This window comes from Aquarana catesbeiana, linkage group LG01, assembly GCF_042186555.1.
Source record: "Aquarana catesbeiana isolate 2022-GZ linkage group LG01, ASM4218655v1, whole genome shotgun sequence".
Classification (NCBI taxonomy): Eukaryota; Metazoa; Chordata; class Amphibia; order Anura; family Ranidae; genus Aquarana; species Aquarana catesbeiana.
Window position 1 is genome coordinate 831,561,140 of NC_133324.1, and position 218,597 is coordinate 831,779,736.

At 42.7% G+C, this 218,597-nt stretch overlaps 1 protein-coding gene across 2 annotated transcripts; it reads left to right on the top strand.

The window, feature by feature from the left end:
* The first annotated feature begins 313 nt into the window (after positions 1-313).
* YIPF7 (Yip1 domain family member 7) lies at positions 314-106,793 on the top strand. 2 transcript variants are annotated; one of them, XM_073612260.1, is made up of 6 exons: positions 314-415; positions 17,705-17,842; positions 42,466-42,638; positions 44,560-44,705; positions 84,939-85,120; positions 106,553-106,793. In XM_073612260.1, exons 2-6 carry the CDS (start codon positions 17,739-17,741, stop codon positions 106,713-106,715), a joined length of 768 nt encoding a protein of 255 aa, XP_073468361.1. In that variant the 5' UTR covers positions 314-415; positions 17,705-17,738; the 3' UTR covers positions 106,716-106,793. The 2 variants fall into 2 exon arrangements, with proteins under 2 accessions (XP_073468361.1, XP_073468362.1); XM_073612261.1 differs by having other exon boundaries at positions 42,472-42,638.
* The last annotated feature ends 111,804 nt before the right edge of the window (positions 106,794-218,597 follow it).

Sequence of the window (218,597 nt, forward strand, 5' to 3'; positions counted from 1 at the left end):
TTGAAGACCCGTTATGGGAAGTGGGTTAATTACCTAAGCTAGTCTAATGCCACGTACACACGGTCGGACTTTCCGACCACAAGCTCATATACAACATTTCCCGTCGGAAAATCCGACCGTGTGTACGCGGCATAAGACTTAGCAGAGCAAAGAACACTGATAATATTAGATTATATAATATTTAGATTGTAAGATATTGTGACTAAAACATAATAAAAATGATGTATTTATTATGTTTTTTTTCCTCTTGGTCATGTTTCTCATTGGTCATATTTCTAACCTGGTAAGTCTAGAGTTTAATTAGTTCAGCTGAAGCACATGTTCTTCAACCAAATATAGATCAGTATAAATAGAACGTGGATCATCATCATGAGACTTGCAAAACAACTGCTACGCTTCTGAACTGTAAACTAAGGTATGTGTTTGTAAACTGCAATTCTAAGAGTTATCAACTGAGCAAAGAAAAAAACATGTTATACTTGTTATGGTTTTGTAATATTGTATGTATTCACCGTTATCTGATTAGAAAAAAATTGTGAATCTTGGGTGAAAATAAATAGACTCCTTTTTGCTATTGCAATACATCAAGCTTGTACTTTTAGATTTTACTTTTTAGATTTTTAGATCTACTACACCTTTTTATTTTGAATGTATTAATATTGTTGTTATTAATATTACATACTGTATTAACAGCATTAAGCTCCATTCCTTATGGGGCAGACTCAGTGGGGGATGTGTCCACTGAACCCCGCTGATGGCTGGTCCGAGTCCACTCCACTTATGCAGAGTGGACACAGACACAACCATCCTATGCTTTAGAGCAAAGGAAGCCGCAATCGTAGCTTCTGCTTTATTCCCATTTGCTATGTTGCTGCACATGTGATCAGTTATGACACCAGCTACAGTATTTGATGACAGTTCAGTTAAGATCACAAGCAACTGTGGCAGTTCTCATTCACAGCATGAATGGAACTGTTTTGGGAAACAAACCAATGGGTTTATTTTCGCAAAGTGTATATGAGTTAGGTGCAACAATGAACACAAAATGTCCAAATTTGGCAGTGATAATAAATTGTAGAATTGTTCATTAAGTACAACAGGCCCAGCGGGGAAGCACACCCAAGCCACTTACAACTGACACAGCGGTCGACCCTTGAGTTGCAGAATGGAAGATACCGTCAGCATTTGCCATGAGGAGTGGAATGCCGCCTGGCCGGTCCACCCCAGAAGGAAAGGCTTCCTAGAAGGTAGATGTAGTCCCTGTACTGTCCCTACTCCTCCGGAACCTTTCCCCATCTCTAAGTACTGTCCCAGACAGACCTTTCCCTATGCTAGCCACTCGCATAGAGTGCACCAAGCCCGGGAGATGCCCCAAGATGGCTGCCAAAGTCACATGGGTTGCCAGCATCCAATCGGATAGCTGCCTTCGTGTGACAGAGAAAATCACAGAGGAACCACATTTCTCTCAACTTCCTCCCCATCTGCATTGCCGCTGCAGTCGAGCAACACCTGTAGTGGATAGTAGAAAGTTCACCTGTCTACATTCCCTCCCTCTTTGACATATGTTGCCCTCAGCATCGCAACACAGTAAAGAACAAGTAACCATGCAAAACATAATTTAGGCAATAACAGTAGCATTTCAAACAACATAAACAGAATACTTTGCAGGGAGTTGCCCGGGGTTAGACCGCATGGAGCGGCGAGCTGTCCTTTGTGGGGACACCTTCAGAGTAGTCATCCTCTGCTTGTGATTCTGGAGCCATGGGTGGTTGGGAGTCCTCAAGGCTATCTACATCTTTTTCACCTGAGCAGGAGTCTGATTCCTCGAGAAAGTCCAGGGAGTCATCAGGACTGGCAGTCTCCAGGACCAGTGTCTTGAGGCTGTCTGTAGGTGTGCTACTAGGGTTTCCCTCTTCAGGATTAGCAGAGGCCGGAGGTCTGGGTTCAATGGAGGCAGGTACCATTCAAAGGAGACTTCCTGTATGGGTAGAATATCCACAGAGTAATTATATCTTCTGTCGGCAGCAGGTTTGGTGGAATAATCCCCACTCTATGCAAGGCCTCAACAAGTTGCAGTGGAGCCATCTTTTGTAAGGGTCAGGGCCCCCTGAGACCATCTTGTACACTGGGGTTGGCAGGAAAGGTTTCTTCTCCACCCAATAAGGGGCCCACTCCCACCTGGGCTCCAATTTCCTGCCTCTTTCATATTTTGGGTTCTTTACCAACACCCGGTCTCCCAGTCGCAGCAGCAGTTTGTCAATGACTGCATTCTCTGCCTGGTCTAAGGGTCGGTCCAGAACTACTTGCTTGGCTTTTTGTAGCCAGTCCCACTGCTCTTGCACCCACATACTGGACGTATGGGAAGTGGGGTGTTCTGGAGCATCCAGCAGGAGGTCTACAAGCAACCGGCCGTAATGTCCAACATTAGTAAGAATGGAGTATAGCCCATGGTCCTATGTACCATGTTGCTGTAGGCTCAAACTGCAGCCCCCACATGCTGATGCCAGCGATTTTCTGTGGCCTGTGGATATCTGTATATTCACCCAAGTGACTTCCTCCACCATGATGAGCAATTTTTTAGCCGCCTTCAGAGACGGCCAGGAGGGGTCCAACTGGTCTCTAGTCCTTAATAGTTGGTTATAGAACTCATACTCCATGACAGTGACTTCTGACCCAGTGTCAATCAAGTAAGAGATCACCTGGCCATTTACTAGAGCATTGATGATTGGACTTGGTGCGACCATGGCCTCTAGTACAATTGGACCTTGTGTTGCCGTTCCTGAGGACTGTCCCTCAGTCCCAGGAGCCCCTACTTTAACAGTGACCTCTGTGCACTCTTGTTTTCAGACCAACCACAGTTCCTGACTACATGTCCAAAGTGGCCCCAAAACCAACACTTCTGGTCTTCATCCCAGGTTCCCCGCAACAGATTCTCGCCTTTGGAGAGATGGGCCAGCTCTTTCTTAAATGTGGACACAGCCTTGCATATGCTTTTTCTGTAGTCATTTCTACAGGTTCTGGAGTGCTACCGAAAGGTGGATGAGGCTTTCGTCCTCCTGCTGTCTGTGGATGAAAAAGCTCTGTCTTAGCCATGGGACTTCCAGGTGCGCCACAATTTGTTCCAGGCTAGCGGGGACCTAGTACAGGCAAGCAGCACTCTCCAGCCTCTTCTCCTATTTCAACAGAGAGATGTTTGACCAAATAAACGTAGGCACTAGGGCCAAGGCTGCTCCTAACAGCTCCATAGTGACCCCTGCTCCTCCATCCGTACCAGTTGCAAAGAGGGGCATATCCTTTGGACTGTCGCCATGTGTGGGTTAGGTGCAGCGTTGTGCAGCAGGCAGTGAACACACAGAGTCTGTGTTTGGAAGAAACAATATATTGTAGAAAAGTTCTGCAAGTACAACAGGCCCAGCGGGGAAGCACACCCGACCGGAGCCACTTACAACTGAGACAGCGGTGGACCTGCATGTTGCAGAGTCGACAGCATCTGCCACGAGGAGCAGAATGATATCTGTCTGCGCTAAGGGTAAAGAAATCCCATATGCAGCCAGTGCAGCCAGACCTCCTTCCTTAGAGGTTAGAGGATCTGATAAGCAGTTTATCATTGCGGGTGCACACAGTAGTGGAAAGCCTGTTTACTTTGGAGGATTTCATTAGTTACATCACTGCCTTTGGTGCATGGAGTGTTTTGCACATAGCACTTTATTTTAATCTGGGACTTCTGCATCTTTTATGAACACATCATATATTTATTGGGGATTTTGTCTTGAAGATACACTGCCCCTTTGGGATATTGACTTTTTGACACAAAGCACTATATTGTTATATGTATGCACTCATTTTGTATAAACACTTATATGAATTTACTGTGAATGTTTATGAATTTTTAGTACTTTTTTCACATTTATCATTGCTGATTATGTATTACATTGATTTTCAATTTCTGGCTAAGCACTCTAGTTTATTGTGCACTTATTGACAGCACAGCACAATTCGATTTTAGGTTGGTTATATCGAGGTGTGGATATTTTGTGAGTTCAGCTTTTTTTGTTGGTTTCCTTTATTGTCTGATTTTGTTTTTTACAGATTGATGCTTTTTAGTGCAAATTCTTTTTGTTTTTTATATTAGTTTATTCTGGCCATTAGAATGAGTGAGCGCTGAATACGTCTAGCGTTTAAGCATGTTTAGGTACATTTAGGCACATTTTGTGTGTCAAATTTTTTTTCTTCTCAAAAGCTCCTAAAAGAACTGGTGATGCTTTTTTTCAGCCTGTAAATGCCCCTTTTCTTTTTTGTGTCTTTTTTTTTTTTTCCAAAGTATTTTTATTGATGAGTATGAAGTCATAACAGTAATCGTTCATTATACATTAAACATTGTAAATGATAAAGTCATAAGATAAACTAAAAAACAGTAACAGAATATCCCAGCTAGAATTGATAATCACTTCCATACTGGGCTACTTGTGAAAGGGATATATACCCAACTTGTTTCGTTAATCGGGCTTTAATTGACCGATAACTGATTCTCTATAGGAGTTGTAAGTCTGTTTGCAATGAGATAGTCAATAAACGAGTCTTGATGAGTGAGAATCACGTATAACATCTGTCAGTGGTGAGTTATAGTTCTCCTTGGGTCTCACAGTGGTTCTGGTTAGTGAACGTTTCGAGTGTCTTCGTGTTTGTTTAGAGTTCGTCTTACCTGTTGGGTATTTAATAAGTATGTGAAGTGGGAAGACTAGTTGCCTACGTGGGTGTCTGTATGAAGGCCGTAGGGAATGGAGGGGGGGGGGTAATGGGAGGAGGAGGAGCATAGAGGAAAAGGAAGGGAGAAAGGAGGAGGGGGGAAGAAAAAATTAATAAAAAAAAAAAGAAAGGGGGGTGGGGGGGGGGAGATGGGGAGTCTCTGACTTCCCTTAGTATATGTTATCTAATTGTAATATTTCAGAGGGATGTCGGATTAATCATGGGAAAAACCCAAAATGTAGTAGGGAGGAATTGATGGTGGAGAATTTGGGTATGATGACCTATGAGTCATCAGATTCAGATCTACTTTAGGTGGATGGGTTTAGCGTGTCCTTGTAATCAGGTAAAGATTGGTAATGTATCCAGCAGACCCACTTGTGACTAAATTTTGTCGGCGTGTATCGTGAAATATGTATGAGCTGTTCCATTTCTGCTACTCTGTTTATTCTGGCGAACCATTCTTGGAGGGTGGGTATTTGTTTTGAATTCCAGTGCATGGGGATACATTGTTTTGCTGCGTTAATCATATGCATCATTAGCGATTTGTGATACGTAGTGTGTGACAAAGATGAGAGGTGTAGAAGAAATTGGGCAGGTGTGAAATCTAGTTTGTAAGTGGTAACTTGCATGATTATGCGGTGGACCTCTGACCAAAAGGTTTGCAATGGTGTGCAAGACCACCAGATGTGGAGAAGGGTACCTTTTTCTTGATGACATCTCCAGCACGTTTCGGGGATGACAGCTTTAAATTTGTGTAACAGCTCTGGGGTATGATACCATCTAGCCTGAATTTTGAAACCATTTTCCTGGGTGGTGACATTAATTGAACCCTTATGTATGTTCAGAAAAATTTGTTCCCATCTGTCTTCTGTGATTTGGATGGATAAGTCTGCTTCCCATTTTCTGCATGACCGACTTTCATTTGCTTTGAGATCAGCGAAGAGAAGGTTGTGTATGTAGGAGATAAGATGTGATTGTGGTGTTGTCTTGGTACACAGTGATTCAAAAGGGTTGAGCGGTCTGGAGCATTGACCGCCTTTGTCTAGGATTTTGAGGTAATGGGCTATCAGCATGTATGTCCATGGAGGGATAGGTGGCTTTTCTAAACGGGCTGCGATTTGAGCAGCCGTGAGTAAGTTGCCTCGGTGATAAAATTGGTGTACTTTGATTTGTTCCTGCGACCACTTGTCCGACAAAAATCGGTGGTGCATTCCTGGAGGGAAGTTGGGGTTCAGCTTTATTGGAGTCAATGGACTGGGGGTGGAGGATATGGATGTTTTCTTACATGCTTGGTGAAAGCATTGTATGGTGGGTCCTATCGTTGGGTGTGAGCGAATTTCTGGGGAGAGATGTTTTGGGGAAATCCAAGGGAGTGAGTTCAAGTTTAATTTCGTGAAGGATGCCTCTAACGAGACCCAGTCTTTCTGTTGGGTATGGACATTCCAGTCCACTATCCTAGCCAGATGAGTGGCTGTGTGGTAGTGAAGAATGTTTGGGAGGCCTATGCCTCCTAGATTTTTCGGGCGGGTAAGTTTGTTGTGACCGATCCTATGTCTGTGTTTCCCCCATAGGAAGCTGGAACATATCTGTCTGTATGTTTTGAAGAAGGAAGGGGGGATCTGTATCGGGAGTGTCTGTAAGAGATATAGAATCCTTTGTAGAGCGTTCATCTTCAGTATGGCTGCCCTACCAAATCATGAGAAGATCAGTTTGTTCCAGGTTTTGAGATCCGAGGTTAGTTTATTTAGAAGGGGGAGGAAATTTTTGGCATATAAATGTGAGATTTTGGAGGGGATTTGAGTTCCTAGGTATGTGATCGAATCATGTTTCCAGTGAAAAGGGAAGTTTTCCTTGCATTGGTCTACTTGACTTTGGGGTAGTGATATGTTTAGGGCGAAAGATTTAGTGAAGTTGATCTTTAAGTTGGATAGGGTCTGGAATTGCTTGAATTCGGATAATAGTATTGGTAAAGTGGTTAGTGGTTGTGTGAGGAACAACAATATGTCATCTGCATAGGCAGCGTATTTGTATTCTTTCTTCGGAGACCTGATTCCTTTTATATCTGGGTTAAGTGTGAGTTTGTGGAGGAGGGGTTCGAGGGTAAGTACAAAGAGAATAGGTGACAGGGGGCATCCCTGTCTTGTTCCATTGCGGATAGGGAAGGCGTCTGACAGAGTGCCGTTGACCCTTACCTTAGCTGTGGGACTACTGTATAACGACAGGATCAGACCATTCAAATTCAGTCCAAGTCCTATGGCTTGTAAGACTGCCGACATGTATTCCCATGACACTCTGTCAAACGCCTTCTCCGCATCTAGTGACAGGTAGAAGCCCCTTTGTTTTGTTTGGGATATCAGATGGTGTAGATTAATTGCTTTGATGGTGTTGTCCCTGGCTTCTCATCCAGGGACAAAACCAACTTGATCTTGGGACACCATGGAAGGCAGTAGGGGTAACAATCTGTTGGCTAGTATCTTGGAGAATATTTTTACGTCCACATTTAATAGTGAAATTGGTCTGTAATTTCCTGTTTGTGAAGGGTCTTTGCCTTCTTTGGGGATGACCACAATGTGAGCCTCCAACATTCCCTTTGTAAGTGGGTTTGCTGGGGAGAGTGAATTAAAGGTCTTAAGAAAGGGGGTTTGAAGAGTGCTTGAAAATGTCTTGTAGTATACCGCCGGAAGACCGTCAGGTCCTGGACTCTTTCCGGGTTTAAGCTGTTTAACTGCCTGTTCCCATTCCATGGGAGAGATCTGTAAGTCAAGGGATGCTACTGTTTCTTGGGGTATTTTCCCTGGAGCATAATGTTCTAGGAACGAGTCAATGTTCAGAGTTCTTGGGGATGCTGGGGTCGAGTCTTGCGCAGAAGTACGTAGGTCGTAGAGGGAGGCATAATATGTTTCAAATTCCTTTGCAATATCCTCATTATGTGTAAGGGGTTTTCCCTTAGCGGAATTTAACTGATGGATTGTGTTATTGGTTTTTTTCTTACGGAGGGCCCGTGCGAGTAGGTGGCCGCTCTTGTTTCCAAACTCGTAAAAGAGCTTGTGGGACAATATGAATCTTTTTTTTGAGGTTGTGGTGCAGCTCTTCTTTAATAAGTGTACGTATCTCCGTTAGTTCAGAGTGAGTTTGTTGAGCTAAAGTTGGTTTGTGTAGGATCTCAAGTTTTTTCAGTTTAGCAAATAAATTGGATAGTGTAGCTTTCTTCGCCCTCTTGATTGATGCAGCTAGGGATATCAATTTGCCTCGTACGATGCATTTGTGAGCCTCCCATTGTGTCTGGGGGGATGTGTCCGGGGTGTCATTTTCGAAGAAATAATCCTTTAAGCAGGAACGGATCTCTTGTACGTTTAATGCGTCTGTTAAAAGGGTAGGGTCTAATTTCCTTATGTACGTTCGGTGATGCGTAGCAGGAAAAGTAAGAGTCATGGAGATGGGATGGTGGTCCGACATTATCATGGGGTCTATAGTTGCCGCAGTCAGAGTCGAGAGGTCTTGTTGTGAGAGAAGTAGATAGTCAATGCGAGAATATTTGTTGTGGGGGGCTGAAAAAAAGGTAAAGTCTTTGTCTTTTGGGTGGAGGGTACGCCATGCGTCATGGAGAGAAAGTTCTTGAAGGCAACCCTTGATTTGTTTCAGGGCCCTGCATGGTAAGTGAGATTTGCCTGTGGAGGTGTCTACTAGGGGATCTAAGGGGACATTGAAATGGCCCCCCAAGACTAGGAGGCCTTCCTGGAAGGCTGCCAGTTTCCCTATCACTGTTCTGAAAAAGGGGACTTGGGCAGTGTTGGGGCTGTATAAGTTTGCAAGAGTGATTGGTCTCTTTTTAAATGTGCCTTTAAGGAAGATGAATCTGCCTTGATCGTCTAGTAGAGTATCCGTAACTCGCAAGGGCATGTTTGAGATAGTGGTGGGGGAAAGAATGGTTCGTCAGTTTAGGTATGTTTTTACCGTCAAAGTGGGTCTCTTGGAGGAAAACCACATCTGCCTTTGCGCTTCGCATGTGTGCTAGTAACTGCGAACGCTTTTCAGGTATATTTAATCCTTTCACATTGAAAGAAATTATTTTCAAGGAGAGCTTAGGGGGCGCTGTTTGGCGGTGTGCCATTGTCAGCTAGCCAAGGTATAAGTTACCTGGCTTATTGTTTATCAGTAGGGAAGTCAGAGATGGGGGGAAGGAGATGAAAGGCAAAGAATGTAGTGTGGGGGGGGGGGAGTAGTGTTATATGGAGGGAAGAGGGTAGCAGGGGTAGTATAGGGAGGGGAGCGTGGATGTTGGGTATGAAGGGGGGGCAATCAGGGGGATATACCGGTTGTGGGGATTGACCTGCAGTCCCACTTGCAGAGTCTGCGGGGAACCGGTTTGGGTCAGCGGTAACTACCTGAGTCCGCTGATGGTGGAGGTGGCAAGTGTCTTTCAACCAAGGGAGTGAGTCCCGTGTCCCAATGAGGTCATCGGGGTTAAGTGTAAAGTTTCCTGCTTAACATGTCAGGATTCCTAAAGAGCTATGGAATTACCTCTTAAGTATTCCCGACTAAAAGTGTATGGTGTCTTACTATAGTGAGGGAGTGTGTTATAGGCTTGGGGAGAAAGGTGGAGGATGATAGGTGTGGAAAGTCCGTGAGATGTCAGAGATCTTATAGTTATTGGGAGTCTATTTGTTAGTGTTTCAGGGGGAGAGTTCTTACTGACGTTTGGTCCATGTATTAGTGTCATGTGGGTGAGAATTATTGTGTGGGTCAAGTTACATCCTGTGTTAGAGATTACTACTTTACATCTAAGTGGTGGAGACATAGGGTGCCTTATTCATTCTTGGTATTGAACATATTGAAACTATTAACTGGGGGTATACTGGGGGTATACATTCTGCTTGACACAGGTTGGAATAGAAGGCATCGGCTGTAAACTAACTTGCAGGTCCGACCATTACAGAAAGGAAAGGAAATAACTGCATTAAATGTATTAAGTGCATACCTGTGAGAGAAGCAGAGAAACTTATACAGAGCATCTCCGGTACCGAGGGGGACGTGCTCAACTGTGGTCCAATGAGACTCATCCTGTGTTTTGATCCCCTTAAATCGGGAATAAGGATGTGCTTTACATTCGGGTTAGGAGGATAAATTTAGTCCTCCGGGCATTATGTGCTTAATGGTTGGTTGTAATGGTGTAAGCTTCTTACCTGAGCACGTCTCTCTCGGCTCCCGGTGAACTCCCCTCAGATCTTGATTCTACCAATTTGAAATGATAGAAATATCTATAGAAGGATAAAGAGGAAGGGTGAATGCATGTAAAATAATCATATTATGATGACATTTGAATGCGTTATTTGAGAGAGAGACAAAGGTAAGAAGAGGAAGTGTGAAAAGAAGAGGGTTTAATTAAGTATGATTGATGTGATATAGTATGAGTCAGGAAAAGGTGGCCTAGGAGGAGAAGGAAAGATGAAGAAGAGGTAAGAAGAAGAATGAAGAAGGAGAGAGAGGAGGGAACTGTAGATGGGTATTGAGATACTACAAATGTCTTTAGAGGGGGATCCGAAGAAGGTCTCTTGATCTCGTCGTTGTTGCAGTCTGGGATCCGGGGTCAGCAATACATCTGTGGGATATTAACATGGTTCGCTTCCTGTTAATGTGGTGAGAGGATAAGTTCCCATCTTTAACTCCTTGAATCGTGCAGAGTGATTAATGGAGGATTAACATCGTTTTCTCGAGTACAGGGAGAGAGGAAAGGTGGGTAGAACCACAGACGGGGATTGTGTCCTCTCTCAGCGTGGGGTAAATCACCACATAGTGCATTGTCAATGTTCCCTTCTGGCTGATTTGTGGGGATTAAGATAAGGCACTGTGTGGTTATGTCTCCTAAAACTTAAGTATAGATGTCATCAGGAATTCCAAGGTGGCGTTGAAGTGTCAGCTAACAGGTCTGCTAGTCTCTCACAGGCACTTTTGGTGTAGAGATGAGGCGAGTATAGAAATTGGTGTCAGCTTTCCTGTGTCAGGTAACTTTGAAAAAACAGAAAGTGAGAACAAAAGAAAAAAAAGGGAAAAGAAAAGTCCATTAAAGCAGGCATGGATGACCTGTTTAGGTGATACGGGCTCTGCGGTGTGCAGGGGAAGCCGTGGGGCTGCCATTCCGTGGCATTCCTGGGTCTCTCAGTGGAGAGTGAGGGGGTGCCGGGTGAGGGCGGCGGCGACCAAGGTTAAAGTTGCCGGCTTCAGCGATGTCATCCATTGATGTGGCTCTTTGCATTTGTGGTGTAAATGCCCCTTTTCTAATGCGCCTGTAAACACCTATGTGTGCATAGACACATAGGCTAACATGGAGGTGCTTTTATAGGCTGAACCCCCCCACCAAAAGAGACATTTTTTTAAGCCCTGTGTATATGAAGCCTAAACCTGTTGCAGAGACTTTGTTACTTATGAGGCAGACTGTTTTGTGTCTAACCATGTCACTAATTTACTTCATAAATGTATAGCTGTTCTCCCAAGTCTTTCGTATTTGGTTTCCTTCCTTGTCAGATTGTCATCGGTAAAAGCTGCACAGATTTAGAGGGTTTACACTGGCATTCCAAACTGATAAGGATCTTTTTACTATTATTCTGGATTCCTGCCATCTGCAGGGAATATTGGCTGCCCATAAAGCAGAGATTTATTATGATCGTTCTGCCTGCTTAGGAAAGGCACACTTATGAAGCCTGCTCTGAGTTCCTCCATATTAGAGTTTAATTTCATATGGCTTCTGAGAATTCTTTATCATTGTCTCCTTTTTTGGACAGCCAGTTTAAGGCTAAGCAGCATTCAACACTGACAGTGTAACAAGTGTGAATCTGAATAGGGAACACAAAGCCGGTATGTTTGACTGTAGTTCCTAGAAATTACTGTAACTGACTACAGTTTGTGGTTAAGTGGTACAGTACTGCAGCTGAGAAAGCATAAGAAATGGTATGCTATTACCACAAATTTACGGAAATTTACCTTAACAAAATAGGCATAAATAGATTGTTAAGCAAACTAAGAAAACATGAAGGTGTTATTAAACCCAGACTATGAAAAACTATTTTTACATGCTACATAGCATAGTGTTCATATTCACAAAGCCACTAAAGCATTTGCTTTGTGTAGAGTGAAATATATTGAAATATACCTGGTTGATCCTGCCTTCAGCTGCTGTCCCTCCCATCTTCTTTGTATCCCCACTGCAGGCTGAGATTGTGCAGACTAGCTGGTGTCATCTACTGAGCATGCTCAATTTCAGTTTCCTTTTAAGCTCATCATTTCTTTCTTTTTCTTAAGTGTACAGCCCACATGACTATAGAGTCCCACATGTGGGCATATACACAGTGGTGAATGACACTCCCCTTTCTCCCTCCCTCGTCCTCCGTGTCCTCCTATTGCTAAACGCTATGGGGGCACAATATAGTATGCTGATTGATTACATTCACTAAGAAATTTACAAAAAAAGCCTAGTTTTAAATTACATCAGTATTAAGTGTATGAAATGTAAAAAGAGCCTTGAATGCAGATGCCGTCTGAACAAAAGAAAGCTGTGAGTCGTCTTTGACTCCACCTACACCGTATTAATGCACAAAAAATACACATTTTATATTCATTAAAGATTTACAGGAAGTTGTAAAACTTCCATCTTTAACTTCTTGAGTTGATATTTATAATCTAATTTGAATTTCTCTCTTGAAATTGTTTTTTTTTTGTCATGTGACTGCTGGCATAGCACCAATCAGGGCAAGCCAGATACAGACTCACACTGTAGAGAGCATACATCAGCAGAGTAATAGAAGCTGTCTCCCTGCAGATGCCAAAGAACAGGGAAATATCATGTGACCACACAACAGCACTGTAGGAATATGGTACTTTATTAAAACAAAATACAGTGGCATGATAAATATTTATCATGATTTATGTGATTGCATTATGGCAATTAACACGTCTCTGTTTAGTATCAGTTGAATTCTTTTTTCATCAGAATTCTAATGTTGTCCTTTACTACATAAATACAAGCATTCAACAATAAGATTTTAAAAAGCAAAAAAAAAACAATTCCACATACATGATCCAAAAAGGATCAAAGGTTACATCACATGAAGGACAAAAGAATAATATGAAAAAAAATTCAATAAAGAAAGTAGATATGGGGGTAACAAATCAACCTGTTTTGGGAATCCTTGTCAAAGATATACTTTTTTGGTAGGAAAAGCATAATTGTTCTCAATTATTACATTATATTTATTTATAGTTTTGCATGCCGAGTTTTAAATACTCATACAACTTCAATAATTGTTGCACTCTGGTTACTGTATTGGGCAATGAACCTAGCCTGGAATTTTCATCACCAACCCCAAAAATAAAATATGTCCTCCAAACCCATTGCCCTCCTAAACAGGTTTAATGATCACTAAGATACACAATTTAAAAAACGAATGCATATCACTTTTGAGAATTTAAACTATAGAGTTGTTATAAAGATTTGACTACAACATACATAGACTATCACAAATTTTGGTAAAATTACAATCAACTATCTTATTTGGGCAACAGATTGGTCTCTAGTTGTCGTAGGAATCAGAGGGGGGGGGGGGGGGGCATCTACAAAGAATCAAATTTTGTTCTGGCGACAACTGACTAGGAGACTGACAATGCTGGTTTTTGTTTTTTATTGCAAGCTTGAATGAGTTGTAAATTTGCTATTTTCATTGACCAGTGAATTTTAGCACATGAATCTCTTCTTTAGTGACCTCTCAGTTTCGGAACAAATATTACCCCAATAGAAATATACTTCCTCACATTTAAATAAGAATTCCTGGTATGACTATTTGTCTGATGGAGCCTACACACAGTCGGAATTTCCAACAACAAGCTCCTATCGAACATTTCCCGTCAGAAAATCTGACCGTGTGTATGCAGCATTAGTGTTTTGCTTTTGGGCCAAAAAGTTCAATTTTGGTCTCATCTGACCAGAGCACCTTCTTCCTTGTGTTTGCTGTGTCCCCCACATGGCTTCTCACTAACTGCAAACGGTACTTCTTATGGCTTTCTTTCAACAAAGGCTTTCTTCTTGCAACTCGTCCATAAAGGCCAGATTTGTGGAATGCATGATTAATAGTTGTCCTGTGGACAGATTCTCCCACCTGAGCTGTGGATCTCTGCAGCTCCTCCAGAGTTACCATGGGCCTCTTGGCTGCTTCTCTGATTAATGCTCTCCTTGCCCAGCCTGTCAGTTTAAGTAGACTGCCATGTCTTGGTAGGTTTGCAGTTGTGCCTTACTCTTATAATCTAACCCTGCTTTGAACTTCTCCACAACTTTATTCCTGACCTCTCTATTGTGTTTCTTGGCCTTCATTATGCTGTTTGTTCACTGAGGTTCTCTGAGGGCTTCACAGAACAGTTGTATCTATAATAAGATTAGTGGACTCTATTTACTAATTAGGTGACTTCTGAAGGCAATTGGTTCCACTAGATTTTAGTTAGGGGTATCAGTGTAAAGGGGGCTGAATACAAAAGCACACCATACTTTTCAGATATTTATTTGCAAAAAATTTTGAATAGCATTTATTATTTTCCTTCCACTTTACAATGATGTACCACGTTGTGTTGGTCTATCACATAAAATCCTAATAAAATATATTTATGTTTTTGATTGTAACATGACCAAATGTGGAAAACTTCAAGAAGTATGAATACTTTTTCAAGGCACTGTATATATATATATATATATATATATATATATATATATATATATATACCTGGCCAATGCTCCTTGAAAGCTGGAACTGACTGAAGTAGACACCACTACTCCAGTGATCTCCACTTGCTTCTGAGTCCTGTGCCAAGCGACTGTGCTGCTGCATTCTGAACACAGGAGGTTGACTGCTTGGCACATGTGCATTTTCTGAATGAATGCAAAGCATTCTCTGATTGGACAAAGTGAAGAGGCAGGGTGGTGACATCATGCTCTCCACCTCGTTTACTCAAAGAATGTTTTGCATTCATTCAGTCTATGCAAAGCATTCTCTGATTAGTGCCCGTGCCAATTGGTTGACCTCCTGTGTTCAGAATGCAGCAGGGCATTCTCTTGGCACAATACGCAGAAGCAAGTGGAAATCACTGGATGAGCGGTGTTTACTTCAGTTTCTGGGGAACTGACCTTGTATAGTATATGCATAGTTATTTTGGTCTAAACTGGACCAATGTAACTACTGGTAAGTATAAAATAGCCATACCTGGAATTCTTTTTTTAAATATTACGTAGTTTACCTAATTTGCATACAGCTGTTTCAAACCTGGATGAACAAAGCAGAGATTTGTTTTAGGTATGCAATGCTGTACCTAGTTTTCTTTTCTAGTAAATCATCACCCACGTACCTAAATAACGTTCAGTCTTCCATAACGCTGAATTAGACTATCTTACTGTACTTTTTTAAGTCACAGGCTTTTGACAATCCAGCTATTCTGGTTAACTGAGTGATCAAAGTTGAAAATATTCTGCCTGACAGCTCTTTTGCAAGTCTTCATTGTGTTGCATGATGCATGACAGAGCTAGCTACTTGCATATGCTATGGTACCTGTGCTATAAATATTGAATCAGTGTACTATGGTTGACGACTGCTGCATTTTTTTATTCAATATGATAGGTACTTTTGTGTTTTACTGTACTGCTATAAGCAAAAGAAAGACACATTTAGTTAGCAAGTTTCCTTCTATGGTTTTATAAACTGTACATATTTTAATTTAAACTTTTAATTCAGATATAGGTCAATTGGTCAGCACAAGCAGGTAACTTACATAGAAAGCAGTTCTGTTACACAGGGTACAGCATGTAGGGGCGCATTTGAACGCACACGAAAGTGGAATCCGAAACACCGATATCGCAAAGCATTATGGGTTTTATTTTTAAATAAAGAGAACAGTAGTACAGTAACTATTTGCTTTCAGATTGTCTGCTCAAATTAAAAGTCTGTATAGCATTGTGGGATTACGGTAGTTACTACTCTGATTCATTCAGCTGTGTGTGTATTTTGACCTTTAACTATGCTGTTCTGGAAACATCAAGCCTTCTTTAGCAATACAGGTTAAGTTAGCCTGGTAAACCAGTGAAATATGTACCTAGACTACATTTTCATTTAAAGCATAATATTCTTTCTGTTGACAGAGTCTCTTTAAGCAAGTCTGAAAGTCTCACACAGCAACTGCAGCTGCTCATTCTCAGTAAACTGATATCCTCCATTCTTTATATTTGGCCAATGATTTGTAATCTTCCATTTTTATATTTAAATAAAACTGCCATTACATGAAGAGCTGCAAATGCAAATATTGTATGAAGAAAGCATTGAAAGTTTAAGCAGTGTGAAATCAAAAACAAAAATGCAATATATTGCAGCTTACAAATTCTTAGATGTGTGGTTGCGTTAGTTTTCTTATTTTTTTTCACAGAGCAACTAAATAAAACAATATTAAAAACAATGATCAAAAAAACACTTGTCACTCACATACGAACGCCACCGCAGCATGAACAGCACCGCCCAACGCATTTACATCCAATGCTCGTCTTCAGAGGCCCCTAAAGAGGAGCATTGGCTGGAAACACGTTGGGCAGTGCCATTCATGTGACGTCATACCACCACGATTGCCAACCGTGGTGGCATTCACATGTGATTGACAATTATTTTTTTTTATTATTGTTTTTAATATAGTTTTAATTAGCTGCTCTGTTATCATGGATCAAAAAACTCTACTATACTATAGCCCTGTTTTTTCCTATTCAGTTGGTATCATGTTGCGGTGTGAGGGGCTGAGCGTCCCCTAACATGAATAAGTTCTGGGGGCGGAGCAAAATGTGTTGGGAGCGTGGCCTGGTCAGAGTCCAGGCTGAGGTTGCCACTCCACTCATCCCAGTAGGATACCTTAGATGTGCGGCTTCCGGGGGTCATCCTTCTTTCCTTGATCTTTACTGAGAGTCTTGGATTCAGTGAACACTGGAGGCATTGGTGCAATTCATCCGATTATCCTTGTTCAGCTGATTGGGCCACGTATTGCGTATTTTCATAGTCCCTGTGGTGAGTTTGCATTGCATGTCGGGAAGATGGAGTGATGCACTGCTTCAATATTTTCTGTTACCATCACGGGTGTACCTTCCTTTTCTGTTCCCGATTTATGATTTACTACTATGAGTTATTTTCTTTTGATGACTATGGTGTGATGTGGAGGAGGCGTTAACATCCAACTCCCTTTGAAAAATTTCATTGGCACTTGTAGTGCACAAAGCGAGTGAGCTGTTCTCTTAGTTGAGACAGCACTTCTCTCTGGTGAGTGGTCATTTCTTCCATATCCATATATGGGAAGGAATATTGCGCATTGTTTATGGATGATTATTTATGGACTTTTTCCATTTATTGTGGGATCTCACTTATGTAATGATTGTCCAAAGAAGGATTATTATTTAGAAGTTGTTTGTCTGTTCCTCACATCATTATTAGAGCTGCAATTTATTTTTGTTTTTTTAGTGTCACTTTAACACTGACCAGGATGCTTACAATTGTCTTTCTTTTCCAAGGATGCTTACAATTGTCAATGTAAAACCTTTATCCCAAATAGAAAAAAAACTGTTGCTGTAATTACTTATACAGTGTTAGCAGGTGTTTGGCCTTGAATTGTTAGCCAAGTCCATATAAACTGGCTAGTACATCGGTTAATATTACCCCCCCCCCAAATTGAAAATGCTACTGTCCAAAGGTGTCTCTGTTGCTTCAGTGGAGTGGAGACACCCTAAGTCAGGAAGCATGTTACTGGCTGGATCACCAGGGAACATATAGGGAAAAAAATAACCAAGTGCACCCATCACATTTAAGGATTTGTGGCTTAAATATATTACATTTTTGTTTTGAGGCCTACCATTTTAAATTAATTTATAATGTTTCCATAATAGATGTTTTTTTATTTACAGGTTCAGAGAGAACCAAACAAGAGACATAAAAACAATGGAACAGTTTGAGTGTAATTTCTACCAAACAGACTACAATTTTGAAGATGCTGCTCAAGGTCTTTCTACAACTGGGGCAAGTAGCCACTACGAACAGAATAAGTGAGTATTGCCTGCCAGTGATATGTCTGGTAATGGATCAAACACTAACAAGATATCTGTAATTCTCCATACTGACCATCATTTTGTTTTTCAATACATACTCTTAGGCCTTTTTATTCTAATATGTCAAACAATATACAGTATCTCACAAAAGTAAGTACACCCCTCACATTTTTGTAAATATTTTATTATATCTTTTCATGTGACACTGAAGATATGACACTTTGCTACAATGTAAAGTAGTGAGTGTACAGCTTGTATAATAGTGCAAATTTGCTGTCCCCTCAAATCAACTCAACACACAGCCCTTAATGTCTAAACCACTGGCAACAAAAGTGAGCACACCCCTAAGTGAAAATGTTCATACTGGGCCCAATTAGCCATTTTCCCTCCCCGGTGTCAAGTGACTTGTTAGTGTTACAAGGTCTTAGGTGTTAATGGGGAGCAGGTGTGTTAAATTTGGTGTTATCGCTCTCACTCTCTCATACTCGACGATCCTGACCTCCCCGGAACCCTAAGCAAAATTCTGCTAAGGGGCCCTCTACCTGACCCGTGATGCCGTGAGCTGTGTAAACCATTTGCCATTGCCACACAGTCACACCTGACACTTACATCAGGGTCCCCGGAGAGTCTCTCCCTACATCAGGGTCCCCAGAGGGCCCCCTCTTACATCAGTGTCCCCAGAGGGCCCCATCCTTACATTAGTGTCCCAAGAGAGCCCCCTCTCTTACATTAGTGTCCCCAGAGGCCCACCTCTTACATCAGTGTCCCCTGAGGGCCCCTTCCTTACATTAGTGTCCCCAGAAAGCCCCCCCCTCTTACATCAGGGTCCCTAAACAGCTGACTCCCCCCCTTGCAGAGGTTCCCCTGTACCTGGCTGGTGGAGGTGGGAGGCGGTGATTGGCAGCTCTATGGTGTCCACAGGCAGGGGGATCTCCCTGGGGCTAGTAGTTCTATCTCCGAATGTATACAGTGGAGAGGGGAGGGGCCTCTGACCCGGGCATCAGCAACAGTGTTCAAGCAGAGTGAAAGTGAAACTGATACCTGCCCAGTGTGCCGCCCACACCTCCCCAACTTCACACATTAGAGAGCGCCCTGGGGGTTGCTAGACATGTGACACTCGCTAGCTGATATCATGATAGAAGAGCAGAGAGGGGGGATTACTGTCTGGACTGAAGGCAGGGCCAGCTTGCGTAGTGTGCGTACAGGGCGGATCGGCTCTGCTCATACTGGTTACTGGAAGTTCAACATGGTACCTCATGGCAAAGAACTCTCTGAGGATCTGAAAAAAAGAATTGTTGCTCTACATAAAGATGGCCTAGGCTACAGGAAGATTGCCAAGACCCTAAAACTGAGCTGCAGCATGGTGGCCAAGACCATACAGCAGTTTAACAGGACAGGTTTTACTCAGAACAGGCCTCGCCATGGTCAACCAAAGAAGTTGAGTGCACATGCCCAGCATCATATCCAGAGGTTGTCTTTGGGAAATTGATGTATGAGTGCTGCCAGCATTGCTGCAGAGGTTGAAGGGGTGGGGGGTCAGCCTGTCAGTGCTCAAACCATACCCTGCACACTGCATCAAATTGGTCTACATGCTTGTCGTCCCAGAAGGAAGACTCTTCTAAAGATGATGCACAAGAAAGCCCGCAAACAGTTTGTTGAAGACAAGCAGACTAAGGACTTGGATTACTGGAACCATGCCCTGTGGTCTGATGAGACCGAGATAAACTTATATGGTTCAAATGGTGTAAAGCATGTGTGGCGGCAACCAGGTGAGGAGTACAAAGAGAAGTGTGTCTTGTCCACAGTCAAGCATGATGGTGGGAGTGTCATGGTCTGGGGCTGCATGAGTGTTGCCAACACTGGGGAGCTACAGTTCATTGAGGGAACCATGAATGCCAACATGTACTGTGACATACTGAAGCAGAGCATGATCCCCTTCCTTTGGAGACTAAGCCGCAGGGCAGTATTCCAACATGATAGCGACCCCAAACATACCTCCAAGACGACTACTGCCTTGCTAAAGAAGCTGAGGGTAAAGGTGATGGACTGGCCAAGCATGTCCCCAGACCAGAACCCTATTGAGCATCTGTGGGGCATCATCAGATGGAAGGTGGATGAGAGCAAGGTCTCTAACATCCACCAGCTCCATGATGTCGTCATGGAGGAGTGGAAGAGGACTCCAGTGGCAGCCTGTGAAGCTCTGGTGAACTCCATGCTCAAGAGGGTTAAGGCAGTGCTGGAAAATAATGGTGGCCACACAAAATATTGACAAAATATTGACACTTTGGGCCCAATTTGGACATTTTAAGCAAGCTGCACAATCACTACTTTACAATGTGAGGGGTGTACATACTTTTGTGAGATACTGTATAAAGGTACCCAAAACATAAGCTAATACGGCTAGTTTTATCTGGATTGCTGAATCTGGTCATTACTAAGTCTGTTGGTAAAGTGAAGGTGTTTTATTATATATGCATATACATGGTTTATGTTCAGATCAACTGTGTCTGGTACTTGATTACAGTACAGGGTACCTTCACCTAACAGGTAATCCTAACACAGGTACTTGTGCCTGCAATTCAGCATTGTTGAAACCTTACAAATATTTTAGGCTTGATTACGTTCACGCTAAAACTTTAACCAGGACTAAAAACTGTGACTGGCAGCCTTACAGGCCAACGTGGGTTGTGGCTGCTTCGCTCTCAGGAATTCACCATCTGGCACTTTATGAAGGTTTTTAGAGTCTTTAAACCCTAACCTTAATTAACTTTAGATGTGTGTATATATTTAAAAAATACAATGAACACTACTTGAAAGCTTGATTTATTAAAGTTTTAAATTGTGCAGAATTTTATTCCTAAAACCTTTTACATAACCTCAGTTATGTGTGATATGTTGTTCTGTTATCTGTTCAGTTATTGAACTGTGTGAAAACATTGGAGTGAATTGGATACAACGGATTGTATTTATAATCCTAGCCCTAAGGTTATAAGAATATGTTTTTTATACATATGCAACAGTTTCAACAAGACTCCATGAAAAAAAGACTGTTGGTGAAAAATTAGGTGGTGAAGGTTGTTAAAAAAGTCCTCCTCTACCAATCCACTGGTCTTAGAAAGTGTCATCTACAAATTGTCGAAATAAACTCCGACGGTTTCTCCGACGGAACTCCGATGGAATTCCATTCAAGCGGTCTTGCCTACACACGGTCAACCCAAAGTCCGACCAAAGTCCGACCGTCCAGAACGTGGTGACGTACAACAGTTACGACGAGACTAGAAAAAGGAAGTTCAATAGCCAGTAGCCAATAGCTTCCGTCTCGTACTTGCTTCAGAGCATGTGTCTTTTTTGGTCCGTCGGACCAGCATACAGACAATCGATTTTCCTGATAGGAATTGGGTCCGTTGGAAAGATTTAGAACATGTTCCATTTCTAGGTCTGTCAGATTTTTCGAAAAAGAAAGTCCAATGAGGCCTATACACGATCGGTATATATGAAAAGCTTCCGTCTGACTTTTTCTGTCGGACATTCCGCTCGTGTGTACGCGGCATTACAAGGCATAATGATAGTGTACTGTCTTTTTGAAATATTGTATTACAGGACATGACTATGGGGTTGATTTACTAAAACCTGAAGAGTGCAAAATCTGGGGCAGCAGTGCATGGTAGCCAATCAGCTTCTAACTTCAGTTTGTTCAATTAAGCGTTGACTAAAAATCTGGAAGTTTTTGCACTCTCCAGTTTATCAACCCCCATGTGTCTAGGAATGGAATAATCAATATATTTCCTAGTCGTATGACTGATTATAATGCAAGACTTCCTAAGGACAAACCAATAATTCATTTTTTGGGGAGTCTCTTTCATGTTGCCAAACTTCCTTAGCTTTTCTTTGCCCAAATGTGGAAATTCTGATGGCTAACATTGATACTTATGGTTGACATATTAGGTCATCTTGTCAAGAATATAATTATTAGATTTGTCAGTTATTGATTTGACAGTCATACCTTGACAGTCAGTTGGGTAAGAAAAAAAAAATATAAAACATTTTCCTAATGCACAAAAATTTCAAACTATTCCCCTGTGTCTCTGGCTCCCCCTTGTTAAAGTGTTTGTTACCTCAAAGTACCCTGTACTTGTATGGAAAAGCATCCTGTTCTCTTTGTATTGCTTCCTTTATGTGACATCCCTGGTGTTCCCGCCAGTCCCTCTGCTTTCCTATTAAAAACTGACTACACTAAGCAGGAGAACACACTGTGGTCAGTTCCCTAGCTCTGCTGGGAAGTCAGCATGCTCTCCTCCAATTATTAGACTTGTCCCAACATTTCAAAAATCTGGCCTTTTATGGAGGAGTGGCAGGAAGAAAGCCATTGCTGAAAGAAAGCCATAAGAAGTGCTGTTTGCAGTTTGTGAGAAGCCATGTGGGGGACAAAGCAAAATGTGTGGCGAAAAACTAACACTGCACATCACCCTGAACACACCATCACCCCGTGAAACATGGAGGTGGCAGCATCATGTTATGGGGATGATTTTCTTCAACAGGGACAGGGAAGCTGGTCAGAGTTGATGGGAAGATGGATGCAGCCAAAAATCTTAGAAGAAAACCTGTTAGAGTATGCAAAAAACTTGAGACTGGGGCGGAGGTTTACTTTCCAGCAGGACAACAAACCTAAACATACAGCCAGAGCTACAATGGAGTGGTTTAGATCAAAGCATATTCATGTGTTAGAATGGCCCAGTCAAAGTCCAGACCTAAATCCAGTTGACAATCTGTGGCGAGACTTGAAAATTGCTGTTCACAGATGCTCTCCATCCAATCTGACAGAGCTTGAGCTATTTTGCAAGGAAGAATGGGCAAAAATGTCACTCTCTAGATGTGCAAACCTGGTAGAGACATTCCCAAAAAGACATGCAGCTGTAATTGCTGCAGCAAAAGGTGGTTCTACAAAGTATTGACTCAGGGGGGCTGAATACAAATGCATGCCACACTTTTCACATATTTATTTGTAAAAAAATTTTTAAAACCAATTATCATTTTCCTTCCACTTCACAATTATGTGCCACTTTGTGTTGGTCTATTACATAAAATCCCAATAAAATATCATTTACATTTTTGGTTTTAACATGACAAAATGTGGAAAATTTTAAGGGGTGTGAATACTTTTTCAAGGCACTGTACATGTCATTATACAAACCTTCAACTTTGCTAGCACTCATTATCCCAATTACAATATTAATATTACAGGAAGTTTAAAATGTTACTTGCAGGTTAAAAGACTCCTTTTTTCTTAACTTCTGTTATTTTCAGCTTTGGTTTTTCTAACATTTCACCTGATTAAATCCTACCTGTTCACAATTCCAAATGTGAGCAAGGTCACTGTTAGTGTGGGCCGAACAACCCTCGATTTGGTTTACGCCAGAACTCTCGAACATCGCAAAAGTTCAGACCAGAACAAGTTTATGGGACCCAAACCTGAAAAGTAAAAAGTCCCCATTTTGAAGGCTGATATGCAAGTTATTGGCCATAAAAAGGATATGGGGGGGGGGTTCTGTCCTGGGGGCCATGTATCAATGCAAAAAAAACTTTTAAAAAAGATTTTTTTTAAAGAAGCAGTTATTTTAATGATGCTTAAAGTGAAACAATAAAAATGAAAAATTTTGTTATATATAGTCTGCTTGCAAAGTGGTACATCTGTACCGTGTATTGAACCTGCTCCAGCAAAACTAACATTTCTAAAGAAAAAAAAATGACATTTAAATTAATTTTCCATGCAAGCTTTCTTTATTTAATAAACAACGGCTTGGGGAGCCAGTCTGTAAGATGAGACCACATTTTAGTGCACTCGGCACAAGATTAGACATTTTTTGGATAAATTCTGGTGTCTCTTTGGCAGGCTTTGGATGGAAATAACAAAGTTTTCCACTACAGTGAGCAAGCCTTATGTGAGGAAGCCAAATGATAGTGCACTCAGGCCAAGACTAACAATCTTTTTTAGATAAAGTCTGGTGTCTCTTTCGCAGACTTTGGATAGAAGTAACAGTTGCAGAAAAATTGGGCTTTGGGTGTTGGTGGTGCCTTCACCCCGTAACCTTCTAGAGGTACTCTTGATGAAAGCAAGAAATGGCTTTGCTGTAAAAAAAAATGAAATGTGATGCACTGTCAAACAGGCCAGTGGTCTACTGTGTTTTCCCGAAAATAAGCCTGGGTCTTAGAATAATTTTGGCAACCAAAAACACAGTAGTGCTTATTTTCGGAGTAGGGCTTGCCATGCATGGTGCTATCTGCTCTCCCCTTCTCCCTCCCTGCTTGTCAGGAATCCTCAGTGTGAACAGAGTAAAAGTGCTTGTAAAATGCTGGAATCCTCTCTATTACAGGATTGTGTGTTTAAGTGGTATGGTTGTGCAAGTACCTTCTTATAGCGCTGCTGGGCGCTTTGAGAACCCGCCTGAGCTGTCTTCCCCACTCTGAGCACTGCAGGGAGGGAGACCGAGATCCCCCACTGACACCCAGGAGAAGAGGAGAGCAGCAGAGATCAGCTGAGCGCAGCTCGATGCTTCAATGGCCCGCCGGAGCTCTCTTCCCCACTCCTGAGCACTGCAGGGGGGGACCAAGATCCCCCGTTGACAGCTGGAAGAAGAGGAGATCAGCTGAGCGCCTCTGTACTGAGGGTATATGATACGATTGTATTGCAGAGGCACACACCTTTTGCATTGTGTACTACTGTAGGAGAGTGGATTCTACCATTTTCCAAACACTTTAAACTAGGGCCTATTTTCAGGGTAGGGCTTATATTGCAGCCCTCCCCAAAAATCACAGTAGGTCTCATTATTAGGGTAGGTCTTATTTTCGGGATCATCTACTGGAAAGCTCTCCATGTCTGTTTTTGCCACTAGATAATTTTCCACCATTTAATGCAGACACTGCTGATAGGATGTTGAAGATGACAGCCCTGGGTGCCGAGGACTAAAAAAAAATTGAAATGCATCACTGAGGCGGCTCCCTTCTCCATCACTCCTCCTTTGACCAACAGAAGCCTCAAAACTAGCTTTTTCCTCAGACTGTAAATTACCAGAGTCTGGAAAGGCAATAACTCCTCTTTAGGGTGTCCTCAAGATATTTCACCCAGTGCTCTCTCTGCGAGGGCCGGATTAGTTCTGAGACTTTCCCCTTAACTGTGGTCAAGGAGGGTTGCCAACCAATAACGATCCTAATCACGAATTCTGGGGAATTTGCAGGCTTTGAAGAATAAGGGAGCCCATGCACTGCATGTGTGTGAAGGCATGAGAAGCAGAGTCTTCAGGGTCACTGAGGATTACAGTACAGTGGAACCTCGGTTTGCGAGTAACGCGGTTAATGAGTGTTTTGCAAACCGAGCACTGTATTTCTAAAATTCCTAATTCGGTTTGCGAGTGTTGTCTCGCAAAACGAGCAGGATTCAGGCCAAAAGCGGTGTGCAGTACCGCTTTTGGCCTGAGGTGGGGGGCGCCTGAGCCGAGAAGAGACGAAAGTCGCCGATCAGCACCGTTCGGAAATTCACGGAAAGGCCAGAGGACAGTCCGGCTGACCTCGGCAAACCTCCAATAGGCTCGTGAACCGAGTCTTTCAGAGGTTTGCCGAGGTCCCCCGAAGCGTCCCTCGGGCCTTTTCGGCCGTTTCCAAGGCTCTCCGGCGCCCCCCACCTCTGCCCGTATACGGTATTGCATCCCATTGAAGTCAATGCGGAAAGAATTATTTTCGTTTCTGTAATGGAAATTTGTAAGTTCTGTATATAATTGTATTCTATTTTGTATGTATTGCACACTGCCCTCACTGTGCACACAGCACTAATAATGTTTTCAGTACATATTTACATTCTTTCGAGTCCTAATTAGAATTAGCCTGCCTATGTAACGCCCCTTGTTACCATAAATGTACAATTGTAATATTAATTGCAATAAGTTTTTATTTAAATTTTTCAAAGTAGTAACAAAGGAGTAATAAGAAGTCATATACATTACCATCAATAGTACTTTAATGTTAAATACCTATGAGGCAGAGATAACTACATTCTTATACTTGTAATTTACATCAACATCTGTAGTCTCATGCTAATATTGCTATTCAGAAGGTGCCTCTCCTCCACTCCTACACCCCACATGGGAACTAACTGTGCCTGGAGGAAGGAGAAGCCCCCTCCAACCACATCCTACATAGTTTATTTATTTATTTTGGCTACAGATAATCGTTATATGCCAATGGCAATCGAATAATGTATAACATAAATGAGAGATTCTAAAATTATATTAACTAACGTTAACAAACAATAACTTAGTATGTCCTTAAGCAGCCTGTATAGTAAGATTCATCATAGCTATTACTCTGTGGTTTTTCCATTTAATGTTTTCCAAAGAATCTGAGACCCATGTTTTGTGGGTACCTTAATGACCAAGGATCCCACAGTTTAGATATTTTACTCTGGTTTCCGAGACTCCATGAGAATTGTATTTCATACATCCTATGCGTATTTATTAATTGAAGGGTTTCTGTTACGGGAGGAGGACTGGTGTCTTTCCAATGGCGTACTATGGTGAGTCTAGCTGCGATGAGTAGGTGGGATACCAGTGGCCTAAGAGATGCTGGAATAGAGTCAATTTCCAATGAAAGAAGTGCCATACCTGGGGAAAACGCAACTTTTATACCTGTGAGTTGTTCTATTATTAGAAATATAATCGCCCAAAACCTCTGAATACGTGGGCATGACCACAGCACATGAAGCAGTGATCCTATTTTCCTACACTTCCTCCAACATTCTGGTGAGGCTCCTGGAATAAATTTAGAAATGCGGTAAGGGGTGAGGTACCACCGCAATAGAAATTTGTGATGCAGTTCCCATAGGTTGGCACTTCTAGTAGATGCGTATGTGATCTTAAGTGCTTTCTTCCATTGGTCATCAGTAGGGATGAGCTTCGAGTTCGAGTCGAACTCATGTTCGACTCGAACATTGGCTGTTCGCAAGTTCACCGAACAGCGAACAATTTGGGGTGTTCGCGGCAAATTCGAATGCCGCGGAACACCCTTTAAAAGTCTATGGGAGAAATCAAAAGTGCTAATTTTAAAGGCTAATATGCAAGTTATTGTCATAAAAAGTGTTTGGGGACCTGGGTCCTGCCCCAGGGGACATGGATCAATGCAAAAAAAAGTTTTAAAAACGGCCGTTTTTTCAGGAGCAGTGATTTTAATAATACTTAAAGTCAATCAATAAAAGTGTAATATCCCTTTAAATTTCGTACCTGGGGGGTGTCTATAGTGTGCCTGTAAAGGGGCGCATGTTTCCTGTGTTTAGAACAGTCTGACAGCAAAATGACATTTTGAAGGAAAAAACTCATTTAAAACTACCCGCGGCTATTGCATTGCCGACAATACACATAGAAGTTCATTGATAAAAACGGCATGGGAATTCCCCAAAGGGGAACCCCGAACCAAAATTAAAAAAAAAAAATGACGTGGGGGTCCCCCTAAATTCCATACCAGGCCCTTCAGGTCTGGTATGGATATTAAGGGGAACCCCGGCCAAAATTTAAAAAAAAAAATGACGTGGGGTTCCCCCTAAATTCCATACCAGACCCTTCAGGTCTGGTATGGATTTTAAGGGGAACCCCGCGCCAAAAAAAAAAAAAAAAACGGCGTGGGGTCCCCCCAAAAATCCATACCAGACCCTTATCCGAGCACGCAACCTGGCAGGCCGCAGGAAAAGAGGGGGGGACAAGAGTGCGGCCCCCCCTCCCTCCTGAACCGTACCAGGCCACATGCCCTCAACATTGGGAGGGTGCTTTGGGGTAGCCCCCCAAAACACCTTGTCCCCATGTTGATGAGGACAAGGGCCTCATCCCCACAACCCTGGCCGGTGGTTGTGGGGGTCTGCGGGCGGGGGGCTTATCGGAATCTGGAAGCCCCCTTTAACAAGGTGACCCCCAGATCCCGGCCCCCCCCCTGTGTGAAATGGTAAGGGGGTACATAAGTACCCCTACCATTTCACGAAAAAAGTGTCAAAAATGTTAAAAATGACAAGAGACAGTTTTTGACAATTCCTTTATTTAAATGCTTCTTCTTTCTTCTATCTTGCTTCATCTTCTGGTTCTTCTGGCTCTTCTGGTTCTTCTGGTTCTTCCTCCGGCGTTCTCGTCCAGCATCTCCTCCGCGGCGTCTTCTGTCTTCTTCTCCTCGGGCCGCTCCGCACCCATGGCATGGGGGGGAGGCTCCCGCTCTTCTCTTCTTCTCTTCTTCTTTTCTTCTTTTCTTCTTTTCTTCTCTTCTTCTCTTCTTCCTATTCATTTTCTTCTCCGGGCCGCTCCGCAATCCATGCTGGCATGGAGGGAGGCTCCCGCTGTGTGACGGCGCTCCTCGTCTGACAGTTCTTAAATAACGGAGGGGGGCGGGGCCACCCGGTGACCCCGCCCCCCTCTGACGCACGGTGACTTGACGGGACTTCCCTGTGGCATTCCCCGTGACGTCACAGGGAAGTCCCGTCAAGTCACCGTGCGTCAGAGGGGGGCGGGGTCACCGGGTGGCCCCGCCCCCCTCTGTTATTTAAGAACTGTCAGACGAGGAGCGCCGTCACACAGCGGGAGCCTCCCTCCATGCCAGCATGGATTGCGGAGCGGCCCGGAGAAGAAAATGAAGAAGAAGAGAAGAAAAGAAGAAAAGAAGAAAAGAAGAAGAGAAGAAGAGAAGAGCGGGAGCCTCCCCCCCATGCCATGGGTGCGGAGCGGCCCGAGGAGAAGAAGACAGAAGACGCCGCGGAGGAGATGCTGGACGAGAACGCCGGAGGAAGAACCAGAAGAACCAGAAGAGCCAGAAGAACCAGAAGAACCAGAAGATGAAGCAAGATAGAAGAAAGAAGAAGCATTTAAATAAAGGAATTGTCAAAAACTGTCTCTTGTCATTTTTAACATTTTTGACACTTTTTTCGTGAAATGGTAGGGGTACTTATGTACCCCCTTACCATTTCACACAGGGGGGGGGCCGGGATCTGGGGGTCACCTTGTTAAAGGGGGCTTCCAGATTCCGATAAGCCCCCCGCCCGCAGACCCCCACAACCACCGGCCAGGGTTGTGGGGATGAGGCCCTTGTCCTCATCAACATGGGGACAAGGTGTTTTGGGGGGCTACCCCAAAGCACCCTCCCAATGTTGAGGGCATGTGGCCTGGTACGGTTCAGGAGGGAGGGGGGGGCGCACTCTCGTCCCCCCCTCTTTTCCTGCGGCCTGCCAGGTTGCGTGCTCGGATAAGGGTCTGGTATGGATTTTTGGGGGGACCCCACGCCGTTTTTTTTTTTTTTTTTGGCGCGGGGTTCCCCTTAAAATCCATACCAGACCTGAAGGGTCTGGTATGGAATTTAGGGGGAACCCCACGTCATTTTTTTTTTTAATTTTGGCCGGGGTTCCCCTTAATATCCATACCAGACCTGAAGGGCCTGGTATGGAATTTAGGGGGACCCCCACGTCATTTTTTTTTTTTAATTTTGGTTCGGGGTTCCCCTTTGGGGAATTCCCATGCCGTTTTTATCAATGAACTTCTATGTGTATTGTCGGCAATGCAATAGCCGCGGGTAGTTTTAAATGAGTTTTTTCCTTCAAAATGTCATTTTGCTGTCAGACTGTTCTAAACACAGGAAACATGCGCCCCTTTACAGGCACACTATAGACACCCCCCAGGTACGAAATTTAAAGGGATATTACACTTTTATTGTTTGACTTTAAGCATTATTAAAATCACTGCTCCTGAAAAAACGGCCGTTTTTAAAACTTTTTTTTGCATTGATCCATGTCCCCTGGGGCAGGACCCAGGTCCCCAAACACTTTTTATGACAATAACTTGCATATAAGCCTTGAAAATTAGCACTTTTGATTATTCATGTTCGTGTCCCATAGACTTTAACGGTGTTCGCATGTTCGAACGAACTTTTTTCCTGTTCGCATGTTCTGGTGCGAACCGAACAGGGGGGTGTTCGGCTCATCCCTAGTCATCAGTATAGTTCTTTTTAAAGTCCCTTTTCCATGCTTCTATGTTAGTGGTTTTACTGAAAGAGTTTTTATTCTGTAGAAATTTATAGAATAATGCCGTTCCCTTGAGTTTTGTGCTTTTATGTGTAAGAAAGATGACAATTTGCCAGGGAAGATGAATGATAAGTTCATTACTCTTTTTATCTATTAAGTGGTATATTTGAATATATTTATAATAGTCAGAAGATGGGATATCATATTCAATCTGTAATGTTCTGAAGGTTTTAACTGTGGGACCTACAAGGAGGTCTTCTAGGAACAGTTCGCCTCTAGAGCTCCAGTTGGCTAATGATAAGTCTGGTATTATGAGTTCTAAAGCTGTGATTGGGAATTTTAGAGGAGTTTGGAGTCCTTCAGGTGTTATATGTTTGAGGAGATATTGCCAGGCTTCGATAGAAGCCTGGATAGTTGGGGAACTTGCAAGTGAGGTAGATGTGTGATGCGTATTAGTTATCAGGTAATTATACAGATTCCCTCCTTTAATTTGAAATTTTTCTAATTCTGTCTACAGGGAAATATCGTGGTTAGGAAACCAACCTTTCACCTGTGCCAAAATGGTGGCCGCTTGGTAACCTTTAATTATTGTGTGGCCAATCCCCCCCCGCATGTTTGGATTTAGTAATTTTGTTAAATGCACATCTTGCTTTTTTCCCAAACCATAGATATCTGTCTATTTCAGATTGTGCTTGCTGAAAGAAAGATTTAGGTACTGGTATGGGTAGGGTTCTGAATAGATATAAGAACTGTAGTAAAACCTGCATTTTGAAAGCAGCCAGACGCCCAGTCCAAGAAAGTTCAAATCGCTTTAGTTTATCTAGTTTGGGTCTCAGAGACTTTAAAAATGGAATATAATTTTCTTTAAATAGTTCGGATACTGTGGGTGTAAGTGTAATACCTAGGTAAGATATGCCATTTTCTTTCCACATGTACGGAAATTTGTGTCTAATATTTTGTTTCATCTTGTCAGATAAGCCTAATCCCAAAAGATATGACTTGGTTTCATTGACTTTGTAATACGATATTGCATTAAATAATTGTAAAGTTTGGTGGACCGAAGCCAGGGAAGACATTACGTCAGTAAATATCAGGATGACATCATCCGCGAATAGGCTGATGGTGTGCATTCTATCACCTATTGTGATCCCTTTAATTTGGGGGTGTTGGCGTATATAAGTTGCCAATGGTTTCATCAACAAGTTAAAAATTAAGGGGGATAAAGGGCACCCTTGGCGAGTGCCGTTAGTTATACTAAGCGGGGTAGATAATGTTCCGGATATGTATACTTGTGCTGATGGCTTTGTGTACAGAGCCATAATAGCCTGATACATCTGGCCATGGAAACCAAATTTGTTTAGAACTTGTTCTAAATACGTCCAATGAATCCTGTCGAACGCCTTCTCTGCATCCAAAGAGAGGAGCAGAGAAGGCATTCCCTTTTTGTTAGCTAGATGGATGAGGTTGATCAGGCGTCTGGTCGCATCCGCTGTTTGACGACCTGTGGTAAAGCCAGATTGATCTGGGTGGATCAGTGAAGGGAGGAGATTTACTAATCTACCAGCTATTACTTTAGCGTAGATTTTCAGGTCGTTATTGAGTAACAATATCGGGTGGAAATTTTGAGGAGTATCAGGGTCTTTCCCCGGCTTCGGTAATGCCACAATCATTGCCTTCAACATCTCAGGTGGAAAAGAGGAGGAGGAAGCAGATTGGTTAAATATTTCAGTGAGTCTTGGGGTTAGAATGTCTCTGAACGTTTGAAAATATTCACTCGTGAAGCCATCTGGTCCAGGAGATTTATTACTGGGGAGTGAGTCAATCGCTGTTGATATCTCTTGTGTCGTGAATGGAGAATTCAGTGCTATGTTTTGAGTATCAGTGAGTTGGGGAAGTTGAATTTTGTTAAGAAATTCAGAAATTGTATGGGTTTGTGGTTGAATCGTGTTAGGATCTGTTTTCAGGTTATAGAGAGAACCATAGTCAGTGCTGAATGCATCTGCAATGGCTTGAGGGTGTTGTAATTTGGTGTGGGTTTCAGGATGTATAATATAGGGAAGTTTAGTTTTGTGTCTATGTCCTCGTAGTCTGTCTGCTAATAATTTCCCTGCTTTATTGCCATTTGCGTAATACGTCATTTTCAACCTCCTAGAGGATTTTTCAAAATCCTCCAGTAGTATCATTCGAAGTTCCAGTCTTAATTTGGTCAGTTTGTCTGATAAGTCAGGGGAGAAATTGGTTTTGTTCTGAGATTCTAATGTGTGGATTTGTCCAGAGACATCCAATATACGCTGCTCCCTCATCCTCCTAGTCCTAGCTCCAAGTTTAATGAGGAGACCTCTCATAAACGCTTTGTGTGCGTTCCATGTCATAAAGGGATCAGTGACTGAATTTACATTAAGCTAAAAAAATTCGGCTAGATCTTTCTGCAATATTGTTTTGGAAGGATCATCTCGGAACAGCCGCGGGTTGAATCTTCAAATATAAGTGGAGTTGATTATAGATGTGCCATCCACCAGCAGCTATACCGAAGCATGATCCGACCAAGTGATATTATTAATTGTAAAAGATTTGATTTTGGTTAATAACGCTTTGTCTATCAAAAAAAGATCAAGTCGGGTATAAATTTTGTGACTAGCTGAAAAAAAAGAAAAGTCTTTCTCTGTGGCGTGAAGACATCTCCATGCATCGTATATGTCGTAGTTCCCCAGTAGCGGTTGTAGTGTTTGAGTTTTCCTGTTGGTTAGTGAGCTAGAGTCCATTATGGGGTCAAATTAAAATCCCCGCACAAGAGTAGACGACCTTTTTGCAAACGTGAGACCTATTTCATGAGCCTATGAAGAAAGCGGGTCTCACGTGTGTTTGGCGCATATACATTCACCACCGTATAGGTGGTATTGTTGATATCGCAGATTAATATGTGATATCTACCTTGCACATCCTTTACTTCCGAGTGAAGGCTAAATGCTACTGTATCCTTAATTGCCGTAAGCACTCCCTTCTTTTTTGCGTCTGCACTTGCAAAAAAAACATGTGGGAATTTGGGGTGAGAACAGATAGGTTGGGCCTGTTTTTTGAAGTGCGTCTCTTGTACACAAATGATGTCAGCCTTATTTTGGATGGCTTCCAGCCACATGGATCTGCGTTTCGCTGGATGGTTAAGGTCTCTTGCATTTATTGTTAAAAATGTAATGGTCATAGTGTAAAGTCGGGTTTAAGCGCGTTAGATAACATGTGTTGGTAACACTTACATAGGTTGCTGGATTCATCAACATTGATCCATATACGATGAGGAGACGATTCCTTGTGACCGTGGAGTTCCTGAAGTTTTCCTTTATCAAGTAGTTGAATTTTTGGTAATTGTTGCGGCTGCGGACATAAACAATGGTTAACACAGAAAAGAACAGTGTAGAAAAAGATAAAAAAAAGAAAACATAAGGGGGTTTTAAACCAAACCCTGAGTAGGTCGGTGTGACCTGAGTGTGACGTATAGTCACTTAAATTGCAAGTGGGGGGTAAACAACGAAACAGTTCAGCTTAGCGTTTTTTTTCTCTGCTTGGGAAACAGTTGAGTGTAGTCTTCACTGACCTCAGTCAGCTGGTGTATGCTTGCGGGAGTTTTTGGAGGTGACCAAATTCCAGTCATCTGTAAACTACTCAGGACTACGTGAAACATGAGCCTTTGGTGAATCCTCCGCTATAATATGCCATGTTTGGAGTAGCTGCATTCCCTTGGTAAGAGTGTCAACAACATGCTCCTTTCCATCTTTAGTGATAATCAATTTAGTAGGGAACCCCCATTTGTATGTAATCTTGTGATTTCTTAACGCTTTGGAGATTGTATTTAGGTTCCTACGCTTATGCAGGGTGAATTGCGATAGGTCAGCGAAAAATTGTAGATCTTTATATTGTAGTGGGAAAAGATCTTTGCTGCGGGAGGCCGCCATCAGGCGTTCTTTTGTTTGGTAAAAGTGTAGCCGGAGTATAACATCTCTTGGTATGTTATCCGGTAGGTGAGATGGTTTAGGTAAGCGGTGGATCCTGTCCACGGTAATGTCCAGTTCCGTTAAGTCTGGTAATAGAGCCTGAAAAAGTTGGGCTGTGTAGGTGCGCAGGTCAGATTGCAGGACCGACTCGGGGATCCCCCTTATTTTAAAGTTATTTCTCCTAGAGCGGTCCTCAATGTCTGCTAATTTTGCTTTAAGGGCATCCAATTCATCATTGTTATCGCTTGCGTCCACTAGATCATTGATGGTGGTAGCGAACTCCCCCATTTTGTGTTCAATATGATCTACTCTGGATACTGTTTCTTTAAGTTCCACACCAAATTTATGAACACAGGATAGCATGTCAGCATGTAGTGAACTCCGGAGAGAGACTAACATATCCTTTAGTGTGGTGTCCAGTACAGGCTGGTTAGTGGTGGGAAAGAGATCAATTGAGTCAGGGAGATCTCTGGTATCTTCTCCTGAGTCTAGGCCTGGTGTTATGTCCCGGCTAGAATCCGAGGCATCCAGCCTCAATCTTACTTTCTCCGGACTACCCGAATTAGGGGTGTGTATAGGAGAGTGTGTGCTCCTTTGTGGTGCATTCCTTTTTTGTGGATTGCCCTTGCCTGCCTCGTATAGCGGGGTACTAGACATACCTCGCGCCGCTGTCCCGCCGCCGCCATCTTGCTTAGGCCCGAGCGGGTAGTATTCAGTCAGTTTTTGCGGCCTCCGGTTCTCCTTGTTACGTCGCGGCATGATCGGTCGGTTCCCGGAGATGTGCTGCCGGTCTGCAGGTGGTTGTGTGTGGTTTTGGGCCAGTGGAGCAGGCGATGTGGGCCGGTGTGTTCCCGAGCACTGTGGAGCTCCTCTATTGAGCGTCCATCTTCTTCCGCGGCAAGCTCTACAACCTCTACAATTGTAATATTAATGTGATAACTACGTAATCATGTGCATAAAAACCTTCAATTGCGTCATAATAAAGCAGAACAGTTATTTGGAAAGATGCTGAGTGTATCTTTTGTGTCTGTTCCCTACTGCAGTAATTATTATTAATTTGGAACCACTAATTAATATGAGGATAGGAGTTGCCTATGATCAATTTAACCGAGTCAGTTTCCATTGACTTCAATGGGAAAACTTGCTTTGATATGCGAGTACATTGGATTACGAGCATACTCCTGGAATAGATTATGCTCGTAATCAGAGGTTCCACTGTATCTGGAACTGGCTCCTCCCAGCCATGTACCACTCCCAAGCTTTCTGGGTACTGAAAACCTTCTCTTAAGGTTTGACGTATGTCTTCCTCTGATTCAATGCCTCCAAAACTGCCAGAATCCTCCTCCTTCTCTTCCTCCCCCCTCTCCTCTTGTGTGTTCTGTGGCTTCACAAGAATGGTATCTACAAGTGGGCTTTGGGAGAAAATGAAGTTCTCCTCTTCCTTCCGCTGCTCTGCCTAAGTGCTCTTTCTATAATGCCACGCAGAGTATGCTCCAGCAGGAACACAAGAGAGATTGTGTCACTGATGCATGCATTGTCACGGCTCACCGTTCTCGTCACCTCCTAAAATTGTGACAGTATAGTGCATGCATCCTTTATCAGCAGCCATTGGCGTGAGGAAAAAAAAGGAAGAAGCAAGGTGCCCTGAGCCTGTTCTTGTGCCATACTCACACAAGTAATAGTTGATGGCCCTCTGCTGCACGTGCAGCCACTGCAGCATTGCTAAAGTTGAGTTCCAGCTGGTGGGCATGTCATAAATCAGGCGGTTTGGGGGCAGGTGGAATTCCCGCTGAATTTCTGCCAACCAAACACTGGCTGTGTATGACTGCCTGAAATGGCTACAGACTCTTCTGGCCTGCTTTAGAAGGTCTTGCAAACCTGGGTACCTGTTTAATAAATGCTGCACCACCAAATTGAAGACATGTGCCAGGCATGTGTCAACTTTTCCTGTGGAAGGACAGACAGAAGGTTAGTGCCATTATCACACACTACCATTCCTGGCTCAAGCTTCTGTGGCATGAGCCACCTCTGGGTCTGCTCCTGCAGAGCTAAAAGAATGTCTGTTCTGGTATGGCTCTTGTCCCCTAGACAGACCAGCTGAAGCACTGCATGGCATCTTTTAGCTTGACTTGTTAAATGGCCCCTTAAACGCTTAGTGGTAGTGGTGGTTCATAAGACAATCCAGCAGAGGAGGGCATAGAGGAGGGGGTGGAGCTGACAGATCCCGCATCATCACCACCAGCTGTATGGAGATGTTGAGGCAAAATGAGCTCCAACACCGAGCCCTGTCCTGTATCCTTCCTAGTTGCAAGCAGAGTTACCCAGAGTGCTGTGAACAAACTATATCGCCCCTGACCATGCTTGCTGGACCACGAGTCAGCAGTAAGGTGGACCTTGCGGTATACTACCTTGCCCAATGATGCCAAAACATTGCCTTCCATGTGATGGTACAGAGCTGTAATGGCGTTACATGAAAAGAAATAGCGACTAGTAACCTGCCATTGTGGTACAGCACATTCTGCAAATACAGAAGGGGGCAGAATCCACCAGACAGAAAGGCAGAAGTTGTAAAACCAGCAATTAGGACAAGCTGTAATTTAGACGTTGGGCATGTGGGAGGCAGGGAGTGTGTTTTTTTTTTTTCGCTGCGGTCTGGTGCAAGGCTTCATCCAATTAGGGCCCTGGAATGCACTGAGAAGCGTGCAGTGCATTGTGGGGTGCTCAGCGGGCAAACGTCCCACCAAGCTACCCGCAAATTCGGGTGTTCGTTGAAGCGACGAACAGGCGAACTTTGCCCAACACTAACTGTGAGTTGAACATCTAATTACACGTGTGCACAGGTAAACAAACACTCCCCTCATTTTCAGACTGAAAAAAGGAAGTTTTAAAAGCTTACAGTAAAGTTACAAAAAGAAGAAAAACACTTGTACTCTCCTTAATTATCAATACTGCTCTTGTGAATTTTGAAGCTGGATTTCTCCACAATGCCTATATTTACAGAGGTGAATGCGCATAGGCTTTTAATGCTTGTTCAGAATGTAAATATTGTATTGTGCATAGTCTGAGCACAGGTTTACAGTATCATAAGCCCCAACATGGTACCAAAGAGAATCAAATACATATATTTTAGCTCACAAATCACCAATGCTATTGCTGCACATTTTAAAATAAAATTAGTTAAAGCTAAACAGGGAAAATTCCTACTGCATGGGAGTTAAATGCTGTTTTTTGCCTATGGTACCATTAAAAAGCATTTTACTTTTATTTTATTCCTCACTCCTGCAGGGTTCCTCCATTCTGTGTGACCGCTCCCCTGAAGTATCTTCCCTTTGGTGCTATAGTGCTCACAGGCACTCTGATGTCATCACATACAATGCAGGACCAGAAGTCCTGCATTTTAAGTGAGGATGCTGAGTAAAAAAAGGAATAGCCTGAAAACTGCCTCTTTTTATGATACACCTCCATCCCCATAGTACATACAATAAAAGCAAACAATAGCCCATGGGACTTTAAATGAGGTGATCATAATGGTCAAGACAAGTAAACGAAGTATAAAGAATATATAACATTTCACAACTTATTTGAAAATGTATAATTGTCATCATAAAAATTGGACATGAACATTGCATAAACTCATAAAAGCAGTATGGTACAAATGACTTCCAGACATAACCATAGTAATATGCAATAGTGATAGTGCAAGGTATATATACTAGTAGAGCTTGCGAAACGCATCACGTTATAGATGTATACCTTGCACTATCACTATTGCATATTACTATGGTTATGTCTGGAAGTCATTTGTTACTTACTGCTTTTATGAGTTTATGCGATGCTCATGTCTAATTTTTACTATGACAATTATACATTTTCAAATAAATTGTGAGATGTTCTATACTCTATATACTTTGTTTACTTGTCATGACCATTATGATCACCTCATTTAAAGTCCCATGGGCTATTGTTTGCTTTTATTGTGAGGATGCTGAGGACCCACCCACAACTTGGAGCATCAGAGGGAAAGAGGATATCCCTGGTTGCCTTTTCCAAGGGCTAAGGTATTTAAAACTGCATTTTAATAGAACCCTAGACAAAAACAAGTATTTAACCCTTGCAGTGTGGGGAAACCCACGGTAAGTATAGTTATGAAAATTCCCCAGAATTTAACTTTAAAGGGGTTTTAATGGTTCGTTTTTTTTTTAAATAATAAACTTGTTATACTTACCTTCACTATGCAAGGGTTTTGCAAAGAGTGGCCCCGATCCTCTTTCTTTTGGGGTCCCCCAGCGGCACTCCTGGCTCCTCCCCACATAGAGTGCCCCCTCGGAGACCCGCATTCCAAGGGGACACCCGTGCGGGCGCGCTCCCGAGTCCTGCTGCCACGTCCATTGACACAGACAGCAGGATTCCGGCCTCCGTGTCACTGGATTTGATTGACAGCAGGGGGAGCCAATGCCAAGCTGCTATCAATCCATCCAATAAGGACCCAAGACAGCGGCTGGAGCTGCTGTGCTTGTCCCCGTCGATGGAACGATCGGGTTCAGGTAAATAAAAGGGGGGCTCTGGGGGGCTGCTGCACTACAGAAGGTTTTTCACCTTAATGCATGGAACGATGGAACGATCGGGTTCAGGTAAATAAAAGGGGGGCTCTGGGGGGCTGCTGCACTACAGAAGGTTTTTCACCTTAATGCATGGAACGATGGAACGATCGGGTTCAGGTAAATAAAAGGGGGGCTCTGGGGGCTGCTGCACTACAGAAGATTTTTCACCTTAATGCATGCATTAAGGTGAAAAACCTTGAGGGTTTACAACCCCTTTAAATCTTCCTTCCTTACAAGCATTACTCAATGTTTATTTTTGTACTGTAGCTAATCATGTTCTCAAATATACAGATGACCACTAGAGGGTACTTTTGCAATCTGAATACTAAATTCTATTAACAAAACGTGCAATACAAAGCAAGTATAAATATGCAAGTCACATCAAAAAATGACCTTTAGCTAATTACTTTTATTCATTTTAACCACTCAGGTCTCACATCTGATGACCCATATGGACCACAACAATTTTCACAGACCTTGATTTGGCAATAACTGTAATTACAGTAGTGAAACAATGCATTTACACATAATTATACAGTATATATAGGGGAAATAATTTCTTTTAGTGTTTTTCTAATTTTTTAAAATTCATTTTAAAGGTTTAAAAAGTTTAAAAATAAAACAGAAAAAATACAATGTATCCACTTTGAGCAGTAATAATATAATTTGGATACATCCAGTGTTAATAGAGAGAGCTAAAAATACACATGGTATTGTGCACTTTGTTCAGTTATGACATTATGACACTACAATTATGCTTCTGGTACCAATCTAGACTTTATGTTTAAAGTTATTAACCAACAATATCTTTTTTTAATGTTGATGCTACAAGAAATTAATAAACAAAGCAAAAAAAAGAAAATTTCTATAAAAATGGAAAAAAAAATAATTAAAGGGTTTAACACACTACATCTCTACCTTTGTACGTATTGATGGAATCATATGCAAAAATGAACTTAGTTAAACTAGTTATATCAAGTTTCTCTCTTCTCCTCCCTTCCCGCATTCTTCTGTGACACGCAACAGGTCCCATAAGACTGCAAGACCATTTACAAAGCGCAGCGCGGCTTGCGCATGCACAATGGGCAGCCGTCTGTGTGTGAAGCTGAGAGCAGTATAATCATCTGCCGACAGTTAGGATGCCGGCACCGAGGACCAGAAGGATAGTGAAGAGCTAGCCCTGGTTAGGTTGGTGCTAGATCCCTGGAGAGGTAAGTGTCCTTTTATGAAAAGTCAGCAGCTACAGGATTTGTAGCTGCTGACTTTTAATTTTTATTTTTAGAGAGTGAACAATCTCTTTAACACTTTACAGTGCTAAAGAATGACTGGGCCTGTACACAGACTGGGTCCTGTCAGCTGTTATACTAACAATGGGTCCAGTCAAGTACACCGGAAGATGCACGGCCAGCTTAAAGAACCCAATATGTGGGATTTTTTTTTTCTTACTTTCACTTTTAATGATAATGGTAAACATGACAAATAAAGAGTGTGAATGTGTCTAATAAAAACCTCACATGGGGCTCTAATACAACCTTTCTTAACTGGGGTATGCTGGTAGAGAAAGCCGATCAGATGAGACCGTCCTCAGCCAAACTATAAAAAAGCACTGCAGGAGCTGTGACATGCAGTCATTGAAGTGAAAGAAGTGGAGGGGGAGGTGCCTTCCTGAGTGTGTGCTGTGCTCTCTGCCTCTCCCTACAGTTCATTACCTGGCTGTGTAAGTGAGGTAATGTACTGCAATTTTTTAAAAGGTTGTGTGTGTGTGTTTATATACGTGTGTGTGTGTTTAATGCATATATATATATATATATATATATATATATATATATATATATATATATATATATATATATAACGGCAGTAGCATAATGTGCTAGTATGCATCGCATACTAGCACATTATGAAATACTTACTTTAGAACGAAGCCCTAAAGCGGCGCGCTGTTGCAGTCTTCCTTCCGAGTTCAAGTGCTCCAGCCGTGATGTAGCTCCCGTGCATGCAGGAGAGCTCTGAAGGGACGGCACAGGTATGCCATCCCTTCAGAACGCATATGCAGTGACGTCACCAGCTGCATGCAGTGTGAATATCTCCTAAATGTTGCAAGTTTAGTAAATATTCACTGTACTTACAGGTAAGCCTTATTATAGACGTACCTGTAAGTACAAGTCAAAAAGGAGACTTTACTACCACTTTAATCCTTTTCCCTATTCCTGTAGGATCAGAACTGTTTTTTTTTTGTTTTTTTTTAAGGTTTGTTGGTAAAAGCAACAAGGATTGCTGCCCCTCTAAAGAGCAATCCATGCTCAGATTTTGAGAGCCATTTGACAGGCAGCGAATATGTTGCCTCCTCAATACCTGTTTTAACCTCCCTCTCATCTAGGTTGGAATGTTGTACACCGCATGGTAGGCCGCAACCTCTCTCTCCATGTATGGAGAGGTCCGCCACGTGTCAGGCCCAGGAGGAAGAGAGCAGGGTTGGGCTTCTGCTTCTTTTTAGCACCTCTGTCAGGGCTGGGCTCAGCCCTTCCTTCTCAGAGCTGGCTGCTGACCTGTCGGCTAATTGCCAACTCCTATCTCTCCACAGTTACTCAGCTGTTGATGATCCTGCTCGTCAGTCCTGCCTTCAGCCCAAAGGATCTCTGCCTTCGCCTTGGTCAAACATCACAGAGATGATCTCCTGCTTTCCTGTTAAAGATTTGCTTGGCTGACATCCCTTCTAGCTCCAGATCCTGCTTGATGTTTTACTACGCTCATCTTCGGCTCACTGACATTTGGCTTGTCTGATTATCCGTTCCGGTTCCTGAACTCTGGCTATGTTTTGACTATGTTTGTTCTATTTATTTTTATTATTAAACAAGTGTGATTTAACTGTACTTCTGTCTCGGTCTGATTTCATGGTTTCTGACATCCTCCCAGCAATCTCTCTGATGGTAGCAAAGATTTCTGGGATATGTAGTTCAAGTGTATAGTCATGCGAGGCAATTATCAGTCTGAGGAACTACTCATCCCAGAATCCCTTGATGTCAGTTGATAGCACTGGGCACTAGAGGGACCTGCCATGCATAGAAACATCATCAGGATCATAGTGCTTTGCAATTGTAGTCCACATACAGTCCGCAGCCGTATACGCAGGCGCAACCACCCACACAGAATATGCAGGAGATGTGTGCGGGTGCCGCTATTGCTAATGGTATCCACAGGCATTGAAGATTGTTGCAGCCGCTTCCAGCATTGGGAACCACATTAGACTTGCGATTTCTGTACAGTCTATGATTCCAAAAAAAAGAGCAGGGGCCTTTTCCCTGCATTTCAGGAGGCACGGCAGCCTATTCAAAAAAATGGGTTGACGTTCCTGTGCAAAACGCGGCTCGCAGAGCCGCAGAATTGTGGACCAGGACTACCTTGTGTCCTAACTGAAGCCCTGTACAGTCTACCAAAGAATGACCAAGGTCTTTAAGAGGTTGAACATTTCAGAATAATTATCTTTCTAAGAGTTGACACCACAAAAGCCCTGTTAACCGAAAAACTCCCATTATAGACCTCTCTTTAACTCTATAACTTCTGTTTCATTTTGTTACTGGCACAATGCCCCCATAACTTTAGTACACTGCCAAGTGACATTTACCTGTCCGATGAGAGCGCCTTTTGCTGGTCACACAGCAGATTCTCATTGGACAAGTAAATAGCAATCAGTGGGATTAAAGTTAAAGAAGTCATGACCCATTATGGAAGCAAAATTTGTTTTAAAGATGTGAACTTTCCTAAATCAAAATTAGCAGCACGTATATTGTGTCCTGTGTCTGCTCTTCAGCAGAGTTTAAAATGGATGACACGTTCTCTTTAAATAGTTTTCTCCTTAAATCTCTGTATATCGCTTAAACAAATTAAACTTTTTTGTAAATTAAATCTGAACTCCGGAACAAACAATATTCTTTGTGGATACTGAGGGGTATATTTAAAATAGTTTTTTTTTTTCCATATACCCTGATCATTTTATTGCAGTTACAGAACAAGAAAGCAAGACTATCTTCACTCAGGGATGATGTCTTCTTCTTTGGATCAGCCAGGTTATATTTGTGAAGAACCATCATATGCTGCATCAGAACCACCATATGGTCCATCATATATTTTTCAGCCCAGTGACAACTTTGAAGATGAACCTCCTTTGTTAGAAGGTAATGAGTTTATATCAACAGAAGGCAAAATTATGTTCTTCAGGGATTTTCTTGCTAAGAAAATACCCCTCTGTGGGTGTGAAATAATTTAGCCTGCAACTTCAAATAAGCAACCTACCTTTGTAAATGTGGTGAAAATTCACTTTGCTAAAAAGCTCAGTCATGTGCAATGAAAACTACAAAAATAGGATTTTTACTTGTACATGATTGGATGATTTAAGTGGACACAACTTGTCTTCATAGACTAAGCTAAATGCAAATTCCCTCACATAGTGAACGTTTACTTTCCAAAGTGAATGCAGACTTTTACTCCAAAATGTATATATTGGGAGCATTTTGAGAAACAGTGAGATAAGGAGACCCATCTTTCCCTACGCCTGGGACAGGAGTTCTTTGAGTCTGAGTCTAATAATTGTAGTTGGAATGTATAAGATTTTCTACAAAATTTTTCATATTTTAAGGAAAAATTACACTAAAATTATTTTTTTTTGCAATCAAACTCAATATCATACCCAATTTTTTTTTTTTTTTTTTTTGTAAAGTATAAAAAATGGGGTAAATAGATACCAAATATGTAAATCCCAAAACTGTGTGTGCCTGTGAAATCGCAGAAAGCTATCAGACCCAAAATTCTTGTTAGGTGATGGTTTAAAAATCTTTACAGATCTTTAGTTTTTAGTGTTAATCATGAATTTCAGATCTAGAATTATTGCTCTCACTGCTAAATAGGTGGTTATAACTAACATATGTGGCGCAATTTATGCTTACATATGCACTTTACTTTGTGTGCTTGCATTAGGGTGCATATAGGGGTGAGGGCCGGGGGTGCTTTATATTTTTTAATTTTTTTTTATATATGCATTATTATAATTTATTTTATTTACACTTTGCTCATTTAACCACATAAGCTCCGAAAGCTTTTACCCCCTTCATGATTAGAGCGTTTTTGGATATTCAGCACTGCGCTCTTTTAACTGGCAATTGCACGCTCACGCAACACTGTATTCAAATGAAATGTTTTTCATTGTTTTTCACACAAATAGAGCTTTCTTTTGCTGGTATTTGATCACCACTGGGTTTTTTTTTATTATGTAAACGAAAAATAGACCAAAAACTTTTGTTATGTTTTATAGCAGATAGTAAAAAAATTATGTAATAAAAAAATTGAAAAATCACATTTCTTTATGAATTTAGGCCAAAATGTTTTCTTTTACATGTTTTTGGCAAAAAAAAACCCCAATAAGTGTATATTGATTGGTTTGCGTGAAAGTTATAGTGCTTACAAATTATGGTATATATACTGGAATTATTATTTTTTTTTTTTAATACTAGTAATGGCGGTGATCAGCAACTTATAGTGGGCCTGTGATAGTGCAACGGGCAATATGACACTGGGTGGGAACTGAGTAACTGACACGGACATCACCAATGACACAAATACAGTGATCTGTGATAATTCTATACACTGTCACTGGCTGGGAAGGGGTTAACAACTTGGTGCAATTAAGGGGTTAACTGTCTGCCCTCCAATGTGTACTGTCTGTAAAGTGTGCTGCTTTTACTAACTGATGTGCTTGTTTTTTCTCTCTGCTTTGTAGGGAAAAAAAAAAGGGGCTCTATATTGTGAATCACTGAGTTAATCTGCAGGTCCCGGCCATCACTTGTGCTGTACCTATGATAACTTTTAAAACAACCTGTAATACTTGACGGAAAAATAAAAAAAGTATCACGGACAGTACTCAAAAAATCTGTAATAAATTCAAATGTCCTATTATTTATCTGCAAAAAAATATATAAAAATAACGAAAAGATAATTAAGGTATATTTATTTTTTGGATATATCTATTAGCAGGATGAAGAGAATTTAGACATTTGTTTGCATAAATAGTGATTAATGTTTTAAAATCTCTTTTTACTGCAGAGCTGGGAATCAACTTTAATCACATTTGGCAGAAAACTTTAACAGTTCTCAACCCATGGAAGCCAGCAGATGGCAGCATAATGAATGAAACAGACCTGACAGGACCCTTGATGTTTTGTTTTGCACTTGGCTCCACGCTTCTGTTGGTATAATTTTGAATTTATTATGGATAATTACTCGATACATTCTCTAAAGCTGTTTATCACTGATAATGATTTCATGTTTGTCTAAGCATATTGTGATGCATTGTTTAAAATAATGTTATAGTTGCTGCATACATCTTGAGATTCTACTCCTGTAAAACCATCATGCAGCATGAAAATACTAAGAGAGGGTCTTACGTTCTTTTGGAAAACACTTCTGGTGGCATATAATTCCTAAAACAATCTCAACTAAGAGGGGAAAAAAAATTATTAACCAATTTATTTTGCAAGGATTTTACAAAGGCACATCTCTCGGGCTCTTGAGCAAATAAATATTTTCTAATTAGGAACGGCAAAGTGTAATTATAGATGATAAATGGCATTAGTCACAGTGAGCCTTAGACCTTGTTTGACATGACAAAGTGTAAAACAACTAATTCACAGGCCCTAATCTTGCAGACTTTTGCTTTTACAAACTGGCAGCTCATCGTGATAACAGTAATAATGCCATTGCTCAAGGTGGGCTTGTTTGTAAAAGTGATACTAATTATATGAAGATGCAGTTCAGAATAAATATAACTTGCATGGTGCGGAACACTTTATAGCGAAATAAAGCCTGAACAAATAATTGATAATTCAGACATTAAATACCAAATACAACTACACCCTTCATTGCATGTTGAATGTTTGAATGTCAATGTGATGTCAAGAGTAACTTTTCCACTTTCTGTGCACAAAGTGGAAGCTGGAGGAAGGTAATATGTTTAATTCAGCTTTTAGTAACATAGAGGAAACTTGCCTCCATCAACATCTTTTAACCTTTTCTCTTCTAGAGCCATCTTTGTTTTTTTGTGCACATGTTAAAAAAATAATTTTAGGACTAAAGATTTGTTTAAAAACCTTTAAACAGTATATATTTTCTATAAAGCATAGACCCTGGAGAATAAATGTTGGTGGCCACAATTTTTTTTATGTTACACGATATTAGCACAAAGTTTTATCAATTGCAAATTTTCAGTAAAAAATATACCAAAGTTAGTTTTATTGGATACAAACACAACATATTACGCAATTTTGTGGTAGAATAAAAAAGATACCCAACATGTCAAGCCTTAAAATTGTACCTGCGAGTGAAATGCAGGCAAACTTTGGTTCCCAACTTTTTCAATGGGCCGCGCTTTAAATCCCTTACACGTCATCAGTTTAGAGTTAAAGGATAAGTTCACCTTTCAAGAAAAAATAATAAATGCACATTGTTTTGTAGAAAAAAAATGTGCATTTATTATTTTTTCCTGCAGGAGCCTGGAAAGCAATGGTCAGGCTTTTGCAGACCTGCAGCTTTCTGCCCGTACCTTCATATGGACTGTCTGTTGAAAGCTGCAGGGCTTGTAAATAAACTCCAAGAGTGCTCATCAGCGGGGATGGAGCCCCGCATGGCCGCACTATTTTTACATTGTGACAGCGGGTGCAGGGAGAAGATCCCCTGCCCACAGTCAAACCGAGGAGGAGGTGGGGGTAAGGGGGAACTGGTGGCAGAAGCAACCTAAATATAGGTGGAACATGTAGCATGTTCCAAAAGGTGATATTAGCCTTTCACCATGAACCATAGCCCTAGAATTATTGCTCTCTGGTGTGTGCGGCGATGTGTAAAATGTGTAGTTTAAGCAACGTTTTTGTATGTAGTCGCCTCCAAACTGTTTTTTTTTTTCATGTATTGCTATCTAATAAGCTTTCTCTTTAATGAGATATTAGGGGTCTGTAAGACCTCTGATGTCTCTCCTACACCCCATTGAAGGGTACAAACTATAAGTGACAAAACATTTGCTGCTTCTGAGTTCTATCTAGCTAGGGTAGAGAGTCACCTTGTCAGATTTATATTCACTTCCGGCTGATGTAGCAGCCAAAAATGTGTGTAAAACTCTCTGCTGCTGTTTGCATATGCCATACCTTATCAGCAGTAAAAGCAGTAAAACTCCTATGGTTTCTTGCAGTACCAGATGGACTTTAAATAACCCTGACTTAGCCTAAACTGTTGATAGGGTAATGGAAGAAGTAAAGACACCTTGTGCTGTATGCATGTCTTATGCTTCCCATAAAGCTTCATGGACAGGGTAGGGACAAGACAGGGGTAGAAGAAGGGGCATGTAAGAAGAGGAGCGCACTGGGAAATTCATCCACTTGTCCTGTGAAGTCCATAGTGTCCATATCCTGGAAACCCTGACCAGGTTCCCGCCAAGGGGAGAATGATTAGGCCCAAATCAATCACAAAGCAACATAGTCTCCACTCCACTCCAGTTCCCATACATTGTGTGGCTGGCTACATGAAGCAGCTCTTCCCTTGTATTTATCTGCCGCCGATAAAGGGCAGCACCATGAAGACTGGGAAAGGGGCTGCACATCTTAAACCTCCTTCCCTGGAGGCACCAGTTAAAGACACAGAATAACAGTCAGTTCAGAATAAAGCATTGGAACAGTCAAGTACACAAAATGCAGTAAAACAATTTTAGACATCTTCAATTGACAGCCTCAGCAGTTTCCCTGTGAGACTATGTAGAGGTGTGTGTCCTTTTCCTAAACTCAGGTCTCAGATTACACTCAGCTCCATGCTCTATGCTGTGAAAAAACCTGTGAGCTGTGTGTTTTAGTAAGCTGTAGAGGGCAGAGGTCTGTGGATAAATGTGTACAACTTTTGTGGGAGAATTTGTTTCCTCTAAGGCTTGTCACTTCAGTGGGTATACAGTATGTAAGAGTTTTCTCCTGACACCTCCAGTCAGAGTGCGCAATCAGACTGGCACACAGGCTTTCACTGTTCAGTGTGAAAATGTAATGCAAACCCAATAAATATTTATACAAACAAAATAGTGTGCAAATAGCCTATTTCAATTTCAGCTTCAATCTTATTCCGTCTTCACCATAACATGTGCATCAAATAAAGGTCCATAACATTTCTATCACCCCTGAAAGGTTTAATCACACAGGAGGTTCCTCCAAACAGGAACAGGAAATTATGATCTCTACAGCAATGGAAGAACAGGAAGTTCCACCAAACAGGAAATGATGACATCTAAGATGGAGGAGGAACAGGAAGTTATAGCAGTAGGCTACATAAATATGAATGCTCACTTTCTCCCTGGAGACCCCAGAGGACGCACAAGAGAAAAAAGGTCCTATGCGCCGCACATCACTGCAAGACCCTGGGGATATGTGAAATGATAGCTTCAACCCAGGCTTCAGCCAAGCCATGCCCTCAATGCATTTCACTCCACCCCAGAGCTTAATCATGAGGATGCATGCTTGTCTGAAACCCACGGAGCTTTGTGCGCGAGGTCACGCCACCATATTGGAATTCGAGTGGTGGCTACTGATGTAAGTGCTGAGCGGTTTACTTTTGTTTGCACCAGCTGGTTAATTGTACAATGCTGCAGTTTTATTTAGTTTGGGGGAGCATTTGAGGAATAAAGAGCAATTGTTTTTAACTATTGGTTCCCTTATATTGCTGCCTTGTGTGAGCTTTATTTTGTACAGCTATCTGACACCATTTGGCCCTGGTGGGGGAGGTGAGGAAGCTGGATTTGCCTAAAGGGGACATTATATATTTTCAACTGGCGTAATATGCTGCTTATTACTGGGTATCAATATCTCTGGTGAGTTTGTATTCTGTCTGGTGATTTGATCATGGTGGAAGATCTCACAGATATATGTTTGTTGTGGTCGTACCCACATTTATATTTGGTGAGTAATGTGTGTAACTAGTATATTCACTATTGATTTGAATACTACACTATGGCCCCCCTTTTGTTGCTCTAGTATAGGGGTCTTCAAACAACGGCCCTCCAGTTGTTCAGGAACTACAATTCCCATCATGCCTAGTCATGTCTGTGAATGTCAGAGCTTTACAATGCCTCATGGGACGTGTAGTTCTGCAACAGCTGGAGGGCCGTAGTTTGAGGATCCCTGCTCTACTATGTGAGCTTTATCTAAACAACAATCTGATACAATTGTGGTGGAGCCAAAGTTTTGGTGGAGCTGGACAAAGGCTGGAGCAAAATTAAAGGGGAACCCCATTTATTAGTGACATGAGTTTTTGGCGCCTGTAGTTTAAGCAGTTATTGATTCTGTTGTTTTTTTCACTTTGATGGGTGATTGAAGTTTTATAGACCTTCATTTGATACACATGTTAAGATGAAGAAAGAAATACATTGACGTTGAATTTGAAAGAGTCTATTTGCACGCTATTTTGTTTGTATAAATATTTATTGTTTTCTAGGTGCTACATTTTCATCTTGAACATTCTTTTGGGTTTTACATGTCAAACCTTGATATTAGCTGCCTAGTTATTGAAATCCCCAGCACTGACTTTTATTATTATATTTTGGACACAGGCTTTCACTGACCACATGATCCAAACCTCCTCACTCTTGGCTGGATCATGACTCTCTAGCATTTACAGTAGTCTTCACTGAAAACCTGAACACCTCACTGGGAGGGGTGCTCACATACTTTTAGCCACATATTGTATATTTAGTCAAAAAAAAAGAAAAAAAGACGAACTTTTGAATCAGTATATATGCTTTTTTAGAAAATATATTGGGATAGAAAATGAAAAGATTCAGTGAACCAGTTCTGTTTTCTTGTCAAATACCTCTTTTCACACTCCCAGGAAATGAATGTTGAAGAGCTGTGCTGGAGACGAGGAAATAATATGAGATAACAGTACTGTGAAGCTGTTATATGTCCCCAAGAAATCAATTATTCAATGGTCAGAATGGTGATAGAAATTCAGTATTCAGGTTAAGTAGTTGTTTCTTCAGTTAAGTTAAACTGATTTTGCTTTGTATGTAAATAAAAAATGTAGCTGACAAGTAAATAGACTGCAGATGTTTTTCCTACAGTGTCTGAAAATGAAGGTTATTTGGAAATGCATGATGCTGAATAACAGACCGCCGCACAGTGCATTAGAAATGTGTTAGAAAATGTGCCCTTCTTTTATGTGTGTTCCAGATCCTGTATAAACTCAGCAGCAAAAGACATTTTCTTCTTACGGTTAAACTTTAGTAAAGGGAACCTGAACATTGAAACTATAAGGGCAGCCATTTGTCACCTCTTACTAAATACTAGTTCCTTGGCTGTCATGTTGACCCTGTGGTTACAGAACTGTGTGAGTCACTTGCCTGGAACAAGAATGTCATTTAGAATCTCAGACTTCACTCTGACTTTCTAACCTGTGTGCTTGTTACAAACCAGTGACTTAAAAGTGGTTGTAAAGGCACAAGGTTTTTTACCTTCATGCATGCATGAGGGTAAAAAAACATCTGTGTGCAGCAGCCCCCCCAGCCCCATCTAATACTTACCTGAGCCCTCCCTTGATCCATCGATGTCCACAAGAACCTTGGCTCTCCGGGGACTCACAATCCTGATTGGCTCACTGGCTCCCACTGCTGTCAATCACAGCCAGTCAGCCAATTGGGAGATAGAAGGGATGGGACTGAACCATACCTCCATGTGTCAATGAACATACAGAGCTGCGGCTCAGGAGCATGCCTGCTTGGGTGCGGCACCTGGCAGGAGGGAGGGACCAGGGGACTCGGGACTGGAGAAGAGAAGGATCCATGCTGCTCTGTGCAAAACCACTGCACAAAGCAGGTAAGTATAACATGTTTGTTATTTTAATGTAAAAAAAACAAGAGCTTTGTAACACTTTAACATACTAGGAACTAGTAATGGTTGAAGAAAATCAGCAACGGAGTACTCATGTTTCCTTCAGTATGGTTATGGTCAAAATGTAAAATCATATATTCATTTCCACATTGTATTTCTATTTTTCCTAGCCTACTTCTATTATTCTGAATGATCTTGATGTTTGTAAACTTACTTTGTGAAGATCCCCACAAATTAATTTCAATTAATTCTGTGACACATATTCACTATGCCCTGTGTGTAGGCGCTGCTGTGTCACAGAATTTACAGGGCCTGTCTTCTGAACTTCTGAACTCTGCTAAGAGGAAGTTTCACAAGGCAGAGTGAATACAGTATTACTGATTGCAAACAGCAAGATACCATGGGATATATAGTCCTTAGAAATTATAAGTATACTGTACAACAGAGGAGAAGCTGAAAAGCACGCAACAAATCCAGGAAGGTGTAAAAAGAGATGGCCAGCACACAGGCAGCACTCACAACATGAAAGGCGATTTTTCAAGTAAACATATTCAATTGTCAAATATAACTTGTACTGCTGTTACAATGCTGATGTTATAAAATGAAAGTATATGCTGTGATCATAGATTTCCTTTAAGCTGAACCTCAGGCAGATATTAAAACGCCAATTATACAGCTATGTATTCATTGATTTAAAAAAAAATGTGCCTTTTAAATACACCCAAATTTGCCCTGGCATGAGCCTCTTGTAGTCTTCTGTACAGGAGCATTTTGACTGGGTGTAAGAGTAGAGGCACTAGTAGCCAGTCACGCTCTGCTGCATGCGCATGTGTTAACAAGGAACATAGTAACAGGAGGAGAGAAATGATCCCATTAGTCTGTGTATGTGCTTAACTGCAGAAGAAAAGCTTGAGGTGAGTAACCTGGATGTGCTATCTGACAGAGCTGTAAAACATATCAGGACTAGGGATGAGCCGAACACCCTCCGGTTCGCTTCGCACCAGAACCTGCAAACGGACCGAAAGTTTGCGCGAACTTTAGAACCCCATTAAAGTCTGTGGGACTCGAATGTTCGAAATCAAAAGTGCTAATTTTAAAGGCTAATATGCAAGTTATTGTCCTAAAAGGGGTTTGGGAACCCGGGTCCTACCTCAGGGGACATGTATCAATGCAAAAAAAAAGTTTTAAAAACAGCCGTTTTTTCGGGAGCAGTGATTTTAATGATGCTTAAAGTGAAAAAAAAGTGAAATACTCCTTTAAATATCGTACCTGGGGGGTGTCTATAGTATGCCTGTAAAGTAGTGCGTGTTTCCCATGCTTAGAACAGTCCCTGCACAAAATGACATTTGTAAAGGAATAAAAGTCACTTAAAACTGCTTGCAGCTTTAATGTAATGTCGGGTCCCGGCAATAAAAAATCAGTGAGACAGGCCCCCAGGCCCTATAGTACTCTGAACAGCAGTATACAGGCGGTGCAAACAAGAGAGGCACTGTAGGATTGTTGTTAAGTAGAATCTGTAATTTTGAACTGGTACATTTTTAAAGTGTAGCGCCAGCCAAAAAATCTATTTTTAAGCTTTTTGGAAAACATAGGGAAGGGTTATCACCCCTGTAACATTTGTTTTGCTGTCTGTGCACCTCTTCAGAAGATTTCACCTCACTTTCTGTCCCAATGATAAATGTTTTTTGAAAATGTGGGGTTTTTAGTGAAACAAGGATTGGTGATAAAGCATCAGTGAAGAAGAGGCATGTTTTTCCCATATTAACTCTTACAGGAGATAATTTCCCTTCCTAGGGGTAGATTTCATCTCACTTCCTGTTGTCTCCTTCAGTTTGCAAGTAGGAGTCGTTTGGAAGTTGGATGTTTTAAAGTAGGGGCCTGCCCTCATATACTCTGCAGAAATTGGGGCCTTAGGTGTTGGTGTTGCCACAACACTGTAAGCTCTCACAGTTACTCTTGGTGGGCGCAGGAACGGGCCCTGCTGTGAAATATTAGATCAAGAATTGTAATTACATGCCATTGTTGAACAGTGGTAGAAAAATTGGGCCTTTGGTGGTGGTGGTGGTGGTGCTGGTGCCACAACACTGTAAGGCCTCACAGTTACTCTTGGTGGGCGCAGGAATGGCCCCTGCTGTGAAATATTAGATCAAAAATTGTAATCACATGTCCCTGTTGAACAGGGGCAGAAAAATTGGGCCTTAGGCACTGGTGCCACAACACTGCAACCCCTCACAGATGCTATAGTTGGAGCGCAGGAATGAGCCCTGCTGCAAAGTATTACATCAAAAATTGTGATTATACACCCCTGTTAAACAGGGGCTGAAAAATTGGGCCTTGGGCACTGGTGCTGGTGCCATAACACTGCAACCCCTCACAGATACTCTAGTTGGAGCGTAGGAATGAGCCCTGCTGCAAAGTATTGCATCAAAAATTGTAATTACACACCCCTGTTAAACAGGGGCAGAAAAATTGGGCCTTGGCCATTGGTGGCGGTGCCCAGAACCAAAATTGTTCTTACAAGCTATCAGCATGAAAATTGAGGAGGAAGAGGATTGTCACTCAGCATAACAGGATAGTCACTCAGCATCAGCATAGGCAGTCTTGAAGGGATCTCACATTAAAAAAAAAAATCAATTGGTTACATCAGCGTCAGGTGCTTGGTAGCTGGTGATCCAAGACTGATTCATTTTTATGAAGGTCAGCCGATTGACCGATTCGGTGGACAGGCGCACCCTGTGATCGGTTAGAAAGCCTCCAGCAGCACTGAATGTGCGTTCTGAAAGAATGCTGGATGCAGGACAGGCCAGTAGCTCAATTGCATACTGTGCAAGCTCTGGCCAGTGATCCATCCTCAAGACCCAGTAACCCAGAGGATTTTCGGTGGGAAAGGTGTCCAAATCTGATCTTGCCCCTAGGTAATCCTGCACCATGTGAATCAGACGCTGGCGATGGTTGCTGGAACCGATCAGACCTTGGGGCTGCGGACTAAAAAATTGTCTGAACACATCGGTCAGACGGCCACCTTCTCCACCGCTCCTTCTGTGACTGACCGAAGCCTCAACAACACGTTGTCCAGGAGGACCAGGAAATTGTAACCTCCCAGGCTCTGGAAACACGTTGCACAAACAAACTTTCTGCAAGGCCTCCCGAAGATGTTTCAATCTCTGCTCCCTCTGCAACGGCAAGATAAGGTCTGCAACCTTACCCTTGTAACGTGGATCAAGGAGGGTTGCCAGCCAGTAATCATCCCTCCCCTTGATACCACGAATACGAAGATCCTTCCGCAGGCTTTGCAGGATCAGGGAGGTCATGCAGCATAGGTTTGCTGAGGCATTCGGTCCAGAGTCCTCTGGGTCAGTAAGGACAACATGATCCGAAGCCACCTTCTCCCAGCCACAAACAAATTCATGGGTTTCTTCGGACTGTAAATGATCCCTTGAAGACTGCTGCTGACGCTGAGTGCCAGGCTCCACCTCCATGCTGACACAATCCTCCTCCTCTTCCTGTGTGATTGGTGGGCACGCAGGAACACTGTCTGGATAAAGGGGGCCTTGAGAGGTGAGGAAGTCCTCCTCTTCCTCCCTCTGTTCTGCCTCAAGTGCCCTGTCCAGCGTGTGCTCCAACAGGTGGACAAGAGGAACAGTGTCACTGATGCATGCACTGTCACTGCTCACCATCCTTGTGGCCTCCTCAAATGGTGACAGGACAGTGCATGCATCCCTGATCATAGCCCACTGGCGTGGGGAAAAAAACAAGCTTCCCTGACCCTGTCCTGGTGCCATAGTCACATAGGTAATCACTGATGACCCTCTGCTGTGTGTGCAGCCGCTGCAGAATGGCCAATGTTGAGTTCCACCTGGTAGGCATGTCACAGATTAGGCGGTTCTTGGGCAGGTTAAATTCCTTTTGGAGGTCAGCCAGCCGAGCACTGGCATTATATGACCTGCAGAAATGCATACAAACTTTCCTGGCCTGCCTCAGGACATCCTATAAGCCCGGGTACCTGCCAAAGAACCACTGCACCACCAAGTTAAGGACGTGAGCCAAACAGGGCACATCGGTCAGTTGTCCCTTTTGGAGGGCGGAGAGGAAGTTGGTGCCATTGTCGCAAACCACCATACCTGCCTTAAGCTGGCATGATGTCAATCACCTCTGAACCTGCCCCTGCAGAGCTGACAGAATCTCTGCCCCAGTGTAGCTCCTGTCCCCCAAGCACACCAGCTCAAGCACCACATGGCATCTTTTTGCCTGCTTGCTTGCGTAGCCCCTTGAACACCTATGGAGCACCGCTGGTTCCGAGGACAAATCAGCACAGGAAGAGGCCATGGAGGAAGAAGAAGAGGAGGGGGTGGAGGAGAGAGGTGTGGCAGAATCACCACTAGTAGAATTTTGGAGGCGTGGTGGCGGAACAACCTCCAACACTATTGCACCCTGTCCTGCATTCTTCCCAGCTGCCAGAAGAGTCACCCAGTGCGTGGTGAAAGATAGGGAACGTCCCTGTCCATGCCTGCTGGACCATGAGTCAGTGGTAATATGCACCTTACCGCTGACTGCCTGTCCAGCGAGGCCAAGACATTGCCTTCCACATACCGATAGAGAGCCGAAATCGCCTTCCGTGAGAAAAAGTAGCATTTGGGAACCTGCTGCTGAGGAACCGCACATTCCACAAACTCATGGAAGGGGGCAGAGTCTACCACCTGATAGGGCAGCAGTTGAAGTGCTAGCAATTTAGCCAAGCTAGCATTCAACCGCTGGGCATGTGGATGGCTGGGAGCGAACTTATTTTGGCGGTGCAGCAGCTGGGGCAGGGAAATTTGCCTGGTACAATCTGACGTCGGTGTACCGATAGCAGATTGCCCGCAAGTACTTGGCTGTGACACACCTAATCTTACACCTTCATTCCTCTCAGTGCAGTTTTCAGAGAGGACTGAAGGTATAGTGGAGTGGGAGATCCCAGCTGATGAGGAGCAAGGAGAGGTCCGCTTTGTTCTTTGGTGTGGGTCTTTTAGGTACGCTTGCCAACGAATTGCATGGCAGGTCAACATATGTCTGGTCAAGCATGTGGTGTGGTGATCTTTTGGCCACGCAAGATACACTTGAGACATATGTTACAAATAGCTGCGGTGGGATCTGATGCACTCGTCTCAAAAAAGGCCCACACCAAAGTACTTTTGGAATAACACGCAGAGACAGCAGTGCCATGCACATGCAGAGCTCTGCAGTGTGATGCAGTCGGTGTGTTGCCCTTGGCCCCTGGAGGGCATCCTGCCTCATGGTTGATGTGCCTCCTCCTCCTCCTCTCTCCTATCAGGCACCCACGTGGAGTCAATGACCTCATCATCCCCTCCCTCCTCATCACTGGAGCAAACCTGGCATTATGCTGCAGCTGGGGAACATGACTGCCAGATTACTGTCCTTTTTGGGCACCCCCTCTCTCTGGGCTCACATTACTGCCTTCCTCCAGCTGGGTAGCATCATCGGAGCCTTCAAAACGCTGGGCATCCTCTTGGAGCATGTACTCAACACTGTGGTGAAACAGTTCGGGGGACTCCTCAGGAGAACATGGTGAGGCTAGGGAAGGAGTGACTGATGCCATTGAGCCGATGGAAATGGCCATGTTGGCAGCTGCTCTGCCAGACAAAGTACCCTGAGCCTGGGTGAGAGAGGATGAGGAGGATGAGGACGGCTTGGTCATCCACTCTACCAAGTCTTCCACATGTTGCGGCTCAACACGGCCAGCTGCCGAAAAAAAGGACAAGCGTGTCCCATGGCCACGTGCTGATGAGGATGCACCGTCTCCACGACCAGCACTGTTGCCTCTAGACACAAAGCTTGCCCCCTTTTATTGGCTTGTGACTGTCTGCCTCTCCTTGTCGGCCTTCCAGACATACTAATGGCCTGCAGTGAGATGTAGCTGCACAAAGCTGGGATGTATATATATACTGATACTGCAGCTAGCAGAATCAACTGCCTGCCTGTAGTATTATTAGTATGAGAACACCAGCAATTGTCTTCAGGTAGCTTTAGGGGCACACTGTGCAGAGGACACAGTACACTAACTGTAAATACTGTAGCTGCCTGCCTGTGGTACTAATAGGATCAGAAGAACACCACCAATTTTCTTCAGGTAGCTTTAGGTGCACACTGTGCAGAGGACACAGTACACTAACTGTAAATACTGCAGCTGCCTGCCTGTGTTATTAATAGGATCAGAACAACAGCAATTGTCTTCAGGTAGCTTTAGGTGCACACTGTGCAGAGGACACAGTACACTAACTTTAAATACTGCAGCTGCCTGCCTGTGGTACTAATAGGATCAGAAGAACACCGCCAATTTTCTTCAGGTAGCTTTAGGTGCACACTGTGCAGAGGACACAGCACACTAACTGTAAATACTGCAGCTGCCTGCCTGTGGTATTAATAGGATCAGAACAACAGCAATTGTCTTCAGGTAGCTTCAGGTGCACACTGTGCAGAGGACACAGTACACTAACTTTAAATACTGCAGCTGCCTGCCTGTGGTACTATTAGGATCAGAAGAAGACCACCAATTTTCTTCAGGTAGCTTTAGGTGCACACTGTGCAGAGGACACAGCACACTAACCGTAAATACTGCAGCTACCTGCCTGTGGTACTAATAGGATCAGAAGAACACCACCAATTTTCTCCAGGTAGCTTTAGGTGCACACTGTGCAGAGGACTCAGTACACTAACTATAAATACTGTAGCTGCCTGCCTGTGGTACTAATAGAATCAGAAGAACACCACCAATTTTCTTCAGGTAGCTTTAGGTGCACACTGTGCAGAGGACACAGTACACTAACTGTAAATACTGCAGCTGCCTGCCTGTGGTATTAATAGGATCAGAACAACAGCAATTGTCTTCAGGTAGCTTTAGGTGCACACTGTGCAGAGGACACAGTACACTAACTGTAAATACTGTAGCTGCCTGCCTGTGGTACTAATAGGATCAGAAGAACACCACCAATTTTCTTCAGGTAGCTTTAGGTGCACACTGTGCATAGGACACAGTACACGTATGCCCTGTACACACGGTCGGACATTGTTCCGACATTTCGATTACAAAATCCATCGGATTTTTTCCAACGGATGTTGGCTCAAACCTGTCTTGCATATACACGGTCACACAAAGTTCTCGTAAGTTCCGACCGTCAAGAACGCGGTGACGTACACCATGTACGACGAGACTATAATAGGGCAGTTCAATACAAAGCGTGCCACATTTTGGTTTCCTTTTGCTAATCTCATGTTAGTAAAAGTTTGGTGAGAGACGATTCGCGCTTTTCAGCCTTGTGGTTTTCAGATCGTTTTTCTGGTGTTCAGTTTGTGCTTGTGGGTTTGTATCTGTTCTTCAGTGCGTGCAGTGAGTTCCCATTGATTTATCATTGTGTTCTTGTCCGTTCGTTACTGATTTTCAGGTCGCTCTTCACAGGCCTTGCTTTTCTTCAGTGCGTTCTGTTACTTCGTTCTGACCAACCGACCGTTTTCTAGCCATGTTGTGTGTACGTACTCATCGTAGAGTTCGTGCTGTGAGGGGGCTTGGTGTTGGAGTTCTTACTTTGACACAAGCCCAGTCCATGAACAGGGCGAGGAGGAGTTCATGGACCAAGAATTTGTTGCTCCAGCGTGACCAATTCTGTCACATGCCTTTGCTCCATGAGATCCGTGAGAATAATCCTGACGATTTCAGGAACTTTCTCAGGATGACGGACCCCGTTTTTCACCGTTTGTTGGCTTTGCTGACCCCTTATATCAGCAGGCAGGATACCTGCTTGCGGCAAGCCATCACTCCGGAGCAGATGCTAGTTGCCACGTTGCGGTACTTGGTGGCGGGGGAAGCCTGCAGAATCTCAAGTTCTCGATAGGCATCTCCCCCCAGGCTCTGGGGATCATTATCCCAGAGACCTGTTCTGCCATCATCCAGGTCCTGCAGAAGGACTATATTAAGGTAAGATTTTTATCCTTTAACATCACATTTTATTGTATTTAATGTTTACTAATGTATTGTATTTCTTTCCTTATTCCCTAATTACCATGATTGTAATATGCTGTGAATGTCCCCTTTGTCCTCATGCATGCTGGAATTTTTTAATTTTTTTTTTGTCCTTCATGCATATTTGCCTTCACTTACCTCCCCAGCATTCTCTCCTGGGCCTATATCCACCTCATTTAGTCACTTAACAATGTATTTTGTCAGCTCCATAGTAGTGCTTTACCCTAAACACCCCCTAAAATGTGTATAAATGTTATTTGTGCTTTCAATTCAGGCAGAGTGCCAGAGGCTTTTTTTTGGAGTCCCAAAATCATTTGGAACCCTCCCTCCCCCCAACTGCTAAGTCAGCTGATACCAATCCTCTATCTGCTGACTGCCAAACCCATACACACTTTACCTACCTCTTTTGTGGTCAGATTTATGGATTAATTCCCCAAAGTATGTAGTGCAAGGGCCTGCCTGAATACTTTCAAATGGTAATGTTTAAAGTTTTTGTATCCTATTATTATCTTGATAGGTAATTGCAGAATGTAAAAATGTGCTAAAATTTGTACAGTGTGTATTTATATCTTTGTATTATGACACTTCTTACCTGTCCAGTGGGCTGCCAATAGTGTAAAGTAAGGAGGGGCTGGCCAAAGTAACACACATTATTTATGCATTCAGCTCTCAATGAAGTGGAGAGGGTTACCTGTCCAAAACACCCCCCCCCTAAAAATTTTTCAATGGGGGGTTGAGGGGGTGAGGAATCTGATAGGTGGACCTTATACTTTTGTCTTTAAATACTCCCTAAAATAAATGTTATACTGATGTTGGCCAAGAATGTTTGTGTCTAATCTGCTTTCAATGTTTTTGTGCAAAATTACTAATTTTTTTTTCCTTGTTTGACTCCACAGTTTCCTTCCAACCCACAGGAATGGCAGACTGTGGCCTCCCACTTTGCACAGCGGTGGGACTTTCCCAACTGCATAGGGGCAATTGATGGAAACACGTCCACATAGTCCCACCCCCCAACTCGGGGTCATACTATTACAACTACAAGGGGTTCAATGGTATTGTGATGTTGGCGGTGGTGTCGGCTACTTACGAGTTCCTGTATGTGGACATGGGGAAGAATGGCCGGATGTCGGATGGTGGAGTCATCACCCAGACCAAGTTCTACAGGCGTCTCCAGAATGGCAGCTTGGGCTTGCCATCTCCAGAAGACAATGCGGAAGGACTCCCATTCGTCTTCTTTGTGGATGAACCGTTTGCACTGGGGGACCATCTTATGCGGCCATTCCCTATGAGGACCCTCACCCCGGACCAGAGGGTTTTTAATTACCGGCTGGCTAGAGCCAGAAGAGTGGTGGAGAACACGTTTGGAATAATGGCCAGCCGGTTCCGCCTATTTCTTACACCCATACACATGTCGGAATATAAACTCAATCACATCATCCTGGCTTGCTGTATTCTCCACAATTTTTTAAGGAGAAATTCTCTAAACTATGCTGCCTCAGTTGGGCCTGAGGCCGGAATTCCTAATGAACAAATGCTGAAGGCTCTTGAAACTGGCTGTCCTCGCTTGCCCCCCCAGAGTGCCCGTGAGGTCCGTATAAGATACATGGAATACTTTGCGGGTAGGGGGGCCATCAATATGCCAGACAATGTCTGAGACATTTTTGTCCCCTCTCCCTCTCCTCCTCGTGCACGCTGCTGTACTAGTAAGCGGTGCACTATGTTTCTTCCCCCGCCTTCATATCGGCCAGAGAAGAAAAAAAAAGGATCAAAGAAGAGGATTGTGGGACATGTAGTCCCGAGGACTGGCAGCCCCTCTGTAACACGGAAACTGCAGCCCACACAGCATGCTCAGCTGAATGGGAGAGAGAGAGAGCCAGGAGCCCGGGAAAACTTTCAGGGAAGTGCACCCAGGACTCCAGAGGGAGAGGACAGTGCTGAGGGAACACCATCAGAGAGAGAACCCCACTGCCCTGCACCACCAGAGGGAAAGCCACACAGCATGGTGCCATCCCTGGTGGAGAAAGGAATGGAGTAATTGCCAGAATACAGATCTGGGCTCAGAGTGAGCTGACTCCTGATCAGAGGAACCATTGTTGCTGTATCGCTGGATCAGGTGAGAGGGCCGATCGGCCATTATTTACTAACGTCCATAGGAACTGCAGTCTCTGACCATCTCTTGTAACATGTCTGCAGTCTCTGACCATCTCTTGTAACATGTCTGCAGTCTCTGACCATCTCTTGTATCATGTCTGCAGTCTCTGACCATCTCTTGTTTCATGTCTGCAGTCTCTGACCATCTCCTGTAGTATGTCTGCAGTCTCTGACCATCTCTTGTAACATGTCTGCAGTCTGACCATCTCTTGTATCATGTCTGCAGTCTCTGACCATCTCTTGTAACATGTCCGCATTCTCAGGCCATCTCCTGTAATATGTCCGCAGTCTCTGACAATCTCTTGTAACATGTCTGCAGTCTCTGACCATCTCTTGTATCATGTCTGCAGTCTCTGACCATCTCTTGTAGTATGTCTGCAGTCTCTGACCATCTCCTGTACTATGTCTGCAGTCTCCGACCATCTCCTGTAGTATGTCTGCAGGCTCTGACCATCTCCTGTATTATGTCTGCCATCTCTGACCATCTCCTGTAGTATGTCTGCAGTCTCTGACCATCTCTTGTAACATGTCTGCAGTCTCTGACCATCTCTTGTATCATGTCTGCAGTCTCTGACCATCTCCTGTAGTATGTCTGCAGTCTCTGACCATCTCTTGTAACATGTCTGCAGTCTGACCATCTCTTGTATCATGTCTGCAGTCTCTGACCAGCTCTTGTAACATGTCCGCATTCTCAGGCCATCTCCTGTAATATGTCCGCAGTCTCTGACAATCTCTTGTAACATGTCTGCAGTCTCTGACCATCTCTTGTATCATGTCTGCAGTCTCTGACCATCTCTTGTAGTATGTCTGCAGTCTCTGACCATCTCCTGTACTATGTCTGCAGTCTCCGACCATCTCCTGTAGTATGTCTGCAGGCTCTGACCATCTCCTGTATTATGTCTGCCATCTCTGACCATCTCCTGTAGTATGTCTGCAGTCTCTGACCATCTCTTGTAACATGTCTGCAGTCTGACCATCTCTTGTATCATGTCTACAGTCTCTGACCATCTCCTGTTCTATGTCTGCAGTCTCTGACAATCTCTTGTAACATGTCTGCAGTCTCTGACCATCTCTTGTATCATGTCTGCAGTCTCTGACCATCTCTTGTATCATGTCTGCAGTCTCTGACCATCTCTTGTAGTATGTCTGCAGTCTCTGACCATCTCCTGTACTATGTCTGCAGTCTCTGACCATCTCCTGTAGTATGTTTGCAGTCTCTGACCATCTCCTGTACCATGCCTGCAGTCTCTGACCATCTTCTGTACCATGTCTGCAGTCTCTGACCATCTCTTGTAACATGTCTGCAGTCTCTGACCATCTTCTGTACCATGTCTGCAGTCTCTGACCATCTCCTGTACCATGTCTGCAGTCTCTGACCATCTTCTGTATTATGTCTGCAGTCTGACCATCTCCTGTACTATGATTGCAGTCTCTGACCATCTCCTGTAGTATGTAGTATGTCTGGGGGCTCTTTCTAACAGACTCTCTAACAGAAGCCCTCTCTGTGTGCATCAGAGAGACTCCCTTCCAGTTCTCATTAGTGTAAGCTCTTCCTGTATTTTCTTTATTGTTAAAAGATCATGGGAGTATCCCAGGGTAACAAAGAGCTCTTAGGTTAACAGCTCTGTTTGAGTCGTTGCCATAGAAACATTTGTAAATTTGTATGAGTTAGTGAGATGACCACGCCCACGTGGGGGCGCCAGAAATATTTCTGCACCTAGACGTCTGTGACCCTAGGATCGGCCCTGCATCCATCTCTTACCTGAAGCTGCGGTCACAGACACTCACCTGTTGTGGTGACAATTTATATAACGTCTCCCTCCTCCTACTCTGGTTGGGTTTGGGGGATTTCCCCTTCTTCCTGAGGTGGGGAGTCCCTGATCTCCTCTGATGAGTGGTGTCCTCCAAGTTTTTTCTCTCCTATGTGAAAAAAAATAGGTATACTTAGCACACAGATATTTGAGGCCAGAAATAGGAATCTGAAACATTGCTTGGAAGTGGGGTACAATTGTCTCTTTTGGCAGAGTTCCAAGATGAAGAAATATTTTTGTCCTTCGTCAAGCTTTAATACTTACCTGTTTTGTACAAGCTTCACAGATGGAGACACCCCTATAGTATACACTGGAGCACCTGTGTGGGCCCCCTAATAAAAAGGGTGTTCTGGTGTCCCACACTAGTGCTCCTGCATCCAGATGTGTAAACAGCTGCTGAGTGTCCTCTCCTTACACAGAATCTAGTTTGCATTTCATTATAGTTACAAACCCATATAGACAACCAACTTATTTTAAGAGAAGTAGGCCAGAAAAAATGTATTGAACTGCATCTGGACAAAACATGGTGTTTTAGTGGCCGAACGAACAATGTTTCATACGAACGAATAATGTGTCCATGAACATGAAAGTTGCCATTGTAAACTGTACAACAGTAAAGAAAAGCACATAAAGCAGCACAAACGTAATAAAAATAAAGAATAGGAACACAGGACAACTACTTACTTTTTGCAGCACTCTCCTGATCCTTCTATACTGATCGTGCTCCCTTAATTTGAGTCCGACCACCGCTTCCTGATTTGATCCTTGGATCATTGTACCCCAAAATTCCGGTGCAGACTCTTCACAACTTTCGCCATGATCTTGGCCTTTCTGACATTTGGGTTGGGGTAAGGTCCATGCTTCCCGTCATAGTTGGCCCTTTTTTGTCGACCATCTCCACCATCTCTACAAAGGCCATATTTGAGGCCTTAAATCTTCTTCTGCGGGATTGTGCATTTCTGGCTCTGGGCTTTCCTCCTCCTCCTCGTTGCTGCTATTATCTTGCACCTGTTGTGTCTCCGCCATGTGCTCTTCCCCACTGCGCTGAAAGAGAAGGGGCGGGGAATAGACTAGAAAAAACGTCAGGGGCGGGCAGAGTTTCACGCATGCGCAGTGTATATAAAGCATAACACGCATGCGTCGTACGTACGGTCTGGGAGTGGAGGAAGTAGTATCGGAAGTGCCGATCGTGATAACAAAGGTACAATTTTAACTTGGGCCTATACTGATTATAAATTGAGGCCTATATTGGGACAAGATTAGGAGACTTTAGCCTGACAATAGGGTTTGTCTTGTGTATTGCAGATAAAATTGATGGCTTCAATGACCACAACTTCCTCCCCCTGTTCATAGATAAATACAGGGAGCTGCCCTGTCTGTGGCAGGTGAAACACCCGCATTATAACCCTTTCATGACTAAGCCTATTTTTGAAATTTGGTGTTTACAAGTTAAAATCCGTATTTTTTGCTAGAAAATTACTTAGAACCCCCAAACATTATATATATATTTTTAGCAGAGAATCTAGAGAATAAAATGACGATTGTTGCAATATTTTTTATCACACGGTATTTGTGCAGCGGTGTTTTAAACGCAAATTTTTGGAAAAGTGACACTTTCATGAATTTTAAAAAATCCAAACAGTAAAGTTACCCCAATTTTTTTGTATAATGTGAAAGATGATGTTACGCCGAGTAAATAGATACCAAACATGTCACCCTTTATAATTGCACGCACTCGTGGAATGGCGACGAACTACGGTACCTTTGAATTTCCATAGGCGACGCTTTAAAAATTTTTTACGGTTACCAGGTTTGAGCTACAGAGGAGGTCTAGGGCTAGAATTATTGCTCTCGCTCTGACGATCGCGGCGATACCTCACATGTGTGGTTTGAACACCGTTTACATATGCGGGCGCGACTTCCGTATGCGTTTTCTTCGCTGCGCGAGCTCGCGGGGACAGGGGCACTTTAAAAAAATTTTTTTTTATTTTTTTTATTTATTTTATTTATTTTTGTACTTTATAAATTGTGTTTAAAATTTTTATTTTTTTTTTTTACTTTTATTGCTGTCACAAGCAATGTAAACATCCCTTGTGACAGTAATATGTGGTGACAGGTACTCTTTATGGAGGGATGGGGGGTCTAAAAGACCCCCCATCCCTCCTTTACACTTTAAAGTATTCAGATCGCCGAAAACGGCGATTCTGAATACTGTGTACTTTTTTAAATTCGGCGCCATTGGCAGCCGAGTAAACGGGAAGTGACGTCATGACGTCGCTTCCGCATTTACAAGAAGAAGGCTGGAACGAAGCCACTCGCAGCTTCGTTCCAGTCCGCCCCCAGCCGCCGAAGACAGCGGAACGGACACCGGGCCTCCCGATCGCACGGGAGGCCCGGTAACAGCGGCGGGAGGCGGCGGGAGGGGGGGGATGTCCCCTCCCGCTCCTCCGGTATAACAGCCGAGCGGCTTTTAGCCGCATCCGTTGTTATACTCGGGTAGCCGATCACCCGCTGAAAACAACGGTACCGGGATGATGCCTGCAGCTGCGGGCATCATCCCGGTATAACCCCGGAAAGCCGAGGCCGCATATATGCGTTCGGTCAGCGGGAAGGGGATAATCATAAACAAAAGAGGCAGGCAGTGCTGGAGAAACTGCTGGAGTTGGTGAAGCCAGTGGTCCCCACAGCAACCATCCCCTATTTAAAAGCCAAAATTGGTGGCCTGAGGAGCACATATCTTAGGGAGCGCAAGAAGGTCCAGGATTCCCAGAGATCAGGAGCTTCAGCAGATGACGTTTATGTTCCCAGGCTGTGGTACTATAAGAGACTTTGTTTTCTGTCAGACCAGACTGAAGTCAGGAAATCTTTCCCAACCCTTCCTTCCACTCTTCCTTCCACCCAATCTTCCACCCCAGCTGAGGCTTCCGATGTCCAACCTGGGACTTCCAGCCAGGAAGAAGTGGAGGAGCCCAGGTTGAGCCAGGTATAGCATTGTTCTACAGATTTCTAGTCAATAAAAAAATGATGTTTACTAGATTTTATTATTGATCACTAATTGCTGATTTAATAAAGTGTTTTACATATCAATTGACAGTAGTGGGCAAAAATAATTGGGACAAGAATGAAAAATGCTGGGCTCAGAATGATAATCTTTTATATTTGTTAACATTCAATTTGCAATAGTCATGAGATGAAAATTGTGTGTGATTGATGAACAAAATACTAAAACTATGTCCCTTTTTCATACACAGGAAGACCTCAGCAAGGAGGAGGCTGTGGAATGTGGCAGCCAGGAGGAGGCGGGGTTAGTGACAGCCAGGAGGAGGCCGGGCCCAGTAGGAGCCTCACAGAATGCCAGGTCCCTCCCCTCCGCCTTCCAACCAAAATACCCAGGAAGCGGAGTAACGTGGAGGAGTCAGCGCTCAGGCTGATTGGGGAGGCTTCTGCGACTCTTGTATGACCACAGCCTGGGGACATGTATGTCATCTGCTGCTGTTCATGATCTCTTGGACTTCTGGACCAGATTGTACTTCCTTATATATGGACTCCTCAGGTCACCAATTTGGCATTAAAATAGTTGATGTGCGCCCTGGGGGCCAAAGGCTTCAAAAATTTCAGCAGTTTCTCCAGCGTTGCCTTCCCTCTTTCTTTGGTTATGACCCCTTAATATAGGAGAAGAGGCCGGAGAGAGCAGAGAAGAACTGGACGCCGGGAGAAGAGGCTGGAGAGACCCCCGAAGTCGGAAGAAGACCCCCGAAGTCGGGAAGAAGACCCCCGGAGCCGGAAGAAGACCTCCGGAGCTGTCTAATAAATTACTTTAAAAAACTGTGTAGTGTGTTTTTTTATTGACACTTTTTCCCTAGGTGAATGGGTACGATGTACACCATACTCATTCACATAGGGTGGGGGTCTGGGATCTGGGGGCCCCCTTATTAAAGGGGGCTCCTGGATTCTGATAAGCCCCCCCGCCCGCAAACCCCGACAACCAATGGCCAGGGTTGTCGGGAAGAGGCCCTTGTCCTCATCAACATGGGGACAAGGCGCCCCCTCCCCCAAAGCACCCACCCCCCATGTTGGGGGCATGCGGCCTGGTACGGTTCAGGAGGGGGGCGCTCGCTTGTCCCCACCCCCTTTGCTAACCGGCCGCATGCTCAGATCGGGGTCTGGTATGGATTTTGGGAGGACCCCACGACATTTTTTCATCGTAGGGGGTTCCCCTTGAAATCCATACCAGACCTAAGGGCCTGGTATGCCCCGCGACGGGGCTCGCAAGGTGCCAATCTCGCCGTTAAAAGCGGCGAGATTGACTTCCTTTTCTAGTCCCGTCGTACCTGAGTCACGTTCAAAATTAACGGACTTGTCCGTGTGTGGGCAAGTCCGTTCATTCGGAAAGTCCGCCATAACTCTATCAAAAGTCCATCGAAAGTCTAATACAGCGTGTGTACACTGTATTAGAGTCAATTTAGTCTGTTGCAGGCTGGCTGGTAAGTGAGCAGGGAGAATTTTGGTTTATTTTTTGACATGCCTCGCCCTTCCATAAGCTCCTTGCTGCAAGGGCTAGTTAATGGTTAGGGTGGTTGCCATTTGTTTGTACAGTTTGGGAATTGGGATACACCTTCAGCTGCCATTGTGTTTTTGCTGGGTGTCCAGTTCATTGTGAACATTTAACCACTTGACAACTGGGCACTTAAACCCCCTTCCTAACCAGACCAATTTTCAGCTTTTGGTGCTCTCTTTTCATTTTCATTTTGAATGACAATTACTCAGTCATGCAACACTGTGTCTATATGAAATTTTTGTCCTTTTTTTCACACAAATGGAGCTTTCTTTTGGTGGTATTTAATCACCGCTGGGTTCTTTATTTTTTGCGCCGTAAAAGAAAAAAGACCGAAAAATCTGTAAAAAAATAAATTTTTCTTCATTTCTGTTATAATATTTTGCAAATTAGTAATTTTTCTTCATATATTTTGGCCAAAATTTATACCGCTACATATCTTTGGTAAAATTAACCCAAATCGGTGGATATTATTTGGTCTTTGTGAAAGTTATAGAGTCCAAAAGCTATGGTGCGAATATCTGAAAATTGATCACACCTGAAGTACTGACGGCCTATCTAATTTCTTGAGACCCTAACATTCCAGAAAAGTACAAATACCCCCCAAATGACCCCTTTTTGGAAAGAAGACATTCCAAGGTATTTAGAAAGATGCATGGTGAGTTTTTTGAAGTTGTCATTTTTTCCCACAATTCTTTGCAAAATCAAGGTTTTTTTTTTTACTTTTTTTTTTCCCACAAAATTGTCATATTAGCAGGTTATTTCTCACACACAGCATATGCATACCACAAATTACACCCCAAAACACATTCTGCTATTAATCCCGAGTATGGCGATACCACATGTGTGAGACTTTTACACAGCGTGGCCACATACAGAGGCCCAACATGCAGGGGAGCACCTTCAGGCGTTCTGGAGCACCCAGGCCAATTCTGACATTTCTCTCCTACTTGTAAAAATCATCATTTATAAGCTAGAAAATTACATAGAACCCCAAAACATTATATATGTTTTTTTAGCAAAGACCCTAGAGAATACAATGGCGGTCGTTGCAACTTTTTATCTCGCACGGTATTTGCGCAGCAATTTTTTAACGCGTTTTTTTTGGAAAAAAAACTGTTTTGTGCTTTACAAAAACCAAAACAGTAAAGTTAGCCTAATGTTTTTGCATAATGTGAAAGATGAAGTTATGCCGAGTAAACAGATACCCAACATGTCACCTTTCAAAATTGCACGCGCTTGTGGAATGGCGCCAAACTTTGCTACTCAAAAATCCCCATAGGCGACGCTTTAAAATTTTTTACTGGTTACATGTTTTGAGTTACAGAGGAGGTCTAGGGCCAAAATTATTGCTCTCGCTCTACCGATCGCAGCGATACCTCACATGTGTGGTTTGAACACCGTTTTCATATGTGGGCGGGACTTACGTATGCGTTCGCTTCTGCATGCGAGCACACAGGGACAAGGGCGCTTTAAAAATTTTTTTTTTTTTTTATTGTTCATTTTACTTTATTTATTTTAGTTTGATGCTTTTTTCCAAAAAAAAAAATTTTGGACCACTTTTATTCCTATTACAAGGAATATAAACATCCTTGTAATAGGAATATGGCATGACAGGTCCTCTTTACAGTGAGATATGGGGTCAGTAAGACCAGTAAGACCCCACATCTTCCCTCTAGGCTGGGAAGCCTGAAATAAATAAAAAAAAAAAACAATCCTGGCTTCGATCGTAGCGGTGAGTCGGTAGAAGCGCGGGAGGGGGGGACATCCCCTCTCGCCTCCCGTAAGAACGATCAAGCAGTGGAACAGCTGCTATGATCATTCTCATGGTGTAGGGAATCGCCGGCTGAAAAAGGTGGTTAAAACGCTTTTTTTTTTTTTAACACAAAGTTGTCCATTTATACAATATTTCTACCACATAACATGTACATACCAAAAATGACACCCCAAAATAGATTCTCCTGCTCCTCCTGAGTACGGCGATACCACATGTGTGAGACTTCCACAGCTTGGCCACATACAGAGGGCGAGTACAGCCGAGCATGGCTCAGCATGGCAGGGTATGGCGGGGTATTGCGGAGTATGGCGGGGTATTGCAGAGTATGGCGGGGTATGGCGGAGTATGGCGGAGTATGGCGGAGTATGGCGGGGTATGGCGGGGTATGGCGGAGTATGGCGGGGCATGGCAGAGTATGGCGGGGGCATGGCAGAGTATGGCGGGGGCATTGCAGAGTATGGCGGGGGCATTGCAGAGTATTGTGGGGGCATTGCAGAGTATTGTGGGGGCATTGCAGAGTGTTGCACAGCATTGCAGAGTATTGTGGGGGCATTGCAGAGTATTGTGGGGGCATTGCAGAGTATTGCACAGCATTGCAGAGTATTGTGGGGGCATTGCAGAGTATTGTGGGGGCATTGCAGAGTATTGTGGGGAAATTGCAGAGTATTGCACAGCATTGCAGAGTATTGTGGGGGCATTGCAGAGTATTGCACAGCATTGCAGAGTATTGTGGGGGTATTGCAGAGTATTGCACAGCATTGCAGAGTATTGCACAGCATTGCAGAGTATTGTAGGGGCATTGCAGAGTATTGCACAGCATTGCAGAGTATTGTGGGGGCATTGCAGAGTATTGCACAGCATTGCAGAGTATTGCACAGCATTGCAGAGTATTGTGGGGGTATTGCAGAGTATTGCACAGCATTGCATAGTAGTAGGGATGGCTGAGCATGGATGGCTGGATGTCTCTGTGCAGCGCTGTGAGCACTACACATACAGCCCACAGCGCTGCAGACATCCATCCATCTCCCTCCCCGCTTCACTGTGTACCGATCGGTACACAGGAGGGGAGGAGAGGAACCGGCGTCATCAGATGACGCCAGTCTGTTTACATGTGATCGCGCCATCATTTGACGGCGCGATCACATGGTAAACGGCCGCGATCAGCGGCCATTTACCGGGATCCGTGATGCGCCGGGTCCAGAGGATGTGTTCGGGTGCGCACCCCAGGGGGCGCGCGAGAGGGGAATTCTGGGAGGACGTCATAGTACGTCCTCCCAGAGTTATCCAACCGCCCTGCAGCCGTCATTCGGCTATGGGTCGGTTGGTAAGTGGTTAAGGAGGAGTGGGCTCCCTCCAGGCACCCCTGCCCTTAATCTATCTATTATTATATATGTGCTACAACTTGGGAAACTCTCAAAATTATACAATTATTGCAGTACACTGGGGTGCCATAATGTAACCGCTGCAACTTAAGGCATATATTTGCAAATGTGTGCAAACTAAACCCTTTGTTTTTAGCGTGAACTGTTATAGGGCGTACACACGGTCGGACTTTGTTCGGACATTCCGACAACAAAATCCTAGGATTTTTTCCGACGGATGTTGGCTCAAACTTTTTTTGTCGCACAAAGTTGTCGGAATTTCCGATCGCCAACCACGCGGTCACGTACACCACGTACGACGAGACTAGAAAAGGCCGGTTCAGAACCAAGCGCGGCACCCTTTGGGCTCCTTTTGCTAATCTCGTGTTAGTAAAAGTTTGGTGAGAGACGATTCGTGCTTTTTCAGACTCGTGGCTTTCAGATCGTTTTCTGCCGTTCAGTTTGCGCTTGTGGGTTTGTATCTGCTCTTCAGTGCGTGCAAGCAAGTTCCGCGTGACTTTAAGTAGTCATTGTATTCTTGTTCGTTCGTTACTGTTTTTCAGGTCGCTCTTCACAGGCCTTGCTGTTCTTCAGTGCGTTCTGTTACTTCGTTCTGAGCAGCCGACCGTTTTCTAGCCATGTTTCGTATGCGTACTCCTCGTAGAGTTCGTGCTGTGCGGGGGCTTGGTGTTGGGGTCCTGACCTTGACACAAGTCCAGTCCATGAACAGGGTGGGGAGGAGTTCATGGACCAAGAATTGGTTGCTTCAGCGTGACCAGTTCTCTCATATGCCTTTGCTCCGTGAGATCCGTGAGAATAATCCTGATGATTTCAGGAACTTTCTCAGGATGACAGACCCCGTATTTCACCGTTTGTTGGCTTCGCTGACCCCCTATATCAGCAGGCAGGATACCTGCATGAGGCAAGCCATCACTCCGGAGCAGAGGTTAGTCGCTACCCTGCGGTACTTGGCGACAGGGAGAAGCCTGCAGGACTTGAAGTTCTTGACAGGCATCTCCCCCCAGGCTCTTGGGATCATTATCCCAGAGACCTGTTCTGCCATCATTCAGGTCCTGCAGAAGGAGTATATGAAGGTAAGATTTTTATCCTTTAATATCACATTTTATTGTATTGAATGTTTGCTAATATCTTGTATTTCTTTCCTCATTCCCTAATTACCATGATTGGAATATGCTGTGAATGTCCCCTTTGTTCTCATGCATGCTGGATTTTTATGTAATTATTATTTTAGGTCCTTCATACATATTTGCCCTTCACTAACCTCCCCAGCATGGTGTCTCCTGGCCCTATATTCACCTCATGTAGTCCCCTAACAATGTATTTTATCAGATCCATAGTAGTGCTTTACCCCAAGCACCCCCTAAAATGTTTGGAAATGTTATTTTTGATTTAAATTCTGGCAGAGTGCCAGAGGCTTTTTTTTGTTGGTGTCCCCAAATAATTTTTAGTAACCCTCCCTCCCCCAACTGCTAACTCAGCTGATCCCAATTCTCTATATATCCTCAATCATCTATCTGCTGACTTTGCCAAACCCATACACACTATACCCACCTCTTTACTGGTCAGATTTATGGATGAATTGCCCAAAGCATGTAGTGCAAGGGTCTGCCTGTATACTTTCAAATGGTACTGTTTCAAGTTTTTGTATTCTATTATTATCTTGATAGGTAATAGCAGAATGTCCAAATGTCCTCAAATGTGTACAATGTGTATTTATATCTTTGTATTATGACACTTCTTACCTGTCCAGTGGTCTGCCAATAGTGTAACTAAGGAGGGGCTGTTCCAAGTAATACCCATTATTTAGGCATTCATCTCTCAATGAAGTGAAGAGGGTTACCTGTCCAAGAGTTCTACCCCTATAATGTTAGAAATGGCCCATGAGAGGGGGGAGGGGGAATATGATAGGTGTACCTTATACTTTGACCTTGTTAAATTCCCCTTACTAAATGCTATCTGGAGGTTGCCCCATAATGTTTGTGTCTAATCTGCTTGCCATGTTTCTGTGAAAAAATAGTAATGTTTATTGTTTTTTCCTCAACAGTTTCCTTCCACGCCACAGGAATGGCAGACTGTGGCCTCCCACTTTGCCCAGCGGTGGGACTTTCCTAACTGCGGAGGGGCAATTGATGGGAAACATGTCCACATCCTTGTTAAATTCCCCTTACTAAATGCTATCTGGAGGTTGCCCCATAATGTTTGTGTCTAATCTGCTTGCCATGTTTCTGTGAAAAAATAGTAATGTTTATTGTTTTTTCCTCAACAGTTTCCTTCCACGCCACAGGAATGGCAGACTGTGGCCTCCCACTTTGCCCAGCGGTGGGACTTTCCTAACTGCGGAGGGGCAATTGATGGGAAACACGTCCACATCGTCCCACCACCCAACTCGGGGTTGTACTATTATAATTAAAAGGGGTTCAATAGTATAGTGATGTTGGCGGTGGTGTCAGCTAATTACGACTTCCTGTATGTGGACGTGGGGAAGAATGGCCGGATGTCCGATGGTGGAGTCATCGCCCAGACAGAGTTTTTCAGGCGTCTCCAGAATGGCAGCTTGGACTTGCCAGCTCCAGAGGACAATGTTGAAGGACTCCCATTTGTGTTCGTTGCTGATGAAGCGTTTGCGCTGGGGGACTACCTGATGCGGCCATTCCCAATGAGGACCCTCACCCCGGAACAGAGGGTTTTTAATTACCGGCTGGCCAGAGCCCGAAGAGTGGTGGAGAACACATTTGGAATCCTGGCCATCCAGTTCCGCCTATTTATGACACCCATCCATATGGCGGAGTATAAACTGAACCATATTATACTTGCGTGCTGTGTTCTCCATAACTTTTTAAGGAAACATTCGGCCAACTATGCTGGCTCAGTTGGGCCTGAGGCCAGAATGATACATCAAACCACACTGACGGCGCTTGAAAGTGGCCGTCCTGGCTTGCCCTCCCTGAGTGCCCGTTTTTTCCGGTTACGCTACCTGGAGTTCTTTGCGGGTAGGGGGGCTATCAATATGCCAGCAAATCTGTGAAGCCTTTTTATAATAAAAAAAAAAAAGAAATTCTTTGTGGACATTTACTGCTTGTGTTTGTTTTAGCTGACCCTGACAGAAATGTTTTGAGTGCAGAAAATGGCGTGATTGTGTAACCTTATACAAAGCACTGTTGGCTGTTATTTACTAAATGCAAAAACACATTTCACTACAAGTGCACTTGCAACTGCACTGAACCTGCACTTGTAGTGCAAAGTGGATTTGCCCTTAGGAAATAACCCCCATTTTCTCAGAAAACAACAATTACATCACCCCAAAAGCGTTGAGACAATAATCCACACATTCTTGATTAACAATCTTTTTAATACCTGCACAATCACATGTGCATTTACCAAAGGTTTTTCAAACAAACCAACATGTTTGTTGTATACCAATTTTTGTGGTGGCATTATCAAACTCAAAATGTCCATTTTAGATAAAACAGGCATGTGTAAAACCAACAAGAAAAGACACAAATTTTGAACTTACAAACGTCACATTTGGTCGAATTTGAAGGCAATATCAGACATGAGTATTTAGGAACTGTGTTTGATATTGCGTTCAGATGGGGTGAAGTCACCCCAGGAAAAGCCAAATTTGGAAGATGCACAGCAATTTACCAATGTCAACGTGTGCTAGCTGCCATCATGGGGGATCAAGGGATGTGTTTTGGGGGAGCAAGCCCTTCCTCTCAGCTACTTTATAATTGAGGAAGGGGTTGCACCCCCAAAACGCGTCCATTGATCTCCCGTGATGGCAGATAGCACATGTTGGCACACTGTGTGCATCCTCCAAATTTGGCTTTGGGAAAAATCACAAAAACATTTAGCACATTGTAGCACACAAAAGAAGAAAGTGATTTGGAGGGGCTTTAAACTCACCCCAAAACATCAATGATGTTTTTATTTTTTGGAATAACATCATTGATGTTTTGCTTGATGATTTCCAATTGTAAATTACACCCCATGATCTCCCCGATCAGGATCTGGGCACTTTCGGATGTGAAAGGATCTGGATCCACACCCTCACGATCACCTAAAAAGAGAGGAACCCCAAAATAAATTAGGTTTCAAAAAAATGCCGCCATCCATCTCTTATCTGAGCCTGTGGTCGCAGACACTCACCTGTTGTGGTGACTAGTTCCACCACGTCTTCTTCCTCCTGCTCAGATTGTGTTGGGGGGATTTCACCTTCTTCCAGATGCTGGGGGGCTCTGGTCTCCTCAGATGAGGGGTGTCCTCCGAGTCTTTTATCCCCTATGTAAAACAAAAATGGTATACTTAGCACACAGATATTTGATGGCAGAACTATAAAGATGAAACATTGCTTGGAAGTGGGTTTTGGGGTACAATTGTCAATTTTAGCAGAGTTCCAAGATGTAGCTTTTTTAGTGTCCTTTGTCAACATGCAATACTTTACCTGTTTTGTACAAGCTTCACAGATGTAGCCCCCCCCCCCTATAGTATACACTGGAGCACATGTGTGGCCCCCCTAATAAAAATGGTGTTCTTTTGTCCCACACTAGTGCTCCAGTGTCCAGATGTGTAAACAGCTGCTGTTTACACATTTCATTCTAGTAACAAAGCCATCTACACAACCCAATTCTTTGAAGACAAGTATAGGGCGTCAAAATGGTGGCCAAATGCATATGGGCTAAACAATGGTATTTTATAGTTGGAACGAAAAATGTTTGATCCGAACGAATAATGTGCCCATGAACATGAAAGTTGCCATTTTAAACTGTACAACAGTTCCTAAAAGCACATGGAGCAGCACGAACGTAATAAACATAAAGAATAGGAACACAGCACAACTACTTTTTTGCAGCACTCTCCGGATCTTTCTGCACTGCTCATGTTCTCGTAATTTCAGGTCCGACCACCGCTTCCTGAGCTGATCTTTCGATCGTCGTACCCCGAAATTCCGGTGCAGACTCCTGACCACTTTCACCATGATCTTGGCCTTTCGGACATTGGAGTTGGGGTAAGGCCCATACTTTCCATCATAGTCGGCCCTCTTCAGGATGTCCACCATCTCCAACATCTCCCCAAAGGACATATTTGAGTCCTTAAATCTCCTTCTGGATCGGGACGTGTCCGGATCCAGGCTTTCCTCCTCCTCCTCCTCGTTGCTACAATTAGCACGCACCTGCTGTCTATCCACCATGTGCTCTTCCCCCACTGCGCCGAACGAAAAGGGGCGGGGAATAGACTAGAAAGAACGTCAGGGGCGGGCGGAGTTATACGCATGCGCAGTGTGTATAAAGCGTAACACACGTGCGTATTACGTACGATCTGTGAGCGGAGGAAGGAGCATCGGAGACGCCGATCGTGATAACGAAGGTAAGATCTAAACTTGCGCCTATACTGCTTCCAAATGGAAGCCTATATTGTAACAAGATTAGGGGAGTTTGGCCTGACATTAGGGTTTGTCTTGTGTTGTGTCTTGCAGAGAAAATGGATGGGTTCAACGACCACAATTTCCTGCCCCTGTTCATTGACAAATACAGGGAGCTGCCCTGTCTGTGGCAGGTGAGACACCCCCACTATAACCATAAACAGAAAAGGCAGGCAGCGCTGGAGAAACTGCTGGAGTTGGTGAAGCCGGTGGTCCCCACAGCAACCATCCCTTATTTAAAAGCCAAAATTGGTGGCCTGAGGAGCACTTATCTCAGGGAGCGCAAGAAGGTCACGGATTCCCAGAGATCCGGAGCTGCAGCAGATGGCGTTTATGTCCCCAGGCTGTGGTACTATGAGAGACTGCGATTTCTGTCAGACCACACTGAAGTCAGGGAATCCCTCTCCACTCTTCCTTCCACGCTTCCTTCCACCCCAGCTGAGGCTTCTGATGTCCAACCTGGGCCTTGCAGCCAGGAAGAAGTGGAGGAGCCCAGCTGGAGTCAGGTATAGCATTGTTCAACATTTTTCTGGTCAATAAAGAAATGATGTTTACTAGATGTTATTATTGATCACTAATTGCTGCTTGAAAGTGTTTTACATATCAATAGACAGTAGTGGGCACCCAAAATTGGGACAAGAATGAAAACTGCTGGGCTCAGAAGGATAGTCTGTTATATTTGTTAACATTCAATTTGCAGCAGTCAGGAGGTGAAAATTGTGTGTGATTGATGAATAAAAAAATAAAACTATGTCCTTTTTCATACACAGGAAGACCTCAGCCAGGAGGAGGCTGTGGAATGTGGCAGTCAGGAGGAGGCGGGGATTAGTTGCAGATAGGAGGAGGCGGGGCTAAGTGTCAGCCAGGAGAAGCCAGGGACCAGTCGCAGCCTGACTGAGTCTCAGGTCCCTCCCCTCCGCCTGCCATATAAACAAGCCAGGAAGGCCACTCCGAGTCCCGTGCAGGATTCAGCGTTCAGGCTGATCCAGGAGGCTTCGGCGTCCCTACGAGCCTTACCAACTCCTGAAGAGGCCTTTGCCTGCATGGCTAACACCAAATTGCAGGGCATGCAGGAGGGTCAAAGCAAGCTCTGTGAGGACCTTATGTACAAAGTCCTACGTAAGGGGGTGAGTGGTGAACTAACACCCAAGACCGACGTGGTTGAGTTGGACCATCCTCCTCCTCCTCCTCCTGCTGCCACAACTCCACCACCACAGCCACCGCGTGTAAGGAAGCGTGGAAGGAAGACCTGAGAGTGATGACCCTGGGTTCAGTCTGGTCTGACAAAAGCTGCAGTCTCTCGTATGACCACAGCCTGGGGACACAGATGTCATCTGCTGCTGTTCATGATCTCTGGGACTTCTGGACCAGACTGCCCTCCCTTAGATAAGGACTCCTCAGGCCACCAATTTTGCGTAAAAATAGTTGATGTCTGCCCTGGGGGTCCAAGGCTTCACCCACTTCTGCAGTTTCTCCAGCGTTGCCTCCCTCTTTGTTTAGTTGTGAGCCCTTAATAAAAATTTTTATGGGAAATTATACCCTCCTGTGTGTGTTTTCAGCCAAAAAAGACAGTTTGTTGGTGACGATTCAGGTACATTTCTAACATAAAATGTAAAATTAACAAGGGACAACAACACCAAACAATCTCCTACAGATTAAATAGAACAACATATCAATGGTGTCGTGGGAACTTGTCACAAAAAACACACACAAACATTTTCGGGAGTACAAATCAAAATCCCCCCCAAAAAAATAAATAAATAAAAAAAATACAAACGCAAAAAAAGAATCTACATTAAAGCCAAAAAATATATAAAAAATATACAAAAATATATTGTCAGATGTGAGAAATCAAAATATATTGAGGGAATCACGATAAATAGTAACGAAATAAGTTTGTGAGAAGTGTGTGTGAATATGAGCAGCAAAACTACTTTATTCTTGTCACATTATAAAGAAGAAGAGATTGCGCTGTATTAAACCATTTTTAACATTGCAGCGTGACGAAAGTGCTGTATCCATTGCGAACGCTAAGTTTTCCTAGAACGAGCTGTTCCGTCTTGGAATTTCTTCTGAGCATGCGTGGCACTTTGTGCGTCGGAACAGGCCACACACGGTCGGAATTGACGCGATCGGATTTTGTTGTCGGAAAATTTTATCTCCTGCTCTCCAACTTTGTGTGTCGGAAAATCCGAGGGAAAATATCCGATGGAGCCCACACACGGTCGGAATTTCCGACAACACGATCCGATCGGACATTTTCCATCGGAAAATCCGACCATGTGTACGGGGCATTAGACAGGGTGAATTTGGTTTTGTTGCAGGCTTGCAAATGAGCTGGGAATTTTTGTTTGGTTTTTGACATGCGTTGCCCTTCCATGTGCTCCTTGCTGCAAAGGCTAGTTATAGATTGGGGTGGATGCCATTTGTCATCATCTAAAACACCAAGAATTATACCTGTAGCCAAAAAAATTAGATTTTTACGTAGGTGTAAAGTCACAATAAAAATAATAGCATGAAGCAGTAATTTTTTTCTTAAGTCACAGAAGTATAAAGGTTATTTCTTACCTGATGTTGAATTTCAATAATACACACAGAGATTTAATACCATAGCTCCCAACTGTCCTTGATTTCAAGGGACTATCCCTTTGTCCCTTTTTCCTCATTTGTCCCTCATTTTGGTCTGATCTATATAGTTGTATATAAAATGCACTGTTTATCTATCAAAAAGTTTTTCCCAGTGCTAAACTTTTCATTCAGTTTTGAAATTCCTGCATAAGTACAGTACAGTGCCTTTAAAAAGTATTCATACTCCTTGAAGTTTTCCACATTTTGTCATATTGCAATCAAAAATGTAAATGTATTTTAGTGGATATTTATGTGATAGACTAACACAAAGTGGCACATAATTGTGAAGTGGAAGGAAAATGATAAATGGTTTTCAAATTTTTTTACAAATAAATATCTAAAAAAGTGTGGCATGCATTTGTATTCAGCCCCCTTTACTCTGATACCCCTAACTAAAATCTAGTGGAACCAATTGCCTTCAGGAGTTACCTAATTAGTTAATAGAGTTCACCTGTGTGTAATTTAATCTCAGTATAAATACAGCTGTACTGTGAAGCCCTTAGAGGTTTTTAGAGAACATTAGTGAACAAACAGCATCATGAAGGCCAAGGAACACACCAGACAGGTCATGAGTAAAGTTGTTGAGACGTTTAAAGCAGGTTTAGGTTATAAAAAATATCCCAAGCTTTGAACATCTCACGGAGCACTGTTTAATCAATCATCCGAAAATGGAAAGGAGTATGGCACAGCTGCAAACCTATCAAGACACGGCCGTCCACTTAAACTGACAGGCCGTGCAAGGAGAGCATTAATCAGAGAAGCAGCCAAGAGGCCCATGGTAACTCTGGAGCATCTGCAGAGATCCGCAGCTTAGGTGGAAAAGTCTGTCCACAGGACAACTATTAGTCGTGCACTACACAAATCTGGCCTTTATGGAAGAGTGGCAAGAAGAAAGCCATTGTTGAAAGAAAGCCATAAGAAGTCCCATTTACAGTTTGCGAGAAGCCGTGTGGGGGACACAGCAAATATGTGGAAGAAGGTGCTCTGGTCAGATGAGACCAAAATTGAACTTTTTGGCCTAAAAGCAAAACACTATGTGTGGGGGAAAACTAACACTGCACATCCCCCTGAAAACACCACCCCCACCGTGAAACATTGTGGTGGCAGCATCATGCCATGGGGATGATTTTCTTCAGCAGGGACAGGGAAGCTGGTCAGAGTTGATGGGAAGATGGATGGAGCCAAATACAGGACAATCTTAGAAGAAAACCTGCTAGAGTCTGCAAAAGACTTGCAACTGGGGCAGAGGTTCACCTTTCAGCAGAACAATAACCCTAAACATACAGCCAGATCTTCAATAAAATGGTTTAGATCAAAGCATATTCATGTGTTAGAATTGCCAAGTCAAAGTCCAGACCTAAATCCAATTGAGAATCTGTGGCGAGACTTGAAAATTACTGTACACAGATGCTCTCCATCCAATTTGACAGAGCTTGAGCTATTTTGCAAAGAAGAATGGTCAAAAATGTCACTCTCTATATGTGCAAAGTTGGTAGAGACATCCTCAAAAAGACTTGCAGCTGTAATTGCAGGAAAAGATGGTTCTACAAAGTATTGACTCGGGGGGGCTGAATGCAAATACATGCAACGCTTTTCAGATATTTAGTTGTAAAAAATACATTAAAAACCATTTATCATTTTCCTTACACTTCACAATTATGTGCCACTTTGTGTTGGTCTATCACATAAACTCCCAATAAAATAGCTTTACGTTTTTGGTTGTAACATAAAAAAATGTGGAAAATTTCAAGGGATATGAGTACTTTTTCAAGACACTGTACATTTCAAAAGCCAATATAAAGGAATAGAAGTGGTAAAAAAAAAACATTTGTGGGTTTGACCATTTTTTTGTATAATTCTTCTTTAAGGGGGTGTGGCAGGGGTTGTGTCCTATGCCTACTTACTTTTGCTAATATATCCTAGGTGTCCCTTGTTCCCATCTCAAAAAGTTGGGAGGTATGTAATATATTGTGCCTATTGTTACATAAAACAAGAAGGAACCTACATGGCAAACATTGTAGACTCCATCTTTATTTATAGATTAAAAAAAAAAAAAGTTTAGGTCACAAAAAAGTACTTTTTTTTAAAAGCAGAACAAAATAAATTATATGTAGGTTCACTTTTAATAATTAAGGAGGTTAGGTAGGAGAATTAGAATATGCAAAAATGTATCAGTTAACAGAAAGATCTGGTGGTCTTTCAATTCTGGATCACAAGGTGCAGTGCTTCTACAGTCTTTACTTTGACTGATGACTCCATTAAAATGGGTACTTATTATACAGAGCTTCTACATGCCAAGTGGCTTAATGCTGTTTTATGTTACATTACCCAGAACCTAAGCACAACAAGGTCTCTATTTTCCAGCAATCAGGGAAGTTCCTTTTAATTCCCCCTTATGACTTTTGTTTAAAGCAGCTCTAAATACATTTCCTAAAGACACTTTGCAGCATTACACAATATTTAACTTAACAGTTAATCATAAACCCATTACCGGTTAAATATGTACAGCAGTTTTCACCTGTGATATCACCATTCTCTGAGCATACCTGCAGATGCACTAATTGCACGTCTCATATTTTCTTTTCATATGTGACCTGTTCATCAAATATGCCACGCTTGGATAGCATTCATTTTGAAGTGATATTTGAAAATGGCAATACGCTACACTTTATAAGAAAAGCAATTCAATTAAATGTATACTGCTTTTGTATAGGTTCAGAACTAAAAAATGTATTAAAAAGTTTTCATTATTTTACTATGGTAAATATACAGTAAGATGTAAATAATTCAATACTTACATTTACAGCCTGCACATGGAGCTCATTTTCGCGTGTTTGTTTGTTTGTCTGTGCTTATATGTTCTGTTGAAAAAACTGTTGTTTACAGAGCCCAATAACTCAAGTGTATAATTACATACACATTTAAAGCCCATCTCCAGGATGTTAGCAATCCCTCGAATGCCCAGGTGTCAGGGTCTTCTTTTAGAGACAGGAGAACTTGCGCGGGCGGTGAGGGGAAGCTTTGACTTTAATCCATTACACTACAGGATAACTTAGGAAGAGGTATTTGGAATCAATACTGAGATGTAATTGATGCACAACATAATGTTGATTTGTGCCTGGAGTTTTAAACAGTCAATAAATTTGACTCAAATCCATTCTGATTTCCCTTTAAAGTCATATTAAAGGTTTTTAAAAATAAAATGTTGTAATTACTTGCTCTGTGCAGCGGTCTTATACCTCCTCTTTGGCGTTCTGCCACCTACGCAGGCCATTTCTCCCTCCTCCAAGTGCCCCTCGGGAAGCTGCTTGCTAAGGGGGTACCGGTGTGCATGTACTCTCAAGCTGGGCTGTGTGGGTCCATAGACACACACACAGCACCAGCAAGCCACGCACTAGTGTTTCACTGACAGGCTCCTGCTGCCCTAAATGTCTCCTGTGAGACCAGAAGTGAGAGGAGAGGTGCTGCAGCCAGGACAGTGCTGGGGTGGTGAGAGGAGTCAGGTAAGTGTTTAGGGACAGGGAGTAAAACCGGTAGTGAGGCATCATTTTACCTTAATCCAGGAAATGCATTAAGGTAAAAACTGTTCTGAGTTTAGAATCACTTTAACCCTTTTGCTGACACCGGTGTACATTTGTCAGCAGCAGTACAGCCACCTGATCGTTTCCATGCACTGTCAGTATGTTCACGTGCACCTGCGGACCAAGGGCCAGCATGGTGGGTACCGCCCGGTAGAGGGGAGGGAGACCAGCAAACTCCTCTACCTAGTAATAACCTGGAAGCATGTATCACTTCTGCCTGGGGAAGAAGCTAACAGTAGCATTAGGTTTAATGCAGGAACCCATGATGTCACAACAAAATAGTATCACATAGGGGACTTTTGGCACTTTATGTGATGTAAAACAAAGTTATTTGAAAAAAAAAGTGTAAAAAAATAAATTTGCACCAAGCCTCCCAAAACAAGTTTTCTTGCCCCGTAAATCACATACATACATACACATATGAGCATAAACGGGTCACATCGGGAACACCTACATATGAAAACTTTGATTGCGCCGCGTGTGCTACATATTACCATGCACATCGGAATGAGAGCAATAATTCTAGGGTAATTAATCAAAGTTAACTATCAACTAATGACCTGCAGGAGCTTTTAAATTGTTGTCTATAGTGAATTTAGGGTACCAAAGTTTGTTACCATTTTATGGGTGCACACAATTTAAAGATATGACCTGTTGGGTATCTGTTTATCTTAGGAAACCTCGTTTTTTTTTTTATATTTTATCAAAAATTGGTTAATACTGTATATTGCATCTGTGTGCCCTACAATTAACTTTAGTGTATTGTATACTGATATTTTGCGCTTGATAAACCTATGCACCTTTTTATTCTCCAGGGTCTCTGCTTCTATAAAATATATAATGTTTTGGGGGTTTTTGGTAAACCTCAGGCCCAAAAAGGTTTTTAAAGGGGTGAAAAACACACTCGCCATCTCAGTTTTTAGGAAACAAGGTGATTTTATTTTAGTAGCTATGCAGAACTATTTGCTAGCAGATGTATTGGTAAAAACTACCACAAATAGATTTAAACATACCTGGGATAAAAACAAATATTTTTAGTGCCATTAACACTATCACTACTAGGAGGACATACCCTTACAGTTCAACTTCATCCAAGATTAATCAGATCTGGGTAGAGTGGGACAGGATTTGAATGTAAATGGCCCTTTGTGTTGTAGTGGGATCTTTCTACAAACTTCATATCACCTGTAACAGAAGGGGGTTGTCCTTGCAGCCCAGCTACTGTTCCAACTGGCTTGAGGCCTCTATGTTTTCCTATGGCGATTTCACCGATGGAGCAGGACACACAAAACTTGTCTCATGTTCACTCTATAGGATGAAGCTATACGAAAAAAAGCTGAAAGAAAGAGCTCAACCTGTTAATTGTGGGAATAGAAGAGTAGAATGGAAAATAATGAATGTGTAGGTCCTGCCATTTTTTTCTTTTGGATAAAGTGGGGGGATTATGGTTGGTTTTTACTTCTATCTAGGGCTCTTTTAGGGATTTTCATTCACTTACTGTTAACCCTTTTACCACTCAATAAGTTAAAGTGAACAGTCAGTTTAAAACAGCTGAATACATTTCAGATACATCAAAACAAAATGTGTTTAGTATCTTACAGTTATTTTCTTTCTAAAGCAGCCACAGTCTGATCAGAAATGAACTGTTCACTGCTAGCAAGTTTCAGAGCAAGCCCCCCTGATCTCTGTCTGGAAGCAGTGATCTCTCTGCAGAGGTCCAACACACACCTCTACTGAGTCAGACTTATAGCTCTGCAATCCTCAAAGCTTGTGTCCATCTTGATTAGAAAGCTCTGGCTCTGACTTAGCAGGGGGCGTGTTGACCCTCTGCAATGAGACCACTGCTTACCCACAGAGAGTCCCATTCTTCAGCATGTGACAAGACACAGGCTGTTCTACTTTTTATTTTTAGAACATAAACTAGAAGACTTGTACACATTTTGTTCTGATGTACCCATATTTGGCTGAGCTAAAATTTTAGTTTGGGTTGAAAAAATACACTATATTACCAAAAGTATCGGGACGCCTGCCTTTACACACACATGAACTTTAATGGGATCCCAGTCTTAGTCTGTAGGGTTCAATATTGAGTTGGCCCACCCTTTGCATCTATATCAGCTTCAACTCTTCTGGGAAGGCTGTCCACAAGGTTTAGGAGTGTGTCTATGGGAATGCTTGTGCACTGGTGCGCAGTCATGTTGGAACAGGAAGGGGCCATCCCCAAACTGTCCCCCCAATGTTGGGAGCATGAAATTGTCCAAAATGTCTTGGTATGCTGATGTCTTAAGTGTTCCCTTCACTGGAACTAAGGGGCTGAACCAACCCCTGAAAAACAACCCCACACCATTATCCCCCCGCCACCAAATGATTCGGATCAGTGCACAAAGCAAGGTCCATAAAGACATGAATGAGCGAGTTTGGGGTGGAGGAGCTTGACTGGCCTACACAGAGTCCTGACCTCAACCTGATAGAAAACCTTTGGGATGAATTAGTGCGGAGACTGCGAGCCAGGCCTTATCGTCTAAAATCAGCGCCTGACCTCACAAATGTGTTTCTGGAAGAATGGTCAAACATTCCCATAGAGACACTCCTAAACCTTGTGGACAGCCTTCCCAGAAGAGTTGAAACTGTTATAGCTGTAAAGGGTGAGTCAACTCAATATTGAACCCTACAGACTAAGACTGGGATGTCATTAAAGTTCATGTGTGTGTAAAGGCAGGCGTCCCAATACTTTTGGTAATATAGTGTAGATTGCTATATAAAGCTAACAGACATTATAGCTTTCCTTACTTTACTAAATAAAAGCATTTTTACTTAAGTCAATCCTGCTGTTATAGACTTTTCCCTCACTTTCTATCTGGTGAAACGGTTGTCACTGTGGCAGTAATTGAGGGGAAATCTCTGAAAGAGACCTGGATAGCAGTAAAAACCTAACAAGGGTTCCAATCCCCCCCATACACACACACACACACACACACTCTCCTATCCAAAAATAAAATGAAAAGATTTGCTGAACATACATTTAAACCTTACCCCAGCGGACCCAACACAAAGAAATCTGTTTTGTGGAAATGTATCATGCAATCATCTTGGGTTCCTTATTTAGTAAGCACTAGAAGAAAAAACTCTCACTAATCACACTACCATTATAACTATAGAATGTCTGTGAAAAAATCATGTAAACATCAAGCAAATTATTAGTACGATTTCTTTCATCTTGTTTCAAGAAATTCACTGTGATCTTTCTTTGTTTGCAGGCAGGAAAGATTCATTTTGGCTACATGTACACAATGAGTATATTTGGTTGCCTGGGAATTCATGCTTTATTAAACCTGATGAGTTTCACAGGTGTCTCACACGGATGTGTTGCCAGTGTCCTGGGTTACTGCCTTCTGCCTATGGTAATACTGTCTTGCTTTGCCATCATACTTTCTCTCCAGTAAGTACCTGGAACCTTAAAAATGTTTGTTTTCTTGTGGATATATTTTATAAGGTGAATGACTGATATAATTAAAGAGCATAATGTATTTTAATGGAAAGTACAAAAAAATAAAGAGGAACTGCAGTCTGCTCACATAATTTGCAATAAAAACATCTTTGCCATTCTGAAGCTTCCCTCCAACCACTTTGCATATTATTTTATATACACTGCGATTCTGAACTTGCCAAATATGCTGCAGAAGTCTCCCTCTACTGAGTCTGGCTGCAACCATTTTTACTGTGGGCAGCTGATGCTGCTGCCTGTTCACTTCCTGGATTTACACAGCCAAACAGAGGCGCACCTCCAGCTCTGCAAATCTCATTGGCCCTCTTATGATTCATCCCCTCTCCCTTCCTGGCAAACTCTTACGAGAGTGAGAGCTGTGCATGATGTCATAAGCTTAGGCTTTGTACCAGACAAGAAACGGGAAGTGGGCTGTATAAGGTATTTACTGTCAGAAAAAAAAAAATATTTTACTATCCAAAGTTAAAACAAGGGCAGAAGATTTAATAGATGGAAAGCTGAAAAAATGACTGAAGGTCCGCTTTAAGTAGATAAAACTGTAGACTGTGCTGACACAGATAACATCAAGGCTTAGGGGAGTTATCATCAAACTATATTACTGGTGTCTCCTTTTGTCCTGTTTGGTCAGAACTCACATACACCAGAGATCCTACAACACTTGCAGGGCCTGCTGCTAAAAGCCAACCAGAGTCTAATGCCCCGTACACACGGTCAGATTTTCCAACGGAAAATGTTCGATGGGAGCTTGTCGGAAATTGCCGACCGTGTGTAGGCTCCATTGGACATTTTCTATCGGAATTTCTGGATGTCAAATTTTCCGACAACAAAATCTGTTGCCGTAAATTCTGATCGTGTTTACACAATTCCAACGCTTAAAGTTCAAACGCATGCTCGGAATCAAGCAGAAGAGCCGCACTGACTATTGAACTTCCTTTTTCTCAGCTCGTCGTACGTGTCGTACGTCACCGCGTTCTTGACGTTCGGAATTTCCAACAAGATTTGTGTGACTGTGTGTATGCAAGACAAGTTTGAGCCAACATCCGTGGGAAAAAAATCATGGATTTTGTTGTCAGAATGTCCAATCGTGTGTATACAGGGCATTAGAGTAAAACAAAAGCATACGAAAGAGCCACCGGTTACAAGTTCTTCCTGAATTGCAGCTGTCTTTAGAAAGCAAAATATTAGCGTCATGCTTCCCTGGTGGGTGATGTGGAACAAAAAATAATTTGTGAATATAGCTGCCCTGGAGTGACACTTATATTCTAGAATTGCAGGAGGAGGCAGGGACACAACTCTTGTGGACCTGAGCCTGAGACTGCACTCTCTGAGAGATATATAACGTCAGTAAGTGATTATAATGGTTATTGAAATATCAATTTTGAAAGGTGTTGCCCTTTAACCTTTTCCCTCCTCAAATGTGTATAATAATGTTTCTCAGAACAATTTCCCATGCTGGGCATAAGTTATTAAATATCCTCCTTTGAAAGCTACCAGCCAACAATTTGCAAGGTGATGTCTCTTAACAACAGTTGCAACTGACAGCTTTAATGCCCACAGATGATCAGGAACCAATCCGAATGATTACCAGTTGTGTGATTACTATGTCAGTGTAGCAAAGTCCTGGGGCCCCTGAAGCCCAATGACATCCGGAGTTAAAGCGGGGGTCCACCTATCTATCATTTTTTTTTTTTGGAGTTCATTCACAAACTTTTCTTTTCATGATTATCTACTCACATGTTCTCTGTAATAAGTCCGCCTGTGTCCGATTTCGTTGTAAAGAATAACTTATAAAATTCACTGAAGGCGGTTTCCATCTTCATTGTGGGCATTTGAAGCCCACAAGCATGTATTTCCTGGATGCGGTGAATGCTGTGCTCCCAGCATTCAGCGAGATGTTGTGATGACACTGTTGCACAATGCATGCTGGGAAGCCCGAGACTAGTTCCCAAGGGACTGTGGGAGGTCTGGGAGAGGCTAGAAACACGCCTACTCCCATGGGAGGAAAACCAGGAAGTGCTAAGAAGATTAGAAAAAAAAGGTAATTACGGCGATTTAAATTTTTTTACACAGCATGTCAGCATCTAGGCAAGGAAGAGAATGCATAGAGATAATGTTCAAAATTTGGGTGGAACCCCGCTTTAAGGACAGCTGAAAACCTTCAGTGTAGAGTGGTTTACAACACATGGTGGGTGTAATGCAAGATGAACAGGTGGGCGCCAGACACTTTTTGAATGCAAAGAGATTTATTGTCTTTTAAACAGAGCTATGGGAGAAAGGATTAGGGCCAGGACACCCTTATGTAGTTGCAATGTTGGCAGACTCCGAGACTTCTATAGGTGGACAGCTATACAGGTGAAGGCCTCCAGCCGGACACCACTTCTGTATAGGTAGGACCACTGTCTCCTATGGCAGCAATCTTGTAGCAATTACTATCTGCAACATGAATAGTTCTCTTTACCCCACACACACTCACTGTGGGTCTTCACTTAACGAGCTCCCAGGCTCTCTCACTAGACTTCAGATCCACTAGACACTGAATCCCTTGAGCTCTTACACTGTAGCACTCAGTATCTTCCTCAAGCATCACCCCCGCTTCACTGCTGGGTCCCTGGTTTGGCACTCACAGATACTCCTTAAGCTTCACCCCTGCTGACACGTTAGGTCCCTGGCTTGGCACTCCACAAGCGTCACCTCTGCTGTCCCGCTGGGTCCCTGACTTGGCACTTGCTGATGCTTTCCCACTTCTTCACCTTCCCCGGTTGGTGAGAAGTCTGCTCTGGTACTGGCCTCAGCTTACTCACAATGGTCTCCAGTCTCCAGGTGGATGGTCCCCTTGTGGCGAGTGGACAACTTCCCCTCTACCTCCGACCACGGCTACAAGCCCGCAGTCCCAACCCTCCACTACTTCTGGATAGGCCCTACGGCAGCCTAGCAACCAGATGTCCCCGGGATAGGCCTTAGGTTTATGGCCTAGCAGCCCAGGGCAATACGACACACATCCACCCAGACAGCCATCCAGGTAGCACAGAACCCCGGTCACCTGACTCCACCCAAATAAACAGGTTCTCCCAGCAGGCCAAGGGACCCAAGAAAATCCCTGCTCATTGCCTGAGACACCCCATTTATTCCTAATCTGTCTTTGCAATGCCCTTGTCTTATCTAATGTCACCAGACACCCGACCATCTAGTGACAGAAGAGAGAAGTGCAGCAACTCCAGAATTAGGGCAAAATCAATTGACATCCTAATAATTGGCCAGGGCAACTATCACTTGGCAGATAAACTTATTAGCAACCCTGCCTAAACATCAGGGTGCTACATCAGCTATCACATAATGATCACATGCAAACTTGAGCCTGCAGATGAACACTGCATCCTTGGTGCTGCAGTGGCATTGACTCAATATTTTAACTGTCAGATTCAATGATATAATTGAAGAAAAATGAGTTTAAAAAATGATTTATTTATTTTTTTTACATTTTTGTCAGTCTATAACAAAAAGCAATGTTTTTATTACATAATGTACCAAGTAAAAACTATTAAATTATTTAGGTATGCAGATTTATCATAGAGTTATTGATGCTGTTAAGTTTGGCAAGAGAATATAGGCATCGATAACCTCTGGTCACAAAACCACAATTGATTATTGAAAAGTCTGTGAACTCTCTAAAGTTACACAGATTTCTGGAAGAAAGGTTTCTAAAATGAGATATGACCTTTTAGGTTTCCAATGCTTTTGGGATCTGTCTGATATACTGTATATTTTTTCTGAGGGAGTATTAAGAGGAAACTAGCAGGGCAGGCCTTATCTTTATCATCACACTGCACACTGGTGCTCTGCTGATTAAGGAGGCAGGTATTTGCTGTACTTGCGATATGCATCTTTTAATGTTAGTTTGTCCTTAATAGTATACATTTTGGATTATTATTATATTATTATCATTATTATTAGGCCTCATGCACACTGGACGTTTTTTAACGTTTTTACAACAGCTGTTTTTGGCTGTAGATGTTTTTTTCTACAGTCATTAAACTCTCCTAGTGGGTTCTGAGAGACATTTTCAGCTGTCAAAACGCTCTAACGCTGATAAACGTCGATAAACGCTCATAAACGTCGCTCACCAGCGTTTTTTAACGTTTTCGATCCATCAAAAAAATGTAAAAAAAAACATTTTTTCTTACAAAAAAAAAACGCTAACGTGGAATAATGCTAAAAAACGCTAAAAAACGCTATTGCAAAAACGTTGAACAAAAGTTGGAAAAAGATGAAAAACTCACTGCAAAGCTACTGACGTTTTCATAACGTTATTTTAACATCCAGTGTGCATGAGGCCTAATGATTATTATACAGGATTTATATAGTGCCAACAGTTTGCGGAACGCTTTACAATATAGAGGAGGGACAGTACAATTACAATACAGTTCCATACAGAAGGGACAGGAGGGCCCTGCTTGTTTAGCTTACAATCTAAAGGGAATAAAAATTTAAAAAAAATTGTTATAAAATTCAATTACACTTTGGAGTCTTTTACTTTTATTTTGAATGGTAACATTGCTGAGTTGGAAGTATCACAACAACACATTATAAGATCTGGGGATGCTTTTCCTGAATTGGTGCCAGGAAGGTGTTTATTTAAAGTGGATCCCTCCAATCCACCCCTCTTCACCTCTGCTACATGAATAGCACTGTATTTTTTGTTTGCGAATCTCCGCCCCCCATATGCTCATTGTGCCCCCTGGGATATGCATGTCACATATCCCAGAAGGCATAGCCCTTTATTCATAAAGGAGTGGGGGGTGTGCCTAGCGCTGTGGCAACGGAAGGCACGCTGGCTGAACCCAGAAGAGCCTGCGGGCCTCTAGATGACATTACAAGCAACATGGTGAAGTGGGATAGAGCAGTGGCAGAGGACAAGAGGAGCTCAGTGGCATAATGCTGGATCCTCTGAGGGGGTTAGTATCTGAACTGTGCACAATGCTGGTAAGCAGGGGTAAAAAAAAAGGGGGGGGAGGCAAAGATCCACTTTAGGAAATATATTGTGATTATTAACAAAGGAGTAGTTTATTTATGAGGTGGATCTGGAAAATCTGCTGGGTTACAGATGGTTACAGCGGGTAAAATAAGTATTGAACAACCCATGCAAAGAAACCAAAACAAATAGGTTCAGAAGTTAAAGTGGAGTTCCATCCAAAAGTGGAACTTCCACTTTAAGTACTCCTCGTCCCCTGGCATGCCACATTTGGCATGTCATTTTTTTGGGGGGTGAGTGTGTACCTAGTTTAGGGTGGGACTTCCTGTCCCACTTCCTCCTTCCTGCTCTTGGCTGCCTAGGCGACTCCTCCCCTCCCCCTAGGCGGCCTCTCCCTCTCTGCAATCTTCTGGGACACGTCACAGGTCCAAGAAGATTGCCTGGCCACTAGCAGATCGCAGCGCGACTTGCGCATGTGCAGTGTGCGCCCAGGCGTGAAGCCGAAAGCTGTCACGGCTGGGTGCCCACAGTTGCTATGATGGTGCCGGTGGAGAGGAGGGGGAGAGGAGTGAGGCTCCGAGCGCCTGCATCGCTGGACCGTGGGACAGGTAAGTGTCTGTTTATTAATAGTCAGCAGCTACACTTTTTGTAGCTGCTGACTTTTAAAAAACGAAAATATGCGTGGAACTCCGCTTTAAGTTATGCGTAATAAAATGGAATGACACAGGGAAAAAGTAATGAACACATGAAGAAAGTGAGGTGCAAAAAGACATGGAAAGCCAAGACACCAGCTGCAATCTATCAGTAATTAAAAAGCAATCCTGCCCCTTGTCAGTGCAAATTAAAATCAGCTGGTTTAGTCTCAACTGATGGCCTATAAAAAGGTGCCTCATTACCAAGGTGTCACACAAGAAACATCTAATGATGGGTAAAAGCAAAGAGCTCTCTCAAGACCTTCACAACCTTATTGTTGCAAAACATACTAATGGCATTGGTTACAGAAGGATTTCTAAACTTCTGAATGTCCCAGTGAGCACTGTTGGGGCCATAATCCGGAAGTGGAGAACATCATTTCACCATAAACCGGCCATGACCAGTTGCTCCTCACAAGGTTTCTGACAGAGGAGTGAAAAGAATTATCAGAAGAGTTGTCCAAGAGCCAAGGAACACTTGTGGAGAGCTTCAGAAAGACCTGGAACTAGCAGGTAGAATTGTTTCAAAGAAAATAATAAGTAATGCACTCAACCGCCATGGCCTGTATGCACGCCCATCATGTAAGACTCCATTGCTGAAGAAAAAGCATGTTGAATGGATGAATGGAAAAATGTACCAAGACATGCTTGATAACAATCTGCTGCCATCTACCAAAATGATGAAGGGGAAAAGAGGGTGGACAGTTCTGCAAGACAATGATCCCAAACACAAAGCCAAGGAAAGTCTCATTTGTTTTTTTTAAAGAAAGAAAATAAAGATGCTAGAATGGCCCAGCCAATCACCTGACTTGAATCCAACAGAAAATCTATGGAAAGAACTAAAGATCAGAGTTCATTGAAGAGGCCCATGGAACTTTCAAGATTTGAAGACTGTGTGGAAGAATTGGCCAAAATCACACCTGAGCACTGCATGAGACTAGCTTCTCCATACAGGTGGTGTCTTGAAGCTGTCATTACCAACAAAGGATTTTGTAAAAATTATTAATAAATTTCAGTTAGTGTGTGTTTAATACTTTTCCCCTGTGTCATTCCATTTTATTTCACATAACTTAATTTCTGAACTTTTTTGTTCTGGTTTCTTTGTATGTATGGATTGCATGTGTTGCTACCGAAATGTGGTTAAAATGTCATGCCAATAGCACCTTTAGAAACATATTTACCTAGAAAAATGATGATGTGTTCAATACTTATTTTACACGCTGTAAATCTAAGCAGGTGTATGCCACCTCCAGCTTGGACGCCTGGTAATCACAATTTCGCTATATAGCTTTCGCTATACTTGCAACATGCTAACAGAAGGCTCTTTCACAGCAGCTGACCTGTCACTTGTCTTCCCTTTCTCTATTCACAAAATACCAAGTGTTCTGTAAATGGACAGGATGGCTGCTAGACAGGGGAGCTTTAAGTCTACAGTTGGAGGGCTGGAAGTTTAGCAACAGCTATACTATCAGTGCTCAATGAAAGCATACCTTTTTAATTAGGGACAGTGATGCAGGAGGTGGCATTCACCTCCTAGGATTTAACTATTTTTTAACCCTGCAGATTTTTAAAAGGTTTTTCCCTGGAGCTCTTCTTAAAGTCGCGATAGCCTACGTTAGTGATGGGGAAACTTGGCACTTCAGATGTTTTGGAACTACATTTCCCATGATTCTAATGCACTATGCAGTGTAGTTGAGCATCATGGGAAATGTAGTTCCAAAACATCTGAGGTGCCAAGGTTCGCCATCACTGGCCTACGTAATACTTACTTTTGCAAGATTGCAAGCTTGCTATGTGTAGCTGATGCCAGCCCATATGGGATTTGAAATGGGTGGGTGCATTATAGAGAAAATAATAGCCTAATACTTAGAATACTATCTTTCTCTTAGAAGGTATGGGGCTCTTTCTCACTTTAGCTCCCCACAAGGAAAAATAACCATGGGGATTGGTTTTGTATCACCCCATTGTCCAGTGCACTAACAAAGGATTCCTTATGAATGTGTGTATTAGACTCAAGTAAAAACAAAGCCACCCCAGTCTTTGCCACATCCATAAAGATTATTTTTTTCAAAATCATCTTGATACATTTAATTCATGATGGGTCTGTGCTTGCCTAAAAAAAAAGTAAATTCTGAAATATCCCAAGTGTGCAGCTTCCAAGTGGCCAGTTTTTATTACTTAAATAATTTAATAAAGAATATAGAAATGGAGCTACATTGCACAAGTGATACTATGAAGTATTGCCATCCATGAATTAGCGGATTCGTTTATCCACCTGTGCACCATAGAATTATACCATATTGTAAAAGTACACTTTTAATCATCTGCAAAATGCATACCTTCTTGTACAAAGCAATTTTTTTTAATTGTATAATTTGAACTGTTTTATAGAATAAGTTGCAGTCACAAACTTTTGTTTATTATGTACAAAAGGTCATGGCAGTGCAAAAAAGTGATGAGTGACCATTATGTTGAAGAATAATCAAAGACAACAGCTGCAATCAGAAGTAGATTATCCATTAAAGTGCAGGAAAGATCAAAACCAGCAGCCTTAGCAGGGAGCACCATCTGTCCTGCTCAACTATGTTTGTGGATAAAATATTTCCTAAGTCCAAAGCAACAAAAAGCTGTGCAATTCCAAACCAACTTAGGAGATGCCAGCATTATATCTTATCTATCACTACACAGTAAATAAAACCACTGTGCCAGCTGATCAAAATGTCATAGACTAAGAGGGTAAAGGATGCCAAGATATGTAGTTTTTAATGTCAAGACTGACTTGCTTCACATAAACAAATAAAAGACGTTACATTACCAAATAATTTTGTAAAAAGTTGCTGCACTAATTAAAATATATACACGCATGAAATTAATTTCGCGTCCAAGAAATAACATGAAGATTACCTGACCAAGGCTGTCAGCTCTTTACCTAGCACAATTACACAGTATCTTTGATTATTTTTCTTAGCAAGAAATATCAATTTTTCTTGCTTGAAAATATTAAATTGGAATACCAGTATTTTTTTTTTTTAATTTCTGGGGCCCCACTCCTCACCCCTACTTCTAACTTTGGCCCCCTCGTCTTCCTGTAACAAAAAATATGTCCAAGGTCTGCTTACTCTCGCCATGCTTCTGTCTTGTAGCCAGCCATTTCCTCCATTTAGTGCCACCGGTCCTCTTCTGGGATGAACAACAGTCAGCATCATTAAACCCGTTTGCTGACACCCCAGTGCCGAGGGGTACATTATCAGGCAGCCTGGGCTTACAATGCTCCAGGAATGAGTTGTCCTCCACAGCATGGCATGAACACTGCTTAGTGCAGGGGGAAAGCCCCAACTGCAGCCGGGAAGGAATAGTATAGACCCATGAAATCACTTGATTTCTTGAGTCTATCCTATTCTATATGAGTCAGGAAATGGCTGGGTGGTGTTTGAAGACATGGGTGAATTGGCCTGCTATTTCCTGCTCTCCTCAACTCCCTACTAGCTGCACAATAGGCCAATAGGGAGGCAGAAGTGCAGGAAGGGAAAGTGACCATAGGAGATCTGCATTTATTACTATAGATTCATTATATTAGGTGATATACTGTACATATCATGATATTACAATCAGTGGTATCTGCAGGTACTCCACAGAGACCCACAGAGACTCCTCTCAACCTGTTCCCTTCTAGGATCCTAACTTTTTCCCCGACAAGGGTGTGAGGAGACATCCAGTTGTATCAGTGTTCTTTAAACTTCACCAAGCTGTAATAATTAAGTAAAAAAAAATGAAAGATTATATTCAAGACTTTGCTTATAAAAAATAAAATATTTTTATTTCTTCTGCTAAAATAAAGTTTATTTCAAAAACCCATTCATACAAATGTATCCTTGCTGCATCCGAACCCAGTGGGGAAGAAAAGTTTATATGTATATAAAATATCCAATATACCTCTGGGTATGGAGCGGTGGATGTGCCTCTCTCCTCCCACTAGGGTTGCTGTTAGAAATCACAGGGCCTTGTACAGCCTTCCTGATGGCCCCCCCAACCTCACCTACACCACACCCCCAACCCCACCGTTACCCCCCTAGGGTGCAGAAAAACAGCTTCACTGATTTATCCACCTACACCCTGAAAATTAAAAAAAAAAAAAGTCCCTCCTGTGCTCCCACCTTCTGGGTCCCTCTGTTGGCTTGATGGGGCCCAGGGAAATGTAATGTAAACCCTGGTAAGCAAGTAGGAGCCCAGGTGTGGTCTAGTAAAATCCATTTATTCATATAGGCTGAAATGAACAATAAAACTGCCCTGGGCCCCCCTGTTTAGCTGATGAGGCCCAGGCCCAGTACAACAGGACCAGTTGTACTGCCTTATCAGTGGCCCTGCCTCCCACAATGCAGTGCTGAGTGCTTGAGCAGCCAATTGCCAGGCTCCAGCATTCTCTGTAAGCTCCCCAGCAGAACAACTCAAAGCTTACAAGAGGCTTCTTCTCCTCAGCTGAACAGTGGAAGAGAGAAAAAAAAGGGAAGTATACACAGCTACATGGGCAAAGCTCAAGTTCACTTTAAAAACATATTTATAAAAGCATGAAATACAACCACATCCACATTCCTTTCTCAACCATCATCATTTACATACCCTACATGCATTCCCATGTGATAGAAAACATGAGGCGGCAGATTGAAATACTTTTTTTTTTTTTTTAACTTCTTTTATACTGCTCCCCTGCTGCATTCATGTGTAACCATTTCAATTAGAGGATAAAGATCTACTTTCACTTCACAGATTGAGTTCACATGATGCTTGATAGATTTTAAATAAAGCAAATGGACCAAAAGAGATTATTTAATGAGATTTCATGTCAGAGGGCTGCATTTATAGATCCGGGTTTTCAGAAGGATTAAGCTGCATCTTAAAGGGAAGAAATGTCATTTATACTAGGGCAAAACAGATTATGTAGGTATTAAGCTGTATGCCACTAGTATAACCACGGAATTTATTATCACATATGCTTTCAGCTTTGCAATGACACCAAGTTAACGTTTTCATTTGAAAAAAAAGCTCACAATGGCTACCAAAATCAAAACAAATATTATACATAATGATTTAACATATGATAGCATTTAAATATAAATGTATGTGGAACTCAGGAAATTCTGCAATGAAAGTCTAGCCCACAAGCAAGGGTTCCAGATGTCCTAAACTATGAGGAGATTTTGCTCTGCCCTATGCACAACATTGAGTACTCCCTTAGTGAGTCCTAGCCTTATCATTTTCCAATGTCAGATATTTTTTTGATGTATGGTATTTTCACCCTTCAGATCTCATACATTATTCTGAGTTATGCCAGAAGAACTGTGTAGAAAGAAAGAAAAGGAATGGTTGCTAAAATACACACTTACTAAATAAAAATGATGTTAATCTGTTCCTTAACCCATCCATCTTGCTCAGTAATTTTTTATGGTATGTGGTGGATAGAGATGTACCAAACACCCCTTGGTTCGGTTTGCACCAGAACTCTTCAACATAGCAAAAGTTTGGACCAGAACATCAAACCCAATTGAAGTTTATGGGATCCGAAGCTGAAAAATCAAAAGTGCCCATTTTGAAGGCCTATATGCAAGTTATTGGCCCTAAAAAAGGATATGGGGAGCTGGGTACTGCCCTGGAGATATTTATCAATGCAAAAAGATTATGGTTATTGGTTATCCTTGGTTACAGAGGCATAACCCCTCTTTTGATTGGCTCCGTGCTGAGGTTTTCTCCTGGTCACCACAATGCAGTGAAACATGCTTCTGGAAGGTAGCCAAGGTCCTGTGTACCTCTTCACTCTCCTCCCTGCTAGAGGAATACCGTGATTTTAGCGATGTCTTTGACAAAGGTCAAGCTGGTAGTTTGCCTCCACACCGGCCGTATGATTGCGCAATTGACCTTCAATCTTGTGCCACTCCCCCTTGTGGCTGGGTTTACCCTTTGTCAGTCTTGGAGGATGAAGCCATGGAGGAGTATGTTGCAGACGCACTTTCTCGAGGTTTCATCGGCAAATCCTTGTCTCCTGCTGGTGCTGATTTCTTCTTAGTGAAGAAGAGGAGTGGTGAACTGAGACCGTGTATTGATTATAGGGGTCTCAATCGTCTCACGATTAAGAATGCCTACCCAATCCCGTTGATTACAGAGTTATTTGACAGCCTCAAGGGAGCAACGGTTTTCACTAAGCTTGATCTGAGAGGGGCTTACAATCTAGTGAAGATTAGGGAGGGTGACGAGTGGAAAACTGCGTTTAATACCAGAACTGGCCATTATGAGTATCTCGTAATGCCTTTTGGCCTTTGTAATGCCCCGGCAGTTTTCCAGGAATTTATTAATGATGTCCTCCAAGATTTGTTGCATATCCTCATATTTTCCAAGTCCCTGGAGAGCCACCACACAGATGTCTGTCATGTGCTTCAGAAATGAAGAGAGAACAATCTCTATTGTAAACTGGAGAAGTGTGAGTTCCATTGGGAAATTAATAAATAAATTCCTGGGCTATGTCATTTCCACTGCTGGTTTTTCGATGGACTCAGAGAAACTTTCGGCAGTCTTACAGTGGCCTCGACCCGTGGGGGCACGTCCTCTGCAGCATTTCCTGGGTTTTGCCAACTATTATCGGAAGTTTATTCATAACTTCTCGTCTCTGGTCAAGCCCCTGACCGATATGACCAGAAAGAACGGTAACCCACAGAGTTGGTCTCCGGAGTCCATTAAGGCCTTTGAAAGTGTCAAGGCTGCCTTTGGTTCTGCTTCTGTGTTGGCACATCCTGATCCTACGTTACCTTTTATCCTTGAGGTTGATGCTTCTGAGACTGGTGTTGGCGCCCTTCTGTCTCAACGTCCTACCTCTGAGAGTGCTATGCATCCTTGTGGCTACTTTTCCAAGAAATTGTCACCTGCCGAGTGCAATTACGAGATTGGTGACAGAAAACTGTTGGCAATCATTTTAGCCCTGAAGGAATGGATACATCTCCTCAAAGGTAACACTGTGCCAGTTCTCATTCTTACTGACCATAAGAATCTCACATTCTTGTCTGAGGCTAAACACCTCTCTCCCAGAAGGGCGCGATTGGCTCTTTTCTTGACAAGTTTCAATTACATTGTCTCATTCTTACCCGATACTAAGAATGTAAGGGCTGACACCTTGTCTCGACAATTTTCCTCCACTTCCTAGTTGGAGTTGGTTCCGGTTCCTATGATTGCTCCTGATCATATTCTGGCTACGGTTCGCACCAGTCTCACTTCTCCTTTGGGTGACAAAATTCTTGCTGCTCAGGTTGATGCTCCTCCTGAGAAACCTTGTAAACGCTGCTTTGTCCCAGAGTGTCTCTGTACGGCCGTGCTCCAGACTTACCATTCTCCCAAGGCAGCTGGCCACCCTGGGAAGAATCAACTCGTTTGGGCCGTTTCCCAACAATTCTGGTGGCCTAGTCTACGTGCTGATGTAACTGCCTTCGTAGCTGCCTGTTCCATGTGTGCTCAGAGTAAGACTCCACGACACCTTCTAGTGGGCCTCCTACAACCCATACCTAATGGAGAGAGGCCCTGGACCCACCTGTCTATGGATTTCATTGTGGATTTGCCCAACTCCCAAGGCAACACAGTTATCCTTATGGTGGTTGACCGGTTCTCAAAGATGTGTCATTGTATTCCACTTAAGAAGTTGCTCACTTCTAAGGAACTGACTTCCATTTTTGCTCGGGAGATCTTTTGTTTACATGGGCTACCCAAGGTGATTGTCTCGGACAGGGGTAGTTAGTTTGTGTCCCGGTTCTGGCGAGCCTTTTGTGCATAGCTGGGAATTCAGCTTGCTTTCTCCTCTGCGTATCACCCACAGTCTAATGGGGCCGCAGAACGAGCCAATCAGTCCTTGGAGCAATTCCTATGTTGCTATATTTCTGACCATCACAACAACTGGTCAGACCTATTACCATGGGCAGAGTTTGCTCACAACAGTGCCTTGAATTCTGCTTCCCGATTGTCTCCATTTATGGGGAATTATGGTTTCCAACCTTCCATGTTGCCTGACTCGTTTGTTCCGCAGAGTATTCCTGCGCTAGAGGAGCATCTCCGTGGTCTTCATTCCACTTGGGCACAAGTCCAGGAGGCTTTGCGTCATGCTAATGATAGGTACAGACTCCATGCTGACCGCAGACGCCTGCCTGCGCCTTCCTACCAGGTTGGGGACAGGGTCTGGCTGTCATCTCACAACCTCCGACTTTGCGTTCCCTCACTGAAGTTCGCACCTCGGTTTCGCAGGATTAACCCAGTGGCCTATGCGTTGGACCTTCCTCCTAGTTTGTGCACCTCAAATGTGTTTCATGTCTCATTGAAACCGTTGGTCTGCAACTGCTTTACCACCTCGGTGCCATGTCCTCACCCTATATAGGTTGAGAACTATGAGGAGCATGAGGTACAATCCATTGTTGACTTCCGTAGGTTCCGTGGGCGCATACAGTACCTGGTGCATTGGAAGGGGTACGGTCCGGAGGAACGCTCCTTTGTCTCATCCTCGGACGTACATGCTCCTGCCCTCCTCTGTGATTTCCATAGACATTTTCCCCTCAAGCTCGGTGGTCCTCCGAGGGGGAGGGGTCGTTGAGGAGGGGGGTACTGTCAGGGCTGGCTAAGCCCTTCCTTCTCAGAGCTGGCAGCTCAGCTGTCGGCTAATTGCCAGCTCTCGTCTCTCTCCACAGTTAACCAGCTGTTGTGGATCTGCTCGTCAGTCCCGCCTACTTAAAGATCTCCAGCTCACTTCATTCTTGCCTTTGCCTTGGTCACATCACAAGAAACCATTTCCTGCGTTCCTGTTTAAAGACTGGCTTTGCTGACATCCCTTCTGGCTCCTTATCCTACTTGCTGTTCCTCTACTTGGATCCCTGACTTCTGGCCTGGCTGATTACCCGATCTGGTTACTGAACTCTGGCTTGGCTGATTACCCGATCTGTTTGCTGAACTCTGGTTTGTCTGACTACCCAATCCGGTTACTGGACTCTGGCTATGCTTTGACTACGCTTACTCTATTTACCTTTTTATTTTTATTGATAAACCTGTGTGATTTTACTGTACTTCTGTCTCGGTCTGGTTCATGGTTTCTGACAGTGACCCAGCAGGATGAGACTCATTTGTTCCACTGCTGGCCGCCATTGTCTGCACTTGTTGCTAGGATCGTCTGCCGCCTGGTGTCTAGCAACCAGTGATGTCACGAGGAGGAGAGCAAGGCCGAGGCTTCAGCATTCAGAGTGGAGGAGGATTTAACTTCCTCCTCCTCCACGCCTATCTTCTACTGTGTGGCCGCATGTACATCAGAGCCTGCCTGAGGGAAAGAAACTGTCAGGATCAAATAGAGCACCTCTCAAGAGTGAATTAATTACAACATATGTGTCATGTGGAGTATGAGCTGGCAGCAGAGGAGGAGGTCACATCCTTAGTCCTAAACCAGGGTTCATGCTGGGACTTGTAGTCCTTTACTTTTGGGGATGTGACCCCCAAAAGTAAAGGACTGCAAGTCCCAGTATGAACTCCTTAGAGCTCAGGATGTGTCACACACACACCCGCCCCCCCAACTAGTGAGAGACTACAGATCCCACTGTCCCAGCTTAAATAATTCGGATAAATTGTGCTCCACTGTAATGCCCCGTACACACAATCAGACATTCCGACAACAAAATCCATGGATTTTTTCCCACGGATGTTGGCTCAAACTTGTCTTGCATACACACGGTTACACAAATCTTGTTGTAAATTCCGAACGTCAAGAACGCGGTGATGTATAACACGTACGACGAGCTGAGAAAAATTAAGTTCAATAGCCAGTGCGGCTCTTCTGCTTGATTACGAACATGCGTGGAACTTTGTATGTCGGAATTGTGTACACACGATCAGAATTTACGACAACGGACTTTGCTGTCGGAAAATTTGAGATCCAGACGGAAATTCCGATGGAAAATGTCCGATGGAGCCTACACACAGTCAGAATTTCCGACAACAAGCTCCCATCAAATATTTTCCATTGGAAAATCTGACCGTGTGTATGGGGCATTAGTGTCATTGGGAGGAATTGTGCCCTCATTGTTGGTGTCATTGAGAGGAACTGTGCCCCATTGTTGGTATCAGTGGATGAAATAGTAGCTCAAAGGCTGGATAAAACCAAGCAAAGGGGTGCATCTACAGTTTGGAGACCACTGGTCTATACACATAAAAGCATTTTTGACCCATTTCAGCATAGGGTCAAAATTTTCTGGTTAATTTTGTTTGTTTTTATAGGGAAAACATAGCATCACGCTAAACATATAGTGAATGTGCTCTCATACACCAACCTAATATCAGAAAAATCATAAAACCAAATATGTGGGCGGAGCGACGCGCTGACGTCACCTCGTGTTGCTGTTGATGGTTCCAGAAGGACGGGTTAGTCTGTGTGCTATCGGCCGACGCACCAGACACTAAGGCGTTTTTTCTGCTTCTCTATGTAAGTGCATTATTGTATTTTATTACTCAATAAACTTTGAAGGTTTTACACTATGGAGCACTTAAATCTTTCCATGCCATGTACATCCACTCATGAGTGTGAAACGAAATGAGGAAATTTGGAGTATTATGAGTCTCGTTGGGTGTCTCTGGAGATCGTAATACCATCCCCATTATATCGAAGATAGTTGGTGCACCTGATATGCTGTGGAGGGCTTTTCTATATAAAGGCTTCCCTTGATCCTCTGTAGCGGGGGATCACGGGCTTCCGGTAAGCAGTAACCCCTTACTTAATGGTGGTGGATTTCTGCACTAGTTGCTTTTTTGATTTTGAAGATTGCACTATTTATGGATGGACAGGCTTTTTGGACACAACCTCATTTGGTCTATTAATTTGTCATGATCAATATTTTTGGACAATTTTACATTTATATAATTTTTCAGGTGTTTTGCTAATTTTTATTTTTGTTTATTATCTATATGGTTGCACATATTTGGTTTTATGATTTTTCTGATATTAGGTTGGTGTATGAGAGCACATTCACTATATGTTTAGCATGATTCTATGTTTTCCAATTTTGATTACTGTATATATGTTGTGCAGGAGAATTTCTGCTGTAATTGTTCACATGTCACTCCACTGTAACTTTTGGGATTGGGTACATGTGTTTATTTTTTATTGACCTTAGCGCAGTTTGTTTTTCTTTTTTTCGTGTTTTTATCAGGGGAATGTGGTACTACACACAGATATGTGTATGTTGCACAAGGGAACATAACCAACAGTTTTGTTTCTATATTTTTTTTATTCAATATTGTTCATTTCCATTTATATTTTTCATAGCACTGTTCACAATTACCGGTATATAATGCTGGCAGAATGCAAATCTGTGAAATATTTTGTGCTCATTTGTTAAAGGAAGGTGAATAAGAATTTATTATGAAGATGGCATTGTATTTTATTCATTATTTTATTTAGGTAAAACTACCAGAAACTGCCCCTACCATGAAGTGGCCAGCTGGTTATTACTACCACCAGGGCTAAAAGTTCCCAGTCTTTACTCACAAAAGCCGACACCTTTGGGTTGTTTTATTTTATTGCACATGAAAGGATGACTTGCAACAATAACATTTATAAAAGCTGAGAAAGATCTTCTTGTATCATAAACTAATAGGTTATCCTTAGAGCCCAGGTGAACATCAGTGGGCAGCAATTTAAAGCCGCGTACACACGAGCGGAATGTCCGACAGAAGAAGTCAGACGGAAGCTTTTCATTATCTATTCCGATAGTGTGTAGGCCTCATCGGACTTATTTTTTCGAAAATTCTGACGGACCTAGAAATGAAACATGTTCTAAATATTTCAGACGGAACCTATTCCTATCAGGGAAAAACGATCATCTGTATGCTGTTCCGATGGACCAAAATCAACGCATGCTCTGAAGCAAGTACGAGACGGAAGCTATTGGCTACTGGCTATTGAACTTCCTTTTTCTAATCCCGTCGTAAGCGTTGTACGTCACCGCACAGTCCGTCAGACTTTGGTCGGACTTTGGGTTGACCGCGTGTAGGCAAGACCGCTGCAATGTAATTCCGTCGGAGTTCCGTCAGAGAAACCTTCGGAGTTTATTCCGACGGCAAAACCGGTCCTGTGTAGGCAGCATAAGTCTATACCCAGCTTTACAGCTTGTTCTTTTCAGAGACAAGAAGCTTATTTAATAGAGAAGAGAGCAATGTGCAACCAACCAAAATAAATCAATCACCCAAAAGCCTTCTGTAAACTGTAATCTGGTTGGTTGCTAACAGTTAATGCACCTGTGACATCATGAGATCATTCTCAGGGTTTTTAGCCCTTGCATTAATTTTATTTTAGCAGACATTTAATAAGTGAACCTATCACCTAGAAATCTCTGTAGTGCAGTTTTGTAGATTCAGCACTTTTTGTATATTATGGCCACATGTATAAGGTAATGCTTTGTGATAAATTATTCATTAGATCAACAACATCCAAAGGACGGACAGTTTTACTTTGAAAATACATTTTCATAAGTGACCAAGGTCCTTTAATAATTCCAAAATAAAAATAGGAATTTATTTTAAGATTAAAATTAGTAATGGGGTAAAAAGGGTAATGGTGAAATGCAAAGTATAGTAAAAGGAAATGTAAGTAAAGTAAGCCATACAAAGCCATGTTTTCTGTTTATTGTATAGACTTCAGTTTACTTTCAGGTTTGGGAAAGAGAAATTTTGAATGCCTGCAAAGGACTATTGCGCTTTAAATGGGGTATACACAGGGAGTATTTTTTTTTGCATTTAGCCAGGGGGTTGAATGAAAAAAAACCCTCACAGATCCCTACATCCACACAACCAACATGGATGCAGGGATCTCCCCAACTGCGCTATCATATACTGACAGCAGGGGCTCTCCTGCCTCTGTCAGAATACACAGGTCACAGCTGCAGCCATTGGCTGCATGTGCAGGTCAAATGCTGGTACACACAGAGCAAAATTTGGTCTGTGTGTACCAGTCTTTACACAGTGACTTTACCTTATTAAAGTAAACCAGCACTGAGGACAATACAGAGGCTGCCATTGCTTCTTTCTGTATACTGGTGCTTGAAAATTGGAGCCCATTTATATGGTAATTTGAACTTAAAGTGTTACTAAACCCAGGACCCTGCATTCACTATATCTGGTCTCCCACAGTGCACAGAACACAGAAATGCAATAGTTTTAGTAAATATAAACAGCTAAATACCTTTTCTCATCAGCAGTAAACAGCAGTCTTATGACTTCTATCAGTGTCTTTTTAAAGCTTGTAGGAGGAGTTTTAATTCTCCCCTGATTGCCCTTTGAGGCTGCAGGTCCCCTGACCCTCTGTCTGGACAGTGCTGATTGGCCCTGTGCTGATCACATGCACTCTCCCAAGAAAAAAAAAACTTTTGCAATACACACCAAACTGAACATGTGCAGAGTGCCCCCCAAGGCTCTGTACTATCAGGAGATGATTTGGTGACTGTGGAAGAAGGGGAGCATCAGAGGAGACAGAATTAAACAGTCTTTTTACACAATGTGCAGGATTAACCCCTTAGGTTCCACAGTGAGTACAACAAGCATGCTCTACTGCTAATACAGAATTATTTTACTGTTGTAGGTTTAGTAACACTTTAAGATGGGTGTAAGCCCAGTTGCTAAAATCTCATATACTATTTAATATATTAATATATTTTCACAAGTCATGTTCAATATTTTAAAATCTGCAGTTTTCATTTAAATAGTTCCTGGTCAGCCTGCCATGAAGGACCTTATTCAGGCACTTCATGTTATAGGATGACAATGTCCTAGTCTCATAAGTATACTTCTGCGTTATCACCCTGTCACGCACTCTCCAGATAGAGTCTACAAGTCATCACTTCAATGCACATTATGCAAACATGGTTGACTGTAGTCGTCATCAGGAAACCTAGCTGAAGGAATGGCATGCTGCCATTGCTGGTGTCCAGAAAAACTGAAAACCTGAATTTTATTTTTAAAAAAGGTAATTATTTATGATGCATGGGGGGATATTTACTATAACTTGAACACTCAGAATCTGATGCATCTTTGCATAGTAGCCAATCAACTTCTAATTTTAGCTTGTTCAGTTAAGCTTTGACAATAATTTCTGCCGCGGGGCGGGGTTTATGATCATGTGACCGCCGTGATTGGATGTCACGGTGGTCACATGTTCGGAAAGCTCCTGATAGCAAGCAGTGATCGGGAGCTTTCCGTTTGCCACCAGTAACTTTGCCGGTAGCGCACAGGGCGCACACTCTCTGCACAGCTGGTTTCACAATGTTGCATGCAAATATGTGGCTGCTTGGCGCCAAGGCCCACCCGCTGAGAGGCCACATATTTGTGTGCCATCGGCACCAAAAGGTTAACAGGTTAACTATAGAGACTGATGACAATTTTTACCAACATAAACTTAAGATTGTACCATAGACATTTTTTTTCACAATTCTGCAGTACTGAAACATAAAATCATTGGGTGATAATAATAATAATACTTTATAAAGGTTATACATATTTAACTATTTTATACTTGAACTAATGAAAAAACAGAATGTGGTTTAATATTGTGGAGTTTAAGTTTCTAAGTAGCAATTAACACCGTTACCTTTTTTAGTTACAGTGGGAGAGCAGCTAATATGCAGTTCGCTATCTGGCATCCTGAAAATTTTTAATTGCTAGCTGTCCTGAGAACAAAGCGGAATAAGCACCTGTACCTGTGGAGGAGCAGTTTTCTTCTGATTTACACCTGCTCAGCTGTGACAAGTTTAAGGCCAATCATTGATCCTAATTTGAGTTTTCTGCATCTTCCTAATTGTTATGCACCGTACACACGGTCGGACTTTGTTCGGACATTCCGACAACAAAATCCTAGGATTTTTTCCGACGGATGTTGGCTCAAACTTGTCTTGCATACACACGGTCACACAAAGTTGTCGGAAAATCCGATCGTTCTAAACGCGGTGACGTAAAACACGTACGTCAGGACTATAAACGGGGCAGTGGCCAATAGCTTTCATCTCTGTATTTATTCTGAGCATGCGTGGCACTTTGTCCGTCGGATTTGTGTACACACGATCGGAATTTCCGACAACGGATTTTGTTGTCGGAAAAATTTATATCCTGCTCTCAAACTTTGTGGGTCGGAAAATCCGATGGAAAATGTGTGATGGAGCCTACACATGGTCGGAATTTCCGACAACAAGGTCCTATCACACATTTTCCGTCGGAAAATCCGACCGTGTGTACGGGGCATTAGGAAGAGGGGCAGTAGGGCCTCCTTGGCACTGCAAGGGTTAAAAGTTCATTTTGTCTGGCAAATAAATAATAAAATGAATTACATACCTTATTTCTTGGACTCCCAGCAACTGGTGCTCTCCTTCAATCTTTGGCCCTCTTGGGATGTAAACAAACCCTTTGGAGAGACCGCTGATGACATTGGAAACCTGTAACTGGTGGGGCAGCAGGAGAAGAGTGGCTTATAAGGACCAGTTTTATGGAGAGGAAGAAGCGAGGAATAGGATAAATATTTCACCTTATTCCCCCTGGAAAAAATGATCATTTAACCCTTGCAGTGACGAAGAGCGATTCATTCCTGTGGGATTACATTTTGAGACTTGTCTAGATACAAGTAGTATTGTGGAACATTATAATTTCTATTTTTTTTATTTCCAGAGGAATTGCTGGGACCCTCTTGGCGGTAACTATAATAGTGTGGTGCAGTTTCTCAGCCTCAAAAATCTTCATCTCTACGCTGGCAATGGAAGGACAGCAACTACTTGTAGCCTATCCGTGTGCACTGTTTTATGGATTATTTGCATTATTAACTGTGTTCTGAAATGCTAGGTGCCTTTATATTAATTTATGAAAACAAATGGAAAAATAAATGAACATTCTGTGTTTTTTCTGGTTAATAGCAATGCAATATAATTTTGTGTTTTACTGATAATACAGCATATGACCTTTTTAGGTATGCATAGGTTTTACATGTTTTTTCACTGTGTCATCATGGAATATAATATTGCAAAGAATGACAGCTCCAAGCCCTCTGTTACAATCTCTCTCAATTAAGGAACAAAATATCCTTGTGCGTAGCCAAAATTGGCTGTGCACCCTATCAAATTGCATAATTTTGCCCCTAAATCAGGACAAAAAGTGATGTATTAAAGTGATTGTAAAGGATCGTTTTTTATTTTTTAAAATAAACAAACATGTCACACTTACCTCCACTGTGCAGCTCATTTTGCACAGAATGGCCTCGATCATCCTCTTCTGGGGTCCCCCGGCAGCTCTCGCGGCTCCTCCCTGCATCAGATAACCCCCTAGGAGAAGCGCTCTCCCAAGGGGGTTACCTTGTGGGCGCGCTCCCGAGTCCAGCATTTGCGTCCACAGACACGAATCCCAGACTCGGCCGCGCCCCCGGCTCCCGCATCATTGGATTTAATTGACAGCAGCGGGAGCCAGTGGCTGCGTTGCTATCAATCTATCCACTCAAGAGCCAGGCCCCCGTAGAGAGAGGGAGAGCGCGTCCCTACCGACAGAAATACGAGGTTTAGGTAGGTAAAATGGGGGGGCTGGGGGGGCCAGTGACTGCCAGGTGTTTTTGCATAGGATGCATTAAGGTGAAAAAAAAGAAGGTTTACAACCCCTTTAACTAAAACAGGGCTAATATGCGCACCAGAAGTGCCAGACTTTGCATGCCCACTGGTTGTAAATAGCATCAAAGCGTCTGTTCTGGTACTCCTTCAGAACTTCATCTCTTCCAAACTTGCCTCTGGTAACAGAAGTGGTCATCCCTCTGGCAACTGCTTCTCCTTTACCTCCGGCAACGATCAGGCTCCCCTCAGGCTGAGCCTCTGACACACGTGGTTAACCTTTTCTGCTCCTCCTTTGTGGAACCCTGAATTACTGGATAGGCCTCACTTAGACCTAGCAGCCAGTAGGACTCCTGGATAGGCCTCAGGCTTCAGGCCTAGCAGCCAGGAGCTGTCTGACACACATCCACCCAGGCCGCAGGAAGAACTCCGATCACTTGACTCCTCTCGAATAAATAGCCTATCCCAGCATGCAGAGCAGCTACTCTCAATCCTGAGAGTGGATGTCTTGGCAAAAAGTGGATAGGGAGGGATAAGGGCAAGGATGAACATTTAGTAACAAATGTGGGTAAAAATAACAGATGTACAATTACAAGTAATACTTCACATGAGAGAAAACAAAGATAATACTGTATGTACAATTATGCATGGCATACCACACAATAGCAGTGAAAAAGAAATGCAATGAGTGATAATCCTATATCCTAACTAGCTATCTATCTAGTATTTACACGATAAAGCAATTAAAGATAACATCACTGTACACCTTAAAGATCTTGTCTCTCCTCATCCGAGGAAGACGCAAAGGATGCAGGAACACCTGAAATACATTAGATTATGCAACATGGAAAATATGACATTCTAGCAATACTATATAATATAATCTACCATTCTAGCAATGTTAGTGAAAATAAACCTTATATGCATTGGTGAAGTTTTTGTATACCCTCAGCCAAGAGCAACAAAAAGAGGTGTAAAGTAAACACATCAATATATCCTAATATATGTACACAATCCTAGCAAATAACCGTTCCTGAAAATATAGAAACAGGGCCCCACATGACACCGTTTTTCCGAAGCATTTTATCATATCTAAAAATTAAATTTCACTTGGCAATCTACACTAGAATATTTGAAGGCAAGAATTTAGGACTCACTCAGAGTGGCACGCTCTCGACATCTAGTTATTATTATTATTATACAGGATTTATATAGCGCCAACAGTTTATGCAGCGCTTTACAATATAAAAGGGAGATAATACAGTTATAATACAATAGGATACAAGAGGATTAAGAGGGCCCTGCTCAGAAGAGCTTACAATCTAATAGGGTGGGGCAGGTGGTACAAAAGGTTGTAACTGTGGGGAATGAGCTGATGGAAGTGGTAAAAGATTAGTTAGAGACGTTATAGGCTTTCCTGAAGAGATGAGTTTTCAGGGATCGCCTGACGGTAGCAAGAGTAGGGGATAGCTGGACAGGGGGAGGTAGCGGGTTCCAGAAGATGGGAGAGGCTCTGGAGAAATCCTGGAGACGAGCATGAGAGGAGGAGATGAGAGAGCTTGAGAGTAGGAGGTCTTGAGAAGAGCGGAGAGGACGATTTGGGTGATATTTGGAGACAAGATTGGTGATGTAGCTCGGGGCAGAGTTGTGAATGGCTTTGTATGTTGTGGTTAGTATTTTGAATTTAATTCGCTGGGTGATTGGGAGCCAGTGTAGGGATTGGAGGAGAGGGTTGGCAGACACTGAGCGGTTGGTAAGGTGGATAAGTCTGGCAGCAGCATTCATGATAGACTGAAGAGGGGATAGCCTATGAAGAGGCAGGCCAATGAGAAGGGAGTTGCAATAGTCAAGGCGAGAGATAACAAGGGAGTGAATGAGGAGCTTGGTGGTTTCATTTGTTAAAAAGGGGCAAATTTTAGAGATGTTACGGAGGTGAATTCTACAAACTTTTGACAACGATTGGATTTTAGGCTGAAATGACAAGTCAGAGTCTACGATTACACCTAGTACCCTGGCGTGAGGGGAGGGACTGATGGTTGCATTGTTGGTTTTGATGGAAAAGTCGTGGAGGGCGGGGGGAATATTAATAGCTCAGTTTTAGAGAGATTTAGTTTAAGGAAGTGGTGCGACATCCTTGCTGATATGTTAGTTAGTAAGTTAGTAATGTGAGAGGAGATTGAAGGAGTGAGGTGAGGAGTAGACAGATAGATTTGGGTGTCATCGGAGTATAAGTGGTACTGGAAGCCGTGGGCGGTTATCAAGTGACCAAGGGAGGAGGTGTAGATAGAGAAGAGAAGGGGTCCAAGAACAGAGCCTTGGGGGACCCCCACAGAAATGGGCAATGGGGAGGAGGAGACAGAGTTGTATGTAACACTGAAGGAGCGCTGTGATAAATAGGCAGAGAACCAGGATAGAGCAGAATCTCGGAGGCCAAGGGAATGTAGTTTATTGAGAAGGAGCGAGTGGTCAACAGTATCAAAGGCCGCAGAGAGGTCAAGTAGTAGGAGTATGGAGTACTGGCTGTTGGTTTTAGCAGTTAGTAAATCATTAGAGAGTTTTAGTAAGGCAGTTTCTGGGGAGTGCTGTGAGCGAAAGCCAGACTGTAAAGGGTCAAGAAGGTTATTTTCACTGAGGTAGGAGCTAAGATGGTGGTAAGTAATGAAAGAACAGTCCATAGGTAACATTTAAATCCATGGGATTCAGATTAGAGGTAAAAGACGTGCCCATTTGCCACAGCACAGTCTACCCTACTAACTAACTAACTTACTAACTAAGCATCTCATTGTCCTTGGAGCCCCAAAGTCCAATATGCATTTTCCCAGTGATTTGCAACAATATGGTCAGCAACTGTCCAGCGAGTTCCACTTCTCCCAGGATCAAGCACTAGAACTGTGTGCATGGCTACTTTTAAACAAGCATTTTAGCCACACAAGCCTTCAAGGGACTGTAATCTTGAAGAACTTTTCCATCTTCCGGAACAACAAAGTCCCCTTGCACATAGAACATATCTGAGCCTTTCTTTATCACAGCCGGGGACTGAGATCACTTTTCCTCCCATATGAAGAACAAGACATGCTGATAATCCAGGGCAGCAGATCAGCATAACTCTTTGAAGAGTGAGGCATACTGGCAATTCCAGGTCACAGGCCAGTGTGTCATTTTTAAGGACACCCCCTGCGACACTGGTATCAGGAACACAGTCCAGCAGTGACAACGCAGGCAGGAGTGTTGTCACTTCAACATATTTCAAATGCAGAACAGTTTCCTGTGGAACTAACACAGCCGAACTAAGCACACCACTGCGTTCCATGCTGACTCGAAACAAACTTTAAATGATTGAAGAACGTTATCAATAGTAACGAGGATCAGGTAATTAAACAGGTTTTCCAGATGAGCCAATAGTAGTAATGCAGTGCTGCACATCCACTTGATTAGGCATATGAAGACCAACACAGTATGGGTAGATATGGCGACTATAGTCCTAGGTTTGCAGAACATTTGTATACTTCCCGCATGCCGGGGTGACAACTTTTTTATATGACAATGAGCAGGAATTTTAGCAGCATCAACCCACTGTGCTCATTTGCATTGGATTTCAGCTTCCAGACTTTCTGGCACATATGGGTATAAGTAGCCATACTCCTCAGCCACTTTTCTAATGACATATCTTTGCAATTTGGACAATCTTGGCAATAGTTTAGGATCCCCACATCCAGGTAACACTTGTGTATCCAAGGCACACTTGACACGATAACCTGCAATTTTGTCAGGCCTGTGAGACATACTTGTGAATAGAGAGGACCTTTGCCCCGTGACATCAGGGGTTTTGGCACGGTGAGCCCACTGCTCCTCTTCCACAGAACTTGCAGGTCAAAGAACAGGTGATGCAGATGCTGACAACTCAGGCCCAACACCAGAGGTTTGAATAGTGGAGAGAACTTCCTCCTCTGCAGGCTCACACTGATGCTCAGCATCACTTCCTGACCACCTCTCAGGCCAGGACACATTATCAGAAAACAGTTCAGATATCCGATTAGACAGAATGTCTGAATCTGACTCAGTTGAAAACTCTTCAGCCAGGAGCAAGTTGCACTTTGAACTTGCAACAGCAGACTTCCCAAACTCTGCTCCCTTAGTGGCTACAGGTTTAACAGTCCCCACAGGCACAATGCCTTCACTTACATCAGACTTACCAGACTCAGTTGTCTTCTCCCTGGGAGGATCCACCATCAAAGATCATTGGTGGCCCCGACCTCGGCCACGGGAGATCACTGGGTTGCCTGGCTTTGGAGCAGCCACTTCAGCTGAAGGAGCAGCCACTTCATCAAGCAGGGTGACAGTAGCAGTGCTCACAGGAACTTATGTAGCAGGAATAGCGACACACTTGTGCCAATTCAGGTAGGGCTGGCGAAACTACCACTAGTAGTGGTTCTTTGCAGTGCCTACAGGTAAACCAGGGATGAACATTTGTAGCTAGGCCGAAACACTTTGCACACAACAGCCCAATTGCTTCATAGCATCCCGCTGTGTGCAGCATCAGGCTACCTTTTGGTACATACCGCACTCCTGTATCAGAGAGAACCCCCTTCAGCCTTCCCAGGCCAGCACTGATGCCTGGCACATAGACTTTCCAGTCTGAAATTGAGACTCCAAACTGTGCCATATTCTATGCTTGATGACAGTAGCTCAACACGTGTACTGGTAATGGCAGTGTGAACGGCAGCGTCTCCTTCTCCTCCTCTGCAGAGCGACAACTCCTCCCCCTGCTAAAGGATTGGTTCACATGCTCTTCAGTAACTTTAGCACCCGCCTCTTTTCTCCAGCAGCATGCCAAAACTATCATGGAGTCTGCCTTAACCCCTGCAGCACTGGTCAGGTCGGTGACCACCGCTCCAGGTAACTGGGTTTGAATTTCCCGTCCTCCGCTGGGTGAATTGTGAGAGCTCCAGGTGCTGGCGATTGCTATTCCAATGGTATAGGTGCAATGAAAAATCTGGACTGCCGCACTCCGGATTGGAATAATAAAGGTAAAATCTTCTTTATTGAAAAAATGACATGGTATAAAATGCGTACATTGCTCTGTTGAAGTGATACAGCATAACCGCTGATGCGTTTCACGCTCCCATAGAGCGCTTACTCTATGAGTAAGCGCTCTATGGGAGCGTGAAACGCATCAGCGGTTATGCTGTATCACTTCAACAGAGCAATGTAGGCATTTTATACCATGTCATTTTTTCAATAAAGAAGATTTTACCTTTATTATTCCAATCCGGAGTGCGGCAGTCCAGATTTTTCATTGCACCTATACCCTGCAGCACTGGTGTAAAGTGACAAAAGACCAGGCTGACACTCTCCCAAGAGCAAAAAGTCACTTGGGGTCTTCCCCACACAGTTCACGAGGATAATAACACAGTCTCTAATAAAGATGTTACTTGCCACTTTCTCACGGAGCCAGACAAAATCCTTGTGTAGTTGCAGTCCATTGCCAGGGAAGACCACAGCAAAAATGACGTGGAGCCCCACATTGGGCACCAAAATGTAGCGATCTCCCCAACTTCCAAGTGCCTGATGGTGACCCCCTGAGCTAGAGAGAACTGAGATTCCTCCTCAGGGTGCAGGTTACTAGGCATAGTGGGTGTGATGCAAGGTAGAAGGATTGGGCACCAGTCACTTTTTGCAAATGAACAAAGAGAGTTTATTTCTCTTAACAGGAACAGTGGGAGAGAGGGTTAGGGCACAGGACACCCTTAGGCAAATGCAATAGCAATTAGGCAAACTCCACAGGCAAAAATACAACTAGGTAGACAGCCATACAGATAGAGGGCCTTTAAGCTGAATGCAGCAATCTGTATCTTGTAGCAACTGCTGTCTCCTATAGCGACAACTTCTCTCACGATATCCTACTGTAGATCTTCCAGCTTAACTCACAGTATCCCACTGTACTTCCTTAAACTCAGTTTGCTGTCTCTCACTAGACTTCTTGGACTCTCAGCTACCTGCTGGATCCCTCAAACTTCACCCACAGCTAAGCGCTGTACCTATCTTCAAGCTTTACTTACAGCTACCCGCCATACTCCTTCAAGCTTTACTCACAGCTACCCGCTGTCTTCCTGGATGAGTCTCCAGGGAAGCTTTCCCACTTACTTCACCGTCCCCGGTTAGTAAAGCGTCTGCTCTGGTACTCCTTTAGAACTTCATCCCTTCCAAACTTGCCTCTGGTAACAGGAGTGGTATCCCTCTGGCAACTGCTTCTTCTTTACCTCCGGCAATAAACAAGCTCCCCTCAGGCTGAGCTTCTAACACACGTGGTTCTGCCCCAGGCTTTGGGCTTTTCCTTTGCTGCTCCTCCTTTGCGGAACCCTGAATTACTTGATAGGCCTCATGTAAACCTAGCAGCCAGTAGGACTCCTGGATAGGCCTAGCAGCCAGGAGCTGTCTGACACACATCCACCCAGGTTGCAGCCCCGGGTGGGAAGAACCCCGATCACCTAAATCCTCCTGAATAAATAGCCTATCCCAGCATGCAGAGCAGCCAATGAAACTCCTGATGATTGACTGAGACAACTTATTTATCTATCACCTGAATTCACTGTAATCCATCATCCTAATGCCAAAGCCAACAGTGCCACCTGTTGACAGAAGAGAGAGACTACAAACTAAACTCAGACTTAGGACAGAAATCAGTGGATCAAGGATTACCAATTAGCCAGGCTAGTTACCACCTAGCACAACTAGATTTATTAGTAGCCCTGTATAGGACCAGGGTGCTACATATAGATACACTTTAATGATACTGTAATTAATTTGTGTTATCTTCAAATGCACACAGATTTTCTGTGTTTAATTAGCCTCAGCAGTCTGCCCAATGGGACCTCCCTCCCCCAAAGGCCCACATAGCAGCCATGTGAACTACTATAGCTATAGTTATGCCACTGCTGAAAACAGATTGGTACAAATCTTTCATATTGTTACATTTCTGTGGAGTATACATGTTCCTACAGTATTATACGAACAAAAAAATAAGATAAAGAACATACTGGTGCCACCATAGATGGTGGATATGGACTGACATACCCTAAAAATATTACCACAGATGCCTTGAGAGAATACAGCCTCCATTGTGATGGTTACCAAATGGAATTCTAGAAAGAGTAATAAAGCAAATCATGGAGCCACTATGCTGGGCAGCAATGACCCTTGAATTTGAACGACATCATAAATATGACAGATGGTGCAATTTAAAAGTCTCTTTTTATTCTTGGTAAACATAAGATATCCATGATTATAATAAAAGAGTTTCTACCTACTAAAAAAAAAATGAACATCTACTATTCAGCCTCTTACTAAAAGTAATTCTATTCAGTTAAACTCAGTAAGCTTTTAATGCAATCCAGCAGACAACCTTTTATTATACTTTGGTGTATAAGGACAGGTCAACAGTGGGCTACAAAAGGGTGGCCCTTGATCTAGTTAAAGCACATATGATGTCTCTAACGCAGATATGCAGATTTATAGATTTTGTACTAACATTCTCCTTTTCCATTGTCGTACTCTAATTTTCCGTTACAGCATTTGGGCTGGGAGTCTAAATATGACTGTGCAGTCCAATAGGCAACAGGGTTAAACTCTGCAATGCAAAAGACTTGGCTAGATAGGCCCCTGCCTTTCTCTGCAAAACAAGTCTGTGTAAGGACATTTGTGCTGAGGGTGTGGCAGTTACTCAGCTATGCCAACCCAGAGCATGAAGCAGCATTTATACTGAGCTAAAAGGGTATTTTAACGTGAACCTTGCATGAAAATGCAAAGTCTACTTTTTGCCTAGCCCTAAATAAATAAAATGAATAAGAGGAAATTAGGAAATTAACCATTAGAGGCTTGGGGACCGGCCACAGGAGACAGAAAGGGACAGTTTTAACCAACAAGAACAATCATCTAGGACATGTGTGGATGTCCTCTTGTAAAAAAAAATAAAGGTTTAATATAACTTTGGTCTTTTTGAGGCACGTAATCCATATTTTTTTTTAGGGGTGAAGGGCTAAGAAATAAGAGGATCTTGCATTTTCATGCTAGTAAAAATTTGTTACAAATCATAACATGTGGAGGGGTTGGTAGATGATTATAGGTGAATAAAAAGTATGAGACTTCAACTGGGCTTTAAAACACAGCCAGGGCCATTCAGAAGATAAGGATGAGCTATTATAGCAGAGCACCAAGGTGCAAAGAATAAATGGCAGGATTCAACAATGACTGTTTTAGTTTAAATTCAAAATGTTTCCCCAGGGTATACTTAAATGCAAGAGCTACTTTTTAAGTGGCTCCTCTCCCACTTGTTGAAAAGTAGCATAAATTGGCGAAAACAATAAAAATTATTGTATACCTAACCCCCCCCCCCCCCCCGCTTCTACCCCCCTTGTCTAGTCCAAGGTGATGCCGTCCTCCTTCCAGCAAGCTCTAAGGAACTAAGGAATGTAGTGTACTGCAAATCTCTCTGGGAATACACTGCCTTCACTGTGTGCTTCTGTGTATGGTGGTCCACTCTATTAGATCATACATGACAATTGCTGAATATTCAAGACCAGTGCTTGAGTCTTTTACCTTAGAGATGGCATAGTTCTAGTGTTTGCTGGGTGTGCTGGAAAAAGAATTTGCCAAATAGGAATCTAACAATGTTTGTCTAGAGATTTAGTCTGAAATATGGGCAAGAATGTGTAGAAACATTAAAAATTATATTAGATGTATTAAAAATTGTAAAACAAGTATAAGAAATCCTTATCACATACCAGACATACATATACAATCCTGAAATGTAGCAGAGCAAGAGTCACCTTTCCATAAATGAAAAAGAACAATAGGTCTGTGCAATGACTACAGGTAAAGTCTAGTTTTATTGATATAAATCCATTAAAACTTCAACCAGATTTCACAAAAAGCCTCTGTAAAACAGTAAAGATTTTATGCAGTCAGCTGAAAAGGTCAATAGTCAGAACCTAAATTGAAAGTAAAATCGGATTTTAACTGCTGGTATGAACTAAAGAGCAGCAGAAATATGTGTTATGCTTCCGACACATAAAGGTACGATGCAGACAGCCTTGACCTTTCCTTCCTGTCTACATGATGTATTGGTGAACAAGACACTACCATTTAAGAATGTGATAAAAGATACAAACTCACCAAATTGTAAAAAAAAAAAAAAGCCTTGATTTCACCATGGTGAGACAGTATACCCTTACAGGATATGGTGAGAAGGTGCTAAGGCCTCATTCACATAAGCAGAGGGCCACAGTAAAAAAACAGGCATTCACATCATGGTAGCAATGCCCAAGTCTGTTGCTTAAAGTGTCAATAAACCCACATCATAATAAAACTATCAATAAGTGGTGTATTACATGCTGTTTATACTTACTCAGTCACAATGAGGTTCGTTTTCTGTATTCTGCAAAAAAACTGGTTGATCCTGCTGCTCTCTATCTCCACCTTCTGTTCATGTCCCCAATACAGCTAGGGAATTTGCAGCTGTAGTGGCAACTCTGCACATGCTCAGTTTTCAGTGAGTTTCTATGCTGAGCATTTCCTCCCTATCACATCTGAGTAGCCCATGTAAATATAGAGTCACACATGTGGGCGTATACACAGTGGTAAATGACAGCCCACTCCCTCCTTCATCCTCAATGCCCACTAACCAGCTAAACACAATGGGGTGGGATATTACATGTAGATTATTGGAGGCTTCACCTCCCTCTTATTCTAAGACACAGGCTGTAGGGGCATGACACAGTCTGTGACTGGCAGAAATCCACCCACACCATGTTATTGCCAAAAAATAGTAAAGATTTGATTTCAAAAACAGTTTATTGATATTAATTATTTATGTTTACTCTGTATTCCAAAGGCTGTTTTTTTTTTATTTTTGAACATGTCACCAGCAGCAGAGGACTAGAAGCTCCTCCTGCTTATGGTTCCCTGCAGACAGGCTGGGAAAGAGCTGGGTCATGTCACAGCTGTATATCAATTAGGAAAAAGGTAATTAGATTTTTTTTTTTTAATTAAAATGATTACAGTACATTACCGCTTTTCATTACTAATTGTTGGGATTTCCTCAGGACGCACGTGCCCCTCCCGAGTCACGGCCCAGGGGCAACTAGGGGCAAAAGTACCAGAAAAGCGAGTAAGGAAGAGGGTTGGAGAAGGGAGGGGGAGTGGGTAGGGTTCCCTGGAGTTTCATGGTGCCCACAACAAAAATTAGAACAATGAGCAAGATATCAGTCTAGCTTAAGGTTCCAATAGCGTTGTATCAAAGTCAGAAGGCAAGAAGTTGTCAATCCAAGGCTGCTAGACTTTCAGGTACATGGAAATCCTTTTATGTAAAGTTGCCTCAATCTTAGCATGTATAATCGCCTGTGTGATCCTGCGCTTGGTTGCCAGATACAGATGATCAAACTTTTCCAGGACCTAGCTATTGTCTGCTTGGCCGCTGTTATTAAATATAATAATAGTTTAAATTGGTTCTTAGTCTGCCCAGTGGAATGTGATTCAAGAGGGCAACCTGGGGGCCCAGTTCATGTGGGCAAAGTCACAAAATATTGTCGATAGACAACGTGTCCAAGTATATCGCTTCCAAACTTACCCTAGTTAGAAAATAGCAGAAGAATTAGTAATGTGATATTGGCCATATAGTTTGCCTCAGCCCTGTCAATATTCATTTTTCTAGCCTGCATGTAAATGTGGAGAAAAGGTTAAACAAAGGCAATTAAAAAAAAGACATCTTTGGGGGTTATTTACTAAATGTGAAGAAAAAGTTAAACAAAGGCAATTAAAAAAAGACATAATTGGGGGTTATTTATTAAAGGCAAATCCACTTTGTACTGCAAGTGCACTTGCAGTGCAAAGTGGATTTGCCTTTCGTAAATAACCCCATTATCTTCACATTTTATGTGCATACATATCATCAGCATTATACAATAACTAGTTATGCAGTACAATACCTTCCCCGATAAGCCCTCATTAAATAAAAAATGTCAAGAATAAATATTTTCACAGGATTTTCTGTGAAATTTTAGGGACAAAATCAGAGTAAAGGAAAGTAACATTAATCTTGTGAAACACAGGGGGTTATTTACGAAAGGCAAATCCACTTTGCACTGCAAGTGCACTTGAAAGTGCACTTGGAAGTGCAGTCGCTCTAAATCTAAGGGGTAGATCTGAAATGAGTGGAAGCTCTGCTGATTTTATCATCCAATCATGTGCAAGCTAAAATGCTGTTTTTTATTTACCTTGCATGTCCCCCTCGGATCTACAGCGACTTTACTTCCAAGTGCACTTGCAGTGCAAAGTGGATTTTCCTTTAGTAAATAACCCCCACAGTTTTTTGCTGAATGTCAGTCTTATGCCCCGTACACACGATCGGACATTGATCGGACATTCCGACAACAAAATCCATGGATTTTTTCCAATGGATGTTGGCTCAAACTTATTTTGCATACACACGGTCGCACAAAGTTGTCAGAATTTCCGATCGCCAAGAACGCGATCACGTACACCACGTACGACAAGACTATAAGAGGGCAGTTCAGAACCAAGCGCGGTACCCTTTGGGCTCCTTTTGCTAATCTCGTGTTAGTAAAAGTTTGGTGAGAGACGATTCGCGCTTTTTCAGACTCGTGGCTTTCAGATCGTTTTCTGCTGTTCAGTTTGTGCTTGTGGGTTTGTATCTGGTCTTCAGTGCGCGCAGCAAGTACAATTGACTTGTCATTGTTTTCTTGTTCGTTCGTTACTGATTTTCAGGTCGCTCTTCACAGGCCTTGCTGTTCTTCAGTGCGTTCTGTTACTTCGTTCTAAGCAGCTGACTGTTTTCTCCTCGTAGAGTTCGTTCTGTGCGGGGGCTTGGTATTGGGGTCCTTAGCTTGACACAAGCCCAGTCCATGAACAGGGTGGGGAGGAGTTCATGGATCAAGAATTAGTTGCTCCAGTGTGACCAGTTCTGTCATATGCCTTTGCTCCGTGAGATCCATGAGAATAATCCTGACGATTTCAGGAACTTTCTCCGGATGACGGACCCCGTATTTCACTGTTTGTTGGCTTTGCTGACCCCCTATATCAGCAGGCAGGATACCTGCATGAGGCAAGCCATCACTCCGGAGCAGAGGCTAGTCGTCACCCTGCAGTACTTGGCGACGGGGAGAAGCCTGCAGGACCTCAAGTTCTCGACAGGCATCTCCCCCCAGGCTCTGGGGATCATTATCCCGTAGACCTGTTCTGCTATCATTCAGGTCCTGCAGAAGGATTATATTAAGGTTAGATTTTTATCCTTTAACATCACATTTTTTTGTATAGAATGTTTGATAATATATTGTATTTCTTTCCTCATTCCCTAATTACCATGATTGTAATATGCTGTGAATGTCCCCTTTGTCCTCATGTATGCTGGATTTTTATGTAATTTTTATTTTTGTCCTTCATACATATTTGCCTTCACTAACCTCCCCAGCATGTTCTCCTGGCCCTATATTCACCTCATGTAGTCACTTAGCAATGTATTTTGTCAGCTCCATAGTAGTGCTTTACCCTAAAAACCCTAAAATGTTAAAAATTGTGATGTATGCTTGAAATTCTGGCAGAGTGCCAGAGTTTTTTTTTTGGGGTCCCAAAATCATTTGGAACCCTCCCTCCCCTCAACTGCTAACTCAGCTGATACCAATCCTCTATCTGCTGACTTTGCCAAACCCATACACACTATACCCACCCCTTTTTGGTCATATTTATGGATGAATTCCCCAAAGCATGTAGTGCAAGGGCCTGCCTGAATACTTTTAAATGGTACTGTTTGAAGTTTTTGTATCCTATTATTATCTTGATAGGTAAAAGCAGAATGTAAAAATGTGCTAAAATGTGCACAGTCTGTATTTATATCTTTGTATTATGACACTTCTTACCTGTCCAGTGGGCTGCCAATAGTGTAAGTACGGAGGGGCTGGCCAAAGTAATCCACGTTATTTAGGCATTCATCTCTCAATGAAGTGTAGAGGGTGACCTGTCCAAAACATCTCCCCCCCTCGTAAAATTCACAAAATGGCCCATGAGAGGGGGGGATCTGATAGGTGGACCTTATACCTTTGTCTTTAAATACTCCTTAAAATAAATGTTATACTGATGCTGGCCAAGAATGTTTGTGTCTAATCTGCTTTTCATGTTTATGTGCAAAATAATTAATTTTATTTTCTTGTTTGACTCCACAGTTTCCTTCCAACCCACAGGAATGGCAGACTGTGGCCTCCCACTTTGCCCAGCAGTGGAACTTTCCTAACTGCGGAGGGGCAATTGATGGGAAACATGTCCACATCGTCCCACCACCCAACTCGGGGTCATACTATTACAACTACAAGGGGTTCAATAGTATTGTGATGTTGGCGGTGGTGTCGCTACTTACGAGTTCCTGTATGTGGACGTGGGGAAGAATGGCCGGATGTCGGATGGTGGAGTCATTGCCCAGACGGAGTTCTACAGGCATCTCCAGAATGGCAGCTTGGACTTGCCACCTCTAGAAGACAATGTGGAAGGACTCCCACTCGTCTTCGTTGCGGATGAAGCATTTGCGCTGGGGGACCATCTTATGCGGCCATTCCCTATGAGGACCCTCACCCCGGACCAGAGGGTTTTTAATTACCGGCTGGCCAGAGCCAGAAGAGTGGTGGAGAACATGTTTGGAATAATGGCCAGCCGGTTCCGCCTATTTCTTACACCCATACACATGGCGGAGTATAAACTGAATCACATCATCCTGGCTTGCTGTGTTCTCCACAGCTTTTTTAGGAGAAATTCTGTGAACTATCCTGGCTCAGTTGGGCCTGAATCCAGAATTCATGTAAATGAACCAACCCTGACGGCGCTTGAAGCTGGCCGTCCTGGCTGACCCCCCCTGAGTGCCCCTGAGGTTCGTCTAAGATACATGGAATACTTTGCGGGTAGGGGGGCCATCAATATGCCAGACAATGTCTGAGACATTTTTTAAATAAAAAACTAATTTAAACTACGAAAATATTTGCTGACATTTACTGCTTGTCTTTCTTTTAGCTGACCCTGACCTAAATTTGGGGAGTCCTGAAAATGGCATGATTGTGTAACATTCGAAAGCATTGTTGGGTGTTATTTAGAGGTCGACTGATATGGGTTTTTCTCTGGCCGATGCCGATATTTAGAAATCGCGGTGGCCAATGGCCGATGGCCGATATGTGATGCCGATTTTTTTTTCTTTTTTTTTTTTTTTCCCCTTCATCTCATAAAATCTAACAGTTAGACCCCTTTCACACTGGGGCGTTTTTCAGGTGCTTTTGGGCTAAAAATAGCTCCTGTAAAGTGCCTGTAAAACGACTCCCCTGCAGTCTCAGTGTGAAAGCCCGAGTGCTTTCACACTGAGGTGATGCGCTGGTAGGATGTTAAAAAAAAGTCCTGCAAGCAGCATCTTTGGAGCGGTGTATACCACCACTCCTGCCCATTGAAATGAACGCGCACTGCTGCCGAAGCCGAATGCTTCAGGGGCGCATTTAACCCCTTCCCTGGCTGCTAGCTGGGTTATAAGCACCCCGCTAGCAGCCGAATAGCGCCACTAAAATGACGGTAAAGCGCCGCTAAAACTAGCAGTGTTTTACCGTCAATGCATGCCCGCTCCAGTGTGAAAGCAACCTTACGTGATACAGAAAATTTTTTACATTTAAAAATGTATTAAACAAAACAAAGGTCCAATCAGTTCACTTGTATGTAGAATTTAGATTAAAAAAAAAAAAAAAACTATATCTTAAATATTAAATACACAAAAACAGGTAATCAAAACTTTTGGACGAAAAAAATGGGCTAACTTTACTGCTTAGTTTTTATTTAATTTATTTAAAAAATTGCGTTTGGAAGACCGCTGCGCAAATACCGCGTGACATAAAATATTGCAACAACCGCTATTTTATTCCCTAGGGTCTCTGCTAAAAAAATACATATAATGTTTGGGGGTTCTAAGTGATTTTCTAGCAGAAAATACAGGATTTTTACTTGTAAGCAACAGATGTCAGAAAAGATTTAGTCTTTAAATGGTTAAACTGAAAGCTTCTACACAAGGAGTTCAGTTCATTCATAAGTGTAAACATTGTATCTCTTCAGGTTCTTTTTATCAGAATTGGCAGGCTGCCCAGAGGAGGAGAGAAGTTGCTTCACAGAAGATTTCAGGCAACTTGTATTGACTTCTATTACAGAAGTCATTTGCAAGTCGCGCTGAAGTTATATCGGCCTTTTTTATCAGCACAATCGGCCGATACCGATTAAGTAAAAAACACCAAATATCGGCCGATATATCGGTCGACCTCTAGTGTTATGCATTAAGGCAAATACACTTTGCACTACAAGTGCACTTGTAGTGCAAAGTGGATTTGCCATTAGGAAATAACCCCCATTGTCACAGAAACCAACAATTTTACCACCAAAAGATTTTTGGAGCATTGAAAGAAGAATCCACACATTCTTGATTAACAATCTTTTTAATACAAGCACAATCACATGTGCATTTATCAAAGGTTTTTAAAACAAACCAACATGTTTGTTGTATAACAATTTTTTGGGTCACATTAATAAAAGTTGAAATGTCCATTTAAGGTAAAACAGGCATGTTTAAAACCAACAAGAAATACACAAATCTGGAACTTATAAAGTTCAACGTTCTTATAAATTGAAGGCAATATCAGACATGAGTATTTATAAACTGTGTTTGATATTGCGTTCAGCAGATGGGGTGAAGTCACCCCTGGAAAAGCCAAATTTTGAAGATGCACACAAATTGCCGAATGTCAACATGTGCTAGCTGCCATCACGGGGGATCAAGGGACGTGTTTTGTGAGTGCAACCCCTTCCTCTCAGCTACTTTATTATTGAGGAAGGGGTTGCACCCACAAAAGACCTACATTGATCTCCCGTGATGGCAGATAGCACATGTTGACACACTTAGCGCATCTTCAAAATTTGGCTTTTCGACACTATGTAAAAAAAGGTGCAACAATTTTTTGTGGAAAAGATGCAAACTACTCTAGGGATTTCGAGGGGTTTTAAACTCTCCCTAAAACATCAATTATGTTCTTAATTTTGTTTTTAACATCACTGATGTTTTTCTGGATGTTTTCCAAGTCCCTATTACACTCCATGATCTCCCCGATCAGGATCTGGGCACTCTCACTGGTGAAATGTCCTTCATCCACAACATCACGATCACCTAAAAATATATAACAAAAAACACACCATGTATTATAAATATGCTGGCATCCATCTCTTACCTGAGCCTGCGGTCACAGACACCCACCTGTTGTGGTGACTATTTCCACCACGTCTCCCTCCTCCTCCTCCTGTTGGCTTTGTGGCATTTCCACTTCTTCATGAGGTGGGGGGTCTGTTGTCTCCTCAGATGAGTGGTGTCCTCCGAGTCTTTTCTCCCCTATGTAAAAAAAAATAGGTATACTTAGCACACAGATATTTAATGGCAGAAATAGGAGTATGAAACATTGCTTGGAAGTGGGGTACAATTGTCTGTTTTGGCAAGAGTTGCAAGATGAAGAAATATTTTTTCCCTTTGTCAAGCTTGAATACTTACCTGTTTTGTACAAGCTTCACAGATGGAGACACCCCTATAGTATACACTGGAGCACCTGTGTGGGGCCCCCTAATAAAAAGGTTGTTCTGGTGTCCCACACTAGTGCTCAGGCGTCCAGATGTGTAAACAGCTGCTGAGTGTTCTCTCCTTACACAGAATCTAGTTTGCATTTCATTCTAGTTACCAAAATTATTTGACGAGAAGTAGGCTAGCAAAAATGTATTCAAATGCATATGTCCAAAACATTGTGTTTTCTAAGCCGAACGAACAATGTTTCCTGCGAATGAATAATGTGCCCATGAACATGAAAGTTGCCATTTTAAACTGTACAACAGTTAAGAAAAACACATGGAGCAGCACGAAAGTTAGAAAACTAAAGAATAGGAACAACTACTTTTTTGCAGCACTCTCCTGATCCTTCTGTACTGCTCGTGCTCCCTTAATTTGAAGTCCAACCACCGCTACCTGAGTTGATCTTTCGATCGTCGTATCCCAAAATTCTTCTGCACACTCTTGAGTACTTTCGCCATGATCTTGGCCTTTCTGACATTGGGGTTGGTGTAAGGTCCATACTTCCTGTCATAGTCGGTCCTCTTCAGGATGTCGACCAACTCCAACATCTCCCCAAAGGACATATTTGAGGCCTTAAATCATCTCCTCCGGGATCGGGACGTTTTTGGCTCCGGGCTTTCCTCCTCCTCCTCGTTTCTGTAATTAACACTCACCTGCTGTGTCTCCGCCATGTGCTCTTCCCCACTGTGCCGAACGAGAAGGGGCAGGGAATAGACTAGAAAGAACATCAGGGGTGGGTGGAGTTTCACACATGCACAGTGTATATAAAGCGTAACGCGCGTGCGTAGTACGTACGATCTGTGAGCGGAGGAAGGAGTATCGGAGGCGCCGATCGTGATAACAAAGGTAAGATTTAAACTTGGGCCTATACTGCTTCTAGATTGAGGCCTGTATTGTGACAAGATTAGGAGACTTTAGCCTAACATTAGGGTTTGTCTTGTGTTGTGTCTTGCAGATAAAATGGATGGCTTCCAGAACCACAACTTCCTCCCCCTGTTTATAGACAAATACAGGGAGCTGCCCTGTCTGTGGCAGATCAAACACCCCCAATACAATAATAAACAAAAGAGGCAGGCAGCGCTGGAGAGACTGCTGGAATTGGTGTAGCCGGTGGTCCCCACGGCAACCATCCCCTATTTAAAAGCCAAAATTGGTGGCCTGAGGAGCACTTATCTTAGGGAGCGCAAGAAGGTCCAGGATTCCCAGAGATCAGGAGCTGCAGCAGATTACATTTATGTCCCCAGGCTGTGGTACTATGAGAGACTGCGATTTGTGTCAGACCAGACTGAAGTCAGGGAATCCCTCTCCACTCTTCCTTCCACTCTTCCTTCCACCCTATCTTCCACCCCAGCTGAGGCTTCCGATGTCCAACCTGGGACTTCCAGTCAGGAAGAAGTGGAGGAGCCCAGCTGGAGCCAGGTATAGCATTTTTCTGCAGATTTCTGGTCAATAAATAAATGATGTTTACTAGATGTTATTATTGATCAATAATTGGTGATTTAATAAAGGCGTTTACATATCAATAGACAGTAGTGGGCACAAATAATTGGGACAAGAATGAAAAATGCTGGTCTCAGAATGATAATCTGTTATATTTCTTAACATTCAATTTGCAACAGTCATGAGATGAAAATTGTGTGTGATTGATGAAGAAAAAACTAAAACGATGTCCCTTTTTCATACACAGGAAGACCTCAGCCAGAAGGAGGCTGTGGAATGTGGCACAGAGGAGGAGGCTGTGGAATGTGGCACACAGGAGGAGGCGGGGGTTAGTGGCAGCCAGGAGGAGGCGGGGCTAAGTGGCAGCCAGGAGAAGGCCGGGCCCAGTAGGAGCCTGACATAATCGCAGGTTCCTCCCCTCTGCCTTCCAAACAAAAGACCCAGGAAGGGGAGTAACGTGCAGGATTCAGCACTCAGGCTGATTCAGGAGGCTTCTGCGTCCCTCAGAGCCTACCCCACTCGTGAAGAGGCCTTTGCCTGCATGGCTGCCACAAAACTGAAGGACATGCAGGAGGGCCAATGCCTGATGTGTGAGGACATACTTTATAAAACCTTAACTAAGGGGGTGAGGGGCAAAATCACACCCAATACCCACCTGTGTGAGTTGGACCATCCTCCTCCTCCTCCTGCCACAACTCCACTACCACAGACACAGCGTGGAAGGAAGCGTGGAAGGAAGACCAGAGAGTGATGGCCCTGGGTTCAGTCTGGTCTGACAAAAGATGCAGGCTCTTGTATGACCACAGCCTGGGGACATTCATGTCATCTGCTGCTTTCATGATCTCTTGGACTTCTGGACCAGATTGTACTCCCTTATATATGGACTCCTCAGGCCACCAATTTTGCAGTAAAATAGTTGATGTGTGCCCTAGGGGCCAAAGGCTTCGCCAATTTATGCTGTTTCTCCAGCATTGCCTCCCTCTTTCCTTGGTTATGAGCCCTTAATAAATTTGTGATTTGATTTATTATACTCGCCTATGTGTGTTTTCATTCAAAAAGGACAGCTGGTTTGTGAGGAGGCAGGTACATTTCAAAACTACAATGTGAAATTAACAAGAGACACCAACACCAAGCAACCTCCTTGAGATTAAATAATAATAAAATAATAATGGTGTTGTGGTAACTTGACACACAAAACACACCCAAAACTATTCTGGAGTTAAAAAAAACAAAAAAACAAACAAAAAAAACACAAGATCAGGCTCGAAAAAAAAAAACAAACAAAAAAAAAGTTTGAAATTTTTCAGTCAGATGTGACAAATCAAAATATAATAAAGAAGAACAGAGTGCGCTGCATTAAACAATTTCAAACATTGACGAAAGTGCTATATCCATTGCGAACGCTAATTTTACCAGACCGACAGTCTCGGAATTTATTCTGAGCATGCGTGGCACTTTGTGCGTCGGAATTGTCCACACGCGGTCGGAATTGACGTGATTGGATTTTGTTGTCGGAAAATTTTATAGCCTGTTCTCAAACTTTGTGTGTTGGAAAATCCAATGGAAAAAGTCAGATGGAGCCCACACAAGGTCGGAATTTCCGACAACAAGCTCCGATCGCACATTTTCTGACGGAAAATCCGACTGTGTGTACAGGGCATTAGTGGTTTGTATTTTCAGGTGGTTCTTAAGAATAAGAAAATGGGAAAGACTATGATGCTTTCTATCAGAGTAAATAACGACTTCTTACTCGGCTGGTTTTACACATTTTGTTACAGTTTATTGGTTCTTTAAGAAAAACACAGAAAAGCTGTTTGGGCACCCCACTCATATTTCCACAGCAGTACTTTGCACATTGCTATAGTCAGTTAATAGTTCTCTATTAAATTTTGGCCATATGCCCTTGTCATCAGAGCAACAAGAATTGTCATCTGTATCCCCAGTAGAGCCTCTGTAAATAAAGTATTTTGTTTGCTGCCCTCAAAGCTAATGCTCATTCCATCACAGTTATTCAACTGAACAGTAATGAGTTCCTTACATGATGCTCTGGCTCTTCACCCATCTGTTCCCTTTTGTCCCTTTTCAATGTTGCAGTTCTAAATATTGCATTTATTCCACATAGTTTATTCACTGTGACATTTTAATCTTTATTGACAAAGGCTTTTCTAATGTCAGCTCATAGTTTATTCTTATAGACAAGTTCATGCTGTTTTCTGCTAGTTAGTGGAGACATTTATTGACCTCTTCACTTCTGACAGTTTATTTTCAGTTGCATTTGAGAAGTAGCTTTATTGTTTGCCAAACAGTGGGATCTTTTAAAGAGAAAAAAAAGGTTTAGGTAGAAACAGGAAATGATTACAAGTAGAGTGATTCTACCTACAGTAAGGAATTAGTTTGGAACTCAAATATCTACTGCATCAGGAGATGGCTAAGCATTAGTCAACATATTATCCCTTTATTTCAGCATGCTCTGTTTAGGTCAATAGCCATGCAGCCTGCTAGCGAAAAAAATGTATCAGAAAGTCTTAAAGGATAAGTTCACTTTTGGGAACATGTTATGTGTTCCACCCGTTTTTCCAGGGCAGGGATCTTCTCCCCGAAACCACTGTCAATATTTCAAAAGAGCTCAGTCGTGCAGCGTTCGACCCACATGGTCGCATCATTGATTCACAGATCCCTGTTATCTTCAGTAGCAGCAGCCCCTGCAGGGTTAATATTCTCTAATGCATGCACGGCTCCCTGGACTCCTCCATGTTCTCCTGTGTACAGCGGAGTGTGCAGTGAGGGGGAGGGAAGGACCACCAAGCCCCAGGCTTCTTGCTTAAGGGAATGCTCGCCTTAGCAGCCACACTCGCTCTTCTCTATCCAGTTGGTACACGACTCTGCCTCTGCATTTCATATGTCACCACCAGAGACTGCACGCTCATTGGTTGCCGCCAGCTCCCTACACCTTCTCCTCCTCCTCCACTCCTCTACTCCTCCTCTCCGCTGCTTATCTGCTCCAACCACCGCCGCACACATCACACAAGTGAGAGGGCTCAGGGTACAATGCTCTGCGCCCAAAGCCCACCCTTTTTGAAGCCAATTAGAGCCTCAAGATCTAATCACGTGTTTTTTAAAAAAACACATTGAAATCCATGTGTCTGGTGCCCTGCATCTGGATTAGGGGCCGAGTGCATGGATTGGGGGGGGCGGCGCCCCTAATGAGCGGGCCACCACTGTCTACTTGAAACAAATACATCAGTAAATGCATACTGCAGTTCTCAGCCCAAGTCAAAGTAAACCTTGGAATCACCATCAAACAGGTGTTCTTGCTAGTGTGTAACCAAGCTTGGCCATCCATGGAGGTTACAACCTGAAAATATGGATATACTAGTTTGTGTCCGCTTGGTCTTCAGGAGCTTTGTAACTCACAGGTGTGTCTCTCACATACAAATTCTTGATGAACAATACCAAAATTAACAGAACATCCTGCTTCAGTGCCCCTCTGGTGAACATTATTAACACTGACAAAGTATTTGGCTCTAGTGCCTGTCTTGACTCAATCTATAACAGGGGTCCCCAAACTTATCAACCCCTTCATGAAGTTTCAGATTGTTCATTGACCCCCAACATTTTTATATGAAAATTAATTACTACTACCTTTCCGAACAGTACTACAAATAACAATACAGGTAATCAAACTTATAAATCTAAATTGTAAATATTCTTGTGAATATAATCAAAACTTGGTATCAGCAGCTGGATGTTACAATGTTAATTTTTAGTAAATTAAAAGTAATCAGTTCTTGAACATCACTCTTCTCATATGGGTAGTGATAATTTACTGGAATACTAGATGTACGGTATGTATATTCTTCCAGAAAGGGGTTTTAGGTCACAGGCGCACAATGCAAAGCACAAAGCCAGTAAAATGTATAGCTGACAACCCAAAGCCACTTTCACCAGCAGCTGAGCACCCTTGGTAACACTTTCTCACTGCTAGGCATGTCACTTTCAGAACTAGCTAGAACGATGCAGTGGAGGGTGGATTATTGACTAAACTTGAGTGTGAATATCTATCCGTTGAGGACTACAATATACTCACCTTCTACTGCATACCAAAGGTGCACAAATCCCTGGAGAAACCACCAGGGAGACCAATTGTGTCAGCTATACGGGGACCACTTGACAGAATGGGGAAATATTTGGACTCCCTTCTTAAAGGGATGGTAGTCGAACTCAAATCTTATGTGCAGGACACACGCCATGTGCTGGCCCGACTGGCCAACCTCGAAGTTCGGGAGGAGGCATGGCTGGTCAGCATTGACGTTGAATCATTGTATACGTCCATCCCGCATGAACATGGCATTACAGCTGTTAGGAACTCCTTGGAAAAGAACTTTCCCCTCCTAGGATCACAGAATGAGTTCCTGGTGGAACTCCTTGAATTTGCTTTAAATAACAACTTCTTTCAGTTTGCCTCAAAGTCCTATCAGCAGATTAAGGGTACCTCGATGGGGGCTGCATGGGCTCCGGCCTATGCATGCCTCCATCTGGGTAGGTGGGAGGAGGAGGAGGTGTTTAATTATCCAATGTACCTCAGTCACGTACATACGTGGCTAAGGTACATTGATGATGTACTGGTCATTTGGACGGGTGACTTAGATGCCCTCCATAAGTTTGTCGATCAGCTCAACATCAATGAACGCAACATACGTCTCACGTACACCTATGACCGGTTCCAACTGTCATTCCTAGACCTCCTATTTGGCCTGAAGGGAGGAATGATAAGCACTTCCACCTTCCGCAAGGAAACAGCGGCAAACACTTTATTGCAAGCAGACAGCCATCACCCCCCTTGGCTAAAGGATGGTATCCCTACAGGACAATTTATGAGAATCAAGCGCAATTGTTCAGATATCGATGATTTACGTAGAGAGACCAGGGATCTGTACATGAGATTCCGGAACCGAGGGTACTCTCATAGACAGATTCGTAATGCCAAATGTAAGGCTGCAGCTAGAAGTAGAGAAAGCCTATTGTCTATGGATCACATCGGGAAAAAAGAACAACAAAAAACTGAGGACCAAGGCCCAGTAAGACTCATTACCACATATGGAGCCCAATGGGAATCAGTGAGAAAAATTCTGCAAAAGCATTGGAATATCCTCACCAATAACAAGAAGCTAGCCAACATAGTGGGGGATGGACCCAAGATGGTGGCACGCAGAGCTAGAAACTTGGGGGATATTCTTATCCATTCTGAATTCAAGAGACATCAAGATCCCACATGGCTGTCTGACTATCCGCGTCACACGGGCATGGTTCCCTGCACGAGATGTCAGATATGTCCATTTGTGGATAGGACAAACACTTTCAAGGATGCCTTGGGGCAGGGAGAATATGTGATCAAAGATTTGATCAATTGTTCCACGATGAAAGTGATATATATGATCACCTGCCCGTGCCCAAAAATCTATATAGGCAAAACAAAAAGAACCCTCAGGATTAGGATAGGGGAGCATTTGAGGGACATTAGGAAGGAGAGGGAGGGAGTTGGGGAGAGAGAGGGGGAGAAAAGGAAGAGGGAGAGACCAGTGGCCAAACATTTTGCCCGATATCATCAGGGCAAATTAGATGGGTTGAAGGTGAAAGGTATCTACACCCTTAAATTACCAGCAAGAAGGGGTGACTTCGACCGCATTTTACTTCAAAAAGAGAAATGGTGGATATACACCTTGAAGTCCCTTGCGCCTATAGGTATGAACACAGAGTTGAGTATGCAACCTTTCCTAGAATAACATGATAAGATGTTCAGTTCCCCCCCCCCCTCAAGAGCTCTCCTCCATCTCTCCCTCTCTGCCTCTCCCTCTCTTCCCTTGTCCCCCTCTTCCACGTGATTCTCCCATCCGGGAGATGTCTCTCATTTAATTTCCAGTTATACACCCTTCTATTCCCTAGTCAACAACCTCTTTATTCCTCCTTGAAATCTCTTGGATTGTCCCTTCTTCTGTCAATTTTATTTTTATTTTTTAAATTTTATGTTTATTTTTGTTCCCTCTCTCCTTCCCCCCCCCCCCGCCCCCCTTTTTTGGAATTTCTAGAACAGTTGCCGTTTATATGTGTCCCTGGATCGGCCCCGGGTTTCAAATCTTTATTTCCCTTTCCTTAAGTGCAAATGAGGGTATTTCCCCCCCTATCTATGGAGCCACTGTGATTGATGGTTGTTACTAACATGGGTCATAGATACTCTAACAACGTATGAACTAGCTACCAGTGGTAAAAGCTTAATTCTGTAGAATATCCACAAACGATAGGAAAGGGCACGGGGACCGCAGTATGGATACAGTAAAGAAATGGGCTCTATTCTGGATTCTCCTCCCCTGGAGTCAAATGTAATAGGCTAAACATGATCATCTTTTTTCATATATGTTATGAGAACAAAGACCAAAACCATATATACACTTTCCCAAAAAACGGAACAGCTACCCGGGCTGGACATTGGTACAAATCTTGCCCGTCCCTGTTGATGTTAGGGGTTAAATGAAAGAAGGAGGCGTGACAGCATCTCGGAGTAATAAGAGGGAGGGATGTGTGTCAACCTCCAGTACGTCCTGTTGAAGCTACGTAACAATGACGTTGCTAAACGCGTCGACGTAATGAAGATGTACGGACGCCGACCTAGTCATCTCCCGCAGTGAGTTGGAGACGGGGACTCCTCCCAGTGGAAAGTTGAAACTTCAAACCGCTATGTATATGGGGAAATAATCTGCCGCACAAGTACAGCTGTACTCTGCATCCGTGAATGAGAGGATTATCACTTACTGAGTGCTCGGAGGATGCAGCACGTCACGGCCGGCACTGACAACACAGATAAGGAAGTCACGGAGCAGTGGAGCAACCGCAAGACATAAGATACTGCTTTGATCCTCGCATGACAGAGAGGTGGTAAAGTAACCCCTTCAGCTCCTTATGCAGTTGTTATCCAAAATCTTTGACTATTGAAGTGGTATGGCTCTGCCAAAAGTGGACAGCAGGTTACAACATTGTGATATTTAGCCTTGCATAGGTTCCCAATATACCGTCTATACATCAACAGTCCCGGGAGCTATTTGGCCACTCTGAGGCGTCAAGTGATCTGCTCCTGGCATTAACAGTATATATCATACTGTGCGGTATTTATATTCCCCATACTCAACAGAGACTCTCTGCTTTATATATCCATCTCATAAATTACAGGAATGGACTTTGGTAAAATTCATGATTCATGCATGCGCATGCTAAATACATTCACAAGTCCCCCTGACCCATTCATCTAGCTGCAGTATCAACATAGCTATAGTGGATGTTAATCAGCGAGTTCTTTGAGTCAGTTAATAACCTCTTTACATCTACTCCACTTTCCCCATCTCCCCGGGGGACCACGCATGCATAAGGTTCTTTCATTATTTCCAAAAATATTATTTCATTCCATTTTTGATGTGGCGATTGGCCACAGGGACCTTATGCATCTGTGGGATTATAGGTGCCTGTACTGTATGGTTTTTTATGTGTCTACATGTGTGTTATTGTTTGATGTTTTTGTTTTGCTGGTTAATGGGCGTACCCTGTGCTAATTGCACTGGACGGGCCCATTAATTTGTGTCTGGTGGATCAGCTCTATATATGTGTCATATTGTCAGCAGCATAATTTTTGTACATTTTAAATCTTTTCAATAAACTTTTACATTTTTACATATATCATTTCCCCTTTATTGCCCACCATATCCATAGTAGCCACTTTTTGGACCAAGGGAGACCACTCTCTTGTGTTTCCCCTTGGTCCTCTCCCTTGTTGGTACACTTTCAGAACTAGGTCCTAGCATTGAGCTATACAATGACTTCAAAAGATTAATTAACCAAAATCGATCTATCATCATTTATTAACCACCTATTGACCACAGACATTTACTTACCATCTTTTGGCCCACAGCCATTTATCAACCTCTTATTCAGTCCCATCGACCCTTAAGGGTCAAAACTGACCACGTTGGCAAAGCCTGATGTGTAATCCAAAATAAGTTAAAAAAATTCTATGAGCGTGATGTATGACAGCTGCATGCTGCTAAACATCAGAAAACAACTTCAGTGCTACTTCTTTGGTATGGGAGATAAGTTACTTTCACCAAAAGAAGGAGTTTAGAAAATTTCAGTTTCAATGTCCCTTCCTTCATCTCCACCTATAGATAACCTGAAGAAGATCCAGATATTGGGCCCAGACTTACATGCCAACACTGTATGCAGCATTCTGCTGTTCCACAGCCTTACACCGCACATTTGTATATTCACTCACCTGACCAGTCCTCAAGTGGGCTCAGCACCACTCCAACTATATGGCTTCACCTAATTAGAAGGCTTGTACAGCACTAGTGAATTACTTTACAAAAAACTAAACTCCAGCCTTAACTTCAGTTTTGCACTGTTGCATAGGCTTTATTCTGTACTGTAATGGCCTACTCTGATTTCACAGCACCCTGCTGGCCCCTCCAACCAGCCACGATCTGCCTTCAATTCACGGAGAAGCACACAGACCCAGTGATTATGTCAAACAGAAGGTATTGTACAGGATGCCAGGCTGGGCCCAGAATGGGAGATACATTTCCCATTCTTTGGGTTATAGTCCCTTTAAGGGGTACAACTTGAATGCAATTATTAAATATTTAGGTGTTCTCACTCACACAGGGGAGGGGTTCAGAGGTAGTCTGGTTGGAAAATGGGGACTGACAGTGCTGTCAGAATTGCCAAGTCCTCATTTGGGACCCAGAATTTGTGGGATCAGAAAGACTTTGAGTGGCAAAGAGCCTCCAGACCCTAATTACTGGGACTTTGGTCTTGAAGGCGTTAATCCACCTGTAGTAGAGGCCTAAGGAGGAACAGGAAGCCATTAGCAGGTGTCTGTAAAATGGAGTGTATAGCAGGATACAATGAGGAGGCAGAGTAGTGGCCTATTTATGAATGAGACTCTGCTAAGTGGCTGGAAACCTCCTCTTTGGGATCCCTGAGGCAGGCGGGAATGTAACCCAGTTGAGGGACAAGTTTTGCAAGCAGTGTACCAAACAATAGATTTTTGTACCAGGAGTGTGGACTATATTGTTTTGTGCTGCAATCAGGCCTTTTTTTCTCAGAGAATAGGTGCAGGAACTCTCCCCGTCTGAGTCACCCCTTGTCTCTGCCCCCTACCCACCTCTGACCACGTCCCTTGATTCCACCCACTACCCACCTACCAGTACTGCCCCTTTTAGAGAATACAGAACCGAGTATCATTTTGTGGTGCTAAATCATGGAACATGGTAATGATAGAAAGAAAAGCAGTAAAATAGATCCCCTGCAGCCAGCAACAATAGAATCCCAGCAATAGATCCCCACACAACAATAGACTCCCCCAGCAACAATGGACTCCACCCCAACAACAATAGATTCCCTACAGCAACAGTGAACCACCCACAACAAAATATCACATCCAGTAACAAAATATCCATCCAAGCAACATTAGACCTCCCCCCCTCAGCAGCAACAACAAATCTCCCAGCAGCCAGCATCAATAGATTCCCCATCAGCAACAATAGACCCTCACAAAATCAGATCCCCACCAGTGACAATAGATCCCCCAGCAGACAACATCAATAGACCCTGCGTTCCCCCGCGTTCCCGCTGAAAAAAAGCCCTGGCTGCTATCAAGCTGTTTTGTTTACCTTTTGATAAAAGAGTGCTTTGCTTTTACCAACGTGGCTGCCAGATAATTCCAGGCTCTCCAATATTACAGCATGTAATTAAAATGGAAGGATTTTCATTTAACATTTTTGATGAGGGGGGAACGGTGGAACCAGGGAAGGTAACATTTAACCAGAATAAACTTTAAGGCTGCACATCACCAGATTGTAATGATGAATCTCAATCACCTTGTTACAGATGTGTGTTTCATTTCCACTCTTGTGGATTGCCAAAAAATTAGGATAATGGAATGTCTGTTGCCCTTAATTGATCTATGCATACATTCTATTTTGCTTCACAATTAGTTCAAAAAGCTGGGAAAGACAGTAGTTCTTTGTTGTTATTATCCTTCCTCATCATCACTAAGTTTAAATGATAAAACTGAACCTGACCTAATTTACCTGCCCCATTTTTTTTATTATATTTCTCTCTACTACAATACTGTCATCTGCAGTTGCAAATAGGTGCTGCCCTAATTACATCAAGATTAGCGTATAAGACCTGCTCAGTGTTGACTTGGGGTTTCATGTGCAGCACAGGAATGCATCATTCATGGACTAGTAACTTAGTGGCGGAGAACGATTTGGCAGCTAGGAAGCAGTAATTTAGCTCTCCAGGGGCTTGCCATTTAATAAGCAGCTGATCAAATTTGTTATAAAATAAAGATAGATTTATAAAAAACAAAAAAAAAAACAAAAAGAATTTAATACACAGAGGTTATGAACACATCCATGTCTTGGCCAATTGCTGATTTATTTTTGCCTACCTTTGCTGACTACAGGGAATGGACCTACCTCTCTCGCTCTGAGAACTTTTGTACAGAGGATAACAAGACAAGTGCTTATAGAAGTTTATTTTAATTTTTAAATTTATTTTTGTTTTGGACAGCATGAGAAAGGATTACAATCTCTGTCAGATGTTTTTTTTGTGGGCAATTGTAAGGAATTGCTTTTAATTTATATCTGATAGACACAACAGGAAGTGAAATTTCTTTAAAGACAGGGAAATTTAAAACAATTGTCAACTTGTCACCAGAACAAGTGACCCCTTAGAAGATTTCCCCACTATTCTTGTTCCAGTGACAACTCAAAATTCTGGATTTTTTCTTGACGATTGTCAACCAAACAAAAAAAGGTGGCTTATTTCTACAGTAGGGGCTCAGACAGAAATAAAAATCTGACAAGGTTTTAATGAATACACACACCAGCTGATACGTTTACGACTGCCTGACTTCAGTTTAATGTAGAGAGAAGTATCTGACTTAAATCAATGAATGTGCAATTGAAGCATTGCTGATAATAAATGAAAAGCATTTGAGAGAAATTCTATAAATTTATAACAGTGAAATGATAATCCATGCCTGGCAGAGGACACTTGAAGGGCAATCTAATGAAATGATATCCATTCAGGAAATGTAAAATTTAGTCAGAATGTTTTTAATAGCCAGGACTTACTTTTAGGGATTGCAAAAAACAGACCTTTGCTAACCTCTAGCATTATTTTTCACAATAGTGACTTATACAGTCATGGGCATACCAAGAAACTCCATTTTCCCATAAACACTGCACAATGCAAAGTTCATGCTCCATGCTCCAAAGTCCATACACAAAACACAATATAGAGTCCATGATCTTATTTAAAAAAACACAATACATAATCAGCGTTCCTTTACACTGTACACAGCACAATACAGACTTTATAATCATATATACACACCATACAATTCAACATACAGTGTATTCATAAAGTATTCTTATACTTTAGTTATGTTACAGCTTGATACTACAGTTTAAATTAATTTTGTTTTCTGATTAAACTACTCTCAGTACCCCATGATGGCATAGTGAAGACAGAATTTAGAAATGTTTGCAAATGCATGAAAAATGAAAAACTGAAATATCACATTGGCATAAGTATTCAGGTTCCCAGTAGTACAGTGACCTCCATAATTCTCAAATGAAAGAAGTTTGGCACAACCAGGACTCTTCCAAGAGCTGGTCACCCAGCCAAACCAAGCAATAGGGGGAGAAAGACTTTAGTAAGAGAGGTGATCAAGAACCCAATGGTCCCTCTGACTGAGCTCCAGAGATCCTGTGTGGAGATGGGACAAAGTTCCAGAAGGACAATCATCATTGCAGCCCTCCACTGATCTGGACTGTATAGCAGAGTGGCTAGACGGAAGCCTCTCCTCAGTGCAAAACACATGAAAGCCTGTTTGGAGTTTTCAAAAAAGCACCTCAAGGACTCTCATACTGTAAGGAACAAGATTCCCAGGTCTGATGAAACCAGGATTGAACTGTTTGGCCTCAATCCTTTATGTTATATTTGGAGGAAAACAGGCACAGCTCATCAACTGCTCAATACCATTCCAACAATGAAGCATGTTAGTAGCAGCATCATGCTGTGAGGGTGTTTTTCAGCAGCAGGGACTGGGAGATTGGTCAAGGTTGAAGGAAAGCTAAATGGAGCAAAGTAAAGAGATATCCTCAATGAAAACCTGTTACACACTGCTCAGGACCTCAGACTGGGCCGAAGGTTGACCTTCCAACCTGACAATGATCCTAAGCAAACAGCCAAGACAACACAAGAGTGGCTTTGGGACAACTCTGCGACTGTCCGAGAGTGGCCCAGCCAGAGCCCTGACTTGAACCCTATTGAACATAGTTTTACATAGTTACATAGTAGGTGAGGTTGAAAAAAGACACACGTCCATCAAGTCCAACCTATGTGTGTGATTATATGTCAGTATTACATTGTATATACCTGTATGTTGCGGTCGTTTGGGTGCTTATCTAATAGTTTTTTGAAACTATTGATGCTCTCCGCTGAGACCACCGCCTGTGGAAGGGAATTCCACATCTTTGCCGCTCTTACAGTAAAGAACTCTTTATGTAGTTTAAGGTTAAACCTCTTTTCTTCTAATTTTAATGAGTGGCCACGTGTCTTGTTAAACTCCCTTCCGCAAAAAAGTTTTATCCCTATTGTGGGGTCACCAGTACGGTATTTATAAATTGAAATCATATCCCCTCTCAAGCGTCTCTTCTCCAGAGAGAATAAGTTCAGTGCTCGCAACCTTTCCTTATAACTAATATCCTCCAGACCCTTTATAAGCTTTGTTGCCCTTCTTTGTACTCGCTCCATTTCCAGTACATCCTTCCTGAGGACTGGTGCCTTGAACTGGACAGCATACTTTAGGTGCGACCGGACCAGAGTCTTGTAGAGTGGGAGAAGTATCATTTTATCTCTGGAGTTGATCCCCTTTTTAATGCACGCCAATATTCTGTTTGCTTTGTTAGCAGCAGCTGGGAATTGTATGCCATTGCTAAGCCTATCCTCTACTAGGACCCCCAGGTCCTTTTCCATCCTAGATTTCCCCCAGAGGTTCTCCCCCCAGTGTATAGATTGCATTCATATTTTTGCCACCCAAATGCATTGTTTTACATTTTTCTACATGAAAGCTCATTTGCCATGTAGTTGCCCACTCCATTAATTTGTTCAGATCTTTTTGCAAGGTTTCCACATCCTGCGGAGAAGTTATTGCCCTGCTTAGCTTAGTTTCATCCGCAAATACAGAGATTGAACTGTTTACCCCATCCTCCAGGTCATTTATGAACAAAATAAATAGGATTGGTGCCAGCACAGAACCCTGGGGGACCCCACTACCCACACCTGACCATTCCGAGTACTCCCCATTGATCACCACCCTCTGAACTCGCCCTTGTAGCCAGGTTTCAATCCATGTACTCACTCTATGGTCCATGCCAACAGACCTTATTTTGTACAGTAAGCGTTTATGGGGAACTGTGTCAAATGCTTTTGCAAAATCCAGATACACCACATCTATGGGCCTTCCTTTATCTAGATGGCAACTCACCTCCTCAAAGAAGGTTAATAGATTGGTAGATCTCTGGAGAGACCTGAAAATGGCTGTCCTCCAATGGTCTCCATCCAACCTGACTGAGCTTGAGAGGATTTGCAAAGAAGAATGGCAGAAAATCCCTCAATTCATGTATGCTTGTAGAGTCATACCCAAAAAGACTGGAGGCTGTAATTGCTGCCAAAGGTGCTTCAATAAAATACTGAGTAAAGGGTCTAAATACTTAAATACACATGATATTTCAGTATTTTCTTTTTAATAAATTCATAGTCATTTCTAAAATTCAGTTTTTGCTTTGTCTTTACGGGGTACTGAGTGTAGATTAATGAGAAAAAAATTAATTTAAACAACTGTAGTATCAGACTGCAACATAACACAATTGGAAAAAGTGAAGAGGGTCTGAATACTGTATAAATACACTGTACATATACAGGATACAAAGTTTTTTATGGTATGTTGGTAGCTTAACTGACCATGTTGTTTTTGTTGGTTCTGATGCAGTACATCTGTGTCAAGAGGATTATTTTTCCTCTCTACTTGTAGCGCCCTACTTCTAGGCTTGATAAATGTAGTTTTTGGTTCTGTTGTATCCAGCTGAGCAGCAATTTATTTGCTAGGTCTAGTCCGGTCTCCCTAAGCCTGGTGGTTGATTACTCTTGCCTGCCTCTGGAAGAAGATTCCAGAAAGAGTAGAAGGGTTAGCCACTAGGTTAGGAGTAGTGAGCCCAAAAGGTGTGGCCAGGAAAAGATAAATGTTTTTGAGGGCCTGTTCAGATCCCTCTGTCCTGGGGCCTCTGCCCCTGGGAGGCAGCCTGTGTTACTGAAGAGCTGTTACTGTTATGCCCCGTCGGATTTTCCGATGGAAAATGTGTGATAGGACCTTGTTGTCGGAAATTCCGACCGTGTGTAGGCTCCATCACACATTTCCATCGGATTTTCCGACACACAAAGTTTTAGAGCAGGCTATAAAAGTTTCCGACAACAAAATCCGTTGTCGGAATTTCCGATCGTGTGTACACAAATCCGACGCACAAAGTGCCACGCATGCTCAGAATAAATGAAGAAACAAAAGCTATTGGCTACTGCCCCGTTTATAGTCCCGAGGTACGTGTTTTAAGTCACCACGTTCAGAACGATCGGATTTTCCGACAACTTTGTGTGACCTTTTGTATACAAGACAAGTTTGAGCCAACATCCGTCTGAAAAAATCCATCCATTTTGTTGTCGGAATGTCCGATCAATGTCCGACCGTGTGTATGGGGCATTAGGCCTCAGCATGTGTTTTGTTGAGGGGCTGAAGGTGCTTGGATTAAAGAGAATTTGATAGAGTATAATACTTTAGAAAACTGAGCTGTCTGAAGAGTGTTGCAGGGAAGCTGGATGGGGACCTGTCTCTGGACATTGCGAGTAGAACCTTTTGCCTAGAGCTCCAGGTGTGCCTGTACTTTTTGAGGGTTAGAAGCTAGAGGTTGCTGCAAGCACTGTGATTGCTGTTACAAAGTCTCAGACTACCTGGCTGTCCCCTCCACCTCCAGCAATACTTAAGGCTGCTGCTGAAGTACTGTGCCCAAGAATCTGTGTTGTAATGCCTGCATGTGTTTTGGAGTACCCTCATCCTTCTACCTGTCTGTGTTCAAGTACTGCAATGAAACTTAAAAAACACCCCTAGGGTTAGTCTGTGTTTGTCAATGTGCTCTGGAACTGGTATTTGGCAGCCTCTGAATAGGTAAGGGAGACCTAGGTTATTTCTAGCGGCTTTGCGGGTGAGCACTGCATATGAATGAGGAGTTATGAACATACTGTATATATAGTTATATAAAGGAGTTACAAGCACAATATATGTTGCATGAAGAAAGCAGAGCCACAATTTCATTACACATAATATCCTGCAAAGCTAATACTCCGATACACATAACAATAATGCAAAGTCCACTTGCCTGGCCTTACACCAAATATAAAGCCCCTATTCTGATACACAAAGTTCCCAGCAGAACCCTATTACATTGTATATAACACAATGTAGAGTCCATGTTTAAACCAGGGACTTGCAGTCAGGGAAGGCCCTTCCTCACCTGCCATGAACATTAAAGATAAAAAAAAATTGAGGTTCGAGGGTCCTAGCTCGGCGACCTTGAGGGTATGTAGCCTAAGTCCTACCCCACCACTGGAAACATTTGGGGCTCCTACGACCTATGGTTACAGACATATGGGGCTCCTTGAGCAGCCTGTCAGACGCTACATACAGAGCAGCCAGGTTAAATACAAGTTGGCACACTCTGTTTGTAGCAGACTGAGAGGATGAGCTCACAGTGCCTCTCACTTCTTGTCAGAGGCACTGAGCTCAATGAACACCTTGGAGTCTTGGACCAATGGTAAAGTACCTTTGGTCCCAGCTGTCCAATAAAAATGCTGCAGTGGAGGCACGTCTCTCACTGCAGTGTCAAAGAGGGGGCATGTGTCTAAAAGACACATGCTCCCTTCCAGCCCAGCCCTCTTAACTACAAGGAAAACACATGTGCTTATGGATAGAAGATTTACCCACAATCCCATATTTTTCTCACACAGTTAAGAGGGAGAATGAGAATGCTATATGTTATAACATAATAATTTATTATTTATCTATTTACTATGAAATTACTGGTTGGAAGTTATAACTTCAAACTTCACTAATTTGTCTGTTAAGCCATCTGCTTGAGTACAGATTTTGAAAACATTATATATATTGTTTTAGCAGACACCCTAGGGAATAAAATGGTGGTCATTGCAACTTTTAATGTCACACAGTATTTACGCAGCAATTTTTTTAAAAGCGTTTATTTGGGGGAAAAAAACTGTTTCATGAATAAAAAAAAACAAAAAAAAACACTAATGTTAGCCTGATTTTTTGGTATAATGTGAAAGATAATGTTACGCCGAGTAAATAGATACCTAACATGTCCCACATTGAAATTGCGCACACTTGTGGAATGGCGCCAAACTTAAGTACTTATAAATCTCCATAGGTTACAGAGGAGGTCTAGTGCTAGAATTATTGCTCTCGCTCTAACGATCGCGGCGTATGTAACCTGTGTGTATCTGGCTCTGATACTAGCCAGTACCTCACCAGCCACTGACCTCACCGCACGTCCCTGGTTTAAACATATATAGCACAATACAAATTCTTCAGAATGCAACACATATAGTACAAAAAAGACCCCTTCAACCAACATACACAGCCCTGTACATAGCCCATATTAATACTGTCCCTCAGCACATAAAATAATAACTAGAGTTACAATTGTAAATCAATGAATATGCCAACAGTCAGTGAAAAATGTAAAAAAAATTTAAATGTCTATTTTATCCAAGCAATATAATATAAATATAAATGGTGCTGTCCATCGCGCTATAAGTAAATTGTGCTTTACTCAATTGGTCTCTAGAGCTAGCCCTTGCAAATTAAATTACAAGTACGACTTACATAATTTACTAACACATTTTAACCACAGAGGAACATCAAAATCACATTAAGAATGAAGAAAAAAACATTTGTTATAAATAATTTATGATCATAAAAATCTAAGGACTTGACCCAGATAAGCTTGTCAGTTCTGGTTGGCAAAGAGCAAGAAATGCGAATTTAAGTATGTTGGCCTTAGCTAAGGAAAATTGTTAAGATCTTCTCATAAAAGTCAAAGATTGGGCTATAACAATGTGATTTTGTGGCATGGTGCAATAATTCTTTCTAAAAGATGGATATAAATTGTAGCTTCTTGGCGAGCACAGAAAGGGAAGAAAGAACAAAGATGTTAGGTGAGGTCAGGCGTGTGTGTAATTTGGATGCCAAGTTAACAGTTTCAGACCAACCTTTGGAGAAAAAAAAAACACCAACGTGATCAAATTGTACATTGATGTGTCCAGCTCTTAAAGGGAAACCTGTACTGAGTGATATATAGAGCCCTCTAGCTTTACCCTTTTATTCTGGAAATGCTAGTTCCCTTGTTGTCATGTTGATTCAATGAGTTCAAAACATTCTATGTCACTGACCCAGGACCAGCATGTAGACCAGTGGTTCTGACTTCACATGCTGCATGCTTGTTCCAGTTCACTGCTTTGCAGTACTTAAAGCATTTGTTAACCCCCAAAAAAACAGATTCTGTTCCTTTAAAGCATGTTATGCAGCAGAGTGCTTGTGCTGTGTCATTTGGCCCCCCGTATACCCTAAAAAACCTGCTTGACTATACGCTCCCCTCTGCAAACAGACCATGATAATCATGGCTGCTGAGCCCCTGATACCGTTGTCTGTTTGCGTGATTCCATCAGCCGCAGCCCTGCTCTATCTGCAGCTCTCCTGTCTGCAGCTCTCCCTGTGTCTGTGTCCTCTGCTCTGCTCCCCCCTCCCCTCCCCTCCCCTCCCTGCTTGTACCAGTACCCCCACCCCCGCTCCTTCTTCTCTCTATCTGCTATAAAATCTTCTTATCTCCTCAATACCTTACTAACATGTGTCCCTGTGCCTGTTTAATGTAAAAAATCAGCCGTTCTATACCTTGTATGAGCGTGTCTCCAGGCGCTCAGCTGATTGTCGGCTCTCTGTCTCTTCTCTCCCCCTCCTTCCCGCTGACGTCAGCGGGACGGCACGGCCCCGCCCACTGCAGCTGTGAGCTGGAGAGAGAAGGAGGAAAGGAATCAGCTGTGCGCCCGGAGCACAGCTTATATCAGCACAGATCGACTGATTTTTTACAGAGCACAGGCACAGGGACACATCTTATTAAGGTACAGAGGAGATAAGATGATTTCATAGAAGTGGGTTAACAACCACTTTATACCAGAGAAAGTCAGGCACCTACCATTTGTACCAAGAGGTTAGCAACAGTTTTCTACAGTATTATCTCCGTTTTTCTTTAACCACTTGCCGCCCACTAACAGTACATTTTCTGCTAGCTGTTGGCAAATCTCCGTTTTTCTTTAACCACTTGCTGCCCACTAACAGTACATTTTCTGCTAGCTGGTGGCACAATCAGGCACCTCATCGTACCCATATGTTGCAGTGTACTTCCTGGTTTAGAGGCACGCATGTACGCACCCCCTGCTCACCTGTACTGAGATTGGACACAACATGAGCTTGTCAGCAGGTTACAGCCAATCATTTTGACTGTATACCTGTTGATCGGATGTGGCCAATCACAGCATAGATCTGTGTGTTTGTAAATATAGGATCTGGCTGGATCTGGCTTTTCAGAACTGAAAGCAAGGAGAGAAATCCAGCCAGATCAATGAGTAAAAGCAGCACACATACACTTGTAAACACTTGTTAGGCACACAGTTAACCCTTTGATTGCCCCCCAGATCACCCCTGTCACCCAGCCAGTACCATTAGTCAAGTGTGCAGTATTTTCACTGATCACTGTATTAGTGCCACTAGCGACATTGTCAGTTAGTGTCCCTCCCAGCTAGTGTCAGTTAGCTCCAGATTGCACACCACACTATCACAGTCACAATATAACTTGCTGATCACTGCCATTACTAGTATAGTGTCTGTACAGATCAGTACTATACTAGTGCAGGGCTTTTTTCAGCGGGAACGTGGGGGAACGCAGTTCCGGCACCTCCAGGACTGAATGTATGTAATGGCAAGGGGTGTTGGAGAGTGCTGCAGGGTCTGTTGATACTGTCTGCTGGGGAATCCATTGTTGTGGGAGAGGACCTATTTTTGCAGCGGATCTATTGTTGCTGGGGAGGTCTATTGTTGCTGGGAGGTCAGTTGTTGCTAGGAGGGATCTACTGTTTAGGGAGGGGCCTATTGTTGCTGGCTACTGGAGGGTCTATAGATGCTGGCTGCGGGGAGATTTGTTTTTGCTGGGGGGGGGGGTATATTTTTGAATGCAGTCTATTGTTGCTGGGGGGATTTTTTTGTTAATGAGGGGGTCTATTGTTTCTGCCTGCAGAGGATGTGTTTTACTGCTTTTCTTGTTATCATTGACAAATTCCATACAAAATACTTAGCACCACAAATGTTACTTAGTTCTGTATTCTCTAAAAGGGGTGGTGCTGGGAGGTGGGTAGGGGGCTGGAACCAAGGGACAGTACTCGGGGTGGGTAGAGGGCGGAGACAAGGGATGACTCTGAAAGAGGAGTTCCTGCACCTAGTCTCTGAGAAAAAAAAAACCTGTACTAGTGTCTCCAATAGTTTAGTGTCCCCAAAAATGCAGTGTTAGCAGGATCAACCCCCGATCACTGCCAGCACTTGCAACTTGTAGCAGAATACATTTTGGCATAAACTTAGATTTTCAGTTTTTTTTTAATGGTATATGTTTTATAACAAAAAGTAGAAAATATTGGGTTTTATTTCATAATTTTTGGTCTTTTTTTCATTTATATAATAAAATAAATATAAATATAAATAAAAAAAAAAAAAAAAAAAAACACTTAGGGATCACATCTGCTTTAAAACGATTGAACAAAAATATAGCAACACTGTAGTGCATGTGTCACCTAGGACTTCATTCACATGGGCACTGTGGCCCATACAGTGTGAATGAGACATCTGGAGCCGCATGCAGGAAGCTTATGTTTCTCCATAGGGATGCAGCAGCTGTACAGACAATGACACTCGTTCTAATATTACAGACATGCAGGGCAGGGTCCATACAGCCACACCCTCCCCATAGAGAAACATAAGCTGCCTGTGGCTCCAGGCGGCTCTAGCCCCATAAACAAGGTGCTCATTCACACTGTACTATGTGCATAGCTCCCAACTGTCCCTGATTCTGAGGGACTGTCCCTGTCCCTCTATCCCTCACTCCTCCTCATTTGTCCCACATTTTGGTCTGATCTATATAGATTTCTAAATTGCTGCATTTGTAAATTCCAAAAGCCAATATAAAGGAATAGTAGTGGTAAAAAAAAGCACTTGTGGGTTTAACCAATCTTGTTTTTTGTACAATTCTCCTTTAGGGGGCGTGGCAAGGGGTGTGTCCTATGCCTGCATACTTTTGCTGCTAGGTGTTCCTCATTCCCATCTCAAAAGATTGGGAGGTATGCTATGTGATTGTATAGAGGTTAAAGGATTATTAATTATAATATCAATCTACAAGCTAAATAACATTTATAAGTATGCATCTATTTATATTGTAAAGAGACTATGTTAGTTGGCATTGTATTTAACTCTGTGCTGCAGCCCATTATTCTATGTTATTGGCCATTTTAGGCTAAATGAGGCTTAAAATGAACAGTTGCCAGCTTTTCTATGGGACTACTGTGTGCAGAGTAATGCCAGAATACTTGTCCTCTATTTTTAGGTCTGAATACTTCTTGAAACTTGATATGCTCACCAAAGTTACTTAAAGCTGCTGTATATAAAACTAAGGCTTCTTGCACACGGACGTAATAATTTACTGATGTTTATGAGCATAATTTTGGCAGAAAGATCTTGAGTTAAAAATAGATAGAAGTTATGTTCGGTAAAGATATGCATATACATGCAAATTACTTATAAAAACATTTTCTATTTTTTGAATTTATGACTTTGAATATATGGTTTCATTACTGATCTTTATGCAGCTGTGTTCTTTGTCCCATAGACAACAATGAACCTGTGTTCACTATATGGCTACAAACACAGCTTTTTTTTCTGGCACATGTGCAAGAGACCTTATAATCTGTATTCTATGGCCTTTTAAAGTGAGTCTTTCCTATAAGAAGTATGAAGCTGCCTTTGCTGTTTTTCCACTTGCTTTAATACTTTGATTTACTGATCTGGAACTAGTATTATTATTATATTACAGGATTTATATAGCGCTGACAGTTTACGTAGCGCTTTACAACTTGAGGGTAGACAGTATAAATGCAATACACTTCAATACAGTAGGAATCAGAGGGCCCTACTCGTTAGAGCTTACAATCTAAGAGGGCGTGTCAAGAGATACAAGAGGCAATAACTGTGAGGGATGAGCATATGGAGAAATGAAATGTACAGTTGTTAGGTGGGAGCCAGATAGGCTTCTCTGAAGAGATGAGTTTTCAGGGATCGTCTGAAAGTAGACAAAGTAGGAGATAGTCGGACAGATTGGGGTAGAGCATTCCAGAGGATGGGAAAGGCTCAGAAGAAGTCTTGGAGGCGAGCATGGGATGAGGTGACAAGGGAGTTTGAGAGCAGGAGGTCTTGGGAGGAGCAAAGAGGACAATTTGGTTGGTATTTTGAGACCAGGTTAGTAATGTAGCTGGGGGCCAGGTTGTGGATGACTTTGTAAGTTACTGTTAGCAAGTCAGGTTTAAGTCAGAAGTGCATATTTTTCTTGGTAATGACGCAAAATTTTGACATTAAAGGGGTGACAACCAGGTGACTAACATGTGCAGAACCTCTGAAATAACAGCCTCCATGTTTCTCTCAGATATTATTAGTTTCTTTAAGAAACATCAGAAAAGATAATTCATATACAGGCATTAAAGCAATACAAAGTTCCTATTTTTACCTGCTGGTAAAAAGGGGTGGATCTTGGGTAGGCTGTGCCCCTCCAGAAGGGCTGGATCTTGGGATAGGCTGTGCCCCTCTAGATTTAAATTGCACCCAGGACTAATGATGTTTGCATCAGGAAGAGGAGGGGCCAATGGGGCACAACGCAGCCTCAGTGTCACGATCAGGGGTCAGGCTCAAAGACCAGTTGCTATAGCAGTAGCGGGACTACCACTAACCAGTAGGATAGGTACAAAAGGCAGTCACCCTGGCTGATGACATGGGCTTACCTGAGGTGTGAAGTCTAACTACTAATCGGTGTTCACCAGAGCTCCTGATGGTGGAGATGGATTTTGCTGCATGTTGGTACCAGGTCGCTGTCCTCAGGATTGCCCCACCAGGAGGTAAGCAAGCCGGGGTCAAGAAGCGGATAAGCAGGAAAGTATCAAACAGAAGCGTAGTCAGTAAAACAAGCCAAAGGTCAGTAATTCGTAGTCGAGGAACAAGCCAAGGGTCGATAACGAGTTGTAGCACAATATGGACGGCAGCAGGGAAGACGAGAGCAAGATACTGGCTGAAGAGAGCACAATAATCTGGCAAACAGGAAGTGCAGAGACATGGCTTAAATTCCGGAAGTTCATGGGAGGAGCAAAGAGTTTAAGGTTCAGCAGAATGTCACTCCTATAAAGAAAAACTCCCAATATTGATATGATTAGAAACCAGAGATGAGCTCAGACGTTTTTTAGTCTGAACCCGACTGAGCTATCCCTCCAGGAAGCTGTCATTGTGCATCGCCATTCATAAGCAGCCAATGCATTCCCCAACCCGCAGCCACATGTACAGTTGTGCTCATAAGTTTACATACCCAGGCAGAATTTATGATTTCTTGGCCATTTTCAGAGAATATGAATGATAACACAAAAACATTTCTTTCACTCATGGTTAGTGTTTGGCTGAAGCCATTTATTATCAATCAAATGTGTTTACTCTTTTTATATCATAATGGCAACAGAAACTACCCAAATGACCCTGGTCAAAAGTTTACATACCCTGGTGATTTTGGCCTGATAACATGCACACAAGTTGACACAAAGGGGTTTGACTGGCTATTAAAAGTAACCATCCTCACCTGTGATCTGTTTGCTTGTAATTAGTGTGTGTGTATAAAAGGTCAATGAGTTTCTGGACTCCTGACAGACCCTTGCATCTTTCATCCAGTGGTGCACTGATGTTTCTGGATTCTGAGCCATGGGGAAAGCAAAAGAATTGTCAAAGGATCTGTGGGAAAAGGTAGTTGAACTGTATAAAACAGGAAAGGGATATAAAAAGATATCCAAGGAATTGAGCTGTTGAAACCAAACCAGGTAGATCAAATGAAATTTCAGCCACAACTGCCAGGAAAATTGTTCGGGATGCAAAGAAAAACCCACAAATAACTTCAGGTGAAATACAGGACTCTCTGAAAACATGTGGTGTGGCTGTTGCAAGATGCACAATAAGGAGGCACTTGTAGAAAGATGGGCTGCATGGTCGAGTCGCCAGAAGAAAACCATTACTATGCAAATGCCACAAAGTATCCAGCTTACAATATGCCAAACAGCACAGAGACAAGCTTCAAACCTTCTGGCACAAAGTAATTTGGAGTAATGAGACCAAAATTGAGCTTTTTGGCCACAACCATAAACGCTTCATTTGGAGAGGAGTCAACAAGGCCTAGGATGAATAGTATACCATTCCTACTGTGAAACACGGAGGTGGATTGCTGATGTTTTGGGGATGTGTGAACTACAAAGGCACAGGAAATTTGGTCCAAATTGATGACAAGATGAATGCAGTATGTTATCAAAAAATACTGGTGGAACATTTGCATTCTTTAGCCAGGAAGCTGCGCATGGGACGTACTTGGACATTCCAACATGACAATAATCCAAAACACAAGGCCAAGATTGACCTGTCATTGGCTACAGCAGAATAAAGTGAAGGTTCTGGAGTGGCTATCTCAGTCTCCTGACCTCAATATCATTGAGCCACTCTGGGGAGATCTCAAACGTGCTGTTCATACAAGACAGCCCAAGAATTTGCAGGAACTGGAGGCTTTTTGCTAAGAGGAATGGGCAGCTTTACCATCTAATGCCGTGTACACAGGACTGGACTTTCCGTCAGAATAGACTCTGACGTTTTTTTCAGCGAAGTTCCGACGAAGTTCTGCTGAAACTGACTTGCCTACACACGATCACCCCATCACATCACACGATCACACGATCACATAAGTCTGATCGTTTAGAATGCAACGGTGTACGATGAAACTAGAAAAAGGAAGTTCAATAGCCAGTAGCCAATAGCTGCCCTTGCGTCGTTTTTGTTCCGTCGGAACAGCATCCAGACGAGTGGTTTTCCCAATAGGAACGGATTCCGTCAGAAAGATTTGAAACATTCTATTTCTAGTTCTGTCAGATTTTTCGACAGAAAAAGTCCGATGAAGCCCACACATGATCGGAATGTCCGACAGAATGATTCCGTCTGACCTTTTCTGCTGGAAAGTCCGGTCGTGTGTATGCGGCATAAGAAGATAAACAAATACACGGTATTAAGAACTGGGGTATGTAAACTTTTAATCAGGGTCATTTGGGTAGTTTCTGTTGTCATTATGATTTAAAAAGAGTAAGCACAGTTGATTGATAATAAATGGCTTCAGCCAAACACTAACCGTGAGTGAAAGAAATGTTTTTGTGTTATCATTCATATTCTCTAAAAAATGGCCAAGAAATCATAAATTCTGCCAGGGTATGTAAACTTATGAGCACAACTGTATACAGTATGTGCTGGTGCTCTGCAGGGATTGCTTTGGCCCCTAATGATTGGTGGTTCACAGTGACAGCTTCCTAACTCCCAAATTTTTGTATATTATGAAAAAGACCTGAGACTTGTAAGGACCCCTTACATGACACGATTTTACATAAAAATGAACATATTTAATTATTACAGAATATTAAAATCAAGGTAAATATTAAAAATATGTAAGTATCCAATAAAATGATAATTGTGAATTAGTAGTTTTTTTTTCCCAGGTTGTAGTTGACAAGAGAGTAGTTGCAAAAGAGAGGCAACATAGGCCCGATTTATGCTGCCTCTCCAAAACATTATAAATATAGTACTTCTAAATTAGTGTTTCTCAACCAGGGTTCCGCGGAACCCTAGGGTTCCGCAAGAAGTCCCCAGGGGTTCCGCAGCGATCTACCCGTCAATAACAGACAGTTGACGGGTAGATCGGGTCCCCTTTTACACAGGCAGAGTAGCGCAGGAAGAGTCTGTAATTCTAGTTTAATGTAGTTCTCTTTCATATCGCGCTGCTCCCTGCCAGCCCCTCCTTTCCTCCCGTCCACCCCAGCAGCCCTGTGATGTGCCCCATGTCCTGTGATGTGCCCCATATCCTGTGATGTGCCCCATGCCCTGTGATGTACCTCATGCCCTGTGATATGCCCTGTGATGTGCCCCATGCCCTGTGATGTGCCTTGCGATGTGCCCCATGCCATTTGATGCGCCCCATGCCCTGTCAAGTGCCCTGTGATGTGCCCGATGCCCTGTCATGTGCCCTGCGATGTGCCCCATGCCCTGCTATATGCTCTGCGCTGTGCCCCATGCCCTGTCATGTGGCCTGTGATGTGCCCCTTGCCCTGTGATGTGCCCCATGCCCTGCGATGTGCCTTGCGATATGCCCCATGCCATGTGATGTTCCCCATGTCCTGTGATGTGCCCTGTGATGTGCCCCATGCCCTGTCATGTGCCCTGCAATGTGCCCCATGCCCTGCCATGTGCTCTGCGCTGTGCCCCATGCCCTGCCATGTGGCCTGTGATGTGCCCCATGCCCTGCAATGTGGCCCATGCCCTGTGATGTGCCCCATGCCCTGGCATGTGTCCTGTGATGTGCCCCATGCCCTGTCATGTGCCCTGCCATGTGCCCCATGCCCTGCCTTGTGCCCCATGCCATGTGCCCTGTGATGTGCCCAATCCCCTGCCATGTGCCCTCTGATGTGCCCAATGCCCTGCCATGTGCCCTGTGAAGTGCCCAATGCCCTGCCATGTGCCTATGATGTGCCAATACCCTGCTGTGTGCCTGTAATGTGCCCTAAGCCCTGCCGTGTGCCTGAAATGTGCCCTATGCCCTGGTGTGTGTCTGTGATGTGCTCTGCTGTGTGCCCCATGCCCTGCCATGTTCTGCTGTGAGCTCCATAATCTGCCCTGTTGCCTTGCTGTGAGCCCCGTAAAATGCCCTGTGTCCTGCTGTGAACCCCATAATGTGCCCTATGTCCTGCTGTGTGCCCCATGTTCTGCTGTGTGCCCCATATTCTGCTGTGTGCCCCATGACATGCCCCATTTTCTGCTGTTTAGCCCATGATGTTCCCCACTTTCTGCTGTGTGCCCCATGTTCTGCTGTGTGCTCCATGATGTGCCCCATTTTCTGTTGTGTGCCCCATGTTCTTCTGTGTGCCCCATGTACTGCTGTGAGTCCCATAATGTGCCCTGTGTTCTGCTGTTTGTCCCTTAATGTGCCCAATGCCCTGCTGTGAGCCCTGTAATGTGGCATGTGCCCTTCTGTGTGTCCCTTGATGTGCCCCATGTTCTGTATTGTGCCCTGCTGTATGCCCCTTGTGTCCCATGTTCTGCTGTATGCCCCATGATGTGCCCCATGTCCTGCTGTGTGCCCTTTGATGTGTCCCATGTTCTGCTGTGTGTCCATTGATGTGTCCTGCTGTGTGTCCCTTAATGTGCCCCGTGCCCTGCTGTTAGCCCTGTAATGTGCCATGTGCCCCATGCCCTGCTGTGAGCCCTGTAATGTGCCCTGCTGTATGTCCCTTGATGTGCCCCATGTTCTGCTGTGTGTCCCATGTTCTCCATTTTCTACTGTGCACTCCATGTTCCGCTGTGTGTCCTTATTAGGTTCCCCATGTTCTGCTGTGTGCCCTGTAATGTTCCCTGTACTTTGCTGTATGCCCCTTGATGTGCCCCATGTTCTGCTGTGTGCCCCATAATATGTCCTGCTGCCCCCATGTAATGTGTCTCATAATGTGCCCTGCTGTTCCCCCTGTATTGTGTCCTGACCTCCTGTGCTCTGCCCTGCTGCCCCCTGTACACGGCTTATCTCCAGTTAAACCCAGAATTGAGCATCTGTACAGAAAATAAAGCTGTAGATCTGAACATTATTTCAGGAGTTCCCCGAGATCTCAGACTTTTTGCCAGAGGTTCCCCAACGGTAAAAAGGTCCAGAAACACTGTTCTAAATATAATAGCTACTGGGTTTGGAATGAGTAGGTGCGTTTTAGATATGAGACATTAGGGCCAAAAAGCATTCCTGTCCAGGGCTTCTCATGACCCTAAGCTATGTACACAAAGACTATTACAAAGTTTTTTTTATTTTTGGTCAATTATCTTAAAGTATATGTTACACCAACATTTTATATTTCTGATATGTGTCTGTGTTACTTCGTTCCTGTATGAAAAAGTATCCTGCTCTCTTTGCATTGCTTCCTTTGTGTGAAATACCCGATGATCCTGCCAGTCCCCCTGCTTTCCTATTTCGAACTGACCACGTCATGGCATGGAAGCAAAACTATCTCAATCTGCTTTTCTTCTTTGCATTCTACTTTGGAGCACAGCCTGCCTGTAAATCCAATTGTCAGACTTATTATAACACCCCTTGCTCAGTTCTTTACTGTGAAAATTAGTGTACTGCTGTCCCTTTGCCTTCTGCTGATACATTACTTGCCACAGTGTATTTCTGTCTCTGTAATTTTTTCACTGGACTGTGTGTGCTTCATTCGAGTTTCTGTTGCCACACCCCTTCATCATCACAAGGAGTCGCTCTAAGCCCTAATGTAGCTGAGAACAGAGGTCACGCGATCACTTATAAAAAAAAAAAAAAAATTAAAAAAAGGTATTTATAATGTTTTTAAATTCATACACACAAATGTTTTGCCTTGCATTTCTATTTTTAAACTGAATGGGTTGTTTTATAAGGTAAAGATTCACATATACTTTAAACTTACAGAGTGGGCTGCCCTATGCTGTTGCTCCAGCCTTTTTTTGGAAAATGGAAATTAAAGCTAAATTGTAGCTAAAGCTTAAAATATGTATCAGTAGAGTAATACAGACTAAAATGGCTATCAGCATGACAGGAAATGAGAGGTAATCTCCACAGTGGGGGACAAAGGCAGAAATAAAAGCCTGACAGAGGTTCTAACCCATTCACACTCAGCTCACAATTAAATTAAAAATAGACTGAAGCAAGGCTTTAAAGTAGCAGTCCAGTCAAATACTAACTAAGCATAAACCTACTCCCACCCCCATTCTAAGCCCTATACTAACTACCCTGTAAAGGAGAGATGTGTAAACGTATTTATTCTGAGGGTGCTCCGGACCGGCTCCATGATTGGCTCCCAGCGGTGGCTTCAGTTTAGAGCAGGGACAGGCAACGGATGCCTCATAGTAAGTCTATGGGTGACGTCACCACATAGGCATTGATGCAATTGTCAGTGATCTCTCCTCTTCACTGAAGCCGGCCACTGGGAAGATCATGTGATTAGACCCAAGCACCAGGGAAAAGGTAAGTATACACATCTATCCTTTACTGGGTAGTTGGAATAGGGCTAAGAATAGAAGTGGGAGTAGGTTTAAAGGAGAAATATAGCCAAAGCTTGTTTGTCTGTACTTCTCCTGTGGATCACAGGAGTTCAGTTCGTTCTGCACTCCTGTGACCCATTTTCAGCAGATAGCGCACTGAAGCCCACTGTTGGCTGACGTCTCAGAGCTGGTCCAGGCTTGGGAAAGATTGTGACCATATGGTCGAGATCCGCCAACACATGCCTGGACCAGCACCCGACTGGTCCAGGCTCACTGAGAGGCTGAGCTGGCCACTCCCATCAGGACTGCTTTTAGAAATCACGGGCCCCATACAGCCTACCTGACAGGGTCCCCCCAGCTGAAATTGACCCTGGGACATAGATTTTTTAGTCCCTTTCTCTACAACCGCAGCTGCACAGATAATTGATTAGGAAGCGCTCTGAGGCTTCCCGTTCATTCACAAACCGAAGCATAGTAAATATAGTTTACTATGCTTCGGTGATGAATGAACACAGGAGTGATTGGTACCGATCGCTCACTGTGTTCATTCAGGAAAGGAAGGGGCCATAAAATTACATATTTACCAGCCTTTACCCCTGCTCTCCATCCTGAAATATCCCCCTGTGTGCAGCCAGTGGGAAAGGAGAGGAGGGAAGTCAGCTGTGAAAGGTTCACACGGGGGCATGGAAAACAGATGGAAGCAGCACATGTGCTAGAACCAATCCCTCTGCAGTGCAGCTGGAGGAAGAAAGAGGAGGAGAGGCTGGCAGCTCTGCAGGGGGAGGCAGAAGATCAGTGTCTGCAATAAGACAGTACAGCCAGCTCTCCTACTTAGCCATTGCCTGGGCTCCCCTTTCGAACAGATGGGGCCTGGGCCCGAGCAATCGGCTGTGTTTGACCACTCGGTTCTCAGTCTGTCAGGAGCATCTAGTGCTCCTGCTCCTCATTCCAGCATCCAGGTTTTGGCTATGGCATTCTCCCTCTCTTTGTCCACCTGCAAGGTGATTGATGTAGACCAGGGGTGTCCAAACTACGGCCCTCCAGCTGTTGCAGAACTACACTTCCCATGAGGCATTGTAAAACTCTGACATTCACAGACATGACTAGGCATGATGGGAGTTGTAGTTCCTTAACAACTGGAGGGCCATAGTTTGGACACCCCTGATGTAGACAGTCTCTAGGTGGAAACCAAACCTGTTACAAGCAAACCAAACTTTCAGTCTCATGCTTGTGATAGAGAGTGATACATGTGTAATTCCTGATCTGCCCTGCTCTGCTAGATTAGATTTCCCTTTGTATGACTTTGGACTGGATTTTGGACTATTCCCTGAACTCGGCCTGCCTTTTACCTGGACTGTCATAGAACCATGCTGCCTGTCTGCCAACCGCAAGTACCTGTTTCTTTGCTCAGTTTGTGCCTGCCCAGACGTGGTAGCCAGGCACTTTAGCATTGCGTATAAGTCCTGGGGGCAACTGAGTAGCGGTAGGCCTGCTTGCCTTATGGGAAAGGGGGCTGCTATAGGTGAAGAACACAATAGCCAGCTATAGTGTCTGACCACCTGCGTTGGGGTAGACGTGACAATATCACAAACCTTTAACAAAAAATAAAATAAAATTTCTGTGAAGACAGACTCTACAAAGGCTTGTTTATTTGCTGAGGAAATTTGCAAACTGACACCCCACGTCCAGGAACTGTCTGTGCATGTAAACACACCTCCAGCAGTAACACAGGAGCCAGAGCCCAAAGTTAACCCACCTGATCATTTTTCTGGTGACCCCCATATGTTTTCCAACTTTAAAAATAGTTGTATGCTATATTTTAAGCTTACGCCACACTCTTCTGGTTCTAAAGCACAGCAGATTGACCTGATTATTACATGGTTGCAGGGGGATCCTCCGTCTTAAGCTTTTAGTCTCCCTGCAGATGACCCAGCCAGAGGGTCAGTTGAAGCTTTTTTCCAGGCCCTAGGTTTACTCTATGATGATCCTGATTGTGCCCACTCAGCTGAAACAAACCTTAGGTCATTACGTCAGGATAAATGCACCGCTGAACAATACTGTCCTAATTTCTGTTGCTGGGCACCTGACTCAGGGTGGACTGACCCAGCCAATTCAGGTTAGGCTTATCAGACTCCATCAAAGACTCCTTAGTAAACTACCCTGAACCAAAGTCGTTGAATGAAGCCATGCAATTAGCCATATGTATAGACAGGCGTTTACGAGAAAGGCGTACAGAAGGGTTTGTTTCTTTGCTCCCCAGTATGCTGCCTACTTCTTATTCTTCATCAAACCTTCCTGAGCTCTCTCGACCTCTCCTGGAGGATGAGCCCATGCAAATTGGTGCTTTGGGGAAAAGGCTAGAGGAAGAACTCTGGGACTCTGCTTATGCTGTGGCAACCACGGCCACTTTACCGCCAGCTGCCCTAATAAGCAGGGAAATGCCAAGAGTCTAGTGCAGGTGGGGTCTGCTTCTATAGACTATACTGTGTCAGTTTCCCTTGGAGATAAATTACTTGTTTTTGCACAACTTAGTTCTGCCAAGTTTTCTCATCACCTCTCAGCTTTCATAGATTCTGGTGCTGCTATTAATTTCATCGATAGGGCCCTAGCACACCGTCTACAGATTCCCATGACTAAGGTGCACAGACCCTTTTCAGTCTTAGCTGTTGATAACTCTCCCTTGTCCATGGGCCTGGTCACCTTGTGCACTGTACCTATTACTCTGACCATTAGGGAATTTTATAGGGAGACAATCACTTTCTACTTGATAACATCTCCTGCTTATCCTCTTATCTTAGGGTATCCCTGGCTTAAACTTAATAACCTGCATATAGATTGGACTAAAGGGGAGATTAGGTCCTTTTCCCAGATCTGCATTCAGAACTGCATTAGGATGCTGACCAGTTGCCCATTTGTAACATTTGTGCGGCCAGGACAGTCATGTGCCTTTATTACAGTCCTATTCGGATCCTGATCATGACAATTTTTCCAAGTGTGACTCTAGTTTGCATAACCATTTGCTTTTAAATGACTCTGTTAAAGCAAAAGACGCTGACAAGTCTATTGAGTTCTCTACAGGCCACCTCTCCAGCCAACTGCCGCAGTCTGAATCTTTTCCTCCTAGAAGCCAAACTTACGCGCTCTTTTGCAGCCTTGAGCCCTGTTTGGAAACTTGCTCTAAGTCCTCAGAAGTCAAGCCCTCTGGATTACCCCTACCTTTGCCTGTCCCCAAACTCCCTTGGACGCACATCCAGGCTAACTTGTCCTCAACTTCCGCTGGCTCTACACCTGCCAATGCGGTCCAGTCAGTCGCTACACCTGCCAATGTGGTCCAGTCTGCCTCTGCACCAGTTATTTTGGTCCAAGCCAACTGAGCCTCCTGCTTTTTCTTATTCAGGACTTTCTGTAACCTGGCCTCACCCTACTGCTACTACATCCACTCAAACCTGTCTAAGAAGTTCAATCCCTCCTTTGGATAGACTGCCTTTTGTGGGGCTTTAAACCTTTCTTTCAAGCCTCACTGCATTCTGCTTGTGTTTCAGCTGTCCGGCTTGACTCCTGTTACACGTCACCCGCTAACCAACCTAACCTTGTGGATCCCCTGACCTCTGCCCAGTCTGATGGTTCTGTGCTGGATGTCCAGCTTGTCTTTAAGGGTCCAGGGACCCCTCCTCAGAGGGGGGGTAATATCAGGAGCATCTAATGCTCCTGCTCCTCATTCCAGCATCCGGGTTTTGGCTATGGCATTCTCCCTGTCTTTGTACACCTGCAAGGTGATTGATGTGGACAGACTCTGGATGGAATAAGCAAGCTGCATCCACATAGGTAAGTATGAAGCCCTCCCCCACCTCAAAAAAAGCCTATACTTCTATTTTAAGCTTAATTCATATTTAACCGGACTTCTATATCACATGTATAACATACATAACATCACCATTTGTCTGCTAGAAAACACAATGACCTTATTGGCTGACCTTGCTGAAGCATAGTCACCGTAACTAATTGTTTCTTATTTAAACATGTTCTTAGGTTTTATCTTATCCCTTGCAGTACATGAATGAAATAAACATAAATAACCTTAATCACCTATTAAGTTGACCAGAAAGAAGGTACATAAGCAATAAAATCTGATTAAGGATTCTTCATGGCACAGTTAATAAAGTTACTTTTACAATTAAACTCCTTAGGTCAGTTTTAAACTTTATTTCTTATTACAAGATTTATTAAATATCGAACTGTCCTTAACAAGTACTGTAAGTTATTTATATAGAGAATCATGGACTGCGCATAAATTGCTGTCTGGTTTTGAATTAGTGCTTAATGTTGAACTCACTTTCAAATGGATAAGCTATCTGTAAAAGGCAATTGAAATACTTTGTATTCATTAGAGGTACACCACTCTCTGCCTTTCTCTGAATCAGCAAAGTTGGCTTCAAAGTTCGGACAAGGTCTTTTGTAATCAGCCTTGTATGTTGCTGTGTTCTATGTAAGAACATTGCGATAATCCTGTTAAATTTAAGTGTTCAGCCGCTAACAGATAAATTACTTTCTTCATTTATTTCACACTGCTGGAAATTTTACCAATTGTATAACGCATACTATATGGATTCAGGAAAATTGCAATTTGTGCAGAAAACACAAAAAGTCAAATGTCTAAAGGAAGAGCCTTTTTCTCCTTTTTTATAGCCATGCACTTAAATAGAAAACCCAGCAAAAAATATACTTTTAAGCAGTTAAAATGGAAGGGTGTACTTGTTAAATATTTTATTTTTGTGCAGTCAGCTTTGTCTGGCTCTCAGTGTACTCCACACTATCAAGCTGATTTTTCTTGATGGGTTGGACACCAATTTTCTGTGTCTGCAATTTTTTTTTCTGTGTAATACAGCCTGGCCTATGCCTGAAAGGTGCAACTGCCAGGAACTGCCTGTAAGTATAATAACCGGGGTCCCAGTCTGTTTTGCAGAAATGCTGATGGAAACTTATGTGTGATTGAACAGGGTAACAGCTGTCAAGACCTTCCACCCCAAGAAATACAATGTGGCAACATTGTTACAGAGTATTTTGCTGCAACTCTCAGCCCCGGTTCACACTGGGACGATTTGTCAGGCTTCTGTGCAATGGAACAGTTCTAACCGGAGCGACGCTAGTCGCTCCGACTTAGAAAAAGGTTCCTGTACGATTTTCGGGGCAACTTGCATTGACATCTATACAGAAGTCGTCTTGCAAGTCGCCGCTGAGTCGTGTCCTGGGTCGCCTGAGGTAGTCGCGCTGTAAGTCGTGCTGCCTCAGTGTGAACCGACCCTTGTTGTGCAGATTAAGGTGAAAGGCCAGTCAAAACATAACTAAGTTTAAACCTGCTCCCACTCTTACTCCCATTCTAAGCTGTATACTAACTATCCCATAAAAGAAGATGCTTATGCTTACCCAATCTGTGGGCGGGTGCTCTGGTCTGGTCAGGTGATCTTCCCAGTGGCTGGCTTCAGGAGAGAGGAGAGAGAGTCGCAACAGCAGCTGCAGAGCTTGGGTGGTGACGTCATCTATAGACTTACTAATCTTATACAATGAACTGTTCTTTCAGCTACTGCATACTGCAACATATTTAGGCTGTCATCACCCATAGGATTCACATGTCACCCAGGACAGACTGCTCTGTATCCCCTCCACAGGCCAGCAACATTGTTGCAGGGGAAAATAGATAATAATTGGACCATGGTTTTTCACAGGGCCATTTACCACCTCTAGTGGGCAAAAAAAGCATTGCAAGCAAAAATTTTTTTTTTAAAGCTTCCCACGGCTTGTGCAGCTCTGGGAAGAGAAACACAGAGCAGTAAACCCATGCCCTCTAGTGGGCAAAACAAGCATAGCAAACAAAATTTTTTTCTTTTCTTTTTTTAAACATGTCAGTCTAAACATACATTGTTGCAGGGGAATATATAATAATTGGACCCTGGATTTTCACAGGGCCACTTACCACTCCTGTCACAGGACAATAGCCTAAGCCAGAGGTCCAGCCTTCACCCATCGCGGCGGGTTCTGTCACACGGACCTTCATGAGGGTCCACTTCCTTGGACCTGTACAGCACCCTGCAGGAATGCCTTAGCACTGTGGTGTCCAGGATTCCACTATGCAGGGTCCAGCACCCGAAGGTTGCATTATAGGCAAACCTCGTTGTTGATTCTTTAATCTTCTTCATGAGGCTCGGGTACCATTTATCTTAGCATAGTAGCTTTTTGAAATGGATCCGATCTAGAAAGCTGTCACTTGATTCTTAAGAACCTGTGCAGGATTACAGCATGGAAGCTCACGGAGAGCTCAAAAGTGACCATCCACCATTTTAGACACTGGCGAAAAACTGGAGCACTTTCTGTATGTAAGGGGTTATATAAGGGATCACTTCCTGTTTTTGGTTAATCTACCAGTGTCCATTCACCTATAGGTGGCGCATAACCATTACAGGTAGTAATGTGTATGGCTGCTTTGTGTCCCGTGATGTATGAGAAAGAAAAAGGCTTTCAAATCGTCACCTATGACGATGCAGTTTGTCGTCATTCCACTACGAGCGTACACAATTTTAAAGCGTGACATGTTAGGTATCTATTTACTCGGCGTAACACCATCTTTTATATTTTATATATTGCATTTGTGTGCAAATAATATTCATTTGGAAAAACTGCTGCACAAATACTGTGTGACATAAAAAAAATTGTAAGACCCACAATTTAATTCTCTACAGCCTCTGCTAAAAATATATATCATGTTTGGGGGTTCTAATTACTATGCTAGCAAAAATACAGATTTTTAATTGTAAACAAAAAGTGTCAGAAAAAGGCCTGGTCATCAAGTGGTTATGAAGAACTTTCTCCCATATTTCCCCTGAAATATCACCCAAATCCTCTTCCCGTTTAACCTTAGATCTAAGGGGGGCATTACCGAAAAATGTATTTAATAAATGGGTGTAAAAGATGATATCATGCCTTTAGTGTTATTCGAATTATTCACTGTATCTACAGTATTATCCCAGTTTCATCAGCCACTGGCCCCAGCACCACAAACTGAGCCTGAGCCATATGGTGCAATTGTAAATATTGATAAAAAGCATTCTTATGAAGATTGAACTCCACCTGTAATTGCTGAAATGATATAAACATACTCCATGAATATATTTGTGTTATCGTTGTTAAGCCCACCATCTTCCAACTACAAAAACCTTGCATTTAAATGAATTCTGGAAGTGCTTCATTCTTTCACATACAGTAGTAACTAACTTTGTATAATTCATTTTTGGAGTGTGTTTTTTAAACACTCCTACACTTTCCCTATAAGACAGATGGTAGAAGAAATCTTTGTGTAAATTGGAGTTTCCAAAGCTAATAAAGGATTGCAACCATTGAATAAATGCGTCAGTATATGCATAGGGGGAACCATTGGGATAATTCAAACCAGAAAGGTGTTGTACCTGGAACACCAAAAAATATAGACAAGGATTTAGCAATGAAAGACCTCCCAGATCTTTAGAACATTGGAGTGTTAAATAACGGGATCCATATAGGGGGGTCATGTAGTATTAACAAATATTAAGGCATCTAAACAATTTTGATCAGATTGATCCTGCCTATAACAGATAAAGGTAGTTTACAAAGTTTAACCTAAACACCCAAAGCAAAGGAGACACATTAAAGTGATATTAAAATTTTTTTGTTTTTGTTTTTTAAATACCCAGCATGTTATACCTACCCACTCTGTGCAATAGTTTTCTCGGGTTCTATGCTGATGTTCCAGGCCCCTCCCTCCTGCCTAGTGCCCCCAAGCCGCTGCTCCGTGTGTCCATTCACACATGCAGCGTGCCCCACCCCCACTCTCTCCTCATTGACTCACTGGCTGTGATTGACAGTAGCAGGAGCCAATAGAGTTGTAGGGCCAATTGACTCCTTACACTAAAAATCCCAATAGACACTGTGAAGTAGGAGGAGTGAGAGATGATTTTTATTAAACTGAACAGGAAAATTCTTCCTCTTGGCACAGAGATAGTTAGAGAGAGAGCACCTCTGTCGGTATATTTACCTGCCAGCAGGGTACCATACCAGCAAAGTTCTAAGCCTGAGACTGGCAGTGAGGACATCGAGGGGCAGTGCCGCACTGCTCACATTACAGCACCTGCACTGCTGCAGCAAGGAGCCTGGAGCATCTGCTCACCCTCTGCTTCCCACCGCTGATCACCGGAGGCCTTCAGGAAAAGACCGTGGGGACTCCCCTCTTACAGCAAGAGGTCACTGCAGCATCCCAGGGACCATTGAGAGGGCTATTCGCTCATTGCTGATACTGTTAGCCAGGACTGAGCAACTGACAGCAGGACACCACATCTATCAATTCATACTGCACTCTATACCTCACTTATTCCAAACCTAGACTGCACCTGTACCAACCCCATATCACATATACCGAACCTTTACTGCATCTGAACCACATTTACATGTACCTGTATCAAGACTATATATCGTACCTATACTACATGCAGGTTAACTGGGACAGTCATTAATTGCACCCATGCACTTTAAGGGCCCCAATGATAGCCAGCAGAAGAACATGATTGACTACCCCTACTGTAATAATTATTCTGTAAATCCTCTTTTCCCCTGCTTTACCCCCTCCTCTACCATCCTCCTTTTCTTTTGAACAGTGCATGCCCAGTCAGTCTAGGACTAGCATCTCTGCCATGAATGCATTCTGGCAGTATAGTTTCAGCACTCGGTAGAGTTAACTTTACTACTGTTTACTGCTGCACTTGAGGTGGCCTTGCTACTGTTTATGTTGATCTGGGCACCAAATGCCATCTTATGCCTAGTCCTTACTGTTAATAATGTTGTATGCTAAATTGTGTTACTACCATTGTTCATCTATTTTATGCTTGCCTAGTAGTTACCAACCATATTGGGTGACAATATATTAAGATTGCCTTTACTGCCTGGTTTGGTGCCTGTTTATTTTGATATAGTGCTACAACTGAGTACTAAGTATTACTTTTAGTGATTTGTAATATTGTATGTTAATACACTCAACCTGGTGTGTTAGAGGGGCTGAGGTTTATGGAAAATAACAGAGGACCCATTCTAATCTGCAGCTGCTACCCGGGTAGCACTACATATATAACATCCAAGACGCATTCCCAACCTTGCAGACAGTAAAGAAAACTATGTCTACCCGCCTTAACCACCTGTACCTGCCTACAGGAAAACAAAACCTTTTTATGCACCAGTAAAATAACTCCCCGGGCATAAGAAGAATTATATGAATGCACCATAAAATGTGAAAACCCTTTAGCAAGAAAACTATAGGTTTTAGAATTAGCATGTGTGATAGAATGGCATCAGATACAGTGGGGTTGATTTACTTAAACTAGAGAATGCAAAATCTGGTGCAGTTGTCTATAGAAACCAGCTTTCAGTTTTTTTTTTTTGTCAAAGCTTAACCACTTGCTGACCAGCTGCTGTCATTATACTGCGGCAGGTCGGCACGATCCTGCGAACCGTCATAGCTATACGTCCCTTTAAGTGGGATATCACAGTGGGGGTGCCGATGCTCGTGACCGGCGGTTGTGATGACCGCCAGCCACGAGCGATCGTGGGCACGAGAGGCAGAACAGGGACGTGTGTGTGTAAACACGTACGTCCCAGTTCTGTGAGGAGAGAGAGTTCCTATGAGCTGGGAACCACGATCTCTCATCTCCTATAGTCAGTCCCATCCCCCACAGTTAGAACACACACATAGGGAACACAGTTAATCCCTTGATGGCCCCCTAGTAATAACCCCTTCCCTGCCAGTGACATTTATACAGTAATCAGTGCATTTTTATAGCACTGATCGCTGTATAATTGTCAATTGACCCATAAATGTGTCAAAAGTGTCCAATGTGTCCGCCATAATGTTGTAGTCTTGATAAAAAAATCGCAGATTGCCGCCATTACTAGTAAAAAAAAAATAATAATAATAGAAATGCCATAAATCTATCCCCTATTTTGTAGACGCTATAACTTTTGCACAAACCAATCAATATACGCTTTTTGCGATTTTTTTATTATCAAAAATATGTAGAAGAATACATATCGGCCTAAACTAAGGAAAAAAATAAAAAATTGGGGCTATTTATTACAGCAAAAAGTACAAAATATTGTGTTTTTTTCATAATTGTCACTCTTTCTTGTTTATAGCACAAAAAATAAAAACCGCAGAGATGATCAAATACCACCAAAAGAAAGCTCTATTTGTGGCAAAAAAAGGACATCAATTTTGTTTGGGTACAGTGCACGACCGCGCAATTGTCAGTTAAAGCGACGCAGTGCTGTATCACAAAAAAAGGCCTGGTCATTGAGCAGCCAATTCTTCTGGGGCTGAAGTGGTAAATTGAACAATCTGAAGTTAGAAGCTGATTGGCTACCATACACAGCTGCACCAGATTTTGCACTCTCCAGTTTTAGTAAATAAACCCGAGTATGTCCCTTAATTTGGCCATTGAGACCTCTGACATCCCAGGAAATTATAGAAAATATTTGAAAACCACATCCTATTGTGTAAATTACACTCTGCACCTAAGTAAACATAATAGTTTGGTAAAATAAACATTAGGTATTGGTTAACACCAGAAGTAAATCAATGTGGCCCAGTATCACTCTTTGCCAAAACAATATTGTACAGTAATCCATATGAATGAAATAACTGCTTTTCATGCCTGTGTATCAACACAATTAACCACTTGCTGACCGCTGCACGCCGATATACGTCGGCACAATGGCAGCGATGGGCAAATGGGCGTACCTGTACGTCCCCTTTAAATGGCAGGGCTAGCAGGCGCGCGCCTGCTGCGTACAGTGTGACCGTGCCCGCGGGACCCATGGAATCGATCTCCGCTGGTGTCCCTGCGAATGTGTCACGGAGCCGCAGAACAGGGAGAGGCCTATGTGAACAAAGCATTTCCCGTTTCTGCCTAGTGACATGACAGGGATATACTGCTCCCTGTCTTTGGGAGCAGTGATCGCTGTCATGTCAGTGGTAGCCCATCCCCCCCCACAGTTAGAATCACTCCCTAGGACACACTTAACCCCTTGATCGCCCCCTAGTGTTTAACCTCTTCCCTGCCAGTGTCATTTACACAGTAATCAGTGCATTTTTATAGCACTGATCGCTGTATAAATGACAATGGTCCCAAAATAGTGTCAAAAGTGTCCGATGTGTCCGTCATAATGTCGCAGTCTTGATAAAAATCGCAGATCGCCGCCATAACTAATAAAAAAAAGTTAATAATAAAAATGCCATAAAACTATCCCCTATTTTGTAGATGCTATAACTTTTGTGCAAACCAATCACTATACCCTTTTTGCGTTTTTTTTACCAAAAATATGTAGAATTCATATCGGCCTAAACTGAGGAAAAAATTAGTTTTTTTTTATATATTTTTGGGGATACTTATGATAGCAAAAAGTAAAAAATATTGTCGCTCTTTTTTTGTTTATAGCGCAAAAAATAAAAACCGCAGAGGTGATCAAAAGAAAGCTCTATTTGTGGGGAAAAAAGGAGGTCAATTTTGTTTGGGTGTAACGTTGCATGGCCGCGCAATTGTCAGTTAACGTGACGCAGTCAGATTTGCCAAATTGTTCAAATGGTGCTTTATTTCCTCCCCAGCCTAACCCACAAGTCAGAAACAGACATTAGGTATCAGGGAAATGCCCAAAGAACTGGCAATCTTGCCCACACCCATCGTGGCCGCATCAGGCGCATTCCCATGCGCACTGGCACACGCAGATGAGCAATGGCGCAAATGGTGCAGCAGATGCTCACAGGCATGAAGGGGTGTGCACAGCGAAATGGCGCGAACACGGCGTGACAGATGCTGGCACCTCCTGGCATATATAAAAATGCTGCTGGGACCTGTAGACTGCTGGATTATCGTCAGCTCCCCTGTGTTCCTGTGCGCCTGTGTTTCTTGATTCTTGACCTACCATTACCGACCGGACTTGCTCTGACCAGTTATCCTGATCTCCTGGTTTGACCTCTGGCTTGTACTATTGACTCTGCTCCTGTCTGCTCCACTGTGTTTGATCCTGGCTTGGCTCAACGACTCCGCTGCAACCTGTCTCACCGTGTATAACATCGGGCAAAACTCCATCAGCATATCAGATGGAAATATTTAAAACAAGCTCTATATCTAAGTCTGTCGGAAATGCCAACAGGAAAAAGTCCGATGGGGCATACACATGGTCGGAATATCCGATGAAAAGCTCCCATCGGACTCTTTCCTTGGAAATTCCAGCCGTGTGTACATGGCATAACATTGACTTATTTACCATGTATGGCCCATGGCCTGGCTCCTGGTTCTGTTTCCGGCTTGCCCATCTGCCAAGTTTGCCTGGTACCCCTCAAGCACACCTGCTCTACAGTGCACCTTGCTTGTTTCAGTTACCTTACATTGATCAGCGCATCAAACCACAGCAACTGGCAAACTGTGCTTCTCAGGGCATTGTACTCCCTGTGCCACTTCCAGGTGTGAACGCCACTTAGCCGCAAGGGGAGCCCTCTCAGCACCTTGACCTCGCACCTAGTACATAACACTGTGGCTTTGAAATGTTATAAATTGATTTAGGCTAACTAATGGGTTACAGTACAGCTACATTCACATCAGCCTGTAAGCAGCTGTGTGCAGGGAAGCCTAGCTGGCTGCAGGAGGTAGTGGGTTAACAAGTGTATATTCTCACTTCCAGCCTCTTTGATATGTTTATTATGTGTACATAGGTTCAGAGCTGTTTGGCATCTATATTGTCTCCAGCACCATTTTGGAGAAGCCTGGTGTTCTGATAGGACAAGCAAATCTCGAGAGATTTGGTCGGCCATTTTTGGGTGGATATTTTATATAGGAAAGCTCAGCCACGTTTAGTTCAGTTCATGTGTGTACACAGACAGGTGAGTGAACCTGCTTGTCAGGGAGAGTTAGTAAAAGCTAGGGAGAGTGTTCTGTCCTGTGAGGGATAGCTCAGGATTCCTCCGGAGTCCTGTATCAACAATCCTGGTCGGATGAATGACTCGGATAATAAATCCGGTGTCCACGCTGTGAGGGAGTGACAAGTGTATCAGATGCCTATATCCATCTGCTGAAGAAATACCGCTGTTACTGGGTAACGTGTGTGAATATCAGCCTCTACAGATACGCATTGTGTGCTTGGGTTTATACTGTGTCAGTCAGTGGAAAGTGACTATAGTGCTGACGTATACAACTACTGCTTACATCTGAAGTGACTGTGCTGTGTATCTGTGCCTCCATGCTTGGAGGGAAACTACTTGCATTACTGCTGTAAATACTCTTTCTGCTACCATCTCTCCAGTAATAAACTTTGCCTGGTTTATAAAGTCAGTACATGTGATTCCCTCTGTGAAGCCGCTACACCCTATCCCCGCTTACAAGTCCATTGCCTTGGTGTAATGGTGTTCCCCTGACATCAACCATTTTTAAAAAATGTACATGGAACACCTATGCAGCAAGTGAGTTCAGGACAGTGACGGCCTGTCCATTAGGGGCGCCTCCTCCCTAATCCATGTGCCTGGGCCCCTAGTCTACACGCAGAGCGCTGGACGCATAGATTTCAATGTTTTCTTCTGTTTGTTTTTTTGAAGCACATGATTAGAGCCAGAGGCTCTAATTGGCTTCAAAAAAAGAGTGGGTTCAGGGTGCAGAGCACTGCACCCTGAGCCCACCCAGTTGTGTGACATGCTAATGTCTTTCAACTTCTCCTTCCAGCCAATCAGGAAACGGGACCCGAGACCCGATTGGCCAGGAAGTCTTAGGACTCCCGGCCAATTGGGTCTCAAGACCCATTTCCTGTTCAGCCAGGAGGAGAAGCAATGGCTCCGGCTCTTCCCTCGACAAGCTGGAGAGAGGAGCAACATCGGCCTCCTAAGGTAAGACCACTGATCGCCACCATCCATCTCCCGCACGAGGGGGCAGGTTTGTTTGCGGCCCCCCCAAAATATTGAGCACCAGCCGCCACTGGTTCAGGATATATGCCACCAGGTTGAACTAGCCACCAGCTTCTTAGGCCTTGCTCAGATGGATGGGCACCTGTGCTGCATGCAGGCCACCTTTGCTTTGGCGTCTGCATCTGCCCCAATCTGTGTGAATTAAGGCTATAGGGGTGGATGGAGATGCAGTAGTTGCATGGACATAGCTGCCTGTCAAAATTTGACAGCCGTGTAGGAGAGGCTGCACAGCTTAAGGCTGGGTTCATACTTTATACGGATGCGGCTCACAGCAGGGGTCCGGTGCTTTATTTCCTTCCCGGAGCCACCACGGAGAAGTGTGAATCGGCTCCATTGAGAGTCGTGCACACTCTCCTGTCATGCGTATTGGATGCGGGGAAATCCGCATCCAATTCGCACTAGTGTGAACCCAGCCTTAAACGCAGGTAGTATGCCACTCCTGCACAGCTGTCAAATTTTTACATGCGGCTGCGTTTATGCATGCAGCACGGGTGCCAGTGCCCATTTAAGGGAGGCCTTATGCCTCTGTTCAACTGCAGGGCCACTATGAGGGTGACTCTCACCATCCTCTTTGGGTTGGCAGTAAAAAATTCAAAGCTCCTATGAAGCCTTTTCATAATTTAGCCAATCAGCACCCATCAATCTATGTAATGGGTGTTGAGTAAACTGACCCTCCTGGGACTATTTCACCCAGCATTACAGATATGGTATATTTTATACGTAGGTTCACTGGTCCAGCTTGACTCAATATAACTATGTAAATACCATATCTGACCAATGCCTCTGGAAACTGGAAATGACTGAAGTAGACACTGCTACCCTAGTGATCTTCACTTGCTTCCAAGTCTCATGCTGAGCAGCTGGCCTGATGCATTGTAAACACAGGAGGTCAGCCTCATTCAGAGAGAATGCTTTGAATTATCTAAATGAATGCAAAGCGTTTTTTGATTGGATGAGGTGGAAAGTGTGACATCACCGCCCCGCCTCTCCACCTCATCCAATCAGAGAACATTTTGCATTTGTTCATAAACTTCAAAGCATTCGCTTAATGCCTGTGCTCAGTGGCTGACCTCCTGTTTTCACAACGCATCAGGCCGGCCACTCAGAATGAGACTTGGAAGCAAGTGGAGATCACTGGTGTAGAGGTGACAACTTCAGTGATTTCCAGCTTCCAGGGGCATCGGCCAGGTATGGTATATACATAGTTACCAAGCTGGACCAATGTAACTATGTAAAAAATACCCTAACCTGGAATTCATCTTTAACGTTTCTTGGACTCCGCTGAACTCTTATCCTAGAGACTATAGTGGTGAGTCTTCCCTGCCAGGGATGTGGGGTCTATCCCTCCCCTCTGCAGAGGCTATTATGCCCTAAGGAAATGATGATATAAAATAAATGAATATAGACTTTTCTCTACCCCTGCCTGCAGTAAGTAGTCAGAGCTGGAAACGGGTGCAAGGGTCTCATTGCAGACCTTGTCCCGATATATATATATGAATCCTGTGATGACCTTGCCTTTAATAGCATGTTAAAAGCTTTTTTTTTTTTTTTTGTTATCAAAAGATATATAAGAAGTCTTAAATCATTTCTCAAAATAGAAGTTCTCTGTATTATTCCGTGCTGAGTTTATTCAATAGCTTTTACATGGCAAAAAGTCTAGGTACTCTTCCTAATTAGACACCCCTTGAGATCCAGAATCTCTATCTTTTCATTATCATTTAACAGCTGTGCTCCCAGCAGGAAGTGTTCCTGTGAATGGAGATGGCTACAACAGTTAGTATCCTCTAAATAAAACAAACTGGCATATGAGAAAACCTCAGGATATTGAATAAACAGAGGCATCTTAATTAGGCTGAAGGTTACCTTTTTATAATTTTGTATAGATTATTATATTTAGTTGTCTTTTTTTTAATGATATCTACTTTTGTTTCATTACATATATTAATATCTTTTATTTGATAGTCAACATGGATGTGTTTTCATCTTAAAGTGGAACTCCAGCCATATGTTCCCTTTTTTTTAGTTTTGAATAGAATGAGGAACTGATTCAGCTTCTGCAGTATCTTTACTGGGGATATTTTTTGTTCACTTTCTATGTTGTCACCAAGACAGGAAGTGAGGGCAAATCCTCCCAGGAGGATCACAGACATATACTATCTTACTGTATAACTACTATTGCACTACTTGGAGTACTTATGGTGGACATAAGATTCTGTTACATGATAGTTCTGTAAATGTTATGGCATCCACCCCAACACTGGAGTTTTCCTATGAAAAAGTGTATCGTATAGGAAAAACCATGTTAGATGATAGATTATTCTCCTGAGATAAGATGCCTAGTCACCTGAACATAATACCAGCCTATCAATGTCATTCTTCAGATTTAAAATAGAACTATAGGCAAAACTTTTTACTGGTGCCTCCATAGCAGCATACCTGTGATAAGCTCCACCCCGGACTCCTCTACTCAGGATAGGGAATATGTTATAAAAAGAAAGCCCAAGATGCCCTTACAGCATTCTCCTTTTTTTCCTCATACCTCATGGATTAGTGGTGTTGCATGTCCTTTCCTCTACCTTGTGCAGGTTCTGTCTGGGTTCAGCCTCTCCCAGATGCGGTCCTCATCTTTAGGCTGCTAAAAGCTCTGGTAAGGTGGGGAACCCCTTCTGAGGGTCTTTTGGGGCTATGTTAGAAATCAATATTTATGAATGTTTGGGTCTCTGAGAACAATGGACATGGACACATTTATATAATTTTATTAATCTTCTATTTATGGAAAAGGTGAAGTTATATAAGTTTTTATACTCATAAAAGTTTATGCTGATATAGGCTTCGTATGCATTTCTTGGGAGAACTTCATCTCACATATGGATAGAATTTAAAGTAAGTCGACCATTCACCTCCCCCATCGTAAGAGATAGAGTTACAGTCTTTTCCAAAGACACAAAGTTCCAGTATGTTAAGAATATAAGCTGTTTCTTTACATTACTATATTTCTTGATTAGGATATTAATAAGAACACTGCATTTTAAATACTGATATGTAGGATTTTATATGTTTAAAGGAAATGTCTATATTGTAAGTTAAATGATTCTTATTTTAGCTACTCTCACGTAGTTCATAGCCCCACCCTTAGAAATGTTGGAGGGAGTGAAATTCAAAGTTCCCGGTCTTTTCTGTGGGACTAAAAGGAAAAAAAACGAACCTTTTTAAGCCAGCCTTTATGGAAAACTGTAGGGGTTAATTGTAGGAGTACAGACAGGCTGTGGGGGAAAGGTTCATATGCTTTCCAGCTCTCCACAAGGACACATTCACACACACACATCTCAAGACATTGAAGCTACTTTTACACACAGACATATCTGATTTAAACTTCATTTCAAGAATAAGAAACTTATTGATTCTATTTTTATATTCTACATTTTTACATTGTTTTTGTAACATTTGGTATTTTATTATTAAATCAATTTTGGAGTTTTTACATGAGAACTTAACGGATTTTTCTTGGAACTTTTCTCATAAATATGAATTATTGAAATATAGTTATTAATACAGTAATAACTTGAATTTTACAGGCTACAGCTGTCTCCTAACCAGGAGCATTAGTCCTGCAATCTTGTTATGGCTGATACTATGTTGTGTGGGTAGCCAGGGTGGCACATTCTTATTACGTGCATACTTCATTATTTAACTTTTTCCCCCTTCTGTCCCTGTCTGTCCTACCTGTCCTCTCGTGTCTGGTGGCGTTCCTCGTGGTGTGCGGTGAGCGCGCCAGTGTCATATCAATATAGTCTCCAGGAGTGGAGTTGGTAGGTGGGACCTGTGCACCGCCAGACAGCGCATGCGCGGCAGGCGGGCCACATTGTAGTTGAGGGAATCAAACCCCTTTTTTGCGCAAGATAGCATGGTCTAAGGCGGATCCGTGCCCCCTTTCTCCTCCCCTTTGTCCTATTTAAGAATATGGGGAGGTTAGTATGGCAGACTGCCTGGAAAAAGCAGGTTGTCTGTACTGTACTGAAGTGCTCATGGATGTCCTCAGATTGCTGGTTTTGTAGGTAAGTAATGTTTTTTTCTTTAAAAAAAAGGAGAGATTAAGAATTGTTAGTAAAGGAGTAATAAAGCTGGCAGCTTGGAGCATAGGAACATTTTGTATTAAAATCCCTTCCTTTTAATTTTCTGTTTTCTAGTTTTTTTCCATATGTCATCCAGCTGCTGTCTGCCTCGCAACAGTGAGTCAGTCGCCTTCAGATCAAGACCCTTGTTTAAATAGGTGAGGATATGCACTTCGGATTCCACTTTTAAAAAAAGAAAAAAAAAATCCTCATCTAAAAAGCACCGATCTGCAAATTCTCGCAGACAGGAAAGCTCTACAAGTGTCGGGCTTGCAAAGCCATCCCTGTCACGAATAAGTTGGACTGCAAGGACTGTTTCCGAAGCTATGCCGCTCAAAGAGAGGCTGACGTTCAAAAGGTGACAGATTTGATCAAGAAAGTCATCAAGGACTCACTAGTGGAGCTGATGGGGTCAACACCTTCCTAGCAGACTGCGCCAAGTGGGCAAGATGAAACCTCAGAGGTAATCTGCCCAGGTCCCTCTGCCACTGATCCGGTGGTGTCTGCGACTATACCCCCTCCTACCGTGGCAGGAGATAGGGATCGGTTCCAAAGATTCGGCTGATGAGACAGATCCATCGGGATTCAGTTTCTCTTTAGTTTAACCATTTGTCTCAGCAGTGAAGCAAGCAATAGGCTTTGAAGAGATGGAGGAACCTCCTAAGAAATCGAGATCTTATTTCCCATTTCTGAAGAAACGACTTTCCTTTTTTCCTCTTATGGAGGAGGTAAAAGACCTCATAAAGGATGAGTGGACGAAAATAGAAAAACGATTTTCCCTAAATGGCTTGAATAAACTTTATCCACTAGCCGAATCGGACTCAGCTCTTTTGGACACCTCTCCGGTGGTTGATGCTGCGGTGGTTCGCCTGGCCAAAAACATCACTTTCCCAATGGAGGACTCAGCATCCTTTAAAGACCCTTTAGATAGGCGCATCGATTCTGACCTTAAAAAGGCCTACCAGTTGGCCAGGGGCACCTGCAGGCCAGCGGTGGCATTGACTTCAGCTTCAAACGATATTAGGGTCTGGACTGATAATATAGAGGTGGCCATTCGACAAGATGTGCCAAAAGATGACATCGTAAAGGCGCTGGAGGAACTCAAGTTATCAACTGATTTTTGTCGGTGAAGCAACCATCCATTCTATAAGATGTTCAGTTAGGGCTATGCTGCATACGGTGATGGCCAAGCGGGCCTTGTGACTAAAACCTTTAGCTGCACATGCAGCTTCTAAGCAGAACTGGTGCAAGATCCCCTTTTACGGGAAGTCTTTATTTGGGGACAGGATGGAGAAAGCAGTCTCGTGGGTGGCTGGAGGAAAGTCGGGGTTTCTTCCCCAAGACAGAAAAATGAGACGTTCAAGGGTGCTCTCTTCCAAACTTCAATCTTCAAGAAACAGGAATTTCTCACAGTTCCATCAAAAAAGAGATACTAAACCGAACTGGAGAAGCACGAAGCACTCAAGCCACTTTTCTAAAGTCCAATAAGCAGAAGAGTCTTCCCAATCCTCAGGATATTGCAAAGTCTTTTTGATGCAAGGCCACCCCAAGCGATTCCGGTCGGAGCCAGGGTCGCTTCTCCAGGGTCTGGTCCGACAATTGCAAGGATCCTTGGGTGGTATCCACTGTCTGTTTCTGGCATTTCTGGACCTTTTCAGATCATCCCCCGCAAGATTCATTCGCCCTAACGAGACTACCAGTCTCCACGCAGAAGGTAGTAGCGCTTAAAAAGTTTCTACTCCTATTGCAAAAACAACAAGCAGTAGTTCCTGTCCCTCCCTCCGAGAAGTTCACAGGATTCTATTCAACCCTCTTCCTAGTCCCCAAAAAGAGTGGAGAGTGGAGACCGGTGGTGGATCTAAAGCGGCTGAATCGTTTCATTCATTTGGAAACCTTCAAAATGGAATCTTTACAAATGATCATCCAGATGGAACAGCCAGGGGATTGGATGATTTCGGTGGTTCTCCAGGATGCCTATTTCAACTTACCCATTCTCCCCGCCTTCCAAAAACATCTAAGGATTGCAGTCGGTCACACACATCTCCAATTCCAGTGTCTCCCCTTCGGCCTCTGCACCTCCCCAAGGGTATTTTCGAAAGTCCTAATTGCAATTCTAGCCCCTTTAAGGGAGAAGGGATTGAGAGTATTTCATTACTTGGACGATATTCTGTTGCTAGCCCCCAGTCCAATACAGCTTCTGGAGCACAAAGAGATCTTACTAACAACCCTAACAGAGTTTGGGTGGCTAGTGAATTGGGAAAAGAGTCTTTTCACCCCGACCCAGTCAATGATCTATCTAGGGGCATTATTCAACACATCAGTGGGAACAGTACGTCTCCTTCCCCAGAAGGTGGCGTCAATTTCCCAGAAAATGAACCACGTCAGGACACTATGCCTCCTGTCTGCTTCAGGTTGTCTGAGTTTGATTGGGACCATGTCATCTTGCATCCTGATGTTGCCATGGACTCATTGGCACCTGAGATTTTTTTCAAGTAGGTTTTCTGACACAGTGGAAGAAACGGTCACTGTGTCAGTGGATATACCTCACGAACCCCATGAAGAGGAGTCTTCTATGGTGGACTGAGAAGGAATTAATATCCTCTGCAGTGCCTCTCCTGGACCATAGTTACTACAGATGCAAGCTCAAGAGCCTGGGGAGGGTCGGACCCCACTGTTCCTTCTTCCTAGCTCCTCTTGGATTTTTTACAAGCAGGCCTAAACCTCGATCTTGGACTGAGTTCTCTAAAAGTCCAAGTGGCAGCAATAACAGCAGCTACGCAAAAGAGATTGGCAGAGGATATACTTGTAATCCAATTCTTCAGAGCAGTTAAAAAGATCTGGCCACCAGTGAAGCGAGTTTTTCCTGCTTAGGATCTGTCCTTTGTCTTGGACTTTCTAACAACTCATCCTTTTGCCCTATCAGAGTATTCTTCTTTATGGAACCTGATGCTCAAAACCGCTTTCTTGATTGCAGTTACTTCAGGTAAAAAGGCCTCAGATCTTCAAGCCTTGGGGGAGAAAAACGAACATATTTCTTTCCTCCCAGATAGAGTGGAGCTGCGTACAGTTCAAGGATTTGTTCCTAAGGTTTCGTCTAGGTCCACTCTCTCGGAATCATGGGCATTACCTACCTTCCCATATCCAGAGTCCGGGTCCTTGCATGAATTGGACATCTCCAGAGTGCTAAGATGTTACCTACAAGCCACAGCGTCAAATAGTATATTCATACTCCCTTGGGGATAGAATAAAGGGAAAGAAGCAGTCTCAAGAACAATTGCCTCTTGGATTTGTAAACTGATCCAAAGGGCATATAGGGCTAGAGGGATGGATCCTCCAGCAGTCAGAGCCTACTCAACCAGGACAGCTTCTTCATCTTGGGCAGCAAGAGCTAATGTGTCAATTGAGACAATTTGCAGAGCGGCTACTTGGTCTTCTCTGAACAGATTCATGCGACACTATAGAATTGATTCAGGAGCACTCACTTTGGTGGAGTTTGGAAGAAGGGCAATTGAATCCGCTTTTGCGTTTACTTAATACATTTCTTTAAAAGCATTACCCACCAAGTTTTTCAGCTAATTATTTATCACAGGTATGCTGCCATGGAGGTACCAGGAAAACGGAAAATTGTATCATACTTACTGTAATTTTCCTTTCCCGGTGCCTATCCATGGCAGCATACATGCTCTCTCTTAGTATTCGATGTGACAAGAGAATGCTGTAGGAGGGTATTGGGCTTTCTTTTATAATATATTCACTATCCTGAGGGGAGGAGTCTGGGGTGGAGCTTATCACAGGTATGCTGCCATGGATAGGCACCATGAAAGGAAAATTTCGGTAAGTACGATTCAATTTTCCGTTTTTAGTAAAGGAGGGTTATAACCACTGTCAAATTTTTTTTCACCATCTGTGTCCCATTGCAGAGATTTCTCTTCACTTCCTGTCCCATAGCTAAACAGGAAGTGAAAGCAAATCCCTGCAAATGAAGGGAATTCCTTAGGGACCCCCAAGTCACCAGAACTAGTGTCCCCATTGGAAAATTTCCCCTATATTATGTTTCTGGGGACTACCCAAAATTTGGGATTTTCTTTTACTTTCATGTTCAATGATAATAGTAAACAGGACAAATGGAGAGGGTGGGCACAGGCAGCAATACAAACTGGCAGATGCTCTAATTCATCTCCACTCTATCCAAAACTTAAAAATATAAAGTTTTGCCTCTAGTAATACTTTAAGTGCTGTGACAATTTTGAAGAAAGCCTGGTTCCCATTATATTATATTATAAAAGATATCAAATAAAAATTCAAAGGCAGTACAAACACCCCCAAAATGGCACCCCATGGTAATCTCATTTTTTTGCTACCTTTTTGTGGAAATTAACCACTTGGCACCACTGACCACTTAAACCCCCTTCCTAACCAGACCAGCTTTCTCTCACATTTTGAATGACAATTAGTCATGCAACTCTGTACCTATATGAAATTTTTGTCCTTTTTTTCACACAAATAGAGCTTTCTTTTGGTGGTATCTAATCACCGCTGGGTTTATTATTTTTTGCGCTATAAAAGAAAAAAGACTGAAAATTCTGTAAAAAAAAATGCATTTTTCTTTGTTTCTGTTATAAAATTTTGCAAATTAGTAATTTTTCTTCATATATTTTGGCCAAAATTTATAACACTACATATCTTTGGTAAAAATAACCCAAATCGGTGTATATTATTTGGTCTTTGTGAAAGTGAGTCCACAAGCTATGGTGCCAATCTCTGAAAATTGATCACACCTGAAGTACTGACCGCCTATCTCATTTCTTGAGACCCTAACAAGCCAGGAAAGTACAAATACTCCCCAAATGACCCCTTTTTGGAAAGTAGACATTCCAATGCATTTAGTAAGAGGCATGGTGAGTTTTTGAAGTTGTAATTTTTTCCCACAATTCTTTGCAAAATAAAGATTTTTTTTTTCACAAAATTGTTATATTAGCAGGTTATTTCTCTCACAAAGCATATGCGTAGCACAAATTACACCCCAAAACACATTCTACTATTCCTCCTGAGTGCGGCAATACCACATGTGTGAGACTTTTACACACCGTGGCCACATACAGAGGCCCAACATGCAGGGAGAGCCATCAGGCGTTCTTGGAGCATAAATTACACATATAATTTCTTGACTACCTCTTAAAATTTGAAGGCCCTGGAGAACCAGGACAATGGAAACGCCCCAAAAATGACCCCATTTTGGAAAGAAAACAACCCAATGTATAATCTATGAGATATATCGAGTCTTTCGAACATGTCATTTTTTTTCTACAAGTTTTTGGAAAATGTAAAGAAAATGAAAACGCATTTTTTTTTTTTTTTTTTACACAATGCAGGGAGCACCGTCAGGTGTTCTAGGGGCATAAGTTTCAAATCTAATTTGACTATCTATTACACTTTTGTGAGGCGCTGTAGTGACATGGATGAGAACTGATGTGGCATGGATGAGCATGAATGGGGATGGATGAGCCGTGGATGGGGATGGCTGAGCATGAATGAGCATGGCCGGGTATGGCTGAGTACGGATGAGTACAGCTGAGTATGGCTGGGTATAGATGGGGTGGCTGAGTATGGCTGGGTACGACTGAGTATGACTGAATGCACCTGGGTAGGGCTGGGTACGGCTGAGTATGGATGGGTATGGCTAATTATTTGATGGGGGTGGATGGGATGGCTGAGCATACTGAGTATGGATGAGTATGCTCAGTATGGATGGCTGAACATGGATGGATGAGATTGGTGAGCATGGATGGATGGATGAGAATGGATGGGTGAGGATGGATGGATGATTATGCTGAGTATGGATGAGCATGGATGAGTATGCTGAGTATGGATGACTGAGGATGGATGGATGAGTATTCTGAGTATGGATGGATGAGTATGCTGAGTATTGATGGGTGAGGATGGATGGATGCGTATGCTGAATATGGATGGATAGATGAGTATGCTGAGGATGGATGAGTATGCTGAGTATGGATGGATGGATGGGTATGCTGAGCATGGATGGCTGAGTATGGATGGCAGGAATGGGCACATATCAGCGCTGTGGGCACTACACATCCAGCCCACAGCGCTGCTGCCACTGATCTCTCCCCTCTCTCCTCACACCGTACCGATCTGTACAGATAGGGGAAAGAGGAACTGGACGTGACGCTGGTTTATTTACAAGTGATCGCTCCGTCATTTGCTATCAGCGGCCGTCTACCATGATTCGTTATGCGCCAGGTCCTCTGGACCCGGTGGTCACGGATGTTCTTGGGTGCGCGCCCCAGGGGGCGTGCGAGAGCGGGATTCTGGGAGGATTTCATAGTGCACCCTCCCAGAGTTATCTGACCGTGCTGCAGCCGTCATTCGGCTATAGCGCGGTCGGCAAGCGGTTAAGAAACATGCTGGTATTGAGGTGGTTAAAACATGGAGCTCAGTAATGGCTAACTAGATACAGTGCATCATTAATGTACAGGTAATACAGAAAATAAAGAGACAGTTAATGTACAGGTCACATACAGAAAGAAGATGAGGTTAATATGCAGGATAAGGGAGGTGAAGGGGTTAATATACAGGTACTACAAATATAGAATGTGTAGTGAATGTGTAGTGTTAATGGTGTGTATTAAACACAGGAATACATCCGAGATGTGAATATAAAGGATGTATACACTGCAAGCACAATCACATATCACTCAAAGAAAAGTGTATATAGTGAAGAATGTAATAAAACATATATGTGTGAAACAATTAGAAAATCACACAAAATCGCATGGCATTTTTAAGCGATAACAAAATTGCACAAAATCACATGGATTTTTGAGTGAATGTAAATCACAAAAGGTGAAGTGAATACTTCAATGCTAGCAAGTAATTAAATAGGGTTATTACGCTTACCTAGCCACATTTTACTGCGCACTTTTATCCGTTCAATTGAACCCTTTTTTTACCAGTCCGTACCTGCCTAAAATATTGGAAAAAATGTAGGGCATGGTATGTATGTATATAATCAAAATATAAAGAGTATTGCTCAATTATACTTCAATCCAAAAAGGGTGTTGGTGAATCGTTGACCAAATATCATTTAATAAACACAAAGTCAATAAATGAATAAGTGGATGGGTAAGGAATGTAATGTCCCACTGCATGGAAATATGGATATGATCCCAAAGGAAGATGATATTCCAACAGTTGGCAGAAGGTTGTATAAATCCACGAAGAAAAAACACATCAACCAGATAAAGACATCATGGGAAGGATGGTATGTATAAACTCTTACCAGATCCTATGGACTCCCTTGTCAGCGACAGGGAGTGAGCTTTGTGCCACCCAGGGCGTAAGGAAGGATGTCCCAATAATCGAACCATCCAAGCTGGACTCTGCGTAGATCTCCGGGAGTCACCAAGCAAGTCCTCGCAGTAGATAACCAGAATACGGATCAGGAAGGCAGAAACATCCCTCATGGAACTGGCGTGAACACTTAATCTCATTCAGATGGTATGTGGAAAGAAAAGATATGCCTCCACATGGTGCAGATAAAAAGGGGATGTTTTTTATTGCTAAAAAAACTTTACAATAAAAACGTGATCACAACAAGATAAAAAAGGAGGAATGGGCAACACGGAGAAAGATAAATAGGCCCGACGTGTTATGACCTAGGGGTCTTCTATTGGGGCATAAACCATCCACTCCTGGTTGCCAATATTTATAAATAAAATAACAAGTAAGGACCAATTACAATGAACAGAAATCTAACAATTTCATTGGGTCAATGTGGTCAGCTGATCCCACTTTGGATGGCACAGCATGGAAGAAATTGCCTAATCCCATTGGACCTGTATAGTCAGCTGATCCCACACTGAATGACAAAGATACGAGAAAGCCAATCACATAGACCATAAGACTAACAGATGGACCTGACAGCCAATGATAAGATCGGCTGGAAGGTAGAACATCCTGATCAGGAATCTCCACTGCTGACAATAGGAAGTAACCTCTAGCTAAAGGAGTGCCGAACGCCAATCAGAACACACGTGCTGTGTGATAGGCAGATCCGGCGGCCAATCGAGAAGCCGGCCATAAGTCCCGCCCCGACGGCCACTGGTCCACGTGTCAAACAGAGGGAAATGACGTCACGCTTAAAAGCGCACCAGACGTCCATCTCCCGTCACCTGACCAGCGACGGAAACCTCGCAGGGCCATGGAGAAATAAGATCCCGCACTGCAGGAAATACGTTCTCCATGGTCACACTGCGCATGTGGACCTGGAGTAAACACTTCTCCCACGTGATCAAAAAAATGTATCACGGAGGTGAAGAGATATCCTGGGGGCACTAAATGACAGAGAAAGCACCACAGTGATTGAATTTGGGGTGAATCAAAAACATGAACATCTAAATCGGCACTTATTGTATATAATAAGAAACAAAAAAGAAAAAATGTAAGTTCGCTAAATGATGAATGGACATCTAGGACAAAAATGTAAATAAATATGAGAACTATAAATTAAGAAAAAATGATCAGAAATATATATATGTGTATATATCTCCCAACTGTAACAAGCCCATGTGTGAGAGCTAATTGGAAAAGAGGGGAAAAGAAAATGAAGTGGGGAATGCATATTTAAGATTGATAAAAGAGTTGATGTCCCACTCCACGTTCAACCCGAACGGGAAGTAGGACCTCAACTCATATATCCAGTATGTCTCGAGGCGCAAAATGCCCCGAAGACGCGACTCGCCCCTCCAATGCGGGACGAACCTATCAATCACTTGAAATAGGGTCCCGCTGGGGTCTCTATTGTGACACTCCAAGTAGTGGCGAGGTACTGTATGTTTACTTTTACCCTTCTTGATCCTGGTCACATGCTCGTTGACCCGGATGGAAAAAGTCCTGATCGTGCGACCAACGTACTGCTTATGGCAGGGACAAGTCAATAAATAAACAATGTATTGTGAAGAGCAAGTGGTGAAATGCTTCATGTCATATATACGGGAAGTGGCGGTGGATTTAAAAGTGGTGCTTTTGCACCTCCCTCCAATATTATGGAAGCACACCTTGCATTTGTGGCAAGGGTAATAGCCCTTGCATTCCTGAAAGAAAGAGACTTTCTTAGGAGGGTCTATTATATTCGGAGCAATTTGTCCCCGAATGGACCATGCACCCCTAAAAACGACAGCCGCCTGTTCTGGTAAAACAGAACCAAGAAGTCTGTCGTTTAAGAGCACTCTCCAATGTCTCTTTAAAATTGCCCTGATCTGTTTGAATTGGATGGAGTAAGTGGTAAAGAAAGACCATTTGAATTTGCAATCTGAAGTGCAGTAGTTTTGGGCGCTCTATTAGAGTGGAGCTTCTTTCTATAGATAAGGCCCTATTGATTCCCCATCAAGAAGGTCAGGGTCATAACCCTTTTCCAGGAATCTATGTTTAAGAACCTGTGATTGTGATTACAAAATCAGAGGTTTTAGTACAGTTGCGCAGCAGTCTTAAAAATTGGCTGCAGGGCACTGATTTGAGCCATTGGTCTCGGTGGCAACTATCGACCGGAATAAATCCATTCCGGTCGGTAGATTTGAAGTATGTACGAAACTCCAAATGTTGTTCTACCACAAAAAATTCCAGGTCCAAAAAATGGACCATGGAGGAGCTGGCCTCATAGCTCAAAGAGATCCCTCTATCATTGGTATTGAGTGTGACCATAAAGTTGTTCAGCGATGCACGATCACCATCCCATAGGAAGAGGATGTCATCTATGTACCTGGCCCAGAGAACCAACTCGGGTCTCTGGGCTGCATAGACGACATCCTCTTCCCACTGGGCCATGAAAAGGTTGGCGAGGCTGGGGGCAAACTTAGCCCCCATAGCCACGCCCCTCTTCTGCAGGAAGAACTGGTTCTGGAACCAGAAATAATTATGCCTGGTGGCAAATTTCAGCAACTGCATAATATAAACATAAAATATTGGACCGTTTTTTATTACAATAAATTCCAATGTTATTGGATTTACACTGTGTGGAGGTGTTTTCTCTCTTTTTTTTTACTTTGAAACCACCATTATTATCCGGAGGGTCCTGGCGTATGTGTGGTGCCTTTGAATTACCTATTGATCAAAAGAGGAGAAGATTGGTCAATCTATCTTTGGAACCTGAACCTTGTCTATTACATTCCCGTGGTGAGTTAAGTCTGGGATTCACAGCTGATCAGCAAGGGAGAAGATCACACACCCTGTTCCTGGAATCCATCCAGAGTCGCCATACTCCGGTCTGTGCTTGATTGATTCACTGCCGCTGGCGAGTAGGTCCACCGTTTAGGGTAAGAGTACCCCATCCCCCCTATCCTCAGATGGTGGAGGCACTACCCCAGGTGTTATTGTAACCACAGATTGTATTGCACAGAAGAAAGGAGGAAATTTTGGCTGACCCTAATATTACTTTGCATACACGTTACAGCGGCTTAATATCATGGACTCATTTTATTGTTTTTACCAATATGTGATTATAGAAAATTAGGAGAAACCGCGCTATAAACAAAAAATAATCAATTAATATAAAAAGCTGCAATCCCCACAAAAACATCAATTGTGGACAGCAAGTCCTCCCTTGCTGTCACGGATCAATACCAATCATCACTTGGACTTTTGTTGTTTTTGTTGGTGATCTGGATTCACTAAAGACATTTTAGTTGATGTTTCACTTGATTGGACCCTTTTAGATCACTTTTTAATGTTTTGCACTTTATCCTCGTTTTTTTATAGTCATGATATAAATCTCTTTTCACTTCAGTTTTCATTATGACACATAGGTATTAGCGCAACCCCTTATTTTTTCTACCAATATGTGATGCATTCATGCTATTGATTTATCATTTATAGTGTTATACCTTAAACATTGACACTCACTATTTTTGTATTGTATACCTAGATCATACTTATGGTATTTTCATCCAGTTTATATAATCTGTATGTAACATTCCCCCATCTCCCCCAGAGTTATACAGTATATACATTCATCACTTACTCACATTGAAGTACTGACTTCACCTTTTGTGATTTATATTCTCCGTTAAGTTTATACGACTTTGTGCGGCTTTTATCACTATGATTCATATGGAATTATAAATTCATGAGATTTGATGTGATTTGCCTCAACCGCAATGTAGAATGTATACCATTGATTTTTCCTTGTCAAAAGAAGTTTATTGAGTATACAATGTTATAAAGATACATAAAGTAAGTTTACAAGGATCTATAAAGTAAGCTCATTGTTTTACAGTAGGGTTTATATAGGTAAATATCATGAAATTTCAAATATTAAACATTGGGTTCACGTAAACCTAAATTAAAGATATATATCATTTCCTTAGTTACTTTTGTAGGTATTTAAATGATTTATACCTACTATACATATTGTTTACAAGTAGAGTGTATATAGGTCAAATAAATTCTGATAATGAGCTTTAATCGTAAGGTGGAGAAAAGGAAAGAGAAAGAAGAAAAAGGGTTGAAAGGTAGAGGTATGGTCCACAAGGTTGTCCCGCTCGTCAGTTTATTATTCTTTTTAGTTCTCTTTGAAGCCTTAGAATGGGTGTCTCTGTAAGTCATTTAATCTGTTACCATGGCAACAGGACAGAGTCATTGAAGTTTGACAGGAACTGTTGTTTTATCCAAGGATGCCAAAGTTTTTCAAATTTTGGAATTTGATTTTGATCGATGGCTACCATCTTAGCATGAGATATTGTATTATTCATTCTGTGAATTGTTTCTGTTAGTACCAATGTAGGAGATTTCCATGCCTTGGCCAGTGTTTGTTTTGCAGCCGTTATTAGTTGGATCATAAGTTTGAATTGAGAGAGTGTTAACCATTCCGGTTTTAGATTAAGTAAAGTTAAATATGGATCTGGTTGTATTATTTTTTTAAATATTTTAGATGCAATCACGAAGACTTCCTTCCAGAGGGTTTGGATTACTGGGCATGTCCACCATATGTGTAAATATGTGCCTATTTCTGGGCATCCTCGAAAACAAAGAGCTGAGGTATTAGGTGAATATTTTGCCACTCTAGCGGGTACAAGGTACCAGCGAGTTAAGACTTTATAATTTGTCTCCAGTGCTAAGATGTTGGGTGAAGATGACTTAGATGTGAGCCATATGTTAGACCAGTCCGTGTCTTCTAAAGTTCGTCCCAGGTCCTCCTCCCACCTCTGAACGTAAGAGGGTCTATTAAGATTTGCTACTCCATATAATTGATTATAAAGTGATGAAATTGTACCTTTAGCAAATGGATCTTTTGTACAGATTGATTCAAAAATGGATAATTGGGATAATGGTGTATCCCCCTTTAGGAATGGTGTATAGAAATTTTTGATTTGGAGATATCTAAATATCTCAGAGTTTGGTAGATCATATTTTTCTCTAAGCGATGGGAATGAAAGGAATGATTTAGATGCTATGAAGTCATTTAGTGTCTGAATGCCTGATGTTGTCCAAGCTTTAAAAGAGTTTGGGTAGATCCATGCCGGATAAAAGGCCGGATTTCTGATAAAAGAAAGGAGAGGATTGTGTGGAGATTGTAACTGATATTTGGTTTTTAGTTTATCCCAGAGAGATAAGAAGTGTTTAGTTATGGGATTATGAATTTTAAAGCAGTCTTTAGGATCAAGCCATAATAAATTTGATATTAATAGAGGGTCATTTTCTGAAGCCTCTATAAATACCCATAATGGGATTTCCTGTTTTGCTTGGTATTTGGACAGACTGGCCAAATGTGCTGCTCTGTAGTAGTTAGTAAAATTAGGGTATCCCAGGCCTCCTTTATTTTTGGGAAGATGTAGTGTGTGTATAGGTATACGTGGTTTAGAAGAGCCCCATATAAACGAAGTTGCTCTTTTTTGTACTATTCTCAAAAAATAGGAAGGAATTGGAATAGGGAGGACTCTGAATAGATAAAGCAATTTGGGTAGAATAGTCATTTTGATTGCATTAATCTTCCCTATCCAGGATAAAGGAAGTTGCGACCATTGTTTTATTAGATTTGTGATCTGTCTTAATACAGGAGGATAATTGGTTGAGAATAAGTCAGAATGAGATGCTGTTAAATGAATTCCAAGATATGGGATTGATTTTTCTGCCCATGTGAATGGGAGTGCAGCCCTAGCCGGGATCAATTCCATGTTTGTGAGTGAAATATTAAGCACTAGGCATTTCTTAGGATTAATCATAAGGCCGGATAGGGCTGCAAATCCATCAAGAGCTGGTATTAAGTTAGGACCAGAGACCTGTGGTGATAATAGAAAAAGTAATATATCGTCTGCAAATATACATAATTTGTGTGTAATACCTCCTACTTCAATGCCAGTTATAGTTTGGTTTGTTCTGATGTATTGGGCCATAGGTTCAAGTATAAGGGCAAATAATAAGGGAGATAATGGGCAACCCTGTCGGGTACCTCTTTCGATATTAAAGGCTTCAGATTTGTATCCAGCATATTTTATATAGGCTTTGGGTTTATTGTATAATGCTTTGATCCATGTTAAAAAGTGGGGTCCAAAACCCCATTTTTGTAATGAATATTGCATATATTGCCAGGATACTGTGTCAAATGCCCTCTTAATATCGAGAGATAGAAAACATAAAGGGATTTTCCGTTTTTTAGCAATATGTGCCAATAACACTGCCCTGCGTATATTATCGCCTGCCTGTCTATTTGGCATGAAGCCTACTTGATCTCTATGTATTAATTTTCCTATAATGCTATTGAAGTGTTTTGCTATTATTTTTGCTAATAATTTAATATCGAGGTTTAACAGAGAGATAGGTTGATAATTCACACAGGAAGTATCATCAGAAAGGGGTTTTGGGATCATACAAACAATTGCCATTAGTGTTTCTTGCCGAAAAGAATGTCCATCTAGAAGTTTGTTAAAAGTTTCAGTGAGAATGGAAGAGAGTATTTCTGAGAATGTTTTATAGTATAAAGCCGAGTAGCCGTCTGGGCCTGGTCTTTTGTTAAGTTTTAGGTCTTTTATGGCGTTAGCAACTTCATCTATAGTTATAGGCTCATCCAAACTGCTTTTTTGATTCTGAGATAACTCAGGTAAGGTTATTTTTGAGAAGAAGGATTCAGCCTCTGTAGGATTAAATTCATTGTTTGTCTTGTATAAAGTTGCGAGATGTGAGTGAAATTTATGGACTATTTTAACTGGATTACAAGTGTAAACATTTTTTGATAATTTCAAACATATTGGTTTGAAAGATTTGTTAGTTGAATTTTAATGCCCGAGCCAAATATGTACCTGGTTTGTTTGTATTCATGTAGAAATTGTGTTTGGAGCGTTTGAGGGATTTATCAACTGACTCAGTGAGAAATAGATCGTATTCCAATCTAGATTTTTCCAGATGAGATTTTGTACTCTGAGATGGATCATCTTGAAATGATATGTAGGCTGCATTAAAATTGAGTTCTAGTTTTTTTGCTAGATTTTTGCGTTCCCGTTTAAATAGTGCCATTTGTCTTTGTATTTACCACGCACGACAGGCTTATGAGCTTCCCACAGTGTTATTGGGGAGATGTCTGTTGTATTATTAATTGATATGTATTCCTTTAAAGCTTGTTCAATGGCCATCTGATGTAGTGGGTGTTTGAGCATTATGTCCGGTAAGTACCACGTTGGGTCATGCGCTTTTGGTATGGCTGAGGCTATAGTAGTGTATACTGCATTATGGTCAGACCACGGAATCGGAATTATATCTGATGCAATAATTTCTGGTATCATTCCTATTGTTAGAAAAATATGATCTATTCTGGTGAAGGTTTGATGAGGGTGCGAGAAATAAGTGAATTTCTTTTTCATTGGGTTACTTTCTCTCCACGAATCTACCAGATTGTATTTGGAAAGAAGTTGAGAAAAAGGTAATCTAGAGGTTATTTTGGATGGTGTAAAAGGTGATTTATCTAGAAATGGGAGGAGGACCTGGTTCGAATCCCCACACATTATCACTGTTCCTATTTTGTGTGTATTAATCACTTGTAATATATGTGAGAGGAATGGTGTAGGTTGTTTGTTAGGAGCGTAGTAGGAAATCACCGTGATTGCTGTATCCATTATATAACCCATGAGTATCAGGTATCTACCTTCTGGGTCTTTAATTTCTGATGATAAGGTGAATGGTGTGGATCGGTGAAATGCAATTAGAGTTCCCCTTTGCTTGGTACAGGCAGAAGCCGTGTAAATTTGTTAATAAAAAGGAGAAATATATTTTGGAGTAGAATCTTTGGTGAAGTGTGTTTCTTGGAGGCATACTATGTGAGCCTTCTTGTTATGGAAAGTACGGAAGGCTTTGGTCCTTTTTTTGAGGGACATTTATTCCCTGAACATTCAGGGAAAGTATATTCAGTGGTGCCATGGCAACAGATCAAATAGTTTTTACTTACTTTTTGTTATGCAGAGCTGACTGCGCAGATCAACCTGTGTGGACTGAAGAGATGAATAGATAGAAAAGAAACCAGTGAATTCTGGAGTAAAGAGTAAACAAAAAACATATGAGATTAGATGATACATTGTATAAATTATTTTTTGCAAGTAATCACAATTTACCCGTGAAAGAGAATAAATATCTCTCTCAGGGGAATAAGTGCCTTCGTCACACTCCCACATAATATGGTTGGGAGAATGAGGAGGGCTAATGGGGGTACACGGATCTTCCGCTTACAGGAGAGAAGTGCTATGTCAAAAGACATCAAAATGATGTTTCATTAATTGGAGTGCAGAATATAGTTTTTGTTGAAATTATTTATTCCAGGGTGGTTGTATATGGTTAGTCTTGCCCTAGGCTAAATAATTCAGTTAGAAAGGTACTGTTAATAACTTTGGTATTGATGAAGATAGCTTGAATTATTTTGGGATTTTAACCCATTTAGAGTAAACAATTACATATTTTATTCATATGTAACTGTTTAGATATGTTAACTCATAAAATTGAGGTTGTATTGCTTCAGATTAGAATAAACAAAAACATAATTCTAGGAACTAGTTAGGTAATAATATATTTGTTTTAAGAAAAGAAAGAAAAAGCTTCCATTACTTCTGGATTATTGAACATATTTGTCCTAAAAAGTAATAAATCTATTGTTATTACCTGATAATATATAACTGAACAAGAATTTCCTTATTTCACTTATATATTCTAAGGCTATATGAATCAGAAGTAATAAGAAATATAACTGAAATGTAACATGATCCCACACAGTGTGTGACTATCAGAATGCAGTTACATTCAGTTATAAATACAGGTTTTTTATAGAGAACCATCTCTTAGTATAATAAATGAAGAGATATCAGGAATTAGGATGTCAGTCCATTGAATCTTCTTGGTCCATGGATGATGTGGCATAACGGCCTCTTTTGTGAGAATGATGATTCCCATTTTGTTCTGAAATTTTCTAAGTGCTGCCTGAAGGTGAAGATGATGCCATTCTTCTGCGTGTGGGAGAGTTGCTGCTTGTGGGTTCTGTCAGATTTAATTTTAAAAGGGTTTGTTGTAGTTCATCTGCTGATCTGCTTCTGTAAATTGTACCTTGGTAGTTAAATCGGACTGAAAAGGGGAAGCCCCATTGATACATAATGTTGTGGCGTTGCAGTTCCATTAGTTGGGGTTTCATGGATCGTCTTTTAGTAATAGTAAGTTGGGATAGGTCAGCAAAAATTTGATAATTGTGTCCTTGAAAATTAAGTTCCTTTTTTTCTCTTGCAGCAATTAGTATTTGTTCTTTCGTTCTGTAATAATGAAATTTTGTGATTATATCACGTGGGGGTCCATCTTTCTTTTTGGCTGTGAGGGCTCTGTGTACTCTGTCCAGTTCTAAACGTTCAATAGGGATATCTGGCTTTAGTTCTTGTAATAGAGCAGTAATAGTAGATTGCAGGTCTGTCACAGTTTCAGGTATTCCCCTTATGTGCAAGTTTGAATGTCTGGCGTTATTTCGTAATCTTCGAGCTTAGTTTGAAGTATTAAATTCTCTTCTTTTAATTGTTCCAATTCTGTTATATTTACTTGGGTTGTAATTTCAATTTCATCCATTTTTATTTCTAGGGCTGCGGTGCGGTTTCCCAGCTCTCTTATTTCTTTGGTTAGGCTTTTTGTTATTTGGTCTGAGGTTTGTTTTAAAGCCTTATGAAGCATCTTTTCAAATTGTAATAATATTACTGGGGATACTGAGGAGGCATGTGGAGAAGTTTGTGAGAGGATTTGTTCTGTATCTGACTCAAATGGAGAGTCTTGCTGTGACATTTTCTGTCTGTGAGAGCGCCCTGATGCTGTATCTTGTGAGGTGACTGGAGCTGCTTTAGTTGCAGTGAGTGCCTGTGAGCTCTTTGTGAGGTGATTTTTATTTCTGCCACGGTTTCCTCCCAGTACCATATTTCCTGCCCAAACTTTCACAGTTTGTTCCCTGGGGCAAAAAGGTTCAAATGGATACCTTTTGAGCCTGCAGGCTCCGCTTTGTCCTTCTCTTCTCTCCTCAGCGGTGCGGAGCTCTAACAATGCATGTCTGCTCCGCTAGGCTCCGCCCATCTCCCTCACCATTGATTTTTCATCTAAAGCAACATATCTGTGATCATTTGTCACTTTTATCTTGGAACATTTTTGTATTTTACACCTTAATATACACCGATTAGATCCATATCTGGTTTATTCACTTGAAAATATAATTATTTAGCTTTCTCAGAGCTATATGGATTGTTTCTATTTCATTACTTGCTAGCATTGAAGTATTCACTTCACCTTTTGTAATTTACATTCACTCACAAATCCATGTGATTTTGTGCAAATTTGTTATTGCTTAAAAATTCCATGATGTTTGTGTGATTTTCTAATTGTTTCACCTATATATATGTTTTATTACATTCTTCACTATATACACTTTTCTTTGAGTGATATGTGATTGTGCTTGCAGTGTATACATCCTTTATATTCACATCTTGGATGTATTCCTGTGTTTAATACACACCATTAGCGCTACACATTTACTCCACATATCATTCTACAATAAGTCTAATGCCGCGTACACACGACCGGACTTTTCAGCTACAAAAGTGCGACAGCCCGTCCGACAGATTTTGACGGAATTTGGGCGGACTTTCAACGGACTTTCTAACGACCGGACTTGCCTACACACGATCACACAAAAGTCCGACGGATTTGTACGTGATGACGTACACCGGACTAAAATAAGGAAGTTGATAGCCAGTAGCCAATAGCTGCCCTAGCGTGGGTTTTTGTCCGTCGGGCTAGCATACAGACGAGCGGATTTCTGGGTCCGACGGAGTTACGATGTAAAGATTTGAAGCATGTTCCAAATCTAAAGTCCGTCAGATTTGCGACAGGAAAAGTCCGCTGAAGGTCCGGTGAAGCCCACACACGATCGGATTGTTCGCCGGATTTGGTCCATCGGCGTCCGTCAAACAAGTCCAGTCGAAAAGTCCGACCGTGTGTACGCGGTTTTATTGTTGTGTTGGCTGCTCACTTTTGGGGTTGGCGCATTATTTCCATGACTTTTTCACTTTTTTACAAATACAGATAGGATATACTGGATATATAAAGGTTAAAAAGATCCCACAATAACATTTATCATCCCAACATGAATCTTCTTCTGCTTACCTAAATGGATGAATAGGAATTCATGGAATTTAGGAAAATCCTCACCTTCCCCTTTTTGGGAGAGGAAGTGCAGTGCCCTGAAATGTAAATAGTAGTACTGTTTACATTTCTACAAATGATAAAGAAACAGAAAATGCACTAGACTTTTGCACCTATCTCAAGCACTTTATTAAAAGATAAAACAATCCAAAATATACTTACACACCAAAATGAAATGGTAGCGTATCATGATACAAAATCCAGAGGTCCACCCTCCGCCCTCATGAAATCACACAAGTGGTGGAAACAACTGACGTTTCGGGGGACTGGCCCCTTTCCTCAGAGCAATGACTTGTTGCTGTTTACATTTGTGACCACTGTGACTGACTGGCCATCACTGCCATACCTCCCAACTTTTTGAGATGGGAACGAGGGACATCTATTATCAAAAGTATATAGTCATAGGACACACACCCTGCCACTCCCCCTTACAGAAGAATTATACAAAAAAAATTATTAGTTAAACCCACAAGTGCTTTTTTTTTTTTTTTTTTTTTTTACCACTACTATTCCTATATACTGGCTTCTGAAATTTACAAATGCAGCCATTTAGAAATTGGATGAAAGGCTTAGCAATGGGAAACTCTTTTTGAAAGATAAAAAGTACATTTGATATACAACTATATAGATCAGATCAAAATGAGGGATAAATGAGGAGGAAAGAGGGACAGAGGGACTTTGTTCCAAATCAGGGACAGTCCCTCGAAATCAGGGAAAGTTGTTAGCTATGATCACTGCGATCACAAAGTGCTGATTGGCACTGTGCATTTTGCCTTTGATCAATGTCACCTAAGTCAGCTTGATCACTCCAGAATGTCACAGTCACCACTCTACCATTTAAAGATGTGCAATGGCAGTAAGGAGGCTGGGGACACAGACCATTGTCAGACCATCCACAGAATATCCCATAGGCATGTCTTTTTTCTGATCTGACCTTAAAATGTTTGTAAAGGCTGAAGGTTTTTTGCCTTCATGCATTCTATGCATAAAGTAAAAAATCTTCAGTGTGCAGCTGACCCCCTAATATTTACCTGAGCCCGATCCTGTTCCAAACATCTGCAGGAGAGCAGAAGCTCTCCCGGGTCTTTCCCTCCTCATTGGCTGAGGCAAGGAAGCGGGAGCCATTGGCTTCCATTGCTGTCAATCACAGCCAGTGAGGAGGGACCGGGTGGCGTGGCTAAGCCATGCTCTGTGTCTCAGACACACAGAGGTGGCTCAGGAGCGAGCATGCATGAGTGCTCCCATAGCAAGCAGCTTTCTATATGGGCACTCAGCAGGGCGAAGGGACCAGAGCAGGTAAGTATAACATGCTTGTTATTTTTTAAAAATGTTGAACTTTTTCAAATACATTAACTGTCCAGCCTGGATAAAGACAATCTAAAGTCTTTGGCCCACCTCTTTATAAAAAAAAAAAAAAAAAAAAAGGGGAAGTGTCATTTCTATACATCTGCATGTATAGTAGACAGTATGTGAAAGTCACACCACATTTTTTCTATGATCTAAGGAGCACTAACACTATGACATACTGTATATGGAAATGATAAAAATTCAAATGTTACCTTCTCCTCTAAAAAGGCCCTGGGACACCTATGTCTATTTCAAAATAAAGTGAAGTTGAGGATTTTGGCTTCATTCCTGAACTGAACATCAACATAACCCACCAAGGCTTTCTATGCCCTTTTCAGCCTGGAATTCTTATAGGAGTAACTGAGATAAATTTTCTAATCCAAATCTATTTACAAGTACAGCTGAAATGGCAGATTGCTAAGGAATGAGCCACATAGCAAAGCTTTAACTTTTCTTTCTGAATACACTCAGGTGTTTGTAGATCCGTCGGTGTTCTAGGGCACTGTGCGGTCAACAAACTCTAAACTGAGCTAAAAATAGAGGTCACTGACCCTTGTGAAGTGATGCAGGGCAGAACGCAAGGTATTCTTAACAGAGGAGAGGACGTTACAGGTTCCATCTTTTGTTGCTTGAATGTTTATTATTTGCTGCATTATAAAGAGGATCTTTCTACTTTGTCTTTGAATGCTTAAAAGATGGATGTGATGTAGAGACATGCATCCCCTATCACTCAGGTTTTTTCAATATAAAATGTTTATTTTAGCTTCAATACATGTAATTTACAACCACAACCACCTTATCTAAAGATATTTTAATACAGGAGCCAAACATATTTATTACCGAACATTTTGTTTTTGTTAATGCATTTCCATTTACACTGTAATCCATAGAGAAATATCATATACAGTTTATGCCTTAAAGTCTTTGTGAAAGAACAAGATAAATTATGTAGTAAGCCAATGTTAGTGTGCAGCCCAGGAGCATTCTGTGTGCTATTATTGCAAGAGCCTATGATAAAAGCAGAGCCCAATGCAGGTTCCCTGTATATGGCTAATCTTCGACGTTCCTAAATGTTCTCTTTTGTGGTTGTTAAACATAATGGGATCCAACATTTCATAGTCAACCGCAGATTTTAAGTAAAAAACAAGAATGATTGCATTGATGCCATAAGATGCACTGCATATTTTTAAAAATATTTAACTCAAGTGATGTAATGTCATAAAAAATGTACTTTCCAGTCGTGCATGAAAACGAAACCTTCATACTCCCAATGGGAGGAAGCCTAATTCTATTTTTCCATTCATGCATCGTTATATTGTGCCTCGTTGCTGGCTGCTTGATATGTTGCAAACACCACCTTTCTTCCAATTTTGATGCTTGGTAGGGTATTCCCTCTCTCTTAACACCTGGACATTCTTGGCATCACATCAATATGCTGGTTAAGTCACATCACGGCATTCATTCTTTATTCTTGTCACTGTACCCTTGTGCCCCACTCTCCATGTAAATTTATTGCTATCATTCTTCCTTTTGTATCAACCCTCCATTTAAACAGTCTTCTGGTCCATAGATGTTTTGCTTGCAACCTTAAAAGAGAAGTATGGAAATTGTGTTTTTTTCCAGAATGATACTTATATAGGTGGATTTGTCCCCCGCCAGCTCTAACACTGAGAACTCAGCGATCAAACACTGCCAACCGCTTGTTTCTCAGGGCTCCCCCAGCAGAGAGCTGGTGACTGTCAGTCTGCAGCTCTCTGCCCTGCCCCCCCCCCCTGCGCTTACTGGAGCATATGTAAACTGTGTTCAAATCACACATGTGAAGTATCGCTGCCATCGTCAGAGTGAGAGCAATAATTCTAGCACTAGAACTCCTCTGTTACTCTAACCTGGTAACCGTTATTTTTTTTAAAGCTCCGCCTATGGAGATTTTTAGGTACCGTAGTTTGTCGCCATTCCACGAGTGTGCACAATTTCAAAGCATGACATGTTGGGTATCTATGTACTCGGCGTAACATCATCTTTCACATTATACAAAAAATTTGGGCTGACTTTACTGTTTAGTTTTTTTTTTAATTCATGAAAGTGTCTTTAATCCTAAAAAATTGCATTTGAAAGACCATACAGTGTAACATAAAATATTGCAACAATCCCCATTTTATTCTCTAGATTCTCTGCTAAAAAATATATATATATATATATATAATGTTTGGGGTTCTAAGAAATTTTCCAGCAAAAAATATGGATTTTAACTTGCAAGCAACAGATGTAAGAAATAGGCTTAGTCATGAAAGGGATAATATTCAATAATATAGTCGAGAACAGTATAGTGTGATGCAGTGTGTACTGCCCAGTAGTGCTGTGTGCATCCTGGTATACTGTGGCGCAGTGTAGAATATTTATGTATTATAGAGCAGTGTATATTGTATATTGCAGTGTACTATATACCGATTAGCCATAACTTTATGACTACTGACAGGTTAAGTGAATAACATTGATTATCTTGTTACAATTGCAACTGAAAGTTGATGGGATATATTGGGCATTAAGTGAACATGTTATCACTGAAGTTGATGTGTTGAAAGCAGAAAAAATGGGCTTTGCAGTTTGTTGTACATGAGTCTGAGTAGCCACAGATCAGTCAGGGAGCCCATGCTGACCCGTGTCCACAGCCAAAAGCACCTACAATGGGCAAATGAGCATCAGAACGGGATGAATGGAAGAAGGTGGTCTGGTCTGATGAATCACATTTTCTTGTACATCCTATGGATGGCTGGGTGGGTGCATGTCACGTGCCGGGAGAAGAGTTGGCATCAAGATGCAATATGGGAAGAAGGCAAGCTGGGGGGGGGGGGGGCTGTGTGATGCTTTGGGCAATATTCTGCTGGGAAATCTTGGGTCCTGCAAATTCATATGGATGTTACTTTGACACATAACACCTACCTAAACATTGTTGCTGACCAATTAACCCCCTTCATGGAAACGACATTCCCTGATGGCAGTGGTCTCTTTCAGCAGGATAATGCACCCTACCACACTGCAAAAATGGTTCAAGAATGGTTTGAGGAACACAACTATGAGTTTGATGTGTTGACATAGCCTTCAAATTCTCCAGATTTCAATCCAATCAAGCATCTGTGCAATGTGCTGGAAAAAAAGTTTCACTTTGCAACTTACAGGACTTAAAGGATCTGCTACTGACAGCTTTGTGCCAGATACTACAGAACACCTTCATAGGCCTAGTGGCATCCATGCAATAACAGGTCAGAGCTGTTTGGCAGCAAAGGGGCTGTTTTGGCAGCACAACAGGACCTACTCAATATTAGGTTGGTGGTCATGAAGTTATGGCTGATCGATGTTTATCTATGTATATGGCTGTGTGCGCGTCATCTTCAGCATGAGTGAGTGTCCTATTACTTGGTGACAGATTGTTACATAGTTACATAGTAGGTGAGGTTGAAAAAAGACACAAGTCCATCAAGTCCAACCTATGTGTGTGATTATGTGTCAGTATTGCATTGTATATCCCTGTATGTTGTGGTCATTCAGGTGCTTATCTAATAGTTTCTTGAAGCTATCAATGCTCCCCGCTGAGACCACCGCCTGTGGAAGGGAATTCCACATCCTTGCCGCTCTTACAGTAAAGAACCCTCTACGTAGTTTAAGGTTAAACCTCTTTTCTTCTAATTTTAATGAGTGGCCACGAGTCTTGGTAAACTCTCTTCTGCGAAAAAGTTTTATCCCTATTGTGGGGTCACCAGTCCGGTATTTGTAAATTGAAATCATATCCCCTCTCAAGCATCTCTTCTCCAGAGAGAATAAGTTCAGTGCTCGCAACCTTTCCTCATAACTAAGATCCTCCAGACCCTTTATTAGCTTTGTTGCCCTTCTTTGTACTCGCTCCATTTCCAGTACATCCTTCCTGAGGACTGGTGCCCAGAACTGGACCGCATACTCTAGGTGCGGCCGGACCAGAGTCTTGTAGAGCGGGAGAATTATCGTTTTATCTCTGGAGTTGATCCCCCTTTTAATGCATGCCAATATTCTGTTTGCTTTGTTAGCAGCAGCTTGGCATTGCCTGCCATTGCTGAGCCTATCATCTACTAGGACCCCCAGGTCCTTTTCCATCCTAGATTCCCCCAGAGGTTCTCCCCCCAGTGTATAGATTGCATTCATATTTTTGCCACCCAAATGCATTATTTTACATTTTTCTACATTGAACCTCATTTGCCATGTAGTCGCCCACCCCATTAATTTGTTCAGGTCTTTTTGCAAGGTTTCCACGTCCTGCGGAGAAGTTATTGCCCTGCTTAGCTTAGTATCGTCTGCAAATACAGAGATTGAACTGTTTATCCCATCCTCCAGATCGTTTATGAACAAATTAAATAGGATTGGTCCCAGCACAGAATCTTGGGGAACCCCACTACCCACCCCTGACCATTCTGAGTACTCCCCATTTATCACCACCCTCTGAACTCGCCCTTGTAGCCAGTTTTCAATCCATGTACTCACCCTATGGTCCATGGTATATTGTTCTTACTGTGGCAGTCATCACTATACACAGACATGACAGAATTTAATTTTGCTAGTTTCATAACTCTGACTTCCATTCAATGTAGTAATCAGTGTATTCTACAGCGTCAGTCTATTTGCAGAATATGACTCTAGACATGAATATCTTTGCATAAAATCAACTTTGTCACTGTAACTCAATCAAACCCAGAGCACAATATGTTTTTCTATTTTTATAGGTTAAGAACTTGACAGGGCGAACTCCATGAAATGCCATTTTCAAGATACACTAAGGAAATTATATTTAATGTATTTCCTCCAGGGATTTCCTGTGCGATGCAAACGCTAACAGTGATAAGTACTTCTGGATAATCCAGTGGTATAAATTTCAATCAATTTCATCCCTTTGATTCTCATGCCTATTTGCAGTTTTACATTAATGTACATGAATGTACATTTTGGTCTTTTGATTATAAAACCATATCGTTCTTTCTCTGTATGAACTGTTTCTATTTCCACCGAAAGGTGATTATTTGTCTCCCCTCAAGCATTTTGCCTCTGACATTATATCCAAATGGAAAACCAGTTATTAATTTAAATTTTCCATTGTACCCACAAAATTCAATATTGTCTATTCATTGTGTTTACAGCAGAGGGTTTGATGCCAAAGATAGAAAAGCTAGACCAGGGATACGTGTGTAGTCAACGTATGCAATATTTAAATAACTCGTTTGGACAGGTCAATTGACCTATGGAGAAATAGGACTCATTTCTAAAAGTACAATTTTTAGAAGACAACAGTTTTTGTATATAGTTTAATTTGTTGTCTTGTCAGACCAGTGGTGTTCAACTTACTTTGATATAGAGGACCTCATGTATGGACCCAGGCACAATTGGCTACACATAATATTAAGTATTTTTAAAGCTACAGAGACTGTAGAGATAGCACAATAGATCATTAGAGACTGTGGACATGCTACAAGAGATAGAGAAATGTGTTACAGGAGTGGAAGGAGACTGGCGACATGTTGCAGGGGACATTCAGAGGTTGTGCACATAGTACAGGAGATAGTCAAAGACTGTGGACATGCAACAGGAGACAATCAAAGACTGAGGACATGTTGCATGAGACTGCTTGAGAATTTTGTAGATTACAGAAACCACAAATTCAGGGCTCCTGAGCTGCAGAAGAGAGCATCTACCCAGGTTCAATTTGCAGGGGTCTTCCAATCCTGTTTGAAGTGTGCAAAACCCGAGCTTAGCAGCTAATCTGATTGAAGTCTTTGGTGATGAACCCTCTGGACATTTTTAGGTCTAATAGGCAAACTACTGTCAAAAAAGGTATGAGAAGCTGCCATAGGAAGCATGTGCAAATGCCAAAAGTGTACATAGTGTATTTTGGCAGCATATTTTTTGCCGAGGAGATAAAGACAGTGGCAGCACCCTAAAGTTTTAAGGTGGATTGCCTGGCAGAAGTAGTATCCCCAAAATATTGAAACGTTTTGGTCAGAAAAAAAGCTGGAATTATTTATGCTCCCTAATTCTCCTCCTTCACCAATGCCGGAACCCTTGAAACTGCCTAGGGCTGGATCCAGTAAATTTGTTTGAGCTTTTTATTTTTGGCTTACTGCAGGAGTTGCCACAAACAGAGGCTTAAGGAAATTTTACAGTTATGTGCAGATCTCATTTGGATCTCTGACGTTTCATTAAAATTCTTTATCTTTTGGTCTTAACTATCAACCCACACCTTCCCCCTAAATATCTATATCCCATCAGCACTCTTTGAACTGTCTATGCCTCAAGAAGAATGAATTGTTTGAGACATTGCTTAAGCCATGCATATTACCTATTTTGCTTTCAGAAAGACTGGAAGAGACAAATTTTTTTTTAAAGAGCATCGTAAGAGACTGTCTTTGCTGTTAATGAGGTCACACTCCAAGCAGTGGACAGCAAACATGATGCAACCCCATCCTTTGACGGGCCAGCAACTGTTTCTTTTTGCAAGAATGGGACAGCAGGCTATCTTTAAATGTGATGCAGAAAGATGCAGAGCAATGGTGTGCATGGAGGGGGGAGGTGTCACAGTGTGCAGTTGTCTTCAGCTGCTGTGTGGAGCTGCAAAAAAGAAGTAGTACACTATCACCACCCCCAAATCCTTCGGTCTGAGATTCACTTTGTCAAAGCTCTTTGCATTGCGACTGCTCCCCTATATAATCTAGTGGAAATTTCCTGACTTTGTTTGCCCCAGAGAAGCAGCTACTGTACAATTTCCTTTTTCTACATATGTTTTATTTTATTTTTAAAATTTTTATTTTCATATATTTTTTTTTCTGTATTTTTTGGTATTGATGTGGTGGTTGGGCTGCACACTGTAGAGACCGGACATGTCTGTAATTTCTCTGCTGTGCCAGCATAATCTTTTTATTTGCCCCCCAGGCAATCAACAGCCAATTTTTTTTTTTTTTATATATATGTTTATTATTTCTTTATAGTCAGGGCACTAAAGGCATACCTTCAGAGGGAAGACCTATGGCCATAGGCAGCCCGTACTCTCACAATGCAGCAAAAATTAATGTAGAATTCAATGGCCATAGACTGCCTACCTTTCACCAAATAAGTACCATAAATAAATGAGGCAGAGAAGAAAAGGTGGTGCCACAGGGAGGTAGAAGGTGGCAAGCATTGCTAATGTGACATGTTCCTCCTACCCTTTTCCATGTAAGGCCATCAGTACCCAGGTTAAGCAAACAGACAGCAAGTGCAATTTAAATATTTTAACAATCCACAATCTCAGGAGTCTGTGATGGTGAGCCTTTGGCTGTCAATCTCTAACTCAGAATACCCCAGGGCGCAGAGACTAAGCCCCAGCCTGGTTCTTCAACATGGCTCCTGATGTTGGGGTTGGACTTGCAGCAAGCTGGAACCAGGTCACAGCCCCCGGGTATGCCCAGCTGATGATGCAGAGACCATTAGTGTGTGCAGAATGCAATGGCAGGAAACAGACAGAAATCCAGGAAATAAGCTATGGTCAGGGTTGGCAGCAGGCAAAAACAGATGGTAGACAAAGCCGGGGTCAGTACACAGGAAATCAGACACAGAATACACATAATAGGAAGGAAACAGAAGCTCAGAGAACTGTGAAGTTGCTCAGGCAACACGGGCTGCACTGAACATGTGTATATTGGGGAAAGCAAACTGGGAAATGGGTCAGAAAGTAATGGAAGGGAAAGGAAATGTAAACCCACAGAATAGCAAGCGATGCCCATCAATGAGCGCAGAAGCCAAACAACACGTGTGAAAGGAATCGGAGGACTAGGAGAACACTGCAGCAAGGAGGCAAGAATTACACAGGCAGGAAAACTGCAGGATAAAGTGTGGCACACAACTTATATTTGTCTATTGTTTGGGGTTTTTTTTACAGGAGCTTGCAGAGGAATGGAACCTTTGTAGTCTGTGGCATAACACACTGGGGAAAGCACAGATAACAGTGTCCCTGAAAGATACACGGTGAAGAACTGGTGAAAACAGCCCTCTTCCTTCAGCTCATGGCATGGGTAGTCCTGTGTTAACATATTTCTAACCATCATCACAATTATTTTATGTATTTTCATTTTTTGTTAAAAATGATATACAGATTTACTTTCTAAATGATTTTCATTATCTTATTTCATTTTTGTTCCTCATAAAGCTGTCTTTGCCTAAGTTAAGTAGACTTAGGCAGGGATTGCAATGCAAACTGGTAGCTATTGGTAGCTAGGAAGGATGATGCAAGGGGGGCCCAATTGGATTTTGTCCGCCACATTTGGAGACTAATTTCAATCCCCCTGTATTCCTCATGGGTCTTTTCCTGTAGGTCCTTCTCCAGGGACAAGGACAGGCAACAGCAACATTTAAGATACAATCTTACAGCCCAAGGATGCCCACTATTCCCAAGAGATAACTTGAAACTCAAAGCGGCACTCACCTGCACCTACCCCACCATCTCCAGTAATAATCGTCCCATGCCAGGTATCCCTTCCCCCAGTTGCTGGACTGGAATAAAGAAACATTTCTCCAAATTACCACCATTCCCAGCACTCAAATGCAAGCTTGGCAGCTTGGTCCTTCCATTTAAGCGTGCTGGTGAGAGTTCTATAAATAATGTACCTTTATTTCCTCCTTTTTTTATAAATAAATTCCCTCTGTTCTCAGCTGCATACAAGCTAGAGTAGAAACAGCAGTACACTGATCTTCTCAGTTAAAGGCAAGACTTATCATTGAAGAGTAGGCTAGGTTCCCAGCACAGCTAAAGAACTGACTGATGGTGTGTCCTCCTGCTTAGTGCGGCCAGTTTTTAATTGGAACGCAGGGGGACTGGGATTTCACACAAAGGAAGCAATACAAAAAGAACAGGATACTTTTTCATACAAGTACATCGTACAGCAGGCAAATATCAGGAATGTGAAATGTTGTGTTTACATACTCTTTAACTAGTTCAATGCTTTAACTAGTTTAGTGAGTGTACAAGTACCTGTGTTAGTGGCAGTGTAGGTGTCAATGTTAGTGGCAGTGTAGGTGTCAGTGTTAGTTGCAGTTAGTGGCAGTGTGTCATTTAGTGGCTGTGTAAATATCAATTTATGGCAGTTATTGCCAGGGTAAGTATCATTCAGTGGCAGTGTTGCACTTAGTGTCAGTGTAATTGTCAGTATAAGTGTTAGTTTCAGTTAGTAGCAGTACAAGTGGCAATTACTGTCAGCGTTAAAGTCAGTATGTTTTAGGTGTAACGCTTTCCCCTAACGCATGTGGTTAGGCACAATAGCTATGCCTATTTTATAGGCCCCCCCCCCTTTCCTCATGGGATCTGAGGCAGCGACATGTTATTTAACCACTTAAGCCCCGGACCATTTAGCTGGCCAAAGACCAGAGCACTTTTTGCGATTCGGCACTGTGTTGCTTTAACTGACAATTGCGCGGTCGTGAGATGTGGCTCCCAAACAAAATTGACGTCCTTTTTTCCTACGAATAGAGCTTTCTTTTTTTTATTTTTTGCGCTATAAACAAAAAACTAGCGACAATTTTGAAAAAAGCGCATTATTTTTTACTTTTTTCTATAATAAATATCCCCCAAAAATATATATAAATTTTTTTTTACCCTCAGTTTAGGCCGATACGTATTCTTCTACATATTTTTGGTAAAAAAAAAATTGCAATAAGCGTTTATTGATTGGTTTGCCCAAAAGTTATAGTGTCTACAAAATAGGGGATAGTTTTATGGCATTTTTATTGATAATTTTTTTTTTTTTACTAGTAATGGCGATCAGCGATTTTTATCATGACTGAGACATTATGGCGGACATGTTGGACAATTTTGGCGCGATTTTGAGACCATTCACATTTATACAGCGATCGGTGCGATTAAAAATGCATTGATTACTGTGTAAACGTGACTGGCAGTGAAGGGGTTAACCACTAGGTGGCACTGTAGGGGTTAAGTGTGTCCTAGGGAGTGATTCTAACTGTGGGGGGAGGGGCTGTGTGTGTGACACTACACTGATCACCGCTCCCAATTACAGGGAGCGGTGATCAGTGAGAGTGTCATTAGGCAGAACGGGGAGATGCTTGTTTACGTTAGCACCTCCCCATTCTTCCTCACCGTGAGACGATCGCGGGTATCCCCGTGGAAATTGTGTCCGCGGGACCCTTGATCTTGGTCATGGAGCTCCCGGCCCACAAGCCGCCACTTAACCACTTTAAGACCGGGCCTCTTTTTTAGATGTGGTGTTTACAAGTTAGAAACTGTTTTTTTTGTTAGAAAATTACTTAGAACCCCCAAACATTATAAATTTTTTTTCTAACATCCTAGAGAATAAAATGGCGGTCAATACTTTCTTTGCGCAGCTGTCTTACAAGCGCACTTTTTTTTTTAAAAATACACTTTTTTGAATTAAAACATAAGACAACAGTAAAGTTAGCCCAATTTTTTTAATATTGTGAAAGATAATGTTATGCCCAAGTAAACTGATACCCAACATGACACGCTTCAAAATTGCACCCGCTCGTGGAATGACGACAAACTTTTACCCTTAAAAATCTCCATAGGCGATATTTAAAAAATTCTACTGGTTGCATGTTTTGCGTTATAGAGAAGGTCTAGGACTAGAATTATTGCTCTTGCTCTAGCGATTGTGATGATACCTTACATGTGTGGTTTGAACACCGTTTTCATATGTGAGCACTACTCGCGTATGCGTTCACTTCTGCACGCGAGCTCGGCGGGACGGGGCGCATTTTAAATTTTTTTCTTTTTTTTTCCTATTTATTTTACCTTTTACTTTTTTTTTTTACACAGTTTTTTTTTTTTTTAAATGTCACTTTTATTCCTATTACAAGGAATGTAAACATCCCTTGTAATTGAAGAAAAGCATGACAGGACCTCTTAAATATGAGATCTGGGGTCAAAAAGACCCCAGATCTCATATTTACACTAAAATGCAATAAAAAAAAATTTGTCATTTAAAAAAATAAACAAAATAAATTGGCCCTTTAAGAGCTATGGGCAGAAGCGACGTTTTGACGTCGCTTCCGCCCTGCAGTGTCATGGAGACAAGTGGGGGCCATCTTCCCCTCACTCGTCTTCATGTCAGCGCAGGGGACAGACGCAATCACTTCCGCCGCTGCCAACGGCTCCGGTAAGCGGCGGTGGGAGGGGGGGCCCCTCTCCCGCCTCCAATAAAAATGATCTTACAGCGAAGACCGCCAGCCAAACACGGGGATACCGGGGTTATGGCAGCTAGCTGCTTCCATAACAATGATATCCTTCCCCAAAGTAGGGACGTACATCGGCATGCGGCGGTCCGGAAGTGGTTAAAGGGCAATGTACAGGTATGTTAATCTGCCTGTACGTGCCCTTCTGCCGCAGTATATCTGTGTGAGGCGGTCAGGAAGCTGTTAAATAGTTTTGAAATTAAGACAATTTCATAGGATAGCATGAATTATCCAATAACATCTTATACAATTTCAAATTTAACTAAAGATAGGTCAGTTTGACCCACCAATGAATGTTTAAATACAGCAAAGGTCCCCCTATAAATAGGGGCTATTATTTATGACAGTTGCCAGAAGAAACTGAAGAGGACAGCTCCCCACCCCCCTCTCCCTTGTCGCGTACAATGCTTTCCTTGGGGCAAATTGTTTTTGTTTACTCAAAAGTGAGAATTTATTCAGCCTGAGCCGTAGTGGCTAGGTTGATTTTATTTATATTTTAAGTTAATGTTATAATAAAGTTATTTATAAATATTTTAGAAATTTATTAAACCAATAAAAACAGCCGCGGCCAAAATATTTTATCCAATAAAATATATTTATTTCAAAATTTAAAATTGCTTGTCTGGACTGAATTTATTATATATAATAAGGCAGAGTTTAGAGAGTAGTCTATATCCAATCTGAGGTCGTCAACGAGGGAATCCAAACTAGCTGGCAGGGCACACAAACAGAGAATTTGGATCATGTTATAATATTGCTAACGCAATATTATAAGCATGAGACTGCAGGCTTGGCTAGCTTAAATTAGGTTTTTTTCTCAACTCAGAGACTGGCCACATCAACCACTGCAGGTGGACAGACAGAGAGAATGTATCAAAACCAAAACCAGGATGCTGGAATGAGACCAGCAGCTGTGATGGAGCAGGAGTGCTACACACTCCTGACATTTGGTAAGAAAAAACTGAAAATGTATTATCAATACTTACCATAATTTTCCTTTCCTGATGGACTCCATGGCAGCCTACGTGTGGGTTAACCCTGCCTCCTCTCCAATGCTATAGGACCCCTTACCCTATAAGTTTGAGCTTTCCGGTAGAGACCGTGTTCCTTAACTAGCCTACTCTTGACCGATGGGTGGGAACTCCGTCTGCCATGGAGTCCATCAGGAAAGGAAAATTACGGTAAGTATTGATAATAAATTTTCAGTTTTCCTGACAGACTCCATGGCAGCCTACGTGTGGGAAATAACTAGCCAATCCACATGGGTGGGCATGCTGAACAGAACTAAATTTAATTTGACCCGTCAACCGACAGGATTTATAAACCAAAGTTTACAGAAGATAGCGAAGCAGGCTCAATATAGTAATGTGACATTAAAGTTTTAATAGAGGCCCATGAGGCCGCTTTGCAGATGACGTCTGGAGCCACGTGCCGGGCTGCCGCCCATGAAGCCACTATACCCCTGGTAGAGTGTGCCATTACTGCCTCCGGAGGAGTCGGGCCCCTAACTCTATAAGCCTGTTGGATGAACTGGGCAATCCAGGCTGCAGTCGTTCTGGATGAGGCTAGATTCCCTTTGTTAATGCCAGAGTGCCAGACAAACAGGTAGTTAGAGCGTGTAAAGGAGGAAGTAACTTGCAGGTATACTTTCAGAATTTTGTCTATGCCTAGAGGATGAATTTTAGTGGACCCCAGGATCCTGAATGTAGGCAGGCTGGTTTGTGGACTCTTATAGAACCCTGAGATAACTTTTGTATTTGAGCCGAGCATAGAAATAAAGGACCACCTGGTCCGGAGAAAATGTTTAGAAAAGGCTCTTCGTGACCTAGTTACCTGATCTTCCAAGACCCCTTTAGCCAAGGTAATGGCTACTAGGAAAGCAATTTTAGCAGAAAAGTCTTTAACGGAAAGTGGGGTGGACCCCGTGTTACTGAGTTCAGACAGTGAGTTGAGAACAAGGGGAAGATCCCATTTGGGAAATCTTGGTCTCCTTTATGGCCTGAGTCTTGACGCCCCACGGAAGAACTGCTGGATTAAAGGGTGAACAGCCCATGATGTATCAGAGAAAGCCGACAAGGCTGAGGCTCGGACTCTAAGAGAGCCAATGAAATAGAGATAGATCTAGACCGGAATGAAGGAAGCTGAGGATATCCTGAGCTTTTGGATTTCTACCTGATCTGTCCGTAGAAGACGAGAATTCGACTGACTTGGCCTATATTCACCATAAACTTTATTCAAGCTCTTCTTCCTTGAGCTCATGAGGGAAAAAAAGAAAAATCACTCTTGAGAGGAAGAGGCACCGGGTCTTGGAAGCAGAGATGGATCAGGAGGGGAAACCAAGGCCTGTTCGGCCAGTAGGGAGCTATCGTCGCCACTTTGACCGCTTTCGCTTGGACCCTCCGCAACAACCTGAGGATAATGGGGAACGGGAAAAGGCGTACGCCCTCCTGAATCTCCACTGATCTGTCAGGGAGTCTGTTCCGAAGGACTGGCTGCAACAGCCCCGAGCATAATACCTTTTTTTTTTTTTTTTTCAAAATTGCAGGGGGGAGCAAATAGACCTACCTCGGGATTGACTCCCAGCGACCGAATCTGCTCGATTGTCTGCACCTGAAATGACCATTCATTATTGTCTAACTGAGTGCGCAACAGGAAGTCCACCTGGACGTTCTGGACCCCAGGGATGGAGACTGCTGAAAAGTTGGCCAGATATTTTTGGGCCCAAGACATGATGGGCTTAGACTTCTTGGAGCAGGGAGGAGCTCTGAGTACCTCCTTGTCTCTCCCTATAGGAGACCACTGTGGAGTTGATCATTCTCAATAATACCGATTCCCTGTCCAGGAGAAGAACTGAATTGCACAGCAGGCTGCCTGAAGGACCGGGACATTAGAGCCCGGATTGTAAAGAGGGGCATCCCACTTTACTTATGCAAGATCCGCCCTGCAGAGGGCCCTCAACCAGCACTTCTGGTATTGAATGTGACCGTGACTTAGGAAATGGGAGCGATGGAGTGGCAATTGATCAAATTTTGTGTTGAAGCCACCAGAAGAGGTTGTTACTTACCAATGATGATATACAGTATGAATCCACTGATTTCTATTGTTGAAGAGACCCTAACTGAAAAGGGCGTAACTTCCATAGGTCCCACTCAACCATGGGGGTCATAGGGACCATAGTGCCAATAATTTTCAAGCACTGTGAGGCCTTCAGGCATGCAGAGCCCAGAGCCAGAGAGATTCTCCCGCGGAAGACTGGAATCTTCTCTACTGGAAGAGAGATGGTGTTCTCCATCGTGTTGAACTGAGCCCCTAAGTATACCAAGCACTGGACCGGTTTCTAGCTGGCTTTTTTCTTGGTTTAGGAGCCACCCGAATTCTGTCAATATATAGGTAACTTGCTCCTTGTGGACCAGCAGCTGCTTCTTTGTCTAGGGACAGCAGCAAGAGATCGCCTAGGTAGTGTTACAAGCGTATCACTTTTATTCAGATGAGGGCCACCGAAGCTTGAAGGACTTTCGAGAATAATCTGGGTGAGGTTGTCAGCCCCAAAGGGGAGGCAGGTGAACTGCACATGTTCTTGGCTGGCTTGGAACCAAAGGTATTTGTGAAAATCCTCTGCACAGGAATGTGGAAATAAGCAACCTTCAAGTCTATTGAGATTATCCAATCTCTTGGTTGTGTAGCTTGCAGAATGGTAGCCAGAGTTTGTTTTAGATAGATAAATCAGGACTATCACTGGACATCAAGAACCGTTCTTTTCCTGAGCTAGGAAGAGAGAGGGTAGAATACTCCCGGAACTCCTCGTCATTCAGGACGGGCACCGCTGCTCCCTGTGTTTTCAGTGAATCCACGTAGGACAGCAACATTTGCTTATCTATTCTAGCCGTGGTAGCAGGGTAGAGATGAATTTGGGGAAAGGAGTGCCAATAAAGGACCGTATATGACCTGAAGAGACCATCTTGATGGTCCATGAGCCTCTTTACGACCCGCCTGGGCAGACCCAATCTCAAAACGACTTAGCCGGCTTGCGACCACTGGACACCTGGCTCTTTGTGGGCTTTCGGAAGGGTGTCTGCCCTCTGCTTCAATTACTTTTGAAGTCCCTGGCTGGGCCTGTACGAGCGTGCTTCTCATGAACGCCCAATGCTTCTTCTGGGCAGGGGTCTCTCCCGACCATACAGACGCCTATCCTGGATCAGCGAACCAAGGACATAACCATAAGGCCACTGAGCCGTGGTCAAGGACAGCATAGCTCGAGCCAACAGGCGGATAAGACCAATTGAAGCTCGCCCCAGGAAGCCCATTTCCGGCTTCAGTTCCTGGACTGCCGGGCCTATGGCCAGCTCTTCCAAGACACCCCTTAGAACGGAGTCCACGTTTTCAGTCCAAGCTTCCATCGTCTTGGACAAAGCTTCTAGGGCCAGGATGGGTTTGCAAGCCATACCAGCTAACCCGTAAATTTTCTTAGACCTTGGTCTATTCTCCTCTCGAGCCCGTCTTAAAGGATACGGTATCTTCTAGGGGAAAAGGAGACGTGTTTAGCCAGACACAGTAATGCTGCATCTACGAGGGGAGCATTTTCCAGATGTTTCACCTCCTCTGCTTTGAAGGGATAAAGTCTAGAGGTTTTATTTGACATGGAAGTTTACTTTGTCCACTTTGCTCCTACATTTCAACCAGGAGCGGAAAGTTAGAACATTCCTTCCCCAGGTGATTTTTTTCCTTTGCTTAGCCGGCAGAGTGGAAGGCTCTTCCCACTTCAGGGCTTCTTTGACCGCTTTGACTAGTGGGGAAACCAGAGAGAAAACGAAACCTCTGATGAATTCCTCTCCTTCTAAATCACTGACTGAAGAACCTGGGGAGGCATCGTAGGGCTGGAATGGGCCTGGATCTTCATGGGCCTCGTCAGCCAGGGAGCCAGATATGGTGGTGGACTGGCTACGCATGTTGGTTGCATCCCACTCCTTTTATGGGTTGAAGAACCACACGCTTGATAAGAGACTCCATCTGCTGTTTTGTGTCTCTTACTCTCCAACCGCCCAGGCAAGAGATGGGTCACACAGTGACTTGCCCTCCGGGAGTCATGTCCCACATCCCCAGCAGGCTTTGCAATCAGAGCGGCTGTCATGGCGGTGTGTGCGGTGACTGGAGGAGGAATTGGAACATCTCCTCTGTTTAAAGGAGGAATTAAAACATCTCCTTGTTGGAGGAATGAATGGGAACGTCTCCTCTGTTTAAAGGAGGAATGGAAACATCTCCTTGTTGGAGGAGGAATGGGAACGTTTCCACTGTTTAAGGGAGGAATGGAAAAATCTCCCTGTTGGAGGAGGAATGGGAATGTCTCCTCTGCTTAAAAGAGGAATGGTACATCTCCTTGTTGGAAGAGGGATAGGAACGTCTCCTCGGCTGTTGGCTTAATGTTGTGGCCTGGCAAGGTCTCTGTCATTCTGGACCACGACCTGAGGATCCAACCTGAAAGTACTGAAGGAGAAAAAAAGGAAATTGGCGGGAGGGGGAGGCGAGATATGACAACAAAAATGCCACACTTGCGACTGTACCACAACCCCTCCCCTCACTTGCACAAACCTTGTGTGTGAGGGCTGGCCACATGAAGGCGGTGATTTGTCCATGACCTCTGGATGCAAACGTCACAAATGGATGGTCACCGTCTGCAAAGGGCCTGAGAATGCCAAATATACCGGAGCCAGCGAAGAACAGGAAAAAGAACTTATCTGCATGTTGTCGACTTTTTTTTTTTTTTTTAAACAAAATGAATTTGTATCAACATTCCCATACCTCCTTCCCTTTAAGGTAAAATGGAACAAGAACGAAATAACATTTTTTTTTATATATATATAATATATATATATATATATACACATATATTACTGTATATAAATACATATATGACATAATCCTTCAATATTCCTTCTCTTTTATTATTTATTTTATTTTTTAAACATTAAAGCACTTTCCTTAAGAGCAAAAAAGGCACCAGGCATAAGCACTTATTAAGGCAGACCAGAGCTGGGGAAAAGCTGCTGTCTCCGTTCGCTGCCTGGGACAATCCCATTATGGCAGGAAGACGCTTCTGAAATCCCCGCCCGTGACTTCACCACCCCTCCACCTAGTGCCTGCACTGTGGGGAGGCAGCTGAACGGCGCCTGCGTGGCTACCGCCGCTCCGCGCACGCGGATCGGTGGCTTTCGCGGGGCCTCCACACATGCGCAAACAACGGCAGCGGCCGCAACCCGGAGGCACCGTGGCGAGCTGGAACTCGAATCGCTCCAGCCGTCATGAGGGGAATTGGGGACACAGATTAGCTGGATTGTTGCATAGCTGTGGCTACAAATACGAAAAAACACAGAGGCGACTGCCATGGAAGTAAAAGAGGGTCGCAGACCTTGCCAGCCGTTGATGCTCCGGTCCTTCAGCGATACAGAGGCAGCCTCCCCTCCACCACTGGGGTATCTAGTGCCTAGGAAAGCTACTCGCCCGCCCATGGCTGGACCCTGAGCTGCACCGCGTAAATGGTATACCAAATCTTGGAAAACATCCAACCGAACGCGAACAGTGTGTGTAGGTCCATTGGAGGAGGACAAAAAAGGAACACAGTCTCTACCGGAGAGCTCAAACTTATAGGGTAAGGGGTCCTATAGCATTGGAGAGGAGGCAGGGTTAACCCACACGTAAGCTACCATGGAGTCCGTCAGGTAATAAAGGTTTTACATTTAGTGTCAGTGCAGGTGTTAGTGTCAGTGTCAGTGTGTTTAGGCAGGACAAAAAACAAAACAAAATACATACTTTTTTCTTGGCCTTGCTATGAATCACACACATGTATGTGGTATCACCATGATCGTCAGGTATAGAAGAATTTATTTTGCAGATTTTTTTTTTTGGTGGTAATACATGGTAATGGAATAAATAACATACAGCTGAATTTTAAAAAAATATTTTTTTTTTTACTATTTTGGGCCAGCTTTCCTTTGAAAATGAAAAATCAGGAGATATCCATCAACATTTCCCACCAAAAAAAAAAGGTAAATTACACCTAGATACACTAAGTAGTTGTGATGGTGTGTACAGTTTTACTAACCAATATAACACTTGCAATATTGGGGTTGGGCGTTAAGGTTTGTTTTTACCCTGGTGATGAAAGGGTTAAAGTTATTAAAAAAAAAAAAAAAAGAGTGGGGAAATAGCCAGATTAGTAGCAAAAAGTAGGTAAGGTGTTGAAAATATATATTTATTCTGGAGATAAATACCCTCCATTTTTTAATTCATGGTGTTTATTGTTGTGCAGCTAATTCCCTGCCATGTGTAGTGTCATCTTATACTAGATATTTGCTTGTTATCAAATATGAATTTGTACATAAAAGGGAAAAATCTTTGTGCCAGAAGTATTGCTTATACAGACAGATGTGATGTTATATAAAAGCTGGCATCCCTGGCATCTCTTCCGCATGACCAACACTTAGACTGCTGCTGATCAGATACTTGTGGCAGTAACAGCTAATGACCGAGGGAAAAAGTACAGTATGTGAGCCTTCCTGCCCTCCCAAGAAGGGTTGCCAACCTTTCCCATTAATTACCGACATATCGAATTGATACATGTTCATTGGTTTTGTCTGTGCCCTAAAGCTAAACTCTATGCAGATATAAAAGACACAAATTAGTGTAGCTCTGAATTACATCTATATACAGTGTGTGTGTGTGTGTGTGTATATATATATATATATATATATATATATATATATATATATATATATATATATATATATATAACATTTTTTTTAAATGCAGTTACTTGAATGTGACTGGGTTACCAGCCTCTTGCAGTCCTTTTACAGCCGAGCTCAGAGTGGAGAAGGCAGAAGCAGCACAAGGTGGCGGTCAGTTGTGTTGCAGTGGAAGAAGCATGCTAATAAAAAGAGAGAGCAAAGTGACAGAGTGATTAACTCATCAGTCTGCTGCTTCCCCTCTTAGGCTGCATTCACACCTGAGTGTTTTCAGCGCAAAAAACGCCAAAAAAAGGGCCAACGAGCAAAATACTATTCAATTAAATGGCCCCTTTTCACATCTGAGTGTTTTTAGCCTGAAGCAAAATTTACAGTTTACCAGGCGTTTCTCTGCTTTTTACATTGATGACCTTTTGACCTGTGCAAAATCACAGCAAAAACACTGTAAAATCGCAGCAAAATCACGGTAAAAATGTGTCTTTCTGCCTGAAAACTAAACGTGTGAATGCAGCCTTAGGCCTCATGTGCACTGCTGCTGGTAAACGGATGTTTAGGAACAGTTGGGCATTTTTTTCAGCTGCCCCTGAACTCTCCTCTGTTATCTTATCAGTACATGTACAGGGTTGTTTATAGTCGTTTCTAGGCAGTTGAGATTAAAAGCATTTTTTGGAAAGCAAACAAAATGCGTTCAGGACGGATGTTCAGAGGCATTTGAAACGCCAAACGCCTGTAACAGCTTGTAAATAAGGAAGAGCACAGGCATGTTCGCAACTAGCACATGCAGATGCTAGGAAGTCGGCACTGCACAGCGCTAATCACAGGCAGTGAGACATTTTCCTGATGCGCGGCTGCAGAGATCGAAGAATGTCTTACTGCTTGTGATTAGCGCTCCGCAGTGCCGACTTCCTGGCGGGCTCTGCACGTGCTAATTGCGAACATGCCTGAGCTCATCCTTGCTTGTAAACACGTGTAAATGCGGTAACTCGTGTTTAGTCACGTTTACAGGCGTTTTTAAAAAGGCAAACACGGCAAAATGGACGTTTTTAAACGTTGGTTACTATCTGTCAAGTTAAATCGTTTAGGGGAGGTTGTAAAAAGTCCCGTGTACATTAAGCCTTAGGCCAACCCATAGATGAGTATTTTTTTTCCATTTAACCAGCGGCTGTGTAAATGGGGAGATTCTCCCACTGTGTCATGGTATTCTCACAACAGGAAGACTTCCCCACCGTCAGAATACACAGATCAGCGCTGCCAGCTATAGGCAGCAGCATCGATCAAGTGTGGAAAGTAGATCAGCTTCTGTACAACCCCAGTGCCCATACATGGATTGAAATTTGGCTGGTCCCTGTTAAACCAGCCAAATTTTGATCCCCGTATGGCCAGCTTTACTGTCGAGTCAAAGGGTGGGCGTTGGGATGAGACCTGTAAGTGTTACTGAACTGCAAAAGGTAAAAATAAAGTTGCCTGTCCTACCAGACAGGGCTATGGTGTGGCAGAGCTGTGTAAATTTCAGAACTGAATAGGTAGAAATACAAATACTTCGGCAGGTTTGGCTTACAATATATGTGTTTGCTTGTCTGGAATTCAGCTTTAGGCCTTCTGCACACTAATGCGTAAAAACTCAGCATTTTGAGGCATACAGACTTTTTTTTTTTACTGATGCAAACGCAGTCCATTGTTTTCAATGTGCCTGCACACACAGACTTCCAGGCACAAACACATTACATACTGTATACTGTGACAATGCGATGTCCTACCACTGTGGAAATGTAGGCGCAAATGACACAGGGTTTGCATTAATGGTTAATGCGAGGTTCCAAACTATCATTTCCAAACAGGAAGCTGTGTTCTTGGCTTTCTCTCGATTCTGTAAACCTGGATCGGGGCCTGGAGCTTGAAGGCTCCAAAGTGTCTTAGGTGGAACAGAACCTTCAATCCTGTGTCTGGATTTTACCAGGTGCCTGTAGTCTGTGTGAGATGAAGGGTGTGCAGGGTCATTATTTACTCAAGCCTGGGAATAGCTCAGCGCTCCCAGTTTGGAGACAGCGCCCATATTGGAGACAGAAGAGTAAAGAAACAGGCAGTCTCACCCAGGGGCCAGAGGTAGCCCAGCCAGGAGACAGGAAATCTCGTTACAGGAGTCAGGTGGGCTCCTATCGAGGTGTCAGGAGAACCCCTATCCAGAGACCAGGAGTGAGCCGTGCAGAAGGGCGATGGGACTAAAGGTTAAGAGAGTCAAGTGAACCAGTAGAGCTGGACAACACAGTCAGAGGCAATGGTAAGAAGAGCAGAGGTGCTGCTGACAAGGAAGCCTGGTGTCTCAGCATTTTCAGCTGTCTACCCATGTTAATGTGGAAAAACCCCTGCATGGGCAACTGTTGTTATGTGAATGTTCTGTTTCGTTTAATAAAAGTGGTCTCCCAAGCCCTAAACTACAGTTTGGGCTGGCACAATTCATTGGGAAAAGCATCTGCCCAATATCACAACACCCACAATTAAACAGAAACATTTCACCTGTGGTTCACCCTGACTCCCCTCTGACATGTAGCGCTACTCCCCCATAGGAGCTACTAGAAATTTGCCCAGGTTCTTTTCCCCAGAAATTGCTTCGCAGACAGGCACACAATCACAGTCACTCTTTGGCTCAATAAGCAGTCCAGGGGTGTTTTTGGTGTTTAGAATTTTAGGAGGTAACTTGGATAGGGTTGGGGAATTGAGTGGGATATGCCAAAAAGAACCATATACAAAGTAAGGACAGTAAACTTCCTTTTAACCACTTCAGCCCCGGAAGGATTTACCCCCTTCCTGACCAGAGCACTTTTTACAATTCGGCACTGCGTCGCTTTAACTGCTAATTGCGCGGTCATGCAATGCTCTACCCAAACGAAATTTGCGTCCTTTTCTTCCCACAAATAGAGCTTTCTTTTGATGGTATTTGATCACCTCTGCCGTTTTTATTTTTTGCGCTATAAACGGAAAAAGACTGAAAATTTTGAAAAAAAATGATATTTTCTACTTTTTGTTATAAAAAAAATCCAATAAACTAAATTTTAGTCATACATTTAGGCCAAAATGTATTCGGCCACATGTCTTTGGTAAAAAAAATGTCAATAAGCGTATATTTATTGGTTTGCGCAAAAGTTATAGCGTCTACAAACTAGGGTACATTTTCTGGAATTTACACAGCTTTTAGTTTATGACTGCCTATGTCATTTCTTGAGGTGCTAAAATGGCAGGGCAGTACAAACCCCCCCCAAATGACCCCATTTTGGAAAGTAGACACCCCAAGGAAATTGCTGAGAGGCATGTTGAACCCATTGAATATTTATTTTTTTTGTCCCAAGTGATTGAATAATGACAAAAAAAAAAAAAAAATTTACAAAAAGTTGTCACTAAATGATATATTGCTCACATAGGCCATGGGCATATGTGGAATTGCACCCCAAAATACATTCAGCTGCTTCTCCTGAGTACGGGGATACCACATGTGTGGCACTTTTTGGGAGCCTAGCCGCGTACGGGGCCCCGAAAACCCAGCACCACCTTCAGGATTTCTAAGGGCATACATTTTTGATTTCACTCCTCACTACCTATCACAGGTTTGAAGGCCATAAAATGCCAAGATGGCACAACCCCCCCCCCCCCCAAATGACCCCATTTTGGAAAGTAGACACCCCAAGCTATTTGCTGAGAGGCATGGTGAGTATTTTGCAGCTCTCATTTGTTTTTGAAAATGAAGAAAGACCAGAAAAAAATTTTTTTTTTTTTCTTTTTTCAATTTTCAAAACCTTGTGACAAAAAGTGAGGTCTGCAAAATACTCACTATACCTCTCAGCAAATAGCTTGGGGTGTCTACTTTCCAAAATAGGGTCATTTGGGGGGGTTTTGTGCCACCTGGGCTTTCCATGGCCTCCGAAACTGTGATAGGCAGTGAAGAGTGAAATCAAAAATTTACGGCCTTAGAAAGCCTGAAGGCGGTTCTTGGTTTTCGGGGTCCCGTACGCGGCTAGGCTCCCAAAAAGTCCCACACATGTGGTATCCCCGTACTCAGGAGAAGCAACAGAATTTATTTTGGGGTGTAATTTCACAAATCCCCATGGCGTGTTTGAGCAATATAACATTTAGTGACAACTTTGTGCAAAAAAAAAAAAAAAAATTTGTCTCTTTCCCGCAACTTGTGTCACAATATAAAATATTCCATGGACTCGACATGCCTCTCAGCAAATAGCTTGGGGTGTCTACTTTCCAAAATGGGGTCATTTGGGGGGGTTTGAACTGTCCTGGCATTTTATGCACAACATTTAGAAGCTTACGTCACACATCACCCACTCTTCTAACCACTTGAAGACAAAGCCCTTTCTGACACTTTTTGATTACATGAAAAAATTATTTTTTTTTGCAAGAAAATTACTTTGAACCCCCAAACATTATATATTATTTTAAAGCAAATGCCCTACAGATTAAAATGGTGGGTGTTTCATTTTTTTTTTTCACACAGTAATTGCGCAGCGATTTTTCAAACGCATTTTTTGTGGAAAAAACACACTTTTTTAAATTTTAATGCACTAAAACACACTATATTGCCCAAATGTTTGATGAAATAAAAAAGATGATCTTAGGCCGAGTACATGGATACCAAACATGACATGCTTTACAATTGCGCACAAACGTGCAGTGGCAACAAAATTAATACATTTTTAAAAGCCTTTAAAAGCCTTTACAGGTTACCACTTTAGATTTACAGAGGAGGTCTACTGCTAAAATTACTGCCCTCGATCTGACCTTCGCGGTGATACCTCACATGCATGGTGCAATTGCTGTTTACATTTGACACCAGACCGACGCTTGCGTTCGCCTTAGCGCGAGAGCAGGGGGGACAGGGGTGCTTTTTTTTTTTTTTTTTTTTTTTCTTTATTATTTTTTTGCTTTTTTATCTTATTTTTAAACTGTTCCTTTCATATTTTTTTTTAAATCATTTTTATTGTTATCTCAGGGAATGTAAATATCCCCTATGATAGCAATAGGTAGTGACAGGTACTCTTTTTTGAAAAAATTGGGGTCTATTAGACCCTAGATTTCTCCTCTGCCCTCAAAGCATCTGACCACACCAAGATCGGTGTGATAAAATGCTTTCCCAATTTCCCAATGGCGCTGTTTACATCCGGCGAAATCTAAGTCCTAAAATGCTCGTAGCTTCCGGTTTCTTAGGCCATAGAGATGTTTGGAGCCACTCTGGTCTCTGATCAGCTCTATGGTCAGCTGGCTGAATCACCGGCTGCATTCTCAGGTTCCCTGTTGAGACAGGAGAGCCAGAGAAAAACACGGAAGACGGTGGGGGGGGGGGCATTCCCTCCCACTGCTTGTAAAAGCAGTCTAGAGGCTAATTAGCCACTAGGATTGCTTTTACATGAAAGCCGACCGCTGGCTGAAAAGAATGATACCAAGATGATACCTAAACCTGCAGGCATCATTCTGGTATAACCACTCAAAGTCGTGAATGGCGTACCTGAAGACAAAAAAATGGTTAACAATAAAGCACAGTAAACGGTAAAGTATAAAAAATTGCATACCTGAAAAGCAAACATGATAAAACATAATAACAATAAAACATTGCAGAATAGAATACAGTAAAAAAGAGCAGAACACCAGAGAGAGAATAGAGAGAGAGAGAACAATAAAACGACAACTATTTTTTTTTATTTTTGTTTGTGTTTTTTTTTTTTTTTTTACACTTTTTTTTTGTAACTGTAACTTTTATAACTGTAACCGGTTCCAGGTTCGGGTCTCTCAAAATGCGATGGCATCTTGGGAGACCCTGTGAAAGTGTGTCCTAGTCTGTGCAATGCTGTACCCTACGCTAATACTCAACTAGTGAATGGTAGCGTTCAAAACATTCACCAATGCAAAGACCAGGATTATCAGGACAGGAGGGACAATAATAGCGGGTGTCACGTCTATATACGCGCTTGCTGCAGACACATCTTTTTTGGGGGGGTTCGTTGGGTAGGGGTACTCGGGAGGACATATAAATGCCTCTCATGCAGCCGACTGCATTTGGTTGGGGATGTGAATGGGGGAAATACGGGCGCTGCAGAAGTGGTGGGTTCCCAATTAGGATTGGCGAATGCAGCAGGAAGGGCACTATGGGCACGACGGGCCTGTGTTTGTCTTTTTGGTGGCAGCGGGACACTACTTGTGCTTGCCACCTCACCAGCTTGAACTGCATTTATGGGACTCGCCATGTCACCAAGTGTTACTGCAGTGCTGGTATGACTACGACTGGGGTGTACTAGGCCGCTGGCGCTTGCCAGTTCACCAAAACGCTACAAAAAAAAGTGACAGTGATCGATCGATACTGCACTTGGGTGGGCTGGGCTGGGCCGGGCGGAGGGGCAAAACGCAGGTGCTAGCAGGTATCTGGGCTGATCCCACTAACACTGCGTTTTTGGGAACCCTAAACTGCTGGGGATGCTAGTATAGATCTGATCGGATCAGATATTGATCCGATCAGATACTATACCACTAAGGGAGGTGTACGGTGCGTGCGTGGGTGTTAGTGGTACTGGCGCTAATCTGACGCTGCTTGGGGCTGGTGCTTGCCAGTTCACCAAAATGCTACCAAAAAAACTGTTAGCGAACGCAGGGATCAGGCCTGACTCTGCGAACGCTGCAGTTATGCGTTTAGTGTTTTGTAAGTGACAGTGATCGATCGATACTGCACTTGGGTGGGCTGGGCGGAGGGGCAAAACGCAGGTGCTAGCAGGTATCTGGGCTGATCCCGCTAACACTGCGTTTTTGGGAACCCTAAACTGCTGGGGACGCTAGTATAGATCTGATCGGATCAGATATTGATGTGTTCAGATACTATACCACTAAGGGAGGTGTACGGTGCGTGTACGGTGCATGCGTAGGTGTTCGCGGTACTGGCGCTAATCTGACGCTGCCTGGGGCGACGCATATCACCGCCGGGCGATCAGGGGGCTAAACCTTTATTCAGTAATAAACGGCGGGTGCCCTGACACTAAAAAAAATAAACAAACTAACCAGCGTCACCCGTAACAGTTATACGGTGATCAGTGGTGAAAGGGTTAACTAGGGGGCAATCAAGGGGTTAAAACATTTATTAGGTAGTATATGGGGGTCCCTGTCGCTATAAAAC

Coding starts and splice junctions, on each gene's coding strand:
- YIPF7 (XM_073612260.1), top strand. CDS start 17,739: ATGGAACAGTTTGAGTGTAATTTCTACCAAACAGACTACAATTTTGAA. Junction 42,639..44,559: donor TGAACCTCCTTTGTTAGAAG/GTAATGAGTTTA, acceptor TTTTTACTGCAG/AGCTGGGAATCAACTTTAAT. Junction 44,706..84,938: donor TTGGCTCCACGCTTCTGTTG/GTATAATTTTGA, acceptor CTTTGTTTGCAG/GCAGGAAAGATTCATTTTGG.